The sequence below is a fragment of the Alligator mississippiensis genome, chromosome 7 (genome assembly GCF_030867095.1).
Source record: "Alligator mississippiensis isolate rAllMis1 chromosome 7, rAllMis1, whole genome shotgun sequence".
In the NCBI taxonomy this organism is placed as follows: domain Eukaryota; kingdom Metazoa; phylum Chordata; order Crocodylia; family Alligatoridae; genus Alligator; species Alligator mississippiensis.
Window position 1 is genome coordinate 44,874,340 of NC_081830.1, and position 288,358 is coordinate 45,162,697.

At 43.3% G+C, this 288,358-nt stretch overlaps 2 protein-coding genes across 7 annotated transcripts; both read right to left on the reverse strand.

Moving 5' to 3' along the window:
• Positions 1–17,641: 17,641 nt before the first annotated feature.
• PIK3CB (phosphatidylinositol-4,5-bisphosphate 3-kinase catalytic subunit beta) lies at positions 17,642–188,755 on the reverse strand. Of its 6 annotated transcripts, none has more exons than XM_019478731.2 (26): positions 188,375–188,754; positions 182,535–182,713; positions 126,822–126,931; positions 118,751–118,838; positions 102,812–102,998; positions 85,796–86,021; positions 82,774–82,997; positions 76,379–76,561; positions 75,743–75,913; positions 73,937–74,026; positions 64,171–64,422; positions 63,520–63,616; positions 62,404–62,534; positions 58,229–58,279; positions 56,384–56,572; positions 48,255–48,376; positions 45,135–45,278; positions 44,306–44,405; positions 41,342–41,520; positions 40,534–40,643; positions 40,099–40,177; positions 28,514–28,681; positions 28,185–28,308; positions 25,848–25,993; positions 20,232–20,364; positions 17,642–19,167 (listed from the first exon to the last, which is right to left on the reverse strand). In XM_019478731.2, exons 5-26 carry the CDS (start codon positions 102,962–102,964, stop codon positions 19,030–19,032), a joined length of 3,210 nt encoding a protein of 1,069 aa, XP_019334276.1. In that variant the 5' UTR covers positions 102,965–102,998; positions 118,751–118,838; positions 126,822–126,931; positions 182,535–182,713; positions 188,375–188,754; the 3' UTR covers positions 17,642–19,029. The 6 variants fall into 6 exon arrangements, 5 of the variants coding, with proteins under 5 accessions (XP_019334276.1, XP_019334278.1, XP_059586907.1 ...); XR_002087481.2 differs by lacking the exon at positions 182,535–182,713 and adding an exon at positions 19,597–19,680 and having other exon boundaries at positions 19,080–19,167; positions 188,375–188,755; XM_019478733.2 differs by lacking the exon at positions 182,535–182,713 and having other exon boundaries at positions 73,937–74,023.
• Positions 188,756–248,117: 59,362 nt separating this feature from the next.
• Positions 248,118–250,091, reverse strand: FOXL2 (forkhead box L2). The gene has a single exon (XM_006258812.3). It carries the CDS (start codon positions 249,857–249,859, stop codon positions 248,936–248,938), a length of 924 nt encoding a protein of 307 aa, XP_006258874.2. The 5' UTR covers positions 249,860–250,091; the 3' UTR covers positions 248,118–248,935.
• Positions 250,092–288,358: the final 38,267 nt, after the last annotated feature.

Here is a 288,358-nt window from a genome sequence, read left to right on the forward strand (position 1 = left end):
CCCCCTGTGCCCCTTGCCAGCCAGGGTTGCTCCAACCTAGTTTAGCATGTTGTAGTCCCAGGTGCACAAGTAAACTTTGCACCCGAGAGCAATAAATTGGCACAGTAAGTGCCAGTTTATTTTGTCATATTAATTTCACATGTAGACATGCTCACTGGCTACTACTAGAGACAGGAGGTCATTTGCTTCTGACCTGGGGAAGTAATGAACCAGGTGGCAGAGGATTAACTCGGTTTACTGCAGAAATCACAAGGGAAAATGTCTGTTTACCTTGCATGCATGTGATGTCTTCTCCCTTTGCCCTTTTCACTGCCATCTTGTCAGGCATCCAGCATCCTCTCCAAACCCCTTGCATTCCTGTCTTCTTCAGCACTGCTCCCTCTTTTTTTGTCCTCTTGGCCACCCACATGAAGCTCATTCTGGGAAAGAAGATATCAGTGCGCTTAACCCCAGGGACACTGCAAGGTCAGGCAAACGCGTGATATCATGTACACAGCTCTTTGTCAACTAATGTGAATTCAGGGCCATTCCCCTACAACATGATTTATTGTTGAGTTGTCTAGAGTACACTCCCACAGACACTGAAATGAATATGTTTTATAGAGGCTTGCTTTGATGCTCTAGGCCTCCCTGCTCAGGAGCTGGAGATTTAGAAGTGTTCTATTTACTTGAAATCAACACTGGCCAAAAAAAAGCACCTCATCTTAGCTAGAAGTATTGGCTTAGGGAAGATAGCAGCTGAGTTCTGGCTTTGGCCCTGGGCTCAGGACTGGAGCCAGAGCTGGGCTATTGCCTGTCCCAGGCTGGGGTGGCTTGTGCAGTGGGGGAGTGTGCACACTGTGGGGGGGGGGGGTGCAGGTGAGACTCTGTGATGCTGCAGAGGCATGTGGGGGAGATCCACAGTGTGTAGCTTGGGGTAGGCAGGGAAGACCATGCAGCCCACCCTTACCTGCAGGCTACTCCCTGGCCACTTGTCCCACTCACTGCTTACCATTAGCTTATCATCAGCTCCACTTGATTCCCCCTCCCCACCCCCAACCTTACCATCAGCTCCATCTTGCTCCAGTCCCCCTAGTCCTAATGTAGCTGGTCCCAAAGCTGCCACCACCACTTCTTTATAGCCAGGTTGGGCACCACTGCTGACTGCCTTGGAGCTAGAACCAGAGCCACCCAGAAGGTAAGTGGCAGGGGAGAGCAGGGCATGGAAGGCAGGTGGCACAGACACAGGGGACAAGAGGCAAGGGGGTAGGCATGGGTAGAGCAGGCATGGGTAGAGTGACAGAGGGCACAAGCAGGGGAGGAAAGAGGCAGGGGTCTGATCCTTTACCCCACTGCTGCTTTGGAGGGGATGAATTTAAGTTGACCCCCACTAATTAGATTCTAGACATGGAAAATTATAACACATTCATAATTGTCCATGTCTAGAATCAAATTACAGCGGGGTCATATTAAATGCAAATTCATTTTAGATTCGAGTAGATACGATACTCTAAAAGCTTGGAACCAAGCCTCCCTGCTTGTTTTGGTGGTGCTAGTGCTGGTGTTGATGAGGTGCCAGGTTTAAAAGGAAGTTCAGCTGGCAAGGCCTCACCAGCACCAATCTGGATGTCAAGTTGTTGGTCAGTGGTAGAAGTAAAAAAAATATTTTTCCTACCTCAGTGAAGAGTTTCTGCTTCTGCACAGGGATAAACCTGAAACTCTAGTCCTTATCATCCACCCACACAGTTACACAGCTCAGCCCTGCCACTAGCAATCTTTGCATTGGTATCCCCTGGTGAGAAAAGCAACCCAAGGCCTCCCAGAACTCAAATGGACTAGAATTTATGCAGAACAAACCTGCAGTTTGGATGTAGACCCAGATGGCACATGGCTTGCTCCAACTCTTTCTCTAATGTTACCAGTTACAAAGCCTGCTCTTGAACAGGCCTCCCTAAATCTTATCCTAAAATGATCACAGCAGCAGAAGCAGGTGTGCATTCAGTCAAGTAGGAGCTGTATTGTTAAGTCAAAAGCCTGTCTTTGGGTGTATGTTCAGTGTAACCAAACAGTGCTTGGAAAAAAAACACATTCAGGGCATGTCTCTAGTGGGTTACGGAATAGAGAAGATCCCACACAACTTACTGATTCATTTGATGCGCTGACTGGGGGAATTTTTAGCTACTTGCACAATTTCACAATGATTGCACACTTAATTCATACAACACAATTTTATTTTAAATTTCTTTGCTACGCATATAACACTGCTTAGCTTTAAGAAATACCACAAACATTAAGAACACAATAACTACGTATATCCGAAACAATGCTCCAAATGCACTTCCTTCCCAATGTTATAAGAATTAGTATTACAAAAACAACTACAATTACAACTAACTATATAAATTGAACCAGAAAATTGATTCCTATATTATACTTACAATCCTAGAATTCCAAGAAGCCAAACACCTAAATATGGTTTCATTCCTCAGTAGTACAATTTAATGGGTTGGCCTCAGTAGTACGGTTCAATGGGCTGGCCTCAGCAGTGATAGGAACAAGTCCCCTTCCTTCAGTCCCACTCGGGCACTCTGCGGCTTCAGCATGAACTAAGAGATTCGTGTTCACGGAGAGGGTGGTTCAGGTGATCAGTCTGATCCAGCCTACACTTGCTATTCTTCCTTCGTTGTTCTGCAAGTGAGGTTACCTCCAAACTGGGACTGTAGGTTACAGTTTTTATTGCATGAGTTACTGTCTTGGGCCCCTCCTACCCAAACCTGTCACTACTCCCAAATTTGGGCTTGGATCTTTCTTAACAGATTTCTGCTGGGTTCAGTTTCTTTTGTTGACCATTTAGTTACTTTAGGGAATTTCCACACCACTGCAGTGACCTTTCTTTTACAATCTCTTTTCGAAGGCTCCTAGGGTTTGATTTCTCAGAATGTGGGATGTCTGCTTAAGGGTCATTTTATGTTAACCTTGTTAAAGGCCTTTAGAGATAAAATTCAAGAGTTAAGACTTTGAGCAAGGCCAGGACCTTCCGCAGGTAGGCCAAAACAATGGCCTAGACAAGAAGATAAATCTTGTCTTTTTCTAAACTGGCTAATGGGCAACTATTACAAGCAGTCAGACTATTATATTCAATATGACAGGGTGTATGTTCAGTGTAACCAAACAGTGCTTGGAAAAAAAACCACATTCAGGGCATTTGGCCAGGTGTGTTCAGCTGTACAGCTCTGTACATAAATCCATTACACTAGCACACCCATTTCTTTGTAAGAGCTACTGCTGCGTAGGTCAGACCCTGATAAATATCTAAATAGGGAACTTAAATATTCCCTCAGATGTACAATGCCCCCAACATGAGGGAATAACTGGACCCTGAAGATGCCCAGTCTATTCAGTATTGTTTCATGAACCACAAGATACTAGGCTGGCAGAACATCTTGGTACTGCCAGCACTTTCAGTCCCCAAAGGATACAAGCGCCTATTGTCCAGTGAGAAGCAATGTTTATCGTGACTGTTCCCAAACCAAAACAATTTCTCTGTTACTGAAAAAAATCTACAAAGAAGTGATATTTGGGGGTTTAAACTTCAAATAATCTTAAAGAAGCTGGAGCTGTCTTGCAGGGGCAGGGTAATCCTGTGTACCCAAGGCCTTTTGGTCCTTGTCAGAAGAGATGCAGGAGACACCCGGTGGTGGCAACAAAGATGTAAGCAGAGATGGCCAAACAACGTGATTAGTTTTGCCATACTTTTTCAAATAAGCTTCTTAGTTGAATTAGAGTGAATGGCTGAGTGGGAGCCTCCTGGAGAGCTCTCTTTCACTTTTTGTATACTTACAGCTCCATCTCAGTCTACTATTGCAATGCAAGTGATAATAATACACAGGGAAAGGCTGTGTTTGTAGGGCAGTCTCCTGGCTTGCAGTATTGATCAGCTTCCCCAAACTGGAATAAAGACACATTGTGATGATAGACACCATTAACTGGTCTATGAGACATTTTAAATGGATACAGAATTCAGACCTCTGTGAAAGCCATTCTGCAAACATGGCAGAATCACAAAGCCACCATAGATAGAGGTACCAGCTCAGCCAAGGGTGTACAGCCACAAATGTAGCAAAGCCTGAGTTCCTAATACACATACATTGTAATGGAGAGCCATTCATTCAGGCATTTGCTTCAGAATAGCTAAAGATGGATAACTCTTTCATTTGCTATACTTTACTCTGCTTTGGACAGTGTAAAACATTTTCTCTCTCTTTTCAGAAGCATATGCACTTGTCCTTAATTACCCCCTTCCCTAATACCTGGGTAACTCTTCTCAAGTCATACAGCAGCTTTTTCAGGATTTATGAAGCAAGTCTTCAGCTGGATCTCCTAAATACTAACTGTGACATAACCGAAGAGCGTTTTAAGGCTCTGCAGGTACCAGTCTTCCCTTATTATGTAGAGCTAATTTACAATTATATAGTGTTTAATTGCTTGAACTTACCACTTGCTGCCTACATCCCATGTGGCCTGCAGTTACTCCATCCGAAGATCATCAGTCTCCACCTGGTTCTTTTTAAGTATGGTTCAGATATGAGAGGTACTTTGTGAGCTTTGAAAGCTGTATTACTGAGCTGTAGCAGTGTTCTGCTGTGGAATATTGGTATTCTGTTTCCTCAGAGATCCACAAAACCAAACACTACTTCCCTACTTTTGGGGGTATTAGTAGTTTGCCAATAATTGCCAAAGACAATCAGCGTGTTAAAATCAGTAAGTCATAGATTTCATAGACATTAGGGCTGGAAGGGACCTCAGAAGAGCATCGAGTCCAGCCCCCTGTCCAAGGGGCAGGAAGTCAGCTGGGGTCATAGGATCCCAGCAAGAGAAGCATCCAAATTTCTCTTGAAGGTGTTCAACGTAGGTGTTTGAACCACCTCCGATGGCAGGATATTCCAGACCTTGGAGGCTCGGACAGTAAAGACATTCTTCCTTATATCCAGCCTAAAACGGGCTTGCAGGAGTTTATAAACGTTTGACCGTCATCTCTTGGGGCGTTCTGGTGAACAAACGTTCCCCCAGATACTGGTGGTCACCCCTGATAAACTTATAAGTGGCCATCAGGTCACTCCTGAGCCTGCGCTTTTTCAGGCTAAAGAGACCCATAGCTCTCAGCCTGTCATCGTAAGGTCTGTTTTCCTGACCTCTGATTATGCGCATGGCTCTTCTCTGGACTCTCTCTAGCTTCTCCACATCCTTTTTGAATTGTAGGGCCCACAACTGGATGCAGTACTCCAGCTGCGGCCTCGCCAAGGCTGAGTACAAGGGGAGAATGGCATCCTGGGATTTGCTTGAGAAGCATCTGTGGATGGAAGCCAGCATTTTGCTCGCTTTACTAGCTGCAGCATCGCATTGCAGGCTCAAGTTCATCTTGTGGTCAATGATGACCCTCAAGTCTCTTTCTTTCGTAGTGTTAGCCAGTGTAGCACTGCCGAGCCTATAAAGGATGATGCAGGTTTTTCCTCCCAAGGTGGAGAACCTTGCATTTTTCAGTGTTAAACACCATCAGGTTCTCATCTGCCCATTTGCTAAGCCTGTCCAGGTCAGCCTGGATCACCTGCCTGTCTTCTGGTGTGGATGCTTTACCCCAGAGTTTGCTGTCATCGGCAAACTTGGCCAGTCCACTTCTGACTCCAATGTCCACATCATTAATGAAAATGTTGAACAATATGGGTCCAAGGACAGAGCCTTGGAGGACCCCACTGGTCACAGGACACCATGATGATTGACTTCCATCAATTACCACCCTCTGGGTCCGACGAGAGCCAATTTCCCAGCCAGCGGATCGTGGTGGACCCAAGGCCAAAGTTGGCCAGTTTTGCCAAGAGGTGATCATGGGATACCAGATCGAAGGCTTTTTTGAATTCAAGACATATGACATCAATCTCTTCTCCCTTGTCCAGGTGATAGGTTACCTGGTCGTAAAAGGAAATGAGATTGGTCAAGCGAGACCTACCTGCAACAAACCCGTGCTGGCTATCCCTCAGGAAGTTGGTGTTGGCCTCTTTAACAAACTTTTCTAAGACCTTCCCCGGGATAGAGGTCAGGCTGATGGGCCTATAGTTTGCCGGATCCACTTTCCTCCCTTTCTTGAAGATAGGCACCACATTGGCCTTCTTCCAGTCTTCAGGCACTTCACCAGAGCACCAAGAGGTCTCAAAGATCCGTGCCAGGGGCTGAGCTATGATACTCGCCATTTCCTTGAGTACCCTGGGGTGTAGAAGGTCAGGGCTAGCTGACTTGAAGGTATCCAGCCTCTCATGGTGTTCCTTCACAAGGTCAGTATTGATAGAGGGCAGGAGATCACCCTCACCGGGACCTCCCTGTCCTGTAGTGGGCATGGGCATCTCATGAGACTGATGAAAGACCAATGCAAAGTACCCATTTAAAAGGTTGACTTTTTCCTGGGCGTCAGTTGTCAGTTGTCCCATCTGGTTCTGCAGGAGTCCAATGTTGCCTTTGCTTTTCCTCCGGCTCCCCACATATCTGAAAAAGGACTTTTTATTGTCCTTGATGCTCAAAGCTAGCTGGAGTTCAGTTGCAGCCTTGGCTTTCCTGGTTTGCTCCCTGCAGGACCGGACCAGTGCAGAATATTCCTCCTTGGAGGTGAATCCTGTCCTCCATCCTTTGTAGGCCTTTCTTTTTAGCCTCAGGTGGTCTGCTAGATCCCTGGAGAGCCAGGGGGCTGCTGTGCCCTCTTGCTGCCTTTCCTCCAAGTCAGACAACCTAGGAATTTAAATGGGTGGAGGAGAGGAAATGGGAATGTGTGTGCATACACACATGTGGAGAAGAGACTAATTCGGTAAGATATTGAGCATTGAGTTCTTGGTCTAGGAAAAAAAGCCAAGCACATGGTTGACTTTAAGGATGAAAGTAGTTATATCTCATCATTAAGATAGTTTGCATTGGATTCTGGACTACTGATAACAGACACTAAGCAGAATGGAGACAATTTACTTTTAGTGGACCTCATTCCCTACCCCACCAAAATCTCTGTATTTAAGGTCTGATCCAATGTCCATTGAAGTGGGAGTCTTTTCAGTGATTTCAATAGGCTTTATAGCAAGCCCACTCCAAGTACCTTAGCTTTTTCCTTGCCCTCTTTTTGTACATTTACATTTGTTATCTCAATATTAGTCTTTTCTTCCTTGTTCTTTTAGAAGGGAGAGATGAGGCCATGAACATGGGAGGACTCTTACAGTGAGCAGTCTTTAAAACTCACCGTTCAGAAGAAAGGAGAAATTCTGCTGCCACTACTTTAGTGAGACTGTTCTGTGCTTTCACATTGGTAGCAATAGTGATGTCGTAGGCAGGGTAATCCAGGAGCTATTCATTAGTACAGCTATATCTACCTCACACAAAGAACAAGGTACAGAACCTTCCTGTTGGAAAGGAAGTATTTGCAGAAGATGGTAGAAAGCATCCTATTTTGCAGGTAGGCCTTAATACAATGACTCGGTGCCACAAGATCCTTTTAGAGGTGCAACACATTAGCAGTTAGGCATGCATACACATACATAGGATTCACAAGATAAGCTCACACATTTTAAATAGGAAACCAGTGTGTCCAAACATTCTGACCTATTGTGGTCTGAGTTCCTTGCAGCATAAGAATTGCTCTACTGTTTTTCATAGTGAAAAAACACTAGGGAAAGCTAAGGGCTAGCATTTTCCAAGGAGTGCCTCAAGTCTAACAAAGTTGAAAACTACTGTGTCTCATAAGCACAAGGTCTGTAATTTTTCTGCTATCTCAATTTGTTTACTTATCTTGACAATGAGTTTCTTGAAGAGTGTTTCCTCAGATATTCCAATAAGCTGCTGACACCCCCTGGTGTAGAAAAATCAATCTCTGCTCATTCTGTTGAATGCAAATATATGTTTTTTTCAGTCCTCTAAATTAAGTCCTACTCTTCCGGGACAAAATTAGAATTCTGCTGTAAAACAAAACTGAGCAGGAGTGGAAGAAGGGTGTGGATAACTTCTCAGGGTATGGGCTGGTCCTCAGTCCTTACTACTCTCCTCCATGCAGAAATCTCTGCAGTGTTTCAGGTAAACAATTAGAGGAATTAACCCAAGGGAAGGATATATAAGTTCTGATCCAATAGAGATCTCTCCACGGGGAGACCCCAGTGCCTTTGTGGAGCTTACTGTAGGGTCTGGGATGCAGAGTGATCTACCAAACATTAATTAAAGGTCAAGAGGGATAAAATTAAGGCAATCCAAAACCCTACTCTAATGGATTTTCTAGTTGCTTTTGATTAGCAGCCCAAAATATATATAACCCTACAACTTACACTTTCATGATTTGTTTTAGAAGATAATGATTGGAAACTACTTCCAACTACAACTGTGGAGGATAGGCCCAAGTTTTTGCTACAATAATTTGGAGAAAGTGGAAACTGCTATACAAGTCATTTCAACATAAATGCAATTACTAAATATTAAACATAGAGCAGAGAGACTAATTTAATCACTGAGGCCAAAGGGAGAGCGCATGGAGACAAAGCAACACAATGCGGAAATGAAAACTAATCAAATGTTTTGTCAAGAGAAAGAAATTATTTTCAAGCAGTTCCCAGCTCCTTGCCTTCCTGTGTTATCTCCCCACCCGTGCCTTTTGTGTTTGTGCCATCTCAAGAAACCAGCTTGCTGTTTCCATTCTCTGTTCAGGATTGTTTTATTATCTTCTGGCTACTTGTTTTTAATCAAGCAAGTCTCTTCCAGTGTATTTGGTAGAGTTGCTATAGAACAGCTGTATTTAACAGCTGTGCCTACTTTCCACAGTTAGGTTAAGTAAACAGTCTGTAGTTGCCTACTCTTCTTTTCTTAGGCTTTTCCAAAGCTGGCGTTTGCTCCATCTGATGGAACAGGTTTGTTGGCTGAGCTCCACAAAACCCACCACATTTCAGGAACATCTACAGGTTAGTACAGAAGTTTATCCATACAGTTTGATTGTCTATACAGTTTGAATTTTCTCCCCTGTAATGCCATGACAGAATCATTGATTTGAAATGTAGCTAAGCTTTCTGTTTTCATGAGTTTTGTTGGTGTGCTAGGTAAAATGAGCTGGCATAAGGCAAAGATGGATGTAAAAGAAGAGAGTGGAGGGGATATGAAACACAACAGGAAAAAGAGAGTGCGACTGCTTAAGAAAAGGTTTTCTGGACTAAGTTTCTTCTCTGGGCCTTCCAAGAACAAACCGTATGTATTTATGAGGCTGTAAAGCCCCAGGGTCAACTTGTGATGATTAGATGCAAATAACCTGTACAGCATCTGATAGCATCACTTTAAATCAAGGAATGAACTTCTAGAGAACTCTTTACACAAAAGCCACAAAGGGCTTTACCTCCCCATCCCTCTTCCAAAGTTTTATCCTTTTTTTTTAAAATGGGGAAACTGAGGTCTAGGGAAATCAAGAGATTTTTTGCAGAGTGTAAAGTCAGGCATAGAATTCAGACGTCCTGAATTTGGGTATTTTTCACTAGCTTGTGCGTTTACCCAAATGCATTTGTAGCTTCCCTTGTTGTGTTGTTGTTAACTCTGCCTGTTGTGACATCCTGGAACAGTGACATTCAGCTGGTGAATCTTCATAAGTCTTGGTATGTTTAAGTACTTGGCAGTCGTGTGTGGGTAACAGGGTGCTTGAACATCTGGAACCTGGGAGGGAAATTGCAAAAGAAAACTCTGACAGCAAGAGAATTCAGATGATAAAATGGGCTTCCTTGGGAATCTGTGGCATCCTCCTTCATTGGAGATCTTCAAGAAGAGGCTGGATAGGAACCGATCTGCTGATTTAGGAACAGTGGATCCTTCAGGAGGTTGGGCTAGGTGACCCTTGAGGTCCTTTTATACCCTGTGATGCTATGAGATCCACCTGGTGGTAACATCTTAAGTATGGGTTTATTTTGTTTTCTCTGAAAAGTGACTGTATGAAACTGACAACTCCTTGCTCTTTTGTGTTACATCAGATGCCTTCCTGCTCATTTCAGTGACAAAAACAACACTTAATTGCATCTTTGTGCACTTGTAAGTTCTGTAAAAATGTTAACAGTCAAGCATTTCAAACACTTGCAGAGTCAATGCAATGAGATGAAGTAAACTGGAGTATGTGCAGGGTGTTAACATTATTAGGGGCTGCTGTGACATTAACTTTAAAATAAAAAATTCTAGCCCATCCCATCACAGAAACAGCTCTGCTCAGAAGAATCCATCTTTGGTAACTAGACCACATGAAATTAGGATCATAGCAGGAAGTGCATGTAAGTATTAAAAATGACTATGTTAACTAAATTAAGCTGGATAGTTGCATCAGTTTCTCATATGCTTGTCACAGACTAAGATATCCTAGCCAGAAACCAACCCAAGAGGCCTGTCCTCAAGTACATTGATCCAAATGCAGAAAAACTACTAATACCAGGAAAAGGGCGTTCATACCCAAGTTGCAAAGAAGAATTTTTCCAACTATTTCAGTTGGTCTAATAAAACATATTGGGTTTACCCAAAGAACCTTGTCTACCAATACCAGCAGCATTATTCTGGATTTATAGCAGTGTGAAAGAACAGAGGGACCCCTGTAGTGACAGAACATCTCCAGATCTGGGCTAGGGACAGACATTACACATAAACTGGTTTAAATGATTAGAAACTAGTTTAAACCTGTAACAGAACAGATGTTCAGTGTACATAAACCAGTTTGAAATGGCTGAAACCTGTTTGAGATAAACCTGGTTGAATGTACTATTAGACTTACCCGATTTAAGTCAAACCAGTTTATGCAATGTCTGTCCCAGTCCCCTTCCTGGTTTAAGTTAAATGAGAATCCTCCAGCATCCCAGAGGCTTTGCAACTCTAGGCAGCACTCCACTACAGCCCAGCAGGGCTGGCCCCTCCCCTCTGCTCCCTGGCTGCAGCTCTGGCAGAGAGTGCAGGCACAGCAGTGTCTGCCTGGCTTTGTCTTGCTCCTTACGCAGGGATTGCCCCATCCCCTCTGCCTTACGCAGACACCTCTCAGCATTAGCATGTGCTAAGAGATACTGACCAAAGTGGGAGACTGGACAAAAGCAGACAGGACAGTGCTGGTTTAGGGCTGTATGGAGCTAATCAACCGGTAGCTGGTAATGTCCCTCCCTTCCTTCCTTGGAAAAAGTTGTTTAAGAGCTCGAACTAATGAGAGAGGCTTTTGTTTTCTTAATAGGTTGATAAACACTGAGTTAGGGGTGAGAAACCTCTCCCTAATTTGAGCATTCAGCCTGGGCCTGGCCACGCCCTCCTCAGCTCAGTATTGTGGATGGGAGGGCTACTCTAGTGCTGCCTAGCTTCTAGCCTGAGCCACTGCAGGCATGTGCCTGCATTTCTTCAGTCTAGATGGGATGTCTGAATGGTTACAAACTGGTTCAGCTTAGCCAGGTTAGACTAACCTGCAAAGATTGAATCAATTCAGGCTCAGGCTTTTTGAATGCCTGTCCCTAGCCTTAGTGGATTATACATTTAGGAGTTCTCTTTGCTTTCCAGGACTTCACTGGAAAATGCATTTTGGGGAAAAAAAAGAGGGTAAAAATTCAATTTAGGTAAACATGGAAATTTTTCTTTACAAGTAAGGCTTCAAACTGATTCCAAAGGAAAAAGCACTACTACTGGTAGCCAGCAGTGTAACGAGGAGGGGGAAAACATAGCATCAGCTCTAGACACTGATTTAGAGGGGCTACCAGAATAGCATCCTCTAGGGAACAAGCATCACTGAGAAAGCAGCAGCTACCCCCTGTGTAAAAAGGTCAGCACTTGGCACCCTGTTCTCTCCCTGCCTGGGGCATCAGAATTCCTACCTATACCTTTGTTGATAGCAGCTTATGCTCCAGGGACATCAATGTACTGCCTTGGTGACAAACACAACTGCTCCTCATGTCAAATCATAAAGTTAGAAGAGACCTCAAGGGTCATTGCTAATGCCCCACATGGGACTGTTTACAATAGCAAAGAAGCATGTGCAGATCTTAGGTAATATTCATCTCTAATTTATGGAGCTGATGACTAGTGTAAAGCCCTATGTCAGTGCCGACTTCTGCAGATCCAGCTCTTTCAGTCTTTCCAACTGCCAATAGAGTCAGACAGCATCCAGCATTTACCTACCAGTCACTGCAGCAGTGAGTGAGTTTATAAATGGAAGCATGATTTTTTTGATGTAATATCTGGACTATTTCTTTTCTAACCAAGGCCTAAAGCCTGCAGTGAAGTCTGTGTGGGCAGACCCCTCCACCCACAGTGCTGTGGAAGTCAGAAGGCCCCAGCTAATTGTAGAGTCAGGCCTAGGGAGGACACACCTATGACCCCATGTTATGTTCCAGAACAGCTGCAGTTCAGAGTCTCTTTCAAGGATCCTGCAGTAACTTTGGATACAGGAGGTTCTACTCAGAGCTGTTTGAATTCTAAGAATCTTTAAAAAAAAATGTTGGCAGCTTAAATCTCTGAATTAGTTGCATCCCCTTCTTCAGAAGGGGAGAGAATGGGGGAAGTTTGTGGCCACTCTCTCATTGGAAGCACCGGTGCATTTGCCTTCTGTTAATATTCTTCTGCCGGTGTTTAAATACTGCACCTGTTTTGAATGTGTCATAGATAAAACCTTAGGGAGGTTTCATAAATAGGAAAGTAACCGTTCCTGCTGATCTCATTCCATTATCAGAGCTTGTAGGTTAAAATTCATCACTTTTTCCTTCTGTTGTTATAGCCCTCAGGGGAGGAATCAGATTTTTGAAGACAAGCGGCGATGTTTACCCAGGAAAGGCTCCAAAAAGCTAAAGCCACCAAGGGAGGAGACATGCTCCCTGAAGCAGCCACACTCTGGGAAAATGTGTCCGAAATGTGAAATCAGCATCTGCAAGAAGTGTGAGACCCTGCACTCAGAGAGCAGTTTTATTGCCCACAGCTTACTGGATCATTATGACAGAGGAGGCCATGTTACCTGCAGCGCTGCAAGCTCTAAAGGCCATCGTGGATGCAGGGATGATCAGAAATGTGCAGTGGGTCCAGTCTTTGTGCCTGGTTGTGCATCTTTCTAACATTACAGCATGGATCCCACACTCGAGCCCATACAATGCCAAGCCTAGAGTCTGTGTAGATTCAAATGCAAGATCACGAGCTAAGATTGCATTGTATTTCATGCTTGCCATATATAGCAGATATGGCCTTATTAACCTAAGCAGTGTAAACTCTTTATGGGTGAGGCTGTTCATACGTGGGAGCTGAAAGCTTTTAACACTAGAGGCCCTGGGTCTCGTCTCAGTAACACTTGACTCCTAAATAGCGCAGGGAGCTCTGTTCTTCATACTGCTCTAGGTGGAAGCAGGTTACTGAGCAGCAGCAGTAGTGCAAGCTCCTGAATGCAGAATTGCATTGTTTTGTATTACATTTGTTTGCTTTGTGCAGGGATGTTCCCAGATGGCTACTGTTCTGGGATATTAAAGCTTTATTTATTTTTAAACATTAATTGTAGCATCTAAGTCATAGAGCAACCTAAGAGCAAGTCCTCAGCTTACGTACAACGTAGACAACGCTGCAAGGCCCTGCCAAAATGTCTGCAGGTCAGATTCAAACACTCCAAGAGATTAGAGAAATTCAGCCTCTAATGCACTCATTCTGTGGCCTCTCACCATGAAATGACTACCATGAGCACTATCAAGACATAAGCAGGTTTTAACAGGTCCAGCAACGTAAGTTTAGGCATATAAGGGACTTTACTGTTAGAAACTTATGGTAAGTCCTTACCAATATTTAGGGTCAACCCTGAGGGTCAATTCCACAAACCAAGCCTTCTCTATATCTTACCTTGTAGCTGCTGCACTTCCTCTTCCTTCAACACAGGCTTTCTTAGAATCAGCCACCCCACTAGTCTCTTCTTCTGTACTTGAATCTAATTAGGAGCAGTAGAGATAGGAAGTGGGGTACAGAAGGACTGGAAGTCAGAAACAGAAAGTTGTGGGATTGCTGATGGCGATCTCCCTGTGTTTTCTATCTGTATCTATCAGGTGAGGTGTGAATACACTTCAGGGAAGGGCAAGCTATAAAATAGCTATAAAAAAGCTGGCAGTTCCAGCCTGCAAGGGGCTGCTTACCTCCCACCCTGCCCCACACCCCTCCGTGCCCCACACACTGGGGGCCTGTGCATTGGGAGTGAGGGGCACCAACAGGGCCAGGGGGCGGGTTGGGACTGGCCATCAATGCTTACAAATGGGTCCTGGTACAAAAAAGGTAGAGAACCACTGGGCAACAGCACTCCCCTGGGAGGTGGAATTGGTGGGTCTGATAGCCAAGTCTCCTATTCCCTGAGCCTGGATTTTATGATTTTATTCACTCCTACCCTTTCCTTTGGCTGTTTTGAAAGGTGAACAGCAAGTCCTTCACCAATGAGAGAAGACTGCAGGTCCCTATTTGATGGATGAGCAGAACTGAAGTGCCAGATAAGATCAGTTCATACATACCTGAGGGTGTTTTCTACTAATTAGCTCTAGGCAGTTCTATGCTCAGCATGCTGTTTTCTGATGAGTCTTTTCTCCACATAGGGATCCTGGGTATGTGATAGAGGTTTTGGGGGTCAGGGGCCTAGAAGTCAGATGTTGTAGCACCTACCTTGTCAGTACCTAAATGGGACTAAGCCCAAGTCCCCTCGTCACCTTCAGAAAATAAGGCCTGTTCTAAGTCACAAAGGAAGTTGCTATAGGGAGGATTACTTGTACATATCCAGAACATTGGTGAATATTAAAACATTTTAAAAGGAAACAATGTACAATATGTAAAATATGATATGTGCAACTTTGAGGGGCTTGTTTAGAGGAAACTTGCCTTGCATGAGATGAAATACAGAATATTTCTAAGCAGCAAGCTTCAACACTGACTCTAAGGATTATGTGGATGTGCAGACTCTCAGATTTGTAAGGTGGGTGGTACAAAGAATAAATAAAAAGAAAAATTTTAGTGACTATTTTACTTTGGTTGGAATACTAAGGTGCTACTTGTCCCTTGAGTTGGCCCTTTTGGGTCCATTATGAGGTACAGCGGCAGTGCAATGCGGGAAGTTTGCACTGATGTACTTTGATTTTTTGGCCAGAGGCTTTTCCTCTTCAAGACCTGCAGCAGTTTTACTCCAGGAGAATTTTGTTAAAGACTGACATACATGAACATACAATTTAAGCTTTTTCTTTAAAAAAGCCAACTCAGATGTACTGTCAGGAACGCTGTCTATGTGAATGACAAGAATGATAAGAGCAATATTGGTTACCAACTTTAAGAATGACACTTGAAATTGTATTTTTATTTCATTCCTTGATGAATGAAACTCATTCTAGTCTGATACATAATTATTAATCATCTATAGTACTTAGTTATCCAAGCTCAATACCTCCAAGATATTAAAGAATATTGTCAAGTTCTATAACATTAATAAATGAACAGCCTTTTATAGCAGCTGTTCATGAGGAGATAGAACAATCAGAATCAATGCAGTCTACTGTTCAGAAATAATACAGGGATAAAATAGTTATGAAATCAAAATATATACATACATCTATGAAGGACTGAAAGCCATGGGATCTTTTCTTTTTGGAAAGCAAATTTTGACTTTACACTTGATAACCCTTGGACTATGTACTTGTAAGCAATTAGCTATAACTTTAACACAGAACAAAACGGGTTTAAAGTTACTGCATTTTAGCTTCACTTATACCAGTAGAGAAGTGGACTTACTAGATATATCAAAGCAGCATTCATTGCCGCTGTTGCTTCCACACACTCCAAGTCCATCCTTTATTCCGTAAGCAAAGAGAGACTGTGGAACAGAGGGCTGTTAACGACTTCTTACAATTACTCTTCTCCAAGACTACTTAGCGTAAAACCACATGAATCCAAAGGTGTTTCATACACAGACTTCCAGTTTGTAGCTACAGTTCTTTGTTTTCTTCAGTTCTGTGGACTTCTACCTTTCCTAGACATTTGAACTTCAGGAACTCTCATTTCACTTGATAGGATTATGCTTCTAGTTCTCATTGTTAGCAAAACGAGCCTTGAAATAGCTAAATAAATTCAGCCTGATCTTGTGATATCTAAAGGAGTCTGCAATCAGCCCAAAATAATACCTCAGAGAAGTAAATGGTGCCATTTGCTTCAGTGGGATGTTAACACCAAAATGTAGCAATTTAAGATATATCATCATAACATTTTTTGTTGCTGATCATTGTTGTAGCAATATCCTGTTACCAGGTTACCACCTCAGTGCTAGAAGTCCCAACCTAGATGATAAAGCTTCTCACCTGCCACTGTCTCTACAACAATTATGTTCTTCAGTATAGGCACCTGCATGCCATTGAAAACTGGCAAGCAGAAAACAGAGCAGCAGATCAGGCAGGGAGCACAGGGCTAGAAGCAGAAGGCAGAGTAGCAGATTGGGCATGAGAACAGGACTGGAGCACGCTTGGAAAAAGTATGGGTCTAATCTGTTGCCTGCCTTGCCAGTAAAGGTTGGCCACCACTCACTGACTAGACCATCTTTCCTCTTGCCATGGCCATACAAGCCCTGACCACCCATCAGGATAAATATGGGTACCTTCTACCTTTTCTCCCTGGAACTGGGAGAGACTGCATCTCACTGAACAACAGACACACAAGCTCTAAATAATTTGACTATTAGGCCTGTGCGAAGTGGCTAGTATTCGCTTTGGATTCGGCCAATTCGGGGGACAGTGATTCGATTCCATGATTAAAATCACTGTCCCGAATTGATTTGGCCAAATATGATTCAGAGATTCGGCCGCCAACGAATTGACCAAATCTCCAAATCGAGCGGGCCCCATCCCATGCCCGCTCTCCAAGCCCCGTCAATGGCTGCCTGCCCAGCCCCAGGGTCCAGGCACTTAAAAAAGAAAAGGCCCCAACTCACGTCTGGCAGAGGTCTCCCCATGGCCCCCCTCCTCCCTCCTTTAGCCCCTCCGCCACACTTACCGGCATGGAGTCCAGGTCCAGCTCCCTGTGGCAGCAAGCAGGGACTGCCCGAATCACCAAATCTCTTCTGAAGCTTTTCTGAATCGATTCGGAGGCTTTGAATCAATTCAGACCTTTTTATTGGTCTCCTGATTAGATTCGGAATCAGAGATTTGGCTGCCGAATTAGCAGCCAAAGCTTTGCACAGCCCTATTGAGTATCTCTGCTCTTGCAAAGCAGAATAAACATGTCCAACAAAAGGCTGTGAGTGCTCATTTTTAGGTAACTAATTAGCTGAAGATGATGCATCTCCCTTTACTCTGAAGACAGATTGTGGCCAGTGAAAGAGTTTTTTCTCCCTTTCCACTATTTGTTCCTGTTCCTGCTCCTGCCAGCAGGGGGATGATATACCACACAGTGATCATTAATAAATAAGAAAACAATTGATCTATTACCAAACAGTTACAATAGACTTTACTTGCGATGTCAGAAACAGCAGAGTATGAGGGAAAAAATATTCCCAACAGTGAAGAGCAGTACTGACATTTCAGCCCTTGAATATCCAAAAAAAAGCCAAGCCATTATACACAACACTACCTGGGCTCAGATCTATCTTCTGAGCTTTAAAGAGAACAAGACATTCACTATGAACAAAAGTAAAATCATCTTTAATGAAATTTCTATGTAAAACAATTGTTTAGTCAAAGGTAAATATATATTTAATTCTATTTCAAATGTCAACAAGAATTGAGAGCTACCAGTGTTCTCTGGAGAACAAACAGTAGTTAAGTTCCATCTTGCTGATGTTCAGAAACAGTATGTTACACCTTAAACCAGCAGTTCCTATTGCACATATCAGAATTGCTCTCCATGTAAGCACCAGAAAGTCTGGTACCTCACAAAATAAATTAAAACAAATCCTGTTTCTTGAGCAACCATTTTAAACTGAACACAAATATCATGGTAAAGTAATGTTACTGCAAGCTTTTAATAAATATAGTAAAAACAGATTTATAGTTCATTGGTGTTTTCTACAATGTCAATTTTTACACATGGATTTTTTAAAACCATAAATAATTGCCTTGTTGAACAATTTCCTTTTTTTTGGTACATACGCTCTGTTAATCGGTGCTTTATTACACACAAACGCATATACACACGCACACACATATCACAAAGTGGGTCTGTGCATGCCTCAAGTCTGGAACATGGACTTCAATGGAAGACTTTCAAGCAACTCTGTTAAACATGGAATAGCTTTGCTTCTTGCAAAAGTTAAAAGAAGAGGTTAAATTTCTCCATCTTCTTGAAGGGACTTTCAAAAGCAATCACAGTTGATTTAATTTTGCTCCAGCTGAAGTCGGTATGAATTTATGAACAACAGGCCAATACTTAGCACTTGTAGGTATTCCATCCTTCTTGAAGAACTCCCCCAAGAAATCTTACAAATGTCTATATGCTGTTCTTTTGGCAGCAGGATAAGACTTTAAGCAGCTCCCTATAGTAAACAATACTGTGGTTGCTATTTACAGTAGTTTTAATCCATCTGTGCCAGTGTGGCAGATTTCATATGAAAAATATACACAATATGGTCATTTTTAGCCAAAATTAAGATATCAACCCCCCACACCCCCCAACAACAAAAACAACAACACCACCTTACTCCTCTTTTAAGCTTCAATTTTAAAATAATGAACCGTTCCAAGAGAGGTATTTCAACCTCCTGAGTGTGTTAGAGTATATTACCCCAACATATAAAAACAAATATTTACTCTGTCTTAAAGTACCATATAATTAAAAAATGCCTAGTAGCTCTCCGCGTGCAAAGTCAGCAGGAACTGATTATCCAGGAAGTTTACTGTTTGTACAGAAAAATTTTGGGATCAAGCATTTGGAAGCAGAGTGCAAAAGAATCAGGAATTATTCAGGCCATTTCCTGTTTTCTTTTTTTTAAATATTCTGTTGGTCCAAGCTACAGATCCCTTTTTAAAACACGCATTGGCAGGGTAACGTTCGGCTTAGTGCAAATCCAACACACACCTAGGATCTGTAATCCTTCCTAACAGTGTGAGCCATCCAATTCACTTTAGTAGTCCAACTTTCCCGGAGTGCTTCATCAAATTTTTGTTTAAATTGCTTTAGTGCATCTTCCTCACTCTTCCCTAAGGCAAGAGAGTCCTACAGAACAATAAGAAAACAAAAATAAGGCTTAAAGTGTAAAAGCTGCTTATGTCCCCCTTGGCATTCTAAAGTAGTCTAAAATCATATTCTGCTTTTTCAACTTGAGGAAACTGTAGGATGTTTTTGAGAAACTTTCTGTGCTCTCTCTAGCCAGTGTTTCCTTGTTTCCTGTTAAAACAGTAAGAGAATTGCTGAAGAACAGGTCCCTAAGCTCACAGGTCAGCAACATCCTGAAGATGACAACTCAGTGTTGGACAACAGAGAAATGAATCAGCTGGGGAATCTAAAAATGACCGCTGGCAAAAGCTGGTATGGGAAATGTACTTTTGCCTGAAGGCCGCAAACATGCTGCATGTTACAACATGCTAGTCTGTTTTATTTTCTAAAATATCCTAATAGCCCCTAATATGAAGGCATGCTACCTACTGTTTAGATCAATGGTTCTCAACCTCTTTAGACTCAAGGCACCTCTCAGCAAATGCTGGCTTTTCGCTTTCATTCAGTTCTTTACTACAGAAAAATAATAAAGCAATCTTCAGTTGCAACGAATCCATAAAGACCACAACAGGTCAGAATGTTTGACACAATGGATTTCTTTTTCAAACCACTGATTTATCTTGTAAATTATGAGGTAGTGTTTCCATACTTATCAATGCTAATAGTGAGTGGCACCCTTAAAAAGATCTTGCAGCACCCTGGTTTAGATGCTATTACCTTTTATTTTGACTCAGAAATTATGTTAACCTTTTTTCCCCCTTACATCACTGGGCTCCCAGGTTGATTTCTGATGTAAAATACATGCTGTTCTAAATACACTTAGCACCCCTGAGAATCGGTACATTGACACACAGAAAAATCTCGTTTCAGTGTCTTACATACTGCATGGAGGAGGGAAACTGGCATCTCCATTCTAGAAAGCGCTTGAGGAAATCTCAAAACATTTATATGGAATGGAGTCTCAGAGAAATGGACTTGGAAAAATAAGCTGCTTAGCTGTGGGATCATAAGATCAAATCCAGAAGATGTACTAAGTCACACTGAGCTTTAGCTTTTGTTCTTACCTTTAGATACTGGATATCCTTGATAGACGTTAGTTCTGGAAGACCTGCAGTTAACATCAGTGCAAAGAGTGTGATAAAGAGGTTACCATGTCTTCGCAGAATCAAGTAGGCTTCTTCACAATACTGGCGGAACCTTAACATCCATCAAAAAATATACACACAATGAGTGTGGAGTATAAGAAAATACAATGAGAGCAATCTTTAAATAGAGTCTCCTATCCCAATGCAAATATTTTTAAATGAAAGTAAATTCATCATTCTACTGCTGTCTAATATAATACTTGTGCGTTTTAAGCCTTCAACTGTTCCAATTCTTTTTGTTTGTCAACACAAAGTGCATCAAGACAACATCAAATTGAACTGTAGGTTTACTGGCAACATATCTCCAATCGCAGACAGTTTTATAGCTCCGCCTACCAGAAAGAAGTAATGAAGAGATTTGCCAAACAATGTCTACACATCGCTCTCCCGATTACTTTGCCAGGTGACAATTTCCAGAGCAAAATGACAGCAGAGACCAGAGGAAAGCACAGAAAAATACTTCCCAGGAAGATGCAGAAAGGAGGTAGAAAGAGAAGAAAGGACTGTGGTGCTTCATTGTTGGTTTTTTTCCTTGTTAGCTGGGAACCTAAAAGATGTGAGCTGGCTTCAAGGTCTTAAGAACAAATGATGAATCCATACTTCCCTTCTGTCCTTCATCATCTGCTATAACCAGATTTCTTCCCTTCCTGTTCCACCCTAATTTATGTAGATGAGTTAGAGTTTGGAGTAATGAGAAAAAAAGGTAAGAAAGGAGTTATGGATGCTCGAGCAGATGTGGTTCTTAAGATGCATAGCCAAATGGATTCTATTCCTAAAGTATGAGCATCCAATACAAGTATGCTTGGATTTGTTCTTGCTACAGGGCAGTATCTATTTAGATTGTACCTGCACCCTAGTATCACACCTCTGCCCACCAGCAGAAAAGGGCAGAAAGGGCTCAACAGTCAGAGAAAGACTATGCTTCACTAGCAGGACACGAGATTACTGTAAGGCAAGAGACAATTCTCTCTTTTTCAGTTAATTCAAAGTCCCCTTGTACTCCACTCTGGGTGACTGACAAGCAATTGTCTGTTTCAGTGGAAATCAGCACTGTTACTCCTTCTTAAACAATGCTTACCAAAAGAGTATCTGATTGATTGAAAAACAGTAACCAGCAACAGCATTTTGTAAATGTGTCAGTTAAAATCCATATTGCTACTGTAAGCAGCTGAGAGACAGGGACATTCTTCCAAAAAGGTAGCAAAGGCTTCCTGAGGCCTGAAGAAACAGACCCACATGTGACTATATGGAACATACCTGATCAAGTTGTAAAGTCATTCTTATATACCTAGAGACTAGGGCTGTGCAAAGTTTAGGTCGCTGATTTGATTCAGTGGAGATTCTGCCCGATTCGATGGCTGAATCTCCAAATTGAATCAGGAAACCCATTAATCTCTCCAAATCAAATCAGAAGCCTCCGATTTGACTGGGAGAGATTCCATGATTCAGATAGATACAGCTTGATATGTTTTTTCTACATACCTCAAGGTACCAGGCAGCTTGTAAATGCTAAGATGGTGGGGAGGATGGAGCATCCTATGGGAGCACGGGAGAGGGGTAGGGGTGGACCAGCACTTCTAGTCCACTTCTAGGTCTGCTGCGGAGTGCATGGGGGACCCTCCCCCTACCCCCTGGCTCAGCGACTGGTGCCTCCTGGGTCTGGGGGGCACCTAGGGTCCCCGTGCAGCCGATCACTGAGCCAGCAGGGCGTTGGGGGGGAGGGGGGGGAGGGGGGGGACTGCTGCTGAGCATGTGGGGGGCTCCCTTGTGCTCCTGTGGGATGCTCCATCCACCCCACCATCTCAGCATTCACGAGCCATGTCTGGTACCTCAAAGTAGGTAAAAGCAAAAAAAAACCATTTAAAAGCTGTGTCTATGGCTGAATCACTGATTTTCTGAATCAGAATCAAATCTTCAGATTTGGATTTGGCCAAATCGAATTGGGACAGCAATCTGAATCAAGTAATCAAATCACTGTCTCCTGAATCAGGCTGAAACCAAATCCAAATCAAATATGGCCTGCTTCGCAAACCCCTACTAGAGACCTACTTTGATAATTCTGTGAGGGTACTGCCTATCCCATAATTCTGTCAGCAAAGGCCATAAATAGTCTAGGTATGTTTGACTGCATTCATCCTGGAAGATGAATAAATCACTCTGAATGAAACTTAAACAAGTCTAGGCCAGACTTCAGGACAAAGCCTGAAAATAACAGAGTCCCATAAGAAATGGGTCAAGGACAGACAAAGATGAAGTCTTGAATCCTTCCTTACTCTTTTACCTAATATAATAGCTAATAAAAAGAGAGTCTTCATTGACAGGAAGTATTGTGAACTAGTTGCTGAGCACCATCAACCCATCAATATGCTAATATCCCAAGAAGGAAGGGAAAAGCTTAAGGAATCTAGCTCATATAAAGTGAAATATCTAGTGTAACCTTGGATGGGAGAGTGGTATGCAAATGCTGTTGTTAAGGTGGACACTTATAAAACTGAAAAGAAAATCTAGACTGTTTCATAGCTAATAAATAACTCAAATATTGTTGATAGGGTCGTTGTTGTTGAGAAAAGCTGGAGCCAAAACAGAAAACCTTCTGGGTCTTCGAATGAACCGTAGCGGCTGGCTGAGGACTATATGCTGCCATGCTCTGAATGACTAAAAGGTGCAGCAGAGCAGTGGGTGTGATCCAGAGAGGAATATAACATATACAGAGCTAAAAAGCCTCCTGTAAGAAGAAAGGTGACCTGACCTTCCTGCCTTGCAGAGGATTGGGGGAACATGGGCACATACTTCAGGGTAACCAGTGGGGCCATGACTAACATGTATATGAATACTGGACTGGTAGCTTTGGAGAATAGCAGGAGGGGGTTGCTTTACAACTCAAGGCTAAGTACAGGCAGTCAAAAAGCCCACGACTGAATCAATTAAATCTGCAGGTTTCTCTAAACCGCATGAATTGAATTGATAAGGAAGTGAACTGATGTTCACTTTTCAAACAGGAAAAGCAGCCAGACCCCTTCAGTGGCCAAAACCTGTAGCACTAGAGCATGCCTAGAGGGCGGGAGGCACTAGAGCATGCCTCCCAGCCTGCTGGCCACTGCAGAGAGCTGGAAGCCATGCAGTTCCCCAAGTCACACCCCAGCCTCAGCCTCTGGGCCAGCTGAAGTAGGGGTATGGGAGGGGAAAAACCCATTCCTCCAGCCTGGCACCAGACACCCAGATGGGAGGAGCCTGGCGGGAGGGGGCAGGGGGGTAGGAAGGGGGAAGCTCAAACCCAGGGATTTCCTCCAGCTGCCAGGAGCTGGGAGTGGGGCTGGAATCCAGCAACCATGACCTCTCCTTTGTCTTTGGGACAGCTGAAGGAGGTAGCAGGGGAAGCATGTGCTGGGGCTTGGTTCCACCTCTTGGAGCTGGGAGCCAGGAGCAGGACTGGAGTCCCCCAGCTACATCATCCTCCCCCACCCCACCCCCTCAGTCTTTGGGCTGGCTGGGGAGGGAGGGCAGGCAGGGAAAACCCACATGGGACTTGGCTCCACCCCTGGAGCTGGGAGCTAGGAGCATGGCTGGAGTCTCCCAGCCACAACCCCCTCAGCCTCTGGTCCAGCTAAGGGGGAAAGAGCGGGGGAAGCCTGCACCCAGGCTTTGCTCCACCCCCTGGAGCCAGGAGTGGGGCTGGAGTCCCCCAGCCATGCCCCCCTCCTCAGCCTCCAGGCCAGAGACTGAGAAGGGGGGCATGGCTAGGGACTCCAGTCCCACTCCCATCTCTGGGGGGATGGAGCAAAGCCCTGGTGCGGGCTCCCCCTGACCAAACTCCATGTGGGCCAGACACTGAGGAGGGAGGCATGGCTGGAGAACTCCAGCTACGCTCTTGGCTCCTGAGGTGGAGCTAAGACCCTCCTCCACCCCAACCCCAGGCTGCTTCTGGCTGGGGGGGTCCAGTGCTGGGCCAGAGGGATGGGTTCCCCATCCCCACAACCCTCTCTTCAGCCAGCTAGGTGTGCTAGTGTTCTGGGTAGGGAACACAGGGGCAGAGTAGACCCTGCTCTGCTGGAGCAGGCAGCACAGCCCAGGGCTGCAAATCATCCGACGATGCTGGGGAACCATGAGTTAACTTGAACTAGGAAGAGTTATGCGCTAGAAGTTCCATAAACCGGTTTGACTTAAATCTGTTATGTCTGATTCTACATTCAGTCGGGTTCATCTTAAACCAGTTTTAGCCATTTTGAAAGCAGCTTAAGTGTACTGAACTTCTGTTCTGTTACAGGTTTAAACCTGTTTCCAATCACTTAAACTGGTTTATGTGCAACTTTTATCTCTAGCCCAAAGGCTTAGCTTCTGCTGTAGCAGCTCAAGTTCTGCTACTAGAGAGTGGGAGAACTGGTGTACTAGCTATGAAAAACGTGTACAATACCACAATAAAATGTCCCTAGGGCCCCAGCCACACACACACACAAAAAAAAAAAAAAAAAACGACAGCAAAATGAAAGTTTACTAGCTGCTTAATAACTATACTGCTAAGCGCTAACACTAAAATAAGACTTGGAAAGAAGCAGACTGATCTTTGCTGCCAGAGGTATTAAAAAGGATGCAAGGAATGAAAACTTGCTTTATGCTCTCAGAGGGGAATGTGAGAACATTAAAAGGACAGGCAAAGCAGCTGACACTTAAAGAACACGGTACAAACACACAAAGAATGGAGCTCATGCAGAAAACCTCTGAACAAGGAGAAAGGAATCTAGGAAGTACTCCATGCATCCAGGTCAGGATAGAGAAAGACCAATGGTAAGCAGGTGGTTAAGTTGGTGCTTACAAAGTAACTTTGAATGCCAGCTCTCTTGTCTTCATGATCCTGGTAGGGAGAGCTATACTGCTGACACTAACTGTTGTTGCTGGATAGCATGGTAGAAAGAGGGGCATCTGATAAAGCTCAGTAGAAAAATCAGCCTGCTATCAGCAAAATTGTGCTGTGATAGCTAGAATCTGATGGTACTGGAATGGCAGCAGGGTAGCAGAAATGGTGATATTGTTTTTCACAAAACAACTGAAAAGTGTGATAAAAAAAAATGTGGGGCTTACTTTTTCACTGAGGAAAGTAATTTACAGATACACGAAACACCAATTAAAACACTCCTGTACTTCCAAGCAAACCCTTTTTTTCTTTTTTCATCATGTCAAACTCTCATCATATCAAGTACATAATATGGTTACAGATCTCTGTTTTGTGGTTGTGGCATCACCAGTGAGAATGCAGACTTTTGAAACAATATTTGGTATACTTATATACCAGCAGGACACAGCATTGTATCTTAAAACTTATATTCAAATTAAATGGATTCTTCTTTAAGTGGATAAAATGCCTTTATTTTTGCTAAGGTTTCTTAGTTTCTCAGTCTAATCACATCTGTAGAGAAGATCACTTCATGTTTTAATATACATGCAGGGAAAGTATGGTGGAAGTGAGAAGCATGTTTTATTCTTGATGCAAAGCGAAGACATACAATACATCTTTATTTCAGGTATCTAAACAATACTTACCGACCAAATTTTTCAGTGTTTCCTGTTTTGCCTTGCTGAATAACATGAATGAAATCATAAGTGAGAATGAAAGGCACTCGTTCCCTTTTAATCCCAAATTTGGATTTAAAGTTTCCAAGAATATGCCCAAAATCTATGTGGAAGAGCTAAAAATAGAAATGAAAATTAATTTCTCCAGGAAAATATTTTACTTTAATTTGTTTAAAAGTTATCTACCTATCAAGAGCAAGTTACTTAAAATGCACCTCTCAGTAATCCTTATTCCCTGGCCTTTGCTCCACCTTTTGATGCTTATAAAGGATATGTAATTCTTTATTTTCAAAGTGTTTCAAAATTAAAACTGAGAAATCAGTGCCAACAGCCAGACTGTTCTGCACATGTAAGAAGGCAATACTCTCCATAAATAAGCAGATTTCAGTTTATGGCTATGGCAATGAAGAACATTATTTATCTATTTCAGGGTTGTATACTACTAGTCATCACCAACATCCATGTAAAGTCTGCAACAGCAAGTCAGTAGCAGATTTCACGAAATCTTGTACATCCTCCTTTTCAGAGTCAAACTTGTGGCTGGGCCAAGGTGTCCTTTTGGTTGGCTGATAAGTAGGCAAAGGTTTAGGGGAAGAAGTGACTGTTGGGATGGTATCAGAGAAAATGTTTCTATATATAAATAAAATGTTGATAATGCTGTTCTAAGAATAAGAAAGTAGGCCACAGATGGACAGATTTTTACTGAAAAAGGATAAAAACTACAATAAAAATCAAAATTCAACATGGAAAATGTTTCTCCTGAGAGCATACTTGGGACATGGGTTCAAAGCAGTATACAGTACCATGCAGATACCCAAGCTAACTGTAAAGCAGCTGTTTGGGTATTGGAAGCTGGACAACTGCGTTAGTATGTTGCTCTGCCTGGGCTAATTAACCCTGCTCCTCAACAGAACTAAGGGGCCCAGACTGGCTGCCAGGCCAACACAGCTATACTGCTTTGGGCACTGGAACCTGCTTGGAATGAATTATTTCAGGCATTTCTTCCATGGCTCTACACTGTGCTCTACAGGGTTAAAACTAGGGGTGCACCAATAGAGATTTTTGCGGGTGATACCGACAGCCGATTTCTAAGGATGCATATCAGTTGATACTAATCCAATTTCTGATACCCAGCCTGGCAGTGTGGAGAGCTGCGTTCAGCTGGTAAGTCTGTTGTGATGCAAGGGGAGGGGAGAGGGAAGGGGCATTGGGGGTGCAGATCAAGGCCCCCCACGGTGAGAGAGGATGTGGGGCTGGGGCAGGGGCTGCCCAGCCGGGGTGGGGTGGGCATGGGACAGTGCCATGGTTTGTCAGGTGCGCAGGGAGGGCGGGGGTAGGTCCTGCCACTGCGTGTTGCTCCGCCAGGAGCTGCTGGTTCGGTGGCTCATACAGTGCTCCCTTGCTCGTCTGGTGGTTCCTGCCACTGCTCCCGCCGCTTGTCTAGAATGTCACAGGGGAGTGGGCATGTGCCCCCGGATCTGCGCAGAGTGGGGTGGGGCTGTGCTGGGAAGGGGCTATGGTGAATTTGTGCCCTCCTGGACGAGTGGTGGCAGCACAGTGCGAGCCGCCGGAAGAGCAGGCAAGCACTGGACGAGCCACTGCACCAGCAGCTCCAAGCCAATCGGCAGGAGCCACCCCCGCTCCCCACACCCGTCGGCAGGCACCATCCCATGCCCGCCCCGGCAGGGCAGTGCTTGCCCCAGCCCCTCCCCAACTGTGGGAGCCTTGATCTGTACCCCCAACTCCTTTCTTCCCCCCTCCCCTTCTACCACACCAGACTTACCGGCTGGACGCAGCTCTCTAAGCTGCCAAGCTATGCTCCTTGCAACCTGTGCTGCGCTGCAGCTGCGTGCATGCACGGGCCATTTATCGGCCTGATATGGCTGATTTCTGATATAGTAAATTTTCTTTATATTGGTGCTGATCCAATATTGGACTGATGTATGCACCTCTAGTTAAAACCCCTTGTGCCAATATTTTCAAGGTTGGTTTTTGCAAGGTTTTCCGATTATGGCTACAGTTCAATCAACACTGTCCAAAAAGGCTTAATGTGGCCTTCGGAAGAGTGAGTTATACAGGGAAATTTACCTGACACAATTATTATAATCTACATTTGCCTTTCAATCCACTAGCGTCCCTTGATTTAAATCTTTAAAATTTACTTGTTTTATCCAGGTCTACAAGAAGTCTACTTATTCTAAATTAGCAGCTGCTTAAAATTAAGACAAAGTTAACTAAAAAATGTAAAATGAGCCTTGTTCTATAACTCGGAATAATAATTTAGGATATCTTTAACAGGGTTCTTACCTGACCATTCTTTCTGACCATGATATTGTCACTATGCCTGTCACCAATTCCAAGCACATAAGTAGCTACACAGTAGCCAGCACAAGACAGGGTGAACTCTTCAATAGCTCGATCCAAGTCATCTCTAAAAATACAAAACACAAGAAAGAGTTACGAAAAACTCATCTTGTGTGTTAACATTAAGAAAACACATGAATTTGCTGAAATTGGATCACATGGACATTTTAAAACAGGGTTTGTGTTTTTTCTTCTTATGCCTCAAAGACAATTTTACCTCATGGGGAAGTTTATATCGTAAGTTGTAAGCAAGAAAATGTAATAAAATTTACCCTAAATTGTATTCCTTTAGCCAGTTTAAGAGAGCATCTTTGTTGAAGGCAGCAGCAGCAGCAACATTGCTACTATTTAGCTGAATATCTGCAATAGTTTCTGAACTTGAAACAGCCTCAATAAGGCCAGAGTGGTCTCCTGTGGCTAAACAGCCATACGGCAACATCCTGAAACAAACAAAAGAAAAAAGGTAGAAGAAAAATAAATAAAAAGATTAGGAACAATATATTAAATGTGTAAATATTTCCTGAATGGATATCTATGCTAATTTTATGAGGAACTCTTCAAAGTTAATATATGGACATGCTTTCAGAAATAAAAGATAAGTACTTCATTAGAAGTACAAATAAATAATGGGAAAAATGAAACAAATCAGCTTTTCATTGAAGTGTAATTCTGTAATAGGGATGATAGAGGGAGCTATAACTTTTCATTTGTAGTTTACTGTGTAAATGAAGCAATTTATATAGTTACTCTCACTTAAAAATCCTTTCACACTGTCACATGGGGTTTGAAAAGACGTTTGTGTAAATAAGCATCAAGTTACTCTATAGTAGAATCTCTATTCTCCTATTTCAATTAACAGTTCTAGTGTGCCACCCCTAAATATGCATATAGTAATACTTTCCAGCATTTGAAAACTATAAACAGAAACATGTAAAAGACAGGGACAATTTTTAATTCTACTTAAACTAGCCTGGCTTTATAAAGTGTTTATATAATTCCTCAAAAAATGTTTGCACTGAAGCATGGAAAGTTACAGGTAAGTGCATGAAACAAGGGGAGATGTAACTAAAAGTAAGTTTTTTCTCCAGTTCAATTTCTCATCTTCAAGAGAGGCAATGATCATGTTTGCTGTAAGAGAAAAAATGTGTTGATTTAATTTATGAGTTTGCCCCCACCCTCCCCACAAATACTGAGGAACACTGTGGTATTTCACCCTATATGTTTAAGGGCATAGGATGCTTTGGTGCACCACTAACAAGTACAAAGTAATAGTGCATATTATCTAATGGAAGTCATATGCTTTTAGTATGGTGAGAGCATGTGACATGCAAGATCTTCAGTCTAATTGAACTAGGACTCCTGAAATGACACATACTCATTCAGTACTGGTGATCATGGGGCACTGAGTAGAAGGACACCCAGATTTGGGACCTTTCTGGAGACAATTATGGAACAACTGCCCATTTAAGCTGCAGTTATGGAATGTGGTACATTTACTTTATTTTGAAGTTCCAAATATGAGCTTTATCATAGGATACCAAAAGGACACCAGCTTAACAAAAAACAACCCCAAAACAGAACGAAACACATGCTCCACACATTAATATGCCACCCATGTTTTGCAAGGTGGTTAGTTTTGAGAAATTATGGTAATTTTAGTATGTCAGTTTTATTGTTGACTGTCAAAGCCAAATGCACACACTACAAGTCACCAGGGCCAGTAGCAATGTTAATCTTTAGTGGACCACACAGCAAGTACGTTAGGTGGATTAGTACTCTGTCTAGTCTCCAGTTTGAGCCATTTTGTTTCCAGTAAAATAGAACTAAAATTAAAGATGACCAAAAGAAGTGCAAACAAGATGATTAGGGAGTAAAGAAGGGGTTATATAAACTAGGATTATTGTAAAGAGAAGTATTTTCATTAGAGATGCTGACCCTATTTACAGCTCAAATATAAAATTAGACTCAGCTAGTCTGGAGTTCTAATTGTATATTATTCCCACCACTAACTATGGGAAAATTATATCTTCAATACAGGAGCCAATTCTAACATTAACATATGGAAAAGTGTCTGATCTAAACTACACAAACACTGAACTATGTACACAAGTTTATGCAACAGTAATGACAAAACAGGTGCAAATATTATAAAGTCAATTACTGATTTTATAAATCAGTTCAATCCAACACTACACAAAGCCTAACATATATTGAGAGGAAGTCACAAAATATAAAATGGTTGAAATGACTCTGACCTATGAAAAACATACTGCAGTAGCAAAGAAGGACCAGAAGGTAAGCCCAGAGTATACTGCTGGAGGCCCCAACACCTTAGCTGTTTCCTTGTTTATGGAAGGGGTAGGGCCACCAAAGAGGCAAGCTGAGGCAGAGCTGGAGGGGAAGCTAAAAGGTTCATTCCAGCCTTACCTCCTAACCCCATCTAGATAGACAATTCTAAGACCACACAAAGAACTCAGGAAAACACCCTGTAACCTGGTGAGATTTGTTGAAATTACTATAGTGCAAGGGACTGTAAAACATCAGTGATGGCAGAGTATAGACCTAGGCCTAGGGTGGGCAAAATATGGCCCGCAGGCCAGATACGGCCTGGTAGGTCATTCTATCTAGCCCACAGGGCCCCTAAAAAATTTAGAAAATTAATATTTATCTGCCCCTGACTGCCTGTCAAAGATGACAGGAGTCAAGGGCAACAGGACCCAGGGGGGAAGCCGCCTGCAGGGCCAAGACTCGGTAGAAGCAAGGCTGACCTGGCCCCACCCCTCGCAGCCCATGCCGGGCACAGGGTTCTGGCTTGGGTCCCTGGGGCTATCCCTGCCTCCCTGCGCCAGAGGGAAATTCAGATAAGGAGGAGGGGAAAAAGGAAGGGAGGATCGTGGACAACTGCCCCAGTCCTCAGGGTCAGGCTAGGTCAGCTGCTACGGTCCCAGCACTGCAGCCGGGAACTATATAGTGATGGAGCGGCCAGCGGGGGATGGAGGGGAGTGGCAGTGAGCAGGCGGGTGTGCGGGCCGACCAGGGGCGAGCCGGGGCCCGTCTTTGCGCACGCGGGCTGTGGCCAGCAGCCTGGGCACGCGGGGCCGGAGAAGACCGCAGCGAGCTAGAATTGATTACGGACGCGTAGTGGTTGATTAAAAGATTGTTTACTTGCACCAAAAGATGGTAGTGGTGTAGGCTGGACAGCTTTCCAGGCACAGCTCCGCTTGAATCCCCGTTGGAGGATTACGACAAGTCAGCTCTTTTCCCCGGAGTTGTCGAGGCTCCGTGGATTCAGTTCCCCCGGAGTTTTTAGGGCTCCGTGGGTTCAGTTCCCTCCGGAGTGGCTGAATCTCCGTGGGTTCGTATGGCACTAATCTTCCCCGGAGTTATTAAAGTTCTGCGGGCTTGGTTCGGTTCCCTCTACCACGGAGTTGTTAAGGCTCCGAGGATCCGGTTTGGGTTTATAGGATAGGGATACGTCTAGAATTGCGCTCGGCGACGGGGAGAGGCCAAAGGCTATTTAGACCTCTGTTGCCTGCTTAAGAGAGGCGCATTGGGTCCGTAAAGGTCCACATCGCTTAGAGATCTTCACACAGCGTGAAGTCTCCTCCTCCTCCTGGCGAGTTTTCTCTCTCTCCAGGTTTCCTCTCTCTCCGGCTTGGGCGGAAACCACCCAAGCCTTTTGTATGGCTAGCAAGCCAATAGCTAGCCGCCACGTGTGCCTTTATTCAGAATTGGCCAATAATGTGGCGCGAACTCCCATACAAATGGCGGGAACTCCTTTACACCGTGCATCTCTGAGATGCAAAAGAAATGCACCATGCAAAGAAGCTGCAAATTTGGCGGGAAATTCCCCGTTGCACCGGAGTTCTCTCCCGCAGCAGAGAACTCCACTGTGCAAGGAAGCTGTAAGTTTAGCGGAAACATAATTTAGTGTTGCCGAAGCACACACAAACAAAAACTCACAACTTTGGGTTGTGACAGCGGGAAGCGGTGAAAGAGGCATCAAGCAGGCACACAGCATGCAGCGACAGCTGGGCAGGAGTGTGGGGCCTGCACTGGTGTCCCAGAGCCGGTGCCAGCAGGGCCCAGAGCAGGGCAGCAAATATGGTTTGCATATTTGTTTTAGGTTTCTTATTCCATAAAAATGAAGTTTCCAATTCTGAAAATGGATGCAGACTGGCAAACATTTGTGCTCATGAAGACCTGACTACTGAATCATGGCTTCAGATTGGAACTAAACTTGCTTAGGAAAACTGAGTAACTGAGGGGAAAAAAATTAAAGAACTGAATATACAAGTCTAAGAGACAACTGTGAAGCAGGATACCCTCCTTAACTACTGACATGAAAGTAGGAGAGATTTATTCAAGAGTAATCAAACTAAGATAAATGATATTAAACTAAAATTAATATAAATAAAACCTGCTTGACAAGAGCTCATAAAATAGTTTCTTAAAGTGACAGAAATCATGTTTCTTTGGATATTTAAACTATACTAGGTTAAGCGGTAATAAATATAGTCAGGAATGATCACCTATTGGCAATGTAATTAAATAAGTCTCATTCCAGTGAGTGATAGGGCAGAAAAACAAAATCCCATCTCTGTTTTAATAGGTGTTTAGTCCCAATAAAGCTTAAATGTAAGCAATTTGGCTATTATATAGATCCCCATTATTGCTAAGTATTTCAGAAACCCGGTGTGCTTTTAAAAAAAAGAAATTACAGATCTGGAACCTTTTTCCTATTCTAATCTCTTTCCCAATTAAAAAAATCCAACAGTGGGCCCAAGCATTTCTATAACTACAGTACCTCAGCGCTCATGATACAAGGAAGCACTGCCCATCCTTATCACGACATGACAAACATGAGCCAAGTATTGCCAGGTTAAAGTGCATGCTGGCGTTCTTCCATGGGATTTCAACCCATCGTACTTGTAGCTTAACTGGGCACAAATCCAACAACTTCCCCTTCAAAAGCAAGCAATGATGAAAGCTACTCAGCCCCTTGAGGACAGTGTGCTTACAAGTGGAGGAAAAAACATCCTTGTCAGAGAGACAGTTTGACAGGAGTCAAGTTGGGGACAAGTCCACAGGGCCTGTCCATCTCATCCTGGCCTTTCTGACTTCAACATCTGCCAGTGGGATACTTCCCCCTTTCCCCTCTTTAAGGCCATATAATGACCACTGACAGATCTACAAAATGATCCTTAGCAACAAATACCATTTTCTTTTCCCAATTTATTGTCTCCAAAATCACAGAAAATCATTTCAGCCATTAGCTTCCACCAGCTAGTTACTTTGACAGTTTAATTCTTCTAAACCAGTGGGTCCACCTCATCTGCTTCCATGGGCTAGTCTGTGGGTTAGGCTCAAAGTGTGGAGCTGCGTCATCTGGGCTGTGGGGCTGAAATCTGGTCCTGACGGAACCGATTGCTGTGGTTTGCAGAGATGCAGCTGTTACCACTCCTCCCACCACCAAAATTCTGGCCTTACGCAGAGCCGTATGCGCAGCTCTGTAAGCCAGATGACTTGGCTCCGGATTCTAGATCTGGCCTATGGGGCTTCCCTTGTGTCCAGAAATCTGGTGAGATAGTAAACAGTGGCAGTGTTAATTGCCATTGCTCTAGGAACTATAGCAATTAATGCTGTCACTGCTTTCCACACTACCAAATTTCCAGATGGAAGGGGACATTTGAGAACCTGATGACACGGGTCCATGGGATGTATTCTGGGCAACAAAAATGGTTAGGGGACTGGGGCAATGACTTATGAGAGGCTCAGGGGTCTGGGCTTATTTAGTCAGGAAAAAAAGAAGACAGAGGGGATTTAATAGCAGCCTTCAACTATTTGAAGGGTGGTTACAAAGGGGATGGAGCTAAACTGTTCTTAGTGGTGGCAAATAACAGTACAAGGAGAAACAGGTCTCAAGTCACAGCAAGGGAAGTTTAGGTTGGATACTAGGAAAAACTTTCTTAAAAGAAGGGTAGTAAGCACTGGAACAAATTACCCAGCAAGGTTGTGGAATCTCCATCCTTAGAGGTTTTTAAGACCTGGGTAGACAAAACCTTGGCTGGGATGATCTAGTTGGGGATGGTCCTGCTTTGAGCAGGGGGTTGGACTAGATGACCTCTCAAGGTCCCTTCCAATCTTAATTTTCTCTGATTGTATGATTTTATGATCAACCTCTCTACCCATCACTGTTCTACCAATTACTAAACACTGTATACTTAAGTGAGCATTACTCTGAGTAGTAACAATTTTACCCTTGGGAAGCCTATGATAGCACAATACGCTCTGGAAAGGGAAGCACAATACCTTTTAGCTGCAGCTTGTATGGATTGAAATACTGTAACTTTTTATTAAATATTATTTGCTACAGACATACCATTTTTCAGTTTTAGAAATTCTTCAGGTAAAAAAAATGGTTTCCCTCTAAAGTACTGAGCATTTTGAATTGATCATCTGAAACTCATTCTTAGTACTGGGTATTTTGAATCAATCATCTGAAGTTCATTCTGTAGAAATTCTCAAACAATAGTATTAATTAATTGCTCCTTAATTACCCAGATTTAACGTGTGCAGACTATGAAAAAAACAGGAAAAGCTCTTAAAGAACTGTACTCACAAAAGTAGTGGGTAAAAAATAAACCATTCAAATTCTGCATGTAACTTTGTTTGAAACCAAAAACCTGTGTCTGAATATTTCCCCGTGCTGTCGTTCGACTTAAAATAGACTACGATAAGCAAAAATGGCAAAGCCCAGCTGCCTGGGAATTATGAATTGAAACCCCATGAACATACAGTATATGTGGAAAGAAGTTCACTTCAGTCACGAAAAACAGATGGTCTTTCAGAGCATTGTGTCTACAATAGAAAAATAAGTAATATCTTAAAACTGCAACTGGCTAGCATTTTAAAATTTGGCAATCTTTCCATATCCATTGGGGAATATGGACAGTAAAGCAGGCCCATTTATCCAGGTGGAAGGCTAGGTTGCTGTGCATGTCTTATTCCCTCTACAGCTTTGGAATGTGGAAAGACAACACATGATCCCAACACACTTCCCTTTCCAGGGCTGTGCTGCTGCTTGCTGAGATTTCAGTCCTTGCTCAGATGCTGCTGACTGCACACTTGTTTGTTTTTCCTGCCTCTGCATTACCTTCCACTGACATAATTTTTTGTTCATCATATATTCAAAAGAGATTAAAAAGGGGGAGGAGTCCTCAATCAAACAAGTCCACTTGGGACTTTGGTTTAGTTCTCCATTGCAGACTGACTTTCTGGGAAATCCTCTTTTCACCTCTATGGAGAGTTTAGAAGAACAATCTTTGGATGGCACGGACAATTCCTTTGTCTTGCTTTGTTGACAAAACATTCAAAGTAAACATGTCAAATGACCCATCAAAGTCAGTCCTGCATGCTAGACACAGTGTGTGGGCTGGGCTGAAGAAGTCATGAACCCCACCCTCAGAAAGGGAGCAACTACAGAGTGTCTGACTTGGAGCTCCACAGCTGTCTGGGAGGAAGTCCTTGCCCCTAAGCACCGGAGCAGCTTTCCACAGGCTATTCACAATAACACAACTGGCCCAAACATTTTTTTTTCTATTTTTCAAAGGAACCAAATTGATGCTCAACTGTACAAAACTGAACACAGCCAATTACCCTAACGCAAACACACACTTCCTGAAACAATTTATCTATTTAAATTCTTTTTATATCTCAGATTTTACTAAAAAGAATCTGCTCATAAGTAGCATATTTCTGTGATTGATAACTTGTTTATAACTTTCCTTATCTATCTGGGTTGATGCTTTGAGACTGTAAAGATCATATTATTCATTTTCAACTAAGAATGTTTAAATGATGAGCTCAATTCCTCCAGCTGGTGCATCTTGAACATTGTTTAAAAAACAGACTAATGTCTAGCCTCATAAACAGTGTACATAGTCTAATAAAAATCACAAATTGTGCCAGACTCCAGCTTCATACCTCATGTGGCTTCAAGCTATGGACAATCATTCATAAAATATCCAACACTAAAACCCTACTTAAAATACCTTACAACTAAGAATATTGCTTCCAAAGATATCCCTTAAAAAAAACAAAACCTCACTCACTTTGTGACAGTCAATTCACAGCAGCTGATGAACAGGAATGGGAGGGTGCCTACTGGCTACTGCTCTGCACTCAAGTGCTCTTTCTTGCCTAGTAATTTCAGTTCTTGGGATGGATAAAACTGCACAGATGACATACTTAACACTCTAGTCAGTGGGTTGAGGGAACAAAGACTGGATGATGCAAAAGTAGCAGTTTCTGGCTGTGAAATGAGTTCTATGTTTAATATTTATCAAATACAAAAATGGTGATTGGGATTTGAGGACATATATTAAGAAAGGATAAAAATAGCTGCATCTCTCAAACTTTAAGACGGGTACTTTTTTAACTTATAAGGAAAAACAGGGAGGACCAAAATGACAGGCAAGTTAATTTAGGTGAGGAGAAGCTCTTTCAAAAACATGGCCTAAGAGGTTCTGCTAATGAACTCATTTAAAATGTTTTCTCTTTAGGCAAAAAAGGACAGGAATGCCTGAAGTCCTCTGTGCTCTACAGATCCCAGTAGGAGTGATGGCATCTCTTTGGTTCAGTGCACTTTGGAAAAACTGCCCTTTACTTTGAGAAACGTGAGTTCTTAGAAGACAGTAAACAATTGAGAAAGTTCCTTATTGTAACCTATTTTAACAACATATTTACACTGTAAATTCCAGCTGAAAGCTTTCACTTCTATATCAACTCACACTCTGATGCAAATTACACTAAGGATGTAGAAATGGAAGCCACCCCAACTCTCAAGTTTAGAGCAGATCAACTTCTGAGCATTAAAAATTATTGGAAATTGCATTTATTCTCCTCTCAACACAAGCCCAGTGTGATAGCTGGAACAGCATTATTTTGCTTAATTGTCATACAAAAGTATCATTTGAAAACTTGTTCAGGACCAGTGAAGTATCCTATAACTAAGTCTCTAATTCTTAAGTTAGAGAGACTTACCATGCAATAAACTGAGAAACTTAAAAATGAAACCATTGTAGTATCATACCTCAGTATTAACTTTCCTATGAAAAACCATGGCATTTTCCTATTCTTACAATGCAGCGTGGCAGTGAAGGCTTCACAACACAGTCAGGGAGAAACCATTTCAAGACTTGTTAATATAGATGAAAAAGTCTTTAAAAATTAGTAAACTTGGAAAAAAAAAAAGTCTCCTTCCTGTCCTTCTGTAAATGACACTTCCTGCTGAATATTACCATGAAAATGGCATACATACCTATATGGACTTGAAGCTCAATATCTGATTTTTCAGTTCCCAAATTCTGATATTTATTTAACAAAGGCCATTTAAAAATGAATTAGTTAACTATAATTAATTCATTTTTATATTAACTTGTTGATAACAAGATTTAACTTGTCTTTCTTCTTTACTATAAAAAGAGTTCTCTTTGCTGGTGGTGTTTGATTTCATTTTCCATTTTAATTCAAATTGGTTAAAAAACACTAAAAATTAATGGAATCAGACTTTGTTGTTCTCTATAGGAATTAGACCTCTGTGATATCCACTGTAGAAGAGTTAATTAGTATTCACACGGGACGTGTTCAGAGTCAGGAGAACTGAGGTTATAGCATGCACCATGTAAACTGTTTAGCTTGAAAAGCTGATCTTAGGAAAGAAAAGTTACATGATTGGTAAGGAAATGGCATTGTTCTTTTGAGCGCGAAAACATCTGCAGTAAGCATAGCCCTAGCTCAATAGGTTACAATAAATTCTCTAATAGTTAGCTGAATGGAGGTTTATTTAGACATAACAACAAAGTCTAAGGAAGTTGATTTCTGTTTGATGTAAGTTACCTTATATCATGAAGGACATTTATACACATACTTTCCTGTCCCTCAACACACTTTTGAGCACACTCGATTAATTTAATCTGCTCTGCATGTGAGTTGAGGCAAACTGTGCCGCGCTGTATGCAGTTGTGTAAGCAGCAAAATGCATGTCAGCGAGCAGAAAATGGCAGTGGTGCACTTTTGAACTAAAGCACCTCTTACATGTTTTAGCTCAAAAGCATATTGTTGCCATTCTCTCAGTGCTGACGAGCATTCCGCCGCTTATAGAACTGCCAGTGTTGCAGCGCCGGGCGCTTTTCAAAGCGCCCAGTGCTGTGGCACTTGTACGTGTAAAAATGCGTGTAGAAAATAGGCTTATATAAACAGTCCTGCATGATTAGGATTACCATATGTTCAGGTTCTCCTAGACTTGTTCTCTTTTTGGGTCCTCCCATCTCTATCCGGGTGTTTTTTTAAAATATCAATAAACAGCCAAAACTTTGCTCTGAGAAGCATCAAAGCTTTTCTGAGAACTTTACGGTTTGCCCTTGCAAGTTGCTGCTTGGGGCTGGGGGGGAGCGGGGAGGAAGGCGATTGGAGGCAGGGGGCATCATGTGCCTCTGTGCATGTACATTCACATGGCTGGCATGCAGCCAGGCAGGGTGGTGAGAGCAGCTCTGGCAGCTGGATGCAGGTAAGTCTAAGGGGGGCAGGGGTTGGAGGGCCAGAGGGCATGGAGCTGCAGGTCACAAGTGAGTGGGACTGGCAGGGCTGTAAATAGTACTTCTCACTGTAAACTACATCCTAAAACTCAATAGAAATATGGTGGCCTGTTCAAAAAACAAACTGAAGTATCTGTTGATGGCTGGGTGGTGTATGTGTGTGTGAGAGAGAGAGAGAGAGAGAGAGAGAGAGAGACACACACACACACACACACACACACACACACAGGGGGGGCGGATATTAAAAAAATAACACAATGTCTTTCCTAGTGCTGTTTTCAACCTTAATCTATGTAGTTCCTGCCTTTAAAATTCAAATTTTCAAGTGTTATAGTAAATAAAAAAGTACAAAATTACCGAACTAAATTAAGGAACTCAAGTTTTAGTCTGGCTAAGTAAGAGGAAGATATTTAACTCAAGATAAAAAATTGAGTCCTTGAGAGTTAATTAAAAAACTATTAGAAAATTGCAAGCATGTGTTCCAGATGCACACTCTCTCCATGACCAGTCCCTTGCTAGTTCACAACTCAACCAGCTACATTGCTACAGCTAAACATAAGCACTTCTTTGGTTCAAAATTCTTTTCCCTGGCTGGCAGAGATTTGCATTTTAAGTTTTGACTTCACCTGAGTTTACATAGCATCAGATTCCAACAAAAAATAAGATTGCCTAAATCACATTTATATTAGTACTGAAACAACAATCATTGTTAATTTGCAAGTTTGTTTACATGATGGAATATCAAACAGGCATGCCAAAAAAACAGTAAGCCTGTCTGCTATACCACTAGTCAAGAAGTCTTTCCTGAAGCCAAAAGAACAAAAGCTTTGTAACAGCGTGAAAGTAGTGAAACAAGATAAACAATATTTGCCGGTATTACAAAAATTGCCAGCCTGCACCATAGGAAAAGCAGTCATTTGCACTGTACACAACAATATACCAAATAATTTTTCTCTTCACTATTCCAATTATTTCTTCCTGTGGCCAATCTCTTAGACAAAAAACGCAGAGAAAAATTCAATACTCTCATTTGTCTCTTGATCCAATTCAAATGAAAAAGTGAAAACAATAGGTTGGAGAGTACCATGATGCTCTTTGGATTCTCTTAGCAATGTAAAGTGAGGTCATACGGTTCAATCATAAGGCAGCTTTTTTCTTGTGGCCTGTTTATCATACATCTATTGTACCCTGGGCAAGTGATGTCCAAGGAATTAATTACCCACTCTGAGAAGAATATATTCAGCTAAAAAAATTCTTACCGAAGATCCAGACCAGCTTCTTTCCAAAGGAGGTCCATCAAACGTAAAATCTGGAGTGTCAGCATGTCTTGCCGTAGATCTGTAGGACAGAAAATGCTACTATAATAGAATAATTTCCAGTTTTTTGTATTATTGGGAATTAAATCAGCCAGTACTCAATTACATCAACATATATATAGCAATCATTATGCCAACTCAAAGAACAGGTTCCAACCAAATATTCAATCAATCCTAGAGGTTAAGTGAGGTTAGCACAAAAATCATAGTTCTTCAGATAAATTGGTACTTAAACTAGTTTCTATGGGATAGATATGTTTATTGGTTGCCTGCTTGTTAAAGCTGCAGAGGTCTAAGAGAAAGATATGGCAATAAAAAGCATATAGATACATTCAAAGAAAAATTACAACCAAAAAAAAATACCTCAGTAGTTCTTACCATCACCATTTTTAAAAATGATCCCTACAAAATCCCCTCCAAACATCTTATTGTTGTATACTATCCATAAAGGCTTCATTTTAGAATCCATGTATTTACACCTCTCAATGCTGTAGAAAAACATAACAAGAAAAACATAATATATTTTACTTAGTTAAAGTAAGCTCTTCAGCTCCAAGAAATCAAATACGATTATGAAGCAAGATAGTTTTAGAGTTCCCACTGGGAATTATTTGATGGATAAATTGAATATAATTCCTAACTTTCATTTTGCTAATATGATATTAGTTGTAATAGGCAAATTTACATGGCATCCATTATAGTTAACACACCAAATACACATCCATAGTTTTCGCAGACAATATATTACCTGCTTTTTATCTGCCCCAAGCGAACTATATATTGATTTGTTCTCATTTAACTACTAAGCATTGTTTCAATGTCTTATATAACTTTATTGTGAACAGAAAGAAGCCAAAACTGTAGTCTAATTCACATTTTAGGTTTAAATATATTTAAGTAGGAGGTCAAATAGATATCTTGCTCACGAAGAGGCAGAGTTTTAAACTGGATCAGGAAAAAATTTCAAATTCAAACTAAAATTGACATTTTAATCTCAAAAAGCAGCAGTTTGATCACATAGCTAGGAAGATGCCAGACTGAACTTCTCCTACCCTTGACCATGTAATTTGTGTCAGCATGGCTGCTGAACAGCAAAGCCAGTAGACGTCAAACTGCATAAGCCTTCTTTTTTACTGTTTCCATATATGAGTTATGTTTAAAACAAATAAGATCACTCTTCACTTACTGTAGTTCTGAGAGTATAACAGAAGGATTCAAAGGAGATTGAAGGTCAGAAAGTGCTTCTCTGTAAGCATTTTGTTTCAAGCAGGTGTGCATTGCATCTTTTCCTTTTGCTTTGCTTTGCTTCATGGCATTCAGTTTTATTAGTCCATTTAAGGTTTTCATCTTATTAAGGGCTTCCACCTGAAATAGGTTTTTTTTGTTTTTTTAAAGTATTAACTTATTAGCTTTAATAATTAAAACCATCTGGAGTCCATATATAAAAATAGAAAAACTCACTTTCAAAATTACAAAGCAAGTTTGAACACTTGGTTTAAATAGTAAAAAAGCTAGCTAAGCCTAACAAGAGTTTAAAGTCTCTTTCAAAAGAATATGAAAAATTGCAGTGAAGATGCCATTTTTGAAAAAAGTCATAATATAAAATTTTCAGAAGTACTTGTGTGTCTTAGAAGTATAAATCCAATTTTCAAAAGTACCATATAGGCACTTAGGAGATGAAGTCCCACACGCTTTCAATAATATATTGAATTATTATTAATTTTAATAATACTGTATGACACAGAAGGGTAATTATGCAGGAGTTCTGTCTTCAGGATCCAAAAAGTTTTATATAAAGAGGTTAGTCCAACATTTTCCAACTAGGCAGCAAAAATTAAGCACCTATATCCATTCTGAAGTCAGTGTACGAAAAGGGCATTTAGCACCACCATGGAGGAAAGTGGATATTTTGAGACTAAATATGGATTCAAGCATTTCACTTTATAGATTCAGTTTTAACTGGCTTATATCAGCTCAGTACAATCATACAATATATTAAGCACATAACTTGAAACACTTAAATCAAGTCAGGGTAGATACTGGCTTAACAGAATTCTGAAAAGCTACTCCCCTGCACAACTCATAACAACAAACTCTTGAAATCAATGCACTCATTGCACTAACATGGGATTTACCTTGTTCCATATTCATATCTTCAGTGAAAATGCTAAAGCTGTGTCCCACAGAAGTTAATGGGAGTTAGCTACCAATTCCAATGTAACTAGAATTTCATTCTATTGCATTTATTTAAAATTAATCACTATTATTTATTTAAGAACTCACCAGCCCTACAGATAAGGTATACTGTAGCTCTGTAGCAAACTCAATAAAAGCAAGTAAGATTTTTATTTTCTAAAATTCTTATTGTAGTGAAATTTTAATGCAACAAGGGACAAATGAAAATGCTTTCTAGATGAGAAGTGCTAGATGGCTAAAATCAAAGTATGTGCTTAACTTTAAAAACACCAGTATCCCAGTTTACTTAATTGGTTTTTCTAGTACATCAATTCAGGCCCATCAGAAATGAAGCATTATTATTTAAAAAACTACTTTTAATTTTACAACTTGTAACGAGACATTTATAATCAATATGTACTGAATTATGCAAGTGCTTTTTCCCTCCCATCTGTTCGTTAAATTATTAATTACATAGCTATAAACTCTCCTAAGAAAGACAGCTACAGTGATGTTTGAGGACTTCATATTAATGAAGCAAGGCCCTTTGAATATGCTGTGTAGGTTTGCCATCAAGTAACTAAACTATTAACTGGTGGTTATTGATTATAAAATGGACCTTATATTTTCATCCTATCTAGAAAAGCCATTTATAGATTACCAAGACTAACTTGGTTCAATACTTCAATTACTGACTATACACTATTTCACATGTGTAACAATTAATTTTTGTTCAAGGAAATTCAACCTTATCTTTAAGATGAGTTAAAACTTATCTATATATAAACTCAACCCTGTCAGGCAGGATGCTGTGGAAATTGTATGCAGTTTGATTCTAGAACTGAGGCAATGGAGACCTGCCAGGTCAACCATCTGTCAAAATCAAAAGCACTCTGAGTTTCTACCATTCCAGGAGCTGTACAAACATCAGTGACAAGGGAACAAAATGAAACCTGTGCTGCACAAACAAGAACTTTTTGAAGTATTTCTACTTTGAATTTCTTCCGTGTTTGCACAGTTGGGATTTTTTTTGTCCCTTCTTTGATTGTGTTGACATTTATTTCCTGAGAACTATACAAAAAACTTGACTGACCTTAAGTCTATCGTTTAAAACGTTTCATTGCTTACCATGTTTCTTTTTTAAATGATTTTGACAATGCTAAACAAGCACATTTATGTAAGAAATAGCCAACTTAATGCTCTGAGAGTAGCACTAAGAGAAAAGAACAATCGTATATTCCTCCCATTTGCACTGGGGAGCAGCTATAATTCAGATACAATCAGAACTTTAAGAAGCTACTGTGACCAGACAAAATTTCTAATGGGATTTCTTTTTGCAGCTTCCTTTCTCACTTCACACATTTATTATGTCAATAAAGATACTGGACAGATATTACCTCTCTCAGAAATTTAACAGTCTTACATTTAAGCTACACAACTGTGACAAAGCATTCTAAGCAGGTTTTTTTTTAACAACTGCTGGCAGAGGATTAATCGAAAAGAGATGTAAGTTTAGAAGTGCACCTTACTTCTCCTTTTACCTGGCATCTCTATACTGATCAAAAGTGACATTGATTTTTAATACTCCTTACAGTGATGCCCATACAATATGTAATTAAGGAATTATTCCAGGTGGCCTAATAAAGCAACAGTTTGAATTATTTCTGACAAAAGCCAAAGCTTCAGTATGTGATCTATCAAGTCCATTATTTCACTTACACTGTTCACCCCTGCTAGCAAATATCATATATAGGTGAATGGCTGTCATGTCAGACAGCTTCCCTCCTTCTCAGACTTCCCACTGTTGGCTGCTTCTTGTACCTGTATCCCTCAAATCAGTTTCTCTCTCTTTCTACCAGCTTTTCAATTCTTTTTCACAAAGAAATAAACCTCCAACTGAGCCCAGTACTATTGATGGGACATGCACTTTGACCTGAAGCCTAGAAAAACTAAAGATATTTAAATAAATCAATACCTGCTTGGAAAGCACCTTCATGTGAGCAACACTTCCTCGGCAGTAAGCTTCGAGTATTAAACCAAATTGTACTGAAACTGCAGGTATGTGCACCTCTGACCTGTGGGAAGCATCATATGAAAGAAGAAAAGATTGTAAGATAGACTGTATTCACTGTATAGTTATGAGACTCACAGAACAGGAAGGGACATCAAGGGTCACCTGATCCAACCCACTGCCCAGATGCAGGAATGCTATTCCTAAGCCCTGTCAAATGATCATCCAGCCTTCTCTTGAAAACTTCCAAAGAAGGAGAGTCTACAGATTTGCTGGGCAGTCTATTTCAAGTTACTGCCCTAGGAACTCTCTAACTAAAAACCTCTAAAAGTCAAGTAAAAAGTAGACTATAGCTTATTCATTGAATGAAAAGCCAAATTTGAAAAAAATCCTAAATGCAGGAACACTTTCTCTAGAGAAAGCATTGGACAGAAGTCCATTGCAAGGTATCATTCACAGGATGGCCACCCAACCTCTTGGCATCAAAAAAGAGGCAACTAAGCATTAATGGAGAAAAATGAATTAAAATTGTGAAGAAGCAAAAAACTAAAACATATAATTTAAGCAATAGATGTCTATATATAAGAAGGCAGAAAATGTCAGTTAACTCAATGTAATGCATTGAGACATTAAAAATTTGACACTAAATTGAAAGACTGAAGAATGTAACCCTGTGTAAATGGGGAAACAGTTCATTCTGAAAATTTTTCAAAAGATCTACGTGGAGTAATTCAATCTGTTCTGTCTGCTGAAAATACACATCAGCCAAAATAGTGCAAGAAGAATTTCTTACCTTAGATGCCAAAAAAGCACCTGCCCTATCCTTCTATTAGCAAGTGCTCTCTCTAGTAGGAATCGAGAGAGGGCACAATCAAGAAAAGGTTCATACTTCAGAACTTGTACGAGCTGAAGAAGATACTGAGAAAGCTCTTCATCACTGGAAAGAGATACAAACTCTGGTAAACAGCTGAGTAACTATATAAATCAATTCTGAAGAATTCAAGATAAATCCGTAACTGTGGCAAGGGCTAACATTGAACATAAGAAGTTAAAATCTTTCAGCCAAATTGAGAAGAAAGAGAAAGCATGTAGACTAACTGTAAAAAACTGCCCGAGGGAGTTCCAGAATACCGTTAATAATGACAGCCACCATTACCCTTGGAAAAGAAACCAACATAAAAATTTTAGGTTCATGATTTTACCCTGGGCATTCTAACCCAATTAGTCAGATGAACTGCAAGATCCTTGGTCCTTCTGCATGTTACTTTGTACCACTCAGCCTCTGATGATAGACCTATGGCACCAGCTCATGGTTACCTCTATCCTCTCATTTTGTAGAAGGGGCAGAATGGTTCTAGATGTTTTAGTCAGCCAAGAGGAACATAAGTGATACCATATCTGAGGAGGTGAATTTTTGTTAGTTTATTCTGGAAATCAGTGTAAGAGGAACAGGGACTAAATTGGCCAACCTTTATCCTTTGCTTTAGAAAAAAAAAGTTTGATTCTTGGCGGCCACAGGCTAAGGGAATCTAGTAAGTGAAGATCTGCCATACTGAAGGAGCTGATGATCATCTAAACTCTGGACCACAGGAAGAGCCCCAAAGGCAAGCAAAGGGTTTAAAACACCCCTGCGAGACCTATGAATTCTGCCATCCCCTCTGTCAGGCTCTACCTGCTCCGAATTTAAATGGCCATTTAAGATGTATACATCCGCAGCATCTAAGGGCTGGATTTACATTTCAGCCTATAGCTGTTTGGTATTCTATAGCAAGGTGTATTTTTCTTTTAAAACCCTATATTTTCATAGTTATACCATCACAAAACAATGCCTACATAATGAGTTTTTAGTACTAAAGCAAAAGAAGTGAAAAAATTGTCAGCCTACGTTACATAAATAAATTCCTTAAATTATTTTAAGTAACGATCTATTAAATGGAGAGACAACTTGACAGTTTTAAATAAATCCCAAAAATATTCAAATTCCAGAAGCCAACAATTATTTAAATAACTCATCCACAAAAACTTGCAAATAACCTTTCAATTTGCTTTTTTATTGGTTAATTGCCCTTTAATCTATCTTCTGACATTATGTTAGAAATGTACTCTCATTCAATAATAGCACACCAATTTCCAGGAAACCCAAACTACTTTCAGAAGATGTAACATCTCCCATTTTATTGGGGATTTTATTGCTTCAGTATTTAATCAGATCCAAAATTATGTTTCCCCTTTAGTCATCACGGAGGGAGAAAAAAGCTCATCTTGGATTCAGGTAGGTCCCAGGTAGGTGGAGGCTCAGCTCTTGTTTTGCGTCAGGACTGAAGCTGGAGCTGAGCTACTGCCTGCCTCAGCTGGAATGGCTCATTTGGGAGGGAAGCAGGAGGGGCCATGTAACCAGGGGAGCATGGGGAAGACCTGCTATATTTCCCCTGACCTCACACCCTTGTACATGTGCCAACCCCATCCCGCATCTGCTCTTCCTGTAGCCTGCCCCTTCTACCCCTTGGTCCCTAACCTAGCTGTCCCCTGCTCCCTTATCCTGTGCTCCTTGGTCCCTCCAGTCCCAACCTGGAACAGCCAGGAGCTGCCACTGGGCCAGAGTCAGGCTGGGAATGCACTGCTGTTGACTGCCTTGAAAGGAGCAGAGCTGCAGTGGAGGATAAGGGAAGTGGTTGGGGAGGCAGCCTGCAGGTCAGGCACAGGGGGCAAGGGGTAGGAGGCAGATATAGGTGTGGCAGGACAAGGAACAGGAAAGCAAGGGGCAGGGGTCTGGGCACTTTCTTCATCCCTCCGCGCCCCCCCCGCTTTCCTTGCTACAGCAGTGAAGGGGGGTAATTAAGATGACATTCCACTAACTGGATTCTATACATGGAAAATTATAACACATTTATAATTTTCCATGTATATAATCTAATTCTTGTGGGGCCATCTTAAATTCAAAGTTGCCTTAAATTGATAAATACAATATATTGGGACATATCTGAATTATCCCTAATCTTTTTAAAGTATCTTTAACATTTGCAAACTGCCTGTAGAACATTGTCTTTTCTCAAAATAAACAAAGGTAAAAATCAAAGTTTTAATCATTATAAAAGAATTGAAGCAGCTGGTGGCATGTTTGTGTGTGGTGAAAAAGTTTAGGAATTAGGAGAGAAGTACCAAAATCTGCTGTAGCATAAGAGAGAGCAATTATTTGATGTACAATTTATTTCTGTAACAATATTTTTCTGTTACTTGGTGGGGCACTAACCATCATTTGGATTAAATTTTCTTTATATTTTGCTGTCTTCTATCAGGCTGTGAAAGTCAAAAACTGAGTTTTAATATTTTGTTAGAGGCAATTTTGCATTGGAAACATAACTAAAAATAATTTTTCCAGATGTACCAATTTACATTATTAGGTTAGCCAGGGTTAACAGAGCAATTACTTGTTTACATTTGAAAGGAGTCAAAATATTTTGTCAATAATCTAGCCTTGACAATAAAAAGCTATTCATCACATACAAAGTTTAGCTGTCAAGGACAGGGAAAGTGCAGTAGTGCTGCAAATGAGAAAGCTCCATATATTCTAGAGAGAAATTCATCTAGTAGCAAAAATACATCTTATAAAGAAAGAAATACGAGCAGCAGAAGCTATGCCAAAGGGCAAACTGAAATAAACAACTGAATGTAAATATTACATTTTCACTAAACGGTAGAGTGAGAAGTTGAGACTTTTTGGAGGAGGGAACATGGATTGTGATCTTTCCAATATTTTATTCATCATGTTTATATTAATGGTTTTACGTGGGCGTCTATGTGTGGGAGAGGATGCATCTATCTTTTATGATTTTGAGTCCTTTTTCCCCATTATAAGTAGAATGCCATTTTCCCCAAAAATTCTTTAATTGTTAAACATTTACTACATACCTACCTCATTAGCTTTAAGCAACCAACAGCATATTCTCTTACATACTGGTCTGGATAATTGAAATCTAATAACTCTAATGCTTCTCTAGGAGGCAGTTTTGTCCATATCTGAAGAAGAGCCTGGAGCTGTTTTGAAAAAAAAAAAAATGAATATCTATGATTAGTTACTAGTAGAATAATTTGAGAAAGAAGAGATGGACAGATTTTCCTGAGAATAAAATGTTCACAGCTATATGAGAGATCCGTCTGAAAACAAATACCCACAATTTTGGGGAAATAGATACATTTCTTAGTGCATGTGCACACATACGCACCAACATACAGATGCATTCATAGACATCCTTCCAAGATACTTTAATGCACATTTCTAAAGGTTTTATTTTCTGAAATCTTAGTTTTTCAGTAACTGTAAAAATAACAAACAAACAACACCCCCCCCCCACACACACACACACTCAAAATTGAATGTTTTCTAAATGATTGAATTATTATTGCAATATATGTTTGTGGAAATTTTCACCCAAATACAAACATTTTGATAACATTTTTTTCCCCACCAAGTTGTACAATAATGGTTACCTAGGTCCACCACTAACTTGGGTCAAATTCTGTCTCGATTTATGATCCATGTAATCTCACTGAATTTAGAAGATCCTGAAAAGGGTGTGAACAACAACGACACTATTCAAATATTCATGCTATGACAGTCCCAGAGAAGAAAGTCAGGTTTTTAAACACTAAGGTTACTCTTTCAGCAATCAAGACTGATGGCATAAATTTCAATTTGTAAACTTCAGAAAAATTTAAAACAACAAATACTATCTGGAATATGACTTTTTCCCCATAGAAATATACATTCAATATCCTTGCTTTATTAGCTATTCAGCTCATAGCTACAGCTAGGAATATCCAGCAATACTTCTTGTATCAGAGAGCAGTACAAATATGGGGAGCCAAAATACTACAAACAATGGTGCTATAATGCTAAAAATGCTGAAGCTGCTGCGTATCAACAGAAGGCGCTGAAACTAACCAGAATCCTTGAACACTGAAAAACAAGACACCTAAAGAATGGTGTCAGAACATTAGAATCAGCATTTTGTCTGTGAGGGTGGTGGTCCTCATTTCAAACCATCAAAAATGCATGTTGAAGGTGATAAAATAAATCCAGTTCAGTTGCTGAAACCACTGCAGCTGAAGGCTGATCTCAGTCAAAGCTACAAACATGCGGTACTTCTTAAAATTCAAATAATTTTTGGATGCTCCAAATTAGACAAGTAATTTGAAAATGCTGGACTACAGGAACCAAATCTGTGCTGAAGTTCAACTGAAAATATGTGATTCTTAATACACTGATTCCACCAGCATTAGACTGTTAAAATTAAAGACAGAGGTTATTAAACCAGTAAATGTTAAGTGATATGACCTTAGAGGAAGTAAGAGCTACATGACCTGTGAAAGAGCCAAGAAAATTCCAAAAATACAGATCACTCTTGTTTATATTCTTTCACTGAATCTTTATTAAGAGGGAAGTGCAGGCCAAGTAGCTTGATGTCCCAAACGGGTACCTCCTGATCAAAATGTGAAGGTTAAAGGACATTAGTTGTACTTGTTATATTTGGACCAACATTCCCCCCTCCCTTTTTTAAACACATAAAAGACTCCTCCATCTGCCAAAGTTTGGACAATGGGAAAGTTTCTTTGAACATTTGTCAAACTTTTCATTAATAAGGACACTCCCTCTCTCTACTGAAGTACTTCTTCATTAAAATATTCCTAAAGTAGTTAACATTTTTCTCTCCTATACTAACTGTAATAAGAAGAATAAAATGACAACTCAGTACCTGAAAAGTAACAGCTTATGTAGTCATGCCTGTATTATTAAGGATCTGGTGTTTGTGATGAGAATACCAGGGGCTGTTATACCAGGAGGTGAGGAATCTCAACTTTAAATGCTAATGTGATTCTAAAAGAACTATAAGAAACAAGGGGTGAAATCTGACCTTTAATTATATAGGTTTGGAATTCCACCTCCCCACTGCCCAATCTGTCAAGAAGCAGACATGGGAAGACTCTACTTTTGGAAGACTCTTATCACACTCAGCAATACAATTCAAACTAGTTTAATATTTTTATTTTTGGTCATTTAAAATGTCTCAAAGTGTCCAATTTATCCATCTTCCTTCTCTCTGTTCCCAGCTGTTAAAGGTGCCACTCCAGAGATTACGGAGGAGTCAGTTTGGATAATCTGCTTCATAAGGCTTAAGGGTCTCTTTAGGTGTTTGAAGAGAATGTGTGGCCTCTCTCACCAAGTTCTGCTATCCTGCCTGAAGAACTTAGCTAGTGACAAGATATCACAGCAACAAAGAAAGTAAGGATGTACAGAAACTTATTCTAGATAACTGTTCCAATTGTAGCAGTTGCAATAATATGGTATGTAAGAACAAATTACCTTATTTCCAGAAAATTGATATGGCTTTATAACATTTGCAATTTCTAAAAAAAAATCTAAAATAAGATATCCTGCACACAATTTCTCAAGAAAGACTCATTTCTGACTGCAAATGGCAAAAGGAAAGAACAGAAAAGCAGTCAAGAAAAGTGATGAAAACAGCAGCTGTTTTTAATCTTTACACCAGGTGTCAGCCTTTCTGTGCAACTGACGTGATTAAAGGATCTAGTACCAAGAAATTAATGTACGTTGCTTTTGTCAGTTATTTAGTCAATGCTGTCAGGACCCCAGACTCAATTCAGGAGATTAAGTAGTTTGACAATGCCTTAAAAATCAAAAGAAAAGAAAAGAAAAACAACAAGCCGGGAATTCAGTCATGAATTTCTGTGTCATAGCAGTACTGTTTTAAAATCAAGGGGAGGATATGTGGCTTATTTATGTATTTTACCAGTGTTTATAACCTTTACTTTTTCCCCAAATCTATCTTCTACAACTTCTGTGGATAAACTTTGGCAGCTATAAGCAACAAAGCTACAAATGGTTATTCAGATAAGAATACATTTTAAATGCATTAAGTGCAATATATGCAAACAATAAAGGCGAAAGTGACTGAGTGCAGAGGGACCACACAAATTACTGTACGTTACATAATGGCTTATGCCATTAATTAACGCCTTATGCAGTGCTCAAGACCTTAGGCAGCACTTCTCCTCGGGGTCTCCTACTTCCTAACGAAACAGGGGTCCTACACAAGCAGCAGTTTTACTTATCCTGCAAAACTGCATTATATATTTTCTTCCCCAGAACTAAAAACATTTTTTTCCCCCCCGATTTTCATGAGATGAAGTTCCCAACCTACAGGTTTGGAACCATAAAGAAATATTAAATATACAAACATGAACACTATACCGTATAAATTCTGGAACCAAAAAAGAGGTTATAAAATTCCTCGCTCCATTTCTTTTCTATTCTGTTTAACTCTGCACTCTTCCTCCGTGTGAGAAGATTCAGGCAGGAGAGTCCACACTTAATGTGCGCCAAGAAGCCCAGCTCTGTAGGGACTTGCAGTGTCCCAACAGAAAGGATGGCATGGATGCAGGGAAAAGGAAAAAAAAACCCAAACAAACCACAAGAGCAGCCACTTAGCACTGTGGATCAGAACAACACATCTTCAGAGAATTCTCCTACAGGCACAGAACGTGTCTAGAGAAAAAGGAACTAATTTCCTACTTCATGGAACAGCTCCTCATTAGCCAAGCCTAACTTAGAACTGGAATGTGGAAAGCATTTCCTCCTTATTTCTTAATCACCATATAAGCACTTAGAATAATATTACGGAGTTGTAGGTTATACATATTTCACAACAAAGAATTCCCCTGAACACACTTCCTGTTGTGAATAACTTTAGGAATATGAGTAATCCCACCAAATTCAACAGGATTACTCAGGTGCATAAGAGCTTACAGGAAAAAACAACATTTGAAACACTTGAACATAAAATATTACATTTGACACTAGTACAGATTGCTGCTGCCCAAAGATTTTACTCAAATGTCAAATTGTCTCCCTCTGTACATCTGCAAATAGAAATACCACAGTCTTTCTGGACAACACTCTACGATACATCATCATACATCATATCTACTGGCTTTTTACTTGCTAAGCCTTTCAAATAAAATATGTAAAGAGAATTTTAAAGGTGCCATAAATACTATTTTATCTATTTTCTCTTAATGTTCAAATCAAAAGAAAATTCTATATACTTGTCAAGTAATTCATCTGTATTCCCTACAATTGTTTGGTTACTATTGGTGAAGCAATCACAAATTCCTTATGAGGTAATTAAAAAGCCCTCTTGCTTAATGTCTCATTTCTGTGTAGGTAAATAAATATCTGTTTATAGTCTTAACTTTATAAGTAAAAATAAAAACAAATGAATAGTAGACACAAAAGAACATATTGAAATGAATAAACAATGTGAGAAAATTTGTGCATGCAAAGGAATGCTAGTGGGTGAAGAATGAGTGGGTGAGTCATATGACTAGCCTGGCATTCACTGCTGAAACAACTGAACTGCAAAGTGAAGGATGAAATTTGCAGTATTTTAATAGCTCTAAGGGTAATGTAAGGCCTGCTGGTAACCAGGTTCTAACAAAAGCTAGAGGGTTTTTCATCATGGTTCATAGACTCTCCACAGTTTCTGCTACTCTACATCTTGCAGGGAAATTAAGGGCACTGAAAGAGGGTTGGTGGGGGGGGAGAACAGCACTTTACCAGAAAAGAAACTGTGGTCAGTTTGACTTGGCTCCCCAGCATTTGTATAGAATTCAGGGGTGGGAAAAATGTGGCCTGCAGGCCGGATGCAGCCTGCCAGTCCATTCTATCCAGCCTGCAGGGACCCTAAAAAATTTTAAAAAAATTAATATTTATCTGCCCCGGCTGCCTGTCATGCAGCCCTCGATGGCTTGCCAAACTCAGTAAATGGCCCTCTGCCTGAAATAATTGCCCACCCCAGTCTAGATAGTGCGCTGATTGAATCAGCTATTAAATATAAGGACCAAAAAGCCCCGCTGAAGTGCATGATTTATACAGATGCTGGGCGAGCTGGGTCAAACTGACTGGGTTCCTCTTCTGGGCATGTAGAGGCATGCTGAGCTGAAAGTAAAAAGCATCTTTTTGGTTTTTTCCACATCTGTCAGTGACCTAAGTTTATGTCTGGACTGCCCATCTAAAGGATCACATGATGAACAAAGTAGGCATGAGTCTGAATCTTAATAAGTCTTCATGTAACAGTCCCCGAAAAGGTTTGCTAGTAACTGGAGTAATACCTGATGTTCAAACTGTAGTAATGGGAATACACACATACACAGAGTGAGAACTGTTAATGGCTAGTTGCAACTGAGAGTTGCAACTAGTTTAAATATCTGAAAAGCAAAATGCTTCTTTTGCAAAATGACTAGTGTGGGAGGGGAGGTACAAGCCCTCTCCCAACATGTCCCGGGACCCCGCCCGACAAACACCGATACTCATGGCAGGGATCAGGATGTGTGGCAGCTGTGGAGAAACACTGATGCAGGCTCAGCAGTTCCACAGCTGCCTGAACCTGTGGATCGGCGAGCCCCATGGGTGGGCCAGGAAGCAGTGCGGGAGGTCAAAAAGACAGCTGGGGAGAGACCCAGCTGCCCGGAGAAGGAAAGACCAGATGCCGGAGGACAGCAGCGGATGGCGGAGCTGGGCAGAGAAGAACAGAACGCCGGCGGGGAGAGACTGGATGCTGGCAGAGGAAGGCGAACAGTGGAGCTGGGTGCCAAGGAGCGGAACACCAGCAGAGAGAGGCAGGCAGCGGAGCCTGGTAAGAAAGGTGAAGCGGGGCACAGGACGAGAAGACCCAGTGCTGGCCAGAGAAGCCCGGCGGGAAAGCCCACAGGTCTGGGCTCAGGTTGCCAAAGTTTGCCAGAAGGTCATGGCAGGGAGAAGATAGTCCTCACAATCCCGAGCAAAGACCAGGCTGCTCCAGAGAGTGCAGGTACCATGGCGGGGAAGGCCAACAAGTGATGGCAAAACACTGTGGGCAGCCTGGTGAAAAGGGAGGAGCAGGTGGCAACTGGCCCAGATCCCGGCAGCGAAGGGGCAAGTTCCACCAGATAGTGAAATCAGGAGTGACTGACTCCTAATCTGTTGGTTCCTGGGAAGAATACTCGGAGAGACAGACAAAATTCCTTCTCCTGTCCCAGGGAAGCAGACGGGTCCTGGGGTCAGAGTCCCAGCAGACACTGAATGTCTTCTCTTTTATTTAGTGTCTTCTAAGTTATCGTTCACCCCAGGCTGGGGCACGTTTAGTTTCCCCGAAGGTGAGCCCAAAGACAAGGGATCAATTTGGGAGAGATTAACAGCTGAACAGACCTGACCCCGGTAGAGGCGGGCCTCTCGGGTGAGAAGATATCATCTCAGAGAAGGTTACAGGGAGCAGAGTCCTCCCAGGCTTCAGATGTGGTAAGGGTTGGGTAAAGGGGAGGTTTGGAGCCCCACAAAAAAAAAGACCAGGGTCACAACCCCTCTGAGACCACCGACAGTGAACTGCCTCCCCAATCAATCAACATCCAAGTTGCAGCAGGCGAGTAGAGTCAGCGCTCAGAATCATCTGGGTGGCCTTGGGGTGCGGTATCACCCTGACGTCGCTAGGGAGAAAGGCACCGACCAGAAAAGGGCCGAAGCCTTACAGCACCTACCAGTGAAAACTAGTATTAAAGAACTTCATTACAATATTCCCAAAGTTTATTCCACAGATTGTCATACCAAGATGGTATTTGTTTCTATCTCTAAGAATCATATGGCATTCGATGAACAGTTCTAGCAACAGTAAGAGTGAAATTAAAGCAAGCAGATGTACTGCAGCAAGTATCTGGTTCTCTGTCACACTGGGTGTTAGGTTTGTTAAAGCTCTGTGAGATTTTGGTTTATCTACTGAATATGCATTAAACTAGGCAAATTTCAAACAGAAATATAAAAAGACATTATTTTTTGTTGCATTTATGGTTTCAAGTCAGTTTGTAAATTAAGAACATTATAACCATGAAAAATATTTTTTTCCGTGCAAAAGTCACAAACAATATTGATCAACATTTTAGGAATAAAAATGGTCTTGATTGCTTGATAACACTATAAGGGAAAATTTCACTTCATAAGTGCCTTAGGAAAATAAACATTTCATTAAAAAATCTGAATTATAAAGTCATCAGCTGATCTTCAGAATCACAAAAGGCACAGCAGCTGTTATCAAGTCTACTAAGTACATAGTCCACTAAAAATGGAATAACAATTTTTGTCCTTTCCCTTGTTAAAGAAAACTGAAAAAGATTCAAAAGTTACCATCCAAGAAGTTCCTAACTTTTCTCAAGAAGTTGTGCAAAACTTAGATTCTATGTAGAATATTGTTGGAAAATGTAAATTTGTCGCTTACAACAAACAAAAGAGGGTTTCCTATACAGCACCTTGTGGCATTCTCATTCTACAAATTTACTTTAGTTAAATTGCAGCAACATGAAACTTGAATACCCTCATTATTTCTACAGCAGCTTTATGAAAGTTTACTCAAGTAAGTTGCCTCACAAAAGGAAAAGACAAGTTACTTTGTAAAACTAATGTGCACCTTAGATATTTTATGCAAAAGTCAATTGTTCACTTTATTAGCTACCGATTAATTTCTTTGAGCAATTAGTTTTAGAAAGGTTTAACCAAACAAATAAACATAAAGGAATCTGAATCCAATAATTTAGCCTTGCAGGTTCAATCCAAGCCCTGAGTTTGTAAATGCTTATATACATATACATACTAAATCTGCACAGAGGAATAAAACACCAAAAATTAATTGGGTCAGTTTTATTTGTTTCCAATTTTCCATGGACTGTTCAGTTGTCATTTAGAAATAAATTTGGAGTCTTCTAGTTTAGAGGAACTTTAAGCACATTCCTTCCCCAGTATTTTTTAAAGAAGAAATTCCGATGACCTGTTCTTAATGCTTATCACTTTAACTAAAAAGTTAACATGCCTCTGCAAAATTTATTAAACACTTAATTTTATACAAAGCTTAGCAAAACACTTCCAATATTTGCATGAACAGGAATTTTTTTCCTCATGATTTCTCCCTAGTATTTTTAGACTGCCTCTCTCATTCACCTCACCTGAGCAACATCTTCAAGTTTGTTCCATTTTACAGAAAGCAGCAATTTTGGCAATGATTGTGGAAAATTTTCACGGCAGTCATAGCGCAATGTCCAAATAAGATCCATTTCATTTTCACAGAGTTGAGACAAGGGGTCCCTTTCCATGATTTCTTTTAGCACAACATAGAACTTCTTGCCACCTCGACCCTAGGAAAATACAAGTTTGTTATGTAACTTCAAGAATCATCAAACACATTATAAAAGACAATGACTTGTCTGATCTAATACCCTATATGTTAAATCTACACCAGGAGGGGAAGAGAGAGAAAGACTAATTTTTTAAAGTATAAGGAACATTTCTTAGTCTAGTAATGGAAGGAGACATCTAGACAACAGGCCTAGAAATTGATTCAAAATTCAATTTACAAAAATGTACTTGGAAAAAGTAATTGAACTTCAGTGTTAATGACACTAGATGGCAATCTTGCTGTTCTTAGCTCAGTCTTGTTCAGGGAGCACCTATTTTTCTTTTGTTTTCAAACAAATAAATTTTATGTGCACAGATAGGTTATACGCAAGTAAAAATTAAAAGTCAAGGATGCACTTCCAACCATAACAGAAAGGAAACAGTTTTTGTAAATGCTAATACAGGCATCACTTAAATTGCTAAAACTTGTTTTATTCTGATAATATCTTTTTTTCCATTTTATATTGATAGTTAACACAATTTTGATTTCTGGAAAGTCAAAGTTAGTTTTACTTTTAATAGGTTTAATACTGAATTTTCTATTTTAAAAAGAATGTGATCATTAATCCCCCTTGTTCAGTAGAAGCACCCTTACAATGCATGTTACAAGGAAAGAAATTAAGCTGAGAAAATGTTTCTATCAATTTAAAATGCAAAACAAGGTGTAATGAAATATTATAGAAACTACTGCTTCTTGATACAACTGACCTGTATGGGTATGGACAAGGGTTACATTTATTTTAGAAAAAAATGCCTTTTTCCCAGTTCAAATAGGGAGCATAACAGCATTCAAGCAGTTTATGGAGGAAAGATCTAGCAGTTCCGCAACACAACTGATAGCTTTTTAAACAATGTTGCTGTTTCGTATCACCATGTGTAACATTTGCTCAGTTACATGGGGTACAAGGAGGTTCCCTATGGAGGGAAGTCATTCCTAATAGCCCTCCAAAGGGAGGGAGAATGGCTGGTTCCTTGACAGCCTGCTCAGTGGTGAGCTGATGAGGAGTTCTGCGGTGGTGACCCAGCTGCTGCAATGAGAGAGAGACAGGGCGGAGCAAGCAGCAGTGCCACTGCCCTCCAGTCCCTTGTATAGTCTCAGGTCTCCCTGGGACCATGCAAGGGGTGGGAAGCATTCTCCTGCAGCTTGATCCATTCTGGGTCTCCCCAGGACAGCTCAAACAGTAGCACCACTGTCCCATGCACAGTCCCTGGAATTCCCAGGAAACCTCCAACAACCAAGTACACTGAACAGTGCCACGACATACTTTTATCTTTAAATTTGTAGGCTATCAGAAACCAAAGTATACATTTTTATTAGGAAGAATCCATAAAAAGTAAGCTACAGTTGTCTTTTTTTAAACATCTCTTGACAACTCTGTCAACTCCAGCCTAATTACTGCCTAGTTAGATGATATGAAGAAAAGACTTAACTCCTAAAAAAAAGTGGTAATCTTTATACAAAAAAAAAAGTGAAAAAATGAAACACATGCACTAAAGATTCTGAGTTTCTTGAGTTCACATATATACTCCGTGTTATAAAAATATAAAGTGACAGAAAAGTAACCTTTCATTTAAATATAATTTTCTTAAAAGAGACTTTGGGCTTGGATACTTACTGCCATAGCACTGTCACTGCTTTTTGCAATTTCAGCTGCCTTTTCAAGTATCTGTAAAAGGATAACAGTATAAGGATTAGGTTTAAATAAAAAAAATCTGACCGCATTATGAGGAAATGTTGCAAAAGGAAAGCAATGAAGTGGCATTTGCTGTGTCATTTATATAACTAGGAATCTGGTTAAGTATTTATTCATTCTTAATATTGTATCTGATTTTAGGGCATATGTCCTAACAAGTATTATTCCTCTCCAATAAAAATGTGTTTTTTATTGACAGCTGATAAAACAAATTCTTCTATAAAACAGAATAGTATTCACAAACACGTGTACTACGTAACAGCTATGCGCTTGGGGAATGCAAATGCCAGTGCAACGTATCACAAACAATATTGACCTAAAAACCCCTTATTTTTCAGGCAATTTGAAGGTAACAATCTGTAGATTTAGATATCTTTTATTAGACCAACTTAAATAACTGGGGAAAAAAATGTAGGCAAGCTTTCGGGTTTAAAAACCTTTCGTCAAACTGAGGAAGTCTCTGCAGCTGTTGTGGGCTCTTCCTGGACAGAATGAATAGTAAAGAAGCCAGAGGCTGGGCTGGTATTTTTCCAACTATTTAAGTTGGTCTAATAAAAGAGATCAGATTCAGCCAAAGAACCTTGTCTGCTTATGTCCTTAGACCAGGGGCGGGCAATTATTTTGGGTGGAGGGCTGCTTACTGAGTTTTGGGAAGCCATCTAGGGCTGCATGACAGGCAGCCAGGGGCAGATAAATATTAATTTTCTAAACTTTTCAGGGGACCCATGGGCCAGATAGAATGGCCTGGCAGGCCGCATCCGGCCCGCAGGCTGCATTTTGTGAACCCCTGCCTTAGGCCAACATGGCTACAACCTACACCCCTGTGTAGGTTCGGGTAATTTGGTGCCAAAGACTCTGATACAGGGCATGAAAGTACAGAGTTCTCCCCTTTCTCTTTAAACATCACATGTCAATTTAATTCTTGGAAAGCTTTTAAGTTATATCCTTAGAAACTGCTGTCAAATATCTACCCATAAAACACATCTTCAGCCATGTTGACTGTCATTCACTGCATGGTTGCTCCTGACCTGATGAGTAGTTCTAGTCCAAGCCCCTTCATTCCTTGTTGGATGTGCCTGAACTGTCAGTATTGATGTCAATTATAACCCTGTTGTGGTGAGGTATTCTAATTTAGATAGTTGCCACACCAAAAAAGGTTAAGATTTTTAACCAGGTTTTACAGTCCCCTGAATGTACAGAACATGTAGTAACTGACGATGCTGACCGGATTTGAACCAATAGCATTTATCCTTTTACCAGTACCATGAGCCATCCAGTGCACATACACCAACAGTACTTTCACAAGTTGTATCAAGAAAGTGTTACTGTGAAAAAAGCAGCCATGAACATAGAGCTGGAAAGGATTTTCTCGGTCAGTCCCCTGACTTCAACAGCCACCACACCAAATAATTATTTCATAAACTGATTAAGCTCACTCCTAAAAATAACTTAGGCGTAGTAGGGTCAAAAATGCCTATTAAAAGGCTGTTCCAAAAATCTCACCCTTCCTTTAGTTAGAAACCTCTTCTAACTCCAACCTACATTTACTGCTGAACAGTTTATACTTTTCTTTTTTTTATGCCAACGTTATCCTTCAATTTAAAAACTTCTCTCTACAGTTTGGTGTTCATCCATCTTTCCCTGCTGATGTGCTTGTGGTAATCCTATCCTTCTCTCAGCATTCATTTTCCCAGGCTAAACAATTCACGCTCTTTGTCTCCTCTCCTATGACTGGCTTTCCATTTCCTCTTCTCTGCATCTGTTTCAATTTAATTCATTGTTCCTGAGTATGGATGACCAGAATTGTACTTAGTATTCTGAATGAGGTCTCACTATGCTTTACATGGTGGGCACTCTGAATCTGTAAGCATAGGTGCCAGGAAGCAGTCTATAACCCTGGGCAGAGGGTCATGCTAATGTGACTATACTGCTTCCATTGCTCAAACTCACTTGGATATTTCTACATGGCACATTTCAGCTTATACATATCCAAAGCTATTAGATGCTGCTGCACTGAGGAACAATGACTAAAGTGAAGCATCAGTTAAGCTAGTGAAGGGCTACATCTCCTTTTTGCAGATGAACTGATGTTGTGGTCCATCTTTAAGATCTATGATTCCCAAACCAGGCTCGGACATCTGATTGTAAGGGTATTCTTCCATAGCTGCTTAATCCGATTTGAAAATTTGAACAAATAACTGCAGGTCCAGATTCTCAGCTGTATATTAGTCAAATACATGCACTGATCCATTCTGCCAGCTGAGGACCTGAACCATCCAATCATTTTAATCCAGAAAGGCCTTCAAACAAAAAGATGAGCTTTGATTCCTTGGAAAGATTTATTTGGAGCCACCTCTGGAAGGGTCACATCATTAGTATTATTAGTTTATCACAAAAAAAATCAACTGAACTCTTCAAGTGAAGGTATGTTTCTGTGCTCTGAATTTACCAAAGACCTTGCAACACATTTCCACCATTCTTGAGTATTAGAAGTAGTGTGCTTTTGAGAAACTGAAGCACACCAAAAAACTGACAAATTTAACTGCTTCTTCAAGGTTGATTTCTTTAAGTGAATATTCCATCAACTACCTGTGCAGCCACTATAAAAAAAAAAGACAGGAAATTACCCCAGTTTCAAGTATGCAACTCCTGGGGTACAACTGAAGGCAAAGCCACCTAATAGCAGTTGTGACAGATAAGGAACATTAATCTGTCAGATATCTTTTAACTACTATAAATAGATAATTACTTGCAAAAAATGTAGACAGATTTTATTGAGATACATGAATGTGTTAGAACATAGGAATTTTTAGATGTATGTAATAAAAACACAAGAGAAAATATGAACACAAAAAATACCTAGTAGTGTACGCAATATACTTCTAAAATAATGCTAGGAAAACAAATACCTCAGCGTATTTTCAGAAATTATGCAACTAAGAAAAATCAACAGGAGGTCCAAGTAAACAGATGATATAATTGCCCCAAATGTTTTTGGTATGAGAAGCCGCTGCACCTTCAAGAAGTGGCATTTCCCATTCTAAACAGGAAAATGACTGTTTACTGGTTATAAATTACTTATGCATATATAGTTTTGGAGGCTTTCCTGACATTCTGTGACAGATTAGCAGGGATCTGCTGTCATTTTGAATTACAGAATTAATTATTACCCTATTTTATTATCATGATTTTTGCCTTGTTCTTGTGACTTGTATTTGAGAATGACACTGATCAAGACAGCTTTGTTTTTGGAATTTGCATGCGTCTCTCTATCAAAGGTGATGATCTCAGCAAGAATTTAACCAAGCTGGTGCTAACTTTCCTACAAAAGAACTCTAGAGTAACATATGGGGGAAATAAAACATTATTTCCCACACATGTCAGTGATTGGCTGCTTTTAACACTTATTTTATGACTGACTTGTCTCCTGGGATTAGCTTTACTTGCTTGTTTGTAACTAGACCAGCTGTCTAGCATTTATACTATAGTTACTGAACTGTATTCTAAACAGAGATTCAAACATGCTTCCTCTACTTGGGCAGAGATTCGTACTTGCTACAGTGGCACTACATGGGGCAATGTAAGGTGATTTAGTTTCGAGCAGGCTTAAGTCCATTTTAGCATAGAAACAGGCATAAAATTGCTTTCCACAGAAGAATTTTAGTTGCTGAAGAAGAAAGGTTTGTAGAGAACAAATAAAATAAATTCTTATAAACAGAAGTGTCATCCTTTTGGGTTATGGTTGAACCATTGAGTACTATTGAATGCGTTTATACTGAAGTTTCCAGAATTCCAACTACAGTATTTTTTTTTTTATTAAAAGACAGCTATAAAATTAAAAAGGAACCAAGAACACAACATTATTTTGCTGACCTTCAAAAGCACAAAAGGTAATAGCCATGTGGGATGTTAGAAAAAAGTATGCTCAAAGACTTGGCTTCAATGTTTTGAAGCCAAGGCATCAAGACTCAATTATATATTCCATGTTTAAGTAAAGCAAAAAAGACAGGAAGGGTGGAATTCAATAGAAATTCACGATTCAAGTTAACAATAGCCACTTACATACTAGCATTTGTGCTTCTTATTTAATTTCTTACCTTATCGAAGGGAGGGTAATAAATAGGCAGTTTTGAGTATTCTTGAAATTTAATGTGCAAAGCTGTTGCATTTTCAGCGTAAGGATTAGTTTGTACTGTTCCCATTGGATTCAACATTTCTTCAAGTTCATCTAAAAAAATTAGAACAGTTAGTTATAGTACAAGACATCTTTGGAAATGCAAGCAAGACTTGAAAAGAGTGATGCCATGAGTAACTTCTTCCTGTGTCAGTTGTACAGTTTGTGTGGAACATCTATTTTGCACTGCATGCCTAGTACAGAGCTGTCTCTTAACACTAGAATTGTTTTAGCTTAGGAAGATCATCCCAGGAAGAGGATCATCTGGTACTAAAAGCAGTGTGGCTTTTACAGTACCTACTCTACTGAAGAGAGGTACAACAGGAAAAAACAAGGGTAGCCAAGATGTCCCTATGACATGTCAGTCCTTAGTTGCAATGTCAGCCCAAAAAGGATCTGCATCTCGTGAGAGGCCATGCTCCCCACTTAGGCGACAGGCGGGGGTGCAGGCAGTGCCCCCCCTACAAGCTCCGGCCGGGGAATGGAAGTGCTGGATGAAGTGTTGCGGCCACTTCCCAGTTGACGCGATTGGCTGCAGGGGCCCCCTGCCCCTGGTAATTGACTGGTCACCGGGGGGGGCATGTGTGTTCCCCTTGACTAAAGTGGTACCAGTCACTCATGCTAAGAGCTGCGCTAATTAGTGCACCCCCCTCTCCCCCACCTCCTAGAGCACGTCTACAAATGCCCTTAGAGGACTACTTCAAGAAAAAGGCTTCCCAAACCTTCAGGAACAGTTGTGAATAGTTATAACAGTATCTACTTTGAATATTTCACAGATTCAGGATTAGAAAATTCATCTTTTAACTTAAAAAGTAATTAATTAAATATTGCAAACAGTAAAGGGGACCAAATGAATGAATGAATCCTGAATTAAGCTAAGTCAGTTTACACTAACTTGAGGATCTGGTCTAAGATTAATTAGTAAGATTATTTTTGTAAGTGAAAGTATTTAATATTATTTAATACTCCCTTCCTCTAAATTAATGCTCTTCTTTAATCTCCAATGTTTTTTCAGGTATACATCAACTTTCAGACTTACCAGGAAATGATGACCAGCTGTGCAATATGAGGTCTCCAGTCTTCAACTGTCCTTTATAATCAAATATCATAGTATTTACCCATGCTACAGGATAGTGCTGTTAAAGGAAAGATGTATTTGCTTATTTAGACAGAAACTGAACAAATTATTTAAAGTTGTAAAATGGTAAATACTCCAAGATTAGAAAAATTGCTTTCTACATCTAATAAATCATACTTTTTTTAATAAGACAATGCCTCAGCAGATTACATTCTAAAGTTTATGACTTTGTGTTGGAAGGGTACAAAAGTTTTTAAGAAACCCCATTTCAATGGAATATTCCTTTCCTATGTTGGAAACTCAAATGTTGCAGCACTGCTCTGAATACAGAACCATATAGTAAAAAGTAAAAGGCAAAAAAACCTTATCAAATTCCCCAAAGTAAATGAGAGAATTATAAAAATATAAATTTTTAAAAAGACAGAATTTATAATAAAGAGAGAAAAAAAAAGGATGAAGAAACAGTGAACAACAGGCATTAACAGGCATTAACAAAGAAAGAAAAAAAAATCTTGTGCTATGACTGGGCAATATATTAAGAAATCAAGTAAAGAAATGTTTGTAAATACATTGCTCAGTATAGTTGAGAGGTACACTAAATCAAATCATTACCACTTTTCCAGCTTTCCTAATGGTCTGATATTTGGCAGTATTCATTGTCTTGGTTGACTTCTTCGTTTTCATTTTGTCCATCACGGCATAAACTGCAAAGCACAGCCTCGCCATTCTTGGCAAGTCACAAACATTGACTTCAAATTCTAGGGTTTCATTCCAAACGTGGTCACTTCTCCCCGATACTTCTGTACTTACAATAGGCTTGCAAAGGAGCTCAGTCCCATGGAAAAGACCAGCCCTGACGCTAACCTGCAACAGAAAAACATCCAAAAAAAGACTTTCTAAAATGCAACAGAACTTTTATTCAAGAACACAAAAAGCATACACTATCATGGAAACTAAAAAGATTAATTCTGGTAGGGAGTGGGGGTGGGGGGCAGAAGAGGCAAACAAGGTCATTTTGGGGGTGTCTTGGTGTTCTTTCATAGCTTGTGACAGGAAGCTTAAGTCAAGACTTTCCAGTTGGTGGCCCACAGATTACACATGGCCTGTGAGAGGTTGAGTTTTGACCCATGGGGCTCCTCCAGCAGCAGCTTGCCAGCACAGCTGCTAGAGCCATTGTGGCAGGGCTCTGGAACTCAAAGGATGAACACTGCTGCTACATGCCCCTACACCCACTCATTGCTGGTGACTTAAATCAGTGGCTGGGGAAAAGGGTATGAAAGAGATGGCAGGGGTTTAGGTTGTAGCTGTGTTGATCTAAGGACATAGGCAGACAAGGTTCCTTGGGTGAATATGATATCTTTTATTAGACCAACCCAAATAGTTGGAGAATATTTATTAAGCAAGCTTTCGGGTTCAAAACCCCTTTGTCAGGCTAAGGAAGTTGCAGCAGTTGGTGTGTGCTCTTCCTGGATGGAATGAAAAGTTAACAAGCCAGGGGCTGGACTGGACTGGGCTGGGGAGTCAGTTGCCAGACAGCTTATAATGTATAAAAAATCCAGTGTCTGTGTTTAGTCCATGATCTCTAGTGTTCAGGAGGTTAATGAAATGGAGCTCATAGGCTCATCTCTGGGATGTGTTGTGTAAATTTCCCTTGAGGATCAGGACTGAGAGATTGGAGAGAGAGTGGCCCTCCTGTGAGAAATGTGCCCCCACCGGTAATTGGGTATTTCTGTCTTTGATGGATTTCCGGTGTGCATTCATTCTGGTGTGCAGTTCTTGTTTGATCTCTCCTACATATCTTCCATCAGGGCATTTGGTGCATTGGATGAGGTATATTACATTTCTGGAGGTGCAGCTGTAAGATCCTGGGATGCTGATGGCTCTGTTGTGGGGTGTAATAATAGTGGGGGTGGTGGAGATGTGTTGGCAGGTTTTGCATTTCTTGTCATGGCATGGTTTGGATCCTTTTGGTGTGTTCTGGGCTTGAGGAAGTTTGCTTCTGGTGATGAGGTTGGTGAGGTTTGGTGCTTGTTTGAAGGCTAGGATGGGTGGCTCTGGGAAGATCTTTTTAAGAATAGGGTCTCTGTCTAGTATGGGTTGCAATTTTTTGAGGATTTTCCGTACAGGTTCAAGGGAGGGGTGATAAGTCATAACCAGCGGTGTACGATTTGTGGGGGGTTTTCTTCTGTACTGCAGTAGTTCTTCACGTGGTATCCAGGTAGTTCTTTCAAATGTGTGATCTACCTCGCTGGACGAGTGTCCTTGCTGGGTGAAAGCCTTTTTAAGATTGGTGAGGTGGCAATCTCGAGTGCTCTCTTCAGTATAAATGCGGTGGTATCTGAGGGCTTGGCTGTATATCACAGCTTTTTTGGTGTGTTTAGGGTGATTGCTGGTTCTGTGCAGATATGTATGTTGGTCTGTGGGTTTCTTGTATACTGTGGTCTGTATTTTACCCTTCTGGATACTGGTCATTGTGTCTAAAAAGGAGATGCTGGTGCTGGAGTATTCTAGAGAAAGTCGGATGGAGGGATGGTGACTGCTGAATTTCTGATGGAACTCAATCAGAGATTGCAGGTTCTCAGTCCAAATGATGAAGATGTCATCGATGTATCTTAAGTATAGCAAGGGTTTGATGGTGCAGTTCTTGAGGAAGTCTTCTTCCAGGTGGCTTATAAAAAGGTTGGCATACTGTGGGGCCATTTTAGTGCCCACAGCTGTTCCCATCATCTGGAGGAAGTGTTATTAAAAGTGAAATTGTTGTGTGTGAGGACGAAGTATATAATGTCAGTAATATCTTTGGGTCTGTATTCTGAGTTGTAATCTTGTTCCTGTAGATATGTAAGGCAGGCTTGGATGCCATCCTGGTGTGGGCTGTTGGTATATGGGCCGGTACGTCCATGGTGGCTAGGAGTGTGTTGCTGGAAAGGTGGTCTATGTTTTTAAGTTTCCGTAGAAAGTCTGTAGTGTCTTGTACAAAACTTGCTCTGTGGGTGACAAGCGGTTTTAGGATTGATTCAACGAAACCTGATATTTCCTCAGTTAGGGTCCCATGGTTGGATATTATAGGTCTGCCAGGGTTCCCTTGTTTGTGGATTTCAGGGAGCAGGTAAAAAGTCCCCGGGGTTAGGTAGCGGGGGGATCAAGGTCTGTAGTTTTTCTTGTAGTCTTGATGGAAAACGTTTGATGGTATTGTTGAGTTTTTTGGTGAAAAGGGGAGTAGGATCTTCTTGTAGTTCTTTGTAGTAGGTGGTGTCAGAGCTGTCTGTTGGCTTCCTTTATGTAATCCTCACGGTTTAGGATGACTATGGCTCCTCCTTTATCTGCTGGTTTTATTACTATTTGGTGGTTGGATCTTAGAGATTCTATGGTCTTTTTCTCAGGTAGAGAGAGGTTGTTGTGGTGGCGTGTGTTGATGATTATTTCGTTGTTCATTCTTTCCCTGAAGCAGTCAAAGAGATGGCAGCATTCACCCAACAAGGTTCCAAAGCTGCACCAATGCAGCAGTTCCAGCAGCTGTGTCTGCAAGCTGCTGCTAGAGGTGAGTAGTCTGACCGATAAGAAGCCCCATGGTCTGGATCTGGCTCTCAGGGGGTCAAATAAGTTGGACAGCCCTATCTTAAGTACTTACGTTTAATTTCTACTCTTAAAATTATGTTTATTCAGTTACTATGAATGAGAACAACTGAGCTCTTTTAATAGCTGATTATTTCATAAGGTAATCATGAGGGAAAAACCAAGAGAGATATTGGGGCAGGGAAATAATTGTGGAGCTTTTACTTAACAGGAACAGCAACGGCCTATTTGCTAAAAGGAAACAAATCCCAGGTGAAAAATTCTGCAAAATGTTTCAAACATGAGATATTTCAGATTTCTGAACAATAACCCAGGGTAAAAGAAGTTAGTGATGGCATCCTGGTCATGAGTTCTTCCCTTCAAAACCTACCTACAAACAAGTTTGTTTTCTATTTTTCTTGCATAAATTCAAGATAAGCTAGAAGTGTAGCACGCTGACTGCATGTTGACCATCAATACTCAACCATGAAATCTGGAGCCAAAATGAAAGGATCACTCTAATATCACATCAGCGGAAAATCAAAAATATCTACATGAATTTATACTTAAGGTGTAGAGACATAGTTAAAAGCACAAAAAGCACCACCATGACTGGGATGAACTCTAACAGGTTAACATACTTATTCAAAACTATTCAGGTCTGCAGAATTGCAAAGGAAATCTTAAAAGCTCCCTCGTGAGATTTCTGGCAATCCCCTACTTCTGTTCTGCTAAGAAATACCAGTACAACAGCCTCTCCCACAGTATTATGCCACTTCCTTTGCAGCAGCTGAATATAAACAGAAATGCTATTGTTACAGTTTTTAAACCAAACTTAATGCTGACCAAATGCATCTGACCTTAAAATAACAGAGTTTATTTTAAATTTCAAGTAAGAGTTAAGGCTGCTTCTTTCTTTATCCAACCAATTTTTCTCTCATTCGGTTTAAAGTCTATTGAAAGGTAATTTTAAAGACTGTCTGATAAGTTTTCTGGCGATTCCTTACTTCTAGTACAGAAATAAATATTAGACAAACATGATATGAAACCTTTTGTCCCACTTAAATTTGTCTGGATGCGTTAAGGGAATTATACCAAGGTGGCTGTTCGGGTAGAATTCCAGGCACTTCTGGAAGGTCAAAATTTGCAACTATCAAATGGTCTTCATAGTGTTACATTCACTGGGTCTCTCATGTTAAGGGCAATTATTACTTTAAATAGGAAATTAGTTTTCAGTGATCACCACATATTAATATACATGAATTCTCCTAACTCAACACAACTTGTACCAAAGGAAATAGTAGGCAGCAAACAACTGAATAAAGAGTAATGAAAATATAATCTCTCCGGTATGTAAAATGGAGCAAATTGATCTCTTTGAATCCTTCAAGATCATACAAACCTGTGAATGAAACATACAGAAAGAACATTGATGAGTTTGATAATCCTACAAATGGAGCATTTTCAGTACCATTATAAATGATCTGAAATTATATTTTACACCCATATTCCAGGCGCAGTAGCTGTCTTTGATATAGAAACAGGCAAGATCAGTACTACAAAACCAACTGAAAAGTCGGACTTGAAGTTGGGGGAAGGAGGGAAGAAGGAGTTGCAATGTTCTCTTACAGTAACACTGTCTTAAACATCACAAAAAATGAGCAATTAGAATAAACTGAAGGACTTTAGCATGGGTATGTTCCAGACAGTTACATTACTAGATACCATAAGAAAAATAAAGGGAAGAATGAAGAAGCAATCCATTTTGCCATCAATACAAAAAGACTGGTTGAGACAGAAAAGTGACTGAATTACACAAAAGAAAGTTCCTTCCTACTTCATATTACATTCAAATGAAACTTCAGAACATGGAGTCCAAATTACTGAAAGTGCCACCTGAAGAAGTAAAGGCATATGAAAAGGGGGTCTTTGACTTCTACTCAAAAAGAAAGAGAAACATGCAAGTTTTTGGGGGGCAATCTCTATTGCTTCTCAGAAAAGGGGAGGTTGTAGAATCTTCATTATCGAAAGTTTTAAGCGTAGTTGAGACAATTGTCTTGGATAGTATATGCAAGGATGTTCCTGCCTTGAGGAGAGGCCAATTAGATGACCCCTTGAGATCCCTTCCAGTGCAATTTTTCTATGGCTGTGAAAATGAAGATGACACATGGAATTACTTATTCGACTTATACCTACAGACAACATTATCCCACTACTACCAAGATGGCTCAGCATTTCAAAGCAGCTGGCTGAAGCAGATACTGAACAAGGCAGCTATTACATGGTAGGAAAAGTAAAGCACTCAGACATTTGCAGATCATTTTGTCTCCACTGGAGGAAGCGATACATCTACAATTGGCAAATTCATTCTGTCATTTAAAGAATGATTTCTTTCATTTTTCACTGACTCTTAGCAGTATCATCAAGTAATGCCTTCCACCATGAACAGTGGCCAAGGAGGGAATAAGCGATGCAAGCTTTGCTGGAAAGATCTTTGTTCGTCTCCTGCTAGCACTGTAAAAATATGATATACTTAAGTTTGAGGCTATGCGCCCTTAGGAAACTCTGTAACACGTTCTTTTCTGCAACACTGTCTTCTAATTGTCATAGGATCATGGAAAGAAGGGCTGGAAGGGACCTTACAAGGTCATCTAGTTCCAGCCCTCTGCTCTAGGCAAGATCATCCCCGAATAAACCATCACAGCTAAGTGTCTGTCCAACTGCTCTTGAAAACTTCCAAGCACAGAGATTCCACAATTCCTCTAGGTAGCCAGTTCAAATGCTTGATGGCCCTCACAATCAGAAAGTTCCTCCTAATTTCCATCCCAAATTTCCTCTGCAGCAGCTTGAGGCCATTGCTCCGAGTCTTCTACCTAAAAACCACAAAGACAAGGATATCTCCATCCTCTAAAACCCTCTCTGTCCTCTCTTCTCCAGACTAAATAACCCTATTTTTCACCTTTTCCTCATAAGCCTTGTTTCTCAGACCCCTAATCATGTTTTGTCACTCTATGCTGGACTATTTCTAATCTATCCACATTCTTCCTGAAGTGTGGGGCTCAAAATTGGACACAGTACTCCACGTGAGACCTCACCAGCATTGAACACAGCAAAAGTATTACTTCCCTTGATCTGCAAGTGACATTCCCATTAATATAACTCACTATACTGTTGGTTTTTTCCTTTTTTTTTTTTTTTTTGCAACAAGAGCTCATATTTAGCTTATGGTCTCTTGCAACTCTTTCTAGGAAACACTGCTGCCTAGCCATTCATTCCCCAGTCTATATTTGAGCATACAGTTATTTTGTACCAAGTAAAGGACTTCGTGCTTGTCTTTGCTGAATCTCATCTGATTGATTACAGATTATTTTTTCCAGTCTATCCAGGTTATTCCGGATCCTAGCCCTCTCTTCCTCAGTGTATGCAATTCTGCCCAAATTGGTGTTACCCACAAATTTGCTAAGTGATGATGAGATGCACATAATCCTATCATCCAAATCATTAATAAAGATGGTGAACAATACCAGATCTAAGAAACAGCCTTGGGGAATGTCACTTGATACCGTCTTCCAGCTAGATTTTCAGTCACTTATTGAGTACAACGATCCAACCAGTTATGTATCCAAATTACGTAATGCATTAAACCTGTCTGCTCCTCTCTACAAATTAGAAAGTCAAGTTCAAGGCATCAGGCTTTAATTTCAAAGTAGTCAGTACTCTGAATCCAGCATATTCAAAAGATCACTTATTACTCTGGGATAAACACTGTCGTCAGCAGTGATGTGCTTTAGCCATAATGGAACTTTATAACAGGAATTCACTTGTGCTTTACTGGGGATGGTCTGCGACTGAGGAATTAATTCCCAAAGGACTTAAAAGACCAGGACAAACCTCATTCACTTCCTACTCAAATGCAAGGCATTCTTTTGACCTCACTTTCCTGAAACGTAGAAATATGTACATTTAAAAAAACAACACAAAAAAACCCCAACAACATCCAAATAAAAAAAACTTTGCATTGCGTACAATGCTCCCTCAGAAATAATCTCCCCAGAATTAAGTCCTGATCTTAATCACACAACTAAGTCACAAGTGTATTAAAAGATGGAATTTAGATATTACAGTGATGTGTATGGTATGAGAACCTATACAGAAGAACAGAAGAGAGGCTGATCACATTACTGGCACAATTCTCAGGCCCAACCTGGTGTCCATTAATGAAATGTTTTACCAAACTATGGCAGACAAGATTACCAAACTATAGAATCTTTCCACTACTTGGTCAAAGCTGGCCACAAGCACAAAAGGTCATAGATTAAATGTAAACAGAGCCACGCCCCCAAAAACCCCAGCTTTGCTGAATGCCTGCCCAAATAGGAAGGTCTTACACCATTGCTGAAATATGTCCAGGCACAGTGCACACATGTGGGCAATGGAGGCAAAGGAGAGGGATGATCACTGCACATGTGGTGCAGGGTGGGAAGGGAGAGGAGGGATTGCTGTATGTGCATGCAGTGCAATAGCCACCCATACAGTGCAATAGCTGCCCACAGAGATTGCAGCAGTGTGGTGTGAGGAAGTGTGGCCTGGGGGCCTGTGGTTTGTGCTACAGGGGCCTCCAGGGCATGCAACCCCTGCTAGTGCGGCGTGTACAGCATGCAGCCCCTGACTCCTTACAAAGTTGGACAGCGCTGACTTTATACATGCTAACTGTATTTTTTGTTCACTGTTTGGCAGTAGGTCTCATGAGTAAGCCATCATGCCAATGAACTAGCAGCTAGATGAATTACTGTCTTAGTCTACATGAGTATTCACTTAATTATATGCCAAAGAAAATAAGGCAAATGTCTCTGAAATAGAACAGCATGCGAAGTGCCCTGTAAGGCCTTTTTGTAATTGTGTTGGGCTGTTCAATAAATTCCTATGTGTAAACAACTTGTGGTCTGTAATAGTCATCTACATTTTCATGGAAAGCACTGCCACATTTTATTTTTCTATTTTTTATGTTCAGCACGTTTAGAAAATAGAAGAAAGACTAGACTGCAATACAAGCACATGAGAAACATAAGCCTGAATTTAATCTGCAATTTATTAAACACTATTTTATGAAATGTTCCATTAAAAATAAATTAATAATTCATGTGGTTAATGTCAGGTGTACATGTGTCTAAGTCAGTGGTTCTCAACCTTTTTAGATTCAAGATACCCCTTGGAAAATTCTAGCTCTTAGTTTTCACTTGTTTTCTCACTACAGGAAAATAATAGAGCAATTTCTCTATTGCAAAGATCAAATGCTTTTACTCATCTGAATCCCTATTTGAAATCTCTGGGTTTATCTATGAATTGTATTTGCACATAATGGTTGAGAATCACTTCTAAATCAATATAGCTCCATCTGACTGAATACCTTTTATTTCAAACAATTTAGAAATAGGTACTCCCCTAATAAGTAATTCATCTTGTTAACAGATAAAGAATCATCACATACACCCTCAATTTATTCCAAACTGTTAACAGGGTACTAAAGTATGTGTCTTCCTTTAGGCACATGAGTAGTCCTGTGGATAAAAATTGGGACTACTCAGGGTATTGATAGAAGAAACATATGTATCCACGTTGTATGCATCATTGTGTGCTTTTGTGGGTGCATTGGGTTGTGTGTGCCAGGAAATGTTCTAGAGGAGTGTCACCGTTCACACAAACATGGGGATGGCAAATATACTACTATACATTTAAAATAGAGAGGGGCTAATGCATGTCAATTTTTTCTTGGGTCTGTTCTATCCCAGTATAAATGGAACCTAAACTACAGTAATTTAGCAAGCGTGCTTTCAAAGGTAAAATGTCTTTATTTAGATTATCCTTACTATGGAACTGAGTGGACACATATTACAGTACAGCAATATCACTACATCACAGCCAACCAGATGTCTCACCAGCTTCTGCTCAACAATAAAGCTTTAACCACACAGCCTAAAGGTGCGTGCACAAGCTACTTTCTTGCCATTTAAAGTGCTTTATTGCTGTGGTTAACAGAAGAGTGTGACTTTACAGCACTTCAAAAGTGGGTATAGTGCTTTAAATTAACCCTTGTTAAATGAGGTATTATATCTGAAGTGCTGTATTTTGCAACACTTTAGCAATTTACAGTGCTTTAAATAACTTCCGTACACTTGTCAAATTTGACCAGTGGAGAAGCCCCAGGAGGCTGCGGAGCACCCCCTGCTTCCTAGCCTGGAAAGTGCAGGGAGGATCAGAGGCCACCCCACATCAAACGCAGCACTTCTGTCATGTTTAAGAGTGCTGTAATATTATATGCTATAGAAAGTGCTCTAAAGTATAGTTCTGCAAAACATGTATGGAACACTTCTCCACATACTAAATACAGATTAGATAGCAAACTGATCTGGAGGAATGTCATTTTAGTATGCCATACAGAATGGATGAACTTGAATAAGTCACTTAAAGAACAGCAAAACAGCTGAACTCTAGACATGCACAACACAGACGAAGCATTTTTGTCCCACAACCAAGTTATGGATGCTGCAGCAAGGACATTGCTGCAGCAACAGGAAGAGCCACCGCTTGTGCATGATTCTGGAAAAAACATCTAGATAATGACAAGGACATGAAAAGAAGAGTCCCACATTGAATGAAGAAGAATTGTTTCTTCTGTCCATATCCTGAGGTGTCTACAGTTAAGCAACATGCTTAAGTCCTTTGCTGAATTGAAACCTTTATGAGTCAACATTCAGTAACTATGGTGGAAACCATTAAAATTATTAGCCAAACAACGTCTTCTGATATCTAGCATCATACTACTTACTTTGGTAGTTTCCTCTGTGTTCAACTTGTTACCATTTAAGAGAATAATCTTGAAAGGGTTGCTAATATCCCAGACACTCTGGGTCAGCTGCTGAAAAAGAAGCAGAATGGTCAAGGTGTGTATATAAAATATAGTATAGTAGTACTAATACTACTATTACTCATAAATACACACACATATATACGCTACATTATACACACACTTGGGTGTGTGTGCAATGTAGCAATTTTACACATTACAAGCTTTTGCAATGTTACTGGAAAAATCTAGAAAATATGGCTAAACATTTAAACTAACAAATAAATATATAAATTTTTAAATTAAGGCAGAATAACTGAGCAATGAAAGACAGCACTTAAAAAGTGGTCTAAACAATATATTGCCACTGAAGTATGTCTGAAATGCATTCAGTACCAGCTACTGAAAATTCAGAATAATAAATTTTACTTTCCATAGATTTCCCATAATTATCATGCAAATGTAAACAGTTAAAAATAAAGAAAGAAAACACTTCACGATATATTATCACTGAATAAAAATCTCTCTTTGTTTCTAAGGATGACACTTGTGGAAATTATACTCTTATTCTGTAGTACAGGCTCCCATTAGTTAGACATAACATCAAGAACTTGTAAAAATGCCAGTGTTTGTTATAATGGCAACACCATGCAAAAAATGCACATGTCTGAAGTAGACAAGGCTTTTCTGAGGTAGTGGAGACAACATGTCTACTGAAACTGAGGAAATTAATAGCGCAAAACTTTGGTCCCCAATTTGATTCGGTGGAGATTTGGCCCAATTCGGTGGCCAAATCTCCAAATCCGAATTGAATTAGAGGACCCTTTAATCTCTCCGAATTGAATCGGAACCCTCTGAATCAATTTAGAGAGATTCAGACAGACACAGCTTTAAATGTCTTTTCTACATACCTCAAGGTACCAGGCGGCTCATCAACACTGTGATGGTGGGGCGGATGGAGCATCCCACAGTAGCGCAGAGGGTCCCCAGCACACTCAGCAGCAGACCTGGAAGTGGCACTTCCAGGTCCACCAGGGAGCATGGGGGGCCTGCAGCCCTGCAGCTTGGCTACTGGTGTTTCCTGGGTCTGGGGGGTACCTGGGGTCCCCCCGTAGCCAATCACAGATCTGGGAAGGTACAGGGTGAAGGGCTCCCCCACTGCACTCCCCAGTGGACCCAGAAGTGGACCCGAAATACTTCGGGTCCACTTCTGGGTATGCTGCTGAGCATGCGGGGGGCCCCCCACCGCACTCCTGTGGGACGCTCCATCCACCCCAGCATCGCAGGGTTCAGGAGCTGTTCCTGGTACCTCTAGGTATATAGAAAAAAACATTTAAAGCTGTGTTCTCCAAATCAGCATCGAATTTTGATTCAGATTTGGCCAAATCGAATCACTGTCCCCAATTTGGGCCAAATCCAAATCCAATAGGGTCCATTTTGCACAACACTAGAAATTAACTATCCCCTCACAGAGCTTCTTCAGCAACTAATTTCAGATGATTCCTCCTCTTCTTTGCCTGAATGAAAAAGAGTTATTGGAAAAGGAGAACTTCTTTCAAACACAGGGTATGAACATAACCTTGTTTGAAAAGGATAAGAAGTAGAGCCTACAAGGCCTCCAGCCCTGATGTAACATTTTGAGCAACAGCAGGTATTGCCCTGCAGACAGCTGTAGTTTATATCAGAAAAAAGGAGTATAAGAGGAAAACCATACATAAAGTCCTATGTCTCATATTCCTCAGGATGGTGCATTCCTTTATGTTACCTAAAATACTCAAATCAACTTACGGTAGCTGTACGTGTTTTTTTTGGTGGCAGAGGAAGAGGCAAGTTGGATGATTTTCGGTTTATGGCAGCTTCTATGGCAATCATTTCCTGGTCACACATTTTCTTTATGGTACAACACTCAACAAGGGTCAGCTGAGGAAGAGTCCTGTTCATCACGCAGTTACGGATATACTGACATCAGACATAAAATGGTTGGTTATAACATTGCTTTCATTGTTTAAAATTACTTTAGATTATGATGCATTAGAAAAAGGAGCTTTGGATATGTAAGAGCTGAGCTGAATTAAAATGGTGGGCAAATGTTTCCTATGGTTATTATTAGATAATTATTAGCTATAACTTAAACTTTCCTATTTCCATTCCAATTTGCAAAACCATAATCAAATTTACTTTTCAATCTTCCAGTGTCATCCTAATCATAATACTAAATTCAATTTTAATAAGCAAATCAAAGTATTGTGCAGAAAATAGATTTTAACAGAAAAAAAAATCCTTGTACTGTTTTTATTTTGACATCAACAGTTTCTAAACTAAACCAATCAGCTATTTAAAGAAATTAACTTTTTGGAATTTCTTCACCACATTTGAAAAAAGAAAAGAGACTGCCTTGAATACTGACTACAAAAACATTCCTACCTGGAACTGAATTAAGGGTTGATCACCAAAAACATATTCCAGTCTTCCACTAACTTGCAACACATAGTCACTTGGATTGATTTCCTCATCTTCCCTCCCACGGATAGTCAAACGTTTTCGGATTGCCAACTCATTCAGCTTGATAGGATTTATGTTAGGAGATACTTGAAAACTAAATACATCCTGATAAGATAAGGAAATATTTACATAGCTTCACATACATATATATTTAAAGTAGCATTTAATTTATTACTTTTTTTTGGCGGGGTCAATATCAAATTGTCTTCCCTCTAAATAAAGTCCTACATGAGAAAAAGTTGTCTGATCATTTAAAAAAAAAAAAAAAATAGTATTTGAATTTTCTTGACTTTGGCACAAAAATATGCCAGCACCATAATCTAAGTTAGGGCTGACAAACTATTAAAAAATGAATTGCAATTACTTGCATGATCAAAAAAAAAAATTAAATAATCGCAATTTTGATCACACAGTTAAACAATAGTCAACACCTCTCTAACCAACAGCCAAGAGCCCATATGCCCTACAGCTACTCCCCCACCAACACCAACAGCACACAGCCTGAGCCCTGACCCTGGCCTGCCCCGCGCCTGCTCCGGACTCGCACTGGCCGGAGCAGACCAGCTGGAACCCACGCTAACAGCCCTGACCCAGCCCACCCTGCGCCTCCTCCAGACTCACCCGCCCATACTGAGCAGCAATGGTAGCTAGGCAGAAGCTGCTGCTCCATGTGAGGGAAAAGCTGCCCCTTCCCCTCAGCGCTGCAGGGTCTTCTTGCTGCAGCTGCCTGAAGCCCATGCCCAGGCTACCCAGCAGCTCCTCTGTACTGCCTTTGCTGCCCCACTGGGTGGCCTTAAGGTGACAGTGATGGTGCCAGAGAGGAGCCACAGGGCAGCCTGGGCATGGGCTCTGGGCAGCTCCAGCAAGAAAGGCTCAGCAACAGTGAGGGGGAGGGGCTGCTTTTCCCTTGTGCTGAGCAGCCCCTTCTGCCTGGCTGCCACTGCTTCTGTCACTGCTCAGCGTGGGCGGGTGGTCCAGAGCAGGCATGGGGTAGGCCTGGTTTGGGGCTGTGCTCAGGTTCCAGCTGGTCCACTCTGCCAGGCTGAGTCCAGAGAGAGTGTAGGACAGGCTGTGTTCTGTCTACCCCGGTCAAAATGGATGTGTGCAATTAACACATTACAAAAATTAATGCATTAATTGTTTTGCGGTAATCGCATATGCTAACTGTGATTAACTGACAGCCCTAATATAATTGCTATTTTTTTCTAAGATTAATAAATGGCTGTCAATATTCTGTACAGAATATATTTGAAACTTCTGTTTTTAATTAAACATTTTAAAACGGACTGAATTTAGAAACTATTTGCATATTTCTCATTCTGCTCTGAACTGAATTTTTTGTTTTAAAAGGTTAAGATAAGCAGTTACTGAACCCACATTAGCATCTCCAGGAATACCATAGCCATGAATAAAGGTGAAATGAATTCAAGTCTTCAACAGAAGAAGCTTCTCCTTTTTTGAAGCTTCCCTCTCCCACAAGCATATTGTTATGCATAAGTTTATCTGCAACATCTCAAGCAAGGTTTTCATGTAAAAAAAAAAAAATTCTAGAAAGATGTAGCCATTCTAAAATATAAAGTGTGGTCTAGCAAGCATTCTTTTGTCTTGTGCCTTATTATTATATAGGCTTTGTCAGCAAAGACAACCCTTCAAAAAGGATCATAACCATAATAAAGTCAGTCGAAAATCAATTCAGTGTTTTCCCAATTTCAAAACTATGTCCCACAACAGCTTCCTTCTCTAGAGCTGCTGCCAGATCTTGAAGGTTTGCCTGTCTCTACCAAAACTGATGAGGGACAGGACAACAACATTGCTTTTCCTCACAATTGCTGGTGCTTCACTATAGATTTGGGGGGTGGGGGACAGGGGGTGAGGGGCATGCATCCTTACATACGCGGGAAGTGGTTTCACTCTTTCAAATACAGAGTCAGTTTGGTTGGCTTCACAGGGCACTTTTACATGTGCTCTGGGGTGTGTGTGGGGGGGTGCACTTTAAATTAGAATGGCTCCGAGAGCCGTTTTAATTAAAGCGCTGCCATGTCTCCTGCGTCAGCTTCTCCATGTCCCTATGCTTAAAAATGGCAGCTGGGGTGTCTGAACTACAGCTTGCTTGATAAGTTTTAGTTCAAGCACCCCCTCCACCATTTTTAAGCATAAAGATGCTGATACACAAGACGCAGGAAGCTGCTGGAGCACCGCAACTGCTATGCTCTAGCAGATCCAATTATCAAGTCTGCTCCGACATGCTGGAATTCCATCACGTTGGAGCAGTCTCTGCACTCATAGCTACCTTATTATTCTGGGTAGCTAATTTTGGACATTATTCCTTTTTTCCCTGTAATTCGTCAGTTCGCTTTCCCCTGCTGAAAGGAGGTGTTGGTGTACTTCCTTGTCAGTTTTTTGGTTTTTTTTTTAATTATTTACTTTAAATTCTTGCTTTTATAATGCTTTTACAAAGCAAACAGAAAAACCAAGATTGGGGCTAATGTACTAAAGTAGCTTGAATTTAACCACTAATAGCTTTCAAGACCAGGCCCAAGACCTTAAATTGTGTGCAGAAGTGTCTGGGACCTTGTCTACCTTCTGGCCCACACTGCCAGAGAGAACACACAATCATGCCCCTTTGGCAACTCCACTCAGCTGAGCTGCCTAGTATGAAGAGCACTTCAGGAAGGCACCAGCTAATGAAAAGACCACCCCCAACTAGCAATGGGGCAGAATCTGCCTGGGGGCAGAAGCCTCAATTTTCAGCAGCTGGTACTTTCACATTATTTTTGTATCAGCTTCACATACAGAGATTTATAATAATGTATTTTGGAGATAACAAAAGCCCTGCACCAAAGCCAGCTTCCACTCTTCCCTTTTTTGGGTCACTGATCAGTCGCCTAGCCTTAGCTAGTTGTACACTGCTGCCAAAATAAGTATTGATATTTTGATCAGTTTCCAAAGCCAAAAGACTGTTGCATCATTTTCTTCCATTTCAATACATTTTTAGAGATTTTATCAGAAATGTTATCAAAACAGCAGAGGCATAACTGGGAAGCTCCACGCTCTGGGGAGCCGCTCTGCACAGGGCAGTGCTGGCTGCTAGCAGCAGTGTGTATGACTGCCAGCTGCGATGGAAGCTATTTTCTCACCCCCATCCATCAGTGACTGCATCTGAGGCCACTGTCTTAAGAGCTCCTCACCCCCTCAGCTATGCTACTGCAAAACAGTCAACTCCAACTATGAGCACATGAAAGCAATCACAACTGGGAAACGTACTGTTGTTATTTTGTTACTGTTATTTTTTTTAATCCTCCATTCTGATCCATTCTACTGTTGTAAAAGCATAGCAGGGACATACTAGAGATACAAACATGATGAAACATGTTCTGGTGTGGGACCTATATGTTCCTACAAAGAGTAACATTTTGGCTAGGGACAGACTTCACACAAACTGGTTTAAGTGATCAGAAACTGGTTTAAACTTGTAACAGAACAGACGTTCAAGTGCACATAAACCAATTTCAAAATGGCTGAAACTGGTGTAAGATAAACCTGGTTGAATGTAGTATCAGACTTAACTGATTTGGCTCAAACCAGTTTATGCAAATGTCTGTCCCAGACCCCTTCTTGGTTTAAGTTAAACCAGACTCCCCCGGCATCCCGGCATGCTCTCCAGGCTGGGCTCTCCAGCCTAAACAAGAACAGGCAGGGGTGAGGGTCTGGCCAGGGAGGGGTTTCATTCCTCCGCTCTCCCTCACCAGCAGGGACCCGAGCCAGGTCTGCCTGGTACTCCCCTCTTGCTGCCGCACCATGGCCCCTGAGGCAGAGGGAGCAGGGAGGAGAGTTAGTCTCCCCTCTACCCCCACTGGCAGCCAGGTCTGCCTGCCGTCTCCACCGCATTCGCTCCCCGCTGCGGAATAAGCCCCTGCTGTCCCCTCTGCCAGACCCCGGAGGAATAACCCCATCCCTACCCGCCTCCCCAGGGGCCCTGTCTGGCCATGCCCCCGTACCACTGCTGCAGCAGGAGTGGGCAGGGCTCTTGTTGCAGGCAGCAGCCCCTGTTAATATCAGGGAGTGAGAGCCCCTTACTGGTGGGGACACTACACTGTGAGCCAGGAGAGCTGCAGCAGGCTGCATGTGCTGACTCTGGGAAGAGGCTCACGCTTACAGAAATGGGGATGGGGGCAGCTGCCCCAGTCACAGAAGCAATAAGGCAGGAGCTAGAGTGGATGGGTCAGGGTGGGGCAGAGCCAGACACCACCTGCAGGACCTCGGGGGGGGGGGGGGGGGAGGCAGGGAATGGGTTTCCCTGCTCTGCCCCTGGGGCACCGCAGCCAGATCTGCCTGGCCCGGCCACAGCCACCTCTTGGCTGGCACTCAGGGCAGCGTCCAGCAGAATAAGCACCCTTCTGCCCGGAGGGGGCTGGCGCCAAGTGCAGACCAAGTGGCAGCTGCAGACCAAAGAGCAGGCTGACTTAGTCTGTGCTCAGGGCCAGCCTCCTCCCAGCAGGAGGGGGCTAATTCCGCCAGACACTGCCCCAAGCAGCAGTTGCGGCTGGGCCGGGCAGACCCAGCTGCAGTACTCCGGAGGCAAAGTGGAGAACCCCACTCCCTGACCTCCCAAAGGCCCTGCAGGCAGCATCTGACCTCACCCCCACCCCTGCCCAGTTGCTGTAGTGGTGAGGGGGGGGGGGGGGACCTACTGTGACTAGGGTAGCAGCCCCCGTCCCCGTTTCCCCAAGAACAAGCCTCTTCCTGGCAGGGGCCACACTGCTGGGCTGGCAGAACTGCTGCAGAGCATGGCAGTGCTGAGGGGGGCTTGCAGGGCTCTGGCCCTCCAGATGCCAGTGCTGCCAACACACAGCCTGCCACAGTTCTGCTGGCTCACTCCCCAACATTATGATAGGGGCTGCTGCCCCCAACAAAGGCCCTACTCCCTCCTGCTGCAGTGGCAGGGTGGAGGCATGGCTAGACAGGGCCCCTGGGGTAGGGGCAAGGACAGGGGTTATTCCTTCTCCATCCGGCATCTGGCAGAGGGGACAGCAGGGACCTACTTGGTAACAGGGAGTGAGCATGGCAGCGACAGCGAACTGACCCAGTTACCAGTGGCGGTAGAGGAAAAACTCTCTCTCCTCCCTGCCTGCCTCTGCCTCAGGGACCATGGTGCAGCAGTGAGGGGGGAATGCTCGGCAGACCCAGCTTGGGTTCCTGTTGGTGGGATAGAGGGGGGAATTAAACCCCTCCCTGGCCAGTTCAGCCCAGACTGGCCATGCCCCCCATCATAGTTTCCCTTCAGCCGAGGGCTCACTCTAGCGCCCCCAGGCATCTGGCCTCAGCAACTGCAGGCATGTGCCTGCATTTCCTCAGTCCAGAGAGAATACTTGTCTTTTTACAAACTGGTTCAGTCTAGGCAGGTCAGACTAACCTGCAAAGGTTTAATCAATTCAGGGTCTAGATCTTTGTGAATGTCTGCCCCTTTATGCTGCACTGTAAGTGCAGCAAGAATTAAAATAAACTAGCTGAAAATTAGTGATTTTTCTTGCTCAGAAAGTGTAATTTTGGGGATTGCTTCTGATTCTACTGACACCATTTCAACATACATTCTTTAACATTTTTGTATCAATACTATTTGAAAATCAAAAGATAGGAGGTTTAGTGTAAGGCATGAAGACCTACTTTTGTGTGTCAGTTATGCAGTGCAATTCTGTCTAAACACTATCAAATCATGCCCAAAGATGCTCAACAGTGAATTACAGCACATAAATATAAGCAATAGTTTTAAAAGAGGAGGTTTTTTTTAGAAAGTCAAGCAACAGAATCTGAATATGGGGTCCCTGCCATTCAGTGTTTTATTGGCCTAAAATCAGTCGGTAGTAAAAAAGAAAAACAGCAGTTGGCCAAAGTAGTTCTGAGTATACATGAACAAAAAGTCAGGGATGTGCACTTAAAAATATGATAAGTTTCTAAAAAAACAAAGATAAAATATATCTTCAGATAGATATTTTATCCACTATCTACACTTACATTAAGTAATTCTTAGTGCATTCCTCTTACAGAAGGAACAACTGTTTGCGCAGCAGAAGAATGAGTAGAATATTTTGTTCTATTAATGAATGAATTCTGACTTTAGTGACCTCAACTTCTAATGTAGGGTCCCTCTCCTTCAAAAGTCAAGGAACTGTAAAGGGAAAACATGGACCCTAAAGCCAACACCACAGCATTTAAACATTATTTCAATCAGCATGCTCTGTGCATACTTTTTAGTCACTGTGCTTTCTAACCTGAGGACCAGATTATTTATCTGACTTCAAAGACAACAATGACTCTACCTGGCAGTTATCAAAATGAATGGCCACTACAAGATTTCCACCATAGAGCTTATCTTGGAAGTTTTCTGGGATAGAAGGTTCTTGTTCTGGGGGATAAGTGTGCTTTAACCAGTCCATCCAAGACAGACTAACAAGTGAGTGATTCTTCTCTTCACTGATTCGTCGCATTTTTGTACGGAATTCTTTCACTTCAGGGTCCGGTAGGGCATCAAATTCATGAAGGCCTAAAAGAGTCAGTCAAACAACAGGTATTTAGTGCATAACCACTGCTTGTTTATTCACAAGCATATATACAGCACGTATGCAAGGTGATAAGAAATTCATTTGAGCAACATTAACATATTTTTAAAAAGCAGTGGTCAAAGGCTATTTTATGGCTGCCCAACCTGTGGCCCACTGGCTGTGTATGAGCAATGAGGGCTTAAGTTGCAGTCCTGGGGCTCCTGCCAGACTGCTGCTCCCCCCATTGCTCCAGCTGCAACAGCTGCCAGAGTCTCCCCCCTCTTCCTCTAGTCTTCCCTGTCTGCCCAGGAAGAGGCAGGGCAGTGCACCACAGCTGAGGAACAGAGCGTGAGCCTGGGATCATGCAAGTGGAAGTGTGTAAAAACACCCGTGCAGGTGCATGGTGCATTGGGGGGAAAGGCTACATGGCCCCTGGGCACAAAGCCCCCACTGATGCAGCCTGTGGAACATTTGGCCCCTGGACTGCTTAGAAGTTGGACAGCCCTGTGCTATGTGAACAACCAGTCAAGTTGAGCTCATAAACCTTTTCACCCAAAATTGCTGGTGGAGAGCAAGCTGAATTTGATTCTAAAGTCTGTAGCAATAACATTTTTAAATAAACTTCTCAAAGAGAGAATTTCAATCTGGGTTAAATACACGGTTCAACATAAAAAGTTAAGAACCTCTCCTATCTCACTATTAAAAGGAAAGCTACCCCTTTTCTGACCCCAGAAAGATGTCATAAAGATAAAAAAGAGCATAAGCTTTATCATCATCTTCCTCTTGTATCAGATAATAGATATAGTCAAGTGAGACAGCTAGACATCAGAAAAGCTTGTAGGCCACCAATTTCTCCCCCAAAGATGAAAACAACTACTTCAGAAGAGGCAGCGGAAGAATGACAGTTTGCAAGAAGCTGGTGTGGTAGGTAGCAAATGGAAAGTTTTCCTTGGATAGGGACTTGTAATTTTTAATCCAATACCCTCAAAAAACTAAAAAGGCCAAAAAATTCCCACAAACCAAACTTGCTTGTGTGCCTTTCTAAAAGGTATGTAAACTGCTTCGCCTGAAGCAAAAGACTATGAAAGTGTCACATTTCTCTTGTACTTAAAAGAACATTGTCCAAGCTGTGCTAAAGCACCCTTTGAAATCCAGTTCAGCCTTACAAGCTAAAAAAAATACTGGAATGCATCAATTTTCTACTGTCAGCAGACATAATAGAAAGTGAAGACTAGCTCTGTAGTCATAGGCTTGCAAAGCCATAAAAACTGAATTATTCAGTCACAGAAACCTTTCAGAGTACTAAGGCTGAAATGGTTAAACTGGCTAAGTCAGCAACAGTTCCATTGTCAGTTTGAACAAATATCAGACAGTTTGTTGCTGAAACCTAAACAGAACTTGCAGTCTTTATAAAAGGGCTAACAATTGTTCATTGTTCTGATGTGTGACGTATGACCTCATTAGTCGCTCTGTGTCTTCATTTACATAACCAAGAGAACAATCTGACAGCATACTTGAAAATTGTGTATTAAAAAGCCCAAGAGCAATTGATTGTTAAGTCTCTAACAAAACAGCTTAACAGTTTTTCCTTATATGATGAATGATATAGAAAAAACTATTTAAAAAAACTGCAGTGCAACTATTAAAAAAACAAACAAACAAACAAACCAACAACACAAAAGTTAACTGAATAAGAAAGGGAAAAATATACAAGGCAGAAACTGGTTTCTACACTCTTAAAAAACCCTAATCACTATCAGGCTTTTGGTCACAACAGCCTTCAGAATATTGTACTTTACTCCCATCACTAATAAGATTATACACTACACTCTTCTGTTACTTAACGCGATAACTGGCCTTTGAAACATATCAAAAGCACGCTGCACTGCCATATGATAAACTGAAATCTCAGTCTCCCAAAGAGAGATTCCTTTTTAGATTCAAGAGCAGCCTCCAAAGCAGCTTTACTTAAGCCCTCCAATTAGCTCTGAAGGGGGAAGGGAGGATTGCAGTAGTTGAACTACTCAAGACAACAAAAACTTATTTGCTGTTTAGATCATTGACCTAGTGTTGCAGGCAGATGTTAATATAATATAAAATCTGTTAGTGCAAGGATGAAGAATTAAAAACAAATCTTAGAGCAAAAACTTATTTGCCTGTAGTTTTTGCCCAAATATCTTACATAAACCCTGTGTAAAAAGGAACAGAACTACCTCTACCTCAAAACTTTATGATTCTCTGAGGCAGCAGTAGTTTGATATCAATCCTATCTTACTAATCATGACTGGGAAGGACCACTAATAGATATCAGCTTTTAAAGTTCAAACCAGTCCTTGATGCTGTCCAGGAAACGGGTTGTGATCTTTATGACCACTAGCCATTCTGTACTTCATTTCTTTTTTTTTTTTTTTTTTTTTTAAAAGGCTGCCTGCAGATGTCTTCTTGCCTGACTGGCCAAGAAGAATCTGTCTGCAAAGCTGCAGTAGCAGCAGTTAGTGAGATAGAAGCAGTGGCAGGTAGGGACATTTGCAAGGAGCTTCCACAGTTTGTGTGGGGAGAGCTTTAACCCTGTAACAAAAATAAGCTCAGTGCAATTTTGACAATGGCTGGTATTAGTGTGATAATGGAGATCAGAATTTTTCAAGCCGTTTATATCAGCCTTTAAATGAAAAACTCCAAAAGAGAAAACCGAGACAAAAAGTTCTATTCGTCTACATGCCTCTTTCGCAAAGTAACCTCTCCTTCCCTTTCCCCATACACAACAAATGAAACAAAAACAAAAAAACTCTTTCAAAGTTACCTTTTCCTATGAGAACACCTATTCTGGAATCCAATTTTTCCCCTGGATCACAGTTCCTTGTCACAAGTTTGAGGACAGGAAGAAAGGGTCTAACATCACAGAGTCTTCGTGTTTCATCCTCTAGCTCCTCGTGTACTGCTGTCTGGTTCACACATGAGAACATGTAAGAATCAATCTCCAAAAGGAGATGAAATAAGGGATAGCTGTGTGCTTGCTTCCATAGTAGCTGCAAATAAGAAAAAACACACTCTTTTAAGGACCCTTAAACAATTATTTGGAATTTTTCTTTTTTACTTACCTGTTTACCTTAAGAGAGTTCGCAGTTAATACAGACCAGTTTCCATTTTCTGCATGATAAATCTAGAAACACTAAATAAAAGGAAAAGTGATACCAATTATCACTGCCTTTGTTAGGTCTTCTAACAGAGGATCGACAGTTGCCTACTTGTTAGGTCCTGTCTTCACTACTAAATAAAAAAAAATGTTAGCCTGAAGAATTTTCAAACACTCTTGTGTTTGAAACACTAACATATATATCCGTTCCTGAGGTAAAACACACAATGTAGTTAAGAGTAAACCAGGATGAGGTCAGTTTTAAACCCCCTCTTAGAGCTGACCTCACCTATTTTACCTCGCAGTAAAACTAAATTGAAGGTAGTCATCATTTACTGCAGCAAAAGAAGAATACTGACTAATCCTGGAGCCAGTCCCCAGGGCTTACTAGCAGACTGTCACCACCCTTCTGGAGCCCTCTCACAATACTTACCTCTCCAAAAATTTTTGTAGATCGTTTTTTCTTCCTTGAATATCCTCTAAATTCTTATTCAGGATGGGAAGCCTGAGAGTAGGCATGGGTAAATGCTGAGAATTTCAAGCAATGTAAGTGATGAACTAGTAATTGTTTACATATTGCATCTGTTGCTTCCACTTTTCTAAACATCACAGAGATTAATATCAAATGGTTGGGCTAGACAACTGATTCTTCTGAGGATTTATCTTTTTCTCAGTAATTCCAGTAAGCTATGGGTTAGAAACATACAAAGTGAAATATCTATTGTGTACTTTGGTAAAACACTTTTTAACACCATAATTCTGACCAACTATAAGATCCTAGATCTTGAAAGCTAAATTAGTCTGCCTTCTGTTTCGATGACCAGGATACCAAATACATTCATTTTCAGATATTTTATTTTTTATTATTTTGATACTATAGTGATGGGAACAGGATGTTAGAGTTTGTGTACAAAAAAAGTTTGAGAGTCATGGAATTTTTAAGATCCAACCACCGAATAGCAATGAAACCAGCAGATAAAGGAGGAACTATAGTTATCCTTAACCATGAAGACTACATAAAAGAAGCCAACAGACAACTCTCTGACACTATCTATTATAAAAAATTAGAGGAAGATCCAACCCCTTTTTCACCTCAAAATTCAAGCCATCATCACATTTCACAGAATTCACAGAAGTTTAGGGGTGGAAGGGACCTCGTGAGATCACCAAATCCCCCCAAAGTCTTAGGCTGAACAGTCCCATATCTGTCAGCCATTCCTCATATGGCTTGCTCTTCAGGCCTTACCAATGCAGAGTTGTGTGGGAGAATAACTTCACATTTTTTCCAGGACCTTATTTTTCCTAGCACTTTGAATATGTAATCATGATCTATTCTGTCACATACTTTTCTCTAAATCTAGGTTTGCTATAACTCTTTATTTTCTTCTCTTGGATGTGGGACAGTATCTCTCTGATAAGTCACTCTAATCACTTGGGAGATGCTTCTCCCTGGTACTATGTATACTTGGTCTTCATGTATTATCTTCTGGAGGCTTTTCCTCATCCTCAAAGCCAGCATCTTGGCCATTAACTTATAATTCATATTAAGGAGTGTAATCAGTCTCCAGTTTTTCAGGAGTTACTTCTCCCCTTTCTTGAAGAGTAAAATCTCAATATCTCTTGTAAAATCTTTCCCTGCCTCTCCTGTTTCTGCTATTTCCTCAATAACTTCCACTATATCCCTCCCTACCCATGCCCAAAACTCTCCCAAAATAAGTAGTCTGTCTGCTTTTGATTTCCCTCTTTTAAATGTTTTTAAGAACTACTCCACTTCCTTTATCTTTTCTTCCATCATCTTTGCTTCTTCCTTCAGTACTTTCTCTTAAATCTGTTCCAGCAAATCCTTCATCATCTTCCTATTTCCTTCTGATGTAGCTCTTCATAAAATCTTCTAATTGCCTCCAACACCTATTCCTGCTTTTCCACCTGGGTACCATCATCTTTCTGTACTGCTTTTAGGTCTTTCTCCATCTTCACTCTAGCTGAAAAAGTACTGGGAGCTCTCTATTTTCTCCCACCCAGGGTGCTAAAACCATTCTCTCTCTCGTCTTCCCACCTCTTGCCTTGTTTCTTCTACTTGTTCTCATACCTGTCTTCCTTCTGCAGCTTCCTTTAGCAGCTCCTGTATCATCTTTCTCTGCAGCACTCTCAGCTCTTTCCTTCTTCTCATGGTTCTTCAGCCTTCCTTCCTGGACAATTCTCCCATCTTCTTCTTCACCATCATTCACCAATCTCTGATACTCCCAAAACATTGTGTCAGTGTTCTCCATCTTTCATACCATCTCATGTAAAATTGACATATCTCCTGATCTTGTAACAGTTTCATGGCAGTTGCAACTGTAACAGTTGCACATTTAACTTCCACATTCCCCTTCTGCTTACGGGGCTCTTACCAAGACTCAGTTCCTCCTTCAGCTTCCAGCGATCACTGAATGCCTCAATTACGGTTTTTCTCTTCAATCTCTCTCTTTATTTTGATACAAACACAAAGTCAGTTTTTGATGGTTTCTTTCCACTGGGGTCAGGTCTAGTGAAAACTCTATCCTGTGCCCACACAGCTGTCAGTGACTCTTATTTATTATATTTATTAACAATCTGGATGAACTGTCTAAAGTTCTGTCTTCTCCTTCCCCTGTTCTGTCACCTACTTCTATTATACAACTGAAGTCCCCAGCTGTTATCTATGGTCTCCTTCTGACCACCACTGTTAGCTTCCTAAGCATAGCCTCCCTCTCCTCTCACTGTGGTGGTACACACACGTTTCTAATTCTGCTCCCCTGGCTGACAGTATCATCCATTGTAGTCTCCAACTTCCACCTGTTTTACTCTCAACTCTGGATTCTTGAAAAGTATTGCTACTCCGGCCACTGGGCACTCCCCTTGTGCTAAGACACCGGAGGGGGGGGGTGAAATGCCCACCAAACTGCCCCAGACAACCTGCTGGTGGAAGAAGGAAAGCATCAACCACCTCCTCTAGAGCTGCCTGTACACCAGGGAGGTGTGGAGGAAAGTAAGCAAACTCCTTCAGATAGTGATGGGGTGAAGACCCTGACCAGAGAGGCTGTGCTGTTCAGCCATCTGACCAAGCAGCAAGGAACCCCAACAATCAGCTTTGACCAGTTCACCTCCTGCTTCAGGAATACACGGTGGAAGACCAAGAACCTGCTCACGTACAGGCACATGAACCTCGCAGACAAAACGCAGTCATGAACTGCATCAAAACGTGGCCAAGTGAGCTATAGCTATAAGACAGAAGGCAAAGACAGGTAGAAGACAGAGGAAGACACATGGAGGAGGAAAGAATGGCACAGACTGTTTAAGGGCAGCACCTCCAAATAAAATAACAACAGTGAAAAAGAGATCAGCGATGACAACAGAGAAGATGACAAAGAGTATGAGAAGAAAGATGATCACAAGGAAGATGGAGACTTAGGGCTGGCAGAGTCATGAGAGGACTGGGGAAAGAAACAGAGGTGGCTAGAGGAGATGGTGATGGGCAAGTGGGTGTTCAGGAATGGAGCTGCGTTTTACTGTAACAGCAATGATGACGGTCAACTGTAGATGTGTTATGGACTTTCAAGTGAACTGTATCAGTCACAAGACGGGATAGCAAAAGTTTAGCTACACACATTTTGCAAAAAGTAGTTTATACTAGATATAAGGAGGTGTCAAAGTGCTGCTCAAAAGAGTGTTTATGAAACACCTTTTATAAAACTTGCCATACTTCCAAAAAAACCAAAGGTAACATACATCAACTCTAACGAACTAAGTCTATGGGTACTATATGCAAATTGCTACAGCCATGTTTAATCTCAAGGTTATTGTTTTCAAACTTGCTCTTCACTTTCATGTGCTCAGGTGGAGGGGGAAGGGGCTGACAGGGGAAAAGCTTGGCGGGGGGGAAGCAGAGAGAAAATGACTAGCTGATTCCCCAGATTGATTTTCCCTCCTGTAGCAGTGGAAGAGGCAAACCTACTAATTGAAGGCAAACCTACAATAATTAGATTCTATAGGAAAATTATAACAAATGTATAAACTTTTCCATATACTTTCTATATCTAATTATGGTGTCATTTTATAATCTAGGTCATCTTCTATTTGAGTAAACACTAAGTCATTTTCCTCTTGGAACTGCCATTTTTGTTCCAGTAGGAACCAATTGAACACCTGTACACTTTTCTACTGGCCAGCTGCAATTCTCTCAGTAAAAATGCAATGCCTGTATGCAGTCTCTTTATGGGTTTAGGTCAGGCATGCATCCATGTTTAACTAAAAAAATCACTTATGCACATGCCTCCACATTGCTCCCTATTTTTGTTGCATAAATCTAATATAACAGAAACATTATTCTTTGTAATTTGTATTGTAATAGTCCTTTGAAGCCAGGTCCTCCTAAGCGTTAACTGCTGTGCAAACATGTAATAGAAGAGAATGACCTTGTAATCTCTGCTTAAAAATCAGATGGCTATGACAAACTAATGAGACAATTTCAATCAATACAGAGCAGTGGCCACAGCATCCAACTACTGAACACTATCACGTACTTTGCAACAACCATAGCACAGGTGTTTTAAGAGTGAAATTTAGAAGGAGATAAGATGGTGTGGTTTATTTTGTTTTGGGGGGTTTTTTGAGGGTTTTTTGTTGTTGTTGTTGTTTTTGTTTTGAAGGAGGACTATACTAGAGGTGCACCGATAGACACTTTGGGGGCTGATACCAATAGCCGATTTTTAAGGAGGCATATCAGCTAATATCAATCCGATTTCTGATACCAGCCCCACAGCTTGAAGAGCAGTGTCCAGCTGTTGTGGTACAAGGGGAAGGATGGGGCATTGAGGGGGGACAGATCAAGGCCCCAGCAGTGAAGGAGGGAGTTGGACTGGGGCAAGTGCTCTCCAGTCTGGGTGGGGCAGGTACGGAACAGAGCCATGGCTTGTCCAGGGAGTGCAGGGGGAGGGGGGACAGCCTGGGGCTACACACAGCTCTTCCTGGCCCACCCCGTCCTGTGCAAATCTGGGGGCACCCGCCCCCACCTTGCCCTCCTGGATGAGTGGCAGGAGCAGCGATGCGAGCCGCCGGACAAGCCACCGGATGAGCGGCGCACAGTGGTGGGAGCCACACCCTCCCCACGCCCACCCCCAGACAAGCCACGGCTCTGTCCTGCCCCCACTCCACCCCAGCTAGGCAGTGCTTGCCTCAGCCTCTGCCCCAGCCCCACTCCTTCACTGCAGCGGCCTTGATCCGCACGCCATAGGCTGCTTCTGTCTGTGGCATGTGGCAGATTGGGACGGGTGGAGGCAGCATAGCAGTGGATACATCATAGTACAGAAAACAAAGCAACAGTTGTGGTAAAGGGAACAGAAAGCAGAGCAACAGATCAAGCAGGGATCACAGGGCAGGGAACAAAGTAGAGCAGCAGAGTTTCCCCAGCCTTTTTAGACTCAAGGCACCTCTCATCTAACAACGGCCTCACAAAGGAAAATGCTAGCCCTTAGTGTTCACTCATTTTCGTGAGAACACAAAAATAATAGAGCAATTATTCTATTACAAAGAACTCAGAAAGACCATCAGTCTGAGTATGACACCTACGCAGCTCCCTTTACCAGCAATATGCATAATCTCAAGGAGTGACATAGACTGCTTCTTTGACAAAGCCTAGTTATAAAATTACATGAATTTGCATTAAAAATTATATTCTTTTTCTCAGTCCTTATCAGCTTTTCCATTATTCTACCCAGAAATGACACTAGCTTGGCCAGCCTATAGTTACCCAGGTCATCCTGTTCATTTTTCATTCGGCTTCCTAGTATATCAGTAGCTGTCACGGCGGGGTCCTCGCGGAGGGCCATGATCTCCTTGAGGTCCCTCGCTCCATGTACAGGCCGGCCCAAGGCACCCTCTAATTCTCACCCGCCACGTCTTTGATGGTAAATATAATGATGGCAGGCTGCCTTGTGTTTTCCCTGGGCACGGCTACTCGGGACCTCTGTCCCCGCGGTTCTTCCGGACCCCCTGGGGGTCTCCCGATATGGTGGTGTTCCCCGGACACCCTAGCCTTGTGGGCTATGCGTGGCTCCTACCAACCCCTAATACCACGCCCCAAGCCTCGCAGATGTAATAGACGTTGTCCGGTCTGTACGCCCGCTTCCCGGGCCTCCTCTCTAATGTGGCCCACTCTGGGCTCCCTCTCTCGTGCCCAGCCTCTTGCTGGAACTCTCGTCTTGCCCACTCTGGGCCTCCCCTGCCGGTGTGGTTCCGCTCAGGGACTATCTAGCGGGCCTCCGGTCCTATGGGCCAACCGCACGGATACCCTCTCTGACCCTGGCTCACCGCGCTGCTACTCCCTGTCTTCTCGGGGCAACCGCAGAGCCCTGCCTCAGTCTGAGGGGTGTTGCCGCACTAGCCTACGGCCAGGCTTGCTATACCCGTCTCAGGCTCCTCGATATGGCCCCTCTAGGGCTCCTCAGTAATGGCGCTCCCCCCTCTTTGGGGTTCACCACGCCCACACTGGGCTACTCAATAACGTACAATGGCGCTCCCCCTCTTTGGGGTTCGCCACGCCCACACTGGGCTACTCAATAATACCGCCCCTTTCCTGGGGCCGGGGTCTATGTTCCCCCACACGCAATCCGGGGTCTAGGTCCCCGTCTGCAACCTACGGGTTGCGCCCGCGACCCGCTGGCCGCGCTCCTCACCGCCAGTTGCTCACGCACTGTCGTGCGAGCTGCGCCTTCCCTGGCGCTATGAAAATAATGCGCCCTCTTGGCGCTAGGGCACCCCACACTCTCTGGGGTCCCTGTGATTGAGGCCTCCTCCAACCCCTACAGCCTCACCCAAGACTCCGGGTGTAATAGACAGAGCCAAACGTAAACTAGAGCCTCCTGGCTATAACACAAACATAAAGCCCCCCTGGCTAAACCTTTAGTGCCCAATCCTCTCAGGGCTATCATGAGCTGTACTCGCTCGTTGGGCTCCTCCCCATATGTCGGCTGAGGGAGCTCCTGCCTCTCTGGCTGCTGGCAGAGAATTGCCAGCCTGGCCTCAGCCCTGAGCTTTATAAGGGCCAGGCCCTGCCCCCTACAGGCAGCTGGTTCCCCTTGGTTGCTCCGGCAACCCACAGCTGCGCTCATTACCTGAGCAACCCTCAGCTGGGCTCATTATGTCAGGCCAGGGCACGCTCACTTGCTCCCTGGCAGTTTCTCCACTCTAGGAGCAGGGGCACCGAGGTGCCCTGTGACAGTAGCATTCTTACAATCTCCTGAAATGTTTTAAGCTAAAGTTCAAGCGTGATGCTAAAGGTATTTCCATGGCCACTGCTATGTTCAGTTGTGAGAAAAGATGACATTGCCACCTACTTTAGAATAAGGCATCTACTACAAATAAAAGTGTTTTTAAATACAGGTTTCAGGATTTATGAAGAACCTTCATATGCAAATTTGCCCCTATGCGATGAGCATATTTAGACCCATGATTTGTTATCTGTGAAGTTAATTCACTCTTATGCAATCAGTCCCTGCCCAAGCAGGTAAGTCTGTGGGGGGAGGGGAAAAGGCCGTGGCTAGAATCACTGCAGCCCCGGCTGCACCATCCCCAGGAGCAGCTGGCGCCAGCTGTCTCCAGCCACTGGGCTACACCAAGTTCCGCCAGTCTCCCCATGCCTGGGCTCCGCCTGTACCCACTCACTTCTGCTCCTGGGCTATGCTGTGCCCTGGTGCAGGCAGCTGGTGTTGGCTGCTCCCCAGGCCACTCTAGCATGGGCAGGGGCGAGTGCAGACAAGCAGAGCCCTGGGCTGTGCGGGATGCAGCACTCACACCAGCTGCCTGCACTATGGCACGGCACAGCCCAGGAGCAGAGGTGAGTGGGGACAGCCAAAGCCCAGGTGCAGAGGGGACAAGCAAAGCACGGTGCAGTCCAGCAGCACTTGGGAGTGGCCAGCAGCAGCTGCCTGCAGCCGCTGGGCTGCACCACGCTCCACTTGTCCCCACTCACCTCTGCTCCTGGGCTGTGCTGTGCCCTGGTGCAGGCAGCTGGTGTGAGTGCTGCATCCCACACAGCCCGGGGCTCTGCTTGTCTGCACTCGCCCCCTGCCCATGCTAGAGTGGCCTGGGGAGCAGCCAACACCAGCTGCCTGCACCAGGGCACAGCGCAGGTTTTTTTCTATCAAGTTCCCCCTTCACACCCTGCAAACATAAAGTTACTCATGTTTCCTTAGTCCCTAGAGATATCCATGACTTTGTTGATCTCAAAGGCTATACATGCCTTACCAAAATTGGAGTTTCCCCTGCTTTATTTGTGGCAGGTTAGGATGTTATGCCTTGTGGTTGTGTCAGGGTTGACTGCATAGCTTTTCTAGCAGGTTAGACAATGGATTCACATGTGTGATGATTCAAGCATGGATGATCCTGCTTCATGCAGAGGGTTGGACTAGACCTCTCGCAGTCCCTTCCAGGCTTATTTTTCTATGATTTGATTAAATGTACATTAAAATCAAGCTCAACTGAGCTGTACTATTAGATGACTTGATCAGTTAATGCATTTAATGTAAATAAAATGGATCTATTGCTTATTTATAATAAAGCAAGATAGGCTTTAATTCCTTTGAAGGAAGTTAATCTGTTGCATTGCTGGGACAGCAGCCAAGAGCACGAGGCACATTTGTCAATTCTTATGCTCTTCATTGTTTACTTGGTTACACCAGCACTTTTTGCTATTAGGAGGCTAGTGAATTAAGAACTTTCATTAAAGTTTCCAATGTCAAACTTCCTTGTTTTTTTTAGCTCTAAGGCAGTTGGCTCTTGAACTTTTTTTTACTGAATTTCCATCAATATGTTTATCAAGCCTAAATGTTGAGTTTTCATATGGAAAATAGCAATAGAGTGACTCAATCTATTTCTCTTCGTAAGAAAAGCCACAAAAATGTTACTTGAAATGCATTTTACAGAACACTTCAAGTTGGTATGGAAAAAAACAGTGCTGCTGGCACATACAGTGTTACAGCTGACTAAACCAGCATCCCTTTGTAAATGCTCTTCATAGTTTGTCAAGCATGAACTGACAAAAATAAATTCCATTACAAATCGACTTTAAATTGTATATTTTTGCACATCATTTTTTTCCTGAAATGCCTGCATGTCACACATTCATAACAAACCACTTTCAATTGGTTTCATGATTTTATTTCTCTTATGGAATAACCAATTACTCCTCAGTAAGGCATTACCCTTACTTCATATTAAACTATACAGTTTGTACTTTATTCAAACAGTGAGATATGAGGAGGTTCCTTAATAAAAGGGAATCTTTTCTTAAAGGAATGCTTTTGAATTTGACAGCTGCAAAGTTCTGTCCACTAGGTAGCACTTTAGTACTAAATTAGAGATAGCAGGATTTCAATTCAAGGAAAAAGAAGTATGATTATGTGGCTGAAGGAAGAAGGAGAGGAGAGCAGAAGTTTGAGAAAGAGAGCAGGGGTTTATTAAAAAACAGAAAAAAGGACATTTTCAATCATCTCTAAATTTTTACTGAAAGTACAAGTTTATAACATTAATTTTTTACACAAACCAGTAAAGAAAACTGAGACATTTTGCTTTGGTGGAAAAACAGAATGAATGTGCATTCAGTTTTCAAATGTCAGATGAACTATTTTACTGGTTGCTTTACTGTCAAACTTTCCTGGCAAAACATCCTTCATAGTTTTAAGACTAACTATTTTCAGGTTACTGAACCCCAGTCAGAAATCTGCAGTTCTTTGTGTGGCCTTTCATGATCTTACAGTTGGATTTTTTTTCTGAAAATAAAAATATTAAGAGGGTAAAAGAAGTCTGCTTTGCAAGTTGTCCAGAGAGGAGAGAGAGGCTAGGGATTAAGAAACTGAACTGCAATTCCAAAGACCTGCCGCAAATTTTGTGGCAGTGCTACTGACTTCCTGTGTGCTCTTGGGCATATCACCATTTCCCTGGCTCTAGTTTTTCTAATGCCAGGCACACCCAGGGTGTATATTTCTACAATTATGATTTTTAAGTGCATTTAATTAGGATTACCATATTTCTGGTTCCAAAAAAGAGGATACCTGTCGCATGGGGGGGATTATATGATGCCAGTGCCCTGCCCCTGCTTGTTCCATTACCCCTCACTGCCAAGCCACAGCCTCCCCCACTCCCAGCCCTGCTGCTACCCCTCACTCCCAACCTGCAGACTGCTGGCCCTGCCTGTGCCCCTCACTCTCAACCCGTAGTACCCTGCCCGCCCGCCCCCCACCTGCCCGGGCCATGCTGGTGCCCCACACTCCCAATCCACAGCTCCCCCCATCCCTGCTGGTGCTCCTCAATCCTGACCCACAGTCCCTCAATCTGGTACCCCTCAATCCCCTAGCACTGCCAGTGCCCCACATTCCTGACCCAGTCCCCTGCCCCACCACTGGCACCCCTCACTCCCAAGCCACAGCCCCCCACTGCCCTCAGCCCTGCCAAAGCCCCTCAACTCCCAACCTGCAGCCCCTACCCACCCCCCCCCCGCATTGCTGGTGCCCCTCACTCCCAACCCACAAACCCCTGCTCCCTTCAGCCCTTTATCTCCCCCCTGCACCTGCAAGTAAGGGCACTGGCCCGGTGCCGCCAGCTGGGCCATGCAACTCCCTGCTGCCCCTGAAGGGCCCCCCTTTCCCACTGAAGGAGCAGACATGTCCGTCCCCCACCCTCCCCAACTCCCTTGCCCTGCTGGAGCCCCAGAGCCTGGACAGATTCCCCAGCTCCAGCAGGCACTGCCCTCCCCCCCCCCCCCCATATCCCCCAGCCATACATCCGAGTACCTCCCCCTCCTTATAGTTCCCTGGACAGTTCCCAAGCTCCAGCCCTCCAACCTCTGCCCCCCACAGACTTACCTGCATCCAGCTGCCTGGGATGCTTCTACCACCCTGCCTGGCTGCAACACTCTCCTAAGCAGCTACTTGCTAGGGCAAGCTGGGAAAAACGTTGAAGCTGAGCTGACCAAAATCCCAGACATTTGATCATATTTAAAAAAAACCCACCTGGACAGGGGCTGGAGGGCCCAAAGAGGACAAGTCTGGGAAAACCTGGACATATGGTAACTCTAGTTTAATGTCAGCAGGGAAATGGCAACCCAGGCCCGCAGGTCTTCAGTTCCCTTCTCTACAACAGCAACAACTTCCTCCTCATTCTCCTCTTCCACAATGCCTTTTCTTTTTTTGTCTTACTACTTAGACTGTTAGTTGGAGCAAAGCTATCCCATAAGCATAAACATTTATAAAACACGTAGCACAATGTGTCCCAATTTGAGCTGGGGCCACACTACTCATTTGACATCACTTAAAACTTCTCTCTCTCAGAATGATGAGCCTCAAAAACACACAAAATAAAAAACCAACACAAAAAACCATGTTAGGTTGCTGCATTTTCCCCCTTTCTAATTCAAAGTCAGCCCTCACAGTAGTCAAGTCTTTCACATGAGGGCCAGGGCAAGAGAATCAAGCACTCCCCTCAATCTTCAGTATCAGGTCAGCCACTACAGTTAAGCCAACCCCACATCAAAGCCTAAGCTCAAAACCTAAACACTGTTCACAGCATTTATTTGCTTATAGTTTTCTGGCCCAGCAACACCTATTTAATTTATCAATTACACTATGATGAATAGTAAATTTCAAATAAATTAGATTCCATCTTTTGATGTCCTACATGTTTGCCTTAAAAAAAAGTTTCTTGTAAACCACTGACAAATTGTAATCCCAGAAAAACCTGAAACTGGAAAAAGGCTGATGCTTTGTCTAGAACAGTGAATGTACTAGATTGAATAAAGGTCTGTTGATAAACCACATCAGCTCAAGTGTGCTATAAAAAATGGCAACTCTTCTCTCATAACACACTCGCCAAACATCTCAAAATTGAAACAAATTGTATTTAAACTTCCAGAAGGCGCTTCAATTTAATTAAGTGACAGCATTCCCTATATGAACAAAGGAGTTGAGATAGTGTCACCAGCTCAGGTGACCCTTCTATTAAACTGCCCTGATTGACATATTTAAAATATATACCATGATGAAATGAAAACATCTGAATACCATTACATTCCTGAACAACAAGCTGTGGAATAACTACCGTGTTTTTATGGCCAGAGTTATATAGTTTATTCCAAAAAACTGTACAAGCATTTTGATAGTCTGACTCCACCTGAAAAATGGGATATTTCATCCATGAGGAAGTGACAGTCTATGTCTCAAGTGCTATGTGAATGTATGATGTTCAATAAAAGGCAGCATAGAGATAAAGAAAGATATTTCCATGTAAAGGAGTAATAACAATGCTCTACATTTTTGCAAGTCTCATATCAATGATAGTGGGTTTTATTCCGTGTTTGAAAATGCAGGTACTAAAACTTATTAGAATCACAGAATAGAATGATAAAAATGTAGGGCTGGAAAAGGGCCAACTTCACATACTTAAACAGTGTCATTAAGGAGATATAAAAGTCAAATATACCATCCTTTATACGACATCATACCCCAAGCTACAGCAATTACTTTAGTCAAAATGTTGCCTAAAGCCATGAGTTAGCATTTTATATGAACTGCTAATCTGTAGGGCAATACTGAAGTATGAATATTAGCAGCAAGGACTCTTGTTGGTCAGTTTTAAGACCTGGGAGTTAAAGGATGGGGAAGACTGTGTTTGTACATTGGTCCCTACCAGGCATTTAATTTACTACTAAAATGAAAAACAGATGCCCCCCGTTGCTTCAGGTCAATGACCAAAAATAACTTGGAATTTTAGAAACCAGATTTTATTCATTCCATCCTTTTATGATTATGTAATATAGTCCCTGGCTGAACTGTTTACATCATTGTCTTCTGAAATATAAAAAACACAATTTTACATCCCACAATAATTAAAGGCATTTACAAAAGGTAAAAGTCCTCTTTAATGCAAACAAGCACTGCAAAATCATTGCAACCCACTGTTTCTAGAACACATTAGCATGCAAGCTCATTATAGGAAAAAAGCATTTAATATGTGTAATTAGTCAAAGCTTCTATTCTCCAAGTTGATACCCTAAATAAGACACTTCAAGCCTTCAGGAATAACTACACAAAAATTACAAGATGTCCACCTGCAAGAGAGAATTCTATTACACTTTGTATGCCTAAATAGCAGTTTTCCATCCATGCAAGTGAGCTTTTTGGCACTACCATATAGCTTGTGATTTCATTACCCATGTGGTATGGATGTGTAAGTGTATGTATGTGTATGGAACTGTACACCAACCCAGCAGCTACACGGCTATGTACGTTGTATACACCATGTCCAGCGTACTTACCTAAACCACAAAATTGTAGCCTGACAAAAAAAACCCTGCCTAGCAGATGTTAGATGCCTGAAGAGGAGGACCCTCTCATGTTTTAACCCTATTGGCAGTGAATAGAGGGAGATACGTGGAGCCAAGAGCAAGAGAACAAGTTAGAGTCTATGGCTCAGTAAGATGAACATTACTCTGGAAGTCAGCAGGCCTTAGGTTCTAGCATGGACTTTTGCTCCCACTAGAACTTGTCACTTCTCTCAATCCATTTTTTCCAGTGCTTTAATGCAAGGTTCAGTGGCTCAGATACAAAAAAGGAGAGGGGACTAGATAATGCCTAACCTGTGGTTAGCACACTGTGCTGGGAAATCAGAGATGCAGTTTCAAACGCCACTCTGGGCAAGAAGGCCAAGAACTGGGGTCTCTTGCTGCCCTAACCACTCAGATATTGCCATTAAAACATGAGAAGACTCTTGCCTCTCCTGAGCTTTTTCTGGAACTTTCACAATGTAGATAGCTGCATGCCTGTGTGTGTGCAGTGGCGGCCTACTGCACATGCTAAGCATGCACATGTACTGTACACTTATACATCTAAGCATGGGTAATAGAACTGCCAACTGTGTTAAGTGCCAACAATACCACTCATGCAATTGTGTGCAAGTACCGTTCAGCAACACAAAGAGTCTCAGAATTCTACTTGGTGTTAAATCAAAGAAACAGAAGAGATTACTTAATTACACATAGATAGTATTGCAGTTGATTATGTCTATTTCAGAACTTTTAACTAAGGTTTTATCGTTATTACATCTGCCCCTGGCTGTCAAGAAAACCTTTATAATTTCACAATTGTGTTCATCTATTCTTTTACATTTTCTTTCCCACATGTCCGTATCAACACGCAGACATATGTACACACCCCTGAACATCATCATTATTAAAGTGCTATACAGGAATGAAAAACTAAGAAAAGAGGAAAACATTTTGTTGAATATAGCATACAGCAACATAGTTTAGTAAATCTTAGGTGAAGCTTTAAATTTGAATAAAAAGCAGAGAAAAGTATGATTTTTTAGGTTTGGTCATCTCCCATAAAAAGTTACACATATTTTACACACTGCACTAATCCAGCTGTTACAGTACCTAAATGTATTCTTTGATTTTTCCCTTTGCTCTTTTAACAGATTTGATCTCTTACAGTTCCAGCTTTGAGTTTCTGCAGCATATACCCTAATTGCCCCTTCAAAATCTCCTCAGTAAATAAATAAATACTAGCAAATTGCCTGTCATGAATGACAGGGGTGGGGGGCAGCAGGGATGGAGCACTGCCACCCAGTACCCCACAGTGCTGCTGCTCCACCTTTGGCTCCATGCACCCCCCCCCCACCTGCACCCCGTGCATCCGGTCCCGTGTGGCCCGCCCCCAGTCTCCAGCCCCACAAGCCCTCCACTCCCCGCTGCTCCCAGTGTGTCCCCATGCGACCCCCCCACCCCTGCCACTCCACCCCATGCTGCCGCCAGCTCCCAGAAACACCGGGGGGGGGGGAGGGCGGAGGGGGAGCTTGCACACAGTGGCAGCCGCCAACACCCAGCAGCATGCAACATGCCCTCCCTCCCTCCCCCTCTCTGCCAGCTGTTGTGGGGGGCCAGAAAGCAGTGGCAGCAGCAGGGTGGGGCATGGTGGCAGCAGTGAGGGAGGGGGGCACTGCCACCAGAAACCCCCCTTTCCCCTTCCTGCTCCCCTCCCTCTCTCCCCACTGCCTCCCTGCCTGCTGTTGGGGAGGGGCAGTGCAGTGGCTCTCTCACCCCCTCTGTCTGTAACACTCCAGGTCCTCGCAGCCAATCAGAATGCACCCTCTAGGCAGTGCATACGCAGTTGGTCCAGAGTGTTACAGATGGGCAGACAGACAGACTAAGGCACTTATTATATTTAAATTATCCTCAATAACTAAATACTATTCAGTTATTTATTTACAGGAAAAAGAAAGTGTAAAAGAACAGGCAAATGTAATTGTGAAATTGCAAAGATTCTTCCTAGGGCCAAGGGCAGATGCAAGCATGCTTTTGGGGGAAAAAAAAATAAAAATCAAAGAACGCATTTAGGTATTGCAACAGCTGGATTAGTGCAGTGTGTGATGTATGTGTATTAATCTGTTGATCAACTGAATACTAACAGAAATATTTTCAATCTCTACAGTAAGGTAGTAGTACCATGCCTAGTCTATGGCATGGTAATCAAGATCTAAAATTTTGGGCAAGGCTCTAGTAGACAAAATCTGGTCTTAAGTCACACCAAAATATATTTGGAATTTCTCTGTTCAAGTGGCAAGATACAGTTGGGGTGCAGGAAGTGGTCCTGCTTTGAGCAGGGGGTTGGACTACGATGACCTCCTGAGATCCCTTTGAAGCCTAACTTTCTATGATTTTAAGTCAATGAAGTAACTCTTAACATGGGGGCTGTGGTTTGAAGGGGCAAGCGTTAAACTTGCAGAATTTGACCTCGGGCTTCTACAGAGACAGGAAATTCTACATGTTTTATTTAAAATTTAATCGGAAATGTACACTCCATCTAAAGATAAAAATTAAAATAATTAATAAATGGATACAAAACCTCAGTTAATTTCTCAGCCTTCTTAATGTTCTGTTTTGGATTCATTTTAAAATTGTTTTTTCCTTTTGACAACACAATTGCACCACCAATTTGTCAGTAGCTAACATTTTGGCTATTGGATAAAAAGTGGTCGACAAACTTTCGGAGCAAGCTGAAGCTTGGGAAATATTTTCAGATTGTGAGAAGCACATTAACCAGGTTCAGAGCAAAAATGTCAGTACAGTCTACCTTGCTGCTGAGCATCCAAACTTCTCTAGTTATGTTACATCTGAAACAGCTGGATGACAGAAGTAGTTCATACTTCAAACCTACAGGTTTCAGCCTTTCTGCAGTCTAAAGAACACTTTACCCATATAAATGTTATTCCAGCAAATTGCTTCTACCATGGCTTAAGTTTACACTAGTCAAACTTCCAGTCTCTCAATACAGCTAGCTTTTGTCCTCCTGAGGAAAACAAGCTGCACTGGAAGGAACACAATTTTGCTGGAATAATTTAAATCTACACCCTGGATCTTTGCCAGGACAAGTATGTCAGTAAACGACTGAATATCTCCAGATGACTAACCCGCAGAGGCATGATGAGTCTACCAAAGTCTGTATTTAGTTCACTTTTTTTAATTGCATCTGTGTTTGATAGATAGGAACAAACGTTAAGAAAAAAATTAAGGTTTGTAAATTACCTAACATATAAAGCACTTCACAATAAAATCAATAGTAGAATTCATTTAAAATAGCAAGCATAGTACTAATAGTCCATTCATTTATTTACCTGTTTAATATGAGATATGGTGGCATCTCTAGGGACATCCAGGTTGATATAGATTCCAGTGGGCAGCAGGAAGTCCACAGAGATTGAGCCATCAGCTCCTATCTGTGAATCCACTGCCCAGATGTCAAGGATGTCTGTCACTGTAGGAGGCATGATGAAATCTGAACAGTATCATAACCACATGGCCCTAGGAAAAGAAATTAATTCAGATGCCTTACTATTTTATAATCAGATACACATTTTAATATCTTGTGAAATTTTACATGGGCCTTCTTGCACATGGGCAGGCAGAGAGCTGGTGTCTTTCCCCCCACCCCAAGTAGTGCCACTGGCACTTCTGGACTGGGCGCCTGGCCACGGGAGGAACCCATGGGTCTGACACCACTGCCTGCAGACCGTCCCTGCTTGGCTCACGTTCGTGGATGACACTTGCGGGCGGTCGCTGTGCCACCCCAAGCCTCAGGAGGCACGCATCACCTATTATGGCACTTATTGTTTTTCTTGCTAAAAAAAAGTTATTGAGTATTATGCATTAATTTTATTTTGGTTTGATTTGTATTACTTTGTTTTTAGTGGGAGTTTAGAGAGACAGTTATATTGAGCAAGCATAGAAACATTAACAGTGAACAGTAATGGCAGTCTAGTTTCCTATATAATTTTTGTTATATTATATACTTCTAAGTCTCAATTTAGCAACCATGACATCTAGGGTTGTTTAATGGTATGGCAGCACAGTAAATATAATCCACAGTTGAAGCAATTGAAATAAAACATCAAATAAATCCTTTAATAGCTTTTTTAAACTTGGTATTCAATATTTTTTTTTAATCTAAAAAGTTAAAATGATTTTAAAAGTTTTAAATGAAAAAGATAAAAGTTCATAAATATTGTAATGCCATATTTATGACTTGCTGATCTTGTCTCCATTTTGGGTTTGCAAAATATTTCCAATGTTTGAATGGGGTCATGCTGAGGAAAAGGTTGGGAAGCACTGGTCTAAAGGGTGGGCAAGACAGTATCACAAAGCAAAGCACTCCTCTGACAAAGGCAAAATAAGCTGCCTTTGTAGCACTCCAAACTTTACTAACCAACAGGATATGAAGAGAAAAGCAAATAGTCTGTCTTGTTTAAAACAGAATCTGTGACTACCTAGCACAGGTTCCTATTTGCATTCTTCACTCTTTCCCCAGTCTGCCTTGTTTTCATTCTCCGGTCTAGGATCTGGCCTGTTCTGCTCCGATACTAAACAACAACAGCAGAAGGAGTTCCAGCTCCTAGGGAATTAATCAGCTCCAATCAGCTGCTGTTCCTTACAATACCACAGATGCATTATGTGGAGGAGTAGTGGGCTCAAGTGTATAGGTGTAATCAAGGTATATCAAGATACAGCTATTAATTTTATACATATTTAGACAATCCAGAGAAATAATCATTAAGATACATGTCAGACTTCATAAACACACAGCACACCTTCTGTAACTTCATACACAGAAGGTACCATTCTGCAATTTATTAACTGCCTGTCTTTCTAAGAAGAACATTAGGAAATGGCTAACTCGTCTATGTTTCACATGTTTCGTAACTTCATAAGCACAACAGAATTTACAACTCCGATATGCCTCTGTTGGCTACAGTATTACCTCCATTTTCCACAGTATAATGCAGGGGTGGGCAATTATTTCCGCTGGAAGGCCGCCTAACAAGTTTTGGCAGGCTGTCGAGGGCCACAAGAGGCAGCTGCCTCTTGACAGGTGGCTCCACCCCCTGGTCGCCATCTCGGGACTGAAGGTATCGCTCCTAACCTCTGACTTTTGCCACAGGAACTCCCTCCCCCTGCCCCAGAATTACTCCTTTTGGGGAGGGGGGGTTTGCCATCATGGAACCAGAAAAATAACAATCATGTACTAAAAATCAAATATCACTATAACATATTTTAATTTTATTTTAAAAAATATTTCTGTCCTGATTTATGTGAATTTGGCAGAGTGTGTATAGAGGCGATTGCGTAATAGCTCAAAGTTTTTTGTATAATTGTGTGGGAGGGGAGGTAGGGAGTGTATGTGGGATGGTGTGGATGTGTGTGGGTATGGGAGGAGTGCAGGGTGTGTGTGGGTGTAGGGGGGCGATGTGGGATGTGTGGGGAGGTGTATGTGTAGATGTATAGGGGGCAAGTTTGGGGGTGTGAGAGGTGTGTGTAGGTATGGTGGGGTGTGGAGTGTGTGAGAGGATGTGGGGACTGTGTGGGTATAGTGGGGTGTGGGATGTGTAAGAGAGTGTTGAGTGTGTGCGAGTATGGTGGGGAGTGAGGTATGGGAGGTGTGGGATGCGTGTGTGGGGAGTGGAGGGCAAAGGAGCAGAAAAGCAGCTGTCACTGGTGGAGAGGGGGAGGGGGAAAGCCAAGCCTGGCACTGCCAGCTCTGTAGGCCTCTATCCCATGCCTGCCTGGCAGGGCTGCAGCCAAGTCTGCACTGGCTCCTGATCCTGCTGCTGCTGCTCCTGCCTGTCCCATGCCTGCCCACTGGAGCTTTCTGAGCAGCTGAGCTCCTTCATGTCCCTCCACCCCTTCATGCACACGCTCACCTGCCCAGCCATGTATGAGCAAGACTAAAGTGGAATGAAGACAGAACCCACACCTACCTCACCCCCACCCCACATCTACACACACCCCTAAACACAACAGCTTACCCACCCTCCCTGCTACCCAGAGCACTGCAGCAGGGACAGGGGGAGTGGCTGGAGGCCAGGGGAGCCCAGCAGTTCCCCGGGTGGTAGCAGCAGCCCTGCCTGGAAGCTGCACCCACTAGCCAGGGCTGGGGCAGGAGCAGGCGGGACTCAGCCCGATCTGGAGAAGAGCAGGGGCAGTCAACCAGCCGGGCCAGATACAGTGAATTGCTGGGAGCCTACCTGAGGGCCAGATCCTATCAGCTAGTGGGACAGATCCAGCCTGGGGCCATATTTTGCCAACCCCTGGTATAGTGTGGTGGTAACGTCATTATCAGGGATCCTACTTTTCTCTGTTTAAAAAAAACTAAACTAAAATCGCAAATTCTCCGATTAAAAACCCCAACATCCACATATTTCCATGATTAAAATGAAAACAATATATAAAAAGTATCAGTTGAACACAATGTCTTAATGATATATTTACAACTTTAAAGCAATCTGAAAGCCTAGCAGTGCCTCAATCACTACAGTAAAATAAGTGATAAATATCTATAAATTTGGTGTTTGATTTTAGGGTTTATCATGGAAAAATCAGAGCTCCCCCTGCCCACTTTGTTCACCAGAACACAGGTCCAGCTGCAGCTTCCCCTCCCTCCCCCTATTGCTTTGTGGCACTAATGTCAGGGCCCTGCCCATACCATTGTACCTCAGTCCCCACCCATCGACCCCCAGGGCCCTTTGCTCCCCACCCACTGCCCCCAGCCCTGCCAGAGGGGGCCCCCAGCTGCCAGGACTACAAGGCGAAGGACTCAGGTCTGCAGACCCCTGCCCCCCTCTCCTGCAGCAGGGCCTGACCCCCAGCTGCCACCCATGGGAGGCTGTGGCTGCTGTAACAAAACAGAGCTCAGCTCCTCCTACCCCACTGGCTTCATGGCTGGAGGGGAGCCCATAGGGGGAGGGGAAGGCTGTACCCGCTCCTGAAGTACCCCCAAGACCTGGCTCACTGCAGCAGCAGGAGCAATGTGGGGGGAGGGATTTCAGCAGATGGATGGGAGCCCATGGGTCACATGTTAACTCCTTGCAGCAGACTGCCACCGTTCAGACAGTTCTGGTTTAGAATACAGTCCCTGTCAGGCATACAACTACAAAAAATAAAAATCAGTGCTCTGGATAACTTTTACACTTCCATAATTGAGGCTGATAATATGCAATATTAAGAGAGTAGCATGGGGTTTGTATGGGTAAAGTTGAATATCCATCTAGGATATCCTCTCCACAGAACAAGTGGCATCTGGATCTAAAAGCATCATTTTAGGTGGCTACAAAGCTCACATAATTTGCAAAATAGTTTAAACATGTATATTGATCTACTTAAAATTTTCTGAAAGGATGAATCCAAATTAGGACATTGCCAAACAGCTAGCAATGCAGTCCTACTGATCTTTCAACAACTGACCAACATCTTGGTCCTGATCCTGAGAAAGTTTTCTCCTTTGTATACAAGTCTCCCATTGGCTGAATCAGAGAAACCAGGAGTGGTGATGGTAATGGAAAGTAAAAAGAAAAGCTCTTAAGTAGGCAAGGTCAATCTTAGAAAGTGCTTTAAGTATTACAACAGGGACTTCAGGTTGGATCTTGTTTAATAGGAAGGCAATGGCATGAGGGACTAATGGATTGTCTTTATGACAAACTATGCTGCTAAGCAGAAGAGCTAGTACATTTTGTGCAAACTGGAGGGCTTCATTCCTAAGTAATGAAGTTATAATAAATAGAGTCTATTTTTCACAAATACATGCATCAGGGTAATACTGTACATACAGAACAGCAAGGAGTGCAATCTTTTGACAGATGGAAGTGAACATTTTTTTGCCAACATGATATGGGTATCCACTAGCAGAGAAGTCCAAACTAATCCCAAAGATGAAGGCCAATTTCACATTAATGCAAATAGTGAGACATGTTAAAAAAAAAAAAAAAAAACAACCCCCACAAAAAAACCCCTCCTCTCTTGTACCAGAATCAACTTCAAGTTCAGCTTAATCTAGCTGCTCTTCAACTAGGTTCCAATTTTGACTATCCACTGAATTTAGGTTAAGCAGTAATAGAGAAAGTGACCTGGGGGTTATAGTGAACACCAAGCTGAATTGGTCAGCTTGGAGGTGTGCACTACCTCCAAGGTAGAGGAGGAAAGAGAGGGAAAACCCAGCATGGTGGGACGTACTAATAGGAGTGGTGCCTACATGTCACAGGAACCAATTCCTGTACTCTATTCAGCCCTGCTAAGACCTCACCTGGAGTGCTATATTCAGTTTAAGACAAACATAAGTGAATTAGAAAAAGGTCCAGCAGGGACTTCCTAAAACCTTTTCCAGATTTATTTTTCTGTAACTGAGAAATCAAATAGAAGATGCTATCTCTGTAACAGAAAGGAGAGGTAGAGGTAAAGGTCTAGGAAACATGACTTACAAGAAAAGGTTTGAAGAACTGTGATTAGTTAGCCTGGAAAAGAGAATATTATGGGAAGGGGAGATTTGAAAATCATTCAAATATTTTAAGCCTAGAAATAGACATTGTCAAATGAAGCAGATCAGCTGTGTCATGGTGTATAGCAGCACAGCTCATCTGCTTCATTGGGCAAAACACACATTGCTCCTTGTCCTGCACCATCAAGGTCGGGACAAGGGCAATGTGATTTCCCGGCTTGTCCAGACCCAGAGCACAGGTCTGACCTGGGGCATGGGTGTGGCTAAGCAGGGAAAGCACCACAGATGTGGTAGATATCCACCACAAAGCAGTAGAGTCTATCATCACCTTTTGTTGGGCCACTGATTTTCCTTTCATGTGGTATAATGTCTATTTGTGCAGCATTTGTGCTTCCATAAAAAAAATTATAGCAGTACAAATGAGATGTCAGGTGATGTCTATTTCCACCCTAATTTTTTTTTTATAAAGAAAATGGTGAAACTATTTTCTGTGCCCACAGGGTTGGGCATGAAGTCAGGCAACAAGGAAGATTCAGGTTGGGTGTTATTAGAATTTTTAGCTGTAAAAGATAGTTAACCACAAGAACAGACTACATGGAGAAGTTCAGGACTCTCCCCCAGCTAAAAGTTTTTAAGAACAGGCTACACAAACAACTAGCTGGAATGATTTAGACGAGTGGTCTCCAACCTTTTTAAGTAGGAGATGATGTTTGGCATTTAAAAGCAACCCAAAGTTTGCCATGAGCTGCCACCATCACCCCCCTACCTCTGCCCAGCAGGTAAGTCTATAGGGAGGAAAGGGGCAGGGGGTGCAGAGTGAGGCAGAAAAAATATTTGGGGGAGCACCTCCCCAGCAGATAAGTCCCACATGGCCAGGGCCCCACTCAACTTACCTCTGGTCCTGCCTCTGCAGCACTGTTCCTCACTGCAGGGGCCTAGCCCCTTCTAGGCCCTACCCCTTCTCTCCCCCCCAGACTGACCTGCTAGGTTGTGCGCATGCATGTAGGCACTCAGCTCCCCACCCCAGCCTCAGATCAACTCTAAGAGGCTCCGAGATCTACTTGTGGATCGAGATCCACTGGTTGGTGACCACTGACTGAGACAGAAATGATCCTATCTTGGGCAGGGGAATGGGCTAAGTGACCTCCTAAGGGATGTTTCTGCCTTATTTTCCTATGGCTGAGAAAGCAGAGAGATGATGCTATTTCTGTAACAGAAAGGAGGAGATACAGAACTGGATTTTGTCTGTATGATGCTCTCATTTCAACTTGTGTAGTCTAGAAGTCCTCTAATGGTACCACATGTTAGCAGATAATTGATTCTGGGGAGAAGTAGTGTGCGTCTCAATAGGTGAGTTCAAAATGATGAAGTGTTTGATTATTATGATCCTTTAGGTTCAGACTGAGGGGAAGTCTTTAATATAGTCAAATATAGTAGATTTCAACTCGCATCTTAACATATCAGAGCTAACTTCAAAACTAGCCAAAATCAGGTATTAACTAACTATATAGATGCATTAGTACAGACCAGCTTCAAAGATGTTGATCGCATGTGCAAAATCAAGTGGGATGATATGCAATCTGTAGATGGCTAACCCATGCTGAGCTCCATGCTGCTGCAGTGTCACCAGCACTTGAATCAACTAATTTAAAGCTAGCACAGGTGTATTGACAAGTTGCAGCTAGAATTTTGATTGCAGTACAGACATAACATGAGAAAAAAAAATATGGAGCTGTTCATGCCTGCATCATCTATATGGGTCAACAGAAAAGTCTAATTCTATCTTAATTAATATTTTACTTGTGTCCAGCTTAAGTACAGAGAGGCCCCAATATTCAGTAGATTAAATGCTTATAAAGAAAATGATTCTTTTTCTGCTGTATTTGAACAGCAAAAACCTGGGAACTCTCATCAGAAAGTTTTCCTTCATTGTCTCCAATCAACTGCTCATTTCCAAACAAACAAACAAACAAACAAACAAACAAACAAACAAACAAACACGACTGAGCTTGTGCAGATTAAGTCATACCACACAAAAAATCCATGCAATTATCTGGAACGGAGCTACTATTATGAAAAAAGGCAGCATGAAAAACACTTCATATCCATTATCAGCACTCTAGAAGTATACCCATCCTCTTTTAAACAAGAGTGAAAAGTGAAAACTTGTCACTGAGATTTAGGTTTTCATTAAAAGAGAGAAGAAATAATACTTAACATCCCTAGGAGTTACTTTATTATATTAGTAGACAGTCATTTATCTTTGTAACAGTTCTGTAAACGTGGAGGAAAGTGAGTGGTCATGCATTCAGTTTGAGCCTGAAAAATAGATCTTTTAAGTTTATTGCGTACTGTCTAAACTTTGTCTTCCCATTCGGCCAGTCCTACTCCTAATGTCTCTGCCATATTCTTGTCCCAAAGGGTGACCCTCTTGATTTTTAGTGAATATAACAACAGGAAATTCACTTGAGCAACCTTAAAGTTCTTTTCTTGTGCAATTATACACTCCCCACTCAGTCTGCTTGAAGAACTGAATGCTGCAAAAGCTATCCCCCAAAAAGACACAACTGAAGATCTCAGGTGTATAGCACTGGTTTTGTACAGTTACTATAGCAACAAAATTAAGTTTTACATACTTTAATGTGCTATGTTGGTCATGCGCACAATTTCAATTTGACATTCAATACTGTTGCTTGCCCCCAACAAACCCCTTTTCCTCCTCTTTTTGATATAGTTAAGAACAGAGCAGTTTGCTCTCAACAGGATTAATGTTGATATACTGGAACATAAACGACTATTCATATTCAATTTTACTAAATGCTTTGTAACATAGAAAACATTAACAGCAGGGAACTCTAAAGTTATTATTTGGGAAATGATTTTGATGTTCAAGATAAACAGAAACCTTTTAGGCTTTATCTGATTTTTACTAAAATACAACCATATTTTTGAACCTTTCAAGAAGCCAAGGTACACATATACACAATTCATTACACACTCAGCAAGATGCCCATTTAAAATTTTGCTCATCGATGAAACAGATTAGCCCATTTTAAAAACCGTATGTAATCATAATTCCAGCTTCTGCCACTAGCTGACACAGAGGTCAGGAGAGAGCAAGTATTTAAACAGAAAACAGTACTGGTCACAAACATGGGACCGCTGTGAGAATGAGTCATGGGCCAAACTATACAATGTGTGGTGACACTGGTCAGTGACTAACCAACAAACCTCACATCTAGTAACTGAGACAGTTCCAGGAAGCCATTTAGATGGCAAACACGGACACAAGAGGCACTTTAAGCAGCTTCCAACTAAAAAGGGAAAAAGTGCTGCTTCAGGCTCTTAAACTCAGAGTTGTTTGTGTCTACTTCCATTGTAAAAACAACTTATCACACAAAAGGAGGAAGTAATTAAAAGAGTATTTAAAACTTGGCATTTCCATTATCTAGATAAATATTATTTTAATTTACTACATGATAGTACATCACTTTAAAATAATACTAATTCTAGTAAATAATAAATACAAATAAATAAAAATAATTTCTGGAGTCAAGACATGATTTTGTTGGATAGTACAGACTTTTTTTTAAGATAAAACACGCAGGCTTTGCTCTTTCGTGTTTGCATCTCTTAGTACCCCTGGATCAAATTCACTTAGTTTATAAGCTTGGTTGGGTCATTTTACATAATACCAGTCCTGGGGACTCGCCCAAAGATGTATAAAAAAAAAAAAAAAATGAAGCAATTAAATCAAGTTAACTTTGAAAGCAAATGCCAGCCACACTTGCAGACAAAAGTTAGGTGACCCAAGAACAGATTTTTGTATTTGTATAAAATGTTATTAACTATAATACATTTTTAAAATAAACCTATTCAAAGTTGTATTTGACACTATGGCAACCTGTGCTAGGGGTTAAAACTTCCTATAAACTACAGTAAAACCACAATAGTTCGATATTGGTTAGTTCAAAGTTTCAGATACTTTGAAACTATTGTCACTCCCCAGCTGAAAGGATAAATTTTGTATGCTTTACAACATAAATAATTCAAAATACAGCTAACTTGTAAATTCAAAGCCATTTTTCGGTCCCTTGAACCAGGAAAACCTCATTAAATATATTATCTATCATTAGACCACTGAAGCATATACTCAATCATGGAAACTGACTATGAAGTTGACTGAAAGTAGCCTGTACTGAGCATGCCCATAGAACACCTGGCACAAAGACAAAACCCATACTGTGCACACATGCTGGCAGGAATTTGCCACAAGTCTGAGTTAATGCAGCCCACCTGAATAAGACCTAACAGCCATTGTGCTCAGTCCCCCTCAGCACCATCTTTTCCCAGTCGTAACGAATCACCACAGCAAATACATGTCTACTTCCTCTTCACTCCCACAGCTGAGCAGCGTCTTTCTGTCCCATTTCCAATTACTTCTGTTTCTCTGCCAGCCTTAAGTGTCTGAATGTCACCAAATATCGATGTAGTTAAGAAGCTCTGTCACCGCCTTTCTTGGCCCACTGCATGCAACAGGTGTGGCCCTGCCCTCCATGTGGTACAGCCAGCCAAAGTGGCCCGAAACATCATCTGCATATACATCTTTGAAGGATCCCAGAACTCAGGACAAGAACATCTGGTTCCAGTCATGAGTGGGGGGGGGTAATTGGCATGGAAACCCTCTGCAGAGGGTATGGGGATACCTGAAGTACACATACTGAGGAGTGCAGGACTGTGGGGTCACCATGGCTTGAAACGCTGTTGACTCTGCTGAGGTCCAGCCCAATTAACTATATATCAACTATTAACTACATCCTAAATCGTGAGTCTTTTTGCTTCAGACTAAATTTTATGCATAGTTTGCATTATGTATAACGAGATACAAAAGTTCTGCTCAAAATCATATTTATGGAATAGCTGTGCTGAAACTTTCAGCATTTTGGAAAAAAAGTTAAAATACATGAGTTATAGGTGAACTCAGCCTTTAGATACCCATGCTAATTTGCATATATACACATTTATTTTGAACCCATTAATTTTAAAGTCAGTGTTTTTTGGTTCCCTGCATTTTGACTTAACAAGGTTTTACTGTATTTAAATCATTTTGGGTAAATAAAAGCAGAAAGTTTACTGCTGAAGTTCCAAGGCGGGGCAGGGAAGTGTAGAGGTTAACCACTGACTGGGTGGAACTTACTGTTTAGGAGTACCTGGAACTACAGTTTACTGAAATGTTGATCTCGCTTTTCATAGGGGTAGAATGTTATTATGGCTCTGATGGTCCATGAGATATAAGAGGCAAGAATTTTTGTGAGTGTTTTTTACTGGACAAACTGTATAAGCATTAGACAAGTCTTTGAGCACAAAGTGCCCTTCGTCAGGTCTAGGAAAGACAATTTAGAAATAGACATTGAAATTAATTCACCCTGATCATAAGTAATACAGATTCTGCAACCAAAATCAGGGTTTTTGGGTTTTTTTTGTTTGTTTTTTTTTGTTTGTTTGTTTGTTTTTTTTACAAGTACAACTGAATGGACTAATCTAACTTGAAAAATCCTTAGTACTTATGATCCAGAAGGATAGATTTAAAATGGCATACAATGTGTAGACATGCCACATGTTACAGGTGATGAACTGAAAAGAACTCCCTTCGGTTCTAGATGGCATAAACTTGTAGGAACATGCAATTAGAAGCTAAATATTTGAGCACTGGAATCAATTTTAAACCTTAATTCTTTAAAATATAAAACATGGAACCTCAAAATAATCCACACAATCTAAACAGAACAACTATCTGCAATTTCTGTTCTCTAAAAATATATCTCCATAAATTTGCAAAACCAGTCTGTTTCAAGCAACTAGAACTTCCACAGCTTCAAAGTTCTCAACCTTTGAGAGAAGTAGCTAGCCATATCAACCTGAAGTCAGGCAGAGGAGTCTCTAAGGTTCTGCTTTGTCCTAACCAGTTCAGAAAGGCATAAGCTTTTGTTGGTGACAGCAAGTTGGCAAGATTCCTAGAGTTTTGGGGTTGGTTGGGTTTGTTTGATTTTTTTTGGGGGGGGGGGGGAGAGGTAAAGGACAAAGGGGCAGTCTTGATATTCAACATTATATTTGTTGCAATGCAGGAACATTACATGCATCAAAATACTATAGCAAAAACTTGTACACAATTGTTTTTATTAAAAAATAAAAGATGAATGAAATATTAAACAAATAACCCCACAACAAAATGCTAACCAATCCTAAATATTAGAAGTCATTAGCATTTTAAGGAATTAACTACATCCTAATTATCTTGGACTGAATAAACTCTGAACCCAGAAAGGTGACCTCTAAATTTATTATTAATAAATAATACTCTTACTATTAAGGCATGACTCTTACTGAGTTAACAAGAAGCAGAGTCACGTTATTACACTTCAAGTTATAACAAAGACCGATGAGAGAGAGAAAAAGAGGCTATCTGCTTCTGAAAGTGGAGTTGATTTAAAAAGAACTGAATGTTTTTGGCTCTTTTCTTTCCCCCCTACTCATTCTATAAATTCCAGAAAGATTTGTCTCAGAATAAATGAAAATCGAATTAGGGAGTGTTGGCATTCATCCAATTCAAACAATGATGTCTACATGATAGCTATTCATTTTCAATGAACAGCCTTTTTTTAAAGCAAAGAAATAAGCCGATTTTCTTTCCTTTAAAAATAGTTTAGTCATATCAGTAGAAAGCTTTAGATAGCGAGAAACATCTTACACATCTGTCAGTAACTGTTTTTATTGTACGCTGACATAGATCAGAACTTATAAGGACTGAAATTAATTTGATCAGCATCAATGTCAATAAGAAAAGAAAATGCAGGGGCGTAGCAAAAGCAGAGCATGAGCATTAAAAATTCATTTTTCATGTTTAAATGGAAAATTTCTATTATTTTCCTGAACTTCATGCAGCTCAAACCCTCCCCTGTCCAATTAACATTTAGCCTCTGGCACGTGACATTCTATTAAATTTGCAACATACCAATGCTAATCAAGTTTTAATTAAACTACTTAATGTGGCCTTACATGAAAGAGGTAATCTACAAGATCAGAATAAATAAAAAAAATTGTATTTGACCAGTTGCAATAAAGCATAACTCTTAAAGCCTTCCCCCCCCCCCAAGTCTCCACTGAAAACAAGCTTGAACATTTACATTAAAAATACGAAGAACAAAATTGCTTCCATTAACTATAAATGGTAAGGGCTCTACTTGTCCAGCATTTTACAAATCACCTTATATAACAACTTTCTGAAACTGCCAAGCAACACATCTGAGGTTAAATATTATTGCAGTCAATACAGTAATTTACTATTTTCTGCATTTACTATTTGCTCAACTAGGACTCTTGCAGCAATGAAAACAGTTAGAAAAAGGCCACCCTACACAGACGCACAGAACAGTATCTGACTGTCCTCAGCGGACTAGATGACAATCTCACCACAGTAATCTTCTAGGAAACAGCAGCAGCATGTCACATAGTCTAAGGCCCAGAAATACCAGGCATTCACACAATATCATCTTTGTAATTGTTTTCTAACTACATAAAGATCTAGTACTATACAAAGAAGAGAGAGAGTCACAAAGGAAATATTTAAAACAAATAAGAGAAAACTATCCAAAGGCAAACTAGAACACACTTTGTTTATGAAGTTTTTAAAAAAGCAAATGACAAACAAACCACACACACAAAAACCAAACTCCACCCCTATTGTTGAGCAAGAGAGTCATATTCTTGAAGATGTGCTCGACTAGAGATGCATAGAGGTTTCTCTTGGAGAACACTTGAAAACAATCTTCTCCTACGCCTAAAAACAAGGAGAAGGATTTGAGACCCCTCTGCCAAACCAGCCTACAGCTGCCACTGCATGCAGCACATTAAGTTATAAAATTAATATATTGGCATAGGTCTCAGAACCACTGCTTTACCCCATGCCTGCTGCTACCAACGACAGAATGCCACAGGCACCGACTCAAGAGCTGTAAAACAGCATTGCCTACAGTCTCTAGTTGAAACTGGGACTACTCTGCTAGGTACCATACATACATATAGCAAGAAACAAAGTTCACACTCATATGAGCTTACAGTCTACACAAGACAAAAAGATGGACAAGAAAACTACTAATAACAGCACTTTAAAGATAGAGTACTAAAAACAAGCTGGGCAAAGCAAAGCAATTTGCCCAAGTTCATGCAAAGTCCATTGAACTCTTGCACTGCCACTAAACTTCCTGATCTCCTTGTTGTATTTTAGACTTCTGCAGCTGCTTAGGTGGATTTCTATCTAAAAGGCCTTTTTTTGTTTGTTTGTTTAACTGAGAAAAAAAATCAAAATGAGCCCCTACAATTGCAAAACATGAATCCCTGAAGTAATAATACTAATAAAGAGCAAATAATACCCTGGCATGCATCAATCGATGCTTCTCAAGCAAAACCAAGGAAGTGATTCTTCCACAGTGAAACTACAGCTGGAGTACTGCATCCAGTTCTGGGTGCCGCATTTCAACAAAGACTTGGTAAAGCTTGAAAGTCCAGAGAAGAGCCACCTGTACCATCAGAGACTTGCAAGGCAAGCCATACAAGGAAAGATCTGAGAGACCTAGGACTCTTCAGCTTGAAAAAAAAAGAGAAGGCTGCGAGGGGACTTGCTAGCAGCTTACCACTGCATGAGGGGAATACATCAAAGGCTCAGCAAATAACTGTTCACCACAGCACCCTTGGGGAAAACCAGGAGTAATGGCCACCAACTCCTGGAAGACTGTTTGAGGCTTAACACTAGGAAAAACTTCTTCACAGTCAGGGTGTCCAGACTGTGGAATAAGCTCCCTCCAGAGGTGGTGCAAATCACCTACTCTGGAAATCAAGAGAAGACTGGACTGTCATCTTGCTGGGTTCACGTGACCCCAGCAGTCTTTCCTGCCTAGTGAAGGGGGGCTGGACCTGATGACCTTGCGAGGTCCCATCCAACCATTACAATCTATGAAACTATAAATCTATGAATCCAAGTTAATTTTTTTTTTCCATTTTAAGATTTTCATGCCATTCAAAAGCAATGACAAAGCTTATGACAATTCAAAGGATCTATAAAAGCTGCCATAAAGAACTGTGGGGTTTTGTTTTTTTTTAAATCGCAAGTTATGACAAATATTTTATCTATTTCCAAGCAGCCTGTTTAAGCTAGTATGAACTAACCCCATGGAATGAAGGAACAAGGATATCCGTTTTAAAGTCACAATTGCTTAAGAAATTAGGATAGGTGGTGTCACTATCTAGTTTTATAAAAATAAAGTAGTAAAAATGGCATACAACTTCTCCTTGCTTAATGTTGCAGTTACGTTCTTGAAAAACATGACTAAGCAAAATATGTTAAGCAAATCCAATTATATATCACAGTAGTTATCTACTAGCAGGCAGTGACCAAACAGAGTTATAACTGAACACTGTGCAACTTTAAATGAGTATGTTCTCTAATAGATTGGCGATGTAATAATGAAACAACGTTAACCAGGATGACGTTAATTGAAGAGTACCTGTATATTTTAAGGTTGCTGAGTGTTTAGACTGGTATGGAAAGGTTTTATTTGACTGAGATTCTACTGCACCTTTTAAATAGATGTAGTTAACAAGTTTCCAGAGACAAGATGTAAGATGTTACTGTTTCTTTCCCCCTCAACTGTTTTGTTCACTTAGCTTTCATAGCCTTTTTTCATTTGTGATTGCCCATCACTGTCCTCATTTTAAACACTTAAACTGTCAAAGTTGAAGCCAAAAGTCCATATTACCAATATTAAAGTATTTAAATAAGGTACAACATAAATATCAAAAGGGTCTGAACAGGCAAAGCTCCCACTGACATCCAGGGCAGCTTGCAGATGTGAAAACACACCAAAAAAAATCAGGTTCACATCACATAAGCCTAAGCATCAAAATCAAGAACTTCTAGACGCTTCTGTTTACAAATCCATTTACATTTTAATTAATAGATTAAAAGTAGTAACTATCTTTCCTATATAAACTAATGTTATCAAGGAAAAAGAGAGCTGTATGTTTCTAGATGCTATCTAAGACCCTGGCAGACAAGGTTGTTTGGGTGAATCTGATATCTTTTATTAGACCAACTAAATAGTTGGAGAACAATATTTAAGCAAGCTTTCGGGTTCCAAAACCCTTCGTCAGGCTATGGAAGTTCCAGCAACTGATGTGTGCTCTTCCTGGATGGAATGAAAAGACCCTGAAATAAGACCCTGAAAATTTAAGCAGTGGCAATTCCAAGAATGAACAATAAGAATATGGGAGAAATTGTGCATGTCATCTGCTCATAAAATGCCAAATGCAAAGGAAGTATTAAAAAGCAATACTGTAGTAAAAAGAAAATGCCCATCTCAAAAAAGACACAGAAGAGACCCAGAGAACTAAAGAGCTGCTTACTACACAGGTAATGATTACCCTTACCCTCCAGAGGGAGCAGATTAATTTGCAATCAACCAAAGAGATAGAGGAACCTTAAAGACCTTTGTGATTTGTTCAAGTCTATCAAATTAAAATGAACCTCTCTGAATGCCACATTCCAAGCGTGTACAGTAATTAACTGTTAATCACTTCTCTCGCATGTAATTTTCAGACACCTCTCCCCATATCCATAATAGTTTAGGATCAGTTACATGAACAAAGACACAAACATGAAGAGCTTGCCTGAGGAGGCAAGGTCTGCCTGTTTGAATTTTCAAGTTAAAATTAAGTGCAGGAGGGATAAGAGACTCACCCCGTGATGAGCAGATGTTCGCCAAAGATTTGGTCATGAGGTTTCAGAGAAGTCGAGGCAGTAAAATGATAGTATTTTCCCACTTCCACTTCAGGGGAAATTCAGTGGCAAACAGTCCAGAAGCATGGAGGAGCAAGAAATGAATAGTCAGGAAGGCACTACTGTAATGCAAATAATAATGTATAACCTAAATACAGAGGATTTACTAGTTTTCTTTGCACAAAACCTAGAGCATTTTGCCAGGCTTCTGTCGACATTTAACCAACCATTTGAGAAACAATGATTTCTTCCATCAAGTATTTACAGATCATTTAAATGAAGAGGTAGTGAAAAACCAATCAAGTCAAAGGACTTGATAATTTTTATATCACAATGATGCTCAATCTCCAGCCTGCAGAGCTGTCAATCCGTCCCACAAGGCTCCCTACAGGTCCCAAAATTTGGCAGCAGGGGGAGAGCTGACAGCATTCATTGCTACTCCCTTGCTGCAAAATTTCCAGACTCCTGGGGAGCCCTGGAATGGATAACGTGCCCCTGTGCACAAGACTGTACTGGTACATGGGGCACTTCACAGGCAGATCCAGCATGCCAGACTGTACCCACAGACCAATTCCACACGGATCCAGCCCAAAGCCAGATACATTTCTATAACAGTAGTCCCTAATCTATCTTAATTTGGAGTCTTTAGGAAAATTCAGATATGCTTGAAACAAGAGGCTTTCAGTGAATCTTGTTTGAATGCTGTCAACTGAACTATTAAATATTAACCAAGCTGTGACAGACCAGGCAGGGTAGTATTTGCTTTCCTTACTAACGAAAAACACCAGTTTCATAGGTTCTTCTGATGCTTTCTGTACCAATGTTTTGCAAGGGGAGGGCTTAACAGTTAAGCTAACTTTCAAGAAATCATTGTCTGGATGTCTATGGCTACTCTATCTGCTTTCCCTCCCTCCACTTGGAGCTTCCGACATATGTGAAAGTAGCTGATAGATATATTCAGCAAAAAACAAACAACCCCCCCCCCAGTATATTGTTTAAGTTTGCAGTAAAGAAGATCTTTACAAAAAGGTAAAATTTCAGAACAACAAATGAAAAACAGTGCTTATATATTTAAAATAAACATTAGGAATGTATGCTATTCATGATGAAAGTTTTACCAAAACTTTGCACAAAACTAGAGGTGCACCGATACATCGGTCCATATCGTATCAGCACTAATAAAAGGAAACTTGACAATATCGGCAATTGGCTTTTTTTGGCTGATGTAGCCAATAAATGCCGCATGCATGAGTGCAGCTGCAGCATATACATGGCCAGCCCAGCAGCTTGGAGAGCAGCATCCAGCTAGTAAGTATGTTGGGGAAGAAGGGGCAGATCAAGACCCCTGCGATGAGGGAGAGAGTGGGGTTGGAGCAGGCGCTGCCCAGCTGGGGTGGGGTAGGGTTCAGGACAGAGCCATGAGCAGCTCTTGTGGGGGAAAAGGGAGAAGGCGGGGGGCAGCTCCTGCTGCTGCGCATGCCTCCGAGGGTGGCAGGGGGAATATGTACCCCCCCTGGATCTGTGTGGGGAGAGAGAGTGGGCTGGGCCAGAGCTGCACTTGGGTTGGGCAGCGTGGCAGTGGGGGGGCCAATCTGATTGGTATCGACCAATATGGCTCGTTAATAATTGGTCATCAGTGTTGGCCCAAGAATTCTTTAAATCGGTGCACCCCTACATTAAACCCCTTTGAGTTTGTAATAAAGATTAATGTAAGGGTAATAATTTTGAGATCTATAAGGTCTTCCACTCCTTCCAGATTTCTTACATTTTTAAGAAAAAAGGTTACTTTAGGCATTTTCTAGGATATATTAAATTGACCCAGAAAGCCAGTGCATAAGCAAAAATGACTTATTCTCTAGTCTCAAACAAATTCTCCCATCCCACACGCAAATTATATCTAGATGCTTAGTGATCAAAAGACATCAACATTGACATTAATAGCTTTGCTTTCTTTAAAGGGAGATTTTCTGAACAACCATTCATTCAACAGGAATTTGAGAGCTGTTTACACCACCCAAAGCATCAGAAATTCTTGTGTCCATAGGAATAAGTAAAGGATGTTCCTTGAGTTTCTTCATTCACTTTTTCAGAGATAGCTTACAAGGGACAATCAATTTAAAAATCTCAATATTATTAGTTTCTCTCTCTTTTTACCTACTGTTATCACAGAAGTTGCTGAAGAGAGTTGTAACTAAAAGATTTCTAATGCATTTGCTTTTTACTCTTGCATATTTTTTAATAATGTGTAGACAGCCAGTTTCATCATTCTAGCACTCCAAATACAATAGATTAGGATGTGATCCAGCAAGTCATTTAGCCATATGACTAAGTAGAAGTACAAATAGTTGCACTTAAGTTAACTACTCATATGGTTGAAGCTAAATATGCACCAAGTACTTTAAAAAAAAAAAATTAGAACTAGGAGTTTGGGGAATAAACAGGAAGAACTGGTCCTTCTGCTTAACAAAAATGACTACGCTCTTATAGGGATAACGGACCTGGTGGGACTCCTCTTATGATTGGATTACAGGTATAAATGGCTATACCCTGTACAAGAGAGACTGTGCTGACAAAAAGGGTGAGGGATGTAGCTCTCTATGTGAAGGAGAGCTACACATCCCTACACACCGAGATTGGCACCCAAAGACAACAACTGGAGACCTTACCTTTTGGGTAAGAACACAAGGGGAACGTGATGAAGGGGATACAATGGTAGGAGTCTACTACAGACCTCCAAAAATCAGGAACAAGAGCTTGACCAAGGATTTGCCTGGGAACTGGCTGAGGCTGTGTGCTCTTGGTGCATGGTTGGTCTGGGTAATTGAAGTCTCCCATGACATCTCATGGGAAAAGCACTCAGCCAAATCCAATCGGTCTCAAAGCTGCCTTACATGCCTGGATAAGCTCTACCCATCTCAAGAAGTTTATGGGCCGACAAGAGGTAAGGCACTGCTAGACCTGATACTGGCCAAAGGGGATGATCTAATCAGTGACCTAAGAATCCAGGGGAAGCTGGGTGAGAGTGACCACAAAGCAGATCACTTTCACTATCCATCACAAAGCTGGCAAGTCAGCCAGCAATGCAGTAGTCCTCAACTTTAGGACAGCTGACTTTCATAAGCTCAGGAGGCCTGTTCTTGAGGCCCTGAGAGGCCATGATTTCACAGGGTGGAGAGTTGATGATGAGTGGTTGCTCCTTAAAGAAGTGATCCTAGAAGCACAAGGGGAGTCCACTCCAAGCCATAAGAAAAGGTGGTAAGAAGGCTCAACAACCCCCTTGGCTCAACAGGAAATTCATGGACCCCCTACATCTTCAGAGAGAGGCTTATAATGGATGAAGTCAGGAAACACCACTAAGGAGGAGTATTCTGTACTGGTCCGCACTTGCCAGGAGCGAACTGAGAAAGCCAAAGCTGCAACTGAACTCCCAACTGGCTACATGAATCAAGGACAATAAAAAGTCCTTCTTCACATATGTGGGGAGTTGAAAGAAAAACAAGGGCAACATTGGACCCTTGCTAAACTAGTTGGGGCAGCTGACTACCAACACCAAGGAAAAAGCCAAACTGCTTAAGGATTACTTTGAGTTGGTTTTTTAACCAGCCCAAAGGGACCACCCCTGGCTAACATGACGCAGGATGACCAGGGTGAGGATCAATATATGCCAACATTGGTTTGGATCTTCTGAGAGAGCATCTTGAGACTATACCCCCCCCACCCACAAATTGGCTGGGTCTGGATAGATGGTACCCATGAGTGCTAAAGGAACTGGCAGACATCATAGTGCAGCCAGTGGCAAGGATATTCAAGAACCCGAAGACCGGAAGAGGGCCATGGTGCCCATCTTCAAGAAAGAGAGGAAGAAGACCTGGGAAACTACAGGCCAATCAGTTTGACCTCAATCCCTGGGAAGATCTTGGAAAAAATTATCAAAGAAACAGGCTAACAGAAGACAACATTCTGAGGGATAGCCATCACGGGGTTTGTTGTGAGTAGGTCTTGCCTGACCAATCTCATTTCCTTCTATGACCAGGTGAAGTATTCCCTTTTGTCCAGGTGAGAGGTTGATATCATATATTTGGACTTTAAAAAAAAAAAAAGCCTTTGACCTAGTTTCCCATAATGTCCTCATGGAAAAATTGGGCAACTGCGGCCTCAACTACACAATCCAATAGCTGGGGAACTGGTGTCAGACCCAGAGAGTGGTAGTTGACAGTACCAAATCAACATGGCACTCGGTGACTAGTGGTGTCCCCCAAGGCTCCGTTCTCAGACCTGTACCGTTTAATGTCTTCATAAGTGATCTGGACACTTGTGTCAGAAGTGGACAAGCTAAGTTCGCTAACGACACCAAACTTTGCGGAAGAGCATCCACACTTGAGGATAGGCTGGTGATCCAGGCTGACCTCGGTAGGCTTGCAAGGCAGTCGAATGAAAATATGATGACATTCAATACAGAGAAATGCAAAGTACTCCAGCTTGGGGGGGGTACCCGCATCACACTTATAGGCTCAGCAATGCTACACACACTAACACCATGACCGGAAGAGACTTGGGGGTCATGATTGAGCACAAAATGAACAGGAGCCACCAATGCGATACCGCAGCTGGAAAAGCAAACAAGCATCTCGAGCAAGACCCAGCATGTCATCCTTCAGGTTTACTCGGCCTTAGTGAGGCCACAGCTAGAGTACTGCATCCAATTCTGGGCTTCACAATTCAAGAAGGTTGTGGAGAAGCTTGAAAGAGTCCAGAGGAGAGCCACGTGCATGATCAGAGGGCAAGAGAACAGGCCTTATGAAGAGAGGCTGCAAGCTATGGGACTCTTCAGTTTGGAGAAGCGCAGGCTGAGAGGTGACTTGGTGGCAGTCTATAACTATGTAAGGGGTGTGCATCAGGATCTGGGGGAATGCCTGTTCACCAGAGCACCCCAAGGGATGACAAAGTCCAACCATCACAAACTCCTGCAAGATCATTTTAGGCTAGACATAAGGAAAAAAAAACAAACAAAAAAAACTTCTTTACTGTCCAAGCCCTTAAGGCCTGGAACAGACTCCCCCCAGAGGAGGTGCAAGCACCTACTCTGGACACTTTTAAGAAACACTTGGATGTTTAACTCGCTGGGATCCTTTGACCCTAGGTGACTTCCTGCCCCTTGGGCAGGGGACTGGACCCAATGATCTTATGAGGTTCCTTCCAGCCCTAATGTCTATGAAACTTTTAAACCCCAGTCTAGCAAATACATTTATGCATATACTTAACTTTTACTTTCAACAAGGCTCCTCACATTTCAAAAGACAGAAGCTTGAATAATGTGACTAAAGTCACAAAACTGGCAAGAACTACAAAAACAGTTGTATTTTAAACCTTTTTATTTATTTATTTTTACACTGAGCAGACTTCTAGGAGCATACTGTGTGCACGCACACATGTATGCATGTAACTACATCCAGGAAAAAAAAACCACACTACTACCAATACTCATTATCTAATTATTTTCTTTTGCTCACATCTTTAATATACTCAATGATGCTTAATGTTAAAAGGATTCAAAAGATCAATCTACATACATAAAGGAAAGAAAATGTTAGGAAATTAGATTTTCTCTTTTACTGTTTTGCAATATTATTTTTCATTACATTTGTTAGACATTTGTTCCACTTCCTTATTTCCAGGCAAGGAATTTTATGGGAGATTAAGACTGTTCTAAGCAACTACATTTTCTCTACTAGATAATATCAGAATAACTGGTTTTCTAAAAGAGGAAAAGGAGAAACAGAAGTATTAGTTAGTACATGTGTATGTGGCAACACTCTAACACATCTATACTGAAAACTTTTGCAAGTTGTGGCATCCACAGAAATGCTATGCTACTCCACATCCACTAGTTCCCCAACCAAAAATAGTAAAGCTCTGCATATATGGTGCTGGTGAGGGGGTTAGAGGAAGGACAGGCTAATAAATATTGCTAAGTGGAAGTGCCAATTACCATGCCCCAGTTCACCTCTGGTACACTGTTTCTGGTCAGGACACTGATGGCCAAACACAGTAAATTTGCAGTCTAGACATGGTCTAACAGACTTCTTTACATGCCTAAATACACCGTTTTAAAAACACCTTGCTTCCCCTCCTCAGCACACAAAAGGTCATATCAGTAAACAACAGTAACAAAATACTTTCAAACAGCAGGGAAGGGGGGCAAGGAAAACCTTTTTAAGGGACCAAATGTGAACTAGAAGCTGATCAATATTATTTTGCTATTTATACATTTGCTTTTAAATTAGTAACATCTTGCACTTCACTTTTCTGACTGCTTTTGAATAATGCTTAGAGCTTGCCTTTACTGCTTTATTAGCTTGGGGTGGAACCCAACTTCCATCCACACATGAAATTCTCTAGCTCAGCCTAGCTGGCACATCAGGTAGGGGGCTGAAGAAAAATGGCTGTTCATGGTGGGGCTAAGAATGCAGTAGTTGTTGTAACAGGAACTGTCCCCACTAACGCAATCCCAGCTGTATGCATCTTGGAGGATTATTTCAGTGCAGTCATTCCAACTTAAAGCTCATCTAGACGTGGTTGAGTGACGCAACTAGTGTATTGTCAAGCTAATTCCTGCTGTGAAGATGATCCAATATATTCTAGTTTGTGAAAGTGTCTAATTCAAGACGGCTGTCTAAAGAAGATGAGAAACTGTCTCTCCATGTATGCGTCTCATATTTTACAAATACTAGCAATGCTTTCATGTTGCTAGTTTAAAGACCAATTTACTAGATGTTTTAATTGTAAATTACCTATTACAACAAGGCAGGGGTGTCAAAGCTAGCATCTGGCCCACAGTGATGATTGCTACATGATGCACATGCTGGGGCTGGTCTTCATGCAGACCCCAGCTGCAGCTGTGCTATGATAGCACAAGGCTGGTGTTGTCATGGAGATTGGCCCCAGCCACACTGGCAGGGCAGGGGGCTGCTCCAGAGCTGCTGGGATCTTGCAGTGGGGGTAGCTTGGTCCAGGGCCAGGGCAGAGTTGCAATCTGCAGCCCACATGCTTCAGGCAGGGGCACGCAGGCAGTGGACCGTGGCTCTGCCCTGGCTCAGGCCCAGGCTGTCACTGCTGCAAGGAGCCGGTGCAAAGATGCCATCTGTAGTCTGCACACTCCAGACAGACATGCAGGCAATGGATTGTGGTTCTGCCCTGGTCCCGGACCAAGCTGTCCCCACCACAACATGCAAGAGGCTCTGGAGCAGCCTCTGCTCTGCCTTGCTGCACACCCTGCCAGCACAGCTGGGGCTGGTCTCCATGGTAACCCCAGCCTTGCACTATCAGAGCACAGCTGCAGCCTCTATGGAAACCACAGTGTCGCAGCCAGGCGGGCAGGGGGCTGGGAAATGGAGTCTGACTGCCGGCCAGATTCACCATTTTGCCCACCCCTGGGCTAGATTTACAGACACAGGCATTTTGACATTGAGCATCACAATCTCGCAACTTTCATGTGGCTGGCCCTAGGACTGGCAGCAAACCTAGTCTTATGTTACCAGTTCTTTGAGAAAACACAGGAGGTTTCACAATTCAGACTTACTATCCTGAGTTCCTTAATACTATTTTCCTAAAAACTTGAATGCATCACTGGAGAAGACTGCAGTTAAGGATTTTAAAATTCTACCTGCATCATACGGTAGCCAGCAAGTTTGGGGCAGGCTGCAATTATGTCTGTTCTGCGCTGCTTCCTGTTTACAGTCACATAAAAGAAATACCTGGTAGCCCAGAAAGAAGCAGCAAAACTCCAAAGTTCATCAGATAGTAGCAACCCCCAAAATGGCAGTGTTCGCTAATAATCTGATAAAGATTCCATCAGAGGCTTCACAGGTTGCTTCACCAATAGATCTCTTTACCTGCCTTAGTATTTTGTAGACGATCTACATTAGATGTATTAAATGACTGCTAATTGAATTTTTTAAGTTACTAAATAGTATATAGAAGAATGTCTATACAAAACAATTAAAAAGGAATTGAAAAATACATTAATATTTACACTTCAGAGGAGCATTTCTGTTTCAGTCCGACTGGAGGAAGATGTTATTCTTGTTAAACATCGTTTTCTTACAACTGCTAGTATTTTCTTGGAAGACTTCGCAAGATGACCTAGAAAACCAAAAACAAGAGTATAGGTGTCATATCTTGGTAGGATACAATTAAACCAAAGAAACTCTAAGCAAAAACTGCAGTCAATTTCATGCGCTCCATAAACTCTCAAGGAAAGAGTTTCGCAAATTAATCATCACATTTTCTTTTTTTTAATCATATGTTGCATCAAAATATCTAGGGGTGCACCAATAAAGATGCTGGGGGCCAATACCAATAGCCAATTTTTAAGGAGGCATATCACCCGATACCGATCCTATTTCCGATACAGCTGCATCCAACTAGTAAGTCTGTTGTGGTTGAAAGGGAGTGGAGAGGGAAGGGATGGGGCGGGGAGGGGCAGATTAATGCCCCCTGTGGTGAAGGAGGGCAGGGTCATGCAGTGGAGGGGGCGCTGCAGCTGCTGGCTGGAACTGGGGCTGTGCACAGTGCCCTGCCAAGCCACGATGTATCCACGCCATGGGGCTGTACCCACTCTGCACCGGGGGGGGGGGGCTTTGCCATGAGTACCCAGAAGTCCCAAATCGCCGCTCCTGCAGCCAGTGAGTGTGGAGCATTTGTTGTTGTGGTTTTTTGTTTTGTTTTGTTTTGAAGTGCCAGGACTAGATTGGGGCCGAGCAGGGGATGGGGCTGGGCAGGGCAGCTATGGGGGCTTCTCCCACAGCTCCTCCCACCTGAGGAGAGGCAGGCACAGCCAGGAGGCTGCAGGTTCTCCCACAGATCCTCTGGCTGTGCCTGCCTCTCCCTGGCTGATCCAAAGTACCAAATCTCTCCAAATCTGTGCTGAATCTTCCAAAGCCGATTTGATTCAGGACAGTGATCTGAATCTCCAAATAGAATCACTGTCCTCCAAACTCGGCCAAATTTGAATTGAATACTTTCCTATTCACACAGACCTAGTGTGCAGTGGCTAGACAGAAGCCCAGAGGCTGCATAATCCTCTGTGGGCTGCCTGAGGCCCATGGGCTACCAGCTGGATAGCCCTGAGTTAAATTCACCAATAAGTCTAGGCAGGTACACAAGAGAGTATAAAGCGGGAACAAAGTGGTCCTTTGCTCTCTCATAAGGGCTATCTATACCAGAGCTAACAAAACATACAAAGAAGCAATCTCTGCACAGTTGCTATTCCCACTCAGCACTTGTTAGTGGATGGGACAGCGAGATCTGGAAAGAGGCTTGGTTTTGCCCAACTCAGAAGAAAGCAGCCAGACAACATAGCTTCAGTCAGACTTCTGAACTGCAGCCAAAGCAGTATTCAACAGCATTTTTTAAAACAATGCTTCTATCCAGCAAGAACATCTCTTCTCACCAAAAAAGAAAAAGGAAAAAAAACCCCAAAACAAAACAAAACCACCTCATGAGGAAGGATATGGGGGAGATGTAGTCAACACAGTAATCCCGCTCAGAAAAAAGAAGCGCCATATGCAAAAAGAACCTGTAATTCTGCCACACATCTGAGAGCACACAAACTATGTTCACCATCTTGAGACATAATAGACAAGGGGAAGCAGAGATGGGAGGGACTGTTCCATAAAAATAAAGTTCTCCCTTTGGCAGGAGTGGAGAGAGCTATAAAAACAGGAAGATTCATCTGTGTACAGAAGAAAGGGTGAACAGCAAGGATCAATCAGTAATTCTCACAACAGGAACACTAAGAAAGAGTAAACTTTGTAAAAACAAGATGCTTAACTCAACACAACAACTTCACAGAACAAAACCACCACATTAATTAAAAAAGGCAGTTTGGCATTAGCCGTTTATCATCATGGGTTCTAGTCTTAAAATAACATATATTGTTTGGCCTCTTGATTCCGACTTCTGGAAGGGTTGCATCTCAAAATTTGTACCACCAGAAAGATAATTTTCAAGTTCTGAAAGATTTCCCAAATACAGAAATGACTGGCATAGTGACAATTTTATCAGTGATCCTAAAGAAAGAACCAGTACAGAGCCAACCTTTGCTTCTAAAAATATTATTTTTGAAAAAGTAAAGATAGCAGATACAGAGGGACGAGACTGAAATCTATCCTGTTTTCTTATACTTTCAGACTAACCATGCATCCACAAGCTGTCTCTACTCCACTTTATGGGCTGGAAACACAAAAAAGACAATTCTTTACCAACACTTCAATGGGGCGTTAATCCTCTGGCTCCGAATAGATACAGCCACTTTGACTCTGATTCTGACAATCTGTCTTTTATACAAATCTGTACATGAAGATTACTTCTAACATATTTTAAGTTCAATTCTTAATCTCAGTACAAAATGCATACACAAGAAGCATCTACCAAGCACTTCCAACACCTAATACCATTAACCATAACAGGTTTGTATGACTAGGTTTGTGATAAAAAATAAAAAGTATCCAGGCAGGCTACTAACTATCATCAACATAGATTTTCAGACCTGGGCACACTGGGTTGGACATATGCCTAGATACATTTGATTGTTTTAATGAGCTTGGAAGTTCACATAAAATTTGGGGCCTGAAGCTTTGTAAGCAGTTAGTTGTGTTATAAAAATATTTTTTTTAGATAAGAATTCCATATTTTAATTGTTTTTTAAAGTTCACTTCCTCTTAAAGAAACTTTATAGCTGAAAGATAAAAATTAAGAAAAAAAAAAAAACAATCTAAGCTAATGGTTGTGCTGTTATACAGCTGAATAAAATTGCTATTGATACTTCTATAAACTTGGTAATAAAGTTTCCTTATAACCAGGGATCCAGGTTTTCCATTTCCCGTGGAAAAATGGAGAAAACCACAGATTCCCCGTTTTTAATGGGAGAAAGTGCAGATTTCTCTTTTTCGCAGAGAAATTTGTGGATTCTCCGCTTTTGCAAAGAGCTCTTGCAGGCTGGCACAGCTCCAGCCTGCACGAGCCGATCGCCTATAAACCTCCAGCTGCCGCCACAGAGCTGTGAAGCCGGCGGCAGCAGCACAGAGCAGGGTGGTGGTGGTGGGGATGGCTGCATGCTGCCCAGATGGCTACACAGCTCCGGGCACAGCTCTGTGGCAGCAGCGGGAGATTTTGTATGCAGCGGCAGTCACGGGCCTCCAGGTAAGCGGCAGCCCTGCACCCCCGCCATGGCTGCAGAGCCAGCCACAGAGCTGTGCTCCAGCCACATGCCAGCCTCCCTCTCCCCCTCCCCTGGGCAGGCGGCCGGGCAGCATGTGTGCAGTCCACACATGGCAGGTACCACCACACTGTGCCCCGCATTGCTTGCCCGCAAAGCCCCCTCCCCTCCCCCGCAGATGGGCACCCCTGCCCTCACCCCCTGGTCCTGCTCCCAGCTGCAGTATGCTGCCTGGGGCCAGCAACATCCCCCACTCCCTCAGCCCCGAACTATCTTCCCCAGCCCTGCCCCATAGCCCCCAAGCCCCACTTACTTCTAGGATCCAGGGGCAATGGGCATGGCTCCATGGTGGCAGTGCTTGCTCGCAAAGCCCCCCCACCCTGCACGCAGCCGCCACCACCCCGCACCGCCATGCAGCCGATTGCAGGGCGGCCGCTGCATGCAAGCCCCCCGTTTCACCTCCTGGCCGGGCAGCATGTATGTGGCCCACACACGGTGGTTGCCACCGCACTACCACTGCCGTGCCCTGCACCACTTGCCCACAAAGCCATGCAGGTGGCCATGGGATGGTAACGCAGGGTGCAGTGGCAGAGTTGCTGTGGCAGCCTCCATATGCTAACGTCCTGTCAGGCTGGCCAGCATGTGTGTGGCCCACAGAGTGGCATCCCTGCCCTCACTCCCTGGCCCTGCTCCTGGGTGTGGGCACAGGGGCACACTCCTCCCCCCCCCCAGCACCCTCCCTTTCCCCCGCCCTGCCCCACCCCTTCCCCCCAACCCCCCACACACACTTACCTGCTGGGGTAGATGCCAGTGTTTGTGTCTGCATGTCTGGGGGGCTGTTGCAAGGGGCATCAGGAGGGCTGTGGGGGGGCCTTTAATTTTTATCACATATTTGGGGTTTTTAAATCAGAGAATTTGCAATTTTTAAAAATCAGAGAAAACCAGGATCCACGCTTATGAAGAACTATAAATGAAACTTATACTCCACATCATTCAGCATATCTTGCTGGCAGTTTATTTCATAAATATTAGTGTGAGTTTGGTTTAAACTGGGTGAAGCTGTGGAAGCTTTGACAGCTGAAATCACAATAAGAAAAACAGTTGCACATTACAGAAAAATGTTCATTAAGTTTATCTTCCCTCCTCATGTCTAAACACTCAAAAAAGAATAGGTACAACTACACAAATAAGCCAGAACACAGAATACAGTGATACCCAAGAACTGTGTGCTTCCTAAAACATGTGGCACGCATACCAGGCACCATGCTGCTATGCAGAATGGAGCCCTTCTGGAAGTTATCTGTGGATCATGGAACAATCTGATTTAAAAGTGATGCTGTAGCTGCGATGGTCCAGGAGTTATGCGAAAGGCAAGGGTTTCTTAGGGTGATATCTTTTATTGGACTAACTGATACAACAAAAGATAACATCCTAAGAAATTCCTGCCTCTCACTTACCTCAGTGGCAGAAGTTACTTCAGCCTGCCATTACATATACAGCATTATCAGTCCTTCATGCTGCTTAAGCCATGAGTGTGTATGGTGGAATGCAACAGCTGTGAATCAGCTGCCTGAATGAGCACCTTGTTATTGCAGTCCAAGCATGAGCTAGACACTTTTGGGACCAAGGCAAATCCCAGCCAGTCATTCTTCATCAGCAAGGACAAAACACAACAAAAATCAGATGACAATTAGCTGAGAGTGACTACAAGTTCATGCCAAGAAACATGCCATCAGCCAGCTGTGCTGGGGCTCACAAGACACAGAACAGTGTAAACAAGTCCATACAGCAGGTAGACCATACAGCAACAAAGAGAGAGGGGAAAACAGACACTGGCCTCCCAGGGAAAAAAAAGTCCAGGAGAGTTGGCTGTATTTTAAAGAAACCTTACTGAAGGCACAGAAACAACCATCCCAATGTGCAGGAAGGCCAGTAAGTATGGCAGAAGACCACCTTGGCTTAGCAGGGAATTCTTCAGTAAGCTAAAACAAAAAAGGAAGTTTATAAGAAGTGGAAACTTGGATAAACAACTACGGAAGAGTATAAAGGTGCAGAAAGAAGTGCAACTCCCCGCTGTAACTGAGAAGGCTTTGCAGGAAGCATTCCCAGTAACAATGATCCCCCGGACCAAACAGAAGTTCATTGCTGGTTCCAGGGGGGAGGGGAATCTAGCTGCTGGATTGCAACATACAGCTGATTTCCCCCAACAACAGCCCTCCTGTTCTGAAAGCATCTCAGAGGCTAGCAGGCAGACAGACGCAGGTTACAGAGGATGCTATGTTTTGAAACATCTTCATTTGAATCCTCGTGCAATGAAGGTTTAGATTTTCACCCGATCTACCATTTTTTAACGGTCTGATGCCACGCACTTGTGTTTGGTCATGGCTATAAACTGCTTTCTGCAGCCAGCTCAGGCAAAATTGTCACGTCTGTCTGCATCCTAAGAGTATTGCTCTGGCATACAGGGATGAAATCAGGAAAGTAATAACACAATTGGATTTGCAGCTAGCAAGGAACATGAAGAGTAACAAGCAGCATTTCTACAACTATGTCAGTAATAAGAGGAAGATCAGGGAAAAAGTGTGGGTCCCTTACTGAATGGGGGAGGCAACTGAGAGGATGCAGAAAAGGCTGAAGTACTCAATGTCTTTCTCACCTCAGTCTTCACATGCAAGATCAGCTCCCAGACTACAGCGCCTGGCAGCAGTTTGGGGAGAAGGCAAGCAGCCAAGGGTGGCACAAGAACAGGTTTAGGGACTATTTAGAAAAGTTGGACGTGTATAAGTCCTTAGGGCTGGTTGGGATTCACCCAAGGGTACTGAGAAAGCTGGGTGATGTGATTGCAGAGCCACTGGCCATCATCTTGGAAAACTCGTAGCAATCGGGAGAGGTCGTGGACAATTGGAAAAAAAGGGCAAGTATAGTGTCCATATTTAAGAAAGGAAAGAAGGAGGATCCTGGGAACTACAAGCCAGTCAGCCTCACTTTAGTCCCTGGAAAAGTCATGGAGCAGATCCTTAAGGAATCCATGTCTAAGCACTTGGAAGAGAAGGTGGTGATTAGGAACAATCAGCAAGGATTCACCAAGGACAAGTCACGCCTAACCAATCTGACTGCTTTCTATGAGGAGATGACTGGCTCTGTGGATGCAGGGAGACTGGACTAGGTGACTTCCTGAGGTCCCTTCCAACCTTAATTTTCTATGATTTTGTGGTATGAAACAGATTACATGACTGATTCAAACAACCACATTACGCATGACATGAATGCTGCCCTATCCTTAAGCTTGCAATTGCATTTTTGGACTGCTAAGGAAGAGTGGAATCATCATATTCCAGAGACAGAAAATGACCAACAGCCATGAATGTCGCATGCCTCCCGAGGCTGAGGGGACACAATAACTGCCAGCAGGTGACAGTATGGTGGTGGCAAGTGGGGAGCTCACTCAGGGGGCCGCGGCAGTGTTGGCAGTGAGGAGGGGGTGGGCAAGCAGCGACTGCCCACAGGCGCTACTGACAGCGAACAATCTCAGGGAGTGTACATGCACCCCCTACATATCACCAACAGCTGCTCCAAAACTTCTACATGAAAAATCAGGTTTTCATGAATCTGTACAAGGAACTTGCCCCATCCCGCTGATGCCACTGACAAGCCTGATGGAGCCCAAATCAGGGAAGAAGAAATTTCACTACCTGAAAAATGGCTGCCACAAAATGCATACAGGTTAGTGGGTTACTAGCTTAATATTGATAAATTAACTGCCAGACTTATGGCTGGTTTATGATATTATTATGAAGGTTATCATCATCAGGGGATGTACCTGAAAAGGCTGTGTTTTATAAAAAATGGGATTCTAGCTTCTGTTAGTACCATTGATGATAAAGAAGCCAGAGTTTGCTCTCTGAAAGGAGCCAGAAGTTAATGTCAAACATAATGAGTATTACCTATTTCTGGAGAAGTAGGTATTCATGAACCTCTCCCTTTGGGCCACACATAGGGGAAGAACTAGCAAAATGTTTAATACTAGAGATTGGCAGGCCTGGATAAACTGAGACTTTATTCCCTCCCACTGGCATTGCTACCAGCGGCATAGAGATGCCACTAGTATTTTGGGGCATTCCATATATGCCGTCTTATCATAAGATATGAAGCTATACTCTAACAACATGGAGCCACAAAGAGCATTCATTACTACCATTCTGCAACAGTTTAGACCGAGTATCTGGAAGTTCAAATATTCCTGTCTCCACTGTCATTTAAATGTTCTGCACAACGCCAGAGAAACTAGAGACAAGTCAAGTCCTTTTGCATGGATGTTGAAATCAGCCGTAGCCGATTCTGACAAGCAGAAGGCACCTCTATGTGTGATACAGACTTACAGAAATGCAGGACACCACACATAGCAGTTTTGATAAGTAATCTATCCCTTGCCTGATTTTGTTGTTTTGTAAACTAAGATTTCTGTTGCATAAGATGTTGTACTATCCTGTAATAAGCTTGGATTTATCCACGTTAATCTGTTAAACCTCTAGAGTGAAGGAGTTTAGAGCATGCAAGGGGTATTCTGGCCCTGACCGATGCTGTGGGATTGTAGTGGGTAAAACACTGAGTCTTCTGTTTGATTACTATTTCAGTGCAGCTTTCCATACTAACTAGTTTGGGTAACAGGGTGCTCATTTAATGACTTGTGTAAAGCTTGCTCCATTTTTATACCTCAATAAAAGTCATTTTGCAAAGTCACAACTTCCCCCTTCATTACAAATGAGTAGGCAGCACTAGGAAGTTAAAAGAAACAGGAAAAAAAAAAAAACTTTACCGAGCTCATTAACACAAGGGATGAATATGTATCATCAGACCTTACCGGCAAAAACAACATAGTTTTTAAAAACTATAGAACAATATCCAAAACTAAAGCTGAATGAGGAGAATACAGGTAGCATCTGCCTCCTCTGCTTTCTTTCTCTTTTCACTCACCACCCCTTGCCCACAGATGTAAAGTGAAAGGACTGCATGGCTGTTCCTTCAGTCAAGTCCCAAGGAACATGCAGTAGTATCACCTTCTGCACCATCTACAGTTCACACAGCAACATGCAGGAGAAGATGGAAGAGCAGGAACCTAAAAGGCCCTGGGCCTTGTTGAGAACTTGGAGAAGCTTGTTCCAAGAAAAGCACTTGCACTTAGGCCTGGATCTAGAGAGAGAACTTTAACAGTACTTGGTTCTGTGAAGAGAACTGGTCAGGCCCTGTGGCCATGGCTTACTCCTGCACCTAAATTTACAGAGATTCTGGTGTCTGTAGGAACTTACACCTATTCACTACAATGGTAGATAAGTGTTGCTAGAGTCTACAACCCCACACAGTTACTTGTGAAATTCCATGCCTCTCCATGGGGGAGGTCAGATTACTGCGTGCAATTTTGGGCGCCGCACTTCAAGAGGGATGTGGAGAACCTGGAGAGGGTCCAGAGAAGGGCCACACGTATGGTTAAGGGCTTGCAGACCAAGCCCTATGAGGAGAGACTAGGGCACCTGGACCTCTTCAGCCTCTGCAAGAGAAGGTTGAGAGGTGACCTTGTGGCTGCCTATAAGTTCATCACGGGGGCACAGAAGGGAATTGGTGAGGCTTTACTCACCAAGGCGCCCCTGGGGGTTACAAGAAATAATGGCCATAAGCTAGCAGAAAGCAGATTTAGACTGGACATTAGGACGAACTTCTTCACAGTTAGAGTAGCCAAGGTCTGGAATGGGCTCCCAAGGGAGGTGGTGCTCTCCCCTACCCTGGGGGTCTTCAAGAGGAGGTTAGATAGGCATCTAGCTGGGGTCATCTAAACCCAGCACTCTTTCCTGCCTATGCAGGGGGTCGGACTCGATGATCTATTGAGGTCCCTTCTGACCCTAGCATCTATGAATCTATGAATCCACTGCATTTTGGACATGTTGCCATTTTGGTGTCTTGTGTTGCAGCACCAGGGTGGTTGGGCCATTAAACCCTGAAGTGGCTGTAATGGGATGCACAGACAGTCCATCAACTAGATTCCCTTAACATCCATTTTATATACAAGGTCCACAATAAGCTTCTTATATTTCATATAGCAACTCTGCTTCTTTCCAAGGCCAAAGGAAGCAGGCAACATTTATATAGACAAATAAAAATCACACCATAAATTCTACTTTTTGGGTGTGTGCGTGTGCATGTGTGTATTTTTAAAGAGATCGTAAATTCTAAAGCCCAGGAATTTGCCTAACATGAGGAGTCTTGGGAAGAGGAAGAGAGCACAAGCCAATACAGGTTTCCCTTGCTTTATGTGGGTTCTGTATGTGCAAATTCACTCTTATGCAATGACCCTTTTTATACCAAAATTCATTATACACAAGGTAAATTCACTCATATGCGATCAGTGTGGTGGAAGTACACAGTCAGCTGCTTTGTGTGGTGCATTGTGGGAGTAACGCACACCAAAATATAGTCTCCTGTGTGGATCTGTGCTCCTCGCTCACTGCCTGTGACACGTTTCTGTAGTTGCCATCCCCATTATGACAATGCCCTGTGCTTGTGTGGACCGTCTGCTGTTGGTAAGTACCAAAACTGTCTTGTAAAAGCAGCAGAAATTGATCCGGGGGTCAGCGCAGTCGAGGTCTTGAAACATATCTCTATTTGTTACATTGTAAAGTGGGCTCCCTTTATACAAATTTGAGCTATGCACTGTTTTCTAAGAACGCTTGTACAGCATAAAGTGAGGGAAACCTGTAAAAGAAACTATTTGAGAGCAAGCCGGGCTGGTTCACGATCAGGCAGCACCACAGGCTGTGACAAGGCTCCACCAGCCAGATCCATCCCACAGGCTTTACCTCGACACCTTACTGAGATAGTCTGACAAAGCATGCCTACCAGCTAACCTAACCAAATGACAAGAATTCCTGCCACGTGAAAAATCTGCAGTTATCACCTCTTAAAGAGGTGGAAAATAATTAGGAAAAATACTGATAAACCATTTAAGTAAATCCATAAATAATGCCTACAAACTGGACACTCTACCAGCCCCACCCTTTCAACCAGTGCTGAACTTCTATAGGAAAGAAAAGGAGGTCCCCTTATTTGGACTCTGCCAATGAGGGCTTCCCTGATTTATCTCTACAAGAAGCCATGATGACTCAATGGGAATTCTACTACTGATCATCCTATGAACCCTTTTCTTGGGCAAAAAGAAATGAGATGGACAGTACAGGCTATTTGTAAGGCTTTTGTAATGGTATACATAAGCCTAAGAATTATTTGGATCCTTTTGTTGAATACCCAAGACCCAAGCATTTCAATCTGGTGAAACTTCTGTTTCTTCATAAGACTTTATTCACATCCTTAGCAACTTTATATAGCTGCTTTATGTTTTGTGCACTCAAGACTCTGAATTCCAGTGTGATGAATGCCCCCTTGAGCAAACTGCTGCTGAATTTTGTTCTTGTAGTATGTTTTTACTACTCTACCTAAGCCATGTCATTGCCAGATTCCTTTCAGCTATTGACTATAAGTCAGTTGTGCTCCTGTGGACATTCAGCAGTGTGCTGGACAATGACTGGATTGGCAGAGCTGAGGTTTCTCCCAAGGGAAAAAAAAAAAAAAAGATGAAACATTAAACAAAAAGATAAAAATTCTCAATTTTCAGGCAATGGAGGAGGAAGAGATTATAAAATGAGAAAACAAAAGGAACAGGAATTGTAGAATTGTGGCAAGGGACTTTCTGTATTTGAGCCCTAGATCTTGTGGCTTCACTACAAAATAAACCTTTGTAGAAGGAAGGAACAACTGAGGCAAGTACATACCTAGAAGTTAACCACCAACAGTGCACTTGAACTGTGTAAACAATGCTATACAATATATTTACAGAAAAGGGAAAAATCTCCCTCTCCTTTTCAGCCCTCCATCTTAAGCACTGAATTTAGGAATAGTTGCTACAAAGCGTGATTTAAGCATTTTCATTGAAATAAAGCCATTACCACTGAAATCACAGGATTAAAAGGGAATGAAAGTTAGAGATTCTAGAATGAATGGCATGAACTTTTTCAGAGGCAAACTGTAAAGTTGATATACATCTAAGGACAAACAGCAAAAATAAATAAGCAACAAATTTCATCTGCAAAACAGGGCTATTAAATACTTCATAGCATTATGAACATAGTATTTAAATCAATACGATCATATGATAAGAAGTGGTTTATTTAGGCAGCATTAAGGTACCTAAATTAAAAGACTAGCAGTGTTTATTGGTGGGGATGCACATATAACAAAGTGGTAAATTGTACGTCAATAGTACCAAATCTGTTATAGACAGATTACATTTATCTACTAGTTACACTTTCATTTTGACCAATCATTAAGACCTAGGAGTTAAAACTTCACAAAAATAATTTCAAAATTTTTCCTCCCAATAGCTTTGCTATCAATGGGCTACAGGTGCCACTGTTACTTTGCGGCACATACGTACTCTCATCATGCGATATACATGTATAGAACATTCGTTACCACCACTCTGCAACTGCTGTGAGTTTTAATAGACTACCTGAAAGGCTAAAAAGTTAAGATGTTGCCGTCTCTAAAATGCTTGCCTGTAGCTCCAAAGACCAAATGCCATACTGAAACCCATCTCCTGCCCCATAAGAAATCCATATTATTTCACAAGCACAAGTTCTCATATACATGAAAGCAACAGAACAAGTTGCTAAAGCCAGCCTGAACTGTAGGAGAAGATAGCAATCAGCTTACAGGCCCAGTCTTAATTTTTCCTCCGAGTACAGACAAGACAAAGGCCATATTTCAGTGATTCTCATTACTTTGATTAAAAACTCCATCTGGTAGAATATTTTAAAGTCAAAAAGGTACTGGTGGTTACAATTGTGATCTGAACCAAATTTGGTGACATTCCTACATGATGAAGACTTAAGTATTGTATGATATAAACATAGGCAGATAAAACTTAAATCACAGAGTACCTTTTATGGGACCAAACTTTCAAGCTTTAAAGCTACCATCCTAGTTCGCAACTCTCAAGCAGATTCTACTAGAGTGCAGAAAAGTGAATGAATTTACACTGGGCACTTTGGCAAAGAGAACAGAAGCAGCAGCAGCAGCAGCTCTACCACCCATTAAAGCTCTAAGTGCTAAAAATAAGCAAACCAGAAAGAATATACATGGGAGAAGTTAGCTGAATGCACATATGTGCATATGCACACACACAGGTATTCTGGAACAAAAGCAAACCAAGCATTCAAGGTAAGGGAGCAATAGCATTTCACAACTAATCAAATGACTAATTTTAATCTTCTTGATTAGTGAAGTGAAGAAACTGGTCCCTTAGCCTTGTGATGGAAAAAAAAATCATTCCACCACAATTAAAATGAAGAAGTTATATATCTGTATTTTTCACATAGTTCTAGAAAATCTCAGGTTATTTGTATGAAAAGAAAGTTTAACAGCCAGACTTGCAAACTACCTGCAAGCTGAACTTCATTTTTGTTCTGTGGCTGATGCACCACTAGGAACTACACTTGATCTGAGTCAGAGGCCAAATGCTACAAATGGAGCAACATCAACAATTCTTTATTTTGATACAACACATCACAAAAGAATCTGGCTCACAGCTGTATTGGCTCTGGAGTTTTACTACGGATAGAAAACACATTTGCTTCTAAAGCAAACATATGATTCTGAATACATACGTGGAGCATATATAGAAGTTAACTAGTGTATTTTTTTCAACACTAATTTTTCTAACCATAACCATATTCCAAGAGTCAGAGTTGTTCCCTCTCCACTATAGTTTCTTCTGAACACGTTGTTTAAGGGAGTAGCCTTATGTCATGGTAATATATTGCAGTTATGTTAAGCAAGTATATTTCCTATTGCAAAATTGTATCTTGCAAAATTGTTTTATCCTCCGTCAGTCTCCTCACTATGAATCTTGAACCAAAATCTGCCATAAGATGCTCTCCATGGTGTAAGCAGGTTTTGGAGTACGAGAAGGAGCAATCTAAGCAGCAGTTAACTACCTTGCTAATTATAGTTCTGCAAACATTTTCTGTTACTTGCTAGCCATTTTCAGTCACTACTCCTACTTTCTGTTCCATGCAATCTCTTACATACAGTCCATCTTCTTCAGTGCTTTCCACCATGCTGATTTTCACTTCCGTCCGTGGTCAGTTAAGCTGAAGATGTTGAAATCATTTGGGTGAATATATATTGTGTCTAGTTCCTGAATTTCTTTTCCTTTTTCGTTGAAATATTTGGACAAACTGCTATTAGTTATCCTTTTTTGTGAAGCTGCTTCACCACTTTCTTCTGGAAACTGAACTTTCATGTAAAAGTCTGTATCCATTGTGATTATTAAACTAGTAAGATGAAGTAAAATATAAAAACTGGTGCAGTAATGACCATCTATCTGACCAGTCCGCTAATAATGCTACTGAAGAGAAGTGAACTGTTGCCACCCAGGGTAGTAGTAACTCCAAATATGACAATCATTTAAATATCAACATTAACTATTTACCTTGCTGATATGTTGGCAGAAAAACAACAATGGGTAAACCTACCACTTCTGGACATAGTTTTGAATATTAATGGCATGCAGCAGCATAGCTAGTCACAAACAACAGCAGTTGTAGTATGACATGGAAAATTCAAGGATCACATAACAATATGTCTACCTTCAAATGCTCTTGGATGCCAGAGCCAAAATACTTTGCATCTTCCTGGGCAGTAAGAGCACCACATGCTCTTTCTTCCTTCCTTCTCACTTCCTGTCTAATCCATTATGGTGTGGAAAGAACCACAGGACGCTGCCACAAATGTTAGGTGTATGATACAAGTGAATATAGTCTTGCTCTTAAGGTGTATTTCCTGTTTCAGTGAGCCTAAGTGCTCTGCAAAGTGGGAAGGGAGACTATAGCCGAGAGGAACTTAGAACCACTAGATCAGCAGGTATGCAAGGAGAGACATTCATATTTCTTCTCACCTGAAGGCTTCTGTACAGAAATCTGTAGGCATCAGACAATAGAATGGAGAAGCAATAATGAGCAGCAACAGAAACTGATGGGAAAAATCTTAAGAGGTCAGTAGGAAATTCCCCAAAACCCAAGCTTCCTCTCAATTTGTATACCCTCCCAGAAACACAGGAATAGGCTCTTGTTGGCCCCTGCATACCTGGTAGTTTTAGGCATGCCTTTTAAGCTGCACTGACTCTCTTTCACTCCAGCCTTTTGTCAAAATTTACAATAGGAAATACAAAATATTAGGCCTTTCAAACAAATTTCTGATGTGCAAGGGCCCTAATTACAATTAATTTCTACCTACACCTGTTTTACTACTCTACGTGTTTGCCTGTTTGCTTGTTAACTGATTCCTCTTTCTTACATTATTGGGCATCCTATATATTTCACATGCAGTTTCTCCCTTGCCTCAAGCTCATCTCTCCCAGAGAGGTCACTTTATCCCAGTGGTGCTTAACCTTTTTGCATAGTGGGCTCAATGGGCAGTGCCTAGTTCATCTGCAGACTGGAGATGGACAGTGGTCCCAAACTGGAGCCTGGAGCAGGGGCAGCTAGACCCATCTGGCCATGTGGAGCAGGGTGGGAGACAGCTGGGCCCCAATCAGGGGAAGGAGGCAGAAGCAGCCCTAAACCAGGTGTGGGGGGCGTGGCCTGCCCAAACCTGGCCCTACCGCAGGGAGCTTGGCCTAGCCCAGGTGCAGCCATGGGGAAGGGGGGAAGAAATGGCATGGCCCAGCCCCAGTGCAACTCCAGAAGCAAGGAGGGGGGGAAAAGAGGGCATCACCTGGCCCTGCATGGGGAAGGGGGTATATAGCTGCTGTGTAAGGCTTGGTGTTTGGGAGTTTGATGGGGGAAGGGTGCCCATATCAGTGGCCACTGCTCCCCCACCAAGTTTCCAGATCCATGGAGACCTCCACAGGCCATGTTTGGCTCACGGACAAGAGATTGAGCACCCCTGCTTTATCCTCCAACTGATCCTTTGCCAAGTGAAAGTGGTTAGACATCTACCACATACGCTGCCATCATAGAAGAAATATGATCAACAAGTAATAGTCATCATTTTTTGTGGTGACGTTGGCCAAGTCTCAATATAAGGAAACTATGAAATCCAACAAATTCTTCTTCAGAAAAATAAGTAAACTGGTTATGAATGAGAAGAAAAAGAACAGAACAATAAATTGTTAAACACTAACTACTCCTCTGACCATTTAACAGCTGTATCAACTGGGGGGCGGGGCACAATTAGAGATGTTTCTTTCCTTTTAAAATGTTGTCAGCTGTGCATCAGGCAATCTTAATATTATTATTTACATACACTTTGCCCTGCTGACAGCATCTACACCAAGTTGAAGGCAAAAGAGATTGTCCATTATGTTATTTCTCTTGCACTACCATACTACCCTGTTGCAGCACCATAGGATGTCTTAAGATACTTTTGGGGTGCCACACTATGTTAGCACTGTTAGGTGTGAAAAAAAAAATGATTCACAAGATCAACCAAGAGATTTATAGGAATTCATAGTTTAAAAACCTTCTGACCTGTTGTTGTTTGCCTGGGTTCTTTGCAATAGAAAAACTATAATTTTTCTGTAGTCAAAAAATGAGTGAAAACAAAGAGCTGGCATTTTCTGAGGGGTACCCCAACTCTAAGGAGGGGTGCTTTGAGTCTACAAGGTTGAGACCACTGCCATGGAGCATAGCTAAATATTTGCACTTAACCAGTTAAAAATAGGTAGCACAAGACTATAGTTGAAACACTTCTGGCTTTGGAACAATCACCAACAGCCTTCTTCTCACAACTACTTCATCTGTTGTACACCCCAGCGCAAACTAGTTTGGTATGATATAAACTGACTTGGTAGTTGATGTTTCTCCATCTACATATAGCACACTCCTTTGTGCTGTTCTTAGTTTTGCAGACATCAATAACATGCATCTATGCAATGATTCTTCAATTAATGATAATCCTAGATCACTAAAGCCATGACACTTGGTCTGTTGCTCCAGAGCTGTGTGAAGTTCTTTAACATTTTCAGTAAGTGCATGGCATTAAAATAAACAAAAAACCTATATCTTTCATAAAATAATAAATAACGCAGCACATATACACCCAGATGCTTTCAAATGTGCTGCATTTGTTTTGCCTGACCTGTCTGCCATAATTCACCTGGGGATGTATTACCACCAGGGGCTTTCCAACTTCTGAGTAGCCAGGGGCTGCATGCCAGTTTGCTTGCCCCTCTCTCTGCACTACACAGTGAGTGGTGCCTCACCTCACTGCACCATGCTGTACTCCATGGACTCTCTCCCTCCTTTGTGCTGCAGTGTCACCTCTGCAACAGTGCCCTGGACACCTCCAGAGGTAGGGGCAGGCAGCAGAAGGGTGGGAGATCCCAGGGACTCCAGCAGCAAAGAAGTGAAGGGGGGAGCAGGGGAAACCACAGTTTAACCCTCTGCAGGCTGCATGTAGCCCACCAGTTGGGCAGTCCTATATTAAGTTGACTCTTTAGTTAAGACAGGCTGTGTGTGGCTCCTAAGACAGAAGTGCCATTGCTAAAAAGTATTTTTCATTAGTTACCAAAAACATTATATACCAAACCTACTTTACAAGCACTGAGTACAAGCACTGAGGGTAGGTCTATGCCACAACTGTAGCATACTGCAAGCAAGATGCCCCTCAGCTTGCACTTTCACCCATGCCCACAGACATGCTCTAAACCCAGAAACACCAAATAATACTACTGCAAGTTCACTGCCAGCAGCTGCTCTAAAGAGAGAACTTCAGTGATTTAGTCAAGACCAACCAGCACGCCACTATCAAAAGGACAATGCAAGCCTTTATCAAGACTCCCAGACTCCTATTTTTTTTGTAACACTGCATTAAGTTTGAATTTTAGAAGAATTATCAGAATTACAATTTCAATTGAAAAAAAGCAATTAAAGTACATGCTTTCTCTTCCTGTTCAGAATAGCATCTCATCATCTCCCTACATCCTTCTGGCTTCAATAATTCAAGTTAATAATGTGATTACATGCCATCCTGAACCAAGGCTCAAAGTCATCTCAGAATAATTTTCAAGAAATACACAATGGAAGTCAGCTCAGTCCCAAGAAATACACAATGGAAGTCACCAGCAGCAAAGAATATATATGGCTCAGAACCATTAGCATTTTACATAAAATTACTTCTCTCTCCAATTTTGAGTTTCAAAGATGCTTCATATGGCTTTTTTTTGGGGGGGGGGGGTATTTTAATTCAGAAGAGAGATGGTTGAACATTAGGACTGACATTCAGGAAAAGGCTGATTTTTTCTTCTTCATACAACACAACTTTTACTTCTGAAAAAGCCTTCATTTTTACCAGCTTTTCAATGAAAATATAAAACGTACTAGATTTTTAAGCAAACTTCTTTCTTTTCAAAGTGTTGGGGGGCGGGGTTGGGGTTTGTTTGTTTTAAAGATGCTTGCTCTCTCTTAGCCAGTTTTAAGCATGTCCCCTGCTATGTACTGCAAAAAAGAGAAGAGAACACTTGTTTGAGATAACAAAGGCAGCTCTCTGGATGCTCTTCACTCAGACGTTGCAGCACAACACCACACATTCCACCAGCTTTTGGACAGGCAGCAGTAACATGAAGCTGTTATGTGCTATGTGCTCTCTTCTACACTATGCAAAGTATCAGGTGAAAAAAAACAACCCAAGAGCAACTGGCTTCCATACCTTCAAACTCCCTCAATGAGCAGAAGTAAGGCTCAAATGCTGTGCAAAGAACTAGTGCAACATCCTGAGTGCCAAGAGAAGAAGCAATTGGTTCTCACACAAACCCAGAGAGTGTATGGTCTCTTGCCCTGACCTTACCTCCCTCTCCTTTCCTGAAGTATCTGAGAATACTTCCCTGATTCTGGGAGGCCTACATATTTAAGAGTTTCCATTTCTCCTTGACACTTGCAGCCTGAATGACCAAGTCAAGAGACAGTAGAAGTTACATGAGACAAAGTAAGAATCTCCAGCACTGTGGGTCAATGGCCATACCCCTGTCAATGTTTCAGCCTCCTGCTGGGATTTCTGCTGACAAAATCCCATTACTGATTTACTGAGGAGGGAACCAAGTCTCTTAAAAGGAGACCAGAGTCTACTGGCTGCTGTGAAAAGTGAAGGGTTCCCCACTACTCTTTTTCATGAGTCTCCATTTCAGAGGGTTCCTCCTGCAAGAGGAACTCCTGGTACCTGCATCTACTGCTGATCATGGTGTCACCTGAAAAAGTGTAAAATGGAGACAATGCCGAGTTGGTTTAGTGCTGCCCGCAGGATTCTAAATACCAGCAATGAAAGTCACTGGTGGTGTTGATTTGCAGACTTTGAACAAACAGGAGAGCCCCATAAAATGGCTACATGCACAGTCAGGAGGGGAACTCTTTTCAGTCGGTACTAAAAGGATTAGTACTTGAAAAGCCTTCCTTTGCAACTAAGAGGATAAGATATCGTTGAACAACAACAAACACCTTAAAAAAAGAAAAGAAACTGTAAATGATATCAAGTCTTTACTTCATTAATAATACATTTTGCTTAAAATTTCTTTTCAGTTCTTTCTCCTAACACAGGAGGAAAATAAGAAATTATGCCCTCATCAAAACCTGATTTCTGTTCTACTTCTCACAGCTGCCAAAACCCAGTCTCACATACCAGAAAATGTGGCTATGATAGTCCCACTAGTATTTTCTTTGGCATTATGTCTCCCTGAAGAAATCAAATAACTTTTCCATTCAAACTGAAGTCCAGTTATTCATGTACGAGTTTCATGAATTCAACCAGGTCTGAAGATTTCCTCCCAAAAGCTCAAATACTTAAGATTCCAGACTTATTTTTCTCTCCACAAAAAATTCCATACAACATTCCAAATTCAAATTCCTTGAAACCATTACCCCACTTTGCAAGTCTCTGCTTTGAAATGTTTCAGTAGAAACCTATGTATTAAAGGTGACTTCCAAAAAAAAGAGAAAGTTGGGTTTGTACCCTTTTTTCACTGAGCAGTACCAAATAGGTTTTCTACAAGGTGCTTATAAATTTATCTGAAAGAAACATGTTGTTTTGTTTATACCCAACTCTGCTGTGTCTTGTTTCAGGAAAAAGAGAAAGCAAGTAATTGTTGCCTAGAGAGAAAAAAAAAAAAAAGAATAGGCCTGGAAGTTGAAATATTCTTCCATAGAAAACATACAGCATAAAGAGCAATTGTGTAAGTTCATAGTTGGTAGGGTCGGAAGGGACCGAAGCAGATCATCTAGTCCGACCCCCTGCCATGGGCAGGAAAAGATGCTGTTGTCAAATGACCCCAGCTAGGTGGCTGTCTAGCCTCTTTCTGAAGACCCCCAGGGTAGGAGTGAGCACCACTCCCCTTGGGAGTTGGTTCCAGTTCCTAGCCACCCTGACTGTGAAGTAGTGCCTCCTGATATCTAGCCTGAATCTACTCCCACTAAACTTATGGCCGTTGTTCCTTGTTACCCCCGGTAGTGCTCAGGGGAACAGGGACTCTCCCATTGCCTGCTGGTCCCCCTTGGCAAGTTTATAGGTGGCCACCAGATCCCCTCTCAGCCTTCTCTTGTGGAGGCTGAACAGGTTCAGGTCCCATAGCCTCCTCTCATAGGGCCTGCCCTGCTGCCCCCGATTATGCGGGTGGCCCTCCTCTGGACCCTCTCAATGCTGTCCACATCCCTCCTGAAGTGCAGCACCCAGAACTGGACGCAGTACTCCAACTATGGCCTGACCAACATTGCATAGGGGAGGAGGATCATCTCCTTGGACCAGCTCGTGATGCATCTGCAGATGCATGACAAGGTGCGGTTGGCCTTCATGACTGCATCCCCACATTGGCGGCCCATGTTCATCTTGGAATCAACAGTGACTCCAAGATCCTTTTCTGCCCCTGTGCTGACAAAAAGGGAGTTCCCCAGCCTGTAGGTATGCTGCTGGTTCTTCCTTCCCAGGTGCAACACCTTGCACTTGTCCATATTGAAACCCATCCTATTCTCATCTGCCCACCCCTGTAACCGGTCAAGATTTAGTTGTAGCCTGTCCCTCTCTTCTAGCGTGCCCACTTCTCCCCACATCTTAGTGTCATCTGCAAACTTGAACAAGGTGCTTTTCACCCCCTCATCCAAATCGCCAATGAAGATATTGAACAGTGTGGGCCCAAGGACCAAGCCCTGGGGAAGCCCACTGCCCACATCTTTCCAGGTCGAAAATGACCCGTCCACCACCACTCTCTGGGTGCAGCCCTCCAGCCAATTTACGACCCATTTGACTGTGTAAGCATTGACACCACAGACGCCTTAATTTTTTTAAAATGAGAATGGGGTGAGAGACAGTATCGAAGGCCTTCCTAAAGTCCAGGAAGACTACATCCACTGCGACACCTGCGTCCAAGGCTTTTGTGACCTGGTCATAGAAGGCCACCAGGTTGGTCTGACAGGACCTGCCTCTAATGCACCTGTGTTGATTGCCCCTAAGCATAAACTCCCTTGCTGGCCCCTTGCAGATGGGCTCCTGGATAATTTTCTCAAAGAGCTTCCCCAGGACCAAGGTAAGACTAATGGGCCTATAGTTTCCTGGGTCCTCTTTCTTCCCTTCTTTGAAAATGGGGACCACACTGGCCCCTTTCCAGTCATCAGGCACCTTGCCAAAGAACCACGAGTGTTGTAAAGCTGTGCCAGGGGTCCTGCAATGACCTCTGCCAGATTCCCAAGCACTCTGGGATGGAGATTGTTAGGACCTGCTGATTTGAACACATCTAGTCCCTCCAGAAGTTCCTTGACTAGGTCCTCACTGACCCTGGACCTGGGTGCACCTCCCCTGGGTCCATCTGGAATCCCAGTGGGGGGGGAATGTCCCTGCTCAGAAAAATGGAAGCAAAGAATCTGTTAAAGAGATTAGCTTTGTCATCTGGTGCTACCACCAGATTACCAAGCATGTCCTGCAGAGGCCCCACATTAATTTGGCACCTTCTTTTTACCCCCTATGTATTTAAAAAAGGACTTCTTGTTATCTTTGATCCGGGTTGCTAGTCTCAGTTCCATCTCTGCCTTAGCCTTCCTAATAGCCCTCCTACAATCTCGAGCCAAGGAGATATAATCCTACTTGGTGATGGGCCCTCCCTTCCATTGGGTGTACGCCTCCTTTTTGGCTTTGAGGCATTTGTGGATGCTTTTGGTGAGCCATAAGTGTTTTTGAGCACTCTTGCCCCCTTTGATCCACGTGGGGATTGTCATGCTTTGGGCTTGGAGGATCGTCTCCTTAAAGAATGACCACGCTTCCTGGACTCCCAATTCCCTTCCCCGACTAGTCTTCTTACATCATTGAAATCCACCTTCCTGAAGTCCAGGGCTGCTGCCTTCCTGCAGGCCTTTGACACCCTGCGCTGGATGGTAAATTCCAGTAGGTGATGGTTGCTATCGCCCAGATGGTAGAGCACCCTCAGTCCCCTCACCAGGCCATCACCTGTGGCCAGGACCAGGTCCAACAAAGCATTTCCCTTGGTGGGACTGTGTACCTCCTGGGTTAGGTGGAGGTCCTGTAACTTGGCTACGATCCTACGTGAGTGGTCAGACCTGCCTGACTGCTCTTCCCAGCAGATGTTCCTTGATCAATGAACCTAAAACCTGGCTTTCGCCTGTATATTGAGAATTCTTCCTGCCACAAAATCCTTGTCTCCTTGTTTGTAACGCATAAAAGGTCAAACTCAATATTAGACAACTACTACAATTTTAAACAAATTGAGACCTCCATTAGGGCTAGTACAGATGTTCAAAAAGCCCAAGGCAGTTCCCAACCTTTTTATGCTGCTGCCCAGCAAACTGTGGACCAGAAGTCACCAGCAGACTGCAGGCAGGCAGCCAACCCTTTTTTTATACTCAGTATATCGGTCACTATATCGGTCTACTGTATGCTGGTCACTTCCAGTCCATGGTTTGCTGGTCCGCAGTCACTTCCAGCAGCCAACCCTCCTGTAGCCTGGCAGCTAACCCTTTGAGGCCCAGCACCGGGGCCACAGCTCAGGGGTTGGGAACCCCTGCTCCTGACCCAACCTAGGGCGCTTAGAGCAAACAGAACATACAGTTGCCTGGGGATAGGGGTAAGCAGGCTGCCTGCACTGACCAAGGCCAGCAGGCTGGGGGAGCTGAGTGAACAATAGGATAAAAATAATACCATTATCCATACTTAACCAATTGGGCTCTAAAATGCAGAAGGATTAAAGGAATAGCTTTGAATCCTATCTTATGCACATCATATCCGAATACATTTTCAAAAAATAATCCAAACTACCCTGTGCCAACAACCATAAAACTAAGCACTTCGAGGACAAAAAGGTGATTAGCAGGGATCCTGGTTTTCCCCAATAAATAAATAAATAAATAAAAAAAATAAAAATCACAAATTCTCTGATAAAAAACCAAAAATCCATGATAAAAATTAAAGGCCCCCCATGGCCCTGCTAGTGCCCCTCACCCCCCCCCACAGCCTCCCCAGTCCTGCTTGTGCCCCTTACTCCCCCCACAACAGCCCCCCAGCTACACACACACCCCAGCAGGTAAGTGTGTATGGGGAGATGGGGGAAAGGAAGGGGTTGTGGGGGCAGATTGAGCATGGGGGGGAAGAACTGCACCTCTGTGCCTGTTCCCAGGAGGAGGCACCGCTGCCCTCAGTCCCAACCCTCTACAGGCCACACATGTGCCTCCCAGCTGGGGGGGGGGAAATAAAAAACAAACAAACAAACAAAAAAAAAAACCAGTGGCCACCACTGCACCACTGCCATCCCCCCCCCGTGGGAGGAGGCACAGAGTGAACTGAGGTGGGGGGCTGGCGGTGCCCTTCTGCCGCTGTGCCCTGGGGTGCACTCTGTTCCCCACCCCCCATCTGCCCACCCTGCACAGACTGAGGGGGAGGAAGGTGTTGGGGAAAATCCCACTAGGAGTGTCTGCCGGCTGGCAGGCATTCCATGTCTTCTTCCAATACATCCTCACTCCCTAAGCCCCAAGCCAGCTTCCCCCCAGCCTTGCCTTACAACCTCCCGCACTTTCCCCATCTCCCTTCCCCTCTGGGCAGGGGTGAGGGTTTCCCACCCCTTTTGCAAACAGCTTTTGCAGGCTGAAACTCAGCCAACCTGCAGAACTCTCTGCAAAGTGGGGAAATCCACGGGTCTCCTTGCTAAGAGTAAAAATCTGTGTTTTCTCTGATTAAACTGGGAAATCCATGGTTTTCGCCATTTTTCCATGGGAAACGGAAAAACTGGATCCCTGATGATAAGGATCTCCACACGGACTCACCAGGACAAGTTATTCCTGACCAACTCGATTACCTTCTATGATAAGATTACTGGCTCTGTGGATGCACGAAAACTGGTGGATATGGTGTACACATCAAAAGCCTTGCTAAAATCGAGCATCTCCCACAATGTTCTCCCAGGCAAGCTAAGGAAGCATGGACTGTCAGGTAGATAGAAAATTGGCTGAAGCATCGGGCTCAGAGTAGTAATCAGTAGTTTGAGGTCTAGTCAGCAGCCAATAACAGAGTGCCCCAGCGGTTGGTCCTGTGGCCAATTTTGTTCAATTTCTTCATCAACAACTTGGAAGATGGCATAGAGTGCACCCTCAGCAGGTTTGCAGATGACACTAAGCTGGGGAGAGTAGTAGATATGCTGGAGAGTAGGGCTAGGATTCAGAGTGACCTAGACAAATTAGAGAATTGGGCCAAAAGGAGTCTCATGAGGTTCAACAAGAGCAAGTGCAAAGTCCTGCACTTAAGATGGAAGAATCCCATGGACTGCTACAGGCTTAGGACTAACTGACTAAGCAGCACCTCTGAAGAAAAAGGACCTGGGGATTACAGTGGAAAACATGCTACATATGAGCCAGCAGTGTGCCCTTGTTACCAAGAAGGCTAACAGCATACTAGGCTGCATTGGTACGAGTATTGCCAGTAGGTCAAGGGAAGTTATTATTCCCCTCTATTCAGCACTGGTGAGGCCACACCTGGAATACTGTGTTCAGTTTTGGGTCCGCCACTACAGAATGGATGTGGACAAGTTGGAGAGAGTCCAGCAGAGGGCAACAAAAATGGTTAGGAGGCTGGGGCTCATGACTTATGAACAGAGGCTGAGGAAACTGGGGTCTAGAGGAGAGGGGACTTAATAGCAGCCTTCAACTACCTGAAGGATGGTTCGAAAGATTCATAGATTGTAGCGTTGGAAGGGACCACAAAAGATCATTGTGTCTGACTCCCTGCCCCTGGCAGGAAAGAGGACTGAGGTCAGATGACCCCAGCCTGGTGTCTATCAAGCCTCCTCTTGAAAACCTCCAAGTTAAGCGATAGAATCACCTTTCTTGGAAGCCCATTCCAGATTCTGGCCACCCTTACTGTAAAAAATGTCTTCCTAATGTCTAACCTGAATCTACTCTCCACTAGTTTGCACCCATTATTCCTAGTTACTTCTAGGGGCGCTCTGGTAAATAGTGCACCTCCAATTGCCTGTTGACCTCCCTTGATAAACTTATAGGCGGCTACAAGGTCCCCCCTCAGACGTCTCTTGTGAAGGCTGAAGAGCTCCAAATCACTCAACCTCCCCTCGTATGGCCTTTCACGGAGGCCACTAATCATGCGAGTAGCCCTCCTCTGAACTCTCTCCAGATTCTCCATGTCCCTCTTGAACTGCGGCGCCCAAAACTGGACACAGTACTCCAACTGCGGCCTGACCAATGCTGCACAGAGGGGGAACATCACCTCCCTCCATCTGTTGGTCACGCATCTGCTAATGCACGGCATGGTGAGATTGGCCTTGTTGATGGCTTTGTTACACTGCCAGCTCATGTTCATCTTGGAGTCAACTATGACTCCAAGATCCCTCTCAGCCGCTAAGCTGCTGAGGAGGTCATCCCCCAACCTATAGGTGTGCTGGGGATTCCTCCTCCCTTGGTGGAGCACCTTGCATTTATCTTTGTTGAACTGCATCCTATTTCGTTCTGCCCATTGATCCAACCTGTCCAGATCGGCCTGTATCTGCTCCCTGTCCTCCGGTGCATTAACTTTGCCCCATAACTTGGTATCATCTGCGAACTTGGAGAGGGTACTCTCCACATCCTCATCCAAATCACTGATGAAGATATTAAATAACACTGGTCCAAGGACCGAACCCTGTGGGACCTCACTGCCCACCTCCTTCCAGGCCGAAAATGACCCATCCACCAACACTCTCTATGTGGAGCTAGACTGTTTGCCATTGTGGCAGATGACAGAATGAGGAACAACGGTCTTAAGTTGCACAAAGGGAAGTTTAGGTTAGATATTAGGAAGAATTTCCTCACTAGGAGGGTAGTAAAACACTGGAATAGGTTACCCAGAGAAGTGGTGGAAGCTCCATCCTTGGAGGTTTTCAAAACTTGGCTAAACAAAGCTTTGGCTGGGATGATCCTGCTTTGAGCAGGGGGATGGATTAGTGACATCCTGAGGTTCCTCCAAACCCTAATTTCCTATGATTCATTAGGCACTTCCAGATTAGACCATAAAACTTGCCTGGACAATTTACATTTGCCTGTGTGCACCTAAATCTGCTGCAATTAAAACTGATTTACACTCTAAACTGTGCCTAAGTTCCCGAGAGCAAAAGTTGTCAGCTACAACTCCCAAAGGACTGCCATAAGCAATAAACTACAGAAACATGCTCCTTTTTGCCCTGTGACTTCTGCAGTCTTGGCTACCAGTGGCCCAGCTTCAACAGGAGTGCAAGAAACCACCTCTAGGATCTCTGAAACTCAGGAGTTCTTTAGAGATGTCTATTGTCCTCCATTCTCTATATCCACCTAGACAGCTAAACTGAATCACTCCTAGGTACTTCCTGAGTTCTTCCACTGACAGTAGAGGGATCTTTAAGGCTAGAGACAGAAGTTACACTAAACTGCTTTAAGTGATCAGAAACTGGTTTAAACCTTAACCAAACAGAAGTTCAGTGTACATAAACCGCTTTCAAAATGACCAAAACCAGTTTAAGATAACCCTGGATAGATGCAGTATCAGACTCAACTGATTTATATCAAACAGGTTTGCAGAACTTCTGTCCCAATTCCCCTTGTGATTCAAGTTAGCTCTCAGTCCCCCAGCATCCCAGGATGCTTTGCAGCCCTGGGCTGGGCAGTCTGCTCCAGTAGGGCAGAGCTCCCCCTCACCTCCCTGCTTTCACAGAGCTGAGGAAGTAAAGTCCCTGCTCCCTAGTCTCTGCCTGTGCCTTTCAGCCTGGCCAGATGAGGGGCAGGAGAACAGACCCCTAGCCCAGGTTTGCAGAGCACAAGGGGAGGGAAAGCATGCTCTGTGGGGCAGGGAACACCGCTCCCCCCACCCCAAGGCTGGGGCAATCTGGCCAGCCCAGAACCACAGGGACTATCCCCCACTCCCCACCTGTGGGCACAGGACCAAGCCCTGTGGGACCATATTGACAGGTGTGAGGGAAGAATCCCATCTCTGCACCAGGGCAGGGCTTACAGGACCCTGCCAGAGTCAGGGAACCTCCACTGAGGCAGGGGGATCCTGCCAGCCCCAGGCTAGAGGGTCTATTCCCCCAGGGGGTGGGAGGGAGGGCAGCATGTACTGGGCAGCCAATGAAGGATGAGCCCTGCTTGGCTGCATTCTGGGTGCCTTTGGCAGTGGCTGGCAGTCAGAGGCATGCTGTAGCACCCCCGGCTACTGCTATGGGCCACTGCAGGGGTCTGGTTGCTTTTCTGGTTTTAAAAGTGAACATCACTTTTATCAGTTTATTATCAGTTTCAGTATCAGTTATACAGTTTATTATCAGTTCAATCTACACAGTTTAGAGAAACCTGCAACAATTGAACTGATTCAGCTTGGGGCTTTTTGACTGTCTGTACTTAGCTTAGGTGCCTAACCTGGCCAAACCGAGTTGTCCTCCAGAACAAGAAGCCTAAAACATTTTGCCAAACTTGAATAGTTTTAAGATGTGAAAGGGCTAAGAAAAAAGTTAAATATAAACCTTTGTTTTATAAAAAAGGAAAGAGATGAAAACAACTTGTGTTACATTACGATCATTGGTAAAGTAAATTTGAATAAATAATCCAAAGTCTTCTACAGTGGGAAAAGCCCTGGAAGCGTGCAACAAAATGACCCAACTCAAACAGGCAGAGAGCACCTGTAACTCTTGTGGAAGCTAATGGCTATGGACACATGTACCTTTGGGAGTATTTCATAAGGGCAACAGCTGTTATGGATGGACAAACCTGAAATTATACAAATAGCAAACATTACTCCAACTTTAACAGTAGATGAAACAATCCTGGATGATACATAGTTGTTTTTAAAAAGTCTCAGTTTGACAGTTAACATCTGAATTGGTCATTCCTAAACTCCTGCCTTTCTTTTCACTTTTCTGCTTGTACTATTTGTTCCCAATGGCTTTGTTTTTCCTTCTTCTCTCTAGTACAGCCCTTACCCTTTTCTTCCATAAGACAGGTAAGAAATACGCCTTATATTACCCTGCCTTCTCCTGACTTCAAAATAACTACCTCTCTCCTTGTAAAATGACAATTAGAAAAACTAATTTCTGATTTTTAATATTACTGCTAATTACTTGACATCATCTTTTTCTATTGTTGTGAATCCAGCATCTTGTTCTCAATAAAACATAGCTGTTATTACTGATCATTATGCATGAAGTACTATACCCTTCTGTTAACCTTCCCCAGCAATTTGGCTCACAAATACTATATAAATAAGTAAATAAAATGCAGTGTACCAAAGCAATTGCAAAGTTAATGGACAACTGAAAAACAAGGATAATTAAATAAATGACTAACTATGAAAAGATTTTACTTGTATATATAGTTCTGTGACAAACCTAAATAGAATCAAGTCTATTTATGTGATGAAATAAGAAAAAATATTTATTTTATTTCACTTAATCATTAAAGCTACAATTCAAAAGACATCTTAAGCACATGCATATCTTGAGGTCAGTAGGCTTGTTCACATGTTTAAATGCTCTGCTAAGTCTCAGTCTAACACATTTTAACTGCAAGTTGCATCCAATAAAATGCATGGCTGTACTAATGTTATTATAGGTAATGTGAAACTAAGATTAACTGAAAAACAAACAAAAACCATCAAGCACTACGGTGCTTCCCTAGTGTGGGAAAGGGATAAGTTGTGAAACACACAAAAGGCTGATAGTAGGAACATAGCTAGGTGACACTGGCCAAATCATAACTTAGCATTTCAGATTCTCCATTTTTAAATGGAAATTACTTCAAAGGGTTAGTCATTGATCAAGCTTTGCACTATCTGAAGTGCTGCATAATCCACGGAACATGCAAACTATACAAAGGCTGTAAACTATTTTTAGAAGAATGTTCCTTGTATAGAAGTATGAAGATTACTATTTTTAGCATGCAAATATTTTAGAGGCTTTGATTAAAAAAAAAAAAAAAGAAAGAAATTAAAGAGGGGGAAAAGGTGTTTCTTCTATGCAGCTAATTCAAAACAGTATTCCAACACCAGCCTATAGGAGGTGGAGTCTCAAAAGTCAAAGTTTGCCACTAACACTTGTAACCAATTATGTGTATTTTGCTAGAGCAAACATTATGTAAAAAATAATCTTCTTCTACTCTCTCTTGATCATCTCCTCCATATTCACAGAATTCTTCCTTGTTCTAGCTCAGATTTCAAATTCACTACTTTACCTTCCAGTGAACACTAACCAAGCCAATACAAACAGCTGAGATTTTAAAACCCTTTCCTCATATACAATAAATAAATCAAAGAAAACATACAAGATAGCCCTGCTCCTCTGCACCCGCTGCCATACCATTTGTCATTACAAAGAACATATTTATAGCAATCCATAATACAGCCAAGAAATCCAAATGATCACAGCAAAGGAGACTCAGACTTTATCCTCTTACAAACTTTAAAAAAAAGCTTACCAGTATTACAGCTCATTCCTGCTATCCTGGTGCAAGCAAGATTTCCACAAACATTACAGCAAAGCTTTAAGAAATAAGCCTCGTATTACATCAGATTAAATAAGAGAGTTGCAGGCATAGAAAAATAAACACTCACACCTCCAAATCCCAAATGACATTTCAAGCTTTCTTGCTTAAGTTTTCTTTTCTCTTTTTCTTAAGTGCTGTTTGTTGAATATTAGGAACTAAACCATTCCACATGCCTATATCAGCCATGTAGTTAGTGTCAATAGTGCTTGACATATTTCAAGCATCTGAACCAGCTTCATATAAATTATCTAGAGCTGCTGCCTACTGCCTTCTCCACAACAGACAGTAGCATACAGTATCTTCTGTACAAAAGATCACTCATCTATTCTATCTCTGGTTGTTCCAACCTCCTCTTCAAAGAGCTTTCCTTTTAATTTGAATTCCAACCCCACCCTAAGTTGTTACCAACAACAAATGCATTTCAAAACTTACAAAATTTTTCACTCATTATATTGTTCCAATTATAAGTTAAACCAACATATAAAGAGTTAAATGCATGAAAAATATCAAAATAAAATCTAAAAATGAAAATATTTCTGGCTTGGTATTTTATTGCATACACAAAGAATGGTAGGTTAGAGGTCAAGACTGTATGGGGACCAAATATAAAGTCACCCACAGAGAGAAGTCAAGTGCAATTTCAATGGCTCTTTGGAGGGGGGGGAAAAAAAAGCTAGACTCATAATCAGAACAATTAAATAAATCAACCACAGCAGAGAGCCTGTGACATACCAGGAACAAAGAAAAACAAAACAAAACACAACACATACGTAAGAACACATGTCCAAAGCCCTTCTATCACAAGAAACCACATCCTATAATAATCCCTTTCACAAGCTTTTCAGAGCATTAGGTGCCCTCAAATCAACTATCCAAAACTTAAGGCAGATAAGCTTACTGAACAATGAAAGTTTGGCCTAAACAACAAATCCACCCTGCCCAGCTCATACCTCTTTTCAGTAGATAACCACTTTCAAAGAGAAGGATTACATTGTATAAGGGAACTATCAGTAAACAAGTCCATGGCCTCTATCACCACCCCCTGAATATTTCAGGAGGCCCAACTCCACCTCTACAAAAGTCTGCCTCTGTCCCAATATTTTTTCATACCTTGTTATTTATTTTTTACTTCCCTTTCTGACTTCCCCCAAGGTCCAACTCACCTACCTTCTGCAGCATGCTGCATGAACAGAATGCCATCAGTAAAACTTCATTCACACAGGGACCATTTACAGACAGTACATTTCTGCTGGGAGAGTTGCCACTCTCCCAGCAGAAACTACAAACATACAAGGGTTCATTCAATTTCATCTGGGGGGTGGGGACAGGGGGAAAAATATGCCCCCTCTTTTTCCATCCCCACCACCTCCTCAGACCCAGACCCCTGGTCTGGGGAGTGACTGACATTTCCCCTGCTGCTCCAGTTCTTAGATTGGACCAGGAGAGGAGGACTGGAGCAGCCCCCAAGCTCTCCACCCACACCCCAGACCAGGACTTTGCCACGCTGCTCCCCCACACTCCTGGACCAGACTGGAAATGCAACAAAAGAGGCTGCTCCCCACACCAAAAATCACCCCAGGGAACAAGTCAGAGGGGACAACTGCAGGCTGAACTTAGGCTGGTCCCTCTCCCCGAAAAATTGCTACTCATGGAAATTTCTCAGAATTCATGGTCAAGAGCCACAGTTTCTCTTCCTAGCTTTCCATAACCCTGCTGTTTATTTCAGGATCTAATTTCAACTTGCTCTCCCCCCCCCCCTCCCTTTTTTTTTAATTTTACATTTTCTGTGAATTTAATACAACCTACTTTATTTGTCAAGTCCCTTCCCATGTGAGTGGGGAAGTAGTAATAGAAAACTATGAGGGCTAAATGTGCAACAAAACTAAGGTGAAAGGCTGCTTATCTGCCTCAAATCTTAGGCTCACAATCACTACAGGGAAAAATACTGGCCAGTCAAAACCACAGCTATACCCAGTTTCAGGCATCTTTCTACCTCATCAACTCCGCCTTTAGTTTCAAGTTCTGCTGGTGGCCTTTTGCTGATAAACTTCCTTCTAATTTAACTGTTTCCCCACCACAGCTGGATTTAGTGTGCAAAACATTTTAGAAAATGGTTTAGATGAAGGAAACATCACAAAATAGTTATATTGGAATGATTTCTATTTTCTGTAACTATTTTCTTGCTGCTCACATTGGAATAAAAACATCAAAAACTGCTTCACAAAAAAAAAAAAAAATCACTTAAATGCAAGAACTATTGGTTATCTAATAAAAGTCCTATGGCCATAAAATATTATCCTCCCTTATTAATAAAAGTTGTGGCTAAAACCTCAGAGGTAAGTTATTTTACCAGTAAGACTAGTTTGCTATCTGCAGAGCATTTCAATTTTGAACATTCTCCAAAGCTCTAATTATCTTGTCTAATTCTCAAACTATTTTAACAAACTATTGTTTAATACACATAAAATCTACCCCAAAACCCACACACACTTAATCTCAAATCTGCTACAAAAATAAGAGATTTGTTATCATTTTTGAGCATGAAAATTTAAACTAATCCCTTGGAATCCTATGTTTACCATACATTAGATACACAGCTGTAATAAATGACTCCTGCCAAGTGTCATCTACATTTCTGTCTGAAATACCATGCGTTTCATTTTCAAAGAAACTCTTGAAATAAAGAGCAAGCGAGGACTTGCACAACACAAATGTGAAATAAAAATTAGAGCTTTACAAATAAGTACTGATCACACTCCCTTCATAATATGTTATTATTAAACACTCTAATGTTACCAAATTACTAGGATCCTCACAAAGCAAGTGATCCCACTGATTTTAGTAAGACTAGTAATCTCCACTATTTACGCCAATTATTGTGAACAAGCTAAAAAGTTGTTGCAGCCTCAGTGCACACTAGTACATATAGTGTATCCTCAGTTATCTGAATCCCTTTAGGAAGTACTTGCCAAACAGCAATTGGGAAAGCTGAATTCTTTCAGAGAAACAAAAATGACAAGCTACAGTATCAAACCTAAGCATAGACTTTATTAAATAAAGCCTAAAGAGAAAGTGTTACATAACACCATTAAAAACTGTTGCTGTTCAGATAACTGAGGTTGTACAGCATAACTTAGGACCCACTCCCATTCTTTTGAAAAGATAATACCAACCCTCCCCTCCTCATGCTTGCACAGCTATGAGGACTAGAAGCAAGAGAAGGGCACCTGAGTCAGAACAGAAAGACAATTTCCAACAGACTTCATATTGTAAACTAGAAGTACGCGGCTCACAAGTAATCTGTGGACAAGTCTTGCTTTCTGCATGGAGTGTAACCCAAATGTCTAATGTGAAAAGAACCTCACAGGGCATGTTATTCAGTACACCAAAGAGCATTACACTGAAGTAGTCCCTACCCACACAGCATGTGCTACCTGAAAACAGAATTAGTATAGCACACTACTTGGTGGCCTTGATGGAGCACTAGGGATGCCCCAGTAAGCTCACCTACTAAAGCAGCTTCACTACTTCAGGTCTCAGAGGTACCTCCATGAAGCAGACATAGCATGCCTCAGTAGGGCTTTTCCTGGCACCCTGCAAAAGCAGTGCAGACATATCAGACTCTCCCAAGGCCAGTGCCCCCTCAAAAGTTTGTCTAAGGCCACATACAGACATCCAGTTTCTACTGAAAGAATCACTGTTATCCCAGTAGAAAACAAGAGCATGCAGACATTCAGGCTTTTTCTCCCACAGAAATCATGACCACTCAAAGAGAAAAATAACCCAGAAGCAACCAGGGTTAAATGGCTCTTGGTAGAGTTTCTCCTGGAAGACTGAACTTTCCCCCTCCTCTAGCATAGCTCCTGTGCCTTCCCAAAATGAGGATAACCCCAGTCTACAGAAGGCATGGGTTACAGCTGCCCCATCACCCTCCAGGCTAGAGGGGAGGAGCAGCTTTAGCCACTCTGCCTCTCTCACCAGAGCTCCCAGTATGAGAAGCAGGCAGGGACTTCGTCACACCACACCTCTGCTCAGCTCCTGAGCAACGGGAGCTGAATGCAGGGAGTGTTGCCCCCCTACCTGGCTCCCCTCACCCCTTTTCCCCCCCAACTCAACTGAGCTGCAGGGAAGGAGGGACCCTGAGCCTGGCATGTGGAGGCTTTCCCAAAGCTTAGCTCCCAGCCTTGCTGGCTTCAGAGTAGGACAAGGCAGGCAGCTGCTCCACCGTGGCAAGGCTGAGGATTCTTGCTGCCACAGCAAAATGACCCTGCCTGATTTGCTGCTCTGCTTTCTGCCCGGAGCCCTATATGCCCATCTTCCCCTCTCTCCCCCTATCTGTCACAGGCCACAGATTGGCTGCACCTGCTTCAGAGGAATCTCACAACCTTTTTTCTACTGACATCAACTATGATTAGAAAAAAGGGGAAGTAGGGCTTTAGTCCTTTGCGACATATTCAGAGTTGTTTTTGAAAGTTCACTCTACTTGTCAAAACACCACAATCTGATAAGTTTTATGACAGACATGCCAGGGAAATGAAGCCTGATTTCACTAAGAGATTTTTATTCATATGGTTTAAAAGCTATTTTTATTAACAGTTGCTTTGAAGGGTTGAGGAAGGAGGTCCTTTTAGCACAGGCAAACACTTGGATTCATAGACTGTAAGGCTCGAAAGACCATCGGGGCCAGCCCCAGGCAGGAAAGACAAGGGGGGTTTCAGCCGATCTTTTTAAGACACTGTACAACAAGATGGGAAGGGAAAACGTACACTGCGGATACTCCTTATGAAAGAAACCAGTTGGGGAAAAAAGAAAACACTTAACAGCAATTTTATTTCCAGAACGTATTCGTACTTATGGGAAAACATGAATCACCCTCGCCAAAACCTTCCAGAAAAGCACTGCCCATTTGAACACAAAAGTGCCCCCAAAGTTTTGAAGCCGAACAGTCCCCAACCTCCCGCGGCTAACCTCAGATCTGGCGGCAGCACGGAAGGCAAAGGTCTGGTGCGAACAGGCAGTGCCCGGCTCCGAGAGCACCGCAGCTCTCCGCGAGCAACTGCCCTCTTCCCAAGCGACCTCTGCCCGCTTGACCGCCGCGTCCCGCGGGGGGCTGGGCTGGGCTGGGCAATGCCGAGACCGCAACCGCGAGCCGCTCGCCCCAGGCCCCGGCGCGGGCTGCCCCGAGGCTGCAACCCGGCGGCGGCAGGAGCCCCCCGGCAGGGCCCGAGCAAGAAGAGACACCGCTGTCCTGTCCCGGGACCCGCTCCCGGGCCGGCGGCCCCCGGCCGACGCCCGATCCTGCCCCGCCACGCGCCAGCGCCACTTGTTGCTGCCGGGCCGGGACGCGGCACCGACCCCTCTCGCCCGCCCCGGCGCCACCGCCGCCGTGCTCGGGAGCCGCCTGGCGGCGCTGCCCCGGGCTCCGCAGTGCGGGGGCGCCTCGGGGGCGGGGCGCGCTGCCCGCGTGACCCCCTGGCCCCCCACCCGGGCTCGCGACGCATCCGCCCTCACCTGCCGCCGGCCCCGGGCAGCCCCGCCGCCGCCGCCGCCGGGCCCCGGCGCGCGCGCTCGCTCCAGCCCCGGGCGGGGGGAGGGGGGTTGCCTAGGCGACAGCTTCTTATCGCCCCACCAATCCGGTGCCGCCTTTCAATAGCAACTCTTTCGCTGCAGCCAATCAGAAGGGGCCGCAAGAAGCCTTTCTCCTAACTCGTCACCGCCCCTTACCCCCTGGCGGCGCCCGGCAGCTCCGCGTCCCCCGCTCGGCGGCCGGCGGCTCCTCCGGGGCCCGCCCGGTCGCTCGCTCGCTAGCTATCCCGCTATGCCTAGGGCTCTGCGCGCCCACACTCGGCTGCGCCCTTCTTGCAAAGGCCGACAGGGGCCGTGCTCCGCGGGCGGGGGCCGCTGGGAGAAAAGGTTTTGCAAGGGTTGGCGTTGCGTTTCCGTCCTCGCCCCGCGCTACAGCGCACCTGAGGATCTCCGCCAGAAAATCACCAGCCCCTCTGACCTGAACGGCGGAGGAGTGTGACGCTGGAGCTGGGCAAAGGGCGCAGAGGACACGAAGGAAGCTGCCCCCTTCGCACAACCACGCTCAGGTCGCCCCGGGGCCGGAGCCGTGAGTCACCGCACTGCGCTCCGCTCCGCGGCAACCGTGTCCCTGGCAGCAGGAAAGCAGGAGGAGGCTGGAGATTCAAACTCCTTTTCACGTTTCAAAAGGAAATTTGTGTTTTTTTAATGCGTTTAACATGAAGACGTCTCCTGCCCTCAGTACACACCGAGACTTGCTAAAGTCTAATTTTCCTTTTCATCTTTCATGCTGTTCCCCCCCCCCCCGATGTTTTGCAGCCTGGTGTTTACAGAAAGACTGGGTTTCAGCTTTGTTTCTACTCAGTTTCACTTTCGGATTCTCATTCACTAATTTTAATGTCAGGGATGGAAAAAGGAAGAGGCATGTTTGTTCAGAAAGGCACCTCTTTCCACCTGTAGCGAGAAGTGAGGGGCTTTGGTCACTACTGACACTGTGCTGAGGTGTACTGCTTAAGAGTCAGGCATGCGATACAAGATTTAGGCAAAATATGAAGTGAGGGGTAAGAAGCAGTTGCGGAGCCTGCCTAGGATGTCAGATTTATTGCACAACCTTCCTGTTTGCATGAATTAGCAATTCTTTTGAATGCTTTTTCCCCTTCCCAGTTCCTTGAAGACTGCTTAGTCCTGTGGGTAGACTGTCACTAGGGTTTCTCAATTTCATGCTCTTTGAAGACTCCAGGAACATGAGAGCAATGTTTCTTTTCCTTGCGGCATAGAAAAATGTAGAGTCTACCCATATATTTTAAAGAGAAAATGATAGGCAAGAGTACTGATCATACAGAGACAGTCGATCACATTATTTCTCCTTAAATTGGCATATTGTGGCTGACATGGGTGGTTTTTAACTAGATACTTTTTGTGTTTATTTTTCAACCAAAGGACATTTCTCCCTGGAAAGTTTTTTAGGGTCTACACAAGATATTCATCAGTTTTCATAGGATGAAAAGCCAGATGCGTTTACCTCTTAAAAATGAAATCAAGTTTTCAAAATCATCATTACTATTATCATCACTACACCAAAATGTGAGACAGGCAAAGCCAAAGCTATTACATCTTTAAAACATCTTTACTTAATACAGGCAGTCCTCGGACTTACGACACATTTGGTTCTTGAAAGCCACGTCTTAAGTCGAAACGTAACTCAGAACCAATTTTCCCATAGCAAACAATGTTATAAATGGGGGATTGGTTCCTGAACCAAGGCCCGATACCCTATTTTCACCCAAAATAACGCAGAATTTTGTACTCAATCAATTATAGATGAGTAATATAGCTACATTAATGTATTTATATTGTAAATAGCAATCATATTGATTTGGTAGGACTTCTTTAAGGTGACTTTGCTGGACTGTTTGAACAGTTCTGGGTTGAACTTTTTGAAGGGCTCTTGGCTGGAGTCTTCTCAGGAGTCTTGGCTGCAGGTTTTTCTGGAGTTTTGTCTGCTCTCTCAAAGAAAGTGTCCAAGGAAGTTTGGACAGATGTTCTCCAGGGAGATGGGCGATGCAGCAAACTTATTTGCTGGTGTGGCATCAGGTCAGATCAAGTGTTGTAAAGTCGAAACCGACGTCAGAAAGTTGAAACAGGGCGTCAATTTACAAATGTAAGTGCAAAACGTTGTAACTCGAAATGTTGTAAGTCGAGGACTGCCTGTACTCCATATTTGGGCCTTTATTTGGCCTTAGTAATGACTAGCATTTTGCCTTTGACTAGTCTTGGAAAGGCTTAGTGTCAGTTTTTAGAAACATACTGTTGGCAATCAAAAATAATGAGACTGAAGAGGTTTAACCAGCAGATTTTGTTAGAGATAACAGGAAGTACGGGGATATAAAGTGTCAGCTTGCTATGATATTAGCACGGTAGATTTGCACCTTATTGACTAATTACACATCATAGATCAGGGATGTTGTATATAGGGGCTGGAGCATGAAGACAGAATTAAAGTTTTTTTGGAGAACCTTAAATCTGGTCTCATGCTTTTCACTATTTAGGGAAAAGAAAAAGCAAGGCTTTAAAATGTGACCCTTCCCCCCTCCCCCCGAAAAAAAAACAACTTCCATTATTTTTCTCCTCTTAGGCTATTAGTACATATGTTCTCAATGTAACAGAGGTTTTTATATGGGACTCCTTTATCTGAATCATGTCTTTGCGTGTAAAAAAAATGTACACCTAAGGCACATTTTTGGACACTGAGAATGTGTTATACTTCCAGGTTTACAGATGATGTATCACATGTATACTTCATACTTGCATTATTGTAGCCACAATGATCTGGAAAAGGACTTAACTCACAATTTAAATATCAAGACACTACAAAAGTACTGTAGGGTGCAAATACACAGAAGGAAAGAGAGAAAAAGACAAATGGAAATAGCATGTACAGGACAGTTGGCAGGAAGCAGAAAAAATGGAGTCAAAAGAGTCAATTTTGGAAAAATACTGACAATGAAACCTGTTTTTGGTAGTGTATGGGCAGGCATTTTTTGAAAGGAGCATGTGTAAAGATCAGAACCCCAGACGCTTCTTTTTTTGAGAAAATGTGTTCTGTCCCACATCATGTGCGAGCAGAGTATAATGACTATTCTGTTTGCTGCACAGCAACACTTCTTTAGTATGGTAACTACTGCAACACATGCAGAGTCTTGAATACCTGGCATATAAATAACTACATGACAAACTCTTAATATGGTGGTAAGAAAAAAGCCAATTTGGCAAATTGGGGTTTTAGGAATCTCTCAGAGTTCCTGGAGTTTGCAAAACCAGTGTGAGCTTATAAACCCTTTCTGTTAATCTGAAACTCTGTTTAAACCATTAGCTATACTATAAAAAAGGAAAGCCATACATAAAAGCTAACCTAACAAATTAGTATCTGCACTACATCCATCACACAGATGCATTTATTTTTCAACTTATTTTGCCCCTTCTGTCTACAGTTCCTCTCTCCTGTCAGGTTTTCTCCCTTGTTTTCGCCCTTTCAGTTCTATTTTCATTATCTTTTTTCCTGCTCTATCCTTCTTCTTTCCCATGCTGCCCACCAGTCTCTCATTTAGCAAAGCAGATAAGAATCTAACTTTCAAAAGTAGATAAAATGACTTCACCCATCCCAAATAGTAACAAGTTAAAAAGACAGTTGAGAATTTGGGATGCTTTAGGCAGATCCATTGAAAAAGGGCAGGAGCAGAATATGGGGTGTTGTTTCAGATAAAGACACTGTGGTCCCCAAAATAGGGAGTTTATAAATAGGGTTGGTATGCATTTCCTTTTTGAATATAGGTATTAAGCATCCTTCTGTAATGGTATTTTTAAAAGGCTGGATGTAGTCATGTGTTTGAGGCTGGCCAACGCTTTATCTTCTTTCATAAACAGAACAGAACTGCATTAAGAAAACTCCTTAAGAAAAGCATTAATTTGCAGCAACAGAGCACTGCTGGAGAAAGGGAGGAGCTTTGATTAATTAATTAAAGAAGAGGTTTTCTGCTTTAGAAATGTCTAGCAAAGATTTTTACTTTATTTTATTTTTTCCTAACTTAGATAGTGCCCCTTCTTTATAGCACATAAAAAGGATTTTAAATCATTTTTCCTTTTAAAAAGGAGTGTTCTGCTCATTACTTTAAGTGTCAGGAGTGTCAAGATTTCAAACAGCCTATTATATCTATATTGTTTTAATGTACTGCCTTTATTTTACAAGCTAGGTAAAATTTTCCAAACACAAATGCCTAAAGTTATACACCAATATTTATAGTTTAGGTTACCATAACAATTGTGAGAGGTACTGAACACCTGAATGTCCCAATGACCTCAGTATATTAAGAGAAGAATTTATAAAACTTAGAAGTGAATTCCATGCAGGTTGTCAAAATACTGCCGTTCACTCAAAGAAAAATGCAATAATGTGCATGTGATGCAATAAAGAGGCTGTATATGATAGATACCATAAATCCATTTTCAATACCTTCTAAATGAGAGAGAGATGCTATTAGCTCTCTCCCTCTCTTTGAGTATTTTAACCACTATATGAAATGATGGCAGGCCACTGCCATTAAGAATCTCAGAGTGTGCTGATAAAATACTAAAGGATATGGAAAGGGAAGTCTGCTGTCCAGTAGCAGACTCTTTCTTAAAGAAAAATGTTAATTTAGAAGGTATTGTGGTTGTTTTGTTTCTGGTCTCTTTTCCTGCCCTTGCACTAGCATGTGCTTCTTTGATAAGCTTCTCTTTGTTTCTCCCAGCTAGTGTAATGAAAGGGGAAGGCAATAGCAAATAATGGGCTGAGTGACATCAGTACCAGACAGCAAATGCAGATGTCAGGCAAAACGGATGCAAAGTTTGGCTAAAGAAGCCACAGCTTGCAGCAAGAATAAGCAATTGTCACGAGTGGTTTGCTGTATTAAGTTATTTAACATGTACAAAGTTCAATGGAAAAATTCTGTGTTGATGCAACATTAGAGCCAAGTAGTAACAGTGCATGCACAGGAGCCAGGAAATCCAGACAGATTGCAACAGCTCTGTTACAAAATACAACCTCTCACCTGCTCGGCAACACAGTTCATTAAGTACATCAGCCGAGTACATTCATTTTTCTCTTCTCCTACTGCAAAGTCCAACAGAAGATATCCAGCTTCCTATTTTAAATCACTCAATGAAATTGCCCCAACCTACTTAAGAAAGTTCCTACCCCAACAGATCCAGCACACCAGCATGAGACTCATAACCAAGGCCTTTCAGAAGAAATGCACTCAGAGCACCCAGAGCATGTACATTTCACAGTTTGAAGCTACTGACCTAGCTGATTGCTGCCACCCTTCATCAGGGATAAAAAATTACACTAGTACTGTGACACCAGGTAGTGAAGGTTAAGGGAAAAGCAGAGGGATTAGAATGATTGGCAGTCATATTACGTGCACATTTTTTAAATATGTAAATGGGGCATTAGGGTGAGATAGGAAGGCACGGATGTAATAGGATTAGGAAAAGAAAAAAAAAAGGCAGAGCAGTATTTAGAGTGGAGGGAGGGAGGAGCTAGAGAAATAAGAGGGAGATGAAGGAGGAGAGTGAATTGTGTCACCTAGGTATGAATGGAACCCCAAGCACTGGAGGGCCATTTCTGGTAGAACACAACCACCCGTTAGTCAACTGAAGCAGCAATTCATGGTCAATGGAATCTAAAGATGCTGATATTTCCAGCATAAGAAAAAATGCCAACTGAAACTTCAGACCAAAAGAAGATCATTCATGGGCACAGAAACTTCAGCAAAGGAAAACTGGAACCCAGGCTGGAATCTGCTAGGGTGTCAATGTGCAAATACACATTAAATTGAAAAGGTCTGGCTCCTCAATCATATCTCCAAAAAAGAAGACAAGGTTTAAGATCATGCAGGATTGAATGTAAAGTATTCCAAGATAAATAGGCAAGAATTTAAAGAGAAGTAGATGCCATGTGTGTAAGAACAGCACCTACTTTTTGCCACGGTTTTGCAAATGCTACTCAGTACTAACACCATGGCTCCCACACTCCCTCTGAGGAACCAAAATGAACAGTAATCTGGAATACAAAGTGGTGGACCTCAAGAAACAAAAGACTGGACAACTCTTTCAAAAATCCAAATTATATAATTTTTTAATAAAAGCATATAGCTCTCATAATAAAATTATATCAGAAGACCCCGGTGCATTGGTGCCATCATAATAATAATCTGCAAAAAGTTCCATCTCCTTAAAGCATTCAATCAAAGGAATAAGAGCAGGGGTGGGCAATAATTTTGGCTAGAGGGCCACTTAATGACTTTTGGTGAGCTATTGAGGGCTGTAAGGGTAACCCCACTGCTTGACAAGTGTTCTACCCCCTGGTCACCATCTTGGGACCAGAAGCCCTGCCCCTAACCCCTGACTTTTGCCACTGGAAGTCCCTGTCTTTGCCCCTGGAAGTACTCCTTGGGGGGGGGGGGGGGGCAGGTTGTCATATGAACCAGGAAAAAATCCATAGTATATACTATGACATATTTTAATTTTATTACAAACAATATTTTTGTCATGATTTGTGTTTGTGTAGCGTGTATAGAGGTGATGGGGTGTGGTTGGGGTTTGTTGGGGGGGGGTTAGGATATGTTTTATCTTTGAAATACTCAACATTGTTCAAAAGATTGTGGCATACACCTTCAAATTTGAGTATATTTAAAGAGGTATCATCATCTGAAAGAATTTAGGCTACCGGCAGCCCTCAGACTTACAACACAACTGGTTCCTGAAAACTGCGTCTAAAGTTGAAACGTCATAGCTCCCATAGGAAAAATGTTATAAATGGGGGATTAGTTCCTTTACGACAATCGACACAGCTGTATCTAGCTGGTAAATCTGTTGTGGTGGGGGGGAGGGCAGAGGAAAGGGGTGTGTGGGGGGGGGGAAGATCAATGCCCCCACAGCGAGGGAGGGATTGGGCCTGGAGCTGGGATCAGGGCTGGGGCAAGTGCTGCTCAGGGATGGGGTGGGGTGGCTCATGCCACCAGTCCAGGCGCTGCTCATGTAGCAGCTTGTCTGGTGGCTCTCACGGCTGCCGGTCCAGGAGGGCATGGGTAGGGGGGTGCCCCAGGATCTGCACAGGGTGGACGGGGCTGGGGCTGCACTGGCCTGCGCTCTGGGCAGAAGGTGCTTGGAGCGAGGGCTATGCCCCCTGCCCCGCCACCGCTCGCCAAACCGGTGTGGGGCCGGCGCAAGACTAAGCTGCTGCACTGCCTCTGGTCAAGCGGCGTGCAGCAATGGGAGCTGACCCGGCCTCCCCGCACCTCCGGGACGAGCAGCATCTTTACCCCAGCTGGTCAAGTGGTGGCAAGGCATGGGGGAGGGTGTTGCCACCCAAAAACTTGCTGCAGCCCTACTATATCCTCCACTCCGCTGTCCGCCCTGCCCCAATTCGGAGGCACGCGCTCCCCCCATGTCCTCCTGAACCGGGACAGAAGCAGCACCAGGAGCCGCTGGACAAACTTCCACACAAGCAGCTCCCAGACCAGCTGTGAGCAGCAGCAGCAAGAGCCACCCCACCCCCTCCCTGGGCAGCATTTGCCTCAGCCCCAATCCTCCCTCGCTGCCGGGGTATTGATCTGCCCCGCCACACACCTTCCCTCCTGCCTCCCCCCACCACAACAGACTTACCAGCTGGAACACAGCTGTGTCAACTGTCGTAAAGGAACTGATCCCCCATTTAAACATTTTTCATTATAAATATATAATTTTTCATGTTTGTAACCATAGCCAATGAAGACAATTGTGCAGATTGCTAAACACGTTTGAAAATGGAGTGTGCTCTGTGCTTTCATAAGCACTCAGGCACTACAGCTAAATAGAGGACCACAGTTCCATTTCACAGGAACTTCTTAGGTTTTGAAATTTGGCATGGGTGGGGGGAAACTTCTTTGTACTATTTTGAGGAAAGCATGATATTTGATAGCTTGGGAGTGAAAGCACTCACCCAAGATGTAAAATAACTCAAGTAACAAGTCCTTGCTCTGTCGGATTCAGAGTGATCTGGGATGAAGACTGCTATATATAAGGAAGAGCAAGGGCTTGGAACTGGGACATCTCACATCCCAGGCAGTGCACTAATCTTGCCAGTGTTCTCCCTCTTCATCCCACCTTCTCAATAAAATTTTTTTTTAATTGATCTCTCTACAAAAATACTGCGGTTTAAACAAACAAAAAAACAACATAATTCATCAAAAACATTCCAGTTAGCTCTCTCAAATACCTTAGAAAGATCAGACTTTTTACATGGATGTCAGAGATATTAAGGAAACCAACAATGAATGCCCTTTTCACAGAATGACATTCCCAAATACAGCTTTTTCTTGACCATTTTGTTTGTATGCAAGGTTCCCATCAGTTATTATCTTAACTCAGTTAAGAGTTACTGACCTGGGCTCACACCTATTCCCATTATTTCAGTGCAGCACTAAGATGTGCTATAGTGTAAAAATGTTGGCTTTGGATAAGACATTCAATTGCTTCTATTTTTATTAGAACCATCAGCAATGATTCTGTGACACATTTTGAACAAAAGTAGGGCATCCTCAGCATATTCATTTTTTCACCAAAAATAGGTTTTCATATCCAGCTGGTCCTAATGAGTTAGCTATTACTTAGAGTCTAAAAGCTGCCATATCTACATAAATTTGTGCTATCAGAATATAGCACATCCCCTTTGGAATACGCCAATTATAAGAAGTACTACATGACAATCAAATGCTAGTCTTAAAAATTAATTGAATGGTTCTGTTTTACTGAAATACTTAATAGGGTTAGTCTTTCATTGAGTATAAAACAGTAATAAAATGTAAGAACACAGACTCATGTATAACACAGTACAGCTTCACAGCAAGTGCCCTCATTTTCAGTAGAATGGTTTATTACTACTCACAGCAAGGGGCAAAAGGCAGAGAGGAGGTTAATGATGGAAACTAGACCACAGCTTAAAGATTTTAAAATAAACATTTCTAACGTCTTCTTTCAGTTCTTATTCTCATCCATTTTTTCATCAAGGCCATTCCAACTACAAGAATCACATAAAAGAAGGCAAGTCAAATCACTAATGCTGTGAAAAACTGAAAAAATAACAGGTGCCATAGCGTAACTGGAGATAGCATCCGTTTTGTAAGTGACCAAGGGAATTACTTATCTGCTTTGCAAAGAAGAACTTGCTTCCAAACTGTTCTGTCATGAATATGAACAGGCGTCATTGACATCTTCTTCCAACCTGCTTAGTAGCTAGTTCTCCCGTCACTTATACCACCATTATGCTTTTGTGAGGTTGAATTGGGAATTTAATATCAGTGTTGGTTTTTGCTGTTTTCAATTAAACTCAGCTTTGAAGTGTAGTTCTTAAAGTCTTGAAACTCATGAAAACCCCCAGTTTAATCTTATTATTACATCATAAGAGTAAATTCTCCCAATTTGGAGTCCACGCTGCTCTTCCCAATCCTTTTCTCAAAAAGCCAGTGGTGAGAACGCCATTCCATCCCAAGCAGTGAAATGCTGTTGCAGTCACAGCACAAACAATGCAAGACAGTTTATGGGCATATTCCTAAAATGTCAGTACATATTTCAAAACAGTACTTCACAAACTTTTGTCACTAGATATTTAGTCACCCTGAATCAGACAAACCACACTTCATTTCCAAGATCTGTGTTTTAGAAAGCCTCTTTGAAACTTATATGCCTCATCTTGATTTTTAGAGCTAAATTACCAAACTTGTTTATGCCTGGCTAGATGCCAACAAGGGGGGGGGGGGGGGAAAATCACCTAATGACTAAAATAGAAAAAAAAACCCCACTTTTGTCAGGCCAAAAAAAGCCAAAATGAAAACCAAACTTTATACCAGCCTCAGTGCTTCACTATCCCCAACCCTTATGTTGAATCTATTTTTCTTAGTTTCTGTTTCCAGTTACTGATTAACCAAATTTAAATATCTGTCTCTCACCCACACTCTGTAGCAAGCTATCATAACAAGTGTAAAAGCCTCAATATGTGAATCACCCCTTTTAAATTAAACCACCATGCAAATGCTACTGTTGCTATTTTTAGCATGTTTTCACCAGTGAAACAAATCCTATAACAGGTGAATCACACAACTACAGTCTGTTCAGCTTCCGAGAGCATATGCAGAATGCAAATTGACTGGCACCAACTTAACTTCACATTTTCCTTCTATTCTCCTCACATCTGTGTATTATTGTGACATCCTTTGCACAAGTGGTAGAAGACACTCTTTGTGACAACATAGCTACTTACTTTGGTGCCAATTCAGTAAAGTATTTAAGCATATGCTTAAATCAATGGGACTTAAGCACATCCTTAAGTGTTTTGTTGAATGAAAATGGTGCACTGAACAGGCCGTACAGGTTGACTAATGTCAGATAGGTCAATGTGTCAAGCAACATTTAAACGTTTCCAGTAACTGCTTTCAGTTAGTCCTTCTTTTTTGTTTAAATGGAAAAAAAACAGGCATGTTTTTCAGCTAGGAGGTGATAGGGGCTGTTCTGTATCTCCCTGACCCCCAAGAGAGCCTATCAGTGAACCAGTGCATGTACATAAAGCAGTCCTGGTTTAAAAGCCACAGGATGGAGTGATAATTGATAATCAAGGTCTCAGAGACTTTTTCATTCAAAAAAAATTTACAATGGAGAAAAATGCTTAATATTTTCACCACATTGAATCTAAAAGTATTCAGGTTTTCATTTATTCTTTTCCAGATGGGTCCAGATAAAGGGTTACCATATTTCCAGCTCCAAAAAAGAAGACACCTGTGCAGAGGGGGAGGGGGCACCTGTCCCCTCACCACCCCCTATGCCAACCACTTGTGCATGTGTGCACAGATGCATTTGGTCCCCGCTCCCCCAATTGCCCCAAGCAGCTCCTTGCAGGCTGGAAGGCTGCCACCCTCCAAGGGGAAACCTGCAGTGTCCTCCTTTAAAGAGGAAAATCCGCATTTTTCCCCACAGCAAATGGAAAACCCAGATCCCTGGTAAACATGCATGCCTGTCACAGGGAGAGAAAAACCAGGGAGATTCCTCGGGCCGCTAGGGGAACCCCAGGGCCAGGAGCTGGGGGTGGAACCGAGAAAAAAGGAAACTTACTCACCGCAAGAGCGGAGGAGGAGCAAGGATGGCAGGGAAAGCCCACGCCGGGCGCTGATCATGCCTTATGGCACCTGTGGCCAGCGGATGACGTCATTCGCAACCACCGGCCAGCGGAGGTAAAAGAGCCAGCGGTGAGATAGAGAGGGGGCGCGTAAGTGCTGGGAGGAAGCCTCGTCGGTGGTGTTAGCTTGGGGCACGAGACACCGGGAGCAACTGCACGCATAGACCGTGAGGGAGCAGTGGAGCCCGGCAGCGAGCCAGCGTCTCGAGCAAGGATTATACCTGCAGACAAGCCAGGAGGTGAAGCAGAAGGAGACCCCAGGGCGTGAGGAGGTCAACGGACCTGGGAAGACCCAGAGGGAGGACTGCTGCTGTGGCAAGACCCAGAGAGAGGGTTGCAGCTTGAGGAGGACCCAGAGAGAGGGCTGCAGGGTGGAGAAAACCCAGAGAGAGGGCAGCAGCTAGGCGGACACCCAGAGAGAGGGCAGCTCCATGGTGAAGACCCAGAGAGACGGCAATGGTTCTGCCGAGACCCGGAAAGAGGGCCACTGCCCACAAGGGATCCAGAGAGAGGGTCTCGCCAGGGGGATACTGAAGAAGGAGTAACGTTCAACCAGGATAGGTGGAGTGGGGGCCTAGAGCTGGACCCCATGGAGGTAGCTCAGTCAATAAGTGGAGGTGTAGAGGGGTTAGCCGTGTTCCCTGAGGAAGCCCAACAGGGGCAAGGTTATGCCTCTTGTGATATTTATTAAGTTTTTAAGTTGAATTGTGAAGGGAGTTCCGTTTGTTTTCCCCGTTTTAGAAGGGGCTGAGGTGGTATGTAGATATACCAAGGGAGTGAGAGGCAGGCGCGTTGTTAAGAATTTAAGGACGCGCACGGTCCGTCAAGGAAGCAACCAAGACTCGCCGGGCTGGGAAAAGGGCGAGGTGTAGGGGAGGTGGAGCCTCGCAGAAGACATCAATGAAGCAAGTGACCGACGAGGGTGGCCGTGTCGTACAGAGCCCCACCCACTGGAAGATTCGAAGTCATGGCAGGCGAGAAGGGGCAACCTGCGACGTGTGTGAAGACCTCCTGTAAGGTCACCTGCAATGGCAAGGCGAGTACCGGCAAGCACTCGGAGCAAGGAAGCCCGAGGTAAGATGTATGAGGCCCGGCGGGTACAAAGCCACTAGGGCAAGGCAGCAGTTCTAAGCAAAATCTTGGATGTTTGTCCATATTTCAAAGAACTGGCCAGACAACAATTGGAGGACACAAAAAGAGGACATATTCGGGAAAACCCTGACATATGGTAACCCTTCCCAGATACTAGAATTCAAGAAATCCTGGATGTGACTTTTCTGTTCTCCCCAGCTAAGAACTTTTCCATTTCTCCAACTGAAGTCAGGATGACACTATGAGGGGACTCGTCCAGTGTACAGATAAGCAAATAAGCAGTATGCAAAAGGACCTCATTCAGAACTCAGGTCTCTCAAGGCCTAGTTCTGTCAGAGACTTCAGCTGGAGCGGAACAGGTATATTATTGACCTAATTTTGCCTTCAAAATATAAGAGTTCACATCATCAGAAATTCCAAAGCACGCCAGGGGTTAATATGGTTACACATATCTTACCATACAACTGTGTGTCAATTATGCTTCTTACTGTCTAATTGCTGCTTTAGTCATCATGTTTATGCATCCCTACAGCTTAAATGATAATCTGCTGTACTTTTCTTAGTTACCATAAACAAACATTGCAAAGATGATCTGTCCTCCAACTTTTGGTTCTAGAGTAAGTTGGCCCTGCTAACTCTAAGCAAAACAACAACAGTCGCTCGAGAACAACTATGGATGATGGTAAAATTAAATGGAAGTTGCTTGATATTTAATAAAACATTATACTGTGTAGCAGTTACATTAGAATAATAGGATAGGTCAATAGAACCTGACAAAAGGTGTGTCACGGGCAGGGGTCCTCCAGGAGGGCTGTGATCTCCTTAAGGCCCCTTCCCCCATGCCAAGCCGATCCAAGGGCACCCTCCGATTCTCGCCTGCCACATCTTTGATGTTTATGTAAGTTTGGGAGGCTGCCTTACGCCCTCTTGGACACGGTTCGTTGGGTCCTCCGTCCCCGTGGTTTCCCGGACTCTCCGTGGGTCTCACTGTATGATGGGTGCTTCCCAGGCACCCTAGCCTTATGGGCTATGCGTGGCTCCAACCACCCCTTATACCACGCCCCAAGCCTCGCAGTTGGACTAGACGTTGTTCGGTCTCTCAGTCTACTCTCACGCCCCTCTCTCCGGGCCTTCTCTGTACTGCCGCCCTCTCTCCGGGACTCTCCGTGCCCACTCTGGGCTTTCTCAAGATTACCGCCCCTATCTTGGGGCTCTCTCTCTAATGCCGTTCCTTTCCTGGGGCTCTCTGTGCCGACACTGAGCCTTCTCTATAATGCTGCCCCTTTCCTAGGGCTCTCTGTGCCCACTCTGGGCCTTCTCTGTACTGCCGCCCCCTCTCTGGGGCTCTCGGGGCCCACCCTGAGCCTTCTCTGTACTGCCGCCCCCTCTCTGGGGCCTTCTCTGTACCGCCGCCCCCTCTCTGGGGCCTTCTGTGCCCACTCTGGGACTTCTCGGTCAAGCCGCCTGTCTCTCGGGCCCACCGCACCGCTACCCCCTTTCTCCGGGGCTCACCGCAATGCTACGCCTGTCTCCAAGGTTTACCGCAATGCTATGCCCTTCCTCAGGGGCTCGCCAGGCCCACACTGGGGCTTCTCAGTAGTGCCCCCTCTCTGGGGCTCGCCAGGCCCACACTGAGGCTTCTCAGTAGTGCCCCCTCTCTGGGGCTGGGGTCTATGCACCCCGTACGCCGCGCCCTTACTGGCGCTGGGGCCCCACACCACTGTGGGTCCCTATGAGTATGCTGCGCCCTCACTGGTGCTGGGGCCCCCAAACCACTGTGGGTCCCTATGAGGCCTCCTCCAACCCCTAATAGCCTCACCCAAACCACTGGTGTAATACATAACAACAACAACGCAAAACACAAGCCCCTAGGCTACAACTCAACCATAAGCGGCCTGGCTATAACAACGTTGCTCGGACCTTTTAGAACTGCCATCCTTTACTCTGCTTGAGGAGAACCTGCGGTTCTTGCATCTTAGCTCCAGGAGCTCCTCTCTGTCAGGCTGCTGGCAGGGAACTGCTAGCCTGGCCTCAGCCCCTGGGCTTTAAGAGGGCCAGGCCCTTCCCCTTCTGGTCAGCTGACCTCCTGGTTGCCCTGGGCAACCCACAGCTGTGCTCCTTATTCCCTGCCAGGGCTCTTTCCCTGGCAGTTTCCCCTTTCTAGGAGCAGGGCACCAAGGTGCCCTGCGACAAGGTGCTTTGTGCTTCTTAATGTAGATGTTAAGAATGGCTCTATGTGCCGATCCCTTCCCTGCACTTCAACCTCAGGGACACTTTCATAATTGTAATGTTGTTTTCCTGGTGCTGATTAGAGCACCTGAAATAGGCTTTTACGTTAGAGTTCTAAAGGAAATACTCCTGCCACATTCCAAACAACTAGCTTGAAATAAAACCTGTTGGAAATAAATTATTCTGGAGAAAGTATGACTAAATCCCACCTCCAGGAAGTTAATTCTTGGCCCTGACTTTCAAGTGTTTATACTTGGAGTGTGAAGTTCACTCCATTCTGAGATACACCTGTAGACATTACGTCTTGCAGACTGTCGGATGCAGCAGAAGCTGCTGTCATAATGCTCTTCAAGGGTTCCTCCCATCTTTTACCCTAAATGTGAACTTTTAATTCTCTCTTCTACCTACATTCTGTATTGACAAAGACAGCCCCCTGCCTAACCTTATAAATATTACTGAGTCATTGGCAGAACACAACTAACGCAACAAACAGAGCAAAGAATTTTTTTGTATGTAACATTACATAACTACACTAAGGCTGAGCCTGCTAAAACCAGGAATGCCTTTATAGTAATTATCTTATTCCGTACTACATTAATGCTTATTACATTCCAGATACAATGCTTAATTCAGTGTTTTATGGTTTTATGATTCTTGATGCTAAAAGTCCCAAATCATTTCTTTTTTTAATGCATACAAAAATAGTAATTCCTTCAAATTCCCAATATTTAAACCTCAAGTTTGCAAGCACATGAGGTACCTTATATTAGTGAAGATTCCTTACTGCATTCAGTGGTCTTTCCAAATCAAAATATGTTCTTTTTGTGTCAGGTCCGTGAATCTTGCTCTGTTCCAATTCATCCAATCTGTCCTTTTCATCTAGGTTGACTAGGCTTTTCCAAGATTTCATATCCACTTTTTCCCTTCACATTTTCCTATCTGATATATACTGTAATGCTATTAAAATGGAACTTTTATTGAAGTGCTAACTTAGGTTGATTTATTTCCACTGCATCTATCCAAGCTGGCCAGCTGAATCTGACCTTTTGAAAGGTATTTGGCAGAGATCTGCCATTTCTCAAGTTATTTTTTCCAATTTTTGTCAGTGTTATTTTTAACACTGGTACCGAATGATTTTTGTTATATCAAGAAAAGAGAATTTATTATACTCAAGCTGAAGTTCCTTAACCTAAAGGAAAGGATCTCCTAAAATGTATTAGGCAAACTAAGTATATACTTTAAAACCATATTGGTTTCTGGTTAGTGGCCAAATTTCCACTAGTACGTGGTACTGTGAAACAAGATCTGTTATGCAGAGCAGTTTTTCCTTGGTCAGGTAGGATTTTTTTTTTTTCTTAATTATAGAATTTTTCCAAAACTAGGAGAGTAACTAGAAGGTTGATGGGCTTACTGTAGCTATTCCATGATGGTGGTCATACTGCTGGGCTGGCAACTCTAATAAGTTAGCACATGCAGATAGAGTTGCCAATTCCCAAAGATTTCTATTAATCACTAATGGTTTTGCTGGTTCTGGTTGCTAGAGTAGAATCAGCAGAGTACTTCAAATACCTCCTTACAGTTGCTGCTAAATCAGCATTGCTGTTGAAGACTGGGCATGGCAGATGAGACACAGGAACAAAGAATATTATTCATGGAAAAAATTATTAGCCTTAAAGACAATTCCTATGACACATGTCTGAGCACATGACTACCTATTACAGTTTATGCTTAAATTATGAACTGGATTGAATAGCCACAACCTAATTTCATTAAGATCCCATGTGCTCCCACTTGCTCTGTATGGTATTTACATAGTGTTTAGTGTAAAAAAAAATCAAATTATACAGGTACAAACTAACAATAGATGAACCATTAAGATGTCCTTTAAGATGAATATTAAGATTTTTGGTTCCAGGAAGCACTCAGAAATAGCGCTACTTAGCCAAAAACACTCAGGGCCTAAGAGATGGCTGTCTAAGATTTCTTGTGTTCCCAGCATCTGATGAAAGCAAGCGGAGAAGTATACCAAAGCAAAATCTCATGATTGTGTAAGTGCAATTAGCTAAACCTCAGGTTCTGTTCACATTTGGGATGAAAGCTTGACTCAGTTGTTTTTCTCGGTTGTGTGAAGGTTGTGCAAAGTGGAACTGTTGCACAATTCTAACAGCAAAAGTACATGGTGCGATTAGGATGCTCTTTTCCTCCCTCTCTCCCCCACATCAAAAATATAAACAAGTACATATTCTATTAAATAATATTATAATGATCAATTAGTATCTGCTTAACCTTTATGCTATGCTTTGGAAAGAGGTGTTGACTTGAAATATACATGTCATATACATTTTAAAGAGCAGCAGGAATATTTGGCCCAGATCCTCCATTGGAATAACTTGGCAAAACACAATAGTAACTTTACCAAATAACACCAGCTACGGATTTGGGTTTTTGTGTTACAGCTGCTTTTTCAAGGTTTTGGGATATTTGGCATATATAAAAAACAAAGCTAAGCAATGCCAGATAGCTCAGGTTCACACAAAACCATTTAAACAGAACTGGTCAGTCTAGTTTACTTTCCAAGAGAAAGAAAACAAACCCAACAAGTCAATCTACTGAGATGTACAAGTACCTGATCTGTATGCTACTTTCTATTTTAGATGCAGAGGGCAACCGTAGATTGTATTCTTATCTGCCTCTCAAAAGGAACAATAGTCTTTCAGTCTTTTCAGTTGTCTCAGGTAATGTGAGAGCAGTCCTATGTACATTGTGTTAAACAGATGTTCTATAGAACGTACAAGGGCAAATGCTTTACCTGCATTCTGGAATAGTTTGTTCCATACATAAATAAATGCTGGCAAAACAACACGAGTCTCATACTAGAATGAGTACAAAATCCAACCATTTTGCTTGCATATTCTATTGCTAATGTACTAGAGTCAATTTATTATCAGTCTGGCCAACTAGGAGAGATGATCATAGGTTAAATTCTCTAGAGAAGAGACCACTTTCTTGCTTTTTGATTTTTGGAGACCAGTACAAGCTAACTGGGTGAGGCAACAGTTTTAAAAATTTTATTTGGTGAACAGAAAAAAATGAGAGTATAAAGTTATTCTATTCATAGATATTCTGCACTACCTAAAAAGGAGCCTCTGCTCTAGAAAAGCTATTACCCACTTTCAGGATTTAGTTTTTAAATCTTCCAAGGATGCTTGTTTTGTGAGATTTAGCAAAATTACTGTAACTCCTGATATCTTCCATGAGTTTAAAAAAAAAGAGAAAATGATTAAGACAAATGACAGAAAACAAATCTGACCATATGGACAATATCCAACATGCTGCAGAAATGGGAATTTGAGGGAATTGCATACTTCAGATTCATATAAATATAAGAGAACATAATTTGACCCAGGGATCCTGGTGACTGTTAATTGCATCAATGAGTTATAAACAAACCAACAACCCTGCAAACTTGCAATCCCCCTTCTGTTGGCTAGGGACAGAAATTACACATAAACCAGGTGCATAAGCGATCAGAAACCAGTTCAAATCTGTAACACAACAGAAGTGCACATAAACTGCTTTCAAAATGACTGAACTGGTTTAAGATAAACCTGGACAGATGTAGTATCAGATTTAACTGATTTAGCTTAAATCAGTTCATTCAACTTTTGTCCCAGATCCCCTCCAGATCCAAGCTGTCTGCTCCAGCTAAGCAAAGAGGCATGCTCCAGGGCTCCTCCACCCCTGGCTTCTGGCCTGGGTCACTGCAGGCATGTGACTGCATTTCCAGGATCAAAATGTCTGTTCAATATCAGTTCAATCTATGCAATTTAGACTAACCTGCAAAGATTGAACTGATTCAGCCTTGGGCTTTTTGATTGTCTGTACTCAGCTGTTAAAAACAGACTCTCTTTTTCTACAGGAACTCAAAGTTATTCATCATAATTTCTCTCCCAGGACAGGAAATCCCTACAAGACAGGTAATCCCTACAGCTATACTGCATGCAAAAGTGGGATTTCAGTTTTCTCACTTCGCTAGGTGAAGGCTGGACAAAAATAACCCAGTAAAATGTGGCTGAAAATCTTCAGAAAAAACAAGAGATTTTAGAAGAAAGGAAGCACTGTCAAAACCATTTCAGGCAGTTCTAAGAAAGTTCAACATGATATCAAAATAGGCTCAGAGCCCAAAGCTCTCAGCAGGAAGCCTACATCATTTCAGTTGCAGGTTGAAGGAAATTCATTCTACATATCATCTAGGCCAGGGGTTCCCAAAGTTTTTATGCTGTGGCCCGGCAAAATCTGGCCTGGAAGTGGCCACAGCCTAGCAAACTGCAGCCCAGCAGTCACAGTCGACCACAGCCAGAATTTCCAGGGAAAGACGGGTAAGGATACCCCTATCCCCGAGTCGGGGCAGGGGGGAGGGGGAAACTCTGCACTGCCACAGGCCCTGCAGAAGGAACTGCAGCCTCTCTGACCGGCTCTGGGGAGGCCATGGTTTGCCGGTCTGTGGCCACTTCCGGTAAGGCAGCTGGCCATGCTGTGGACTGGCAGCCAATGAGCTGCAGCCTGGTACTGGGCCACAGCCTGGGGATTGAGAATCCCTGCTCTAGGAAACAGTCAAAGTTTGGAGGTTGCCTGAATGATTTCAGACATTATCTATACTCAAGAAGAAAGTTCAGTCATTGTCTGATGTCACCCAACTGCTTTCTGTAATCTCTTTGTTCAGCATAATTGTTATTCTAAGGAAAGTTTATACACTATATTATTTGTTGAGACCACAGGTCACAGAGAGGGTATATAAATGAAGGGGTACTAGAGGTTCATAAATTTATTTGCATACTAAGTTTCCTTTAGATTCACTTCACACAAGGGATGGATATATAAGTCTGTGCACTACTCTAATTGTGTGAGTATATGAAAATTAGTGAACATAGATGTTTACTTCCATATCCTCATATTTCCCTGGGTTAAAAGGACTGGAGAAGGCAGAGAGAGTGGAACCATGTCATTGCTTTTTCAAGGGCATACTACTGATGCTCTGCATTTTAGGATCTGAAGCTATGTTTCAATTTGGTTTAGGATAAATAATGTTTTCCATCCCAGGGTACTTCAAACTAAACAAATCTATCTGTATGAAAAGCAGGCTGAAGAGTTTGCTGGAACTAAAAATAAAATTCAGCCCCAAAGTAACACCAAGTGAAGAAGATTCCAACACCAGTTATTTGCTTACAGAAAATTCTCAAGTCACTGAAAACAAGCAATGATAGCATCACGATGGAAAGTACGTTTCAACTGGATGCCTAAGGATCATGCCACAAATACATTATTTTTTTCACCAGGTGTAAGTTAGTGGTTTATACTTGTATAGTTTTAGAGGCCTCTTAAATTTTTAACTGAAGTTATTAATTAATGTATTGCCACTATGTTTATTTCCCTCCCCCAGTAATTTTCTGATGTACCCATTTCACAAAATGTTTGTCTACTGCAGTGGTTCCCAACCCTTTTTTGCTGTGACCCGCTGCTGGGAGTGGAGTGTGGCAGTGGCAGCGGCAGCCCGGTGGCGGGGCTCATCCCAGCATGCAGTGTGGCTCATCCTTTGTGTATGTTGGCATTGCCCCTGTGACCTTCATTTGGGTCGTGACCTGAGGTTGGGAGCTACTCGTCTATTGAGATGATAAACTAGGAGGTAGTTTTTATAGCCCCATGCAAAAGGCTCACACTTGGGCATGACCTCTTCCTTGGTTGGATTCTGGTTTTAGGCAAGAAATGGGCATACTTTTCCCCATAGGGGACGTGTAAAGGAGGCACAGGGGGAGTGGGGGTTATGTCAGAGTCAAGAGTCACCTAAGTAGAGGAGGATGTATAGAGATCAGGGGAATGATTTGTGCATAAAGATGCAGGCCAGATCTTCAAAGACTAACTTCATTCTGACACCTGCCTCTGTGATTCTGGCTGCCTCTCTACATATTAAATAAGACAACAGAGCAAGTGAAATTGTTTTCCTCTTCTCTCCCACTCCCCCACCCCACCATGAAAAATAAAAACTAAGTATGTTGAAAACATGGAAGCAATGGTATGGAAGCAATGCATTTTACCCTGCAAGACTGGTTATAGGAATCGCTACACAATTTATGCCAAGCTACTGAAAATGATTAATGGCTTATAAATAACTTTCCCACAGCTATTGCAATGCCTGTGTTGTTTTTACTAATTACAGTAAAATATTCAAAGTAATATTTAAAATATATATTTTATATATATGTAAAGAAAATGTTCAGAACTGCCTTATTTTGGTAGAGCCTCTGCTAAGGAAAACATTTTTTAAAGTGTTGACTTGATGAATGGTGTTCATTTTGTGGTCCATACCTGTAGTTTGGGAACCACTATCATGTTGCTGAAGATGACACAGTGAAAGTTACATGCGTTTCTGACCAGCCTACTTGATGTTGATTCTTCAGCCATATCATGATCCTGATTTTCAGCAGTCTTGAGCACATACAATTCCAAAATGCAGTGAGTCAATAGGAGCTGCAGGAACTTAGCAGCTGTGAAAACATAATTTAGCTGCTTTGAAAATACTAATGAAAAACTAGCTACATTTCTCAATGAATTCTTTCCTTCTCTTGATATATAAAGGAAACAATGGGCAATAGGCAGCATGTCTTAACCAGTGCTCAAACATCTGCATGGACGCAAAAGTGCAAGAGGGAGGAGGAGGAAGTGGAGAATAAGGTAGAGGAAAAGATGGAAATGGGGGAGGTTAGAAGGCTATTTATATTGTTACAATATAATGTTCCACCCTGTTGAGAGAGATGTGACTGACTGAAACATGGGCACACTTTAACTACCATATAGGATCAGATCTGAGGTCCATTTCAATTTAGTAACCTGTTTCCAACATTGTTGAATAATAATAGGCATGAACACCCTAAACATCTGGTGTTGAACAATCTTAATGAGGACTCATTAAAATCCACTCTGGAACTTCCTTTTTCTTAAAGTAATACTAAATAAAAGAGAATATATATATCTATAAGATATGTACAGCATTCTAGATCAAGATGACACTTTCTTTTGTAAAAGATCCACCCAGGAATGAAACCTGACATAATTTATAATATCTCAGCCCATATTATCTTAGTTTTCAAAAATGTACTTGGACATATGTATAACTGTGCAAACCTCCCCCCTCCCCTTAATATTCATTTTTTATTAGCCTTTGAACTAGGCTACCAGTATGCTGCCAATGCTAAAATCTAAAAATGCATGGAAAAGGCCAGTATGACATATGTATACCCAATGGGGTGAAATATTACAGGCCACACAGGCCTCCTACTCCAAAGTAAGAAGAACCATGGCAGGATGACAATTCAGGAAGCATTTCCTTAATGAGTCTTTTATGGGCTCAGAAAGAGGCAAGAACCTTGTTAGCATTCGCTTCCAATGCTAATGAATGGCAGGTTCTTCCTGGTCCCTGACTAACACTGGTCAAAAAGTTTCTATCAACACTTTTTTTCTATAGAAATTTGGAGTTTCAACAAAACAAAAACGTTGATTAAAATCACCTATTTCCCCTGTAAGATGTCAACTTCTTGCATTAAAAAAATGTCACACCACCAAAAGTGAGCAGTTCTTGTTTCCAGACTAAAAGCAAACATTTCCACCTAACCCCAATGTATGCTGATTTGGAAACGTCACTGCAGTACCCCATGGGCAGTTTAGTTTGGTTGCCCCATACCCTAGTTCTTCTCATTAGTCAGGTTCCCCTAATCAAACTAGATCTCCCATGATAAGGGAGCTGCCAAAATCATGGTGGAAGTGGGCTGCAGGGCAGCTCCTTGAATCTTGCAGGTTCCCCCCACGCACTCCTCCCACCAGTTGGTAGAGGGGCCCCACCACTTGCTCCTGATTAGTAGGGAGCTAAAACTGTGGTTTTAAATATGGCTCCATTTTTGCCTCATGGCCAGTCAGCAACAAGCAGGAGGGCCACCAGGGCCCCTCAGGCAATTAGCAATGGTGGGAGGGGAGTGGGGTGCACAGGAGAACCTGCAAGTTTAAAGGAGCTGCTGTGCAGCCCACTTCTGCTGTGATTTTGGTAGGTCCCTACCCATGATGCAACATATCAATTCTCCAAGAGGGGAGGCTGTAAGACATCATGGGAGATGAAGTCCTGCTAAGGAGCCAAGTCCATAAAGGAATCAAAATTTGGGGCTCATTATAGATTTTCTTCACTAGAAAGTCAGAAGTCTCCACGGAAATTCTGAAAAAAAAAAGTTTTGTTTTCAAACTTTTCTGAAGAACAATGCACATTTTCCAAACAGCTCTACTCCTGACAACTTTCTTCCCTTGCAGGGGCCCTAGAGACTACTCCAGCTAAAAGCAGAGCTTCTCTTCACGAGGACAGAAAGGAAGTATAGCAATAGGGACAGTCAATAAGTTGTCAAAAAAAATCCACTTAGGTTGAAGGTACATAGGAATTGCAAGGAGCTGATCTGCCCCATTTCTACTTCCTTTTCCCATGACATGTCTTTGGCTTATTGGCCTTTGTACCTGCTGGTTTGAATCTCACTTGTGATGTTCACCTAATATTACTGTCTAGATGGCACCAAACTTAATGAGGAACACAGCAAACTTTCCTGACAATAATAAGAACTAGCACATTGCTTTTTTGCATATGTATTTAAAGTACTGTGATATTACCATGCACAAAACTTGGCAATGCATAACCAAGTTGTACCATTTAAAGTTACATGAGTTTAATGAGGTAGGGTATAATGTGGGCAAGAAATTAATTCAGATACATACACATATATCTGTGAAAGCTAAACTAATTGAAGTAGCTTTTAGTATGCTATACCTCAATAAAAGCAGTCCAAAAAATAAAAACATCTAGCCCAGTGGTGCCCAACCTTTTTGCACTGCAGGCTGGATGGGCAGTGCCAATTCTGTCTACAGGCTGGATCCAGCTGGTGGTCCCAATCTGGCACCTGAAGTGGTCATGGCGGGCACAATCCAGCCATGCAGAAAAGTGTGGGGGCAGACTGGCACCAACATGGCCCTTCAAGGAACTTGAAGGAAGCGAGTGCGACTTGGCTTTAACCTGGCCCCACGGGGGGAGGAGGGGGAGGCAGACCCCACACCCAGGCCCCATGGGGGAAGAGGATGCGCACAGGGCTTAGGGAATTTGGCAGCAGGGGAGGGTAGCCATATTAATGGCAACTGCTCCCCTGCCACCAAATTTCTGGACCAGTGTGGATCCCCACAGGCCAGGTCAGATGGCTCCACAGGCTGCATTTGGTCTGCAGGCTGAAGGTTGAGCACCACTCTTCTAGCCCATTAGGGCTAGGGACATTCAAAAAGCCTGAGCCTGAATTGATTCAATCTTCTCAGGTTAGTCTAGCCTGCAGAGAGTGAACTGGTTTGCAAGTGGATAGAATTTGGCACATGCCTGCAGTGTCTCAAGCCAGAAGTCTGGGGGCACTACAGCAGCCCTCCCTTCCACAGGGAAGTTGAGCAGAGGAGGGCATGGCCAGGTCCCAGCAGGCCCGCCCCAGTGGCTCCCTGACAGCCGGGAGCAATCTGGGCACACAGGGCTGCCTTTCCCTAGAGGGGAACTCTTCCCCCTCCTCCCTCTCCCATACTGCTGTGGGCCCAGGAGAGGGGCCCTTTTTGGTGCTGAGGGGCTCTTCTCTCTCCTCCTCCCCTGCTGTCACCATGGGGTGGGGAGGAGGGCTCTATGAGGCTACCTTGCCCCAGAGGGGGACTCTTCCCCCTGTTTCTCTCCCATTGCTATGGGGTGGGGAGGGGATAGAGGCAGCCATCACCACACCAGGGGTGATGAGCACAGCCCCACACTGCCTGGTTGCTTCCATCCCCCAGGATCTGCACTGCATGCCTGCAGCTCTGCACTCACAGAGGGGAAGGTTCACACTGGACTTCGCCTGAAAGCAGGGGGAAGGGTTCCCTCCCCTCCCAGCAGAGTGCGGAGACTGCAGCTAGGAGTGGGGGGAGACAGCAGGCTCCGGGTCAGGCCTTCCCCTGCTGCGAGTGCTGGAGCTACAGGGGTGGGGAGCAAAGCCTCAGGGATAAGGAAGGCTCTGCTCCCTCCTCTGCGCAGTGCTGGCCAGAGCCGTACCTGCATCAGGCATGAGCGCTTTGACCTCCCCACCTGCTGCTGTCAGGTAGTGGGGGCTGCACACCATGGGGGTAGTGTGTGGGGGTCCCTACACCCTGCACCTTCACCCCACACACCCATACCCTGCCCAGCTGAGCTCCAGGATCCCACTTCCACTCTGGGGGGAGGAGAAGGGGAAAGAGTTCCTCCCAGCATGGAACAGAGCCTCCCCCTGCCCCCCACCCCGACTCTGAGGCTGGGCAGCATCGCATGGAGCCCCCCACTCCCAGCCCAGGGCAGCGAGTGGGGGTAAGGGGAGGAGGAGGAAGAGTCCCCATCCAGCACCTCACAGAGTCCTCCTTCCCACCCTGTGGGACAACCAACCCAGCATGGCCCTGTTAAGGTGAAGGGTGCAGGGAGAAGGGTTAATTCCTCCCTCCGTCTCTTCCCTAGAGCCTGGGTCTACCAGCTCCAGGGGCCACTGCTGCAGCCCCCTCCCCTCTGCTCCCCAGCAGACAGGCTGACCCTGGGTGCAGTGGGGGAAGGAGGGAAGAATTAACACCCTCCCTGCCCACTGCCTTAACAGGGCCATGCTGGCTGGTCCCTCCACTAGGGCCAGTCCCTGCTCCCGCTAAAGAGCGGAGTAGAGGGGCCAGCTCTGCTGTGGTTCAGAGAGCCCCACCCACCCAAAAGAGCATGCCAGGGTGCTGGGGGAGTCTGATTTAACTTAAACTAGCAAGGGGTCTGGGACAGGCATTGCATAAACTAGTTTGAGCCAAATCAGTTAAGCCTGATACTACATCCAACCAGGTTGATCTCAAACCGGTTTCAGCCATTTTGAAACTGGTTTATGTGAACTAAATGTCTGTTCTGTTACAGGTTTAAACCAGTTTATGTGTAATGCCCATCTCTAGCCTAGGAGTCTAGCCTGCTGGGTAAACTGACTGACTGCATGGCTGCTATAATCAGGAGTGAAAAGTTTAAATAGGAAAGAAACACAGAGATTAATTGTATCTAGAGCAAAGACTGGTTAAGTGACAGAAGATAAACAAGTAACATGCTTTCAAAGAAAGCAAAGGTTACTTTAGGACAATGCACATAGAAGATTTTAAAAAAGAGATACAGCTAGGGGAAACGGAGATGTTGATTAAAGGAATGTTGTTGATGAAGGGAATGAACAGGAGATTCTCTTCTCATAACCCCCCACCTGGCCTAGACCACACTGGTTATGGGGGCAAACTGACAAAAAAAGTGGTAGTAACTTCAAACAAGTTGTCAGGCTCACTTGGCCACACCCAGGCAGCAGCAGGAGCTCCTCGACTGAAAGCAACAACTTGATAGCTTTCCTCCCTGATGCTTTCCCCTCCTTCTCCCCGACTTAGACATTGGTCCATTGAGTGGCACCCTCTTGGGGAGTTTCACTCCTTCTTAGTAGGAGCTCTCATAGCTTCCTGGACCTGTACTGTAACATCTCCAAACGCACCAGGGAAGCTTCTGGGGTAGAGTCACATCTCTGGAAATGTGCCAGGAGCTGCTTCCCCTAACTGATTGCTAATGGAGCCCAGACAATAAGAGAACTCAGGGAATCTTTTACTTAAAGGACTCAAACCCATCAGCTATTAAGTACTTAATGGCCTACCCAGATAGGGTAAATAGCCTAAATTATCTCCAGCATCAACAAATAATTCAAATAGAGTAAGATTAATGTTTAGCAAAACAGCACTTTACCAGACATTTTCTTTTGAGTGCCAATAGCAAAGTTCATCTCCTTTCATCTGCTTTCATCTGAAACTTTGTTATTGCAGACACAGGCTCCCCTAGCACAATAAACTCATTTCCACTTGATTGCAAGCCTAGCTTCTCCCCGCCCATATATTTCCTAACAAAGTAGTGCTTTTCTCTCTCAGTTTAACCACACAATCCACAGCTAAAAATCAGGTAATGCTGGAACTTCAGAAAACAAAGCAACAAGAGGTGAGGAGACAGTTTCCTGGTTCACTGATGTAACACTTGGGAGAGAGATATGTATTTTTTTCTGACAGGCTATTTTACTTTTAAGGGAAAAATAATAAGAAAAAACCATTGTTCCTACCCTTGCTCAGGTCCGTGGATCAGAGCCTCTAGGAAAGTGGGACGTGGCTTCTCCTCAGTTGTACTCTGGCCAGGTTTGCACAAACATACACGGAACTCCACTTATCAGCACAGCTGGCGTTTCACTCCTTCCTTCTCAGCCCTGCTCCCAGCACACCCACTGCTCTCCCAGGCTTGATGACTTCACTCTCCCACCTTGTGTCAATCCAAGCACAGGCCGAGCGAGGAAGGAGGGAGGAAGGGGGCTCCTTCCCTTTCAGATTCCTGCCAAGTGGACAAATGAAATTAATTACAATTTGAGCCCTGGTTGATACGGATTATTTCTGTCAGCCTTCAGAAACCACCAAAAAAGGGATCTGGCAGTGACTAGCTGCGTGCAAGAGAAGCTCCTCCTCTGGAGAGGCAGGGGGAGGGTGTTGCAAAGGTAGAGTGACTGTACACATGGACTTCCTGCTAGCATTAATACGAAACTAGGGGTGTTGAAATAATATTTGTAGCTCTGTTGTGTACAAACACAGGCACATGCACAGACCTGAGCATGCGACAGCTAAAATACAGCTTTTTAAAAACTTAAATTCCTTTTTTAAACAAAGGCAGATAAGGTTCATTGGGTAAATTTGATCTCTTTTGTTAGACCAAATAGTTGGAAAAATTCTTCTTTGCAAGCTTTCGGGTATAAATACCCTTCGTCAGGCTGAGGAAGCATCTGAAGTTGGTGTGTGCATTTCTTTAAACAAATACAGTAATTCCTATGGCCCTCACATTAAAATCTTATTAAAATATACCAGGTAATTCTCCTCTGCAGAGTGAATACAAGACTTTCATTCACGCCAAAGCTTCTGCTGACAAAGCAACCATGTAATGGTGCTACAGTTACATTCGAGGAGACCTTTTCATGTCAGTTTTTTGTTAACTTTCAACATTTCTGAAATATTACCCTCAGCCCAATGTTATGTGCACACATATGCTTATTGCCAACTGACAGTGACCTCTTGGGGAAGTTCAATAATATATATAATAGCAACTGCTTCAAATATGCAAGGAAGGTAAGTTACAGCTGCCATTAGAACCACAACCAAAATAAGCTAAGGAAACTTAAAAGTAAAGTTTTCAGCCACAATATTGTATTACCCTGGAATCATATTACACACTACCAAGCCATTTCCAGTTCCTTCTTGCCCTCCTTCTTTCATATAAAAAAATTAAAATTATAATAAACTCTCTGACTCCTCACTGAGCACTTAGTTTCATAGTTGGTAGAGTCAGAAGGGACCTGAGCAGATCATCAATTCCGACCCCCTGCCATGACAGGAACAAGTACTGGGGTCAAACAACCCCAGCAAGGTGTTCGTCTCACCTCCTCTTAAAGACCCCCAGGGTAGGAGCCAGCACCACTTCTCTTGGAAGTTGGTTCCAGGTCCTAGCTGCCCTGACAGTGAAGTAGCACCTCCTGATGTCTAGTCTGAATCTAACCTCTGCCAGCTTGTGACCATTATTTCTAGTCACTCCTGGTAGTGCTCAGGGGAACAGGGACTCCCCCAATGCCTGCTGTTCCCCTCTGACTAGTCTGTAACAGGCCACTAGATTCCCCCTCAGCCTTCTCTTGTGGAGGCTGAACAGGTTCAGGTCCCCTAGCCTCTCCTCGTAGGGCCTGCCCTGCTGACCCCTGATCATGAGGGTAGCCCTCCTCTGAACCCTCTCAATGCTGTCCACATCCCTCCTGAAGTGCAGTGCCCAGAACTGGACACAGCACTCCAACTGCAGCCTAACCAGTGCTGCATAGAGGGGGAGGATCACCTCCTTGGACCTGCTTGAGATGCATCTGTGGATGCATCTCAAGCATCCACAAACTTCTCCCTTCCAAATGAGCTGCGCTGCAAGGATTGGGCCACATGAAATTCTGAAAACACTGGAAATTCAGATGAGGCCTAGCCAATAGATGGCACTATTTTACTAGGAAGAAACAGCAACATTGCCAGTGTAGCACCAAGAGAGATGTGGAAGGGCAGTGTTGGGCAGCTGATTTGCAAAAACAGAACCTGAGTGGAATTCAGCACTAGTTTTTGGCTCTCAAAGAGATCCCAACCATCTCAGATATTTCACCCCACCCAAATCTTTGACCTGGTTTCAAGAAAAACTTCCTTCCCTCCCATCGAGAGCCTGGCAACTTGAGCCAGATCTTAAACTCTTGCCTAGTAGAAAGGCCCCAGCCACAAGTCTTCTCTAGGCTACCAAGTTGACTGACACACCATCTCCTTCCGACAGTACCTATCTTCACTCTCAAAACTATGCATGCACCCAGCAAATCCAGCATGCACTGAACCTCTTAAATCAGTGATCCCAGACAACAATCAACTCATTCTCACCTACCACAACACTCCTATATGCTATCCCACACCCTGTAACTCACCATCACTAGCCTGACAGCTAGGTTTTGAGCCACTGCTTGAGAAAAGATGCATTGGTCAAATGCATGTATGTAAAAGTTTTAAGATTATTTGCAAAATATTTCCAGACAAGCAAATTAGCTCAGTAAATTCACATTAATTGTCACATAGACAATAAATTTGGTCTCAGGAAGCAAGAGACACAAGTCATCCACTACAGCTTGATAGAGGGCTGTTTTGTGGCCAGTCTAACCATTGGCCTGACCACCTGTCTAGGGCAGCCAACCCACCTGCCTCTCCTGCCACACCTTTGATGTAACCGAAATAGATGCTTATAAGGTGGGGGCTGCCCATTTAATGCCCAATGCCAAGGGCGTAATATACGTCTCTGTACTACCCCTACACACTGTCCCATGCCTCACAGATGGCATCACTATGTGGCTGTTGCCCCACGCTGGGCCCCATTACATTCCAGTCTGTCATGTTGGACCCCAACCTGGGTTCCTCCTAATCAGGTGGCCTAATCTCCACCATCTTGCAGGACTGCAAACTCCCTAGAACCCTTTCCATCTCAGCAGTGGCCCCCTCTGGGACCTTTGGCCACACAGGCCCTGGCTTCACCTGTAGGCCAGTTGGAACTCCAGGCCCCTGGCTCTGAGCATCCCTCGTGGCCCTTTGACTGTTCTGGTCCTGGCCCCAGCATTGACCAATCAAGGGTTTCCTGGCTAGGTTCCTGAGCAGTTAGCCCTCTCTCTCATACAGGTCCGTCCTCTTGGGTCCCTCCAAACACAGCTTACTCAATCTCTAAGGCCAGCCTATGTACAGTCCTTCATCCCTGCCCATGCAGACCCTACTCTATACAGCCTACTCACACCAGGGCTACTAGGCCTTACACCCGTTGGGCCTCAGGCCCCTGATGACATGCCTGGACCCCTCATCTGTCCCTTCTACAGGGTAACCCACCAGGTCATGGGGGCTGAGGCTATACAGAGCCCCATCCTCACCTTTCACTGGGGAAGCACAGATGTGGCATTTCCTAGTGACCACCCTGCCACAGGCAGTCCCACCACAGGCTGTATTTTTAGGTCATTCCCCAGGACCAGGAACCTCTTCCACTCCCATACTTCCTATCCTTGACCTCCAGGGATTCTGGAAGCAGTAGCTCCAGCTGGTGATGTTATCACCTTAGCTCCCTGCAGCAACTGCCTGCTTAGGTCTGAGGACCTGGGTTTATACTGAGGCTGCCCAGCCTCATCCTCCAATCCAGGATTCTTCTTGCAGTCATGTGACTGCCTCGTTAAGCCTCACCACACCTGCCAGCTGCTCCACAGCCTGCTCAAACATCTTAAAGTGGCAGGCACCAAAGGTGCCCTGCAACAGTTGGATGATGGAATGATCCCACATAGCAGCCCCCACTGAGACCACCAGTTCTGGGAATGATGTCTACCACTGGGACCTACAGGCATATGCAGAACCAGCTTCTAATACAGGCATACATTAAAAAGTAACACCCATAGCAGTAGACTTAGGAAGGCCCTCTGGATTGCCTTGGGTGGATCAAGGTAGAAACTGAAGTTTCTCTTCAACTGCACTTTTTACAGTATTTATTTATTTTTTCTTGGAACTTCTTTTTTTTAACAAGTCTTGCAATTTTTCCAGTTTATCTGATGTATTTTTGGAGTCTGTGTCATGAATTTTTGAATGTGCAAGGTTGGCACTATGGCACAACATCTAACACTACATACAGAGGGAGTTATACTGGACTAGGACAAATCAAACAAAAGAAAAACATCAGTAGTGGAGTTTTCAAAACAGAAGAACCTACCAGGAGCTTTCCTTTTACAGCTCATCTCCACAGGGGTCACTTTGTAGTATTCTTAAAGTCAGGACTTTCCCTTCCCCCTCTCCTTAGAAGTCTGCAGCAACCCCTGTGAGAAAGGGCGGTACTAAGTCCTTTTCAAAATGAGCAAAAAAACCCAAATATCTTTCCTACCACTCCTCAACTCACCAAGTTCTGTTGGTCTCACTGACAAAGTAGGGTGTATGCCAGCCCATTTTCCCTGCATCCTTGCTTTGTCTAAGACAGCTAGTCTTCAAGGATCTATATTCCTCATTAGTGAGGGACTACAAATAGAGTTCCAGCCTATCCATGTAATTCCCCACCTTGAGCTATAAAAATATGACTAAAAATATCAAACATAAATGGCTTCTTCCAGAGTTTCTTAAGGACTTTGTTCCCTGTTTTATAGCTGTGCTCTCAAAGGAAAGCCCCAAAAGCTTATCTTAGCTTTATTAAATATCAAGTACAAATCTAAAAAATCTAAAACCAGGCACTTACATTAGGGAAAATAAATTAATCAATCTATTGAAAACTGATAGTGGCTGAGGGAAACAATGGGGACAATGTGAAAACTAGATGGTATCAAACAATCTGCTCACTAGATTTTGAACGTGGTATTCTCCATTCTCTTCAGTGCCAAAAATACTAGCAATAAGGCTAAATTTGAACTGTGCAAGTATTCAGGGATTGTCTGTGATGGCACTTACCAAATGACCTTCTCAGAGTTTATAAATTAAATTGCCCCTTATTGACACACATTTTCTCTTCTATACCCCAGTGTAAATTGGGACCATCAATGGAGCTACAGAAGTCAAATGACAAGCCAGAAGAACAGTCTGATGAATAAAACACTTCACTGGGACCCTAGAGATCTGGGTTTGGTTCTCACCTTGAGAGTGTTTGAGGAAGTCACTTTATCTATACCTCAGTTCTTCATTGATAAAATGAGGAAAATACTTCCTTTCCTCTTATCCTTTCTAGTTAAGGCTGTAGGCTCTCAGGGGCCCACTATCCCCACATGAGCAGTGCCAAATACAGCAGGCTCTAATCTTGCCTGGAGCCTGTTGGCACTGTAATAATACAAATAATAAATATTAAATTGCTGTAAAGGAGACAAGAACTAGACACAGTAAGTTTCTTACCCTTAAGGCAATGAAGCAAACCTTTGGAATGTGACTCAGTACAGTGTTGTTTTTCATCCTATAGATAGCTTGTCTGTTTGTCCCATCTTTCATACTGTACCTAGGCATCATTTCATTTAGCATTCAGCAAATCCTGATTTAATCTTATCTGTCTCTCACCATTTCCAAGTTTCTTTTGTATCCTTCTCTTATCTAATGCCAGGTTTTTTTCTTCCTCTTTCTTTTTCCTTCCTCTTTTTGCTTTCATCTCATACTCTCCTCTTGGAATGTTAACCAGGGTGGTTTTATTTGAAGGGATATTTAGTGAAAAAGATGGGTCTTGCTTCTTTATCTAAAGGAGTGAAGAAACCTTGTGTCTTCTTTGGTGAGAAAGGGGAGAATCCTGGCAGCTATGTCTGAATGCCATATGTGATAATCTGAATGTATTTCCATGGTTTTGGCCTAGCTAAGCCCCTATTGGGGTAGGGGAGGAAGGGGAGGTATGGAGCTGTGCCAGCTGCAGGTGCAGCTTTCTTCCCGCCACATGGGGATCAGGACCTGTCCTGATCCCCACATAGTCAGGAGAGCTGTCCCAGCAGCTGGGATTGCTGCATGTCATCTACATGGAGATCAAGTTGCGACCTGATCCCCATGTGTCTGGGAGAGCTGTTCCTGCTTGCCAGGGATGTTGGCTACCAGCTCCATGGGGATCCGGACCCTTCTAATTCCCACATGACTCCCCAAACATGGATGGCTCTCCTGGCCATGTGGGGATCAGGATCAGGAGCGGTGCTCCTTGCCAGCCCCCGAGCAGGCACCTGTGGGAGCCTGGAGCTCCCCCTGGTTGCTACAGGGGAGCAGAGCAGGGCAGAAGCAGCCCTGGACTGAGCTGCTCCTGTCAGGTGCAATTTGCTCCTGACAGGGGTGCTCATGTAGACATGTATCCCAGAGTGCTTTAATGAGCCTGAATTTTCTGTAAAGAAAATGCCTAGAGGCCTGTAAAGAAAATTCAGGCGTATTAATTGTATGTGTAGATGCGCCCAGTGTATATAAATAGTCAAGAGTTCCTATCTACAAAAATGCACTATTGATGATGCAGGCATGGATGTCACATTATTCTTCATGTATTTATAGTTTGAGCATACTTAAGAGTTGTAAATTTCTTTGATATAAAGAACTAAATTAGGCCATGACTGACAGGAAGCCAGGGAAATAACTATTCACTCTTAGTTGAACTCATAAGACTTGCATTAATTATCACTTCTGTAACTGTGGTGATCTGCAATTCTGACTCAGTTTTTACTCAATCTCTGCTCAAGACAAACTCCCACTGATAACAACAAAGAACAAGACCATTATGTGAGTGCATAGTACCCGGTAAACGTACAGAGAACTGGCTAACAATGCTGAAGCTGGCCTTGTCTTGTTTACCTCTAGACCAAGTATGGGCAAAGTATGGCCTGTAGGCCTGATCTGGCCTACTACTTGATTGGATCTAACCTGCAGCTGCTCCCACAGTGCATTGCATGACTGTTGAGCTCTGTCTGCTCCTGCCCAAGGCAACCCACACCATACTCATGTCCACACCTGCCCCATACCCACTAACAGCACTGCTCTGACCCTGGCCCTGGCCTCAACCCCAGCCAGTGCACATAGCCTCCTGACAGGGCTGCCTTTCACCCACTCAGCCACCCACAGGTAGCCGCCCCAGGTGGCTAACTGGGTGGAAGGCAAGTGGAAGCTGGAGCTGGAGTCCTGTGCACTGGAACAGGAGCTGTCCAGCTGCAGCTTCACCTGCTGCACTCATCCCCTCTCCCCTCCTTCCTTCCTCTCCCCCACTTCTGCCACCCTCAGCTGGCTCCTGGTACCTAGCACGCAGGCAACCTCTCTCCATATGTGCGCACCCCCACACACACACCCCCACCCTCCCCCACACAATATACAGGAGTAAGACTTTATTTTGAGGTGTTATGCAATTACTTCTATTTACCCTACTCAAAAAAACATAAATCAGGACAAAATTATTTTTTGAAATAAAATTAAAATACATTAGAGTGGGTGTTTGCTTTTTAGTATATGATTTTTTATCTGTAATTTGTTAAAGTGATATCTTCTGAAAGATTTTATGTGTGCAGACCTCAACAGATCACCAAAACTCTTTAAATGGCCCACCAGCCAAACTAATTGCTCACCCCTGCACTAGACCTTTCACAGTCTTCCATGAACTGGTTATTACATTAGTGGAACTTTATCCTTCCATTCTACATTGGTCATCTGCTATTATAAGACCAGGTTCTTTAAACAGAGGATCAAGGAAGTTTTCTGCTACAGACAGTCTAGAATAATATGTTCAAATTTGAAATCTACGGCCTGATTGAAAGCAAGTGTCCTTTCAAAGAATTTAGATGCATTCTGTATAAAAAATACTAGCCACACTGAGATCAGATAGAAAACCAGTATCCCATCCAGACTATGCACCTTCTAACATCTTGACCCAAAGCATCTTATATTCTTTTAGTGCCTGCTAAACACAGATCTGGTATAAGAAAGTTACACTTGCTGAAATTAAATCTGATTAACCCAAACACTCACCTACCGGATGTCTCCTGTTTTAATTCAGTTAGCTAGTGTAGTCTGTTTCACTTGCTCAGATACCTGTATGATAGGGAATGCATGAGGTTTGACATTTAATTAAATTACATAATACACATTTGTATATTTGCATCTCATCATAAACTTCCACTTCCTGTCCAAAACAGTGTCAAGAGTAGAACATATAACTGCACCAAGTATGGCAGCTGTGGCTGGGGATGCTGACCATGGCTGAAACGTGTCAAGCAATGTTTGGGTGATATGATATGTGATCTGGGAAGCAGCTGTCTGGGGACTGGATAGATGGATGGGGGTGCTGGGATAGTTGGGAAGTGGGTGTTTGTTTGTTGTTCCAGTGAAGGGACAAGGACTGCAGGCAGCAAGGAGGGAAGCTGAGGGTTTCCCCTCCTGCTGCTGCTGCTGTTGCTACCACCAAATTCTCCCAGCTGTTCCTTCATGGCTGGGATCTCGAATAGCAGCCAGCAGGTATCTGGCTCCCTGCTCAAGAGATGCTAAAATAACCCCAGGTGGCCAAAACACAGGGCATGAAGATCCCCATTGCCTCCCCACAGCTCCTCTGTTTGTGATCCCATTGAAACATAGAAATATGGAACATGAGGTTGATATTCCTATATGCATATCATGATGTGTGTGCTCTCTAGACTGGACTGCCAAACATCACCCAGATTTATCATGCAGAGCACTACAGAATCATATTTTACACACTAGTCCCTGCACCACAGACCTGATACTCTGGCAGGTAATCCTGCAAATGTTTGCAGGAACTTTGAGACTGGCCTTGCACCTGAGGGAAAGACAGCAGGAAGAATAATGAAGCAGAATGTTTGTGACTGGTAACATTCAACCAGAAAGACAACTTTCAAGCATGTTCAACATAGATACTGTCTACTGTTACAGAATTTTGACATGCTGATTAACTATGTGCATTACATCTAGGAGTGTTTCTTTCTCTGAGCTGTTTAGGGGACCAGCTGACCTCTCCATGACCTTGAGATTCAATCAAGCAATGATGTGAATTTTAAAGCACATCACACGCTACTTGCCCTGTGAAAGGAAGACCCAGCTTGCTTATGAAACTGTGCAATTACTGCATGCTGTATCTAGGTTATATCCTTAATTCAAAAGAGCATAAATCCTATTGGCCACTGGGAAGAGATTAGAAACAGAGCTAAACAGCCAATGTATCTAATTCTTTATGATAATGGGCCTGTGCAAAGTTCCTGTCCATTACTTACTTCCACTAAATATTGTGGGCTATATAAACAGCACATAAGAGTGCAAAGGACCTTCAGGACATATGTAATTACATTCTATGAATGCTACATCATTTCTTCAATCTGGCATTTAGGGAGTGCCTTATCTTCCTAAATCATACACAGCAAGGAATTGGACTGTTTCTTTCAAAATAATGCTTTTGAAGTTAGACTGGAGATCAAGTCAGGACTTGACTTGCATGAAAACAGATTGTTACTAAATACTTAACTTAGCAGCTCCTAAATGCTCCCTTAGGATTCAGACCATATTGTCCTAGATACTGTAAAAATACTAAAGACAAGATCCTGTACCAAAATGCTTTGTATTATGAAAAAATAATTAAGGACAAAGGGCATGTCTACACAAGATTCTTAAATCCACATTAGCATAGTTTGCTGCAAAGTAAGCATGCATGTCTACATGTGCACATGCTTACTTCACAGTAAATGTCCCTAATACTGAGTAAGTTTGGTACCTGCAAAAGCAAGTAGCAAATGTACTCAGGATTAGTAACAGCACCATAGTGCTTGTGTAGACGCCTGGCCGGAAGCAAAATCTGCTCCCAGTTAGCAATCCATCAAAGGGCAGGAGATAGCTCCCTGCCCCCAGGGAGCTGCCACAGGAGCCTGGGCAGTGACTATGTCCCTCTGCCCTGGCAGCAGTGATCTCTACACTCCCTGCTCCCAAATCAGGATCGGGGAGTGAGGGCTGGGAAATCCCTACTCCGCCATCATGACTGGGGAGTTGGGAGACCCTTATTTCCTAGCCTGAGCTCCACAGGTGCAGGGCTCAGGCTAGGAGACCCTTATCAAGCCAACACTTGGAGATAAGGGTCTCCCAGCCTGAGCCCCGCAAGCCCTGTGGAGCTCAGGCTGCAAGACAAGAGTCTCCCAGCCTGAGCCCCACGGTCATGGGGTTCAGACTGTGAGATGAGTCCCCCAGCACTGGCCCCGCAACTGCAGAGCTCAGGCTCAAAGATAAGAGCCTCCCAGACCAAGTCCAAGACCATGGAGCACAAGCTGGGAGATCAGGATCTCTCAGAACAGGAGTTGGCACTGAGAGCTCCCTGCTGGTGAGGACTGGGGAGCTTGTTCCCTGCCCAATTCCATGAGCACAGAATGGGGAGGGGGGGGACTGTTGTAAAAAGTTCCCCAGCCTGTTCCCTTCCCAGTTCCACACTGATGGAGGGGAACAAGCTCCTAGCCCCCACCCTGCATGTCCAGGTAGGGACAATATCCCCCTACCCCGGTAGCAGGGAGCTTCCCCGCTCCCTGATGATCACATCATGTTGTGGCAGAGGCCCATTGCAAGGCTGCAGGGAACTGGGTGCAAATCTGCTCCCTAATTTCCACGTGTGTAGACACCTGCCCCAAAACCCTTGCTGCAGCTTATTTTACACCAGAGTAAATCTAAACCAAAGTAAATGTATGTGTAGATGCACCCAAAGGATTTTACAGATCCTCAGCACTTCTGAAAATCAAGCCCTTGGTGTAAGCCCAGGAGCTCCTGAGAGGCTGCTTTTGGAAACTTTGGCTAAATGACTCACTGTAGCTCACAGCAAGCCAGAATAAGAGTGAGAAATAGGTATCAGCCCTTTTTGTCTAATGGCTTTGTAGGCATTCACTAGTTACATCTCTAAGCACCTGAAAAAATTGTAGTTTTACATGGAAACTGAATCACAGAAAGGTTAAGTGGCTCTTTCAAGGATGGGACCAGATTCTACCATTATTAATTATACTGAGTTACTTCACAGGTAGTCATTGGGGTTTCTTGCAAAGTAACCTATTACTCTGAGTAAGAACGCCCAATGAGTCACTGGCAGAATCAGAACGAGAATCCAGGCATCTTGCTGTTAAAATAATGCTCAAACCTTAAAGCATATTACATAAGAGGGATGAAATCCTCAGTTTATCTACAAGAGAGGTTTTCCATGGGGCTCTGCCAGCTTGTCTCATTTATGGACTGGTAGCAGAGGAATGGGTGGAGAAGGCCAACTTTCTTTGGTATAGAGGTTGCAGGAGTGGTACAGTCTCTTTGGTCTGTGAACTTCTTGGCCTCCCTGCTGAGTGCTAGCCAGTGCAATGTGTCCAGATGAGTTTGTGACATGGGAGCTGATGCTGAACCACAACAAATGCTTCCTCAAATATCCATGATATAGGAATTCTTAAGCCTTCCTAAAGAGGGTTGGATTCAAACTGCTGATCTATAGGTGAAAAGGCTCCTAGATTTAGTAGTGCCCTGAGGCAGCCTGTCTCCAGAAAGTACATTTTTAAGAAAGAGGGTTGCTTTCTGGAAAGTTAGGGTCATAAATCACATCCTGACCTTCTGGATACAGGGATCTATTCTCTAGATGCATGAGCAAAATCTTGTACAACATTCTTTCAGTTTCCTTCAAGCAAACCCTATAATCAGGTGCTCAGCCTTCTTATGGGCAGGCAGTGAAACCTACCTTTTTTGCAGGTGAGGCACAGGACTGGATCTGTGTGGATTAATTTTATTTTTGCTGATGCTGTCTCTGTAACTGAGCTGGCCCAAGGGAACTGACAGATTTGCTAATTTTTTTTACGTTACCATATTTACTTGAATATAAGATGACCTTGAATATAAGACAACCACCCCAGTAATTAGATTCTATATATGAAAAATGTATATATTTATAACTTTTCATGTATAGAATAGTATTATTTGCCTCGAGTTTGTTCATCTCCCACTGACTGGCTAAGCAGCAGCCCTACAGAAAAGGACCTGGGGGTTACAGTGAACAATAAGCTGAATATGAGCAAACAGTGTGCCCTTGTTGCAAAGAAGGCTAAAGGCATATTGGGCTGCATTAGTAGGTGTGTTACCAGCAGACCAAGGGAAGTGATTCTTCCCCTCTATTAGGCACTAATGAGGCCACATCTGGAGTATTGTGTCCAGTTTTGCCCCCCTCCCCCCACTACAGAAAGGATGTGGACAAACTGGAGGGAGTCTAGTGGAGGGCAACAACAATGGTTATGGGGCTGGGGCACATGATTTATGAGGAGAGGTTTTTAAGACCTGGCTAGACAAAGCCTTGGCTGGGATGATTTACTTGGGGCTGGTCCTGCTCTGAGCAGGGGGTTCAAATAAATGACCTCCTGAGGTCCAGTCCAACCCTAATTTTCTATGATTTCTATGAGAGGCTGAGAGAGGGGATGACAGAAGGATTCTGGCTGCACTGCTTGCTGCCCCATTCGGTGATGTTTGCCAGACAATTAGCACTGGTTTCCATAATTGGAAATAGGAAAGAAAGGCATAGTTCAGCTGTGGGAGCGAAGAGGAAGTTGAAATGTATTCACTGTAGTGATTCACCATGACTTGAAAAAGTGTCAGCATTGAGGGTGACTGAGAGCAATAGGCACTACCATGCACTTTATTCAGATAAGCTGCACTAACTTATGCTTGTGGTAGGTTTCCATTGGTATTTTTGCCCAATATGGGTCATTTGTTTTTATAGTCATGCCCATTGTTGGCTACATTTAATTATCTTCATAGCTGTTTTTCATTACTGAAATCATGCTGCTTTTGGCAGTCAATGTATTTAATGAGGTTTTCATGTATGCAAGTATAAGATATGGGTTTTTTTCCCCCATGTTGATTGGGGGTGGGGGGCAGGGACCTTGCCTTGTATTTGAGTAAATATGATATTTTTAAAATTCTCAAGGGCACCCAAATCACTAGATGGATATTCTTTTATTACAGCTTGTGTGTATCTAAATACACAATAAAACACACTATGAAGACAGCTTACATTGGCCCAAATAGTAACCAGCAAAGCCAACATTAACATAACATCTAAATACAGTATTATGCAATATAAAAATCATTAATGGCTACAACCATTCTTCATGCTGATTTATCACCAAGTCCTATATGTTCCATAGAAAACACAACATTAAAAGAACAGTAAGATTTTTTGGGGCTAGTCACCTAGGAGTAAGGAAATGCCAGAATTAGTCACCCTCACAGTTTCAATTTGTTCCCCAATGTATACACAGTTTTTAATTGCATGGTTATATACTATTTTATCCCACGTGTTTCCATCTGCTTGAACTTGTAGTTTAGCTACACAGCACAGAGCTCTTTAAATTGATCTACAGGAGTAACTTATAATGGGGAAAAGGCTGTTTTTCTGGATGTAGACCTGTCTGTTCACAGGAACCGGACAGACACTTTGCCAGTGTTATGCAATTGTTTTCTATTCAGCACTAGAATGTTGGCTAACAGGATCCTTATTTTCTTTTCCTGGCATCAGAACCAGAGCACAGCCCTGTGATTATACACAGGATAATCAACCAACTAGGCTATTCTGAAAGAAATGCAGCAAAATAGAGGAGCATTATCCTTAGGGCCTGGTTTAAATCATTGGCCCAGTTCGTGGCGCACTTTAACCTTGGAGTTCCCACCGCATCCCCTGCCTTCACTGATTGGCAGAAAGCCCCCCTCAGCCTCACTGCTTGGTCCTGATGGCTGGGAGGTGAAAACTACGGTTTTAAGTATGGCATAGTTTTTGCTTCCCATCCGGTCAGCAGCAAGAGGCAGAAGGAAAAACCCGTGGTATATTTAAAACCGTGGTTTTCACCTCCCAGCCATCAGGACTAAGCAGCAAGGCTAATAGGCTGTCTCCACTAATCAGCGGTGGAGGTGTGCAGAGGGGGAACTCCAAGTTTAAAAGTATTGTCATGCTGCAAGCTGGGCCCGTGATTTAAACCAGGCGCTAATGATCAGATTTACAGATGTGGATTCTAATCCTAGCCCTTTAAGAAATAGTCTCTCAGCTGACTTACCTGAAAGACTTACCTGCAAGCCAGGTGAATGATAGCTGCTTTTGTATAGAATGGAGTATACAATCCAAATTAATATGGTTTGTGAAGTGCATGCAGACATTAACAATAGCCAATAGAACAGCTGGGTAGAACTAGTAGGCTCTTGGTTTATAACTCAGTGTACCTACCATTAAACTACAGACTATTTGGAAATGTTAGTACCATATTTTTGTTACTCTTTTACTGTCTCTGTGATATTTACCATTTACACATTTGACAAGTCTTATGGTCACCTCTGTTAGTGTTATATAAAATATAAGACAGTTGTCAGAGGGGGAGGTCAAAAACAATAAGTGCTTTTGATTCCCTGCTAAATACAGCACCACTAAAATCCTCTTATCATAGCGTGTTGTATTTGGTTGTTGATAACAGTGTTCTGTAATTGAAATCTCCTGCTGTCAATCATACACAAATCCTCATTATGCCACATAAATTACCTTTGTTGTTCATCAGAATGGCACAGTGGATTTGGTTGGCTCCTCTTACAAACTTTAATCTTGAGAATCCCATTTCATATCCACACATTGCTTCTGCCTGATGAGCTCTTTATTTCTATTGGTGATCAACAGGCTTCATGATACATACATATTCTCAGTCCATCTTTCAAAACAACCAGTCAGAAGTCAGGAACTACTGTATTTCTCGGTAAGCAGAAGAATACAGTATCTATTATCTATTATGAATGGCACATATAAGATGCAGAGCAAAAGCAATTCAAAGTAATTATAATTAATTTTTAATTAGTAGTTAAAACTAGGTTAAAAAAAATCACCTCATAGGTTCTATGGCTAGGAGAGAAAAATGGCAATTTATTTCAGGTATACCAGCACATTCATTTTTTTTTTCATTAGGAAGTGTTACCAAGTATTTCCCAAAACAAATACGTATACTTTAAAACTTAAAGCTAAAACAGTTAAATTATAATATTGTACTGAAGTTTTTTAAATGAAAGCAGTTTGATATAATCAATACACACTTATGAGAAAAAGCCCCTTCTGTTAAATATTTTGCTATTACCTGATTTTTCCAGTATATTGTATATGATGCTTAGTACAGCTGTTTGCCTAAACATCCACACATCATTGCTAGATATTTACCATGTTGAAGTTATTGTGTAGAAAGCTAAGGATACTTGCATGCATAGGTATTCCACTAATATGAGCAGGCAAGATTTTTTTGCTATTTTTACAATTAAAATGTACTTGCTCCATGGAGACAGATGAAGCAGAAGCAGTCTTTTCAGTGAGTGCTTAGATAAAGAGTGCACTATTGAAGGGGTTAGTAACAGTGAAACTACCAAGAAACATTGTTAATGTTTAAAAACAGAAAGACACAAAAAACTAGAAATGCAATAATTATTTCAGAGAAATGCAAACAGCAGCATGTGCCACTCCTCAGAATTCAAGTCAAATTCAAATATGTGCAAGGCCATAATAGTTCTTATAACTATTTCTTCTCCCTTCTCTCCTCTCATATACCTTTTCCTTGAATTCACACAGAACTCCAGGTTAAATATTCATAAACTGAGGACTGCAGTTGACTGCTGATTTTAGATCTCATGGCTCTGGTATACAATGCGTTCTGACCATTGCGAGCTAAAGGGAGGTAGTCAAGTCACCTCTGTTGAGACTCTGTTGGGAGACAAAATTTTAAAAAGTAAAAAGAATTATGTGGGCAAAGAATGGGATTCATGGAGTTCAGAATGTGGATTATCAGCTCGAAAGTATGTTATAAGGGGGAGGAGAGGTGGAGAGACCATCAATTTGGAGATCAAATAGACTGGAAGCCAGAATACACACATACATGCACACACAAATACAGTGAAACTGCCAATGGGAACACGGATGCATTTGACAGAAGGCTCTTATTTGGTGGAAAATCCTATTTGGAGACATGGCTTGTACGGTGGACACATCAAACATGTGGTATGGAAAAAGAATCCATACTTTTTAAACTCATTCAGTTGAAGTTCTCATTATGAAAATAAACTTTCATTGCTGTTACCCAAAATGGTTCTAGTGTGCTGTCAGAGTTCAATTAATAATAAACAATTTCCCTCAAGCAAGTGCTGTATCCTGTATAATGTTTGCGGAATGAAGTGGAAATGCTTCATAGTAGCTGTACGAATGGTTCTTTGCAAGCTTTCGGGCACAAACACCCTTCTTCAGGCATAGGGACAACACAAGGATCACAACCTTGAAGAAGGGTGCTTGTGCCCGAAAGCTTGCAAAGAACAATTAGTCCAACAATTTAGTTGGTCTGATAAAAGATATTACATCTACCCAAACAACCTTGTCTGCCTATGTCCTTAAACCAACAAGACTACAACCAACAACCCTCATAGTAGTTGATAATTAGTGCTTTAGCTTAACATTTTCCAAGGGAGTATAGAAAGTTGCTGGAATGTTGTAGCCATGATAGTCCAGAAAATACACAAGAAACAGGGGATTTTTAGTGGTATCTTTTGTACACATCATCTGATAACAGATATCACACACAAAAACACAAACACCCCCCCTCAAAAAAACAAACAAACAACCCTTGCTTTTCTAAAAGAAAAGTCAGATTATTCTAACATTAACATTTATTTTTAAGGCCATAGAAATTAGTTCCTGTCTAGCCATGGCAAGCACATACTTTCTCTAGCATGTCAGAAAATACATGTAATTTGTTTTCCAGATAAATTCTTGCAAGTATAAGGAATGACCAGTATGCATGACTGACCTTATTTCCACCAAGACTGACCTGATTTTTTTCCAAGAGTTATCATCTCCATCTAGTGGCCAACAGCTAAATTAAATGTGCTAAAATATAGTACTGTGGTATTGTATTTTTTTTTATGCTGTCCATACCTCTCACATGTATATATGCAAAATTTAGAAGCTAGAGGAAAACAAAGAAACGAGGTACTACATCTTTAATAGCATATGCAAAATTCTAAAGCTAAACATGATAACTATACCATTCTTTAAAGTAAAAGAGGAAATAAATTATAAAATCTAAGCTGAATGTAAGCTTAACAAAGCCTCTGTAAACAGCCTGATTTCTGATAAGTACCCTCCAGAGTCACTTATTGATATATCAAGATCTTAGTCCCTTACCCAAAACCCTTCAGCCCTTTAAAAGCACAAGAGTAGTCTGAGTGCCTTCAAGCACACAATTCTAGTGCACAAAACTAGTCTCCAGCTTAAGCAAGCTGATGGAGCAGTTTTAACCATTTGGGATTGAGAAAACTGAAGGACATAGCTTCGTTTTATGTCCCACTGATGCAACTATAAATCAGCTGACACTTGCTTACATTTGCTTCTGTGCCAACAACTTTGGAGGAGTGCCTTCTCAGTGGTAGGACCTTCCCAAGGGTTATTTCTCTGAGTTCCTAGTGGCTTTTCAAGAATTACCTGAAAACCCTTTTTTTGTTGGAGTCATCCTCGACCCAACTTTTATGCTTTCTCTTGAGGGACTGAGGTTTTCCAGGATCCCCTCCCCTCTCATTTCCTCCTTGGTTTCCCAGCGTAAGGGCCAGAGGCTTTGAAGTGGCTCCTCAGATATGCTTCACAAACAAAATCTATATTAAATCTCTTATTCCAGAGGCCAGATCTGAAGGCCAGATTGTTAGTCTACAAGAGAAGAAAGCAGATGGAAATGATAGTCTGAAAGCTTTTGGAGTTGGAACAGGCAATGATGCATGAACCATAAAGTGAAAATGATGATGATGATGACAAAAGATTATAAAAAATAAAAAAAAAAATCAAATTAATCTTCTGCAGCAAAGTGCAGGTTCAACTAGTAGTATTTTAACAAAGTGTGAGTCTAAAGGCTTGGTCAGAAAATAAAAGCCAAAATGAGTTGGTGTGTTAAGAATTTGGGCTAAGGTTAATGCAAGCAGGAAAGAGCCATCATATTTTTGAAGTAAGAGCACAGAACAAGCAAGAAAACCTATAGGCCATGCTCTATCAGCTCCTACAATAAACACTGTACAGCAGCTTTTTAATCAGAAGGCCTAGACAGGAAATTCTTGCATGATTCTATGGCACCCATCCCATAACATCCTTATTCAAATAAGAAAGTCATGTGTCTGTCACAGTGACAGGCAAAGGACCAGAAAATAGCCTGATGCTGCCACTACAAATGTACCATGAAATAAAGGAGGTTCTGCCAAGGCCAAGTTCTAACTTTAATTTTAAAGCTTTGGCAAATCTAGCCTTTCTTTTAGGGTCTGGTCCAAGACATATTGAAAGCATATTGTCCATTTATTTCAAGACTGTTTGGATTGGGCTCACTGAGACATTTTGAATATTGCAGAGATCAGGATGGTCTTGAGTTTCAAGAACAGATCTGGCATTCCCTTCTAGGATAGCACAAATAAATACAGATGAGATATATACTCAAAATTAGAGGTAATTTTGCTTGTAGGCACAGTCCCTGCTAGCAGTAATGGGATGTGAGTGCACACTGACAAAAGGTTATACTCAGTTTAAGTTTCCTGTTGGCTTGCCTCACAACCTTCTGTGTCTGAGGGGAAATACTTCATACTAACTATGTAATGTGTAGAATACTCTGCTACTACCAGCACAACATTGTCTTGAATTACCATGAACAACAGTTTATTAGTTTTAGCAGTGAATTTACATAGGCTACTTGACAAGAGCTATAGTCACTGGGTGCAGACAGAAGTTACATTTGTTGGGGGAATGGTCCCTTGAAAGTGCTCTACAGCTGTGCCCTGACAGAAGAGCATGGCTGCAGAGAGTGCTTTAAAAGTCCCCAGTCATGTGACAATCTGAACCCTCATGTAATGAGGGACCAGATGAAGGCGGTCCAAAGTGGACTGCCTTCACTAATGTCTGTCAGCACACACCAGGAGCAAGACTGGGCTAACAGCCCAGCCACAACCCCAGCCCCAACCCCAATGCTGTTTTCAGAAATCAGGGGGAGGGAGAAGGGACTTCTGTTTGGGGTTTTCCCTGCCTGCCCTGGAGGGTGGGGCTGGTGGATTGCAGCCCCACTGAGGTTGAGGGGCTCGAGCCCGTCCACTCTTCCCTCCAGCTCAGGCTGGGCAAACCCTAGACTGAGATCCATCCCTTCCCCTTCTCCCATTCTGAAGACAGCATCAGAGCTGGAAGGCATGGGGTGAGGCTGGGGGAGAGCAGCTGTAGACACACAGCCAGCTCCAAGCTGGAGCTGGGTCACAGGGAATGCAGTAACAGTTTAACTCATATCGCTTCCTGTGAAGTGCCATGAGTTATAGTGGGGAGCTGCATGTCTGTCAGTGCCCACTGTTTCACAAGTAGGAAGCCAGTGGTGCAAGCAGTTTGGATAGCCTTGTGCAGAAGGCTTTTTCCCTCTTAACCAAAACACTGAGATTTTAACATGGAACCACTTAGACAGAGAAACAAAAACATTAAAGAAAGTGTAAACAACAAAGCAAGCAACTAGGCAGCCCTAACAGCAGACTCAGCAGTGGAGAATTCCTTAATATACTGGTTGAAAGCTATAGAAGAAACTCCAAAACAAATCTTTATTATACAGAATATGGTAATAAAAAATACTTTTAATAAGTGAGGAATGTACATGACTATACCAGTCCATTATCAGTTCTGCAGCTTCATGAAGTGTCCAATCAAGCAGACACTTTAGGATTTACAAAGAGTTTTACAAGAGGCTAGTTAGGGAGTTGGTAATGGGACACAGATTCTTTCTACTCTTAGGCCTGGATCCACCAAATACACATGCACCTTTAGACACATATATGTGTTTATTATATCATAATTTACAAAGTGGCACAACTGTACGGATAGCATCCCTTTAAGAGGCTTGTATTAATGTAATCATGTTGGTTGGACAGAACTGACTGTGAGAAGCAGAATAGGAGCAAGGGTTCCAAGCAATCATATGCCAGAATTGCCTCTCAGTTATATCCTTCTCCTTTAGTTGATTGTTTAATGACGTCTAACCTGCTCCCGAAGGCTTGACTGTGGTTCCTCCAATGAACTCACAAACAACACTGAATCCCAAAGTCCCGAGTTCTGATGCATCACAAGTTGATAGAATTCTATAGCTGTTGGTGCCTGTGTATAAAACTGCAGTGTGGTTGGGACACTGCCTGGTCAAGGCTACATTCTCATCAGCTAGCTGGCTGGCCCTTTTGTTGGCATTATAGTGGGGCACTAGTTTCCACTGCAGGGTCTTCATAGTTATGAAATAGGAAAATATTTATGTCCAGCATATACAATAGGCTATAGGATAAACTCTAAGACATATCCATCCCGCCCACCTCCTCTAAAACAACATTTTTCCTACTATGGGTATAATATAAATGTCACTATTAACGTTTATATTGTCATGTTTAAATAATTCTATAACAGGGTTGCAGCTCCAGTCAGTTTGGAAGGCAAAATATTTTGAATCGTTTAAGTTAGAACTTTATTTTGAACACCTCTCATATATAGTCTGAAAAATCTAGATAGAATCTCTTTAAATGAACAGTTCTCAGTTCTACATCTCTTCTGGCAGTGAGCCTTTGGATTCAAGCATGAGTAAAGTGATATGCTTGAATTTAAACATTAAGTTTTCTAGCAAGAATTTGGTTGATAGATAACATGATCAGAGTAGATTTCAAACTTTGTCCTTATGAGAGGACATTAGGACAGTTTGGTGAGTCTCATAGACATTCCTATGGATACTTCTGAAAAAGCAATCAACAGGACAAACATGCCCCATGACCTCAGGGACCTGGAATCCTGGTCTTTTCCTGCCACCTCATGACTTACAGTCCGGGCAAGTTTGGCCTCCTGTGGCCACTGTACATACTTTAACCACCTGGCTTCATGGCTTTACAGTCCAGGCCAGCTCAGCCTCATAGTGTGTGTGTGTGTGTGTGTGTGTGTGTGTGTGTGTGTGTGTGTGTGTGTTTGTCTCTGCGTGCATGCACACACACTTAGCCCCTACCCACATTTTCTCCCTCTGCTTCTACTTCCCTTCCCTGGGTGTCATCAGTCTCTGCCTGCAGTTGGACCTGTGGCCATCTTGCTTCAGGTTTCCTGCCTGTGAGTTTGCTTCTGTGGCACCACCGTGGCACAGGCAGAAAGACACCAAGTTGAAATGGAATGAAGCAAGAGGGAAGGAGAAAATCAGAACCTCATAACCAGGAAACCATGATGGAGGGACTTCTACCAGGGAAAGGATGCATCAGCAAACACACAAATGGTAAGAGAGGAAAAGTTGGGGGGAGAGGGGTGAAGGAGGGGAAAAGATCCAGGGACCTACGGTGGCCATCATAGAGGACTGTCTGGTTGTACTCTGTCCTCTACTGATATGAAACCTGATGTCTTTATGTCCTCTATTTTTCTCTTTTCTTTTCTCTTCTCTTGAAGACAAAAATAGAGGACATAAAGGCGTTGGGTTTTGTATCAATAGAGGACAGAGTAACAGAAAACTGGAATGCCCTCGATGATGGCCACCCCACAGGTAACCCTGGATCCCCATCGCATTCTAATAATGATATGCTAGGGGAATAACTGGGAAAGCAAAAAACAAGATTTCACAATTTCTTTGAGACCCTACAAGTAAGATGAAATTCATAGAAGCAATCATGCAATTATTAATGTTTATGGCTTTAAATTAGATTTCAAAGCTGATACTTGTGCTTTCTCTGTACTTTAATGGCCTCAGGTTTCAATACAGCTCCAGCTTTTTTGTATTGGATTTCCTTGGCTCCAGCCCCTCTGGAAAATGTTCAGCGTGCATGTTACATTTTTTTCAGATTTCATTCTGGTTCCAGATCTGTAAGTATAAATTTAGCAATGTTCCACTATTCTATGGCACAGTTTATTAAAAATGACATTACAGTTCCATGATGATGAACTATGATGCTGAGCCTTCAAATGTTGAATGGTATGAAAGAACACTGCATAGAAATTCTATACTATCACATTAAAGGAGACTGGCAACGGGGGATGACATGGTAGGGGACCTCCAGATCAGTAGCCATCTGGGGGACAGTGATCACCTAATAATAGAATTCACCATAAGACATCGAGTGGGTAAGGTAACTAGTAGGGTGAAAGTGCTAGACTTTAGGAAAGCTGATCTCAATGAACTCAGGCGATTAGTCAAGGACACACTGCAGAGTAGGAGTTTTGAAGGGATGGGAGCCCAAGAGGGATGCCTTAAGGAAACGATCCTTCGGACACAAAGCGAGACGATCCCCGAGCGAGGCAAAAGAGGGAAAGGGGCCAGGAGGCTTCCCTGGCTGACCACAGAAATCCAGGGCAGCCTAAGGGCCAAAAGGGGAGCACATAAAAAGTAGAAACAGGGAGAGATCACCAAAGACGAATATACCTCCTCTGCTTCGTGCTTGTAGGGAGGCAGTTAGATGGGCCAAAGCTACCATGGAGCTGAGGATGGCAACCCAAGTAAAAGACAACAAGAAATTGTTTTTTAGATATACAGGGAGTAAAAGGAAGACCCAGGGAGGAATAGGACCCCTGCTAAATGGGCAGAAACAATTGGTGACGGACAGTGGGGACAAGGCTGAACTCCTCAACGAGTTCTTTGCCTCAGTGTTTCTAAGCGAGGGACACGACAAGTCTCTCACTGGGGATGTAGAGAGGCAGCAGCAAGGTGCCAGACTGCCATGTGTAGACCCTGAGATGGTGCAGAGTCACTTGGAAGAACTGGATGCCTTTAAGTCGGCAGGCCCGGATGAGCTCCATCCGAGGGTGCTGAAGGCACTGGCCGACATCATTGCAGAGCCACTGGCGGGAATATTCGAGCGCTCGTGGCGCACGGGCCAAGTCCCGGAGGACTGGAAAAGAGCCAATGTGGTCCCCATTTTCAAAAAGAGGAGGAAGGAGGACCCGGGCAACTATAGGCCAGTCAGTCTCACCTCCATCCTTGGCAAAGTCTTTGAAAAAATTATCAAGGCTCATATTTGTGAGAGCCCGGCAGGAAAAATTATGCTGAGGGGAAACCAGCACGGGTTCATGGCAGGCAGATCGTGCCTGACCAATCTAGTCTCTTTTTATGACCAGGTTACGAAACGCCTGGACACAGGAGGAGGGGTGGATGTCGTATACTTGGACTTCAGGAAGGCCTTCGATATGGTATCCCACCCCATACTGGTGAACAAGTTAAGAGGCTGTGACTTGGATGACTACACAGTCCGGTGGGTGGCGAACTGGCTGGAGGGTCGCACCCAGAGAGTCGTGGTAGATGGGTCGGTTTCGACCTGGAAGGGTGTGGGCAGTGGGGTCCCGCAGGGCTCGGTCCTTGGACCGATACTCTTTAATGACTTCATCAGTGACTTGGACGAGGGAGTGAAATGTACTCTGTCCAAGTTTGCGGATGACACAAAGCTATGGGGAGATGTGGACACACCGGAGGGCAGGGAACAGCTGCAGGCAGACCTGGACAGGTTGGACAAGTGGGCAGAATGCAGTTCAACAAGGAGAAATGCAAAGTGCTGCACCTAGGGAGGAAAAATGTCCAGCACACCTACAGCCTAGGAAATGACCTGCTGGGTGGCACAGAGGTGGAAAGGGATCTTGGAGTCCTAGTGGACTCCAAGATGAACATGAGTTGGCAGCGTGACGAAGCCATCAAAAAAGCCAATGGCACTTTATCGTGCATCGGCAGATGCATGATGAATAGATCCAAGGAGGTGATACTTCCCCTCTATCGGGTGCTGCTCAGACCGCAGTTGGAGTACTGCGTGCAATTCTGGGTGCCACACTTCAAGAAGGATGCGGATAACCTGGAGAGTGTCCAGAGAAGGGCCACTCATATGGTTAAGGGCCTGCAGACCAAGCCCTACGAGGACAGACTAGAGAAACTGGACCTTTTCAGCCTCCACAAGAGAAGGTTGAGAGGCGACCTTGTGGCTGCCTATAAGTTCATCACGGGGGCACAGAAGGGAATTGGTGAGTATTTATTCACCAAGGCGCCCCCGGGGGTTACAAGAAATAATGGCCACAAGGTAGCAGAGAGCAGATTTAGACTGGACATTAGGAAGAACTTCTTCACAGTTCGAGTGGCTAAGGTCTGGAACGGGCTCCCAAGGGAGGTGGTGCTCTCCCCTACCCTGGGGGTCTTCAAGAGGAGGTTAGATGAGTATCTAGCTGGGGTCATCTAGACCCAGCACTCTTTCCTTCTTATGCAGGGGGTCGGACTCGATGATCTATTAAGGTCCCTTCCGACCCTAACATCTATGAATCTATAAAATCTATGACTTTTTCCTTTAATGTTTATTGCTTTATATATTTTATTTACTAATGTGGCTTCAGTACGATGTCATCATTTAAGGAGACAGTCGGATCCTTCCTCCAGCAAAAAACACAGAGAGAACTGCCTGACCCACTTAGAAGAGACCTGAAGGGAGGAAATGTTTGTCCTGTTGATTGCCTTTTCAGAAGTATCCATAGGAATGTCTATGAGACTCACCAAACTGTCCTAATGTCCTCTCATCAGGACAACATTTGAAATCTACTTTGATCATAGATTCATAGATTCATAGATGTTAGGGTCGGAAGGGACCTTAATAGATCGAGTCCGACCCCCTGCATAAGAAGGAAAGAGTGCTGGGTCTAGATGACCCCAGCTAGATACTCATCTAACCTCCTCTTGAAGACCCCCAGGGTAGGGGAGAGCACCACCTCCCTTGGGAGCCCATTCCAGACCTTGGCCACTCTAACTGTGAAGAAGTTCTTCCTAATGTCCAGTCTAAATCTGCTCTCTGCTAGCTTATGGCCATTATTTCTTGTAACCCTCAGGGGTGCCTTGGTGAGTAAAGCCTCACCAATTCCCTTCTGTGCCCCCATAATGAACTTATAGTCAGCCACAAAGTCACCTCTCAGCCTTCTCTTGCGGCGGCTGAAGAGGTCCAGGTGCCCTAGTCTCTCTTCATAGGGCTTGGTCTGCAAGCCCTTAACCATATGTGTGGCCCTTCTCTGGACCCTCTCCAGGTTATCCACATCCCTCTTGAAGTGCGGCGCCCAAAATTGCACGTAGTATTCCAACTGAGGTCTGACCAGTGCCCGATAGAGGGGAAGTATCATCTCCTTGGTTGTATTCATCATGCATCTGCTGATGCACGATAAAGCGCTATTAGCTTTTCTGATGACTTTGTCACACTGACGACTCATGTTCATCTTGGAGTCCACTAGGACTCCAAGATCCCTTTCTGCTTCCGTGCCTCTAAGTAGGTCATTTCCTAGGCAGTAGGTGTGCTGGACATTTTTCCTCCCTAGGTGCAGCACTTTGCATTTCTCCTTGTTGAATTGCATTCTGTTGTTTTCTGCCCATATGTCCAACCTGTCTGTCTCACATGGCCGGAGCTGACTTGAGGTGATATATAAATTGCTCAGTCATTTGGGCGGGCTGGTGAATGGAGAGGCAGACAAAGCGTATTGGTTGCAAAAAAGCTTTACTTACGTCGCTAGTATCTGCGACGCAGGTGGTCCGGTCGCTTAAACAACTACACGAGTTGCTCCAGCTGGCAAGGCTCAGGCCAGCGAATCCGTACACGAAACAGGACAGCAGGGAAAAGGATACGTCGAAGGATTGCGCTCGGCGACGGGGAGAAGAATCGATAGGTGATCAGGCTATCGATCAGCTCAGCCGCAAGTCAGGAATCTTCAAAGGCACTCTGCAGCGTGCTCAAAGTTCTCCGACTTGGGCGGAAGTCGCACAGAATTTTATACGGCTAACAAGCCAATCGCTAGCCGCCACGTAGGAATAATTTAGAATAAGCCAATAGTGGGACACAAATTTGCATGCGAATGGCGGGAACTCTCTTGCACTGGAGTTTTCTGTTGCAACAGAAAACTTTTGCTGTGCGCAGAGACTCTCATGTGGCGGGAAAATTCCATCGTGCCGAGGCACTAAAATCATTGGGTTGTGACATGCCCCCTTGCCGACGGCACAACTGGAATTTTAGACACATGAGCACGTTATAAGGAATTTTTGTTTCAGGATTCACTAGCCTTACAAAGCTTAAGCAACCAACAAATATATATATATATATATATATATATATATATATATATATATATATATATACACACACAAATAAACAATTTTACAGACCGGTCTTTAACAAACTATAAAATATAACAGCTTGAACTTATAACAATAATTATTAATTATCAGTTGACTGGGAAACATCTACTTGAGACTCTTCCTCTATGTCAGTCGATGGAGTGTGGTCCTCAATGACATAGTTGCCACGGAACGTTTGCCTTCTTCCATAACAGACAATGCCAATTAAAATACTTCCCAGTACTAGAAAGAGACTTACACCTACTGCACTACCGATGATGGTACCCCAACTGTGTCCCTGCATTACTGTTAAGGTTAATGCTGATGCTAAACCCGTAATGCTATTAGTTGAAGGATACCATGAAACCGTGGGTGATCGTGTGGTAGTGATGGTGGAGAGATCCAATACGTAAATAGTCTTTCGATTGCTTCTTTGACCAAGGGAATTTGTCACCCTACAAATATAAGTCCCGCCATGATTGTGGGTTAGTGGGCCATTGAAATGTAGAGTATTGTTTATAGACAGTAAGCCTTTAGGCCATTGTCCATCTAATCTGGCCCAGGTAAACTTTAGAGGTGGCGGATTAGAATTAGCATTACACTTAAGCTGAGCATTCTTTTTGCCAAAAACCCAATTTTCGTCATAACTGGTTATTGATATTTCAGGGGCATATTGGATGTCTAGGACGTGAAAGTACCTTATTTCCCTGTCCAAAGCTGGGTGTTTCACAATACAAGTTATACGCCTTCCCCTCGCAAATTTAGTAGAAATGATCTTATATTGGCTTATAATTGTTACTGTTCTATTTGGAAAGGAAATTAAACTATTTTCTATTTTACCAAAGTCTCCTTCCCAACTTATATTTGCAGCTGGTTTCCCAGTGGCTGCTGTACAAATAGCTGCCACTGTCCACTTTCCATCATCTATTAGAGAATTTGGCTCCTTGGTGAAACTTACAGTGGGCTTAACAAGTACAGTTACAATTGTTAATGATTGTGTATTTCCCAATGGGAATGTAGTTACTTTACATATATACTTTCCTTCATCATAGAAACTCACATTATGCAGACTGATTGTCGCATCAGTGGGCGAAGAACTTCTAGACAACACCCTCCCGTGGTATTTTCTTTGAACAGAGACCCCATATTCAGGATGATGCACAACAATAGTTTGTGCGCTTTTATCATATATCTTTTCCCATGATACTTGTATTATGGTTTCATTCGTGTTAATTATACACTTTAATGTGACATTCTTCCCCCAAACTGCTGTTACGTATGGATCAACAATAGGTCTAACTAACACACTGCAGCAGAAATGAGAGAGGAGCAGCATCAGAGCGAGTTCTGACCCAACGGACATTTGCTGCCTCGGTGCCCTCTCCATGGCCATCACTACATTGACTCGAAGGAACTGCAGCTGGGTGCTCGACGGATCTCACAATTGAACAGCTGTAGATTATTGCTTTGTTGAGGTCAGGCCTGTAAAGAAAGAAAACAACAACAAAACAAAAAAAAAGAGAATCGTAATTGAATTTACTATAAGGATACTGTGTGGGCCGCGCCCCGATCCCACCTTTGTCGCCATATGCGGTGGCGATTCCGATCTCATTCCCGTCGCCATGTGCGAGCCGGGGGCGAGCCGGGCCCGTCTTTGTTGCACGCAGGCTGTGGCCGGCAGCCCGGGCACGCGGGGCTGGAGAGAACCGCGGAGCGGTTTAGCACACGCGAGTTAGAATTAGTTACGGAGGCATAATGGTTGATTGAAAAGATTGTTTACTTACACCCAAAGATGGTATTGGTGTAGGCTGGACAGATTTCCAGGCACAGCTCCTGCTTGGATCCTCACTAGAGGAACACGACAAATTGATTGCTCCCACGGAGTTGTTCAGGCTCCGCGGGTCCGGTTCGGTTCCCAGGTCCCCCGAAGCTGTTAAGACTCCATGGGTTCGAAAATTGGGTTCGGTTAGGTTCGAAAAGTTTCCCCAGAGTTACTTATGCTCCGTGGGTCCGAAGTTACAGGAAAGGGATACGTCTAGGATTGCGCTCGGCGACGGGGAGAGGCGAGAAGCGAAAGCTCCATAGGTTCGGTTCTGTCACCTCTATTGCCTGCTTAGGGGAGGCGCGTTGGGTCCGCGAAGGTCCGCAGCGCTTGGAGATCTTCACACAGAATCTCTCTCGTCCTCCCTCCTCCTGGTGTTTGTGGAGTCCTCCAACTTGGGCGGAAACCACTCAAGCTTTTTATACGGCTAGCAAGCCAATCACTAGCTGCCACGTGTGCATAATTTAGAACTAGCCAATGGTGGGGCACAAATTTGAATATGAATGGCGGGAGCTCCTTTGCAGCGTGTATCACCATGATGCAAAAGAAATGCACACTGCAAAAAAGCTGTAATTTGGCGGGAAATCCCCGTTGCACCAGAGTTCTCTCTTGCAGCAGAGAACTCTACCATGCAAAGAAAGCAACAAATTGGCAGGAAATAATTTAGCGATGCTGAAGCACACACACAAACAAAAAATCACAACTTTGGGTTGTGACAGATACTAGGTGAACGTCGGAACGACTAGTCATCCAGTTGTGATGAATGATAATAGGGGGACGATCGGGCTTTTCCTCTAATTTGACAGAATAGGTATTAGGATATTGCCCCGACTGTTGAACTGTTCCCTTGTGAACTTGCGGATGAGACTGGTGGGGGTGCGGTATTGATAGCCACACTAACTCATCTGGTTGGAACTTAGGTTCCCAAGGTAGAGGTTTCTGGACATTAGCTTCATCCCATAACAGTTTTGAGGTGTTCAGTGAAATGAGAACATCATGATTGAATTTAGTCCAGTTTTTAAACGTCCCTCCTCCTCTGAGACGAAGTTGTTCTTTATATAGGCCCATGTGTCTTTCTACAATGCCATTGGACTGCGGGTGGTACGGCAGATGGAGGTGCCATGCTACATTGTGAAGACGAGCAAATTTGTCTAGAGCATTAGAGTTAAAAGGGGGTCCCCCATCAGACTGAATCTCATGAGGAGGTTGCCAGGTGGCAAATACAGCAGTTAAAGCGGAAATAACAGCAGTGTCATTGCTTTTCCATAAGGGAATAACTTGTAACTGTCTTGTTCCCAAGTCAACAACAACTAATCCTTTATTTGGCGGCTTAGACCCTGGGAGGAGTCCTAGGAGATCTACCTGCCAGACTTTTCCTGCCTGGAACTGCGAAGAGTTGAAAGCTCCGAGTTGATGCTTAGTTCTATGACACTTCTCCTTAGCACATATCTCACAGGCCTGAGCTACCTTTTCCAAATCGCGCCAAACTCCGTATGAGGCTGGCTCCGTAATGGTTCGGCACCAACGTTGATGGCAAGCTCGTGGTCCCGGGTGACCCCAATTTTCATGAAGCCACGCGAGGAACAGATTTATTTCAGGACCGGAGGTAGATGTGATAGGCAAAACTACGTCGGTCCGGAGCGGGTCTTCTAAGAGCTTATCGATGACCTCATGTACTGAATCAGTATCCGGACGGTGTGACTTAGTGTGCTTAACCAACGGGAGCCGTGCAGATTTAGTTAATGTTTTCCAGATGTCTTGCCAATCATTCAAATTTTTGGTAGGAAGGGCTGTACCAGTAAGAATTTTGTAAATGTACTGCGAGTCGATTGCGATGATTGGAACGGGGAGCGTATCGTCATAATGTATCAGACAGTGCTCCAGTACCTTGAGGAATCCTAACAATTCACATTTTTGGGCCGAACTGTTATCTGGGTGGGCTTGAAATATTTCCTTAATGTGACAAGCCTTGCAGTAATACCCATAGCCTCCGCCATGTCGGGAGGTTCCATCTGAGGCCATCCATGCTGGGGCAGAGGTTCAATACAGTATAGGGACCTTTTCCTCATCTTCTGGGCTAGGATTAGGCGTCGTATCTTCAAACTTCCAGCAGTGCCAGTTGTAATGGTGGGTAAGCACCAACGTATTCCACGTTTTAGACTCCCCCTGAAAATGCGGGTCGACTTTTTCTGCATCCAGCAAGGGTAACAATGTGGCACCGGGAGCACGTAGTGTCCCATGCTCCCTTGCTAATGGCTCCACTAGTTGTCCGGCTAGGAGGATTTTCCCTATAGCTCCATATCAATGTTGTGCCGCTTGAAGCGTCTTATGGGCAGTGTATACTAGCTCATCACGAGGATTGTGCACCATAGCCCACACGTGGTTTGTGGTGAACCCAAGGGTTATGGTTAACGGCTCACCTAGATCGATGGCGTAGAGCTGTGTGTTTTTAACCGTGGCTAGAAGGCGAAGCAGGTTCCGCTAATCTCCTTTAGTCCAGGGCGTGGATTTTCAGGATTTGTCACAGATCTGTCACTGCAACTTAGTGAGGAGCGCCAAATGACTGGGTTCAACATAATGCCGGTACCAGTTTAAATGACCTAAAAGCTGTTGGAAATGTTTCTTAGTAACAGGGAGGAATGTTTTTAATGGATCGATGTTAGGACCATCATGTGAGATTCCATGGCGGATGGAACCGATGTATCAAGTGCCGAGGAACATAATGTCATCTACAGAATGTAGGCATGACTTTTCCTTGTTGATCATCCATCCCTCACTTTGAAGGTGAGCGACTAGTTGGTTGACTATACTAGTAACCACGGAACTATTAAGACTCATGATAGCAATGTCGTTGACATAACTCCAGATTCTTAATTCCTCCTCTGGGGGAAGAGAATGTGAGGCTTGAAAATTCTTCAGGGTATTGTTCATGGCACCAGTAGCCAGCGACGGAGCGTTGCGATATCCCTGAGGGCAAATGGTCCACCTGTACATAGTGCTGTCAATGCACATATTTAGTACTCCTTCAGGGTCAGTTATTGGAATGGAAAAGAACATGTTTTTCAAATCCAGTGTGACCCCGACCCACTTACTTTGCTGGAATTGAGCCATCTCGAACATGCATTGGGGTAGAGTAGAAGGGTTAGGTTGTTGAAGTACTTGACATCTTTTGTTGGCCTCTCTATAATCAATGACTAACCAGGCTTCGTTGGGCTTTCCAGGTTTCGTGACTCCCCATCCTGATGATAGGTAGGTGCTAGCAGTTACAGTTTTAATACAACCTCATTGCTCAAGTCGCTGCAGGAGGTCAGTAAGGGACTTTTTTAGGGGGCCTTTGGTTGGGATTGGTCGATACCGCCAGGTAGAGGTGTTACAAAGCATTGGTCGATGCCAATCCTGTTCTGGGATAATAATGGGTAATGCCTGTAGCACTTGTTCTTTAAGGTCAAGCGCTCTTATCCCCGGGATCCCTAAAATGTTGATGCCCCCTAGGACAGCCTCTAGGGGGTATCGATGGCCTTGGACTAAGAATTTGACCTTCGTTGTGACGGCAATAGCGTTAAGCCCTTGTACCTTGATCGTTTTGGTGGTCTTCTGGTGAGGTACCGTTGAGGTAATCACATTGACTTGAGCTCCAGTATCGAGAAGGAAGAATACTTGTTGTCGGCTATCTGGATCAGCAGGGTCGTAGACAGTAAGTTCGGCGTAAGGACGAGGGTCAGTGGGGTCAGGTTCAAGTTGGAGAAGGCCGCCGGCGGAGCCACCGGCCATTACCCGTTTTTTGGTGAGTCCTCGAATTTGAATCCTAATGCTTCAGCTAGACGACGTTGGCTCCTTTCTCCCAAAATACACAACTGAAACTTTGTAAGTCCGGAGTGGGCGAGGAGAAATCCAAACATATTTTTTTCCTTCAAGGTTCTTTGAGGTGACCACCATGGCTCTCGCCAGGGGGTAAATTCTTGACGTCTTGGTCTCGGTGCTTCGACTGGGTACGCCGAAGATCGGTCTTTTATATCATCAGAAGTTCCTTCACTTTGTTTCATGAGCGCCTGCAGTCGTGGGAGATGGCCTAAGAGATTTCCCACTGGCTGACCCGCCATTGGGTTCAAAAAGAGTCGGAGCGTAACAGCATTTGCTCCTCCGTATACCTCTACACAGGCGTCTATAGCTTCCAGGGGCGTTGGAATTGCCCCGGGGTCCGATAGGTGGCAATGAGCCCATCTTTCCTTGCGTTTGGCTGCTGTTAGCCCCATTGGACTCGCTCTTGGGCTCCATGAAAGGTATGATACTCCGATTATGGCTAAAAGGAGTTGCTCCGCAGTGGCCTTCTGCGGGCGACCCTCATGCCAGGTGTGGAATTTGTGGGTTACCTGTCCCACTACAAGCGCTGGGAGTGGGATGGGCCAGTGGGCACTGTCCATGACCACGTTCAAATCAGTAGCACGCCATCCGCTCCACGCCACTTGTCGGGTCAGGGCACTCGCTTCTTCCCTGTCTAAAATGTCAGATCCAAACTCTACTATTAATCGTCCCAACCACATGGCCAAAGTTTCTTCTGGTTTTATTTTAGATTCTCTGTAAAGTTCCTGAATTTCTGGTCAGGTGCGTGTGCGAGAGGTAACAGTGGTACGGGTGGTACCTTCTTCATCCACAACACGCTTCATCACAGCTATCGGGTGAGCTGCGGCAGAGAGAGAGTTAAATTCTTCATGCGGGAGCGTTGGATACCTCCCTCCTCCCATTGCCCCCTCCCCGTGGCAAGGAGGCAGGGCCATTGGGAACGACGTCACCTCAAGGGGCGGGGTCGCTAGGCGGATCCCCGCCGGTTCTCCCGAAACTCTGCCCCTCTTTTCCAGGTTCTCCGGATGGCTCGCGTTTCTTTCGGCGCCATTTTCTATCAGCGGCATCATGCGGCCGGCACTATTGATAAGTGTTGCTCTGGAGTTCTTTGCCATCTGCTCCAGCGACTCCTTGCCCACCGTATGCAGTTGAACCTCTAAATTTGCATATTCCCTTAGTAGACCCGCTACTGTACGGAACAACACATTCATCATTTTTCCCTTTTTCCATTTAGTTAAACCCCACTTGGGCACGTGACGGCCCTTGGTTTCCAGGTCCTCCCGGAGCTGAACGAGAAGCTCATGACTCCGTGACCCAGGCACCAAATTCGGACAGTTGAACCAATCCGTTGGGGTGGGTTCCCCTCCTTCCCTCAGGTATCGGGTGCATTGAGCAAACTCCTGAGCGGGGGACAGCTTTTCTGCCTTCCGCACCTTCACCCCGGCTAGGGATATGGTCGAGGTTTCCTCCGGGGGTCAATAATAGACCCGATCGCTCCCCATTATACACCCGAACTCCCCAAGGGATAGCTTTGTCCTCCACTCTTTTATGACCGCTTCTTCTTTTTTTATGGAGAAGTAGCCATCAATATTTCGTTCATCCCCTTCTACCGCCTGGTGGTAGGCGATATGCGCCCATAGATCATTTGCATTCTCTACGCGGCGAATCCCGGTGTGCCAAAGGCAGCACCCAATTAGGTTCGTCTCCATCACCGTGCCCTTAGATCCCATCCTCATCGCCATGTCTCAGATGGCCAGAGCCGACTTGAGGTGATATATAAATTGCTCGGTCGTTTGGGCGGGCTTGTGAATGGAGAGGCAGACAAAGCGTATTGGTTGCAAAAAAGCTTTACTTACGTCGCTAGTATCTGTGACTCAGGTGGTCCGGTCGCTTAAACAACTACACGAGTTGCTCCAGCTGGCAAGGCTCAGGCCAGTGAATCTGTACACGAAACAGGATGGCAGGGAAAAGGGTACGTCGAAGGATTGCGCTCGGCAACGGGGAGAAGAATCGATAGGTGATCAGGCTATCGATCAGCTCAGCCGCAAGTCAGGAATCTTCAAAGGCACTCTGCAGCATGCTCAAAGTTCTCCGACTTGGGCGGAAGTCGCACAGAATTTTATACGGCTAACAAGCCAATCGCTAGCCGCCACGTAGGAATAATTTAGAATAAGCCAATAGTGGGACACAAATTTGCATGCGAATGGCGGGAACTCTCTTGTACCGGAGTTTTCTGTTGCAACAGAAAACTTTTGCTGTGCGCAGAGACTCTCATGTGGCGGGAAAATTCCATCGTGCCGAGGCACTAAAATCATTGGGTTGTGACACTGTCCAGGTCTGTCTGTAGTTGTTCCCTACCCTCCGGCGTGTCCACTTCTCCCCACAGTTTTGTGTCATCCGCAAACTTGGACAGAGTACACTTCACTCCCTCGTCCAAGTCACTGATGAAGACATTGAAGAGTATCGGTTTGAGGACCGAGCCCTGCGGGACCCCACTGCCCACACCATTCCAGGTCAATACCGACCCATCCACTACAACTCTCTGGGTACGACCCTCTAGCCAATTTGCCACCCACCGGACTGTGTAGTCATCCAAGTCACAGCCTCTTAACTTGTTCACCAGTATGGGGTGGGATACCGTATCGAAAGCCTTCCTGAAGTCTAAGTAAACCATGTCAACCCCTACTCCTGTGTCCAGGTGCTCTGTAACCTGGTTACAAAAAGAGACTAGATTAGTCAGGCATGATCTACCTGCTACGAACCCGTGCTGGTTTCCCCTCAGCATAATTTCTCCTGCTGGGCTCTTGCAAATGTGAGCCTTGATAATTTTTTCAAAGACTTTGCCTAGGATGGAGGTGAGACTGACTGGCCTATAGTTGCCTGGGTCCTCCTTCCTCCCCTTCTTGAAAATGGGGACCACGCTGGCCCTTTTCCAGTCCTCTGGGACCTGGCCCATACGCCATGAGCGTTCAAATATTCCTGCCAGTGGCTGCGCAATGACGTCAGCCAGTGCCTTCAGTACCCTCAGATGGAGCTCATCCGGGCCTGCCGACTTAAACGCATCCAGTTCCTCCAAGTGCCTCTGCACCATCTCAGGGTCTACGCTTGGTAGTCTGGCATCCTGCTGCTGCCTCTCTACAATCCTAGTGAGAGCCTTGTCTTGCCCCTCGCTTAGGAACACTGAGGCAAAGAACTCGTTGAGGAGTTCAGCCTTGTCCCCCCTGTCCGTCACCAATTGCTTCTGCCCATTTAGTAGAGGTCCTATTCCACCCTGGGCCTTCCTTTTACTCCCTATATATCTAAAGAACAATTTTTTGTTATCCTTAATTTGGGATGCCATCCTCAGCTCCATGGTAGCTTTGGCCTGTCTAACTGCCTCCCTACAAGTGGGAGCAGAGGAGGTATACTCCTCTTTAGTAATCTCTCCCCGTTTCCACTTTTTATATGCCCCCCTTTTCATGTTATCTGTCAACCAAATTCTTGCTAGAAAACCTAATGTTTAAATAATTCTATAACAGGGATGCAGCTCCAGTCAGTTTGGAAGGCAAAATATTTTGAATTGTTGAAGTTAGAACTTCATTTTGAACACCTCTCATATATAGGCTGAAAAGTCTAGATAGAATCTCTTTAAATGAACAGTTCTCAGTTCTACATCTCTTCTGGCAGTGAGCCTTTGGATTCAAGCATATCACTTTACTCAAGTACTCTCACATTTTCCTAATGGTGAAATTATAAACTGTCATGAGAGCTAAAAATAAGAACACTATAAACTGAATATAACAGAAAGAAAAGTTATCTTATGTCTCTTCTAATTTCATTAATAATATTTTCCTTGTTTTGCCCAGTGTTTCATGTTGAGCTGGATAAAACTTTCTAGTTGTCAAACTTGTATCTTGTACAATTTTCTTAGTATATGTAGGTAGTACTTCTTTTTGAAATCAGGGCCCAATATATGACTGCAAGTTCTTACTTATTCTTGCTTAGCCATGGTGTACTTTATATTAATTGGGAAGTAGCCTCTGACTTGGTGTCCAAGATGTGAGGTTCAAGAGATTTTCCTCTGTACTATCTATTATAATGCTCAAATATTATAAGCATTCATATTGTTTCAGATTTTCTCTCTCTCACATTATGACAAGCAAAAATTTGTAACTTCACGTCTGCATTACTAACTCTGAACTTCTTCTCCATTAACAATTGATTAATTGTTAATTGAAAATTTCCCTAAAGGGAAATTTCCCTAAAGGGGAAATTTTCAATCTGAGCAATACAAAATTCATCCTGCAAAAAGTCAGGCACTGCTGCTTTCTCAGATACTGTATTTCACCTTCCTGCTAGGAATAAAAAGGACTTTTTACAAGTTGTCTAGCAGGATGTGCCGTAAGTACATAATCCAAACTCCCAGTGATTTAAATGGACTTTTGACCAGTCCAAATCTCTGTCACAGCATGAACAGTTTAACAGCATGTTTCTCCACTCAGCCATGCTAATCCCAGCTAACTTTTGCCACCTTCTGGAGGAAGGGAATAAAAGAAAGATTCTGAATCATATTTTTGTTTTAGTAAAAAGAAAAAAGTAAATCTTATAAATGATTAAATAATTGACTGAATTCAGTTTTCACCATTCATGAAATGGGATGGCTATTAAGCACAATCTACAAAAAGCATTTGTGACATTATATACACTTTTTTCATTGATAACTCTAAAAGTCAAATACACTGATCACATTATGCATACTTTTACCTGTCCCACCAGTTATAGCACTTTTCTGGCTCATGGATTACCTCCTCTCATAGGCAGGGACTCCAGTTTGTCAGAGTAACTAGGGAAAAGACAAGGAAGTAGTAAAGATGGTAAATGGTAAAGTTGTAACTTAAGTAATGGAAGGGAAGGGAAAGGGGATTGTGATGGGATGAAGGGCTAGAAAATGTGGGGAGAAAAGAACCCAGGGCTAAAAGAGGTAAGACTTTTTGAATGCTGCCCTGACAATTGACATTAATGGAAAAGGAGGAGTTTATTTTTATCTGTTGATCAACTTCTTACCAGTTCATCAGTATTTGAGAAGTACTGGATCAAGATATTCCTTCTCAATGTATATTTGGCCCTGATCATGCATAACTGAAATCAATATACATCTGGCTTTGGATTTCAAACATTGAAGTCTATGGTCATATGCTACTCTAGTAAATCTGAAATAATTTCATTGTGTTAAGAAGGGCAACTCCTGATTTTCACTGTACAGATACGTATATCTCTATTACAGCAATGGTGTATTTCCCTTTAACTGGACTAAAGTCCACTTCATGGGAGCACTGTACTTTTTAATGGACAGTGAACTCACTTCCTTCTGTTTTGTTTATAGCTGTATGGGAGGCTTTTCCTCTCCCATTCCCCTTTCCAAGAGTAATAAGACAATAAGACATTGTTGCATTTTAAACATTCAGATTTCTGATCCTTGTCTTACAGTATAATGAAACCAGGAAACTGTGAAAAGTGTAGTGGAGCTTGAAGGAAAATGGCAAAAATTTAGGCTAACTTTTTATATGGAATATCAGAAAAGAAATCCCAAATTTATTCAGTCAATACTGCAGACCAGCTGAGCTATTCATGCATGATAGACAATTCCAAATGATCATGTTTAAAATATGTAAATGATTTGCAAGTGCAGGGAAACAAAGTTTAAGCAGGTATGTTTTTCTTTTCCCCATTCTTCCTGTAAAGGGGGGGGGGGGGGGCTCTTCAGAGTCTGTCTACTGTTGACCCCACCCACCTGTTATGGGCCAACTGGCCACCTTCTTGCCTGCCATGCCTTGTTGGCAATTAGTTAATGATGTAATTAAGCAGGAGGCTGCCCATTTCTTGCCCTGATGCCAGGGGCCACTATCTGCAGCTCCATTCCTCCCCTACACTGCAGCCCAAGCCTTGCAGATGGTATTTGTAAATTCCTCTTTATGTTGGGGTTTAGGCAGCTGTAGGCCTACTCCTTTTTTTCTCTCTTTCTAGGCCTGTCAGTCAACAAAAAACAACCCACTAATCAGGGTTTGACTCCCAGGCTCTAACTCTCATAAAAACCCCTCACTCAGGCTCCTGCCCCTCTGTGGTGCTGGGGTCTACTTACCTCTGAATACTGGGCCCTCTCTGGCACTGGGGTCCCCACACTGCAGTGGGCCCACAATGAGGCCTCCTCCTTCCCCAGATAGCCTCACCCAAACCACCAATGTTAACATTAAACAAGGGAGGCAACATGCCTGCTTACTTTAGATGATTGTGAGGATGGCTCCAGGCATGGTGTAGTCTTCTGACAGAGACTGCAGCTGCAGCACCGTAGTCATTGGGAGTCCACCTCCCTGCTGCCCCTCTGGCTTTCTCCACTAACCATTTGTAGGGTCCTGGCCTTCCTCTTTTTGTCACCTGACCGGCTGGCAGGGCTTGAACCTTAATCCCTACTTGACCGGCCGGCCATGACTGGAAGGTTCTGGACTTAAAGGGGCCACCCTTTCTCTTAGTAACAGGGTTAGGGTTCCCTGTTACAGTTCCTTAATAAGGATTCTGATGCCTTTATATTGAGCAGCATCTAACACTACAACAGCATCTAATTCCTATGAGCCACATGCAACCTACCTGGAAAATCCCAGATGCCCTCCATAACCAGTTCATCAAGTCAAAAAAAAAACTTGAAAAGCAAAAGAGCAGATACTGTATCCTCACTGCATGACTATTCATTAATTTGAATATGCACCTGCCTGGGCAGTCCAGTTTCTGACAGACAAATATGCTGCTAACTAACATCCAGTGCTAGAGATGTTTTTTAAAAGTACAAATGAAGAATGTGAAAAGCATAGAAGAGCTTGTGTTTCATCTAAGGCTAAAGAACCAATCTTGCAACTGAAATTACTTAATTTTGACTGGGATCTGGGACAATGCATTCAGTGAGAAACCCAAAATACTGGCAGATCCAGAGTAAACCTTTGACAAAGCAGTTTGAATTTTCCAAGCTTAAAAGTCTTAAAGTCACTCAGTCCAGACTGAAGCTTATAGAGGGTAGGCAGCACTCTGACACTGTGGCCATCACATTGAATCCAAAATACTACAAGAAAAAGACCTGAGGCAAGAAGACATGTGAAGTTCAGAGTCAAAGTCCACAAAAATGGCACAGGGGGCTGCAAACACAGTGGCAAACAAAATAATGACACAATAATGCTTGGTGTTTGAAAAAAGGTGCATGAGGTGCAATGAATTGAATATTTTTGTGAGAGTTTGCAAGCATCAAGAGTGTACTCAGTGTAGAAAAAAAAGATGACAATAGAATCATCACAGCAGAAGAATTATTCAAAGGATCATTGGATAACATTGCAGCAGAAGAGGATTAGGCAATCAGCCTGAACATGAATGGAACATTATTAATATGAAGTTTGGAAGCATGCACAAGGCAAATTGGTGTCAGAAACCATGGCATTAGTACTGGTAGAAAAGCCACAGGCAGTAGCAGGTGAATGGGTGGAATTTAGGACTTCTAGTGGTGAGTTTATACTCACTGAGTGTGTCTGCATGAGATGCTTTACTGTGCATTAGACTTTACTTTAATGTGCAGTAAAGTGTCACTGTCTACAAGTGCACACCAATTACTATACATTGCAGTGTATTAGTCTAATGTGCCATTTTCTAGTACCTGTAGATACAGTAGTAGAAAAATGGTGTATTCATGCACCATACTGCGTGTGCAAATGCTGACCAGGAACAACTTGCTCCCAGTCAGACTAGGCAGCAGAGGATCGCAGGGAGCAAGGAGAACTGTCCTGGCTGGGCAGGATGCTGCATGCCAGCAACATGAAGATCGGGACCGGTTCCAATCTCCACATGCCTAAGAGAGTTGTCTCAGCTGCCGGGCATATATATATATATATATACACACACACACATACATAGGGATCCACAGGCTGCCACCACTTCATGAAAATTATGCTATGCCTACCAATGATGGAAAAAAATGGTTACAGTCAGCAGTGGTATTGCAGAAAGTACTCCTACAGTCATGAGTTTATTACCCAAGATGGACATGATCTACAAAAAAATTAATAGGCAACATACTCTCCAGCTCACAGAAGGCAGAGAGATAAAAGGCACTAATTTTGTCTATGCATCAGAGAAAGCAATAATCACGGAGACCACTGAGCCCAAGGACATAACACAACAGAACTAACAGACTTACTTCCAGACAGGTCTGAGTGGTGAGCTCTCCGGAGTGATTCATAGTTCCATGTGACACCATACAGCACTTCAAAGACTAATCAAACATTATTAGTTAATAGGTTCTGTGTATATATTTGAAACTCCATTATGTTAAGGCTTTTTGTTAAATGCTGGTTTTGTAATGTTTGGCTGGATAAGGAAGATGTGGCTTGTTGTGTTTGTCATATGTTACCTTTTAATAGAATGAATGAGAGGAGAATGACACATTCTGCTACCTGTTCAGTTTACGTCCCCTGTTGCTGCATGTCCCTTGTTGCTTCATGGACAATGAGGAATGGTACTGTGGAAGTAATTGGATCCTTTTTTCCAGGGAGAAGAAACAAGGCCTTCCTAGATAGATCATGGGGTTACAAGTCAGCTCAGCAGATTCCTTTAAGATCCTCAAGTCAAATTTTCTAAAAAAAGCAGCAAAATATGATTGTTGTTAGATTCGCACTCCTCTTCTCCACCTTATTTCTCACCTGTACTACTTTTCCCTCTCCTTCTCCTCTTCTCTTTTTCTTTCTTGCAGCCCTCTCCTTCCCCCCTGTACCCATTTCCGGTGTCTTGGATCCTTTAATTTAGCACTTTCTCTCTCTGCCTATATCCTGTTCTTTCCTCTTGATGGAGTTTTTCTCTCTCATCCCCAAGCACTCAGTTCTTTCACAGTGTATTAAGTCTAACACTGGTCCATGCATCCTGACAATGTATCTGGTTTTAATTGTTTCACTAAATTTACCTAGACATTTCAGAGAGCAGTGTACTTTTAAACCAAGGCCTTTTCAAAGTCTTCATAATCCAGCTTGATCCCATGTATTTAATACAAGAGCCATATGTTTTTGTGAACAGCATATTGCTTTGTATATGTGGAAACTTACCTAACAGATGGATGTTTGGATATCAGTTCCCTTTTGCTTTCTAAACTGTACCTTAATTTTATATTACCTAATAATAATATAGACACTTTAAAAATACATAGATAAACTTTCATTTGAGGTTCTCAAAAAGCTTTGTAAGCTTTAATTAGGCCACATAGCACCTTAGTGAGGGGCTAAGCATTCATTGACTCTATTTTACAAAGGTTAAAATGAAGTACATACAGGTCAAGTGACTGCAATTAATTAAATTAAATAGGGAGTTGATGATAAGGCCAAATGCCTCCCTTCAACAAATTAGACCATGCTTCTCATTAGAAACTTGAGGTTCCATTAGAATCCCATCTATCAGAGGTTCACAACTGATCCTGTGGAACATCCAGTCACCTTTTCTGTATGCTGAATATCAGAATTCCTTATGATACCCCATTGATTTGCTTCTCAGTTCCTATTCCTACTCCTTGGTTTGTTCTTTGTCATTGATGTTTTCTGTTTTTTTGACTGAACGCCAAGTTATTGTCCTAAAGCAAAAGCCTGTTAGATTTGATTTGATTGATTTAATGGCCACAAACCTATGAAGTGAGCATCATCACCAACTCACCTAACAACTGTTCAAGCTCCTAGGGTCCTCTCACCAAGAATATTAGAAACTTATAGCTGCCTTTGGGTCACCTAGGTCCATATCCAGCAGTCTTTAGTCAGGCAGAATGCCTTAAACTCTTATTAACAGAAATGTTTGGGGAGCAGAGACTGTACTTCCCTAGAGCTAAACTCTGATGATATATGTGGGGAGGGGAGGGGAGGGGGAAGCGAGGAAGGGGGTCAGTGGGGAGGCTGCAATAAGAATAATTTTTAGCAATTAAATTATTGAACAAAATGTTAATATCATTCCCAAGGTGTTGGTGTCCCTTGCATTTTCTTTGTATCAAATGTGCATGTCTCAAGGGGAAAGTGGACAGAGACTTGCACTGATTTAAATGGAGGAGGAAAGGTTCTCACACTGATTCAATTAGAGTAGTATATGTTGTAATATAGCTTCAAGGGATAACCGAAACTTTTGGAAAGTGTTTCTTTTTTTTCCTTTGGCTGCTGCCACATGGAGTTCATTTCACTTTTTGACTATAATGTAAGTGATATAGAAAAATAGTTCTCACATTGTGTCAGATCCACTGGTGCAGAATGCATAGACACCCTCCTTCCATTAGCCATAGAATACAATCATTTGTAAAGCACTTCACCACACTGGGTTTCCAGTAGATGGATCTTATCTGTTTCTAAACAGAAAAGAGGGACTAAAATAGAAAATCATCTATTCCATTCAATTGCCTGGGTGAAATTAATTAAGGTACAGAAAGTGCAAACAATAATATCGTCACAATTAGTCTTTTACATAGTTTCAGAACATAGACTGTAGCATAAAGTGATAGGTGAATGTATATATAAAAGTCCAGATCTTCAGGTGGTGCAGCAAAGCTTCATTGACTTTAATGAAGCTATGCTGATTTGAGAATCATGTCCAGTGTGTTTTATTTGCTTTAATATTAAGAACAGCAGGTAGTATTCTGAAAACAACTATAGAACTATTTTAATTTTAAGGTCTTTTTGGTAGTGATTGGGTCATACCCTGTGTCTCAATGGAGCTTCAATCTTGATTGGAGTCTCAAAGTATTGCTGTGATAAAAATAAATTACAATAATAGCTAAAAGTCAACAAATATACTTTCTAAAAGCCAAGTTTTCAAAAGAGGCCTTCAATTCTGGATTCCCAAGCTGAGACATTTCAAGTCTAGCTTTCAAAAGTTTTAAGGATCCAAATTTCCCATTGGAATTGTGGGTGCTCAGCATTCCTGAAAATTAAGCAATGCATAGCTCAAGTTTGGCATCCAAAACACAAAAGGCCCAAAGCTAATGGACTCTTGAAAACAGGTGTACATTCTTTTTTTGACTAGCATGAAGTCTTATGATAATGAAATCCTTTTCTGCACAAAGTAGTCTCTCTGTAGTTGGAATTACACTTTCTAAGTTTCAGTGCATTAAAAGTAAAATCTACTTCACCATGAAGTTTGAGCAATTGACCTACATGAAAAAGAAGTGACTGGGCTTCAGCTAATACAATAATATAGCTATTTAATTTCCTAAATGGCAGAAAAGTTAAGGCACTTACCCTAAACCAGGATGCAGGGCTGCAGTCTATGAATTACAGTAATGTCTGCAAGCCTACTGTGGGCGCATCCACATGTGCAACTAATGTGACTGAATATATTCCAACTCAATTTGAGCCAGATTAAACTAATCGGACATCACCATTTCCACGTGTGTTTAAGCTCAGTAATTTACTGAACTGCCAGATACTGCTTGTATCTGATGGGACTAACCAGTGGTGTAGTTGCGCCCTGTGGTGCTTAAATGGGATGTTGAAGCCATCACTTCTACAAAGATGTGGATCTTGTAACTCTTTCCTAAGGTTGTTCCATGCCCATTCCCATAATAACTCTCTGAAATAGCCTGTGTGAAGTTAATTTCAAGTCTCTTTCTCTATCATTCAGAAAATGCACAACCACTACACATTCTCAGAGCACAACACAACTGGGGTAAAGGTCTTTTCCTGGTCCTTGCACCATGGATAAATTTCAGCTCCCTCTACCCAGGCCCCAAACACCAAAACAAACAAAAAACAAGCTAAAAAAGCAGGACTTGTATCTTATTTTACTCTAAGTAGTTTTACTGTATCTTGAATTTAATTAGAACCTGTTGCACTGGCAGATTTAAATGCATTTTAATACTTTATCAATATTTTATAAGTGGGCAGTTCTTTTTTAAGGAAGTGTGGATATGTTATGGGAACTTTAGAACTCATACATAATCAAATTTAAGAGAAATGCTAGCATACTGTGAGCTATTAACTGTGGCTATTCTGTGTGTTGTTGCATGAATTTCTGTTGTAAACCTGCACTGAATTAACGTTCCTATACACATGCAGGGAAGTCTGCTTCAACATGCTGGAAATCCAGCCTGTCAGAGCAGACTCAATTAATTGAGTCTATGAATTACAGTAATGGATTAATCGAGTCTTCTGGACAGTGGAAATTAACACACTCTGGCAGACTCTAGCGTGACATGTATCAGCATCCCCACACTGAAAAATGGTGGCAGGGAGCTTTGAACTAAAGCTTGTTCGACGAGCTTTAGTTCAAAGCACTCCACGCCATTTTTCAGCGTGGGGATGCTGATATACATGATGTTCGGGTGCTTTTAATTAGTGTGGCTTACTAATTAAAGCACTCCCCACACACTTCCTGGAGCATGTGTAAGAATGTCCTTAATGTTTGCAGATCCATGTATGCAAGTAATGTTCTAAACGAGACACCTTCAGCCTTCCTAAACTCTTATATAATCCTCTTATGGGGGTTACATTGACTTGCTTTAAGAAACACAAAGTCAAGGCTCACCATTATACAGAAAATTGTATACCTTAGCATATAGATACAAAAGCCATTTTTAGAAACTGAAAAGTATCTATGTACTTAAGAGAACTCAGTGATAAACTCTCTACCGCTTGCATGTCTTTATGGAAGATTTATTCACTGAAAATTTCTCACATTCTTTTAAATCTCTCCTGGGTCAAATGCTGCCTACTTTGCATGTTTAGTTTACTGGTGTTTTCATAGATTCATAGGTCATAAGGCTGGAAGGGAACTTGGAAGATCATTGGGTCAAGCCCCCTACACCAGGCAAGAAAGGCAATTGGGGTCAGGTGACCCCAGCAAAGTGACCGTCCAGTCTTCTCCTGACGATTTCCAGGGTAGGTGTTTGCACCACCTCTGGAGGGAACTTATTCCACAGTCTGGACACCCAAACTGTGAAGAATTTTTTCCTGATGTTGAGCCTGAATCAATCTTCCAGGAGTTTGTGGCCATTACTCCTGATTTTCCCCTCAGGTGCCCTAGTGAACAGTTGCTCACCGAGCCCTTGATGTACTCCCCTAGTGTAGTGGTAAGCTGCTACCAGGTCATCTCTCAGCCTTCTTTTCCACAGGCTGAAGAGTCCCCAGATCCCTCAGCCTTTCCTCCTATGGCTTGCCTTTTAAGACTCGCAACATATGGGTGGCCCTTCTTTGGACTCTCTCAAGCTTGTCTACGTCCTTGTTAAAGCGTGGTACCCGGAACTGGATGCAGTGCTCCAGCTGTGGTCTCACCAGTGCTGAGTAGAGCAGAAGAATCACCTCCTTGGTTTTGTTGGAGATGCATCAATTGATGCATGCCAGAGTATTATTTGCCCTGCTGGCTACAGCATCACACTGCTGGCTCATATTCATACTGTGGTCTATTATTACCCCCAGGTCCCTTTCATTTGTGGTGCTAGTCAGTTTGGTGCTGCCAAGCCTGTAGGTGTGTTGGGGGTTGCTTGTTACAAGGTGGAACACTTCACATTTTTCAACATTGACCTGCATCAGATTCCGATCTGGCCAACTTGCCAGCCTGTCTAGGTCTGCCTGTATCTGTAGCCTATCTTCAAGCATGACCACACTTCCCCATAACTTGGTGTCGCCTGTGAACTTGGCCAGGGAGCTCTTTACCCCCATATCCAAATTGTTAATAAAGATGTTGAAAAGTACTGGACTGTGGACCAACCCCTGCAGGACACCGCTGCCCACTACTCACCAGAATGACACAAATCTGTTCACTACAACTCTCTGGGTCAAGGATGACACATAGGGGGTGCATATGGGTGCACGTGCATCCCCTGAGTGTGGTGGTGCACCCCCTACAACAAGGTGCTGCCAACATTGTTGGCGGCACCTGCGAGTGGTCGCCTCTCAGCACTCTACTGCTGACGCTGCCGTTGGCATCGGTGGGTGGTCCTCAATCACTGCTGGCCACTGCTGATGCTGCCGGCGGTGGTCACCGATCCTTGGTCAGGGCTTGCCACACCGCCCCCTCTCCCTGCCAACAGTGCTGTCTATGTCTGCAGGAGCTCCCCCACTTACTGCCGCCGTGCTCCCCCCACTCCCACCACTGCTGCTGTGCTCCTGCCACCGCTGTGCCCCCCTGGCCACCAGGGGCATGCGTTGTTCATGCTTTAGGTCCTACCCTGCAGCCGGTTTCTCACCCACCTGACTGTCTTGGAGTTAAGCCCACAATCCTCCAATTTTCTCACGAGGACATTGTGAGATACTAGATCACACACCTTTTGGAAGCCAAGGTATGCAATGTCAACCTGCTCTCTCATGTCCAGGTGGTGAGTTACCTGGTCATAGAAAGAGATGAGGCTGGTAAGGCAAGACCTGCCCATGATGAAGCCATGCTGGGTGTCATTCAGAATCTTACCTTCTGCAGGCTTATCGCAGATCGACTCCTTGATGAACTTTTCTAGGATTTTTCCTAGGATGGAAGTTAGGCTAACTGGCCTATAGTTAGCTGGGTCCTCCCTCCTGCCCTTCTTGTGTTTGGGCACAGCATTGGCTCTCTTCCAGTCCTCAGGGACTTCTCCAGAGTGCCACAAATTGTGAAAGAGTTTTGCCAGGGATTCCACAATGACTTCGGCCAGCTCCTTCAGCAATCTCGGATGAAGATCACCCTGTCCTGCTGACTTGTATACATCTAATGTTTTTAATTGGTCATACACCAATTCTATGACAATAGTAGGAAGGCAATTATTCCTACCGTGCTCATCCTGTATGCTACCTGGTGTGGTTTTCCCCTTGGTCTGGTGAAAGACCGAGGCAAAGTAGTCATTCAGGTGTTCAGCTTTCTCCTAGGTACTGGTACCCAGCTGTCCTGAGTTGTTGAGCAATGGCCCCACACTCCCATTTGTTTTCCTCCTGTTCCCTATGTACCTAAAGAAAGACTTCTTGTTGTCCTTGAATTCCATTGCTAATCTAAGTTTGGTTGCCGCTTTAGCTTGTCTTATTTGTTCCCTGCAAATGTGAGCCATCGTGGAATGATCCTCCTTGGACTTCTTCTATAAACAGAATTATCAAAAGGAATCAATAGGAGCAGTTATGTCTGACTTTTTATAAAGATCCCATAATGTATGAATTTAATTTGTTAAAATACAGACCTAAATATCATATTGAAAGAAAAGAGAAGGGTTTAGGATGAACTTGTTACATATCATACTTTTTCAAAAATATTCTGCTGATAGAATAAAGATACAAGCAAAAAATACAGCAAAGACACAAGGCATATCCTTAAGTATGCCATATAATAATATATAGAGAAATACCAAGAGTAGGAAGTATTAGCAAAGGGAAAAGAAGAATGCATGAAACAACTGAAGTTAAGAACAAGAAAAACTATGGCAAGAATGTGCAGTTCTACATGCCCAGAAATCCTGACATTTCAAGAGGCAATTTGAGACTCAGATAATCTAGAAAAAAATCTCTATCATGATATCCATCAATATTTTCATGTAATCAGAAGACCTTGTAAGAATCCATGGCCATGTCCATAATGGGAACAAACCACTCGTTGCCTGTTGGAAGATGAGCTTGCAATCTCTAAAGTACAATATGTTCACAGGTATTAGATATGCATGTATTCCCTTTTGCAAGAGGTAGGAGGTAGGACCTAACTTAAGTTGGGTGTTCTGCCAGCATATTTATGTTGTGTGTGTGGGGCAAAAAATTTTACCCCTTAGGTGGTATGGCTATGCCAGAAAATCCCATGGTATAGACACAGCTATGCTGACCAAAGATGTCAATTTAGTTGATCTTGTCTGGGAAGGTTATTTAGCTGTGTGAGCAGAAAATCTCCTCCTGCTGCCATACATTGTGCCTCCTCTTGGGGGTGCTGCCACTGTAGCTATAGTGGCAGAGGCATTGTAATACATGCATATCTATAGACCTGATCACATTTGTGCAAAAAAGAACCAGTGGAGGACGAGTGCACTGAAAATAAAGCTCATTATTGTTCATAACTTGTGAATTCTGAAGCCAATATGTTTAGGATTTGTTCTAAACTCATCTAAAAATAAATCAAAGATTTAAAATGTGGGCCTCGCTCAAAGTAGTACTGTACACTACCAGGACTAACACTACAAATCCATTAAGAAAACAAGGACCATACATTGCTGAACCAGAGGAAACTGTAAATCTTGTGGATGACTGAATACCACCACTAATTCATAAAAACATACAGGAAACTATAAAGTGCAGACATTTAATAAACCCTTCCTTAATCACTGGATGTATTGATATTCCCTTTCAATTCACTGTACCTTAAAATGTGGGGTTACACTAACAGATATGAAATATGAAAATCTTTGTGCTTCCTAAAACAGACCATTTGGATTCAAATTCAACAGCCTCACTTCAGGTAAATGACAGCAGAATTTGGCCTGTTGGCTTAAAGATGTGTATGTAACCACAACCTGCTCATCCTTTCCCAGAATCTTCTCTCCAATCCCACCCCTTCCTTTTGGGTAGTTCAGAGGAGCTCAGAAAGATAAAGAAATAAGGACTTTACACATCAGGCCAACTGTAACTACTTAGTATGTGTTTCTGCTTTAGACTCCAAAATGTGTAATGTGGAACATCAGAAAGACACATTGGTGAACTCTCTCCTTATAATGGGAAACAGTTGAGGGTTCTACCAAATCTGTCACTTTTAAAATGAAAACATGAGAAAAGGCTAAGATAAAACAAAACAAAAAAAAAATGTTGGAATAATGCACTTTGATTCAGATACTGAAAATTGTTCCTCAAGGAATGGAAAAGCTGATGGAAAAAAATAAAACGAAATCTTATGGTGCTTGTAGCAGCTCAAGCAGACATTCTTCCTTATAATCCCCTTACTCCCCTCCCATTAAAAAAAAAAACAAAAAAACCCTTTTTGTGATGGCTTGTAGAAACTTGGGACCTTAGGATGTTTAAACAAGTGGTTCCTATTTCTATTTCAGGGTAACTTGTGACTGTCCCAGACAGCACTTCACTCATCTGGGCTGAACTGAACAGTAGTTTATCAAAAAGGCAAACAAAGAGGCCTACCAAACAAGATTAAAGATCTGATGGAACAGTCAAAAGAAGAGAGAATGTTTTTTGTGGGACTTCAGTCATAAAACAGAAGGGAAGATACTTATATAAGAAAACAAATATTCAATTGTGCTGTTTTAAAGAGGTCTTTATAAATTAATCTGGTACTTGTAATAATTTTCCTGTTTCTTTTCCATTTTGCCAAGCTTCTGAAAGGTTCACTGGGAGATAAGAGGGGGAATATATAAAGGCTGGGAGGCAATGTTTAAACTATTTATTTTCTAGTTATTTTCTATATACTCTTTGCATTTACAACAAGTGCCTTTGCCCTCACAACCCTGTTTCTGCTATTGCTGGATTTAGAGTGATCTTCTTATCTCACATTTGTGACATTAGATTATTGCCATGGTAATATGTAATAACACAAATTAAAGTGCCAGTGACATGCATCTCCTATTGATGTAAATGGGAATTCAAGGTGCTGGTCCCAATTAGTATATGGCGATCATATTAACTATGGGGGCTAGAAGCAAGTTTGTTTTTAAACACATCTCTCTTAGCGAACATGGAAAACAAAGATAATAATAAAAAAATCAAAGATGACTAGAGATGACTGAATAATTTGCTGCAGAATTTACTTTGAAATTCACCCAAATTTACTTTGAAATTTACCCCTTTTTCTCTGTAAATTATGTGTTGATTCTAATTTTTGTTGATTCTAAATATATTTAGAATCATCAAAAATTAGTATATATACACACATGCATGCACGCATACTCTCTCTCTGTCTCTCTCTCTCTCACTCACACACACACACACACACACACACACACACATATATATATATATACAGGAAATAACAAATAAAATAAATCTAGTAACTATATGTATGTACATGCCCAGAATACATATAACATACATATAGTTACTAAGTGCTTATATGTCTAATTTCCACACCTGGCTGTTTCACAAACTGTTTACTGTTAGCAGTCTTCATTGATTACCAAGGTTTCTGTTCTACCTGAATGGATGACTTAATTGTTAAAAATAAGAAAATGTTTACAAGGAATTAATAAAGAATTATTTTCAGGAAAATTAATACTAGAGTTCATGAAACTCTTGGAATTCATAATCATTTTCATGAATAAACCAATAGTTATTCTCATACTCATGGTAAACCACAAGTAACTTCACACCACAGATAACACCAGGAAAAAAATTACCATGTTTATTCTTCAAGTATATTTATGTATCACCTTTTGTATTGCTTGACTTAATCTATGGTAATTTGTAATTTAAAGGTATATGGCTGACTTAAAAAAAATCAAACTTCTGTCTGAATTTATTTACTTATTGTTGTTACCAGAAATATCTAAGGGAGATTATTTCCTTTTGCTTTTTCAGCTTATTAATTTAGGACATTTGACAGCATCTTGCATTCAGCTTCCCAGTGTTCCCTGTTTATGCAGAAATAGGAGAGAAAGAGTATGATAAAAACAGGAAAATGTGCCTGTATATTCAGATGTTGGGAGGAGAATTCAGTGGTCATTGTAGTACCTGGAAATAAGTCAAAGTACCTTTCAGCTCACTGGATTGACAGTGTGCCTTTCATGCCTATTATCTTTGAAAGTTCTCTTCTGGAATAGGGCTTCCTGCCTGACAGCTCAAAATTAAGGAGACAATTTTGTTGTGATCTTCCAAGAACTAATTTTTAGCTGGTTTAGACTTTTTCCTGCCCCTGACAAACCAGTTAATATCAACTGTCATTAACTAATCCCCACACGATAGAATGGTGGCTTGCTCAGTATTTGTGACTTAACTTGCATGACAGCATTAACACTGAACTCCTTTAATATAATTATGTTACTTTACAAAAAGAAATATTTCGTTTAAATGAGAAATAAAGGATTCCTTTTTAATTCTATTGCTCTATTAGCATCTGATTATGAAATTAAATACCTCTCTTTTAGACAGGCTATATATCCAACTGAATCACTGAAGATAGCTAAGAAATGCAGATCAGGGATGATTTAATATAAATCTCACTGACCTCACCCAAAACCCACTAGAACCAATAAAAGTCTGTCCATTATCTTCAGCAAGTTTTGTACATAACAAAAGGTTTAAAAGTAAGTCTGTAGGTTTTATAACTGGGCTCACTTTAATTTCTTGTAACAAATTTTGGCTGACTTTGTTGTACTCTTCAAGAAACTTTAGCCTTTCTAGAGCAGGTCCTATGTTAGAGGCAGGGAGTTATCTGTAGGCAACTGTAAAATTAACTTAAGTGTAAAATCCCAAATAATAAGATTTCCTAAAAGACAGCCTATGAACACCTTAAGCTGCACAGCCTAGAGGAAAATGTGGCAGTGCTTACCTTTCGCTGTGCATTCATGTTACATTCATCTTAACCCTTTCTCACCAGAGAATGTACGTTCTGAAAAATATATACATCAGACAATATTCATGGAGTGAACTTTTTGGCAGAATAACAAGGCCTGACATCTAAAGGATGATGTTTATTAGGGGATTTTTCACTCCTTCAGTCATGATTGCTGTTTGTCTGTGTGTGGCTGGAACCAGTGCTAGGTTTTATGGAAAGCCAAATTCTACTTCAGGCAGTATTCAGTTTATTTTGAATGAATTTCCTCCCAGCCCACCAAATCCTGCAGCTGTTTGTTTGGCTAATAAAACCCCATCTGGTTTCTAAAAATTCATCCAAGTAAACTATAAGTGAAAACTCATTGATTACCTCTGCCTTTCTGTCTCCAATTTGATAAATCATCTGCCTTCGTGGCTTTTAGAGTAATTTCTGTGTTGATTTTATTCCTATTAAATTCTGTAAGACTTTTCAGAAGGCTGCCTCTGATGCTGAGACCAATATACTGTAAACAACCACAAGAAGCAGAGCTAATGTTTTCAATACAGCTCAAGGACTAAAATAACCTCATTGGATTAGGCCAGACTGAGGGATTGTTTTGATGATTGTTTCCCAGAATCTTTACTTAAATACATCCTCTCTCTTATTGCCCACCTCCTGTGTGTGCATGTGTGTTCACATACCCAGTGACAGTCTAGTATAGGAGAAAAGGGAGGAATGTGGCCACGTTTTAAGTGTTGGTACTGGCCCCTTTTCCTATCTGTCCCCCATAGTTAGAAGGATGAATCCTTGGCTATTACCCTCTGTCAGTCTATTACCAGTCTACTTAACAGTTGTATGACAGCAGTAAAAGCTCAAACCCAGAGCAGAACCTCATCATGCTGCATGAGGCAGGTACACCGCTCAAGAGGCAGCCCTGCTTTGTTTTTGAAATAGCCAAGATGCAGGGAAGGAGGGAAGGGGGTACAAGCATCATCCCGGACTGCTGATGAGAGAACAGCAAGGAGTTGTCCTTTGGAAACCTAAGAGTGTGCTTTCAGTTCTGAGCGCTGGAGAATCTGGCCCCAAGCTCTTGCAGGCTCTAACCCCAGGCCACACAGGAACTCTGTGGTCAAGCTGGGAATTGGCACCACGTCTCATCTCAGACTCGAGGCCAGAGCCTGACATCATTGCAGAGCCAGCTGAAGCCAACCGGATTAGTCAGGGCACAGAAGCGAGCAGGACCAGGGCTTGAAAACCCAGGGTTTGCTTCTCACAACATCCCCCCCGCCGGTGTTTGTACCGGTTTGAGGTAACAGAGACAAGATTTGGTTTCTCCCGCTCTGCTTAAACGGAGCTCTGCCTTTGTCTGCTTTCAGGTTTCCCCAGGAAAGGCGAATCCCCATTTCACAGACGGAAGTGGAGGCTGTGGTGACCTAGTACACAAGGCGGCAGACAGCCCCCCGGGTCGGGAGAAGGTTTTGGCGAGGAAACGGCAGTGAGGGAGCGCCCTGCCCCTGCCCCGGGCCCCGCCGCCCGCCCGGCAGCCCCGCAGCGCGTCCCGCACCCGCAGCCCCCGCCCGGGCGGCTTCCCCTGGCCAGCGTGCTGCACCCGCGGCTCCCGGTGAAGACAGCGAGCCACGGCGGGTGAAGCGGGGTGCGGGGAAGGAGCAGCGCAGGGCGCGGGGGCACACGTCCCGCGGCCTGGTTGTCAGTCCCAAAGAAATCCGCAGACGAGGGGAGACGCGGGAGCTCGTCCCGCCGCCGCACAACTTCCCGGGAGGCGCTTGTCCGCCCTGCTCCGTCCCTCCCCTCTCTCTCGCAGGGCACAATTTTTCACGGAACAAATAGACTTTTTATTTTAGAGACAAAAATATCGTTTTCGGCTGGAACAATGGCCGGATCTCTCTGAATGAAGGCTTTGCATATTTTCCTGTTTTAATTGGTTGTATAATAAACACAACTGACCCCACACTCGCTTTGCAATGAGTTCAGGGTGAAACTCAGACCCTGGGACTGGAAATGACTTCTTCACCGCTTCAAACGTGGACAAGAATGCCAGGAATCGGCGGGCTGAACCCGCGGCGCGCCCGAGCCGGCACCTGCACGAGCTCCGCACCAGAGCGCACGCACGCACCGGCGCGGCGGGGAAGGAGCGGGGCAAAGGTGTACGGAAGGGCTTGGCTGGGCAACTACCGGACCGTAAGAGAGTGCACTTCTCAGCCCGAGCTCCCGCCCTCCTTGCAGCACGCGGGACAGGGTTGTCACCGACCCCGCACCGCACACTCGCGAGCTGTGCGTACAACAGGCACGCGCGTGTCAGAGGGAGGAAGGTTCCGGGCAGGGGCCAGTACTGATGTGCAGGGATCCTGGCTTTCTCTGATTTTAAAAAATCTCCAATTTTCGGTTAAAAAAGTAGCCCCAAATCCACATTTTTTCCATGATTAAAATGAAACATTACTAGATAGATAAGGCATTACTATATATATCTATAGATATATATAGTGTATACATATTTATAGTGTGTGTGTATCTATCTAATAATGTTTCATTTTAATAATAGAAAAATGTGGATGCATGCATACACACACACACACACACACACACACACAGACAGACAGACAGACAGATAGATAGATAGCTAGACAGATAGATAAGGCATTACTATATATACATATATATACACACAATATATATATATATATATAGTTATGCCTTATCTATCTATCTATCTATCTATCTATCTATCTATCTATCTATCTATCTATCTATCTATCTATCTATCTATCCAGTAATGTTTCATTTTAAGCACGGAAAAATGTGGACACACACACAGACATAGCTAGCTAGAAGATAGGGGCATTACTCTCATATATGTATATATCAAGTATCCCTGCTGCAATCTGTCCGAAATCTTCTCTTAGCATATATGTATCGATATACGATATATATATATATATATCGTATACAGACACACACACACACATATATACATATATATCAATAGATAGATAACGGCATTACTATATATATCGATAGATAGATAAGACATTACTATATATATAGTGTATACATATATAGCGTATGTGTATAGTAATGCCTTATCTATCTAGTAAAGTTTCATTTTAATCATAGAAAAATGTGGATGCATGTACATATATATATACACACACACATAGATAGATAAGGCATTACCATATATATATAATGTATACATATATAGTGTGTGTGTGCATATCTATCTATCTATCTATCTATCTATCTATCTATCTATCTATCTATCTATCTAGCAATGTTTCATTTTAAGCACGGGAAAATGTGGACATACACACACACAGACATAGCTACATAGCTAGATATATAGATAGATTTTAGTGGTGTTTCGTTTAAATCACGGGAAAATGTGGATTTGGGGTTACTTTTTTTAACCGAAATTTGGGGATTTTTTTAAATTCCGAGAAAACCAGGATCCCTGCTGATGTGAACGGCGCTAGACCGCGGCGAGGTCCGCCCGGGCAAGCGCGGGGATTCACACACACAAATGCAGCGCGTGAAGCAGCCGGGGGTAGATGCTAAGAGAAGATTTCGGACAGATTGCAGCAGGGATGAAATCCTGCAGCCTCACTGAAGCAAAGCGCCTCTTTGTTTTAATGGCAGTTTGCCTCGTCTGGGAGGGCGAAATTTCATCTCAAGTGTCACTGTGAGACGAAAGCATGTTTTACGTGTAAGAGAAGTCCCGCTACTGCACGGCGCGCTGAAGCGCTGGGAAAATAAATCCTGTTTTTTTCTCCATGTGGATATGTGGGTTACCGGCTCACTTGTGTTTTAGAAAAACACCAGGCGAGCTGCTTGCATATTTGCACAGATAGAAAAGCTGACTTCACTTCTGAAGTATCAGCTCCTTGTAGGAAAATAATGTCTCTGTTGGAATATGCTCAGCTCGTGCCAACATTACGCAGTCCTGGCGCTGCGCTAGGCTGAAACCCCCGTCCTGATCTGTCAGCGATTCTGTAGTTGAACGTGTGCTATCGCAGCCACATGAGCCGCTCCGAGCTCGGACCAGCAACAGGTCAGGACTTCTGACACTGCCCAAAGGGGCCTGACCCTGCCGCGTTAACACACGCAGCCCTTGAATCAGACAAGCAGCTCTGACTGCCTCAAAGCAGGCAAAACTTGCACCCGAGACCGAGGGTCATGCTAAACGTGCTATCTGGGAGCGCGAAAGAAACGCTGCGAGGACCGAACCGGGTAAAAGAGAAGCCCCTTCTGATGCTCGAGCCAAAAAGATCCCATTGGAGCAAACGAGCCTGCTCCTGCTCCAGTGACAAACAATGGTTTCGCCGGAACAAGGACTGGAGGCTCAAATCCTTACGCCTGTGTCATGACGTCAAGGAAGTTCTTCCAACTCAGCCAAGCGGCGCTTTTTTCCCCCTCAATCGCTTCAATTTATGTAACAGATAAAAAAAATCCTTACACAACAAGGGAAAAAACTGCCCGCGGCTGTTGCTGAGAGACATTTCCCCGAGCAATCCGACGGGGGAAGGAGCGGAGAGCAGCAAGTGGGCTCCACCTGGCACCACCTTCTCCCCTCCCTTCCCCCGCCTGGCACAGGGGAGGGATCGCGGCCTCCCGTCGGGCCCCTGCCCTGGCCGCGGGGCCTCCCACTGCCCCAGCCCCACGCGCCTCCCGCCCACGGCGGGCTGCGGGGCTCCGATCCGTGCTACAAGCCCCCGAAGAGCCGCCTCTAGGTTGCCCTGGCCCGGGCCTTCGCACGCGCTCGCCACCCCCGGCCCACCCTTCCTGCTGCCCCGGCCCGGCCCGTGCCACAGCCGCGACACTGCCCGTCGGGGCCGCGCTGACGGTGACCTGGCAGCCGGCGCCGACGCCCGGGACGTGCTCGGGGCTCGCGCAGCCCCAGCAGCCGCAGAGGAAGCTGCGGGCCAAGCTGTGTGCGCACGTGCCCGCGCCTTCAAACCTGCCGGCTCGGAGCTGGGGGCCCTCCCCGCTCCCCGGAGTCCGAGGGGCTGCCCCGGGTGTTTCCAGCTGCCAAGCCGGGGGCTGTGGGGAAATCGGGCTGGCAAGGCCGGTGCGGGGCCCAGCATCCGCCGGCCCGGGGCCTGCCTCGCACACGGGCTCCGTCCAGGAGCGGCCTGGGGCAGCCACAGAGCCAGGCCCCTGCCCTCCGCGCCCGGTGCGTGAGCCCGGAGTCCGGACCGCCGCCACCTCGGACTCCCTCCTTATTACGGGAGTGGGGGGATTTCCAAGGACCCGCGGCTCCCTCCCAGCTGCCCCTCGCTTCCCACGGTGAATTCGCTGCTTCCCCGCTAGGGAGACAGGGGTTGGGGGAGCTGCGCTGCGAGCAGCCCTTCTGCTCCTAGGTCCTTAAAACGAGATCTACTTTGCAAGGAGAAATCCCGGTTCTGGAAACCGGCGGGGAGGGGGGCACGACGGCACCGACCCCGAAGAGCCGCGTGGAGCTGAGTTCCTTCATCTCCCCGCCGCGGAGCGGAGCTCTCCATGTGGCACGAGCTGGGGCATGGGTCGGCTCGGGTAGGGTCGGGTCGGGTCGGGTTGGGCCAGGACAGGCAGGTAGCAGGGAAGGGGCGATGTTGCAATAAACGCGGCCGCCTCCGTTTACAAAATACCAAAAAACAGGAGTGAAAAGATTCTCCCGCCGCGGCCGCTCGGCGCAGCGCAGCACTGGGCTCCGGCGGCCGGGCACAGCCGCCCGCTGCCCCTCGGCGACGGGCTTCGGGCTGGCAACTGCCCGGGGCCGAGCGGGGCAGGGCAGGGCAGGGGGAGGACGATGTCATTCCGTGTGAAACAAGCCCCGGCTTAACCAGGTGGGATCATTAGCTCACTTATCTTAAAAAAAAAAAAAAGAAAAGAAAAAGAAGCAGGCAGGGTGTGTAATGCCGCGCTCAGCGCCTCCTCCGCCCCGTCCCGGCCATCCTTGCGGGACCCGGCGCGGCTGGGGCTGCCCCGGCCAGTGCAGGCGCGCGGAGCCCGGGAGCGGGGCAGCCGGAGCCACGGGCGGGGCGGGGCGGGGCGGGGCGGGGAGGCGCCGGGGCAGAGGGGCAAACGCAGCCCGGCCCCGCGGAGGGCGCGCGGCTGGGCCCTTCCCCTGCACCCGCGACCCCGCGTGGGTCACTATTAGGATGGCCTCGTTTTTCAGTATTCTTAAGACAAAACGGAAACACGCGCCACAAACGCCCGGGCATGAGGCCGCCCTGGCCTGGGGGCTCCATCTCCTCCAGGCCCAGACCGCCGGGCGCAGGCTGGTGTGGGGAGAGCTTGGCCCGGCCCGGGCCTCAGGCACCCGCCGGGTCCCGCCAGCGCGGGGCTCGTGACTCGGCGGGCAGCGGCCGGGGCCCCCGCAGAGCCGTGCCGGGCATTGCCCCGCGCGCCCCGTGAGGCAGCAGGACAGCCCCGGCTCTCTCGCCTCTTTCCCGCGCGTTTCCTTGCCCGCAGGCGGCACGAAGCCGCAGGCCGCTTTTACACGGCCGGTGTTAGGTGAACCCGGGGCAGACGCGACCCGCTACTCTCAGCCCGCCTGCGGCGGCCCCGGGGTGGCTCCGCGGACCGGCTCGGCCCGGGGAAGGCGGCAGCGGGCCACGCGGGCACGCTCGAAGGGCTCTTCGCCCTCCGCGCACAGCCCCGCGCTCCCCGCGGGCAGGGAAGGTGCTGCCCCGCCACCCGGCCCGGCCCCGGGGGCGCTTCAGAGGCAGAGCGAGGCTGGTGGCTGCTCCGGTCCAAAGCCGCGGGAGGGCGGGAGGCCCGGGAGACCTGCGCCCCGGGCCCCTGAAATAACGGGCGCGAAACCCGGCTCCGAGCCTGGCGGCAGCTGTGGGGCAGAGACACCCGCCTGCCCCTATTGCCCCGCTGCCCCATCGAGGCTCGCAGCACCCAGCCCGGGCCCCTCTGCCCTCCCGGCCAGGGTTTCGGCTGCGTTGCAGGAGCCCCGGGAGTGCGGGAGCTGAGCCCGGGGCCGGCCCAGCCCCGCCCGCACAGGGGGCAGGGGCAGCAGGGGCTCCGCAGCCCGAGCTGGCGGCCGGGGCCCAGACGGCGCGGCGCGGCGCGGCGCAGCGCAGCGCGGCAGAGGGCCCGGCCCTTCCGCAGCTATCGCCCCGCCGGGACGAGAAGCCTGTGGGCGCAGGCCACAGCCCTGCACGGGTCCCGCGGCCTCCCCGGGCCGACCCGCGGGCGCTGGCGCTGGAGGGCGCCTCAGGCCGCAGGGCCTGGGCCGGGGCGCGACGGCAGCGCCGAGCCAGGCCTCCGCTGCCTGGCCGGACGAGACAGCCCGAGCGAGAGCAAAGCCGTCCCCGGCCCGGGCCGTTCCCGCCGCTCCGTCCGTCCCGCAGCAGTGCGGGCACGTACCTGCCGCTCCTCAGCGCCCCGGCAGCCGCGGCTCCTCTGCGGGCTCCGTCCGGCCTCGGCTCCCGGCCCCTCGCCCCTGCCGACAAAGCACAGGCCTGGTTGCACACCCCGCGCCGCACATGGGCTGGGGCCTGCGGGCACCCGCCAGGCCCGAGGGCCTCCCCGCCCTCCCTTCGCCCTCCAGGCGGCCCGGCCCGGCCCGGCCCGGCCCGGGCAGGCGGCGCAGCAAGGCACAGGCCTGGGGAGGCCGAGAACCGCGCGGGTGGCGGGGCCGGGCTCTGCTCCGCCGCCTGCCCGGGCACAACAAAGAGCGGGCCTCGAAGGGAGGCAGCGCCACTTCCCGAGTCCTTCCCGCGCCAAAGCCCCCGCGGCTCCTTCCCGCAGGCCCCGCCACGGCCCCGCGCCCCACGGCACAGCGCTCCGCACCGGGCAGCCCCGCGAGCCCGCCTGCTCCTCGCCCTGGCCCGGCCCCGGCCCAGCAGCAGCCATCGCCGCACTCGGCCCGCCCTCCCCGCGCAGCCCGACACCCCCGGCCCGGCTCCACGCGGGGAGGACTCCCTGGGCCCCAGGCCTTTCCCCGGAACCAGTGCGGGAAACGAGAAGGTTGGACAGTTCTGCGGAGCACGACGAGGAATAAAGAAACCCGCCGGATGGTAGCTGCTGCGCGGGGCAGAGCCAGGGCTGCTGGACCGGGCCGGCGGCGCGGTGCACACCGCTGGGGACCACCCGCGCTCACCTCCCGCCGCGCACGCACAATACTGCACCCCCCGCTTCAGACAGATAAGCAGCTCGAGAGAAATATATAAGCAACACTCTATAAATATATCTATATACTGCAACTATATATAACCGCCACAACATACGTGTTATTTATCTGCCAGTATATACAGACACATATGTACACACATATGCACACGCATATGTAGTTGCATTTATATGCACACGCGCACACATACATTATATACATATATTATACATATATATAGATATAAAGATATATATCTATCTCTATATAGAGATATATAGATATCTTTTTTCCATTATATTCGGGAATATCCATGTATGTATTAAAACGCCGCTTTCGAGACTGGCGCAGCGGCGCTGCCTTTGACTTTCCCAGTAGGGAACGGCCCCTCGAGAGCGGAGCACGCGGGACTGAAGGAAAGGAGAACGATCTTAAAAGAAAGAGAGACATTTTATTGAAGACTTTACAATGCTAAAAATACAATAAAAGTGCTAGTTACTCTAGAAAAGTTGGTCCCAAAATGGTGCTATGCCCAACATCTATCAGCGTACAGAAACATTTAGAAAATCGCTATGAACTGGCCCCAGTATTTAGAAACGCCGATGTGGGTTTTTTTTTTTCTTTCACATTAATCTATTTCAACTCAGAGAATCAAAACTCCGCGAGAAAAAAGGTTGAAGCAAAACCTACCGAGACAGTCCATTTTGGGCCAAGAGGTTTTTGGTAAAAATAAAAAATAATAATAATAATAAAAAAAAGATAAATTTTAGCTTTTATTTAATAATAATATGCGCACGGGAAAAAAACAAAACAAAACAAAAAACCTCCTTCCAATTCTTATAGGAAACCGTCTTTTTTTTTTTTCCTTTTAACATCAAATATTATTTTAGACCGGTATAAAATTACTCGAAAGGCCTCCCGGGGCACTCGCTCCGTTCAAAAATATATCTCTGGCTGCCGACGCATTTCGCACGTTACCCTGGGGGGCTCCTTTGGTTTCTTCCCCCTCCGGAGCCGGTGGCCGGGAGAGGCCCGCGCAGCACAGCCTGGCCCGGCCCGGCCCGGCCCGGCCCCGCCAGCCCCGGCGCCCGCAGCGCAATCCTCGCCGGGCCCGCGGGCGGCCTCTCCCCGCACTGAGCGGCGAGGCTGGCGCGGGCCGGGCGCTGCCTCCGCGCGGCTCGAGTCCGAAAGCCGGCGGGCCGCGACGGCGCGGGCTGCCCGGGCAGCGGCAGTGGGGCCGGCGGGGGCCCTAGATGTCTATCCGGGAGTGCAAGGCGCCGTGCTTGCTGTCGTGCTCCCAGTAGGAGCAGTGCATCATGGAGAGCTCGGCGGGCTGGCGGGCGCAGGCGAACTGCAGGCCGGCTCCGTTGGCGGCCGGCGGCGCGGGGGGCGCGGGGCTGGCCGGGCCGAGCTGCTGCGCGTGCGGGTGGTGCGCGTGCGGGTGGTGCGGGTGGCCCACGCCGTTGTAGGAGTTCACCACGCCGGGCAGCGCCATGCCCTGCACCCGCGAGTACGGCCCGTACGAGGCCGGGCCCGACAGGCCCTTCACATTGACGGGGCTCACGCTGCCGCCGCTCATCTGGCAGGAGGCGTAGGGCACGGGCGCGGGCGGCTGCGCCAGGCCCCACGAGTTGTTCATGAAGCCGGACTGCAGGTACTTGGGCGGGGACAGGTAGCCGTAGCCGTCGCCGCCGAAGAGGCCCTTGCCCGGCTGGAAGTGCGCGGGGGGCGGTCGGAAGGGCCGCTTCATGCGCCGCCGCCGCCGGTAGTTGCCTTTCTCGAACATGTCCTCGCAGGCGGGGTCCAGCGTCCAGTAGTTGCCCTTGCGCTCGCCGCCGCCCTCGCGGGGCACCTTGATGAAGCACTCGTTGAGGCTGAGGTTGTGGCGGATGCTGTTCTGCCAGCCCTTCTTGTTCTTCTCGTAGAAGGGGAACTTGCTGATGATGTACTGGTAGATGCCCGACAGCGTGAGCCGCTTCTCGGCGCTCTCGCGGATGGCCATGGCGATCAGCGCCACGTACGAGTAGGGCGGCTTCTGCGACGGGTCCGGCTTGTCGGCGCCCTTGTCGGAGCCCGGCTCCTCCTTGGCGCGCTCGGCCTCCTTGCCGCCGCCGCCGCCGTCGTGGGCCAGCAGCGCCGCGGGCGCCTCGTCGGGCTCGGGGTAGCCGGCCATGGCCCGAGGGAGCCGGCGCCGCCGCCCGCCTGCTGCGCTGTGGGAGCGGCGGCCCCGCGGCTCCGGCCCCGGCTCTGGCTCGGCAGGCGCTGCCCGGCGCGCGCCGCTCCGCTTTGTATGGGCGCCGCCAGTTCCGCTTTCGTCAGGCCCCGCGCCCCTATGGCCGGGAGCCGCCGGCCGGGCCGGGCCCGCGCAGGGCGCCGCGCGCCACCCAGTCCCCGCGCCGAGCCGAGCCGGGCCACGCCGCGCCGCGCCGCGCCGCCCCGCCGGAGGGCACCGGCCGCCGCCCGCCCCGCCCCGGCCCCGCCCCGCCCGGGACGCAGCCACCTGGGGGCCGCTACACGTGCCCCGAGCCCCTGCCCTGCCCTCCCCCCGCGCCCGGCGCAGAGCGGAGCCCGGGGCAAGGGGCGGGGGTTGAGCCCGGCGCAGTTGCGCGGGGCGGAGGAGGGGGCCCGCTGAGCGGCCCGGGGGCCCTTTATTCCCGGCAGACAGGTACGGGGCCTGGCGGCTGCCCACCCCCCCCCCCCGGGGCTGCAGCCGCTGGCACGTCAGTGGCCGGGAGCCGGGCTCAGCCGGGAGCTCGTGTGTCCGCTTCCCGCGCCAGCCTGCGGGCCCCGTGCGGGGGACGGGACTGGAGCCCCCGGGGGCTGCCCCGCGCCTTGGGCAGAACCGGCCCCGGCCCCGCTCCCTGCGCGCCGCGTGCCGAGCACCGACTGCGGCTCCTCCCGGCCTCGGCCTGTCCCGCCCAGTCTCCGGGCAGGTGCAGCTGAGCAGCGCCCGGGCCTTGGCTTGCCTTGCCCCGGCCCGGCCCGGCCCGGCCCGACCTGGCCCGCCGCGCCCGCCTGCTGCGCTGCTCCCACTCCTCCCGAGCCAAGCGTGGGCACCGGCCTCCCCGCATGTCCCCCCTCAGCCCGCTGCCGCCGGGCCGAGCAACCGCCACCTCCACGGTGCGGGGTCGCTCCCCTCCCACGTCCGCTGGGACCCGCGAGGCCGAGCCTGGCAGCGCCGGGGAGGCCGCGGCAGACGCGTGCCCCGCCGAGGAGGCCCCCGGGCCGCAGCCCGCGGAGGGCCGGGCCGTGGGACCGCGCTTCTCTCCGGGGTGCGGCGGGGATCGCGCCGGGGCACAGCCGGGCCTCACCCGCCCGCAGCGCGCTCCTTTCCCTGCTCCGCAGCCCTGGCCCCGCGCCCGCCGAGCGGACAGGGCCGCCCTCGGGGGCTGCGGCGGAGCGGGCGGCGGCCACGGCGCGCTGCCGTCGGGCTCGGGGCCCGCGGTCTCGGCGAGAGCTCGAGGCCGGCAGGCGGGCAACGCCGGGCCCCCTTCCACGAGCCGGCGGCCGAGCAGCGAGGCCAGGGGGGTTGCGGGCTGCGGCCAGCAGCAGCAGGAGGCACGCGGGGCTGCCCCGCGCCCGCCCGCACGGAGGCAGCGCCGGAGCAAGGCGGCTGCCCGGCCCCGCCGCCGCCGCCACCTTCCCGGGGACTCACCCGCCCGGCGGCGGAGCGGCCATCTCCGTGGCAGGGCACCGGGTGAAAGCCGGCGGCTCCCCGCCACGCCTGCCCGTGCCGGCCGCAGCGCAGCGCTGCCCGCCTGCTGCCCCCGCTCCGCCCGCACAACGAAACGAGCCCTTTGCGGGCAGGAGAGCGCGACCTCCCGGCTCGGGAGAAGCCCGCGGCTGCCCCCGGCCCGGCCAGGCTGAGGAGCCCCCCGGTTAGTTTGCTCGTTTGCTAGATCCTAATCCGCTCGTGCAGCCCTCCCCGGCCCCGCGCCCCGGCGGTTCGGGCTGCTCGGCGCTGACTCTCCCTGCGTTACCCGCGCACCTTTGGGTGCTGCTCTCAGACCGGGGCCAGGGCTTGGTGGACCGGGGCTGGCTGCTACGCTTGGGAGGGAGACGCCACGTCTCTGCTTTAAACGTGCAGGTACGGACGGCCCTTCTCACTGCCAAGTTTAGGACCCGACCTCGTACTTTAGCACAGTGCAAAGCGTCCCCTGTCTCCAAGAGGGCGAGGATCGGGCTCAGACGGAACGGGCTTCAGCCGAGCTGAACCGCAGACCCTGCGCCCCGCACGGCTCGCACACGGGTTGCTCTGATGGCTCTCCCAGGAGGTACTAAGAAACTCTCTCCCGTTTGCGGCGTAATTCCCAACGCCGCGAGGCAACGAGAACTATCTCGGCACGGATTTTAGGATTTCTAGTTCCTTCCTTGAGACTCCAAAGATAAACTCCCTTGCTTTAAGCTCTCGGATTATTTGTTCCAAAAACAAACATAGGAAAAATAATGTTCGATGTAAACATGACATTTTGGGGACTGTTCTCTATCCCAAAGGTAATGAGAATTAAAGGAACATAGTGTGGGAAATAAAGGCAAATATTTTTCTGGCATTCATGGAAATAAAACCGATTTAGGTTAGTCTATTAATATGCGCTTGAGACCCATCTAAAAAGTCATGTTTCTATGTTGCTTACAAGAAATGAGTTTAATTTTTGTAGGACACAAGGTATACTTAAACCTACACAAATGTCCATATAAATACACACATCTGTATATCCACACACATCTCCTGTAACAAACAAATTACTTTAACATGTTAAAGAATGCGCAAGCCAGAAATGACTAACCATGTGATTCCACTGCTCTAACATTTTCCCCATCTCACCTGACTCTTCCTGTTGTGTTTTACTTATCCTACAAAAATAGGGCTTCAGCCTGGAAGCAGGTTTTGCCTGGTGCAGTAATGGCTTTTAGCAATAAGGATCCTCATTTATTTAATTAAAAGGAAGCACTCAAAAGAGGAAAGTTAGGCAAAACTACCTTTTCACAATATCCCCTTTGGACTGTTATAAAGTTTGTGGTTTGTTTTTTACTTTATGTATCGTTCTTTTTTCTTTTTCTTTTAAGTATCTTTTCTCTTAATTGTTCTGTGAATCACAGGGCACATTTTGGGATGCAGCATAAACAACAGTAATCTTGCATTTTTCAAGCACTGAAAATTCCAACTCAAGTCCCAGCAACTTGTTTCCTAACATTTAACAAACCCTTGTGACAGTAGAAATATTCACATGGAAAGCGTCCTCCCCTCCATGAATGAGTTTCATTGTCAAAAGAGGGTGTCAGTACACTCCCCAGCAGGGAGCACAGGTTTCCCTTTACTGTGAAGCAGAAAACTCTGGTAGTTTCAGACTTGTTTTCACAAGCTCCCAGATGTACAAGGATTTCTGTATTTACAGGAAAAACTAAGCAGTCCACAAGACCATGATGGCGATGCATCTATTATGCAGGCTTCATGAGGAACAGAATATCTTTATTATGCTTTGGACCAGCATTGTAGAGAATGAAGGTTCATTCAAGAGGACCCATGAGAAAATCGCAAAAGCTCTCAATTCTGTAGAAATTTTAATGGAAGTTTTAGGTACAGGGAATCTAAACAATTCCCCACAAGAGAAAAAATATTACTTAAATAAAGTCTTAACCTCAGTATACGGCATGAAGGTACTTTGAATGGTCCAAATTCATTTCGGGCCTCTTCCTAATCACATAGAATAGGTGTTTTACCATGGCCATCAGAAAGGTCAGGATCAAACTGTGCTTGTGTGTGTGTGTGTGTGTGTGTGTGTGTGTGTGTGTGTGAGAGAGAGAGAGAGAGAGACACACGTGCACACATGCACACACGTGCACATGTGCGCATGCACATTGTCCTTTATTTCTTTTTTTTATCCCATAGTTTGGGCTGAATTCTCACTACAGCCTCTTAACTGAGGTTCAGGGGACTTGTCTATAGCAAACAAACTTTGTTTCACTTTACCATTTGGTAGTTTCTTTCTTTCATCTGAAAGCACAGACTAATCCAGGGAAGGTTCTTGAATTCACACAATCAGTTACATGTTGAAATGCAAACAGTTTCTTGAGGTATTAAATAGCAGCCCTCAGCAGCGTTCAGGTTGGTTGTTATGGATTCACTAGTTACAGCTCCACAGGATAATCCTGTGTTACTGCCATCCTACAGGCCCCGGCCTACAGCAATGCTGCTGAATGTTGCAAATAAAAACAAACAAGCTGGCTATTCCCTTTTAGACAAAGTAGAAATAATATCTCTTTAGGAAGCTGTAAACAAAGGTTGGGTATATCAGAATTGACAATTTAGAAAGCAAGCTGCTCCTTTTAACTGCCTAAAAAAAATTCAATGCTCAGATATTTTCCTATACAGTTTTGAAAGCACTGGATACAAACAAAATAAAAGTCCTCTGGAAGTGTTAGGCTGATCTACACAGCAACCAATAATATTTTGCAATAGTATTAGATTAAACTGAAGGAACAGCTTCACTATAGTTTGCTGTTTAACAGTGATTCTTTTTGCTGTTTAACAGTGATCCACATGCTTACATGGATTGTCTTCAAATTACCATGCCTGATGGGGATCCAGGGTCAAAGAAATGCTATAAATTTAAAATTGAGCAAAGATCCTGAGATACAACTCCTCAAACAAAGTATATGACATCAAAGCACTAATTTGTTATTATTTTTGTTTAAGCATGTCTGCATCTCAACCTATAATCCTAATGCTCTCCATATTCACAGCAATTTGTCAGGATGATTTTCTTCTAATTTTTGCATATTGACCCTTCGGAGAAGAAATATCTAAAAAGTTCTTCAGAGTAAAAGTTGGATCTCTAATGAGGTATGAGTCAAAGACCATACCTACCCCATAGGTTACTGCAGGCACAGCTGTGTCTGCCAGGGTGTGAAGAGGTATGATCTATGCTGGGAGAGTAACTCTTATAAATACAGTTATCCCAGCAAAAAGGCACTTTATCAGAATAGGCTGTTTTAATTACAGGTGGGGGTGAAATAGGCTATGCCACCAAAAGTACAGCTGTATGAGTAGAAACTGTGTCTACTTTAGAGGTGCTACACTGGTAAGGGGTACAGGTAATTCCTATACTGGTAAAGCATTCATTGTGTGGCCATGGTCAGAAAAATCCATTTACACATGTGGAACAGGACTGGGATCCTATTGTAAAATGGAGTGTTTGCAGGCAGCCTGATGGACTCAGTGGTGGCTCCCGGTGATATGCTGTGCCACTGTCCGTGCTCTGTGAGCTTAGGTTATGTCCGTGGCAGCTGTTTGAGAATTTGCATTGTGGGCACTCATTGCTCCATTTACATTCTGCAGTGCTCCTTCTGAAAGTCTTTTCTGAGAGTGCAGTTTTTGGTTTAAGCGCTGGCATTTTGACATGCTCTGAAATCCATGTGCATGCTTGGATTATACTTGAGAAGTACTGTCCAGGAAAAAATAATTTTAATTAAATAGAGGGGGAATGTAAGATTGGAGTAAGGCACAGCTTTAGGCTAGTGTAGTTATACTCTCCTCCTGTTTGCTGAACAATGGGCTATGACATTTAACAGAGTTAAGGCTGGCTGGCAATGCCTCATATGCTTTCAGAGACTTCAGAGTGGGATAAACTAAACAGGAGCAAGGAATGTTTATTCCAGGATAAGAGTGTCCACGCATCAAAATATTCAGAATTACTGTTCTTGAATAATTCCACATGAAACCAGGTCCTTAGTCATTCCTTGCATGTGCTTATTATAGGTCACCCCTGGCTGAAATGTAAATCATACTCTGACTTTTGCCCAGCTCCAAGGGACAGAGTTCAAGTTATGGGGTGGAGACTGATGTCCACCTTTACTCTGTTAAGAGATTTATGCATAGGTGCATGCAGTGGCCTGGACAGTGGCAAAGCATTGCCAGCCAACTTTAAATTTGCAAAAACTACAGGTACAAAAAGAGCAGATACGTGGCAAAGAATTTTACATTAGTTTAACACGTGAATCTAGCACAGAATAGCTCCAGGAAAAATCAGTGGTAAATTTACAGTTGTGTAAAAGTAATGTGTCTACAGTCATCCTAGGGTAAACATTTACTCAACACCTGTTGTCCCATCATAAGGTGGCAAGGCAAGGTAATTGCACCAGCCTGGCTCCAAATAGCTGCTCCTCTGTCCACTTTGGACCCAGGTGTAATTTAAACAAAACTATTGTGAATGACACCAGTGCATATGCATTATATATTCGAGTCCTAAATTTTTGGGAAGTGAATCTATTTCTCTACTCCATGCCAACTGCACCAAAATCTGAGTAGTTTAGTATAATATCCAACCACCTTCAAGCTAACACCTTTCTACCTCTACTAAGCACTTTAAAGCAAGTAGTGGCACTCTTGCTGATTTAACTATTTTGTAAGAGATAATTAGATTTCAAATTGCATGACCAGTTTTAGTCTTAGGGAGAAAAACTAAGTCTCCGCACTTTTGATTCCAGTTTATTTAAGTATATAATCTGAGAATGGCAAATCATAGCCTCTCCCTTTTGCTGGAACAAGATTCAAAATATCTTACTGTAAGTGCCTTTTCTATGCATCAGTTTGTGAAGAAGCAGAATTAGGCTGGAGGTGATCCTTTATAATGTTGTCTCCTACTCAAGAACAGGGCCTCAGCTTTTTTTGAGCAATTATGGTAAACGAACCTTTGTGTAATGAGTCGAACTCTGGTTAAAATCAACTTTAGATTATACACAACTATCAGTGACTTCAAGTAACAGAATATATGGCACATGTTCTTGATATGCTTATAACCTAATTTCAAAAGGAGCAAAAGTAGACCCTTAAGCATCTATACAGTGTCCCAAACAATCAATCAGTTTCTGACTGCAATGAAGGTTCTATGCCTAAAAATTATCCTTATATCAAGGAAAATATATAGCAGAAGATGCTGCATGTTTCAGTTAGAGCTAAGCCACCCCTAGGTTCTGAACATTCGATTGTATGTGTATAAACACCTCAAGGGCTTTCTATTTATATAAACCTTATTCCAACTTTTTGAGAATATGAACCAGTTGGAAAGCTACCAAAAGCAGGATTTTTTTGTGAAAGTCCCAGAGCGTGCTACTTTGGTGCAGCCAAAATTATCAGGCTCTCAGTTTCACTTACAGTTCCCTAGAATTTCTACTTGTGGTCCTGACCAGATCTAAGTAATGCAGAGTGGACCAAATATGAAAAAAAATAATTAACCAAACTTTTTTGGAACCTCAGAAAGGGGTTGGTTCAAGTCCAGCTTCAGATGTAGGTAAAAGTTCATCCCCACTCATTTTATAAGAATTTGCTTGCTCATATTTAATTTCATTATAACTCCAGTTCCTTTCTTCTATCTTGAAACTATTCTCAAACATAAAAGTAAATGAAACATGCAAACTATAAGAATAACTGTGGAAGTAAACTAAACTAAAAAACAAATAAATTGAGCACAACTTTTTGTTTATTAAATCTATCTATATCTATATACATCCTCTATCATAGACTTCCATTGCACCTTTTTTTTAAACCGCGTTAAGAAACCTGTGCACCCATTTCAATAACCGCACCCGCTTCCCTGAGCCCACGTGCACCCACTCTGCCCTTCCTTAACCCAAACACAGTCCTTTAGTCCAGGCCCTGATTTGGGGTTTCCCTTCTCTATTCATTCTCTGTCCTTGTTGCTGTCGCTTCCACTGATGCTGATCCTGTTGTTGTCCTCTTTGCCGTCTCCAGGTCCAGTTGCGTCATTGTCCCCTTTGTTCTCCCTTGTCCACTTCACTTCCCCAGGGGGACTTTGAACAGTCTGTGCCACGTGTCGCTTTTCCAGGTGGAGTTGGCTGCGTCCTTTCTGTCTTCTCCCACTGCTTTCCAGTAGTAGGACTGGAGTTCGCTCACAAACATTTTAACACGGTCCATTTGCTCAAGCTTAGTGTGACTGTACATCAGGAGGTTCCTGCATCGCCACAGGGTGCTTCTGATGCAGGACACAAACAGGTCAAAGCGGGTTGTCTGGGACCCTTGCTATTTAGTCAGGTGTCCATACAGCACCACCTCCCTTGTCATCAGCCTGACTCCTGTCATTTCCTCAAGGAGCTGGCTCACCTTTTTCCACACTCCCTTGGCATAGGGGCAGAGCCAATAGAGGTGGTCAATGGTCTTGCTCTCGTCTTGGCAGCTTGCCCTGGGGCAGCTGGGTCTAGACTCTCATCTCACTCTGTGCCTCCATGCCTTCACTGGGAGTACACTGTGAGCTATGAGCCAGTTCAAGTCTCTATGGTCTATTCTTAGGTCTTTGTAGAAGATCCAGTACTAAATGGCCTGGCAGTCAGGATCAGGGAGCAGCTTCACGGTCGATAGCCTGTCTCTGTCTCTGAGTGCCTTCTGTATCTTCCTGTGGTTGGACATGGTCTCTGAGCTTTCACAAAGAGCTAAGTTTAATCTTTGGGGTTCTGGGGATGCTAACAAGCAGAACCTGATCAATAGGCATCAAGTAGTGACAAACCCTCCTGCATGTCAAGGTGAATAAAGCAAGTCTTTGCAGTTCCTCTGAGCTGAAAGTGTACACTCGACTTCTGCAGCCCATGACATATATACACAGGGCTGGTTAGAGAGGGAAAGGCCAGGATATCCAGCACATGTGAATATTCAACACATTTCCCAGGATCCTTTGCCAGTAGGGCTTGCATAAGGCATGGACCAGAATTGTCTGTTTCTCTTGGCTGGGGATAAACTGTGTCTGCAGTGCAGGTGTTCCCGTCTGTGCAGTGTGCACCTCAGTTTCTACAGGAGTGAATGCAGCTGACAGTAGGGAGCAGTATGTAAATATGACAAGTTGTTACTACACACTGGGTACACCGACACATTTCACTATGGTGATGTTACTAAGCCGTGGTTTTGTATTTCCTTCTGGAAGTACTAAATCATGGCACAGTAACTTCCTGTCCTGTACCATACGCATGGCACATGGTTATTTTTAGCAGCTACTTCCCCGTAGTGGCACTCTATACCAGGGGAGCGCGTTGCTATGGCAAAGTAGCTGCTGATCACATGTAGACTCCCGCAGACACTACATTGCTATAGCGTGTTGCTATGGCGACAGTGTCACATGTAGCTGTGCCCACTCAGGACCATATTCTGATTTGGACTCCACTCTGCAAAGCTGCTACTAATTCCAATGAACATTACACATGGCTAGTAGACCAGACACTGAATAGCAGTGGGAACTCTTTTGTGGCTGGCAACAACATGCGGTCCTTATTGACATCAGAAAAGCTTAAGAACAAGGAAGAAGCCTTAAATGAATTTATTAATTTCTGTGATTAAGATAAGACCAGTTTCTACAAATATATATATATATATATATATATATATATAACCAGCTGGCCACGGTGCAGCAGGTGACCCAAGCAGGAGTTCAATTTATCCTTCTCTTGTGGACACTGTAAAAGCCTGAATGTTATATATGACATAACCAATTTATTCATAAAGGAAGACTAGCACCCAGTGTACTGTATGATCAAACATTAGATCCAGGTTGTTCAATGGCTTGGCATTTGGTACAATGTAGGCTGGGCCAGCATGTTCAAAAATATATTGAGCATTTTTCAAGTTTCAAAGAATTAAAATAATTATCTCTGGTGAGCAGAGTAAAAAAAATGGATTTTTCAACCTTGATGTTATCTGACTCAAATAAATAGCAAGGAAATGAAGCTGTGGTTTGTTTTTTTTCTCTTTTTGGGGTGTGTGTTGGTGACTGCTTACTGAGCTATTTGTTAACTTTTGATGCTGTGAATATCCTAATGTATCTTACACACAAATGCCCACAAAACAGAGGCATCTTGGTCTGCTACACTAAGAATGACAGGCAGAACCCAACACTCCTGAGTACTGACCCTGATTCTTCCACTGACTCACTGCCTACCCTTAGGCAAGTCACTTTAGGTTGATGTCTATTTGAAATCTTGCAGGTATAATCTCTCAGTGTTTTAGAGTGACATCATCCCCTCTGCTCTTGACTATAGAGGAGATGAAAGAAATGGGAAGCCTGCTATTTTTCCCAAACTTCTGTAGTGTGGGGGGAGGGACTGAGTCCAAACATGCCTGCCCTGCACGGGAGTTGCTGTGTACTCATCCCATGTGTTTCATACTTCTGATGTTTGTGGCAAGGGTGCCAAGTAGGGAGGGGTTTCCTTCCCTGAATGGTGAGTACTGACCCTTTCACCCTGGCTCTGTGGGAAAGACACCACGGTGCTTTCAGAGCCCCACAGGAGGAAAAAGCACAGAGATGGGGCTCTCCCCACCCTGGTGCAGTACACATGCCCTGGCCCTTTGCAAATACCTGGCTTTTGCAAGGTGTCCATGTGGGCTTGAGCACATCCATAGGGAAGGCCATTGCCTCAGTGGCTCTGCACCCTCCTTTCACTGGATGGGATGATTCAGTAGAAATTATATGGCCTTCTGGACTTTGTATTCTCATGGGTTTTCCACTGGAAAAACATGACTTTTCTTCCAGTTTTCCCAGTATATTCAATAGAAATAATAAGAGTTACCTAAATCCTGGAGATGTTCTGAAAACTAACAACTTAATATCTGATACTCTGAAGACATGGAGTGTGTGCAAATGAAAGAACACAACCCTGCATATGGCTTACACTGAGGTCAATGTAAGCAGGACTCACACAGGGTTATTTCACTCTTAATTTCAGCTAAGGGTTTTTTTTGAGGGGGGTTGGGAGAGGAGGGGGGGGAAGAGAGGGGGATGCTTTGCTTAAAACTTGTCCAGTCACTACTAGCTGATGTTACCTGCTTAATAACACTTTGCTGTTAGATAGACATCTCATTCTGTCTGCTCAAAGCACTTACATACATTAGTTGATTCTGACACACAAATCACCAATACAAAGGCAGGCAGGTGAGTAATTCTTGCTATCAGACAATAAGTCATTTAAGGCTGTATTTTTAAAGGTTAGGTTCTTGAAGTCTGGCTCCCAAGCAATTTTAAAGGCATCTCACTATCTATGTGTCTAAATATGGACCTAGGGGCCTAATTTCAGACATCCAAGTTTCAAAATATGATATTTGGGGCCTGATCCTGTTAGGTGCTAGGGGCCCTGAGCTAAAGGCATTTAGGTGCCCAACACTTATTGAAATCAAGTAGAAAACTCCGGGGGGAAAAGAAAAAGGAAAAAAAATAGCCTGTCACACATCAATTATGGAACGCACTGAGAGCTAGGCTCCTAAATGCCTCTGAGGATCTGGTCCTCTGGCCCTTGCAGGACTGGATGCTTTGTGTCTCACTCTTATCACCTCTGAAGCTGGCACAGTGTTCAGTGAGTGTGGCCTTTCTGTGGATTTGTGAAAAGACTGAAGCAGGGCGGAAACTGGGCCTCTGGATTAGTTTCTTTGAGGTGATATAGGGCCAGAGTTAAGCCTGTAGAAGTCAGTGAGCAAACTCTCTTTGGCTTCAGGAGCGGAATTTTCCCCACAGTTTTTGAACTTTGTAAATTAAGGCTGCTTTTTTCTTTTCCCCTTTTTGACTTTCTTCTTGCTAAGGTATCTAATTTGTCTTTTCCATCATCTACCCAAGAGACCTCATGAGGAGAGGATCATAGCATGCAGACCCATTTTAACACATTTAGTCTAATTTGCTTAGCAAACTCTGTATTTACAATCCAGGATTATACAACCAAGCTTTGAAATAAAGATATGAGAAGCAGACATCTTTTTCTGCTCAAGTATATCTACCTCGGACCACCTGGAAGTCAGCTGTCATGCTACTTTAATGGAGCCTTTGCAAAGACATAAATGTATAGACTGGCAAATCTACAAATCTCCACACCAAGTTCACTAATCAAAGAACCTTATTTATTACCAGTTTGATCTGGTATTTCAATGGTTTTAATAGAAGATGTTTTGTCCAACAGCCCCTGCTACAGCATCCAGTACTGCTAAGTTACTGGATGCTACAGCATTCAATACTGCTAACTCAAGCCTGAAAAACAGCCATAAGTGATACAGAAGTTATTGTACAGTTATTTAAGTTATTCAGTGACACCACTTCATTTCTGAATTTTGATCTCTCCACATTTCTCCTAGTTGGTAGTAAAGCTATTTATCAGAATTATGTTTTTTATTGTAGGCAAATTGTAAACCCTCATTGCTACTTTACAAATGTAGAACACTAAATGAAAATGGCTGTTCACATGACAGAGGTCCATTTTTATGGCTCTGAAATTCTAATAACAGAATTTTCATTTTTTCCACTGGAATTACCTTAATTAGATGGTAAGATCTTTGGGGCAGGGTGTTTGGTTATTTTCCTGCCTTGTGTAAATAATAATAATAATAATAGTTTTCTGTATGCTCTTTCTCCTCTGTTTATTTTAGTTTACTTTAGTTTAGCATCCTTTTGTGCATAAGCAACAAAGCCAATTTGGTAACTTTAAGCTAACTGCTGTATTAGTAAAACACGCAGCAGATGTCAGTACATTACAGATCTTGGATAGGAAATAACAAAATAGATTATAAATGAGAAAGCTAAACAAAAAGCACAGTTTGCAGGCAAGTGTAATACTCAAAAGCAATCTGAAAACTAGCCCCACTGTGCTTGACTTTGTCCTTTTTTAATGTGAATTTTGCCTATTTTTTTGCAGTTTTTACAATTCCTCATTGTGGAGTCATTTTTCAAGTGACTACTGAATTTTCTTACCCAAATCAGTTTTTTAAAGGAGTGCAATATACTCCTAACCTGCTTGAAGAGTTGAAGGGAAGGATTGAAGGGAAGGATTTTTCTCTGTTGGCCACAACTCAGCAATTTACTGAATGGAATAAACCAGAAAGTAGGCTGTGATTTGCTTTGTTCTGTAACTAGAGATGCTCTTCCCACATTGGGCAAGCCTTCTAAGGAAAGAATTTCCCTGACTTGGGTCTCTTTGGTAAAGGGTCATCTAAAGTCAAGTTATGCATACCTTAAAACAGATCTAGGGCCAGATCCTGCTTCCACTGATAGCAATGGAGGAAGAGGAGCAGCCCAGGGACAGAAAAGAGACCCAGTGAAAAGCATCCCTTGTTTTCCCCAGCACAGAGAGAGTCCTGCAAAAACAGTCTCTCTCTCCTCAGTGATCTGCACAGATGAAGCAGTGTGAATGCATAGGGACCCTTCTGAGATAAGCCACATTCTCAGGAAGCCTAGGACATACACCTCAGTCCAGGGGGCTTCCTTACTTTGTACACCCAGTTTCCCCACATGACACAGATCATTGTCTGGAAATGAAAAGACATAGCTACAGAAATCCTCCAACATGCAACTGCCTCTCAGGAAACTGCAGAGGGATTTTTTTTTTGAGAAGCAAAGCAGAATGTTTATCTTTCTTATCTCAAAAAGGAAACCTATGGGAAACTGTATGCCATATTCTCCACTGGTCTCCTGTCATATAATTATAATGCATTACATAAAGCAGACAGCTTTTGCAAAATCAGTTAAGTCTAATGAGAGGACAATCCCTTATTAAAGGGTGTTTTGGCTTCCTTTCCAGATGTTATGAGTCTCATCCGAGTATTCCTTGGTATAAAAACAATACATGAGCTAAATGTTTGGATTAGGAAAACACAATGCACCCTAAGTGTCCCGTGGCATTAGGGGAATAATTGTTGCACACGGCAAATCTTTTTTTTCCCCAAGTAAGGAACCCAGGCCAGATTTTTTTTTCCAACTTCAAAGCAGGAACACAGTAGGGCCTTTCCCACTGCCAAATTGCTCAAGTGAAAAAAACCTATTATTTTTCCAATAAATGCTTGGGATAAATTCAAGGTTTGTTTGTTTGTTTTTTTAAACATGCTGCAGTTCACTTCTAAATTGGAGGGGGATATATAAGAATCCTAGAGGATTCAAGTATTATTCTGGGGAAAAAAATTATACAGAACAACATAATACCTACCTGTTCTTGCTGTGCAGGAAATCTGATAGTCTATAGAAATTAAAGGATTTTAAGTTGTTCATTTTATCCATTATCAAGGTCAGCATAGGTTATACAGATGAAGTATCTTACATTGATGATCAGTGTGTCCACTACATTCTGCCAACAAAATTTCCCCTTCTGTTACCTGAAACCTCACAGAGTTTCTTTAAACATCACCAAATTAGATGGGCCAGATGTTCCTTTAATGAACACTTGTGATTAATGAAGATCCCAGGAAGAAGATATAGAATATGCATAGGAAGAGGGTGCCCAATCCAGCTGTCTAAGGTGTAAATATATGTGGGAAAAGTTTGACTCAGGAAAAGTCATTCAAGAGCTTAGTAATTAATAAATAAGGTCATATTTTATATATTTTTAAAAGTCTTCAGCACCAAGATCACCCCATTGTTCCTCCTAGGAAAGAATCCTTAAAATAAGTCAGGATACACTTATTTTGATGCCTAAATGGGAGGTGAAGTATTCTGTAAATGTGTCCTATGTAGGATCTTTTCCCACCCCCCTTTTTTTTTACAACATGTGGCTCTTAAGGCTTTGCTAAACAGGACATTCAGGAAAATGATTCTGAATTAACTTTAAAGTGGGTTAATTAAATGGCACTAAATGTTTGGATATTTTAATTCAGAATTAAAGTGACATTCCAAAATTAATTAAGATTAATTTAATTAAGACCACTTTAATTTTAAAGATGAGTATCTATGCAGGGATTTAATGGAGTTTACTTAATCCACTTAACATTCACACATTTAGTTTATTTGGATAAACTTTCTTGAATGTCCCTGTGTGGACAAGCACCAGAAGATATACAGGCAATTCCTTGAGTTAAACAGACATTTTATTTTTAATGAAAAATATTATAATATGTTTATTTAGTAAATATATATTTAATAACATTTAACAGCTTTGGCAAATATCAAAGCACCATACACTTCTGTCAAGATGTAACTTTTGCCAAAATTAATATCAAAATTTTAAAAGCACTTTGTTTCTTAACCAAATGACCATACAGGTAGGGACTGTTGTCAGATTATTCTTCCCAGTGTTTAATAACCCACATAAACTATGAAAGCTACCTAAGAATTTTGCTTCTTAAATGCTGATAGCAAAAATCTCAGTCTACTGCAGTCATGGAAAATTGTTCAGGACTGTAAACCCTATGTCTATTATTCTGTAAACCTAATCCAAAGTCTACTGGAGTCATTGGGAAGACTTACATTAACATAAGTGTGTTTTAGACCAGGTCCTAAGTCAAAAAAATCAAGTGGGTGCTGGCTTGTGTGAAATGAAATAGGTGGTCTCACTCCACTTGCCAAAACCAAAATCTGTCTTTAAAACTGGAACCAATTAACTTGCTTGCTTCCTCGAGGTTTGGTCAAGGTATTGTGAAGATGGGAAGGCTTGCACTAGCTGCATGTGGTATTTTATAGAAAAATAGATTACTTTACTCCTCAGAGGGTGCATCTACACATGCGCCTGACTGTGCAATTGTTACTGTGCAGTCCTGTTGGCGCACAGGTCATTTCCAACCCTACTGCGCAGTAGCAATGAGCTACTCTGCAGTAGCTTGTTGCAACTGTGCAGTAGCTTTGGTGTCATGGTTCATGCCCGCCAAAGCTACATCACCGTAGTGATGAGCTACATTGCCGTAGCACCTTGTGCAGATATGCCCAGAGCTCTTCATCAAGTATTACATTTATGAAATTTCTTCTAACTAGGAATTTCCTTTAGTGTAAGATCTGTCTCTCTCACTGCCTCTCCTTCCTTTCAGAAGTTGTCTATTTTTGAATAAGCCAGCAATGCCTAACTATTAGAAATAGTCCGTATTTGCTAGTTGACTTCTGGTTTAGGTGGTACATAAAACCCATAATGCATGAGGTAGTTCTAGTGAAGTACTAGTCCTTATAGTGAAGTACTGCAATGGTAATAGCAGAAGTAAGGGTGTCCTCAAGATAAGATCAAAATATTCATTGTTTATACTTCAGCATTAATCATGTCTTGGATTTCAAGAACATTAAGATATAACAACACAAGACACATTTGCTCTTGCCCTGAAGCTAGTGATATCATTTTGCCATCTTTGTTCATTTTTATTATGATAATAATAATAATCATCATCAGTATTAGATAACAAATAGGAATGATTCTGTTGTTACTTACATCATGTCAGAATAACTACTGAGTGAGCTCTTATTGAGGCTAAATTTTCCCTGAGGTAGATTTAATCAGGTCTACAAGATCAGAATCCAAAAGGGTTTGACTTAGTTTTATATTCTTTTGAATGTGCACCCATTATCAATATCTGAAATGAATCATGTGCTGAAAGGTTTTAAAGCCCCAACAATAATGCCATTAATGAGATCAACAAAAACAGAACCTGGCTCACAGCAGTTCACAAAACGGTCTGACTTCCCCAGCTCCACTGGCTACTTCATTTAACAACAAAGCAAAGAACAAAAGAATGGGATGTGTTAGTCACTTGTGTTATTGGTAATACAGAAATTAGTAGACCAGATGTACTATCCTCACTCTAGCAAAGTTCCCAGTTATTTCAGTGGCAGCAGGATATTTGGACAGAAAAAAAACTTGGTTTGTTACATTATAACTTCAGTGTTTATTGGCTTCTTATAGCTGTAGAATTATCTACGATCAAATGCCTTTTTCACTTATTTAGAAATGCTTTTCAGAAACAAACATTTAACTTTATTTTAATATTTTATGTGTTGTATTGCCATTGTATTTTATTGACTTCATTATGGGACTTTAACTACTCAGATCCCATTTACGGAGTACTGGAGTGAGGTGATAGAGGGTCAAACACTGTATCTTAGATCTCATTTGGCAATCCTGTTTCCTATTTGATTAAAGGGCTATATATAGAAAACGTCACTCTTGAAGTTGTTTTTGTCTCTGGAATAAGTAATTACAAAGGAAAATCTTTGTTCCAAAGTCTGTACATATATAACACGAGAAAAAATATTACTATACTTTTCAGTTTAGTGTGCACAGGAAACAATTTCTAAGATGCAGAAAAATCACTTACCTGATGATTGCTCATGCTTCCTGCTTTTTCTGACTGGGCTAACTGTCAAAATCAAGAGGAATGCTCTCTCCAACTCAACAAGAACCAGAAAACCATATAAAAGCACATCACCAGGATTTCTAATACCCTACAAACAACTCACTGAGATGCTTTAGGGCAAGGGCATTGTAAAATCAGATCCTCCATAATAAGTAGCAATATCATATCTATTAGCTCAAACTGTCTTTACTTGATCAAAAAAGTCATCAAGTCATCATAGGAGAAAGACTGTTTGGGTCATCTTAATGTTTTGTGTCTCATGTTATCCTAACATGGTAATCCAATTATAGAAAATAGAAAATTCAATCTCTTAATGACCAAAGTATCATCTCTATCAAGAACAAGGACTTCATTATAGACCTTCCATCAGATAGTTAATTGCATGAATGGAAGCAAGGTGAACATTGCTATTACTTTACAGTACACTTTACAGTAGTACTTAGGAGCCCCCATCCTGGACCAGGGAATGGGAAGCGGTGGAAGAGAGAGAGTAGTATCAAAAAAGCATGTGTGTGCAGTCACGATATCAACAGATTCCTGTTTAATAGTAAACAAGAATTCTCAGCTGAGAACAAAAAGTAAAAAAACGCAAACCAACAGATTGTTCCTACTGGCATGCACATATTCTCTCTCTCTCTCCCTCTCATACACAAAGCTGAAAACAGAGGCTGCCTATACACTTGGTTGGGGGTGGGGGGATGTTTTAATAAGAGTAATTCCCAGACAGCCACTCTAATGAAAATGGGTCACCATCATGTGTATTAAGCCCCTGCATATTTCAAAATGCTGTGGGATACTTTATCTAAATCTCATTTAATGAGATTTAGATAAAGCACCCCCACAGCCATTTTAAAATGCATGGGGGCTTAATGCACGTAGCGGTGAGGTGACGCTGAAGCGTTCTGATTAGAACGTGACTGAACACATCTAGAGGTGCCCAGAAGAAAGGAGGTTTATTCCCAACGTTCCAAAATGGAACTTTCTGTCAGGCAAAGAACCGCTGAGATTCCCTCTGCAGAGTCTTCCACTGTGTAAAACACACCTGCTTGACTTCTTGCTAACTACAACATTTGACAACCCCATATCCCAAAACCAGCATGGACTTCTGTAGTAAGATCCTGTCTATGCTGAAACCAATGGGAATTTTTCTATTAAGTTCAATGAGGCCAGAAATAGACTGTCAGATTAGGAAGGTACTCCTGTGGTCATCAATAACCATAGTCATAGCATTCATCAGGGCCTGCCAGTGTTGCCTTTGCTGCTCAATCTCCTCAGGAGTTCGTGATACTGGGCTAGCAATGTTTGCAAAGTGACATCCATGTCCAGATCCATAGTAGCTATTGGTGGTGAAAGATCTGGGTCACAGTCACATTCACTGGTGGTAGGCAGCACAAATGCAGTGGAAATTCAGGCAGGTAGTGAGGGACCCAGTCTGCGTGGTGAATCGCACCAAGATCCCCCCCAAACAAATTTCACCATGCACCCACAATTTGAAAAACCAGTATGTGCTTACCTGGCACTGGTTAAGTCAGGGGAACCTATGTACACAGGGTACATGTGCTCTCTCAGTCTACCTGCTGGTGGAAGCATGGTGGTGCATTTAGTCACTAAATCTGCTTTGAAGGGCCACAACTTCTTCACTACATGATAAGTCACAGCACAACCAGCCATGTAACAAGTGCAACATTTGCTTATAGCTTGGTAAACCATGACCACATGGAACCATTGAATCATCAGAAACAGAGACCTCCCAGCAACAAATATTTCACTTTAAATATTCTAATAAAAGATCTTATTAGGAGGAAACAGGAATTGCTGGAGAAAGGTATCATTGGTGTTTTATTTTGTTTTGGTTTTTAACTTGTAAAACAGAATAAACCAGATTTGAAATACTATGGTTAATAGGTTATTTCAAACCATGGGTTTTGTTTTTAGGGTGGGATTGTTAAGAGCATCTAAATAACTCATGTTCATTGAAAGTCAACAGTATTCATTCTCTTTAAGTCACTTATGCAGTTTTGATATATATATTTTTTAAATAATAGCCTATGATGTTAAGTCAGTGATTCTCAATCAGGGTGCTGCAGCACTTGGGGGTGCCTTGAGAACCTTTCAAGGGTGCTGTGGGGTGCTTTACAATGTTAGCACTGTTACATGTGCAAACTTAGTCCACAAGATAAAACTAGAGAGTTTAAATAAAAATCCACAGTGTTAAAAACATTTTGATCTGATCTTTCCAAGTTCTTTGCAACAAAAAAATTACTCTATTATTTTTGCATAGGCAAAAAGTGCATGAAAACTAAGAGCTGGCATTTTCTGAGGGGTGCTTCAAGTCTACTGAGGGGCACCCCGCGCCTAAGAAGGTTGAGAAGCACTTTGTTAGGTAGAGAGAGAGCAAGCTTCCAATATATCTGTGTGTATTATTCTGAGATGGAGAGGTACACCAAGTGTTTCTCTATACAAACACAAAAGTTTATCATCTCTATCACTTAAAAAATCCTTACCAAGGAGGTTCTCAAATTAAACCAAAAGAGAGGGTCTCTCTCTCATGCTTAGCGAGGTGGGAAAGTGTATTTCCGTAGCTTTATAAAATTTTAAACTTGTGGCTGGTTTTGGGTTTCCTTGCACACTGGATCCAGCTGCCCTCTCCTGCTCTGGTGTTTCCTAGAGAGACCCAATTATCATCACCTAATTAGTGACAAAGGAGAGAAAGATTTCCTGTCAGACAGAAGTCTTTGAACAATTCAATATGGTCTCTTAAAGATGTGCATCCAGGATTTACAATACATCAAGTTGATTCATACGTCAGAAAGCTTTAGGTTTTATAAAGCCAAAAACAGTTGAAAAGTAATTAAACCTATTTATCACTGAACATGTTATAGGTTTGTAGGAGGTTAAACAGTTAAGCTTTTATTAGTAGAGACTCCAATCTTAACAATAAAAGAACAGGTATTTTTCCTTTACCGAGATATAAACATGTACAGAATACTGAGCTAAGGTTAGTATTAGTAATATACTGTAGCTCCAGCAGTGATCTCCATGTATTTAAAACTCAGTGGTAACTATACAACATAAAGATATCTAGAAAAAAATTAAACAATCATGCACTGAATGGTCTTTTAAAATGTCAGAGAAAAGGGTTTCAATCCCCAAAGCTTTATTTTTATAAACCAAAAAGTAAAGAACCACCCCAGTTTTCCCTGCTGTAAATGATTTAGCCTTTTCAAAACAATGTTCTCTATTTGCCTTGACTGATTTTTTTTCACATATGTCCCCAACACATATCAATAATGTACGAATGTAATATATCCTGTTTGATATAACAGATGCTGAGAGGACTCATTACTTACACTTTCCAGAACCAGCACTGCAACTCTGTAGCACCCTCCGCAGACTCTGCCCCTTCCTATATCCCAACTATATTTTAGCCTTAAATGATTTGTAGCTTTTGAACAGCTCCTGAAATATAAAAAGGGAGCTCTAGAAGGTGGGATACTTTTATTCACTCAAATGGATCAATATTAATAATTGTTGAATTATAGTTAAGGTCTGGTCTTGCCACCACTGGAAGCCGAGAATACGCTGCACCTCAGAGCTGAAGTCAATTAAGCCTGTGGAACTCTCCACAAAGCCTTCAGTGACCACCCCTCTCCCAGCCATAACACCACCAAGAAGGATTTGACAAAGGGACACCACTGTGGCTCCACAAGTAAAAGCTGAACCTTACACTCCTGCTGTGGCATGAAACGCTAGCAGAGAAGTTGCTAGGAACTGAAGTGCATCAGGAGAATGTACAGGCACCATATCCAGCACTTTTTGCACTGAAAACAGAAAACTGATTTTCTTTTCTAGTACAGTCCCAACAGATGCAGAAAAAATGCTAACTTGGGTTGATTTCTTTAGATGCCGTTACAAACAATTCCCTTGAACTCCTGTTTAAAATTAATTGTCACAGGTTTTGAATCCAAAACAAATTTAATCTCACAGCAGAATCATAAGGAAATTGATTGGAGGTGGCAAAGACAGGGGTAGAAGAGAGGATGGAGGCAGAGGACTGTATCTGCTCCCCAAGCACAAAACCTTTTTCAGTTTTCATTTACTTGGAAGCTTTTTTTGTCCTTTAGTAACACTTTCTGATTATCTGTTTTTTCTTCTTACTTCTCAGTTTCTCTCATTCTGACCTTCTTCATTCTTTTGACCAGTCTACAGCCTCCTCTGTCTCTCTTCTCTGCTATCCACTGTGTTCTGAATGCACCTGTCACCATAGGAGGCAGGTGCCCCCCTCTATAAGTCTCTCTCCTTGAATTTCAACAATTAACAATAAACACATGCATTCCCTTTTTTCTAAGTGGCTCCCTTCCCAATTTCTCCGTTACTAGTGAACCCTTTTTTCATACCTACATCTTTCCTCATTCATTTGCTTTATCCCATTTCTCTTTTTTCTGATCTCTCACTCTCTCCAGATCACATGCTTGTGACACTGCAGGAGATGAAGAATGCCTGTCCTTAAGGGTGTAACTTTATCAGCAAAGCTAAGGGGGAAGGACCATAGACCTCAGTGTATTAAAGCTCTAATCCACACCTCCCAGGAACTCTCAGCAATGTTTCTCCATCTATTCTTTGTACGAGCAAAAATACTCAGCGCACCTTCTTCTTCCAAACAATCCCAGCCTCTGCAACTTCTCCATCTACCGTGCCAGTTTCTCCCATGTTTTGCTCTCTCTCCCTCCCACTGCCCCCCCTTTCCCACCAAAAATCTTTCATCTTCCTCAGAGAAGTGTAAGAAAAACAATTGTGAATTGGTACTTTCTCTAACTAACCTATTCCCTTTTGGGAGAAGATGGCTAAAACACAGAGATTATTCCGTAGTCTTTTTGTGAGATAGAAAAAAATTTTTTTTTCCTTTTTTAAATAAAACTGTGCTTTTTTGATAAAACTCTTAAGGCAGAAACATTTTGACCTGCCCATGAGACCCAGCTGAGAAAAAGCTGGTGTGGTTGGAAGGCTGCTGTACTTTGACAGACCCAAGCTTCCAGGTCAAAGATGGAGAGTTGTGCGGGAGGTAGGGGTAGTTAGAGGTGACATTCAGCCACCAACCCATGCCCTGGCAGGCTGCAGTGAGCTGAGAACAGCTACAGAATTGGGCCCACTTTGCACAAGTGCAAATGCACTAAAGCACAAAGTAGTGAGAAAATCAGACCCAACTGGTACAGCTTCATTTATCAGCTACAGCTTCTTTTTAATATAAACCATTTCTTGTGGTTTTAAATCTGGGCTCACTTCCAATCAATGGAGATCTTTATTAAATGTAATTGCTTCTCCCTGTGGCTACAACTTTTAATTAGTAAACATCAATATGCACTTCTGTAGCACTTTTAATCTGCAGATTTAAGTTATTTAAGAACATTAGCTTTCTCAACACCTCTGTGAGATAGCTAAATACATGGAGGGTTCAGCTGATCCACTACTAAATACAACACTGTATAACAGGCAAAGAAAAAACATAGTTAAGAATACCACTTGTACATTAATTCAGACCTGCCAATGTAAGGACATGGGTGTGCTGTGACCACTGTCTATCCTGACCAACACCTTTTTTTTCTCATTGTTTCCTTGTAGTCTTCCAGCTATTTACCTGTATCCATTCATTGTCTCTGGTGTTGGATTCTAGACCAGAACCAGAACTAGGGTGGGATGCGTGGAGCATCAGTCCTGGGCATGGATTCAGTGGAGGCTCCAGAATGGCTCCCTGTTCCCAGACTTCTTTGCCATGGGGATGCCATTCCGCAATGCCTCTGCCAAGCCACAGGAGCTGGACCAACACAACCCTGTCCCCAGAAGTGTATCTGGGGGGCAGGAAGTTGATTAATGCCAAAGGTGCTAAGTTTTTTTCGGGGGGGGGGGGTGGGCATGCTAAGATGAGGGACATGTGGAAGTTTGTACAAATTTTAGGTGACAGCCCTCTTCCAGAGAGCGGGGGCAGGGCTCTCAGGCCCCCATATACTCTGATTTTGCCAAGTACATGGTTTTGCCACAGGAGGCATATCCCTACCCCTGTGGGCTGTGGAGGGAGAGAATGGAACACAAGGACAGGCCCCCAGGGAGCCTACTCTGCTGCTTGTTTCTCAGCAAAAGCAGCAGCAGTATGAGGCTGGGTTGCTGCAGCTACCATCTGAGTGAAGAGAATTTGTCAGGTAAGACTCCGCTTCTTCTGCCCCTCCACTGTTCAGCATAATTCCCATTCCCCCTGCCTCCCTTCCCCATGCCCCAGGCACTGAAAGGGCTCCATAAAATCTTGGACACCTCCTATAAGTTGTCTCCCACTGACAGAAGTTCTCAGAACCTAACAGAGGGCACTAGCATTTTACAAGACTGAACTGTTAGACAAGGAAATAACTAACCAAGAACAAAGGTTTTAAATGGCTTCACATTATATGGTCTTTCCTTATAAATAATACATATGTGATACATGCATTAATAAAGAGTTGGTTTTCTCTTGCTTTTTCTTAGTGAAGTGCAATCAATGGGTCAGATTCACCATTTGGGTTCCAATAATGGAAGGGACAAGAGAGTTTGGTGGCAAAAATTCGAACTCAAGTGGAAGCATCATTTATACCACTAACAGTGGACCGGCTTGGGGCTGGTCACTACATCAGCCCACCTAACTGTCTAAGGCAGTCCACCCTGCCTTTCCTGCCACACATTGAAGTATCAAAGTAGATGGAAAAATGTGGGAGGCTGCCCATTTAATTGCCCTGATGCCAAGGGCAAAATGCATGGCTTCAAACCTCCCCTTATACCATGTCCCATGACTTGCAGATGGCATCCAAATCCACTACTACTCTCCCATTGCTGGGCTGCACTCAGCCGCTGGCCCAAACTTGGCCTCAGGCATCTTCATACCTACCTGGGCCACATGCCCCTTCACTGAGGGGGCCTCAACCCTGCCCCCTCCACCAGGGCCTCTACCCTGACCCTCACTGGGCTGTTGGGTCTTACACTCCCTTTGAACCCCAGGCCTCACTCTGTGGGCCCCTTCTATCAATCTGGACCCTGCCTCAGGCCCCACTTAGTGGGCCTGGGCCCTGTGTTTTTCTGTCAAGGTGTGCTCCCCTAGCCTTTCCCCTACACAGGGTCACCCATAAGGCAGCAGGGGCTGAGGCTTTCTGGTGCCCCATACTCTCCTTTCACTAGGGAAGCATAGGTGTGACATTTCATAGAGACTGCCCTGCCACAGCAGCCCCCCATACCATCCATACCACCTGGTCATTCTCCAGGACCAGGAACCACCTCCATCCCCATAGTTCCTACCCCTGACTTCCAGATGTTCTGGGAGCAGATTCCTCTGGCCATGCAATACTACTCCAGTGGCATCCCTGCAGCAACTGTCAGCTGTGCTCTCAGGGCCTGGTCTTATACCCAGGCTCCCCAGCATCTCCACCAATCAGGTGGGTTCCTGACCATCATGTGACTGCCTGATTGGGTCAGCTTCCACCTGCAGGCTGTTCTGCATCCTGGTCAAACTCTTAAAGTGGCAGGCACAACCTGTGCCCTGCTACAATTGCCCACACTATTTGCTCTGCTGGAGAGCTTGGAGCTCACCTACACAAACTACAAAGGAGGTAGGGCCATTCAAGGAAGGGGTGGAGCCAGATAAGATGACTCAGCACATGTCCCAGAGATTGTCCCTTGCCAGGTTTTCTGTGGAGCCCTGGAGCTGTAAAAATGCTCTTCACATTGTGTTGGCCTCTGGTGATATTAGAATTTTGTATCTGCCTGTAAGGAATTCTTGCTTGGGCACTACTGCCTTCTGTGACAGAGAGGAAATCAAATCCATTGTTCTTACTTGAAATTATATGTGAATTTATTTAGTTATTTTCTAACTTGAGACCAGGCCAAAAAATTAATCTGACCTAGATAATTAAAACAGGTTGATTCAAAGTACATCCTTGCTTCTCAAAGGTGCCATAAATTAGATCCAGTAACCTTTAGGAATAAAACTAATCCCAATTTGAATGATTAGTGAACAGCATCACACAGTGGAGTCAGGATTGCTTGTATGAATAGGAGTTATAGGACTGGACATTATATCTGCAAGAGTGGAAATATAATGAGATTATAAATTGATAAGGAGATCATAGTTAAACAAAGATGTTTGTTTAATTTAAACACACAAACCCCATTCAAGTTATTCTACTGTTTAATTCCAATAAAGTTTTTAGAGAAAAGTAAAAGGGAATGCTTGGCACTTCTGTCTGGCATGCCTATGTTCCATAGTACAATGAGACTTTTTTAAAATGTCTTACACAAGTAATGATGTAAAGCTGTGCTTTATTTAGGCTAAGGAATGCAGCATTAAAACCAGGTTTCTCTGCAGGACATCTCCAGGGGACCCAGAGCAAAGCATTGTGCAAAGTGCTTCCTGTAGTCTGCTGTTTCTCCTGGGAGGGGATTAAGATTAGGGACCTAATTCCATTGAATGTCCTGTTTTTCTTAGCTGTCCACAGAATTGGTTTTCTGTAGGGCACCATCATATCATTAACTTAAATCAATCTTATCATTTACTTAGACACACTATGTTATGAAATACAGATATGATAGCATGTTTTCATTCTGCATAGTTGAACTGTCCTTCCCCACAGTGCCATCAGGATGGCACTGTGAGCAAAATGTTCAATGTAGGCAAGTTGCCAGCAAATATATATCAGTTTCCTGTCACTTCATGGACCCTTCATAGGATATTGCTTGCAAAGAGTGAAGACATTCTATCATTTTAATAACAAACAGTGTAACCTTGCAAATAGCAACACTTGGAGATTCCTTTAGTATTTATATTTTTTGACCCCAAAAGGAAAAAGAATTTACCATACACAGAATGGAAAAACAGTGTGCTAATTTCACTTATCAAAGGAGTTTGAACCAAGGAGTCTGCCACTAATAATAGTGTGTTACAAAATATTCCTAAACAAAACATGGATTACTGTATTTTAGTACATGCTGACACATAGCTTTAAATGTCAGTATTTTCACAATGTAATTTATATCAGTTCCCAGCTTCCAGCTATTATGACATCACAGGATGAGTTCAAAGTAACTTAGTTTTCTGCTGTATAAAAACAGTGTGGAGATAAAAGCAAGTTTCAGCTTTGTAAAATAAGAAAATTAAATGATTAAGTGCTGCATTAGCCAAATGGGTCTATGAAAGGAATATGCCAATCAAAAAATCACAACAGTTTATAGTGGAACCGTATCAATAGTGGAACAATAACTAGCCATTTAATGTTTAGTGCCTTAAAACTCTCCTTCAAATTTAATTTCAGCTAAATCTTGTGGCTTGGGATCTGGTAAAAAAAATATGCACATAGCCACTGTACGCAAAAGCTTGAAGAGGTAGAATAATTCTTGTCGTACACAAAAGCTTGAAGAGGTAGACCTACTCACTACAATTTTTAATAAAGAGCAGCAATCTGCTCTGCATGTAATATGTCATCTGAAGATATCAAGGGAATTCAGAAAGGATAGGAGAAAATGACAATGTTCTCTATATTTATAAATAAAATAAATAAATACCAATCACATGGCTTTAAGCATTAAGTTTTCTGTAAATCTTTCAAAACTTTTTTGACCCTGCACTTTGTGCTCTGGAGCTTATCAATGACACCAGGGGTCAAAAGTGTTAGTGCGACTAAAATTACTTGGACAAAGCCAGAACCAGGTCAGATCGCCATGGGATAGTCCCAGAAGGCCTCCTGTAGGCTGCTGCCACCAAGGAGTTCTAAGGAAAAGAAAGGAAAGACCCTGAATCAAACATCCCAGAAAATTCACAAGCAAATGTGTTATTAATCAAGGAAAATAAAAACAAAGTTTATTAAAATGCCTTGTAATAGTACATTTCAAAACAACACAAAGACATCTTATGTGATGACCATTTTATCACTGAGACTCATTCCAGTTGAGTTACATTCTTCTAACCCAAAGAGCCACAAGTGTGCCAGAAAGGAAAATAAACACTGAAATGATGTGTGCAGTCACACATCTAATTTGATGATTGATCTCACAATTTAAATAGACATTTTTCCACACAAAATAAATTCAGGAGTATATATCAATGGCACCACAAATAAATAAAATCAAGGCTTTAACAATTTACAAATCTATTACTATTTTTAGAGGAGTTGTTTAAATTCTGACTGTTCAGTGCATAAATAAATATAATTGTGTGATAATAAAGTGTTGAAAAATTTAGAAGAACAGGCGGCAGAATAAAATTAACAGATCTCATTTATTTCAGGGTGGGTGGGTGGGGGAAGCTCTCTAGCTGGTATAAATTTCAGTAGCTCCATTGATTTCACTGGGCCAAAGAAAATCGAAGGAGTTATGACAATTTTCATCAGTTGGGAATTTGTCCCCACATTTACTTGAAAGCTGTGAGCCAAATCCTCACTGCCATAGCTCCAGCAAAGCCAAAGGAGTGACAGTAGCATAAGATTTAGTTAGCTTTTTATATTCCAAATCAACATCAGACAATGGGACTCACCTTGCTATTTCTTACCATTGAGAATAGTCCGAATATCAGTGGGAACAGGATTGCATAGATTGGACCCAGTTTCTATACTAACAAAGCTAATACTTAGAAAGATCTGAACTGTGTCTAGTTTTTTAAGTTAAAGTGGAGGTCAAAGTTACAATTTTATCAGTTACATTTTGGAGCCCTTCACTTGATCATGACAGTACCATATTCATAACACAATTATTGTAATCATATTTCAAGTATTGCTTGACTTCAGTGGAAACAGATTGCATTAAACTAAAAAGCCATCTGACATGGTATGCACATTTTGAAGTCAAATAAAGGTTATAGAGCAAGTGTTTTGAGTCTAGGCAGCATAGAATCATAGTGCATTCCCACTGGAGATTTTTTCTGAGGCTTTTATGCACTCTACAATTATGTTTCATACATTTGTTGAATAAGACAATGCACAACAGTCATTCATGGGTAATAAACAGACCAGACCTTATATGACCATTCAATTGTATTGACACCAGCAGGGATTGCGGGCATAGGTTCAGGGCTATATGCCATCCTTGAATTGTTATGATTTATTCCTAAATTTATGCTAGCGAGAGTTTATTTTTATTTAAATTATACAATATTGATATCCTGCTGTTTGAGATTATGTACAGAAGATACACCAACCTGCTTTTAAAAGGGGGCAGACAGGAATTTACAACTCTGGAGTGCATCTGATCTGATAAAACTGTTTAATCTGTCTACTCCTATCTTACAGTAAATGAAGCTAACTCACAATAATTTGCTCCTGGATGAAACTGGTAGTAAACTGCAGTTTAGTTTCCACTTACCACAGGATAGAATAGACAGACAAAGCAGTTACAGTGGATTGGCTGTAAAGTGCTATAATTTTAAAGCATTTCTACTATTTGTCTGTTCACACCCTAAGAATCTCCACCTTAGGTCCATCATTCAGAAGATATAGACTCTGACCCATATATTTTTTGCTTGAGGACTAATACAATGTTATTACATATAATTTATTTTAAAGCTAATAACTTTCCTTATGGGCAGAATTAGTCCCTCCAGCAGTTGTGTGAAAGTGAGAGCTGGACTACCATCTGGTGTAAATCAGTACACCTTCATTAGCTCTGATTCCAATTTAAGTCAGATAAGGATCAGGTCCAACATATGTTTTATCTTGAAATTTTCTCTCTCAATAAATTCTTATAATTCCAAGTGGTGCATTCTTGATGTCCTTGCTTTTCAAAAATCTCCACTAGTCACTATTTTTTAAATGCATGTGTTAGAATTAATTGCCTTCAGTCTTAACAGCCCTGAACAGCATTATTTTAAAATGAGCCAACATATTAGTAGGCCATACAATATGTAGAATTTTTTCCCCTAATTTCTAATGCAACAATTGCCTCTCCATTGACTTAAAAGAAGTAGGAGACAGACTTCATTCATCTTATGGTGGGGAAGGAAAGTTAAAAATGGAGCTATTTGAATAAATTATGTTTCAGTTCAATTGCCGAACCAAAACACTGACAATAATTTTCATTTTGGTCAACACAAAACAAACAGGTTTCAGTTTTCTGGCTGAAATGAGTGCCTTTCCTCCCCAAAACTTTGTTTTAGGTTAAATGAAACATTTTGTTTGTGGTTAAATTATATCTTTTATTTATTTTTTCAATGTTTTTAAATTTAAAAAAATCAATTGAATTTTGTATATTTCTAAGTCCAAAAATAAATATGAAATGTTCCATTAAAAACTTGTTGGCTTCCTTGATTTTTTCCTCCCATTTTCATGTTGAACCTACAAATTTGCCAAATCATTTTGGCTGACCTGAATTTTTGGTCAATAAAATATTCAGTTGAAAAAATTTTCCAGGTCTAGTTACTAGCTTTTCGATCAAGAAAGGAATTACATATGTATGTGCTCACTTCAGAAGGTCAGGGAAACAAATGTGAAAATGAGGAACAATCCTGTCAGGATTCACTCTCTTCATTAGAAGAGATAATAAAATAGTCTTTTAGTTGGAAGTCTTTAGGTGTGGAAACATGACATGTTTACTATGTAATAAAAGTGGAGTGGAGACGTGATAGATAGCTTTGCTAAATACAGTAAAAGCTGTGTTAACTGGCATTCAACTATTCAGAATACTCTATTAAGTGGAATTTCTAGCCGGCTGGCTGGACCTGGTGGGGGTGGAAAGTTTGCATGTGTCAGCTGCCGGGGTCGCCACCCACCACCCTGTGCTGTTGCTGCTCCGCGTGCAGCTACCCCCTGCCCCCGGTTCCTGCTCCAATTGAAAACCCCTGCCTCACATAACCGGAATTTTTAGATACCCAGCACCCCCCTTACCCCACTCATGCCGGTTAACACAGCTTTTACTGTATTAAATTACTCTTGTCCAGTGGTTTCCAACCTTTTTTCATTTGCAGACCCCTAAAATGTTTTGAATGGAGGTACGGACCCCTTTGAATTGTAAATGTGGGTAGTCACATACTTTTGATTGACCATAGTCATCTTTCACAGACCCCTTAGAGTTAGGCATAGTCTGTGGACCCTCAGGGGTCTGTGGACCACAAATTGAAAACCATTGCTGTAGTCAATGATAAAGTGACTTCTTGAAAAAAACCACAATAGCTTTCCTACCTGGGAAGGATACTACATGGAACATGTTTGTCCATTCCCTAGTCCATTTCATCCCAGGGTAGCCATTTGCTAAATTTAAATAAGCTCTCTTCTGCCTAGAGGTCAGGTCTGTAATGTGTCTGCTCGGGAGAGCTGGCCTTGTGCCTTCTTACTATTGAATGAAATCTGGGGTAAATTATTCAGCAGTAATCATATTGTGTGCCTGCACACTCATTTCATGTGAGTGGGTGGACCAGCCATTGGCACTGTAAATCTCAGCAAACAAACCTAGTACTACAGCTGTACTCTTATTTAAGTATACTCAGCAAGCCTGTAAGACACCTCCCATTCATGTGTTAGGAGTGCTCCAAAATGGTAAAGTGCTTTTCTCCTTTGTAACAGTTGCTCTTTAATCCTGCCAACATTTACATGCAAGTTGATCTTTATGCCTTTGAATAGATTAATTGATATTACTAGGACTACCCACATGCTTACATTTAGTATGTAAAGTTTTGTGTGTTGCAGGATCATTGCATAATCACAGATAAACCATGAGAGAGAGAGAGAGAGAAAGAAAGAGAGAGGGAAACAATAGAAAGGATGAAGATTACAACTATGACAGATTACAATGATGACAGGTTACTAAATGCATATTTTGACAGCTCCATTATATATTGATTTATATTTATTTTTTCCATACACATGTTCTTACATCATCCTTGCACATTATCTTAGTCTCATATATTAGAAGACAAGAAGAGACTATTATGATCATCACCTAGTCTGCTGTCCTGCATAACACAGGCCAAAGAATATTCCCCAATACCTTTCTCTATTAGTATATAAAATATTGACCTTGAAAACAGTCAACTATGCACACATGCAAAATAGCAAATAAGATGTTGTTTCCAGAACAATTTAATTTACCATGCTGTTCTGTCTCCTACTGAAGCTAATCTGGCTCTGTGTATGCATTTGAGCCATCTCTTTATCTCTGCATGGAGTATTACACTGCTTCCATGATAAGAGTACTGGTTAATTTTCAGAAACACAGGGCCAGATTTCTGCTTTTATTTAGCTAATGGGAGAGTTGCTGCTCTCCCAGGGGAAACCATGAATATACAAATGTTCTGGCTTTTTCTCCTACAGTAAAAATGGCCACTCCAGGAAAAAATAACCTGGGAACAACCAGGATTAAATCACTCCAGAGAGAGTTTTCCTGGGAGAGTGGATGTCTACACATGCTGTGGTTTCTGTCAGAAGAGAACAGAGTCCTTCAGCATCTCCTCCCCAGGGAGACAGTGGGTATATCTACACTAGATGCTAACTATGCAGTAGCCTAATAACACTGCACAGTAGTGCCAGTTACTGCACATTGATTTAGTACTTAGTTATACAAGTACTAAACTTAATGTGCCATAACTACGATGCATTAATGAACATGTAGATGCACCCAGTGTGCACTCTATGGGTTCTGCTGCTCCAGCAGGGAGCAGAATGTGCCTCCTTCACAATTCATACATTGGGCTTCAGGGAAACACAGGCTGACCGTGGGCAGTCTGAGTCAGCCAATCAGGTCTGCCCTGTACATTGTTGCCATCTGTCAACAGGCAGACTAAGGGAGCCCCTACTCCTGGCTACACTGTTAGCACTCTCCATTCTTCAGGGCCTCAGCATTCAAATGTCTGTATACACATCTAGGCAAATTTTTCTACCAGGAGAAGAAACCTGGGAGAATTCTCCAAGACTATTTGAATGTATGTGCATAGCCTTCTCTTCAGTGGGAATTAAGCACCTAGATACCTTAGGCACAAGAATATTATCTCTTTGCTCGCTATATATTCCTAAACTATCTAGCATCATTAGCTCCAATCTATCATATAAACTTTTGTCTTCCCCTCCTACAGCCCAACTATTTTTTAAAATGCTTTAGTTGGCTGACGTGGGTTAAGCTCTTATCATGCAAAACTCTCTGTATTTGAGCATTATATGAAGTTCCATTGATTTCAGTGGGTCTCTGTCCATGCAGAGCTGGATGTAGGATTAGAGCTGTAGGATTTTTTTTCACATACTGTGCTAGATGTTTTCTCAGTATATTTTTCCCACAGCTCTGGAAAGCTCTAGTTTTTACCTCAGTCATTTATTAACCTAGAATTTTATCCATTAGATGTTAGACATTTTGAAATGTTAATATATACATACACACATGCATTGCACACACTGACCTTACTTTTCTTGAAAGCAATTGTAAGAAACTTGTGGCTCTTGTTTATAACCTGTTGGTTTTACAGGCTTAGATGGAACAGAGTTAATTGTGCCTAAACACAGTAAAACTAAACACAAGATTAAAGCTGAACTGAGTGGTGGTCTATACTGCAACCTGAACTGCACTAAATAAACTGAAATATTCCCTTACTTGAAAATTTAATGAAGGTTAAATATAATCTTTAAAGCACAGAAACAACTAATTCAAGAGTTTCCAAGAGCCTTTTAAACCCCTCCCTCCCCTTGGATTCTGAAGCAGTGATGAGTGATAGTGTTTAGCTGCTACAGCAATATGAGATTTAGGGGGAAAAGTCTTTCTCTATGATTTTTCTCTTTCACTAATGACCCTCAGGCTGGGATTTCTAGCTTTGACTGAGAGGACAGTTCCCTTTGGAGCTTATACAGGTGTCATTTGTATAAGCCTTCAATGGTGCTATAAAAGTGATCTCTCCAGGATTCTTAACAAAACAATCTAAATGTTCTCCTTCATTTCATATATCATTTAAGCAATAACCTCACTCTAGCCTTAGGCACATTAAGTAATAATTGTAACCAAACCAGCACTTAACCACTGAGGCACAGCTGATGCAACAGCATTTTAAATACGACAGCATTGTAAGTTGACTAATTCAAAGCAGCAAATAAATAATTGCAGCATTAGAAGAAAAACCTGATATATTAAGGACTGATGTCTATGTTAATGTTATTCAGGTGAAGCCAGTTTGGCACAGATTTTGACTAATAATATATTCTATATAATAGTAGAAGAATAACAGTTTATGTCAAAGGTTGGACATGTGGGATAATTAAAAGATAATAAAAAAAGTGTCCCATTTTACAGGACAATAGCTAAATCTCAGATTAAATACACTATCAGAATAAAGCCAACTAGTTTACTTCAAAAGAGACATTTGATTATTATTGAAAAAACAGACCTTATATAATCTAAATGTAACACTTGGACTTACTATGTACAATTTCTTATTCTCCCTTTCCAGTTCAACAACCTGCCCTTTCAACTTAAAACTCCAATAAAATAAAAATTTCCCTCCTGTCCTATAGAAATCAGACAGCATTCCTGCTTATATGAACAACTGGTAATAAAATAATCCACAGTTATCAAATAACAAAACAGAACAGCCTCAGAGACAGGCCTGCATTGCAGAGCCAATGCTTTGGGTTTGGATCCAGATTTCTGTGCTCTTCCACTGCTAAGAGAGAGGGCAAGTTAATTCAGCTTCTTGTTGAAACTTCTCACAGAGTTAATTCATAGGCTTGTAAGAACAAGGTCTGGGCCTGGAGAGCTTGCAGAAAAGCTCAAGAACATCTGAAGCAAAGGGAACCAGCATTTATTAACTCTGTTGGCTGGCCTGAGGGAGAAGCCATAATTGTTCCACCATTCTCAGTAGCAGAATGGCATTCTGACTGGTAGAGCAGGCACAATGAGATGGATGGGGACTGTAGAGAAGAAAAACAGTACTGTTTGTGTTGCCAAGATGCTCAATCTTGCATTGCCCGAGGGCCAGAGGGCTGTCTACCTGGTCTGCTTCTCCACTGCTCTGCACCTCAAGTAATAGAATCATAGAAAATTAGGACTGGAAGGGACCTCAGGAGGTCATCTAGTCCAACCCCTTGCTCAAAGCAGGACCAGTCCAAACTAGATCATCCCAGCCAAGGCTTTGTCTACCTGAGTCTTAAAAACCCATAAGGATAGAGATTCTACAATCTCACTGGGTAGCCTGTTCCAGTGGTTTACTACCCTCCTACTGAGAAAATTTTTCCTAATGTCTAACATCAACTTCCCTTGCTGCAACTTGAGACCATTGCTTTTTAGTCATCTGCCACCACTGAGAACAATTTAGCTTCATCCTCTTTGTGATCACCCTTCAGGTAGCTGAGGGTTGCTATTAAATCCTGCACTCAGTCTTCTCTTCTCCAGAAGAAATAAACCCAGATCCTGCAGCTTCTTCTCATAAGTCATGTTCCACAGCCCTCTAAACATTTTTGATGTCCTCTGCTGTACTCTCTTCAGTTTATCCATATCCTTTCTGGAGTGGAGGACCCAAAACTGGACACAATGCTCTAGAAGAAGTGCTTCTTCCCCTCTATTTGTCACTGGCAAGGCCACTTCTAGAGCACTTAAAGAAGGACTTCTTGTTGTCCTTGATTCCTGTTGCTAATTTAAGTTCAGTCAATGCCTAAACCTTTCTAATCTTGGGGCCTGTCCCAAGCTTCCATTGTTTGTACACCTCTTTCTTCTTTCTTAAAAGGACCATGATTTCCCTGTTTAACCAAGAGCGGTACTTCTGGCACCTTTCCTCCACTTCGGAAAGTGACTTCCTTTGTGCTTTAAGGATTGTGTCCTTAAGGAATGACTACTCCTCATGCACTCCTTTCACGTTCAGTCCCTGGTCCTGCAGCACTTCCCCTACTAGTGACCTAAGCTTGTTGAAATTTGCATTTTTTAAGTCCAAAAGTTCAACCCTGCTATCTAATTTGTCTGCCTTGCAATGGACAGTGAATTTGATGGTTTCATGGTCACTGTCACCCAGGCTACCCTCTATATTTAAGTTGGTCACCAGGTTATCTCCTTTGGCCAGGACCAAGTCTAGAAAAACATTACCTCTGGTTGGCCCATGCACCTCCTGAGTGAGCCAGGAAGAGCTCTTTGATGCAGGTCAGAAAGGAATGTGACCAATCTGATTTGGCTGAGTGTTCCTCCCAAGAGATGTCTGGATAGGTGAAGTCACACATGACAACTGTGCACACACAGCCTCTGTCAGTTCTCAGGCAAACTCTAGATCAAGTTCCTCCCCCTGATTTGGTGGTCTGTAGTATACACCTACAGTTAGGTCTCTCTCACCATGCCCCTGCCCCACCCTGCCACACATAGCTTGACCCAGAGGGTTTCAAGCCATTCTTCTTTGGAGATGATGTTGGCCTCCAAGGAGGTGTACTGCTCCTTCACATAGAGAGCTACCCCTCCACCTTTCTTCCCTTCTCAGTCACTTCTATACAGGGCATATTCCTCTATGGCTATGCTCCAATCATGTGAGGAGTCCCACCAGATCTCTATAGTCTCTACTAGATGCTCACTGGAAAGTAGGAGGGCTAGCTCCTCCTGCTTGTTCCCTATGTTCCTGGCATTAGTGTACAGGCACCTGAGTCCTCTTACTGAGACCCTCAACTTCCTGTCATGCTGAAGAAGAACTATTCCCTTCTTCATGGAATTGTTCTGTCTGAAGTGCAGGACTTTGTTCTTTTCCTTATTGAACCTCATGAGATTTCTTTTGGTCCAATCATAGTTTCATAGTTTCATAGTAGCTAGGGTCAGGAGGGACCTGAACAGATCATCTAGCCTGACCCCCTGCCACGGGCAGGAATGAACACTGGGTTCACAAGACCCCAGATAGGTGATTGTCTAACCTTCTCTTGAATTTGCCCAAGGTAGGGGTGAGGACCACCTCCCTGGGAAGTTGGTTCCAGATTTTGGCCACTCTAACTGTAAAATATTGCCTTCTGATCTCCAACCTAAACCTATTCTCCATCAGCTTATGACCATTGTTCCTTGTCACCCCAGGTGGTGCTGGGGAGAAAAGAGCTCTGCCTATTTGCTGTTGATCCCCCCTGATGAGCTTGTAGACAGCCACCAGGTCCCCCCTCAGCCTCCTCTTGCTGAGGTTGAACAAGTTCAGGTCCTTCAGTCTCTCCTCGTAGGGCCTGTCCTGCTGCCCTCTCACCAAGTGGGTGGCCTTCCTCTGAACCCTCTCCAGGCTGGCCACATCCCTTTTGAAGTGCGGTGCCCAGTACTGGACGCAGTATTCCAACTGCAGCCTGACCAAAGTTGCATAGAGGGGGAGGATCACCTCTCTGGACCAGCTTGAGATGCACCTTTGGATGCATGACAAGGTATGGCTGGCCTTGTTGGCTGCGGTCTGGCATTGGCAGCTCATGTTTATCTTGGAGTCAATAATGACTCTGAGATCCCTTTCCACCTCTGTGCTTTCAAGAAGGGAACTCCCCAGCCTGTATGTGTGCTGTGGATTCCTTCTCCCAAGGCGCAGCACCCTGCATTTGTCTATGTTGAACCCCATCCTATTCTCATCTGCCCACTTTTATAGTCTGTCTAAATCTAGTTGCAGCCTCTCTCTCCCTTCAAGTGTGTCCACGTTGCCCCACATCTTAGTGTCATCAGCAAACTTGGACAGCGTGCTTTCCACCCCCTCGTCCAAGTCACTGATGAAGATGTTAAACAGTGCGAGCCCGAGGACCGAGGCCTGGGGTACCCCACTGCTCACATCTCACCAGGTTGAGTAAAACCCATCCACCACTACTCTCTGGGTTTGCCCCATCAGCCAATTTTTTACCCATCCAACTGTGCAGGCATCAATGCCGCAGTCACTTAATTTATTGATGAGGATGGGGTGAGAAACAGTGTCAAAGGCCTTCTTAAAGTCTAGAAAGACTATGTCCACAGAGACACCAACATCCAAGGATTTAGTTACTTGGTCGTAAAAGGCAATCAGGTTGGTCTGGCAGGACCTGCCTTTGGTGAACCCATGCTGATTGCCCCTGAGCATGATCTCCCCTGCTGGCCCCCCACAGATATGCTCCTTGATGATCCCCTCCAAGAGCTTCCCAAGCACCGAGGTGAGGCTTACAGGCCTATAATTACTTGGGTCCTCCTTCCTCCCCTTCTTAAAAATAGGGACCACATTAGCCAGTTTCTAATCCCCCGGCACCTGGCCAGATGACCACGAATGCTCATACAGCCGGGCCAAGGGCTCCGTGATGACCCCTGCCAGCTCCCTCAACACCCTTGGGCGAAGGACATCTGAACCTGCAGATTTAAAAATGTCTAGCCCTTCCAGAAGATCCCTAACTACATCTGCACTGACTGAAGGCTTGATAGAGCTATCCCCAAGATTGTCCCTACCTCTGGTAGGTGGGATATCCCGGTCCCTGTTCAAGAAAACAGAGGCAAAGAAACTGTTAAAAATATCAGCTTTCTTGTCTGGCATGGCCACCAGATTACCGTTTGCGTCTTGCAGGGGCCCTACATTGCCTGGTGCCCTCTTCTTGCTCCCAATGTACTTGACAAAGGACTTCTTGTTGTCTTTAATCCTGGACGCTGGCCTGAGTTCCATCTCTGCCTTGGCCTTCCTAATGGCCCTCCTACACTTCCGGGCCGAGGAGGAGTACTCCTCCTTGGTGATAGTTCCTCCATTCCAGTGGTTGTACGCCTCCCTTTTAGTCCTCAGGCATTGCTGAATGCCCTTGCTGAGCCAAGGGGGTTTCTGAGCACTCTTACCCTCCTTGCTTCTCTCAGGGACTGTTATCCTTTGGGCCTGGAGGATCGTTCCCTTAAGGTACGACCATCCCTCGTGGGCTCCCATCTCCTCTACCTTCTGGGCCCTCAGTGCCTCCCCCACTAATCTCCTAAGCTCATTGAAGTTGGCCCTTCTGAAGTCAAGGGCTTTAGCCTTGGTGTGAGCCCTAGATGCCCTGTGTTGGATAGTGAAATCCAGCAGGTGATGATCGCTATTGCCCAGGTGGTCAAGGACCTGCAGTCCTCTCACCAGGTCATCCCCCTTTTCTCCCCCAATCCTCCAATTTCTCTAGGTCTCTCTGCCAGGTTCAGTAGTCTAGGAGCTAACTTTGCTTGTGAAGACTGAAGTAAAAAATGCATTGAGTACTTCAGCCTTTTACATTTCACCTGTCACTAGGTTGCCTCCCTCATTCAGGAAGGAGCCTACATTTCTCTGATCCTCCTCTTGTTGCTGACATACTTGTAGAAACCCTTCTTGTTACCCCTCAAGTCCCTTTATAGCTGGAAGCCCCTTTTCCTGCCTGCCCCCACAGTGTAACAAGGAGCCTCCCCTTCCATCATATACTCCTCTCTTTGGATAGGTCTCCTCTCTTTTATCTTTTCTTCCTTCCTCCTTTCTTCTTTCCCTTTCTCACTATAAGATATAGAACTATTTGGATATTTTCTTTTTGGTATGAGTAATTGTGTTTTACGAAATTACATATGTGCTCTTATAGATATAATATGGTATTTTACATTTTGTATGTGTGCATTTTGTATTTCTCCTTATTGTATTTTGATATTTTTATCTATTTGTGTGCCATGGCATTTCCACCTCTTGTATTTTATATTTTATACTCTTTACCCTGGAAGTGA

What these genes read in the sequence shown, in the direction of transcription:
- FOXL2 (XM_006258812.3), bottom strand. Translation starts at nt 249,859, where the DNA reads ATGGCCGGCTACCCCGAGCCCGACGAGGCGCCCGCGGCGCTGCTGGCC.
- PIK3CB (XM_014602894.3), bottom strand. Translation starts at nt 102,964, where the DNA reads ATGCCTCCTACAGTGACAGACATCCTTGACATCTGGGCAGTGGATTCA. An exon ending in ATTACCCTCCCTTCGATAAG is followed by an intron (nt 58,280 to 62,403) that starts GTAAGAAATTAA and finishes ATCCTTTTACAG; the next exon opens with ATACTTGAAAAGGCAGCTGA. An exon ending in CATTTTTAAAAATGGTGATG is followed by an intron (nt 40,178 to 40,533) that starts GTAAGAACTACT and finishes TCTGTCCTACAG; the next exon opens with ATCTACGGCAAGACATGCTG.